At 40.0% G+C, this 224,212-nt stretch overlaps 2 protein-coding genes, 1 non-coding gene and 1 pseudogene across 7 annotated transcripts; 3 read left to right on the forward strand and 1 right to left on the reverse strand.

Annotated features, from left to right (window-relative positions):
* Positions 1-17,603: 17,603 nt before the first annotated feature.
* On the forward strand, positions 17,604-221,484 carry RABGAP1 (RAB GTPase activating protein 1). 5 transcript variants are annotated; one of them, XR_009552091.1, is made up of 27 exons: positions 42,090-42,240; positions 45,920-46,119; positions 74,003-74,237; positions 75,484-75,688; positions 80,238-80,412; positions 81,372-81,529; positions 86,707-86,817; positions 87,471-87,537; positions 88,873-88,975; positions 93,337-93,506; positions 105,945-106,119; positions 111,524-111,617; positions 115,795-115,945; positions 171,526-171,639; positions 177,719-177,793; positions 183,261-183,386; positions 184,678-184,821; positions 186,496-186,537; positions 186,787-186,915; positions 200,296-200,388; positions 200,827-200,937; positions 213,066-213,170; positions 214,008-214,091; positions 214,830-214,901; positions 216,744-216,941; positions 219,230-219,401; positions 219,757-219,888. XR_009552091.1 is itself a non-coding variant. In XM_060200118.1 (26 exons), the coding sequence occupies exons 2-26, from the start codon at positions 45,970-45,972 to the stop codon at positions 219,877-219,879; spliced, it is 3,210 nt and encodes a 1,069-aa protein (XP_060056101.1). In that variant the 5' UTR covers positions 17,604-17,693; positions 45,920-45,969; the 3' UTR covers positions 219,880-221,484. The 5 variants fall into 5 exon arrangements, 4 of the variants coding, with proteins under 4 accessions (XP_060056101.1, XP_007540025.1, XP_060056102.1 ...); XM_060200118.1 differs by lacking the exons at positions 42,090-42,240; positions 219,230-219,401 and adding an exon at positions 17,604-17,693 and having other exon boundaries at positions 219,757-221,484; XM_007539963.3 differs by lacking the exon at positions 219,230-219,401 and having other exon boundaries at positions 219,757-221,484.
* On the forward strand, positions 137,985-145,966 carry GPR21 (G protein-coupled receptor 21). The gene is made up of 2 exons (XM_016185020.2): positions 137,985-138,655; positions 139,091-145,966. The coding sequence occupies exon 2, from the start codon at positions 139,481-139,483 to the stop codon at positions 140,528-140,530; it is 1,050 nt and encodes a 349-aa protein (XP_016040506.2). The 5' UTR covers positions 137,985-138,655; positions 139,091-139,480; the 3' UTR covers positions 140,531-145,966.
* Positions 152,910-153,016, forward strand: LOC132541063 (U6 spliceosomal RNA). The gene has a single exon (XR_009552250.1). It is a non-coding gene; the product is annotated as a U6 spliceosomal RNA (small nuclear RNA).
* LOC107522147 (ubiquitin-conjugating enzyme E2 T-like) lies at positions 170,232-170,760 on the reverse strand (annotated as a pseudogene).
* Positions 221,485-224,212: the final 2,728 nt, after the last annotated feature.

The following is a 224,212-nucleotide window of genomic DNA, read 5'->3' on the forward strand; positions in this document are numbered from 1 at the left end:
TCTTCCTACTCTCTGCCTTTTAATAGGTGAATTCAGGCCATTGACATTTATTGATATCAAAGATTGAAGATATTTTATTGCCATTCTTGAAGAGTTTTAGAGTATTCTGATATATGGCCTATTTATGGTGGTCTGACTGTTTATTGGAGACCTTTCAGAACTTCTTTCAGGGCAGGCCTGGTGATAGTTGATTTTTTAACTGTTGCTTGTCTGAGAAGGTTTTGATGCCTCCATCTAGTCTGAATGAGAGTCTAGCAGGATATAGTACTCTTGGCTGAAAGCCTTTCTCATTGAGCACTCGATAGATACCTTGCCATTCTCTTCGGGCCTGTAGTGTTTGTATGGAGAAGTCTGCTGCTAATCTTATGGGTTTTCCTTTGTAGGTGACTCTTTGTTTTTCTCTTGCAGCCTTCAGGATCCTTTCTTTATCCTTATTCCTTTCCATTCTAAATGTGATGTGTATTGGTGTCTTTAAGTCTGAGTTAATTCTGTTTGGGACTCTCTGGGTTTCTTGAACCTTTATGTCTTTGGTGTTGTATAGACTAGAGAAATTTTCAGCTATTATGGCCTGAAGAATGCTTTCTCCCCCTCACTGTCTCTCTTCCTCTGGTAAGCCAATAATGTGTATATTATTTCTTTTGAAGTCATCACACAAGTCTCTGTTGTTGTTTTCTGTATCTCTTAATCTCTTTTTGAGATCTTTTACTTCTTTTTAGTTGTCTCTAATTTGTCCTTGATCTTGCTAATTCTGTCTTCAGCCTCATTTATTCTATTCTCTCTCCCCTCTACTGTTTTCTGGAGTTCATCTATCTTGTTACCCTGTCCTGATACAGTTTTAGCTTGTTCAGCTAGTTGTGTTCTTAACTCACCTATTTCAGCTTTCAGCTCTCTAATAACCTTGAGATAATTAGTGTTTTCTTCCAGAGTCTCATTTGTTGTTTCTGCATTTCTGGTGACAATTCTTTCAAGTTCTTTACTCACTCCTGTGATTATTTCCTTAATTAGTGTTTGGATGTTGATGTCATTATTTTGTGCTTCAACCTTTGGGGGGCTTTTAGTTGGACTCTTGTCCTGGTTCATTTCTCCAGTATTTCTTCTTGTTGGTTTAGCCATTCTATATAGTATGTTATGAGGTCCCTCTCAGTACTTCTCAAATTACTGATCACTCTTGCCTGGATTGACTGTGTCTAAGTAAGGTATTTAAAGGGTTCACAGTTGTGGAAATTGACAGTTGTTTCAGTATTATCTTAATCCCTGAGTTGGAGCTCAGTGGTTTAAAAGCCTCTTTTGTTCTTTTTCTTCCCTGTAGGCTATGGGAGCCTGAGGGCTTTTAAACTATAAGTAGTTTTCTTAGCTTAATCATTGACTCCTGACCAAGAGATAAAGCAGGGTGCATCTGGGTGACAAGTCTAGCAGATGGAGACTTGTCTCAAGTGGCCTCCCCCAGGGCTCTGTTCTGGCTCCTACGCTATTTAATATTTACATCAATGACCTCCCAGAAACTTCTTCAAGGAAGTTCATCTACACTGATGACATCTGCTGTGCAACTCAGGCATCCAAGTTTGACATCCTCGAGGAAACAATCACGAAAGACATGTCTTTGATATCTGATTACTGTAAAAAATGGCGACTAATCCCTAGCACTGCAAAAACGGTATCATCTGTTTTCCATCTACACCATGCCTCGGCCTCGCGTGAGCTTAATGTGCAGCTTGACGATACGAGAATCTGGCATGAAGCCCAGCCAGTCTATCTTGGCGTTACTCTCGATCGCACTCTTGTCATTTCACGAACATCTCATAAAAACTGCAGCAAAGGTGGGCGCGAGGAAAAACATCATTGCAAGACTGGCCAGCTCCTCATGGGGCGCAAGCGCTTCCACACTACGATCATCATCTCTGGCATTATGCTATTCCACTGCAGAATACTGTGCCCCAGTATGCTTCCGTAGCCCCCATGTCCACTTGGTCGATTCCAAGTTATATTCCTCCATGAGGATAATTTCTGGAACCATCTGTTCCACCGCAGTTCCATGGCTGCCAGTTCTTAGCAACATCGCCCCGCCAGATATTCGTCGGGATGCAGCATCACCTAAGTTCATTTCCCACGTCTATGCTCGACCGGACCTGCCAATATACACGGATATCTTCGCCCACTCTGTCCAACGCTTGACGTCTCGTCACCCAATCTGGTCCCCTACGCCTACACTGAACTTCTCTGTTCCAGACTCTTGGAAACAGAGTTGGCAGTCAGCTGAGGTAAAGAACAAACACCTCATCACAGACCCCTGCAAGCGTCAACCCGGCCTTGACCTAGCACGTTATGATTGGGCCCTCCTCAATCGCTATCGAACAGGCCATGGCCGGTGCACCACTATGTTCCATCGCTGGGGAGCCAGAGACGACCCGAACTGCTCCTGCGGCTACAGACAGACTATGATCCACATAGTCAACGACTGCCACCTCTCCAGATTCAAAGGAGGTCTCGAAACTTTACATCAGGCTCAACCTGATACTGTTGACTGGCTATGGAAGAAGGGCAAACGCTAGAAGAAGAAGAAGGGGCAGAGATAATCCTGTGGTTATGCAAAGAGACTCTCACAGCCCCATTGCTAGGCTACCAGGTATAGATCTCCTCCTGAGTTTCCTCCTTTGTTCTCTGACCCCTGGTGTCACCACAGGGCCTCCCTGCCACTGCTCCAGATTCCAAGGGCAGTAGCAATGGAGACTCAGAGTTGCACTTGGTGAGTCTCATGGGAGTCCTCTCCTCCCTTCAGCTGTCCCCTTGTTGGTGAAACAGACTGGAGGTGGTGTCTCAGTTGGTAAACTGCTGGACTGTTACCAGCCACTTAATCTCTCCCTAGGCTTCTCTCTATCCAGGAGCCACACGTATTTGCACTCACTGGTGATCTGGTGGGTTCCTGAAGTCATTCTAGTCCTGTCTTGTTGCAGTCCCAGGTGGTCTCCTTTGGTATTCCTAGTTGACCCAGGAGAGGAGAGGAGAGAAACACAGCTGCTACTGCTCTGAAGCCCCCTGAAGATGTTTCTTCTTAACACCTGTAGTTGTTGTGTTGGCGAAATGGCATCATCCATGTGAGCCAGAAAACTTGAATATCATTATAGAAAACTTTTCTCAGTTGGTGTGGGAGCTGGCTCAGTGGATAAAGCACTGGACTCACAAGCATGAGGTCCCGACTTCAATCCTTGGCAACCCATGTACCAGCGTGATGTCTGGTTCTTTCTCTCTCTCCTAGCTTTCTCATTAATAAATAAATTCTTTTTAAAAAAGAAAAGAAAAATTTCTCTGGGCAATAGTCCAACTGGTCACTGGGATCAGTTTCTTCCCACCTCACCCCCTTCTTCTTTTCTTCTGTTTTTTTTTTTTTTGGGGGGGGGAGGTTGTGGTAAAATACACATAGTGGTTATCCTTTTAACCACTTGGAAATACAAAGTTTGACAACTTGGGGCCTGAGCGGTAGTGCATCAGGTTAAGCACACGTGGAACAAAGCACAAGGACCTGCGCAAGGATCCCGTTACTAGCCTTCAGTTCCCCACTTACAGGGGAGTCACTTCACAAGGGGTGAAGCAGGTCTGCAGGTGTCTATCTTTCTTTCCCCTTCTGGATCTCCCCTCCTCTCTTGATTTCTCTCTGTCCTATCCAGCAACAACAGCAGCTATAACAACAACAACCACAACAAAGGCAAGAAAATGGGAAAAATAGCCTCCAAGAGCAGTGGATTCCTAGTGCTGGCACTGAGCCCCAGTGATAACCCTGGAGGATAAAAAAATTTTTTTGACAACTTTTTTTAAAAATATTTATTTATTTATTCCCTTTTGTTGCCCTTGTTGTTGTAGCCTTGTTGTGGCTATTGTTGTTGTTCGTTGTTGGATAGGACAGAGAGAAATGGAGAGAGTAGGGGAAGACAGAGAGGGGGAGAGAAAGATAGACACCTGCAGACCTGCTTCACCCCTTGTGAAGTGACTCCCCTGTAAGTGGGGAGCCAGGGGCTTGAACCGGGATCCTTACGCCGGTCCTTGCACTTGGCGCCACGTGCGCTTAACCCTCTGTGCTACCGCCCGACTCCCTTGACAACTCTTAAGTACATTCACAATAACTCAACTTCATTCCTTGCCATATTTATGCAGTTTTTCCAGCACTGTTTATTCACAGTGGGTTAAGCGCATGTGGCGCAAAGCGCAGGTACCAGCGTAAGGATCCTGGTTCGAGCCCCCGGCTTCCCACCTGCAGGGGAGTCGCTTCACAGGCAGTGAAGCAGACCTGCAGGTGTCTATCTTTCTCTCCCTCTCTGTCTTCGCCTCCTCTCTCCATTCCTCTCTGTCCTATCCAACAATAAACACATCAACAATGGCAATAATAATAGCCACAACGATGCTACAACAACAAGGGCAACAAAAAGGGGGGAAAATGTCCTCCAGGAGCACTGGATTCATGGTGCAGGCACCCAGCCCAGCAATAATCCTGGAGGGAAAAAAAAATAAAAATAATTTTTAAAAAAAGAATATTATTTTGTGGTCCGGGAGGTGGCACAGTGGTAAAGCTTTAGACTCTCAAGCATGAGGTCCCGAGTTTGATCCCCAGCAGCACATGTGCCAGAGTGATGTCTGGTTCTTTCTTTCTCTTCCTATCTTTCTCATAAATAAATAGAATCTTTTTTAAAAAATATTTTATGGTGGTCGGGCAGTAGTGCAGCAGCAGATTAAGCACACATGGTGCAAAGCACGAAGGCTGGCATAAGGATTCCAGTTCTAGCCCAGACTCCCCACCAGCAGGAGGGTCCCTTCACAGGCGGTGACGCAGGTCTGCAGGCATCTGTTTTTCTCTCCCCCTTTGTGTCTTTCCCTCGTCTCTCCATTTCTCTCTGTCCTATCCAACAATAACGACAGAAACAACAACAATAATAACAATGATAAACAGCAAGGGCAACAAAAGGGAAAAAATAGTCTCCAGGAGCTGAAAATCAACTGAATATATATATATTCAGGCTTCACTGTTCTATTGCATTGTGTTGTATGTCCGTCCTTAAATGCTAGTTTTAATTATATGTGCAGTCCTAATTATATAGTAAATTTTAAAGTTAGGAAATATTAGCCCTAACAGGAGTTACTTTTTTTTTTTTTGTGGTGGTGTGGGGGATTGAAACTGGGACTTCAAGCCTCAGGCATGAGAGTCTTACTTTTATCTTTTTTATTAGTAATTTAATAATGGTTTCAATCTTAGTCTTTTCAAGTTTCTTTTGACTATTTGGAATGCCTTGAAATTTCATATGAATTTGAAGAAGAGCTCATACAATTCTAAGGATAATACTTTATTTGATAGTGCATTGAGTATGTTTGGAAGGTGGGCTTGTGGATAAAGCATTGGCCTCTCAAGTTTGAGGTCCTGAGTTCAATACCTGGCCGCCCATGTACCATAGTGATGTCTGCTTCTTTCTCTCCTCCTATCTTTCTCATGAATTAATAAATAAAATCTTAAGAAAAGAAGTGAACTGAATCTGTAGATCACTTTGAGTAATAATGGCATCTTAGGGAGTCAGTCAGTAGTGCAGCGGGTTAAGTGCAGGTGGCGCAAAGCACAAGAACCAGCGTAAGGGTCCCGGTTCGAGCCCCGGCTCCCCAGCTGCAGGGGAGTCACTTCACAAGCTGTAAAGCAGGTCTGCAGGTATCTATCTTTCTCTCCCCCTCTCTGTCTTCCCCTCCTCTGTCCATTTCTGTCCTATTCAACAATGATGACATCAAAAACAACAACAATAATAACTAAAACAATAAAACAAGGGCAACAAAAGGGAATAAAATAAATACTTTTAAAACTCATTTAAAAAATTAAATAATGGCATCTTGAGTTGAAGTCTTACACTCTGTGAAATCAGAATACGTTTCCCAGTACTCAGGTCTTCATTACTTTCAGAGATGTTTTGTCACTTTCAAGCTATTTTACAATTTTTTGTATTATTGTAAATGGAAATGCCCATAATGTCCTTTTGATATTGTCATTTTGGGGTGCATAGAAACATAAATGACTTTTGTTTGCTAACTGCTCCAGGAGCTACATTGTGGATTCTTTAGAAGTATCTCTTTCTCTTTAATCTTTTATTTATTTATTATTGGATAGAAACAGCGACAGATTGAGAGGGAAGGAAGAGATGGAGAGGAAAAAAGACAGAGAGACACCTGAAGCCCTGCTTCATCATTTGTACAGATTTTCTCCTGCAAGTGGGGACCAGGGGCTTGAACCCAGGTCCTGTGGCACAAAGCGCAATGACCAGTGTAAGGATCCAGGTTGGAGACCCCCCCACCCCCCATCCCCACTCCCCACCTGCAGGGGAGTCACTTCACAGGTGGTGAAGCAGGTCTGCAGGTGCCTTTCTCTCCCCCTCTCTGTCTTCCGCTCCTCTCTCCATTTCTCTCTGTCCATCCAACAACGGCGACATCAATAACAACAACAATAATAATTACAACAATACAAAAAATAAGGGCAACAAAAGGGGAAAATATATATATATATAATAAATGATTTACTGGGAAAAAAAGATTTACTGTTGGAAGCAGGGTGGTAGCGCAGCTGGTAAAGCGCGCTTGGTGCAAAGCCCAAGGCTACAGGTTCAGGCCTCCGGTTCAAGTCCCTGGCTGCCCCTCTGCAAAGGGTTCGCTTCACAAGCGGAGAAACAGTGTCTGTCTGTCTTCCCCTCTTCTCTTGATTTCTGTCTGTCCTGTTCAACAATGGCAATAACAATAAGGGCAACAAAGTGGAAAAAATGGCCTTCAGAAACAGTGGGTTCGAAGTGTAGGCACCGAGCCCCAGCAGTAATCCTGGAGGCAAAAAAATATATATATAGTGTTATGTATTAGGCATCACATGAGAGATACCAGAGCACAACTCTGGTGCAAATAGTACTTGAGGTCAAGCTGGGAAGTTCAAGTACTCAATTCCAGTGCTTTACCTGTTGAGCTAATAATCAGACCACATTAATTAATTTTTTTCCTTTGGCAGGGTACTCCTTAGCTCTGTTTTATGGTGGTGCAGGGGATTGAACTTGGGGATTAGGAGCCTCAGTCATGAATGTCTCTTTGTATAACCACTATACAATCTCTAGCGCACCATTTACTTTTTAAAAATTATTTTATTATTTATTTTCCCTTTTGATTCCCTTATTATTTTCAATTTACTTTTTATTTATTGAATATTAGAGTCTTTTAAAAACTTTTTAATATTTATTTATTTTCCCTTGTTGCCCTTGCTGTTTTTCATTGTTGTTGTAGTTATTATTGTTGTTATTGATGTCATTGTTGTTGGATAGGACAGAGAGAAATTGAGAGAGGAGGGGAGACAGAAAAGGGGAGAGAAAGATAGACACCTGCGGACCTGCTTCACCACTTGTGCAGCGACTCCCCTACAGGTGGGGAGCCAGGGGCTGGAACCGGGATCCTTACTCAGGCCCTTGCACATTGCAACACATGTGCTTAGACCACTGTGCTACTGCCTGACTCCCATATTTGAGCCTTTTAAATGAGAGAAGAGTGACCCAGGAGATGGCACAGTGAGTAGAGCTCTTGAATTTGAAGTATGAGGTCCTGTGTTTGATCCCTGGTATCACATATGCCACACTGAAGCTCTGGTTCTTCCTATGTCTCTATTCTCCTTCTTTGCTCCTCTCTCTCTCTCTCTCTCTCTCTCTCTCTCTCTCTCTCACACACACACACACACACACACACACACACACACACACACACACACTTATAAATAAATCTTGAGAGACAGAAAAGAGCCAGAGTACCACTTCAGTACATGTGCTGCCACTACTGAACCAGGAACCTCAGACATGCAGTTTCCAGACAGTTTCCCTGGCCAAGCATTTGTTAGATTAAATATAGAGTGGCAAGGAGAGGGAGAGAGAGAGAGAGGAGAGAGAGAAGAGAAGAGAGGACGGGAGGGGAGGGGAGGGGAGGGGAGGGGAGGGAAAGGGAGGGGAAGAGAGAAAGGAAGAGAGACTGACCACAGCACTGAAGCTTCCTTCAATGCAGTAAGAGCTGGACTCAAACCTGAGTTGTGTGTGGCAAAGCAGTACACTCCAAGTGAGCTATTTCACTGGCTCGTGTTTTAAATGTTCTTTCATTTTCTTCTTTCCCTCCCTCTCCCCTCCCTCCTTTCCTTCCTTTCTCCTTTTTTCTTTTCTACTTTCTTCCTTTCCTCCTCCTTTCTTTCTTTTTCCTCCCTTTTTCTTTCTTCCTTCCTTTCTTTCCTTTTTTTCCCATCTTGTTGCTATAGCTTCACCCACTCCAAGCTGAGTTCTTTCTGATAGAGACAAAAGGAGATAGGGAAAGACACTACAGCTTTGGGGATAAGGCTCAAAACTGGGTCCCACACACAGCAAAGCAGCCACCTTCTCAGGTGAGCTATCTTGCTGGTCCTTTACATTCATCTCAATATATGTTATTATATTTGTATTGCCACCAGTGTTATTGCTGGGATGCAGTTACCTGAAATCAAAATGAATGTGCATCTCTTTGCTTTGGGTACAGTGTTGTGTATGTCAGTTTTATCTAATTGGTCTATTTTGATGTTCAAGTCTTCTCTTTTCTGTGTTTTGTTTTTTGCTTCCAGGGTTATGGCTGGGGCTTGGTGCATGCACTACAAATCCACTGCTCCCGTGACTGTTTTTTTTTTTTTTGCACAGGACATAGGAAAATTGAGAGAGGAGGGGAAGACAGAGAGGGAGAGAGACAGAGACACATCTGCAGACCTGTTTCACCGCTTGTGAAGCAATCCCCTATAGTAGGGAGCTGGGGGCTCGAACCAGGATACTTGCACTGGTACTTACGCTTCATACTATGTACACTTAACCTGATGTGCCACTGCCCAGCAATCCTATGCTTATTTTCTTTTTTTAAAAGTATATACATATATATACTTTCCCTTTTGTTGCCCTTGTTCTTCAATGTTGTTATAGTTATTATTGTTGTTATTGATGTCATCGTTGTTAGATAGGACAGAGAGAAATGGAGAGAGGAGGGGAAGACAGAGAGGCAGAGAGAAAGACATCTGCAGACCTGCTTCACCACTTTTGAGGCGACTCTTCTGCATGTGGGGAGGTGGGGCTCGAACCTGGATCCTTATGCCAGTCCTTGCGCTTCACGCCATGTACCCTTAACCCGCTGAGTTTCCGCCAAACTTCCTCCCTATGCTTATTTTCTTCTTCTTTTTTAAATATTTATTTATTTCCTTTTGTTGCCCTTGTTGTTTTATTGTTGTAGTTATTGATGTCGTTGTTGTTGGATAGGACAGAGAGAAATGGAGAGAGGAGGGGAAGACAGAGAGGGGAAGAGAAAGACACCTGCAGACCCTTTTCACCACTTGTGAAACGACTTCCCTGCAGGTGGGGAGGCGGGGGCTGCAACCGGGCTGCTTCTGCTGGTCCTTGCACTTTGCCGCCACCTGCACTTAACCCGCTGCGCTACTGCCCTTTTTCTATCTGGTTGAGTCTATTCATTTTGTCATGGTTTTTTATTTGTTTTATTTTTTCCACTAGAGTTATTACTGGTGCTTAGTGACTGTACAAACAAACACCTCATCACAGACCCCTGCAGGCGTCAACCCAGCTTTGACCTAGCACATTATGATTGGGCACTCCTCAGTCGCTATCGCTGGTGCGCTGCTATGTTCCATCGCTGGGGAGCCAGAGACAACCGAACTGCCCCTGCGGCTACAGACAGACTATGACCCACATAGTCAACGACTGCCACCTCTCCAGATTCAAAGGAGGTCTGGAAACTTTACATCAGGCTCAACCTGACGCTGTTGACTGGCTACTGAAGAAGGGCAAACGCTAGAAGAAGAAGTGACTGTACAGCCCTATTGATCCCAGTGGCCTTTATTTTCTTTTGAGAGAGTCAGATAATGGTAGATCTGTAGGCACTGAGTCCCACCTATAATCCTAGTGACTTGTTAATAAAAATACAGGTATGTAGGGGAGTCGGGCAGTAGCGCAGCGGTTTAAGCGCACGTGGCGCGAAGCGCAAGGACCAGTGTAAGGATCCCGGTTCCAGCCCCGGCTCCCCACCTGCAGGTGAGTCGCTTCACAGGTGGTGAAGCAGGTCTGCAGGTGTCTCTCTATCTCTTCCCTCTCTCCCGCCTCTCCTCCTCTCTACATTTCTCTTTGTCGTATCTAATAACGACGATATCAATAACAACAATAATAACTACAACAATAAAAAACGAGGGAAACAAAAGGAAAAATAAATACATATCTTTTATTTATTCCTTTTTGTTGCCCTTGTTGTTTTTGTTGTTGTAGTTATTATTGTTGTTGTTATTGGTGTCGTTGTGGTTGGATAGAACAGAGAGAAATGGAGAGAGGAGAGAAGACCGAGAGGGGGAGAGAAAGATAGACATCTGCAGACTTGCTTCACCACTTGTGAAGCGATGCCCCTGCAGGTGGGGAGCCAGGGGCTGGAACCAGAATCCTTATGCTGGTCCTTGGGCTTTGCGCCACGTGCGCTTAACCCGCTGCGCTATCGCCCGACTCCCAAATAATTTTTTTTTTAAATACGGGAATATAGATATTTTATAAAAAGCAAGTGGCATTATGCCAACTTTCTAAAGTATGACATACCTGTTTCTCTCCATTTTATTCTGTTCATTTTCGCTTTGAATATTTTAAGGGTAGCTTACTAGGTGTGTATGTTTATAATTTTGATTTAATCTTTTCTTTTTTTAATATTTTATTTTATTTTTGAGAGAGATTCAGAAAGAAAGAGAGTCACAGAGATGTGGTGCCACAGAATGAATCAAGGGCCTCACACATGCAGGATACAATTGAACAGCCTCCCTGGCCCAGTTTTGAGTCTATATTTTGAGGGAGAATTGGAGGGAAGAGAACAAAGCAGAACTCCATCATCTAGTTCATTTGAGTCTGTCCATGGTATTCCCCTGTGAGGCTGGAGATTAAATCTAGGGTTCCACACATGGTAAAGCACAGACTTCACCTGTTAATCATCTGCCAGAAATTAGAAAGAATAGAAAATTGTTGACAGGAAAGGAGGTAACACAGTCAATAGAGCTACATGTATTACCATGTGTCAGATGGGACCACATGAGAGGATTACTGTATAAGGGCAAGCTCCATAAGTGGTGGAACAGTGGTATCGTGTCTCTCCCTATTTCTTTGAAATAGAATGAATTTAAAAGTCAGTCGGTGGTCTGGCACTTGGCGCAGTGATAAAGCTTTGGACTCTCAAGCATGAGGTCCTGAGTTCAATCCCTGGCAGCACATGTACCAGAGTGATGTCTGGTTCTTTCTCTCTCTTCCTATCTTTCTCATAAATAAATAAAATCTTAAAAAAAAAAAAGTCAGTTGGGGAGTGGAGCAGAGTTGATATGGGCAAGACCATATCTGCAAATAATAATAATAATACATAAATAAAGTAGGGCTGGGAGATAGCTCATCTATTAGAGTGATGGCTTACAATACGCAAGTTCCTAGGTTCAAGACCTGGCACAAAATGAGAACTTTATTGAAGGTGGAGTGGTCATGTTGATCTTTCGCTCTCTCTCTTTTTAAATATTTGATTTATTTATAATGAGGGATCCAGAGAGAGGGGAGACAGAGAGAGCTCTGGCTTATGGTGATGCTAGGAATTGAACATGAGAGCCTCAATATGAAAATTTCTTTGCATAACCATTATGCTGTCTCCCCAGACCAAGATATTGATCTCTCCACCTCTCCTCTCTATCATTTTTTTCCTTTCTCTGTAAAATAAAGGATGAAAAAATTGGCCTGAGGAGATTACTCAGTAGTGGTATTGTGCAAGTACAGGGTCCTGAGTTCATTCTATGGTGCTGAATTAGTAATAATAATATAAAAATTAAAATAAAGCCTGCTTTGTTTGATCTTACTATATCACCACCCAATTCTTTTTGGTTAATATTTTAGGTTTTTTTTTTTTTTTTTTTTTGCTTCCAGGGTTATTGCTGGGGCTCGGTGTGTGCACTACAAATCCACTGCTCCTGGAGGCTATTTTTTAATTTTTTGTTGCCCTTGTTTTATAGTTGTTGTAGTTGTTACTATTATTGTTGTTATTGCTATCATTGTTGTTGGATAGGATAGAGAGATATGGAGAGAGGAGGGGAAGCTAGAGAAGGGGAGAGAAAGACACCTGCAGACGTGCTTCACTGTGAAGCGATCTCCCTGCAGTTGGGAAGGGGGGGGGGTTGGAACCAGTATCCTTATGCCGCTCCTTGTGCTTAGCACCATGTGTGCTTAACCTGCTGTGCTACCGCCCGACTCCCAATATTTGAGATTTAAAAAAAATATTTATTTAGGGAGTCGGGCGGTGGAGCAGTGGGTTAAGCGCACGTGGCGCAAAGCGCAGGGACCCGTAAGGATCCCGGTTCGAGCCCCCGGCTCCCCACCTGCAGGGGAGTCGCTTCACAGGCGGTGAAGCAGGTCTGCAGGTGTCTATCTTTCTCTCCCCTCTCTCTCTGTCTTCCCCTCCTCTCTCCATTTCTCTCTGTTATATCCAACAACAAAGCAACGTCAACAATGGCAATAATAACCGCAGCGAGGCTGCAACAACTAGGGCAACAAAAAGGGGGAAAAATGGCCTCCAGGAGCGGTGGATTCATGATGCAGGCACCGAGCCCAGCAATAACCCTGGAGGAAAAAAAAAATTATTTAGTGGGTCGGGCGGTGGCACACTGGGTTAAGCGCATGTGGCGCAAAGCACAAGGACCAGTGTAAGGATCCCTGTTCGAGCCCCCGGCTCCCCACCTGCAGGGGAGTCGCTTCACAGGTGGTGAAGCAGGTCTGCAGGTGTCTATCTTTCTCTCCCTCTCTCTGTCTTCCCCTCCTCTCTCCATTTCTCTCTGTCCTATCCAACAATGAACAACATCAACAATGGCAATAATAACCACAACGAGGCTACAACAACAAGGGCAACAAAAGGGGGAAAAAATGGCCTCCAGGAGCGGTGGATTCATGGTGCAGGCACCAAGCCCAGCAATAACCCTGGAGGGAAAAAAAAAATATATTTATTCCCTTTTGTTGCCCTTGTTGTTTTATTGTTGTAGTTATTATTGTTGCTGTTACTGACATTGTCGTTGTTGGATAGGACAGAGAGAAATGGAGAGAGGAGGGAAAGACAGAGAGGGGAGAGAGAAAGATAGACACCTGCAGACCTGCATTACCTCCTGTGAAGAGATTCCCCTGTAGGTGGAAAGCTGGAGGCTGGAACCAGAATCCTTATGTCAGCCCTTGCGCTCTGTGTCACGTGCGCTTAACCTGATGAGCTACCGCCGGACTCCCAAGATTTTTTTTTAAAAAAGATTTTATTTGGGAGTCGGGCTGTAGCGCAGCGGGTTAAGCGCAGGTGGCGCAAAGCACAAGGACCGGCATAAGGATCCCGGTTCGAACCCTGGCTCCCCACCTGCAGGGGAGTCGCTTCACAGGCGGTGAAGCAGGTCTGCAGGTGTCTATCTTTCTCTCCTCCTCTCTGTCTTCCCCTCCTCTCTCCATTTCTCTCTGTCCTATCCAACAACAACAACAACAATAATAATAACTACAACAATAAAACAAGGGCAACAAAAGGGAATAAATAAAATAAATATAAAAAAATTTAAAAAAAAAAGATTTTATTTATGTATTCATCACTTTATATTAAATAGAAGCTCTAGAAGTACAATCTTGGGGGGCCGGGCAGTAGCGCACCGAGTTAGGCACACATAACACCAAGCGCAAGGACCCACGCAAGCAAGTATCCCAGTTCAAGCCCCTGGCTCCCCTGCTGGGGGGGGGGGCGGTGTGACCTTGCAAGCAGTGAAGCAGGTCTGCAGGTGTTTATCTTTCTCTTGTCATCTGTTTTCCCTCCCCTCTCTGTTTCTCTCTGTCCTATCCAACAACATCAACAACAATTATAACAATAACAAAATGGAAAAATTACCTCCAGGAGCAGTGTATTTGCACTTCAGTACTGAACCCCAACAATAATCCTAGAGAAAAAAAAAAAGCAAACTCAAAGAATTCTAAGGAAGTAACCAGATCTAGAAGATGGGAAATTTTGTATTTTAAGGGACCTGGTTTCTACCATAAATCTGAATTCTTTTGTCTTTTTTTTTTGGGAGGGGGGCCTCCAGGGTTATTGCCTGGGCTCAGTCCCTGCACCACGAATCCACTGCTCCTGGAGGCCATTTTTTCCCTTTTGTTACCCTGGTTGTTTTACCATTTTTGTGGTTATTACTATCGTTGTTATTGGATAGGGCAGAGAGAAATGGAGAGAGGGGAAGACAGAGAGAAGAGAAAGATAAGACACCTGCAGACCTGCTTCACTGCCTGTGAAGCGATTCCCCTGCAGGTAGGGGGAGCTGGGGGCTGGAACCTGGATCTTTACGCCAGTCCTTGCGCTTTGGGTCACATGCGCTTAACCCACTGCTACTGCCCGACCCTCTTTTTTGCCTTTTGAAAATGTATTATATTTATTAATGAGAGAGATAAAAGGAAAGAGGAAACAGAACCAGAGCATCACTCTGGTACATGTGATGCTGGAGACTGAACTCAGGAGTTGGTGCTTGAGAATTCAACATTTTATCCACTGTGCTACACCCCAAACGAGATTTCATATTGTTTAATCTTGAATTTTATATAGAGAGGGAGAATGAGAACACTGAACCATTTCTCCACCATCCATGGAGGTCCACTCAATTTTTGTTGTTGTTTTGGTGCTGTCTAGGTGGTACCAGGGAGTCAAACCCAGGGCCTCAGGAATGTTAAGATGCATGGTCATATACTGGGCTAACTTACAAGCCCCATCTTGTTTTCTTAAGGATTATGTAAAAAAAATACCTAAGGGGGTTCCAGGAGATAGCCTACCCAATAGAATGAATACCTTGTTTAGTGTAAGACCCTACTTTCAAGCCCTAGCACCACTTAGAAATACATGTTCTCTCTAACAAAAAAAAAAAATCTGGGTGAATGAAAAATTGCATAGAGGATAACACTATGCAGTATTGGGCATGCACAAAGCCATGTTTTTAAAAAAATATTTATTTTTATTATTATTGTAATTTTTTCATTATTTATTTATTTATTTATTTTACCAGAGCACTGCTCAGCTCTGGCTTATGGTGGTGCGGGGGATTGAACCTGGGACTTTGGAACCTCAGACATGAGAGTTTTTTTGCATAACCATTATGTTATCTACCCTCCATCCCAAAGCTATGGTTTCACTTTCCTCTACCACATTAAAAAACAAACAAACAAAAAAAGAAAACACAGAATGCAACAACCAGATGCATGAGTAGCTCTGGATTGATACTTATTTGGGAATACTAATTGTAACAATTTTTTTATTACCAGAATATTTTATTATAATTAAGTACTATATGAGTGGAAATGTTACTAAAATGAAAAAAATATTGTTAATTGAATAAATCAGCTCAACTGCATGATCAAGTTTTGAAAACAACCTATAGACATAGCCTATGTGTTAAAATATTAACATTGATGGTGGAAATATTTTTGTTTACAAGGCATACTGTAATAAATTTAATTCAAAAAGTTGTGTGAAGATTTGCATACATATTCGAGGGTATTTATGAATTAAGATACATATAGTAGTTAAAATATTATAAGTGATTTTAATATTTTAAAATATTGATATTTTAAAATATTGAAATTTTAAAATTGATATTAAAATATTTTAAAATATATTAAAATATTTTAAAATTTAAATTTGATATTTTAAAATATTGAAATTTTAATATTTTAAAATTTGAGAATGAAGGGATTTTTCTCTCCTCCTAACACTGTATTTATTATTTGACTACTTTAAAATGGCTGTGTATTGTTACTATATTACTGTATAAGGAAGAAAGGAACAAAGCTATTTTCCTTCAGGAATTCAGCCAAATCTGTTGTAACTGACAATTCCCAAAGAGGATTGCAACAGAGCACAGCTGGTGTGTGTGTGTGTGTGTGTGTGTGTGTGTGTGTGTGTGTGTGTTTGATTTGGAAGTAACAAGAGGCATCATCCACAGGAAAACTGTAAATGATTCATTCACCAGAAAAAGAGTTTGAATAAAGGGGGAAGAGGAGAGGCTGTACTTCTTTAACATAACAAGACTAAAGTTGTATCTTTTAAGATATATTTTTTAGGGAATTGGGCGGTAGCCCAGCGGGTTAAGCGCAGGTGGCACAAAGCACAAGGACCCGCGTAAGGATCTGGGTTCCAGCCCCTGGCTTCCCACCTGCAGGGGCATCGCTTCACAAGCTGTCAAGCAGGTCTGCAGGTGTCTTATCTTTCTCTCCCCCTCTCTGTCTTCCCCTCTTCTCTCCATTTCTCTCTGTCCTACCCAACAACGACGACACCAATAACAACAAAAATAATAACTACAACAATAAAACAACAAGGGCAACAAAAGGGAGTATATAAATAAATATTTTTTTAAACAGATGTATTTTTAAAATTTTCTCTATTGGGGGATTAATGTTTTACAGTCGACAGTAAATAAGATATTTATTTTTTAAGGAAAGATACAGAAGGAAAGAGAAGAGAGCACTGCTCAGGTCTGGTTTTTGGTGGTGATGAGGATTGAAACTAGGATCTCTCCCCAGTTTAGTAGTAAATATTCTTTCTTCCAAGTACATTGTGAATTCATTCAGCACAGGGACTTCAAACTTCACATAGCCATTATTTTGTCTATCACTTTTGATTTTTTTTTTCTTCAGTAAAACCCCAGCCCCACCTTTGAGCAATACTCTGTTCATCCCCCCCCCCCCCCATTATTTCGGATGTGTGAAAATACCTAAAGGTAACTGTGTTGCAGCCAGTGGCACCTGGGAATCAGAAGTTTTGACACCTACACTGTATCCTTTAACTTGGGACAGATTACTTTACAAAATGTAAAAGGGACATCACTCATATATGTTCTGGTTAAAACCCAATAATAGATAAATGGCCCTGTCACAATCCCTCGTACTTCTGTGTGCCCTCAGGAAGCCCTGGGAAGTTGAGTAATGTCAACAATAATTTTTTACTTTTATTTTTAGTCATTGACCACTGCAGGTCAACTTTTTCAGGGGAGGACCGAGAAAGAAAGCCACTACCGTACCGAAGCTACCGTCAGTGCTCTGGTGCATCTATGTACTAAACCCGGGGTTCAAATCTGTTTGGCATCCAAGACCTAGCAGGCGCTCTCCCAGGTGGGTTATCTCACGGGCCCCAAGTTCATCTTTGTAAACATCACTTGGTGAAGAAGGGTGCCCTTTGCAGCTGTCACCCTCCACCCACAACTCCTTTAGGTTCAACAGGTAAGATTTGGCCCGCACCCTTTGCCAGCGAAGCTCGCAGTCCTGGATGAGGTCACGGCCACTGAGCACTGGCTGGTCAGCCCGAGTCCAGGTCCAGCGGACGCGCAAGCGCAGACTTGCGAAGCAACCTACATGCCCAGGTGGGGCTTTGAGGAAAGGAAATACAACCTCGCAGTCTGATGTTTAGCCAATGGGGTTTCTTGGCTTTACAGCGAACCAATGAGATGAAGCAGGAGGCGGGGTAGAGGGCGGAAGAAGCCGCTCTCACGTGAATAGGGGGCGGGGAGGGCGGGGGCAGGGTGGCTAAGGAGGCCCAGGGCAGCGGAGCCTCCGGGACGGCGAACGGCGGGCGCGGAGGAGGAGACGGCTGGTCGGGTAGGGCCGCGTTTCACCTCCTCCTCCCCTCCTATCCACCCAGCCTAGGGGGTGGGAGGGAGCCTCCGACGGCTCCTGTGGGGAGCCGAGCTGTGTCGCATCCCGCGCGGCTGGGCCGGCGGGACTGCGTTCAGCTACCTCAAGCGGGGTTCTGAAGGGGGAGCCGTGATTGGGGGGAGGGGGAAGCTGCGGCGGAGGGCCTACTACGCATGCGCAGGCAGGCTCCTGGAGCCCCTGCCCAAACCGGTTCCCCCTGTTGGGGTGGGTGTCTATCTGCGCTTGCGGCTGTCCGTCTGACACCCCCTTCCCCCGCCCACCCTCCCAACAAAGCCGGCTTTCTCTAGACTTTCAGGTCTGGGGCCAGGTCCAGTTTGGGAATCTGGCTGCACCCTGGCCTCAGTTTCTCCCTATTGCACCCCGGCCTGCATCTGAGACATGGGCTGGGTTCAGGCTTCCTGGTCTTCTTTAGTTGGGAAGATTTGCCTTTTGTGAAGGTCTGCCATCTCCCGCATTTCCCCAGCCGCAATGAAAGTGGGCCGGGCATCCCACTCTCCCATCCACTTGAAGTTGTCAGCTCTCTGGTACCTCACTGCTGTGTCTTTTGATGCTGCTTCTGTTTTTAGGTGTTGTATTAGAAGATAATGCCAGACCTTCGGGAGTTGCTATTACTTTGGTCCCTGCCCTGCTAGCATTAGGATGATTACAGTTCCTGTTCGCATATATCTCTGCATTCTTACTCAGGCACCCCTTTGCTCAGTCTTGAAGCCACTGTCTTAGAAGATCGTGTTAAGGGATCCTGCTCCTAGGGCTCAGGCTGCTTCTGCTCCGTTACATTACAGCCCTGTTCCAACTTGAATTTAAGATTAAGGCTGCGCCTTGTTACCAGTGGGGAGAAGTGGCAGGGGCGAGGTTTCACGATTCATTTGATGTTTTCATTGAAATAAACACCTTTATTTACATACACATGACTGGAGTAGTGAATTGTGAGCTGCTTTGTTTATTTGGGAAGAAGAAAATGGAGGGTGCATTAAACTGTTTGGAAAGTAGTTGAAAAAAGACGTGCAACAATCAAACTTAAAAAATTTTTTTTTAGTTTTTTAAAAATATTTATTTATTGGGTAGAGACAGCCAGAAATCAAGAGGGAAGGAGGTGATAGAGAAGGATAGAGACAGACACCTGCAGCACTGCTTCACCACTTGCAAAGCTTTCCCCAGCAGGTGGGGGCCGGGGGCTGGAACACGGGTCTTTGCACATTGTAATACGTGCGCTCAACTAGATGTGCCACCACCTGCCCCCCCATTTTAAAAAAATTATCTTTATTTATTGGCTAGAGACAGCCAGAAATCGAGAGGAAGGGGGAGATAGGGAGGGAGAGAGACACCTGGAACCCTGCTTCACCACTTCTGAAGCTTTCCCCCTGCAGGTGGGGACCAGGGGCTCGAACTGGGGCTTTAGTGCATTCTAACATGTGCGCTCAACCAGTTGTGCCACCACCTGCCCCCCAGTCAACTTTTTTATTTAAGCAAAGAACCTCAGGCATTGGCTTAAGTGTGTATAGCATACTGCTTTAGTATCTATTCAAGTCTTTTTTTTTTTCCTCCAGAGTTATCGCTGGGGCTAGGTACCTGCACTATGAATCCACTGCTCCTAGAGGCCATTTTCCCCATTTTGTTGCCCTTTTATTGCTGCTGCTGTTGTTGGATAGGACAGAGAGAAATGGAGAGAGAAGGGGAAGACAGAGAGGGGGAGTGAAAGAGAGACACCTGCAGACCTGCTTCACCGCCTGTGAATCGACCCCCCTCCTGCAGGTGGGGAGCTGGGGGTTGGAACTGGGATCCTTTTGCTGGTCCTTGCACTTTGTGTCATGTGTGCTTAATCTACTGCGCTACATACTTCCTGGCCACCCTATATTCAAGTCTTTTAGATAGTTTACTTATAAAAAGTGAAAGTGGATAGGAAAAAGTTATTATTATTATTTTATTTTCCTTTGTAGGCTTCAATTTTCATTAATAAAAATTAAAATCATGGTTGACTTACATTGATAACATTTGAAACTCATGAGAAGGGTGGGGGTAGATAGCATAATGATTATGCAAATAGACTTGTGCCTGAAGCCCTGAAGTCCCAGTTTCAATCCCTGGCACCAACATAAGTCAGAGGTGATCAGTACTCTGGTTGAAAATTAAAAAACAAAACAAAACAAAACATAAAGACCCCATGAAAATGTGATAGAAAATTTTAACTGACAACCATAATTTAAATTGAACTATTTCTATTTTTTTTTTTTTTTTAAGATTTTATTAATGAGAAAGATAGGAGGAGAAAGAACCAGACATCACTCTGGCACATGTGCTGCCTGGGATGGAACTCAGGACCTCATGCTTGAGAGTCCAAAACTTTATCACTACAGCACCTCCTGGACCATGAACTATTTCTATGTTATGGTACACTTCATTTAAATTTTATAACTCTTAGTTACTCGACTTGTCGTTATCCAGGTGCTTGTAAGTCTGGAGCATTAACCTATCAACTGTGCATTTTGGCATTATTGGAAAAATGTTTTGTTAGACTTATAAGTGCTGAGTCTGGATTAAATAGCAATATAGCCTCACTCTATAAAAGTGAAGACACCTGTTTCCTACCCTTTCTACTTCATATTGAAAAGAAGTGTGTTGCAACGATGGAGGCAGCCTGGAAGTTGGCACAGTGGTGGAACTTTGGGCTTCCAAGCCCTGGGTCCCGAGTTTGATCTTTGGTACTGCATTTGTCAGATGATGCTCTGGCTTCTCTCCCCTGTTTCTCTATAGCTGATGGAATAATTAAAATAAAATAAATCTTTTAAAAAAAAGTTTGTGAGTTTATGGTTTTGTTCATTGTTACAGCACAGGACTTGCACGCTGAAGCCCCACGTTTCATCTTCCATATTGTTATATGCCAGAGCGGAGTGGCACTCTGCTCTCTTTCTCAGAAGTAAATAAATCTTAAAATCCCCAGGAAGGATTTACTTATGAAGTATGTTACAATTACCGTGCACAGAGGCCCTGGTTCAAGCCCTCAGTCTCTACCTGCAGGGAGGAATCTTTATGAGTGGTGGAGCAGTGCTGCCGGTGTCCCTCTCCTTTCATTTTTCTTTAAAGAATTAATTTTTTTCGTGAGAGAGATAGGAGGAAAGAACCAGACATCACTCTGGTACATGTACTGCCAGGATCGAACTCAGGACCTCATGGTTGAGAATCCAATGCTTTAGCCACTGTGCCACCTCCCAGACCACTCCCTCTCCTGTTTCCCTTGTCTGTGTCAGGAAAAGAAAGGGAGGAGGCAAGGAGAGAGGCATCAGGGAATTGGTGGGGTTAGTGTGCAAGCACTAAGCCCTGGTGCTTTTCATGTTTTAGAGACAAGGCAATATATGCTACTTAATATGTATTAAATGTATATTGCTTACAAGCACAAACTCAAAACAAATTTAGGATTTATTTTTATTAGTGATCAACAGGAAAAAGGACTTTGAGGTCAAATTAGGTCTCATAGAACTCTATTATCATAGAATAATCTTCAGAAAATTATATAAAGTATTCATGACTTACAAATTGCCTTATTTGGTCTTTGTCTTTTATACACTACCAGAACAAGGCTGTTTGGGTCAAAATGACTGGTTACAATGTAAGTCTAAATGTCTATCCAATATTGCATTGGCTTACAAGTTTTCTAAACAGTAACTATCTCCAGATAAACACAGAACTAGTTGGTGAGGTTGTGGACCAGGAAACTATTTCAAGGAAAACAGAAACAATTGTTACATAGAAAGCATTCAAATGTCATGTCAGACTCCACTTTACATGTAGTTTAACACTTTAAAATTTTTTTATTTAATTATTTATTCCCTTTTGTTGCCCTTTTTTTTTTATTGTTGTAGTTATTGTCATCGTTGCTGGATAGGACAGAGAGAAATGGAGAGAGGAGGGGAAGACAGAGAGGGGGAGAGAAAGACAGACACCTGCAGACCTGCTTCACTGCCTGTGAAGTGACTCCCCTGCAGGTGGGGAGCTGGGGGCTGGAACCGGGATCCTTAGCGCTTTGCAAGTTAACACTTCTTTAATGACACTTGAGTTTTATTCCACATGTGTGAGTCTAATGACATATGAGTTTAATGAGAACAACAAAGATGACATTGTTAGCAGCAATGTCAGAACATAAGAACAGCAGTGTCTGCACAACAGTAGTACCAATTTAATCTATTTTTTTGAAGTATGTACTCAAAGATCAACTATTAAAACAAGTACTGTGAAAGGCACCATTCAAAGTAGACTTCACTTCAGCTGGAAACATACTCAAGAAAATAATCAACAAATGGTTTCTTTAATTGAAAGTGGGCTGTAAAGTTCAGCTGTATTTCTGGAAAATTGTGTTCCCTCAAGTATATAATGTACATGGCATACTTTTTTTTTTTCTTCCCTGCCAGCAGGGTTTTCATCATGGCTTGGTGCTTGCACAATAACTCCACCATTCCCTGAAGCCTCTCTCCTTGCCTCTTCCCTTTCTTTTCCTGACAGGGTTATTTCTGGAGTTCAGTGCCAGCACTATGAATCCACTACTCCTGGAAGCCTTTTTTTTTTTTCCATTTTATTGGACAAGACTCAGAGAAATTGAGAGAGAAGGGGGAGGTAGGAAGGGGGAGAGAGAGTCACCTGAAGGCAGACCTGCTTCACCACTTATGACATGACACCCCCCCCCCCCCCCCACACACACACACATACACACACAGGGTGGGAGCTGGAGTCTGGAACCAGGATCCTTGTGTGGTTTCTTGCACTCTACTATGTGGGCTTAACCTGGTGCGCTACTGCTACTGCCTGGCCCCCTGAAAAGTATCTTTTGGAGAGGGGGCAGATAATATAGATGTATTTAGAAAAGATACCCACTAAAGAAAGGTGGAGCATGGGCGTGATCTTGGGAAATGAAAAAAACATGACTTCAAGTTCCACAAGTGGTAGAAAATGTTGTTAGTTAAGGAAAAAAGACAAAAGAGTAAGAACTTGAGTAGAGGGACCGGGTGGTGGCACACCTGGTTGAGCGCCCATGTTACAATGCACAAGGACCCAGGTTCAAGTTCCCAGACCCCACCTCCAGGGGGAAAGCTTTACAAGTGGTGAAGCAGTGTTGTGGGTGTCTCTCTGTCTCTCTCCCTCTCTGCCCCTCTCTTCCCTCTTGATTTCTGGCTGTCTCTGTCCAATAAATAAAGATAATAAAAAATAATAATAAAAAAGAACTTGAGTAGAAAACATAGTTAAAAGAATAGCACACCCTGGAGAAAGGAAAGGTGGTAGGCAAGAAGTATGCCAGAGGCCTATACTGCCGGCTTTCAAGGTTTGCACCTAAGAGTTCATACATGTTTATGTGTCTCCATTGAAGGTTGGTTGCATTAGTGTTTATGCTATAAATCACTACTTGAGATTTTCTTTGTGTGGTAATTTTTCTCCATACATTTTAGTATGTATATTGATGTATATTTTAAGGTACATTTAAAAATGACTTTTGGGGGGGCAACTTTTAACAAAATACTTTTTAAAATATTTTATTTATTTATTCATGAGAAAAATAGGAGGAGAGAGAGAGAATCAGACATGACTCTGGTACATGTGCTACTGGGGATTTAACTCAGGACCTCATGCTTGAGAGATCCAATGCTTTATCCACTACACCACCTCCCGGACCACAACAAAATACTGTTAACTCTTGGAATTCAGTAATAATTTGACTGTGGATTCATTTCTCCTGTTTTCCTGAATTATACATATTGATAATTTTTAGAAGCAACACATGGTTGTAATCATGTTATCTAAGAATGGCCTGGTGTCAGGAAAAAGAGCTGATATGTAGACTCTCTTTGGAAATATTTTCAGTATCATCAAGGGGATGAAGAAATAGCAGCCAGGGCTAAATTGGATTAAGTATTGGACATTTGTATAATAGTACTTAGAATAGATGTATCAAGTTAATTACTCTATTATCTTTATCATGGAAGTAGTAAACTCTCAAGTCCTTGATTATATGTGGCTAACTGGATTCTTGGCAATGTAAGAGTAGGAGCATGTCCCTAAAAGTCATCTTCTATGACATACAATTCTCTACAGATAGATCTCTGATATGTCTGTAAAGAAAATACTTACTATAGGTACCTGTTGAATTCTCAGGAAAAATCTGACTTCTGCCAGCCTTCAAAAGTTGATGTTTATATAAAAATATTATTTCCTAGCAGAAATTTTATTTGCTTTTGATTCTGAAAGAATATATTTTTGGATAGGCTTAAAAAACACCTGCAGAACTGAATAATTTTCAAGTTTTAAAATCTTAGTGCTTATTCTAGTAGCATGAACGATATTGATTGCTCATTCAGTATTTGGCCTCCAGGGTTATTGCTGGGGCATGGTGCCTGCACCATGAATCCACTGCTTCTAGAAGCTATTTTTTTCCCTTTTGTTGCCCTTTGTTGTCTTTTACCATTGTTGTGGTTATTGTTGTTATTGATGTCGTTGTTGTTGGATAGAATAGAGAGAAGTGGAGAGAGGAGGGGAAGACGGGGAGAGAAAGATAGATATCTGCAGACCTGCTTCACCGCCTATGAAGTGACTCCCCTGCAGGTGGAGAGCTGGGGGCTCGAACTGTGATCCTTACACCAGTCCTTGTGCTTTGCTCCAAGTGTGCTTAACCCGCTGTGCTACCACCTGACCCCTAGAATGTACAGAAGATGTGTCTTCTATCAAGCATCGACGGCTTGCCTCTACTCGTTACCTTGAAAACCACAGATCAGAAAAGAGAAATTTTGCAGCTCAGGAGGTAGTAGTATGATGGTAGTGTGCAAGACTCAGCAAGAACAAGATTCCGAGTTCAGTTGCGGCCACTGCATGTGCCAGATGGTGCTCAGGTCATGTCTCTCACTTCCATAAATGAGACAAAAACAGAGAGAGAAAGGGGGAGAGGGGGAGGAGGAAAGAGAGAGAGAGAGAGAGGCGCCAGGCTGATGAAATAGCTCACTTCGTCTGCTTGAAGCTTTGTTGCTGAGGTTTATTTCTCTCTTTCTTCTTTAATTTTTTTGCCTCCAATCGCTGGGGCTTGGTGCCAGCACTGCGAATCCACTGCTCTTGGTACCCCCCCTCCTCTTTATTTGATAAGACAGAGGGAAATTGAGAGGGGGAAGGAGGAGATAGAGGGAGAGAGAGGGCTGGGCGGTAGCACACTGGGTTAAGCATACGTAGTGTGAAGCATAAGGACTTCACAAGCAGTGAAGCCGGTCTGCAGGGTCTCTCCTCCTTTGTCTTCCCCTCCTCTCAGTTTCTTTCTGTCCTATCCAACAACAACAGCAGCAGCAGTAACAACAATGGAAAAAAGATGGCTGCCAGGAGCAGGGATTCATAGTGCAGGCTCCGAACCCAAGCAATAATCCAAGAGGCAAATAAATAAATAAATAAAAGAGGGAGAGGAAGATGAACACATGCAGACCTGCATCACTGCTCCTGAAGTGTTCCCCCTGTAGATGGAGAAAGGGTGCTTGAACCCTAGTCCTTGTGCATCCTTGCGCATAGTACTGTGTGCAATTAACCTGGTGAACTATCCCTGCCCTTCTGTGGTTTGCTTCCCTCTCTCCCCCTCCTTCCCTCTGCCTCTCTCTCTTTTTTTTTTTTTTTTTTTTTTACCAGAGCACTGCTCAGCTCTGGCTGTTGGTGGTGTGGGTGATTGAGCCTGGGACTTTGGAGCCTCAGGCATGAGAGTCTCTTTGCATAACCATTATGCTGTCTACCCACCACACTGACACCCTCCTTCTCTGCCTTTCTCTATTAAAAAAAGAAATTTTATTTACTGCAACTATTTTAAATTTTATCTAGTCAGTGATTTGTTGCTTGATATTAAATTCATTTATTTATAAGGAGAAATGAATAATGTAAGCATTCCAGATTTAAGTATAGTCAGGTTGATAAAAAACATTTATTTCTGATAGAGACAAATTGAGAGGGTGGGGGGAGGATAAGAGGGGGAGACAGACAGACACACACACCTACAGCACTGTTTAACCACTTGTGAAGCTTCCTTCCTGTAGATGGGGATAGGGGCATGAACCAAGATGCCAGGGCATTGTAATGTGTGCACTCAACTGGGGCCACCACCTGGCCCCTCCACCTAATTTTTTTTTTCTGTCACATTTATAAAAATTAATGGGGCAGGGTGGTGGTGCATCTGGTTGAGTGCATATGTTACAATGCACAAGGACCCAGGTTTGAGCCCCTGGTTCCCACCTGAAGGAGGAAAGCTTTGCGAGTAGTAAAGCAGTGCTGTGGGTATCTTTTTGTCTCACTTCCTCTCTACCCCTTTCCTCTTGATTTCTAGCTGCCTCAATCCAGTAAATAAAGATTAAAAAATAAAAAATAAATGATTTCAGTTATAGTTTAGAAATATATTTAAGCAGCCCAAGAGGTGGCACCATCCAGTGTGGAACTTGGCAGGTGTTAGGTTCTAAGTTCAATTCCTGGCATCACATAGGCTGAAGTGATGCTCCAACACTTTCTCTTCTATATTTTTTTGAAAGATTATTATTTTTTAAATGTTATAGTCTATATTGGAAATAAAAAGTCAGGTCAAGGGTACATTAAAAACAGAAATACTATACAGTGGCCCAGGGGGTGGAACAGTGGTAGAACGTCTGTCTTACGAGCATGAAATCCCAAGTGCTTTACCTGACATTGCGTATGACAGAGTGACACTCTGGCTAGTTCCCTCGCCTTGTCTGTCTGTCTCTCTCATAAATAAATAAATACTGGCCCAGGAGGTGGCACAGTGTATAAGGCCGTGGAGGCATTGCATGTGACAGACTGATGTTCCCGTGCATCTGCATGCCTCCCGTTCCCCCCCACCCCTTCTCTCATTAGTAAATATATAAGAAAAAGTTTTTTTTTTTTTAAAGCTATGCTAGCAAGGTCAGAATATAAACTGAATTTGTGAATGAGTAGTATGATAACAGTAAGCTAACTTTTTTTTTTTTGCCTCCAGGGTTATCACTGGGGCTCTGTGCCTGCACTATGAATCCACTGCTCCTGGTGGCCATCTTTTTTTCTCTCATTGTTGTTGCTGCTGTTGTTGGATAGGACAGAGAGAAATTGAGAGAGGAAGGAAGACAAAGAGGGGGAGAGAAAGATAGACACCTGCAGACCTGCTTCTCTGCTTGTGAAGTGACTTCCTACATGTGGGAAGCTGGGGGTTCAAATTGGGATCTTTGCATTTTCTTTGCACTGTGTGTGCTACCACCCAGCCCCAAGACTTTTCTTTTTAAAAAAAAAAAACTTTAATAAATTTTTCTATTTATTTACTTTATTTTATTTTATTATATTATTGGACAGAGTCAGAGAAATTCAGAGGGTGGGAGGTAGAGAGGAAAAGAGACAGAGAGACACCTGCAGCCCTGTTTCACCACTCATAAAACTTTCCCCCTGCAGGTAAGGACCAGAGGCTTGAACTTGCATCTTAGTGCACTGTAACGTGTGCACTTAGCCAGGTGTGCCACCACCTGTCCTTATAAGCTAAATTTCTTTATTTCCATAGGTAGTTTTCTCTTTTAGAAATGGAATCCAAATATTAAAATATTTAATTTCAAGATGATGCTGAAGTAGAACAAAGCCAGCATAACTATATTTTTGGGAAAAAATTAAGTGCTGGTTCCTGAAACAGCACAGGAATGTGGGGAAACTATATATATAAAATTTCTTTATTGGAGGATTAATGGTTTACAGTTGACAATAAAATACAGTAGTTGGTACATGCATAACATTTCCCAGTTTTCTACATAACAATTCAACCCCCCACTAGTTCCTCCTCTGCCATCATGTTCCAGGACCTGAGCCCCCCACCGCCCACCTCAGAGTCTTTTACTTTGGTGGTAATTTTTTTTTAAAGGTAGTGAGCATTGCATTCAAGTAATCAACACAGTTGAAACTGTTTTATGGGTGGCCAGATGTGGTGTAATGAGCATATATGTTACCATGTGTAAGGACCCTGGTTTGAGACCCTGTAGCGGGACTGCTTCATGAGCAGTGAAGTAGGCTGGCTTGTGTCTTTCTCCCTCTCTGTCTCCTCCTCCCCTCTCGGTTTGTCTGTATCAGTACACAGAACCCCAGTGCACTGATATAACCCTGGTGGCAATAAAATTAATAAGCAAATAAATAAATAAATAAATAAAAAGTCACATTTTGTGTTCCCCCTTGCAGGTAGGGATCGGACTCTTGAACCTGCATCCTTGGGTATGGTAATCTGTGAACTCAGACAACAGCATGCCCCACCTGTCTTTTTGCATAAGCATTATGCCATCTCCCCAATGCTCTTTATTTCTTTTGGTGGTGCCAGGGCCTTACTCACATGCAATTTCACTACTCTCAGACTACATTTTCATTCAGAGAGAGGAGAGAACTTCTCTCAGTATTAAAGGCACTTCCATATGGTGCCACGGGTCAAACCTAGCTGCTCTGCCCAACATGATTCTCTGGCCTTATCTAAGCTTTTTTTGACTTTATCTCCTTTAGGTGGACCACAAGGGGACAGTGCAAAAAACAAGTAGAACATCACAAATGGCAGGGTAGTGCTCTGGTGTCTCTCTTAGTTAAAAAAAAGAAAAAAGAAAGAAAAGAGGATTATGTGCTGTTGGTCCAAGATGATGACATTTTGTTTACTTTTGCTTTTTTAAACTAAGCACAGATTATTTAGAAGATTTAAATTAGTAGAGTTCTCTTAACTCATTAAAATAAAGAAACAGTCTCGAAATTCAGATCTAAAACAGACCTATTTATTGTTTTGCAATTAGTGGTGGTGGAAAGAAATTTATTTTCATAAAGAAGGGATGATTTTCCATTAAGTTTTTCTAGATTTGTCCCACCCTTCCTAGGGCAAGGCTGTGAGAAATTTATGTGAAAACCAATGCTGGGAAACTAATTTCAGAGCTAGGAAGTAAGCAGCTGATATTGATGTATTGTGATAAAAATTAATTTTGTACACTGCTTGTTTAATTTTAAAGGCATACAAGCCCATAAGAATTGTCCTACTGGGCTGGGGAGACAGCATAATGGCTATGCAAAAGACTCTCATGCCTAAGGCTCCAAGGTCCCAGGTTCAGTCTCCAGCACCACCATAAGCCAGAGCTGAGCAGTGTTCTGGTTTTCCTCTTTGTAGTTCTCTCATTTTATTAATTTTTATTTACCAGAGCACTGCTCAGCTCAGGTTTTATGGTGAGGGGAGGAGTGAACCTGGGATTTTGGAGCCTCAGGCATGAGTCTCTGTATAACCATTATCTGTACCACCCTGTATCTCACTAAAATAAAATACTAATAGTATTTAATGTAGTAGCATCTCTGAGCCTTGATCATTTTGCTGTTTTACTGTCCTATTCTTTCAAAACATGAAAGTAGTCTTACTTGATCTGTGATTAAGAAGGATACTAATAGGAGCAGCATAGAGAACAGATTGGAATGGGAAAGAATAGAATTTGGGACACTGAAGTAAAAGAGAATGCAGAAAAGAAAAAAAGTTGCTTAGATAGCTGGGTTTATATGTTTCAAAGTTTCCTCCTTGAAGTTAAGGAAGTTTCTAAATACTAAGCCTTAGTTTTTGGTATAAATTTAATACTCAACTGACAAGGCCAGTATGAAGATTAATAACAATACTAAAAGTCTCTTGGTAATACCTGGAATACATAATTGGCACTCAGGATCTAATAAGTAGTTTTATCTATTTAGGTTTTACAAGACAGTTTAAGTAGTTCCCCCCTTAAAGTCCCTCAAAGCTGTACTTATTTTGCTTATCAGCTGAGCAACAAAAATAATGAGTATTGGAAGTTAAGTGATTGAGAGTATTTTGGTCCAAAGAGAATTTTATGTATTTTAGGGCTCAGTGTTGTTGAACTGATTTTGACCATGTTTTGGAACTTGATAGTCATTCACACACACTCCAGAGTAGTTCTTTTTTTTTTTTTTTTTTTTTTTCCCCCCAGAGCATTGTTCAGTTCTGGGATTGAACCTGGGACCTGGAAGCCTCAGGCATGAGAGTCTTTTTGCATAACCATTATGCTATCTCCTTCATCCTTTTTTTGAGTCTTTTCATTTTTATATCCCCAAATAGCATGTTTATCATTTACCCTCACCTTACTTAGACCCTACCAACTAAACACTGGTGAATACATATTATCTAACTAATCAAAAAAATTTTTTTTCCCTATTTTACTGGGGGATTAATAGTTTACAGTATAATTGATGTGTATAGTTTCTACAGAACACTCTCACCTTCAACTTAGGACCTTTCTTACCATCCTACATCAAGACCTCAAGGCCTTCACCCCCTCCAAAACTGTCCTACCCCAGTCTTTTGGTTTTGTTGTAATATACCCCCCCCAATCCAAGTTTTGTTTTGGTGTTGTCCTTTTTCTGCCTCTCTCTTGCCACCAGGGGTTGTTGCTGGGACTGGGTGTTGGCATTACAAATCCACTGCTCCTGATGGCCATTTTTTCCTTTTTCAGTTATACTTGATGGGACAAGGAGACATTGAGAGAAGAGGGGAGATAGGGAGAAAGACACCTGCAGACCTGCTTCACCACTTGTGAAGCATCCCTCTGAGGTGAGGGAATGGGGTCTTGAACCTGGTTCCTTGTGCATGATAATGTGTGGATTTAACTAACTTTGCCACTGCCTGGTCCCCTCATGCCCTTGTTTCTTCAGTTCCATGTATAAGTGAGATCATGGGATATTTGCCTTTCTCCTTTAGGCTACCCCTACTTAGCATAATGCCTTCCAATTCCATCCATGGTGAAAGAAGAGATGATTTCATCATTCTTTTTTTTTTTTTTTTTGAAGATTTTATTTATTTATGAGAAAGACAGGAGAGAGAAAGAATCAGACATCACTCTGGCACATGTGCTGCCAAGGATCGAACTCGGAACCTCATGCGTGACAGTCCAAAGCTTTACCACTGCACCACCTCCTGGACCATGATTTCATCATTCTTAACAGCGGAGTAGTATTCTGTTGTGTGCATATACCACAGCTTTCTTAGCCCTTCATTTGGCCAACCAATCAGATTTATTGAGCATTGCCATTAAGCAGTAACAAAGACAATAGGAATGTAACCAAAGATCCCTGTACCACTAAGCTCTGCCTAGCTACTGGTACTGGGGATTGAACCTGTAAGTCTTATGTGCTACAACTATACTAAACCCCTGGCCTGTGAGTTTGTTTTCAGTCGGAAGCAATCAATAGTTTTAAGGAAGATATAAGTTATATGGTTGATCTGAATTTTAGAAATTAAATCATGGGGCCTTGATATCTGATCAGAGGGATCTAAAAAAGTCTACTTATTATTGAGTTGAAAGAGAATGATGAGCTCAATAATCAGTGACATGAAGGATGATGAAAGAGGCATATTTTGAAGTCTGTTTTAGAAGTAAATCCATCAAAAGGCCAGAGAGATAGCTTAGCAGGTCAGCTCTCTGTATTGCTATGTACTGACTCAAACTTGAGTCCTGGCACCATATGTGAAGTACTCTGCTGTCTCCCCACCACCAGCTGAATGAATAGAAAAGATGTATGTGCTAGACTGTGGTTCCACCAAAAATAAAAGTACTAAATCCTAAATCCATTAAAGTTGCATGAAGAATGAGAAAAAGAGTGAGCTTGACTGTTTTTTGTTTCTGTTTGAAACAGTGGCTGTTTAACTTCCTTGTACATTGTGAGAAAGAACATGATTGATGTGAGGACCATTATGAACATGTGGAGTTGATTTAAGATAATCATGGGACATATAACAAAAGCCTTCCTATTTAATTTCATAATGCCCTTCTCATACTTCTATTATGGCTGTTATTTATTTATTTAAAAAAGGAGATATTAACAAAACTGTAGGATAGGAGGGGTACAACTCCACACAATTCCCACCACCAGATCTCTATATCCCATACCCTCCCCTGATAGCTTTCCCATTCTTTATTTCTCTGGGAGTATGGACCTCAGGTCATTGTGGGATGCAGAAGGTGGAGGTCTGGCTTCTGTAATTGCTTCCCCGCTGAGCATGGGCGTTGACTGGTCCATCCATACTCCCAGTCTGCCTCTCTCTTTCCCTAGTAGGGTGGGTCTCTGGGGAAGCAGGAGCTCCAGGACATATTGGTGGGGTCCTCTGTTTAAGGAACTCTGGTTGGCATCATGCTGACATCTGGAACCTGGTGGCTGAAAAGAGAGTTAACATACAAAAAAAAAAAAAAAAAGCCAAACAAATTGTTGAACGATTATGGACCTAAAGGCTGGAATAGTGCAGAAGATAAAGTTGTGGGGTACTCACTGCAGACTATTGTGTACTTTTGCTTTCAGGTATATATTTTGCTCTAGTTTATGGATATGTGTGAAAATATACTCTATCTCAGGGGACCTGGACTATATCTAGGTTTTGGGACTTTGTTGGGAAGTGAACCACCTGGAATGGAAGTAGAGAATACTATGAAAGGAAAGGTCTCACCCTAGTAATGAAGCTGAAGGGTTGTCATTCCACACCTGAAGTCTCTGAACACAGTCCGAACTAAAGCATGCTGAGGTGGCACCCGTTGCTTTTTTTTTTTTGCTTTTTTTTAAGAGTGTTGAAGAGGAGATCAGAGAATAAAAATGAGTCTTTGTTCAGCAAGCTTTTGTGCATTCTTTTCTGTGGTTGCTCCAGAAGTCCATAGTACATAAAATTGTTACTTAGTGGCTCAGAGGAGTTAATTTAGGTACAGAAAGTTTATGGTTTTTTAAAAAAATTTATTTCTTTATTGGGGAATTAATGTTTTACATTCAACAGTAAATACAATAGTTTGTACATGCATAACATTCCCCAGTTTCCCATATAACAATACAACCCCCACTATGTCATTTATCATCCTTCATGGACCTGTATTCTCTCCACCCACCCACCCCAGAGTATTTTACTTGGGGGCAATATGCCAATTCCATTTCAGGTTCTACTTGTGTTTTCTTTTCTGATCTTTTTTTTTCAACTTTTGCCTGAGAGTGAGATCATCCCATATTTATCCTTCTGTTTCTGACTTATTTCACTAAACATGAATTTTTCAAGTTCCATCCAAGATCGGCTGAAAACGGTGAAGTCACCATTTTTCACAGCTGAGTAGTATTCCATTGTGTATATATACCACAACTTGCTCAGCCACTCATCTGTTGTTGGACACCTGGGTTGCTTCCAGGTTTTGGATATTACAAATTGTACTGCCAAGAACATATGTGTACACAGATCTTTTTGGATGGATGTGTTGAGTTTATGGTTTTGATAGCATGAGGATTTTTACTTAACTTTATTAGTGAATTAATATTGACTTACAAAAATTACAAGATAACAGGTATAATTACATAGCATTCCCACCACCAGAATTCTGTATTCCCATTCCCTGCATTGGAAGCTACAGTAGTTCTCCCAAGGTTGCAGATATTGGTTGACTATTATTTCTATAACTATCTGTCTATATATTTATATATTTGCCCCTCTTTTTAAAAAATGGTTCTGTCTTCTCTTCTAAGTCCCAATTACACCTGTTACTACTTCCAAATATCCTTTCTTCTCTCTCTTGGGTCCTGATGGAGTTAGAGTTCAGAGCCCTCTGGTCATCTTCCGCAGTCATTTCTCCCCTGCTGGGAGTATGGACCAAATTTTTTTTGGGGGGTGCAAAAGGTGGGAGATAGCATGAATATTTTCAAATTCTTTAATAATCTCTTTGTTTTGATACAGACAGAAGCAATGAAAGGGTAGAAGTAATGAAAAATATGTGATTGAACATTTGGGTATGATGGGCAAGGCAGTGTAGATAAGCAAATTGCTGGCTGATAGTTTTAGGAGACTTGACTTATTGGGGCCCAGAGATAACCTACCTTGTAAGAGTGCATGCTTTTCCATGAGTGATATAGGTAAAGAGAACAAAACAGAAAGAGAAAGCTAGAAAGACACCATAGCACCAAAGCTTCTTCCAATGTAGTTGGAAGAAGCCAGCCTGCTCAGATCCTGGTTGCATGCATTGGCAAAGCAGGCATACTGTCCAGGTGTTTTGCTGGTCCTCCCTCCATCTCTTTCTCTTAAGATAGCATTGAAATTCCACACTTGCATGCTACCTCTGCACCTGAGCCAACTTTCTCATTCTTTTTATTTAAGTGAAAGGGAGATACCACTGTACCATTAGTGTAGCTTCCTCTGGTGACGTGGTGTTCCCAGGGTCATGTTGGTGCTGGAGCATGGTGATGCACCCTCTAATTGGTGAGCAGTCTCCAGGCTAAATACATTTATTTAGATATAAACATGTTAGACTATGGGATTAGTTGTTTTGCTTAATATTGTACTTGCTAAATTGAATTTACTGTCAACTGATTTTAAAAAACTGTTTAGCTAGAGCATTGTTTAGCTCTGGTTTATAGCTGTTGGGGATTGAACTGATACTTGGGATCCTCAAGCACAAAAATCTTTTTTGGGCATGGGGCGGTAGCGCAGCAGGTTAAGTGCACATGGTGCAAAGCCCAAGGACCGGCTTAAAGATTCCGGTTTGAGCCCCCGGCTCCTTACCTGCTGGGGGTCTCTTCACAAGCGGTGAAGCAGGTCTGCAGGTGTCTTTCTCTTCCCTCTTTCTTCCCTTCCTCAGCGTCTCTCTGCCCTGTCCAACAACAATGACAGCAGTGACAACAATAACAATCATAACATCAATAAAACAACAAGGGCAGGGAATCAGGTGGTAGTGCGGCGGGTTAACTGCACATGGTGCAAAGCGCATTGACCGGTGTAAGGATCCCCGTTCCAGCCCCCGGCTCCCCACATGCAGGGGAGTCGCTTCACAAGCGGTGAAGCAGGTCTGCAGGTGCCTTTCTCTCTCCTTCTCTGTCTTCCCCTCCTCTTTTCATTTCTCTCTGTCCTATCTAACAACAACAACATCAGTAACAATTATTACAGCAATAAAAAAAGGGCAACAAAAAGGGACTAAATAAATAAATAAATATTTTTAAAAATGGGCAACTAAAGGGGAAAAATAGCCTCTAGGAGCAGTGGATTTGTGGTGCAGGTACCGAGCCCCAGCGATAACCTTGGAAGCAAAATAAAATAAATCGTTTTGCATAACCATTATACTGTCTCCCTGCTCCAAATTCTGTTCATATTGGAAATTAGTTCTATTGTTTTTTTTTGAAAAGCTGTATTTATTTGGAACTTATATTTATTTTTTAAATATTTACTTATATATTCATTTCCTTTTTGTTTCTTCTTGTTTTATATTGTTTTGTAGTTACTGTTGTCGTCGTTGTTGGATAGGACAGAGAGAAATGGAGAGAGGAGGGGAAGATAGAGAGGGGAAGAGAAAGATAGACACCTGCAGACCTGCTTTACCACCTGTGAAGCGACTCACCTGCAGGTGGGGAGCTGGGGGCTGGAACCGGGATCCTTACTCCAGTCCCTGTGCTTTGCGCCACTTGTGCTTAACCCGCTACGCTACCGCCTGATTCCCTTTATATTTCTTTTTAAATTAAACAAAAAAAATTATTGCCACCAGGGTTATCACTGCACTGGGGCTTGGTGTCAGCATTATGAATCCACCGGTCCTGGTGGCCAAGTTTTCCTTTATTTTTCTATTGTGTTTGATAGTACAGAAAGAAATTGAGAAGGGTGGGAGAAGATAAAGAAAGAGAGAGAGGACTCCTGGAGACCTGTTTCAGTGCTTATGAAGTGCCTGCTTGCAGTTAGGGAGCAGGGGCTCAAACCCATGTCCTTGCTCAAGGTAATGTGTGTGATCAACCAGTTGCACTACTGCCCAGCCCCAAGATCTTTTGGAGTCTCCTTTTTTTTTTTTTTTTAAACCAGAATACTAATCATCTCTGGCGGTTGGATTGAACCTGGGACTTTGGAGCCTCAGGTATGAGACTCTCTTTACATAACCGTTATGCTATCTACCCCTGTCAGCCCAGGACCTCTTAATTCTTATTTAAAAAAATAATTTATTTTTTTAATTTAATTTAATTTAATTTTATTTTTGTCTCCAGGGATATCACTGGGGCTTGGTGCCAGCACTACGAATCCACTGCTCCTGGAGGCTATTTTTCTCATTTTGTTGCCCTTGTTGCAGTTGTGATAGCCACTGTTGCTGTTGGATAGAACAGAGAGAAATTGAGAGAGGAGGGGAAGACAAAGAATGGGAGAGAAAGATAGACACTTGCAGACCTGCTTCACTGCTTGCAAATCGACCCCCCTGTTGTTGGGAACTAGGGGCTCGAACTGGGATCCTTATGCTGGTCCTTACGTTTTGCGCCATGTGAGCTTAACCCACTGCGCTACCGTCCAGCCCCCAAATAATTTATTTTTAAAATCTTTTTATTTTATTTATTGCTGGATAGAGACAGAGAAATTGAGCAGGGCAGGGGAGGGGGTAGTAGAGAGGGAGAGAGACAGATACCTGTAGACCTGTTTCACCACTTATGAAGCTTTCCCTCTGCAGTGAGGGTTTGCCTTGAATCTTGGTCCTGGAAAATCAAGCACGGTATCCAATAAATTATTTTGCTGTCCCTTAATACTTTGTGGAATACGTTTCCTTACTAATTTTTTTTTTGCTAGAATACTGCTCAGCTTGGTTTTATGGTTCTTCTTCTAGCGTCTGCCCTTCTTCCGTAGCCAGTCAACAGCATCAGGTTGAGCCTGATGTAAAGTTTCGAGACCTCCTTTGAATCTGGAGAGGTGGCAGTCGCTGACTATGTGGGTCATAGTCTGTCTGTAGCCGCAGGGGCAGTTCGGGTCGTCTCTGGCTCCCCAGCGATGGAACATAGCAGCGCACCGGCCATGGCCTGTTCGATAGCGATTGAGGAGGGCCCAATCATAACGTGCTAGGTCAAAGCCGGGTTGACGCTTGCAGGGGTCTGTGATGAGGTGTTTGTTCTTTACCTCAGCTGACTGCCAGCTCTGTTTCCAAGAGACTGGAACAGAGAAGTTCAGTGTAGGCATAGGGGACCAGATTGGGTGACGAGACGTCAAGTGTTGGACAGGGTGGGCGAAGATATCTGCGTATATTGGCAGGTCCGGTCGAGCGTAGACGTGGGAAATGAACTTAGATGATGCCGCATCCCGACGAATATCTGGCGGGGCGATGTTGCTAAGAACTGGCAGCCATGGAACTGGGGTGGAACGGATGGTTCCAGAAATTATCCTCATGGAGGAATATAACTTGGAATTGACCAAGTGGACATGAGGGCTACGGAACCATACTCTGGGGCACAGTATTCTGCAGTGGAATAGCATAATGCCAGAGATGATGATCGTAGTGTGGAAGCGCTCGCGCCCCATGAGGAGCTGGCCAGTCTTGCAATGATGTTATTCCTCGCGCCCACCTTTGCTGCAATTTTTATGAGATGTTCGTGAAATGACAGAGTGCGATCGAGAGTAACGCCAAGATAGACTGGCTGGGCATGAAGCTGGATTCTCGTATCGCGAGGCCGAGGCATGGTGTAGATGGTGGTGTAGAGGATTGACCCTCAGTCATTGACCCTCAGTCAGTCTTTGCATAGCTTCTATACTATCATTTCATTGGCCCAGTAATTTTTTATTTTTATTGAATTAAAAAATATTTTTATTATCTTTATGTTCAAGACAGCCAGAAATTTAGAGTTGAGGGAGTTGGAGAGAGACAGAGAGACACCTGCAGCACTGCTTCACCATTTACAAAGCTTTCCCCCTGCAGGTAGGGACCAGGGGGTGGAACCTGGGTCCTTGTGCACTGTAATGTGTGCTCTTAAGCAGGTGCACCACCACCTGGCCCCTGGCCCAGTAATTTTTCTGTCTTAATGAAGTTGGTAGTATAACTTTCACCTACGGAAACTGAAGCTCAGTGTTACTAAGATCATGCAAGTAGTTAAGTAGTAGAGCCAGTATTCCAATTTTTTATCCAAACTGCTAATTGAGTAATTCACCACTTGACATATTTTTTTTCTCTTATTGACAGTCTTATCAAAGATTTACGTTTTCTTCAGATGACGGTCTTTTCTAAAATTTTTTTAGTTTGTTTTTAGTAGATACTCATGCATCTACTGTGTACCAGGTCTAGATCAGGAATACAGCAATTAGTAAAACAGACAGAAATTCTTGCCCTTGGGAGACTTAGGCTTTAACTAACATAATTCTTATTTAATTAAAATGTAAAGTGTGTTAAGTCTGACCTGTATAGGAAGATAGTCGGTGAGAATTAGAATTACACTTTGAAAAATGAATAGAGGTGGTCCGGGAGGTGGCGCAGTGGATAAAACATTGGATTCTCAACCATGAGGTCCTGAATTCGATTCCCGGCTACACATGTACCAGAGTGATACCTGGTTCTTTCTCTTCTCCTATCTCTCTCATGAATAAAAAAATTCTTAAAAAAAAAAGAAAGAAAGAAAAAAATGAATAGAGTAGATGGTTCCTTGTGGTAGGTAGGTGTTAAAAACAAAACAAAATTAGTCTTTATGGTTTTGAGATAAGTTGTGAATACTCTGGAATTTTGTTGGTACATTAATTTCTGGCAACCTTTTATTGGGGAGGTCAGAGAAGGAGGTTAGTCTTATCTAGAGTTCTTAACTCTCAAGGACTCTCTCTTCATATCTGCCCATGTAGTACAGAGAAGAGCCTTGTTAAATAACTTTTATCTGTACTCTTCAGTATATTGATAAACTTCATTCCCACAGAATGATTCAGTTACTTTCAGTTGCCAAAATAAATAGTACAGTATCTTAATAAAGTGTATTTTCCTAGCACCTCCTCAAGGAAAATAACTTGAGCTTTGAGCTTGCCAAATCTTCTCAGTTCTGAAGTATAAATACCAAAGCAAATTACTTTTTGAGTTTACAGTAGTATAGAAAGTTGTCAATGTCTTTGAAATCATAGCTATAGAGGACTTTTCTAGGCCCTCTGCTATTTTTCTTCTTTTTTTTTTTTTTTTCAGATTTCCATATATAAACATTTTATTTTATTTTTTTATTTATAAAAAGGAAACACTGACAAAACCATAGGATGAGGGGTACGACTCCACACAATTCCCACCACCAAAACTCCGTATCCCATCCCCTCCCTTGATAGCTTTCCTATTCTTTAATTCTCTGGCAGTATGGACCCAAGGTCATTGTGGGATTCAGAAGGTGGAAAGTCTGGCTTCTGTAATTGCTTTCCTGCTGAACATGGGTGTTGACTGGTCAATCTATACTCCCAGCCTGCCTCTCTCTTTCCCAAGTAGGGTAGGGTTCTGGGGAATCAGAGCTCCAGGACACACTGGTGGGGACGTCTGTCCAGGGAAGTCTGGTTGGCATCATGCTAGCATCTGGAATCTGGTGGCTGAAAAGAGAGTTAACATACAAAGCCAAACAAGTTGTTGAGTAATCATGAACCTAAAGACTGGAGTAGTGCAGATGAAGATTTGGGGGCGTCTTCATTCTGTAGATAGCTAGTAGGCATATTTTAGTTATATTCCAAAGGGCCTGTGGCTATACTAGTTGCTTTTTTTCCCCCCTGAGCCTGAAATCTGATATGCAGGTGGATCCTAATTATTATCTGGGGAGGTGATGTCATGGGTGGCAGAAGGACCAGAAAGCTGGATCAGGGAAGAGAGTAGCTCCCAAATATGGGAAAGGTGTATAAATATTATTGACTGTAAACCCCATCGATTTGATATGGTCTGGGGCCCATATTCAGCTTAGGAGCTTATGTGACCTCTGCATCCCTGTAGATCCAACCTCACATTCTGTGGTCATGAGTAGGAACATTCCAAGCTGCCCCAATATCAGGACCCATCTTCCTCAGATATAGCATAGAGTATGTTGTCCATCCTCCCTTCAGAGGATGGAGCATTCTCTACCGTTGTTGATCCACACTGAAGGCAAGGTCCTGTGGAGGTCCACAAAGGGGTCTGTTTAGTTGTTCCTGATATAGATGACCAGTAACAATGGAGAGAGGGATTTATTCGAGGTCTAGGCCCATCATGTCTGTTTGGGAATCTCAGGACTCCATGACTAGGGCCCCAGCTGATGGGGTGGTCTGATAAGGCACTAAAAAGTCATCGTTAAAGTATGCCAGTCTCTTGCCCTTGTTCAGCTTTTGCAGTCCTTGCTTTGATAAGGATAGCTTGGGAGTGAGTGAGGGAAGTATAATAGGAAATAGGTTAGGAGGGTATCTAAGTCTAAGTAGACACTATTTCATTATGAGCTTCATACGGACTCACTGTAGACTGTTGTATACTTTCGCTTTCGGGTATATATTTTGCCCTAATTTATGGATACATGTGAATATATGTCCCTATCTCATGGGACCTGGTCTATATCTAGGTTTTGAGACTTTCTTGATAAGTGAACCACTTGGAATGGAATTAGAGAATACTATGAAAAGAAAGGTCTCACCCTAGTAATGAGGCTGAAGGGTTAACATTCCATGCCTGATGTCTCTGGACACAGTCTGAAGCATACCGAGGTGGTACTCGTTGCGTTGATTAGGTTGGGATCAGCAGCTGCAATATCATTTGGTATGAATTGAGAGAAGCATGCAGGAAAGTGAGCCCCACTCTAGAGGTTCCAGGACTGGGGAAATATAGGCTCTATAGAGGAAGTTGGAGGTTCCTGCTGTTTCAGGGTTTAAGAAGGCAATAGATAGTTATTGCTATAATCATATTACTTGGCAATTGAAAAAATCCGTTTATTAGTATTTGCTGTATCATACACAACATCACCATAATTTATGTCCTTTGACATTATTTGTATATAGCTGTGCCACCGGTTGCTTCTGTTCTTCCTGGTCTAAGCTTTTAAGAGAGTCAGCATATCAAAGACTCAGCCTATGGTCTGTGCATTAAAAAGTTTGAGATTTTCAATCAATTTTTCTCCTCTCGTATTAATTAAATAGTGATTTATATGACTACAGATTAGTAGGAGTGTACATAAACACCATTCCTACCACGAAAAGACTGTGTACCCCCTACCCCCCCACCCCGCCCGCCCCATGAAGCCGAACATACACCCTCACCCTTAACCCAGGGTTTTTACTTTGGTGCCCTACTCCAAATTCAGTCAAATCCTGCTTTTAGTTTCCCTTTCTGTTCTTCTTTCTCAGCTTCTGTTTATGAGTGGGATCATCCCATACTCATCTTTTAAAAAAATATTTTAAAATATTTTTTATTTTCCCTTTTGTTGCCCTTTTTTTTATTATTGTTGTAATTAATGTCGTCATTGTTAGATTGGACAGAGAGAAATGGAGAGAGGAGGGGAAGACAGGGAGAGAAAGATACCTGCAGACCTGCTTTACCACCTGTGAAGCAACCCCCCTGCAGGTTGGGAACTGGGGGCTGGAACCGGGAACCTTACACAGGTCCTTGCGCTTGCACCACGTGCGCTTAACCTGCTGTGCTACTGCCCTACTCCTCCCATACTTATCTTTATCTTTCTAACTTAGCTCACTTAACATAATTCCTTTTAGCTCCACCCAAGATGGGCCAGAGAAAGTGGGTTCATTGTTCTTAATAGGTGCATAGTATTCCATTGTGTATATATACCACAGCTTTCTCAGCCACTCATCTGTTGTTGGGCACCTGGGTTGCTTCCAGGTTTTAGCTATTATGAATTGTGCTGCTATGAACATAGGCGTACACATATCTTTTTGGTTGCATGTTATGGAGTCCTGGGAGTATATCCCTAGGAGAGGAATTACTGGGTCATATGGAAAGTCCATGTCTAGCCTGTGAGAGTTCTCCAGACTGCTTTATATAGAGGTTGGGCCAATTTCCATTCTCTGCTATTCTTCTATTCCATCACATTTTATTTTATTTTATTTTCGTTTAAAGATTTTATTCATGAGAAAGATAGGAGGAGAGAGAGAGAGAAAGAAGCAGACATCACTCTGGTACATGTGCTGCCAGGGATTGAACTCAGAACCTAATGCTTGAAAGTCCAATGTTTTATCCATCACCCAGACCACCATCACATTTTATTTATTTTATTTTTGCCTCCGGGGCTATCGATAGGGCTTGGTGCCTGCACAGTGACTCCATTGGTCCTGGCCAACATTTCACCACCTTTTACTTTTTTACTTGATAGAACAGAGAAAAGTTGTGTGTGTGTGTGTGGGGGGGGGGGGGGCACTAGAGAAGGAAGAGAGACACTGCTTGTGAAATCCCTCCTCAGCCCCCAAGGAACTGGAAGCTTGAATCACAGTCCTTGTACATGGCAGTGTGTGTATTCTACTCAATACCCTATCACATTTTAAAGATTGGAGGTGGAGGAAGACAAGTATGAAAACTTTACCTAAAAGACATGGTTTTGCTGGAGATTCATAGCCTGTGCTATTCCATCTCTCCCCACCTTTCCCAGCAGATTCTTCCACCCCCCCTATTTTCCATATAGAGGGTGAGAGACAGAGCAACACCACAGCATTGCCCCACAGTTTGTGAAGCTTCCCATTTGCATGATGTGATGGGGGGGTATGAACTTGGGTCCTTGCACATGATAATGTGCTTTCTTCCAGGTGAGCTATCTCCCAGCCTCTACAATTTATTATTTTTTTAAAGGCTGTTTTACTTGATACTGGGTGTGTGGGGACATTGGCCTAATCTAATGAAAAGGGCAGAGTTTCTGAATTCATAAATAGATAAGCCAGGTTCCTTTTTGGCTTTGTCTCTAACAAGCTACATGTGGTCCAGTCACTACTTTAACCAAATTATAGTATCTCTTTTGAGTCATAAGATCCTAATCTGTTAAATAGTAAAGATTAAAGTAAGAGGCATTTACTATCAAATTGCAATACAACATAATAAGCACTATAAAAATGTAAAACACAGGATTAGAAATAAGGTAATTCATTTGACTCTGCGATGAGAATGGGTAGGTAAATGGTAGGGTAATATGAAAAAGGGAGTTAGATTATTACTAGTGAGTTGGTGGAATACAGAAGGAAACTGCTTTAAGAAGAGGAGCCTCTACATGGACAGAATATTCACCACAGCAGAGATCCAAAAGGCTGAGAAACACATGAAAAAATGCTCCAAGTCTCTGTCAGAGAAATGCAAATAAAGACAACAATGAGATACCACTTCACTCCTGTGAGAATGTCATACATCAGAAAAGGTAGCAGCAGCAAATGCTGGAGAAGGTGTGGGGTCAAAGGAACCCTCCTACACTGCTAGTGGGAATGTCAGTTGGTCCAACCTCTGTGGAGAACAGTCTGGAGAACTCTCAGAAGGCTAGAAATGGACCTACCCTATGACCCTGCAGTTCCTCTCCTGGGGATATACCCTTTTAAAAAAAAAAAATTTTTTTTATTAATTTTATTTTTGAGAGAGATGCAGAGAGAGACATACACACACGCTGTGAGACTCCAGAGCACTGCTCAGCTCTGGCTTATGGTGAGCTGGGAATTGAACCTGGGATTTAGGAGCCTCAGGCATGAGAGTCTGTTTGCATAACCTTTATGCTGTCTCCCCCGCCCCTGGGGATATATCCTAAGGAACACATCCATCCAGAAAGATCTGTGTACACATATGTTCTTGGCAGTACAATTTGTAATAGCCAAAACCTGGAAGCAACCCAGGTGTCCAACAACAGATGAGTGGCTGAGCAAGTTGTGGTATATATACACAATGGAATACTACTCAGCTGTAAAAAATGGTGACTTCACTGTTTTCAGCCGATCTTGGATGGACCTTGAAAAAAATCATGTTTAGTGAAATAAATCAGAAACAGAAGGATAAATATGGGATGATCTCACTCTCAGGCAGAAGTTGAAAAACAAGATTAGAAAAGCAAACACAAGTAGAACCTGAAATGGAATTGGCGTATCTCACCAAAGTAAAAGACTCTGGGGTGGGGGTGGGTGGGTGGGGAGAATACAGGTCCAAGAAGGATGAGAGAGGACTTAGTGGGGGTTGTATTGTTATATGGGAAACTGGGGAATGTTATGCATGTACAAACTATTGTATTTACTGTTGAATGTAAAACATTAATTCCCCAATAAAGAAATTAAAAAGAAAAAAAGAAGAGGAGCCTCAGAAGGGAGATACCTATAGATATAAATATACATTCTTACCAAAGACATTATTTCCTTCAGTGCATTGCTTAATCCTTTATGTCTAGGTTAGTTCCTCTCCCAACCTGTCTCCATACTTTTCATTACCTTAAGTCAGTACTTATAAACTTGTTTCTCTGCTTATCTAAAAACTCCTTCTGGGACAAGAATCTACTTTCTCGTGTTTACTGTATTCTGTTTTGCATATACTAGAGAGTAGTTATGTATTCGTTGAATGGGATGGAGCAAAACTTCATTAGAAAAATTGGTTTCAAAAGTATGTTTTGAAGTATTCTTGAATGCTGAACTATGCCTTTAGATTTGATCCTATGCATTTTAGAGCTGTGATAGTCTTGAAGCAAGGAAGTTAATTTAAATAGAAAGCAGCTAAGAATTCAGAGTTTGAGCCTTAGGTATGTCTCATTAAATGACCTTACTTCCTTCGAGGTTGCCATTTTCCTGTTTGGTTAACAGTGCTGGTCATTTTAACTATGGTAACCTGCTGCAAGGTATTTAGATGTCTTTGAAGAGGAAATTACTGGTTGGCATATAGTGTATGTTCAATTAAAAATCTAAAGCATAGATGAAGACTTTTTAATTGGAAAGATTAAATAGATTCTAGAACCTCTACCTCTTTGAGGTGCAAGATGAACATAACAAGAACTAGTTTTGTTAATTGGTTAAACTCTCAGTATAGTGCTGTATTCTGTTACTATTTTGGCAACCAGATAGCAAACAGCCCTTCCAAGTGTAGAACCATATTTCTTTTTATTTATTTATTTTACTTCTTTATTGGGGGATTAATGTCTTTCTTAATGAATATACACTATATTCATTATGATGTGAGAATATATATTACTGTCATTTTATAAGTGACACAATATTCTTAGTAATTTTTGGTACAAAACTCTTTGATTGGTAATACTCATATTGCATTGAATTCCAGTAACTTGTGGGTTGGGAAGATAAGAGTTTTAAGGGACTTCTCGTTTGTTGCTTAGTTACTTCTCAGCTCTAGGATTTATTCTTATCCTGCCTTTAATTTGTTTTGGGAGTTAATATAAAATTTTCTTTCTTCCCTGCACAATTGCTTTGTAAAAAGAGTTGAATTTCTCCCTTTCTCACTCACCCTCTTGTGTTTTTCTCTATTTTATTTGATTAGTGATTTAATAGTGCATTACAAGATTATAAGGTAATAGGGATATAATTTCACATCACTCCCAACACCAAAGTTTGTGTTTTTCGGTTGTGGTGAACTATACACCATTTTTTAGTATACCCTTCACTGGCATTAATTACGTTCACAATGCCACACCACCATTATCTACCACTATTTTCAAAATGTTTTTATTTATACAAAACAGAAACTCTATTCCAAACAATAAATGCCCATAATAAATGCATAAATGAAGAATCAGTCTTTCTTCCTATAGTGCCTGATAAATGCTAATCTGTTACAGATTTCACCACTCAAAATCATGCTAATTGAAATCATACAGTATTGGTATTTTCTTTTCCTCCTCCTTTTAAATTTTTATTGCCACCAAGGTTATCAATGGAGCTTGCTGTCTGCATCCACCGTTCCCAGGGGTCATTTTCCCTTTCTTTCTCTCTCTCTTTCTCTCTCCCTCCCTCTCTCCCTCTTTCCCTCCCTTTCTCTCTTCTTTTTATTTGTTAGGATAGAGAAATGAAGGGGAGACATAGAGAGACACCTGTAGCACTCATGAAAATTTTTTTTCTTTCTTTGAAACATTAGTATTTAAGTATCAATAATGTTAAGAAAACATTAGTTACTACCCTAAGTCCTTTCATTTATGTATACAAATAAAAATATTTAGTACTTCATTATTTTTAGAGACCAAGAATAGAACTGCACCATATACCAAAGAGTCACTGTAAGTAGGAAAAGGTTGTTTTCAACAAAACATTTTTTATTATTTTGAAATCTAATGTATCTTAGCTTCAAATACTGTAAAATTCCCTTGTTACCTAAAATAAAATGCCTAAACTTAATACGTAGTGAAAATCTTGGGAAAATATTTTAGCAGTGAATTTTTTTTCCAGTATATTTGTAAGAATTAGAGCATAATTGATTATCTGGAAGACATTGTATATGAGTATCTTTATGGTTTTTGTTTTTCAGGTATTTTAAAAATATTTAATCATTCATGAGTTGAGCTTCATTCTTGAGTCATGGATGACAAGGCTTCTGTTGGAAAAATCAGTGTCTCCTCAGATTCAGTATCTACTCTTAATAGTGAAGATTTTGTCTTGGTTACCAGGCAAGGAGATGAGACACCTTCTACAAATAATGGAAGTGATGATGAGAAAACTGGACTCAAGGTAAAACTATCGCCTAAGTTCCTTTACTTAGCCATGCTAAGCTCATCCCCAAATTTTGCCTTAATAGGAAAGTATATGCAGACCATAGAAATAGTATTTTCCTTTTTTCTTTTGATGCTAAAATGTTTCACTTACATTTAGTGACAATTTTATGTTTGATTAAAGATCTATGCTTTTTTTTTTTATCGTATAAGTCTTCTAGTAAACCTGTCAACTAGTGGTCATTTTAGTTTTATTTTCATTTGTCATTTTTTAAAAAATTTATTTTATTTATTTAGTCCCTTTTGTTACCCTTGTTGTTTTACTGTTGTAGTTATTATTGTTGTTGTCATTGTTGGATAGGACAGAGAGAAATGGAGAGAGGAGGGGAAGACAGAGAGGAGGAGAGAAATTAAGACACCTGCAGACCTGCTTCACCGCCTGTGAAGCGACTCCCCTGCAGGTGGGGAGCCGGGGTTCCAACCGGGATCCTTATGCCGGTCCTTGTGCTTTGCGCCACCTGCGCTTAACCCGCTGCGCTACAGCCCGACTCCCCTTCATTTGTCATTTTAAAAAAATGTTTATTTCCCCTTTTGTTGCCTTGCTGTTTTATTGTTGTTTTGATGTTGCTGTTGTTGGATAGGAAAGAGAGGAGGGGAAGACAGAGAGGGGGAGAGAAAGACACCTGCAGACCTGCTTCACCATCTGTGAAGCGACTTCCTTGCAGGTGGGGAGCCAGGGACTGGAACCAGATCTTTATACCGGTCCTTGTGCTTTGCGCCACGTGCACTTAACCCGCTGTGCTACCTCCCGACTCCCTCATTGGTCATTTTAATATTAGTTTCACTTTTCCATTGAATTAAAGTTGCTTGTTTTGCTTAGGCCTGGTATGTGTAGTATAAGGGCAGTGGCAAGTCAGCTAAACTATTTGTTAAAGTTTCAGTACTATTAAAATAGAATTTTAAGTACCTCCGTTTAACCACTTCTGTTTATTGATAATTTCTCAGCCAAGTAGACAAACGCCACTTCTTTTCTCACATTTTGTTATCACTGCTATCTTGGCACATAAATAGTAGCAAGATTATTTGCTAGTATGTTCTAAAATACAAGTAGATTTAAAGTATTTCTATCCTGTTTACATTTATTAATTCAAGTATTCACTGAGTATTGATTATGTGCCAAGTACTGTTCTAAATACTGACGATTCAGAAGTGAATAAAACAAGCGAAGCCCCCTGCACTCCCAGAACTTTTATTCTATTAGGATAAAGACTTTATAAATAAGTAGGTAGGCAATTGTGTTAACTAAAGTTGGGTGCTGTGAAGAAAGCCTAAGATCATATTAAGGAGTGAAGGGCAGCTACTGATTTAAAGAGTATCTTGAAATAACATTTGGGGAGTTGGGCGGTAGTGCAGTGGGTTAAGCGCACGTGGCACAAAGCGCTAGGACCGGAGTAAAGATTGTGGTTTGAGCTTCTGGCTCCCCACCTGCAGGGGAGTTGCTTCACAAGCAGTGCAGCAGGTCTACAGGTGACTATTTTTCTCTCCCCCTCTCTATCTTCCCCTCCTCTCTCCATTTTTGTATGCCTTATCCAACAACAACAGCAATAACTACAACAATAAAACAACAAGGGCAACAAAAGGGGATAATAATAATAATTTTTAAAGAAAGAAATAACATTTGAGCAGAGACCTGAATGAAACGAGGAGATAGATAATTCTGGAAAATGAACTTTCCACAAGGAACATAAAATAAAAGAACCCTGAGGAGGATGACCACTGTTCAGATAGAAATTATAACAGGATGGGGTGGGGTATAGCATAATGGTTATGCAAAGAGACTTTCATGCCTGAGGTTCTCAAGTCCCAGGTTCAATCTCCCACACCACCATAAGCCAGAGCTGAGAAGTGCTCTGGTAAAAAAAAAAAAAAAGGAGTCAGGCGGTAGCGCAGTAGGTTAAGCGCACATGGTGCAAAGCGCAAGGGCCGGCATAAGGATCCTGGTTCGAGCCCCCGACTCCCCACCTACAGGAGGTCTCTTCACAAGCTGTCTTTCTCTCCTCCTCTCTGTCTTCCCCTCCTCTCTCCATTTCTCTCTGTCTTATCCAACAGCAACAGCTCTGACAAAAATAACAACTACAACAAGCACAAAAACAAGGGCAACAAAATGGGAAAAATAGCCTCCAGGAGCAGTGGATTCGTAGTGCAGGCATCAAGCCCCTGCAATAACCCTGGAGGCAGAAAAAAAAAGAAATTATAACAGGATGAATAAAATAAATAAAATATGGTAAAGGCTGAGATTTGATGTTGGGTAGGAGTTTGGACTTGGTTAGAAATTTGAAGGAGTCTGGCGGTAGCACAGTGGGTTAAGCGCAGGTGGCACAAAGTGCAAGGACCAGTGGAAGGATCCAGGTTCGAGCCCCCGCTCCCCACCTGCAGGGGAGTCGCTTCACAAGCAGTGAAGCAGGTCTGCAGGTGACTGTCTTTCTCTCCCTCTCTCTGTCTTCCCCTCCTCTCTCCATTTCTCTCTGTTCTACCCAACAATGACAGTAACTGGATCGACCTTCTCGTGGTGCATCCTGTGAGTACCCATTCATTGGGGAAACTCCTTCCTAGCCGACTGAATCCACATGGATCCCAGTCACTTTCAAAGCCAGCAACAAGCAGCTCCTGACAGCTTTCAACCTGACGCTGTTGACTGGCTACGGAAGAAGGGCAAATGCTAGAAGAAGAATGACAGTAACAACAACAATAATAACTACAACAGTAAAAAAAAGAAATTTGAAAGAACTGGACTGATGCTGGCTCACCAGTTGAACTTATAGGTCATCATGTGTAAGGACTTGGGTTCGAGCCTTTGCTCCCCACCTGCAGGGGGAAAGCTTTCCAAGTGGTGAAACAGGTCTGTAGATGTCTCTCTCTATCTTCCCACTCCCAATTTCTTTCTGTCCTATCTCATTAGAAAAAGGGGGGGGAAATGACTGCTAGGAGAGTGGACTTGTAGTGCTAGAACTGAGCCCCAGCAACAATCATGATGGCAGTATAATAATAATAATATAATATTCTATGAAAAATTTCTAGAGAATTTTGAATGGTAACATCTAATTTACATTTTTAATGTTCAATGGCCAAGACAACTTCAATTATGACAGAGTGAAGAACATTATGGACCTGCTTTCCATCAAAGGTGGTGACAGTCTCTATAAATGTTCTAAAGGACATACAAATCAAGAAACATCTGTTCAATTAAGTTTACTAAAATCTGATAATTAATTTGTGGCCTTAGAATGAAGACCTATTTCTTCATTATCTATTTTAGCTGAGCTGGATGGTACTATCGCCACACTGTTAGTGCATTCAAGAAGATAGGGCTGCCTTACACCATTTCCTAGTCAGAAGACTACCTTTTGGGGGCCGCAGCGGGTTAAGTGCATGTGGCTCAAAGTGCAAGGACTGGTGTAAAGATCCGGGTTAGAGCCCCCAGCTCCCCACCTGCAGGGGGGTCACTTCACAGGTGGTGAAGCAGGTCTGCAGGTGTCTTTTTCCCCCCCTCTTCCTCTCCTTTTTTGATTTCTCTCAGTCCTATCCAACAATGACAGCAATGACATAATCAACAATAACAATAGTAACTACAACAATGATGAATAACAAGGGCAACAAAAGGGAAAAAATAACCTCCAGAAGCAGTGGATTTGTAGTGCAGGTACTGAGCCCTAGCAATAACCCTGGAGGCAAAAAAAAAAAAAAAATCCAAAAACCCTACCTTTCAGAGAATAGTAGTAGTGTAGCATATCTCATTCTGTCTTCAGCTACCTCTTGCTTGATAGTATGACTCAGTGCTGCAGCTCTTATTCTGCCCTAATCCCCTTTACTTTGGGGATAGAGACTTTATTTTGAGCACAGTACATCCAAAACTACAATAGCCGGATTATTCTTGTTTTGGCTGTGGTGTGTAAGATGGTAGTTCCATACCAGTAGACAAAAGCCACAAAAGCCTGAGACAACTCTACCACCGCTGAAGATGGAGTATTAGAAACATGCCATTGCCCACATTCCTACCTATAGCTAATGCTAATGAATTTTGCCTGCAGTGTGAACCAGATTACAGAACAGTTTTATTCTTTATACCTTATATATGTTTTAAAATATTTATTTATTCCCTTTTGTTGCCCTTGTTATAGTTATTGTGATTGTTGTTATTGGTGTCACTGTGGATAGGACAGAGAGAAATGGAGAGAGGAGGGGAAGACAGAAAGGTGGAGAGAAAGATAGACACCTGCAGACCTGATTCACTGGCTGTGAAGTGACTCCCCTGCAGGTGGGGAGCCGGGTGATCGAACCGGGATCCTTAAGCTGGTCCTTGTGCTTTGCGCCACCTGCACTTAACCTGCTGTGCTACAACCTGACTCCCTTATTCTTTATTTTAAAATTATTTTTATTTTGTTTATTATTGGACATAGACAGAATTTAAGAGGGGGGGGAGGGAGAGGTAGAGAGGGAGAGAGACAGACACCTGCATCTCTACTTCACCACTTGTGAAGCTTTCCCCCTGCAGGTGGGGGCCAGAAAGCTTGAACCCAGATCCTTACACACTGTAGTGTGTGTGCTTAACCAGGTGCACTATCCCCAGTCTCAACAAGTTTGTCTCTTCTCAAATAGGTTGACTTTATTTATAGCAGAGTGTAAAGAAGTTCAGATGTTGAAGCATTCCAAAAGATAGCTGAGAAGAGGTTGGTAGATTGGTTGGTACATAGGTTAACTGTAGACTTGCTGGGAAAAGACTGCTTACATCAGAATAAGCCCCAAATAATGACCTCTGACACTGTTTCCCCCCCCCCCAAAGAAACCTTCACATGACTGGTTTAGTCTTTGGAGAAGTTTATGCCCTAATGTATTGTTAAAACTTTAGAACAATTAGCTACAATATGTAGAATAACGGCCAGGTATGGTCTGTGAAAGAGAAGGCTCTGTTAGAACTACTTTCATCCCAGGATGAATGTGGACATATTCAAGTCTGAGTCCTCAGAGAAGAAACATTGGTGGCTTACACTGTAGAATGAAACAGTCTATGAAAATAAAAGAAATAGTAACTAAACAAGCATAGAAAATTGTAAGTCGGTCGGTCGGTAACACAGCGGGTTAAGAGCATGTGGTGTGAAGCGCAAGGACTGGCATAGGTATCCCAGTTCGAGCCCCCGGCTCTCCACCTGCAGGGGTGTCGCTTCACAAGCAGTGAAGCAGGTCTGCAGATGTCTATTTTTCTCTCCCCCTCTCTGTCTTCCCCTCCTCTCTCCATTTCTCTGTCCTGTCCAATAAACCTGGAGGCAAAAAAAGAAAAAGAAAAAAGAAAAGAAAATCATAAGTCCTAGAATGAAGAAACCAGTATTATGTATTATAACATACCGGTTCCTACCAAGGAATTATAAAACATGAAAGAAGCAACAAAATATAACACTTAACAATATAAATAAAAAGGCAGCAGGGGCCAGGCTGGTTGAGCACATGTATTACAGTGTAAGGACCCAGGTTAGAGTCCCTGGGAAATCTTTGCAAGTGGTGAAGCAATGTTGCAGGTGCCTCTCTCTCTTTCTCTCTCATCTCCCTTTACCTTTTTGATTTCTGGCTCTGTCCAATAAGTAAAGATAATAAAAAGACAAGAGGCAGCAGATACTTACTACTTGTCAAAGTGACATGTTGGAGTCAATAAGCATTTTATCAATATGTTCAGTGACCTACAGTAAATCATGCGTATAGAAATTAGAAGGGGGACAGACAGTGGTGCACCCTGTTAATCTCATACATTACCATGCATAAGAATGTGAGTTCAAGCCCCTGTTCTCCACCACCATGAACAAAGCTTCACAAGTGGTGAAGTAGTGCTCCAGATGTGTCTCTGTCTCTCCCCCTTCTCTCTCAGACTCTCTGTCTTATCAAATAAAAATTAACTAATTAAAATAAACTTAAAAATATAAATTATGATGATTAGACACTCAAGGACAAGAGTGCCATTGTGGAAGTCTGGGGGGGAGGGGATGTGTCAACAGACACATTCCACACACTGTCAGAGCAAAACGACTTACAAGATTGGAGGTGGTAAGAACAGTTTCACTTTACCTGTGTTGCCTCAAGGCCCCATAGCTCAGTGCCAAAAGGGACTTTTGATTTTTCTCTCACAGGACAAAGTGAGAGCATGCAGTTGGGCATTTGACTTCTGTTACTGTATTGGGTGCTCCCGAAAAGGCTCAGTTCTTGTTCACCTCACCTATGACACTGAGTTGTGATCTGTACAACTTAACAACATGCTGGAGAAAAGCAGCCAGGGTAAAATTGGATATGTTAAAGGACATGGATTACCCTTTTGTGAATTCCATCGGGAAACCCTCTCTGCATGCTACTGGGGACAACTTGTCTAAGGATCCCCCTAACTGGTACCTGAGCATTTTTTGTACCTGGAAGAAGAAGAGAGAAATAGGCAGATATCTTTCTTCCTTAGAAGATTGAGGGGGGGACCTGGCGTTGGTACACCTGGTTAAGTGCACAAGTTCCTGGATTTAAGCTCCTGGTCCCTATCTGCAGGGGGGAAAGTAGTGCTGCAGGTGTCTGTCTGTCTCTGTCTCTCTTTCACCCTCTCTACCCCTTTCCCTCAATTTCTTGCTGCCCTATCAAATAAAATAGTTTAATTAATTAATTAATTAATTTTGCCTTTGGGGTTATTGCTGTGGCTCTGTGCTCCTGAATGAATCCAGTGCTCCTGGTGGCCATTTTTTCCGTTTTATTGGATAGGACAAAGAGAAATTGAGGGTGGGGGTAGATAGCATAATGGTTATACAAAGTGGCTCTCATGCCTGAGCTGAACAGTGCTTTGGTAAAAAAAGAAAAAAAAAATAAGAGGGTAGGGGAACATAGAGTGGGGAAGAGAAAGATAGACACTTGCAGACCTGCTTCACGGCTAGTGAAGCGACCACGCTGCAGGTGGGAAGCTGGGGCCTTGAACTGGGATCCTTGCGCTGGTCTTTGCGCGGGTCCTTGCGCTTTTAGACTGTGCACCACTGCCCATCCCCCCACATTTCTTTTTGCCTCCAGGGTTATTTCTGGGACTTGGTGCCTGCACCACGAATCCACTGCTCCTGGAGGCCTTTTTTTTTTTTTTTTTTTAACTTTTGTTGCCCTTTTTTTTTTTTTTAATCGTTGTAGTTACTGTTGTTATTGATGTCATTGTTGTGCATAGGACAGAGAAATGGAGAGAGGAGGGGAAGACAGAGAGGGGGAGAGAAAGATAGGCACCTGCAGACCTGCTTCACTGCTTCTGAAGTAACCCCCTACAGGTGGGGAGCCGGGGGCTCGAACTGGGATCTTTGAGCTGTTCTTTTGCTTCGCACTACATGCGCTTAACCCGGTGTGCTACTGCCCGAGCCCCCCCCGTTTTATTTATTTATTTATTTATTTATTTCCTTTTGTTGCCCTAGTTTTCTTCTTGTTGTAGTTATTATTGTTGTTGTCATTGTTGGATAGGACAGAGAGAAATGGAGAGAGGAGGAGAAGACAGAGAGGAGGAGAGAAAGATAGACACCTGTAGACCTGCTTCACCGCCTGTGAAGTGACGCCCCTGCAGGTGGGGAGCCTGGGACTCGAACTGAACCGGGATCCTTCTGCGGGTCCTTGTGCTTTGCACCACGTGCGCTTAACCGTTTTTTTTTTTTCCTCCAGGGTTATTGCTGGTCTAGGTGCCTGCACCATGAATCCACCACTCCTGGAGGCCATTTTTTCCCCCTTGTTGTCGTAGCCTCGTTGTGGTTATTATTATTACCAATATTGATGTTGTTCGTTGTTGGATAGGACAGAGAGAAATGGAGAGGGGAGGGGAAGACAGAGATGGGGAGAGAAAGATAGACACCTGCAGACCTGCTTCACCGCCTGTGAAGCGACTCCCCTGCAGGTGGGGAGCTGGGGCTCAACCGGGATCCTTAAGCCGGTCCTTGCGACCCCCCCCCCCCCCCGTTGTTTTTTTTTTTAAGAGGAATAATGATTGAAACCATCCCACTTTGGGGAGACATTTGAACACCTAAATTTGTGAAACATGTTCTCACAGACTTTCAACTCAGAGTAATCTTCTCCAAGGTACATTATAATCAGACTGAAACTTAAAACAACTTGTAAGGCAGTAAGGAAAAAACTTTACATTTCAAAGAAACCACCACCATAAGATTTCTCAGAAACCTTGCAGTCCATGAGAGAGTGGAATATATTTTAAGTGCTGAAAAAAAGAAAAAACTGCCAACTAAGAATACTTTACATGTGACTAGGACGTGATACACTAGGTAAAGTATTGGATTCTGAAGCATATGGCCTAACATTTGATCTCTGGCATTACATGTGCCAGAGTAATCACTGTGGTTCTCTCTCCCTATCATAAATAAATCTTTAAAAATAAAATACTTTAGTTCTTCAACTTGAAATGACACTGTGTGTGTGTGTGTGTGTGTGTGTGTAAGTGTAACCAAGGCCTTGCTCATAAATATTTTCACCAATAGCAGGTCACTTTTTCATTCAGATTGAGGCATCATAGCACTGGAACTTGTTCTGATCCCACTCACATGTGATGCTGGGACTCACATGTAGGTCATGTGTATGACAAGACTTTTGCCCTGTCCAATGATCTTTCTGGCCCTCAAGAACACTGAAATGGGCTGGATGGTGGTGCACCTGGTTGTGTGCATACATTACTATGGACAAAGACCCAGGTTCAAGCCTCTGGTCCCCACATACAGGCTGGGGGTATAAGTGGGATCTTCATTAATGGTGAACTGCAGGTGTCTCTCTCCCTGTCTCTCTTTCCCATCTCAATTTCTGTTCTATCATATAATAAAAAAAAATAAATCAATTAAACACTAACATGAAAATATGGGAAGGTAATACATACACTGGAAAAGTTACATAGTTTTATTCTGAAACCTTATTGTAATATGTTGTTGTGTTGTTAAACTCTAGTATAAAAGTTTCAAATCAAAATATTAACAATAGCTAGGGGCCAGAAAGTAACTCATTCAGTACACCATATGTTTTGCTGTGCTTGAGGCCCTGGGTTCAACCTCTGGCACCAGATAGGAGCGTCATGGACATGACCTACGGATAATCATGGACAGTACTGTATTGCTTTCTCTGCCTCACTTAAAAAAAAAATTATTTATTTATTACTTTTTGTTGCTTTTGTTTTTTTATTGTTGTAGTTGTTGTTATTGATGTCATCATTGTTGGATAGGACAGAGAGAAATGGACAGAGGAGGGGGAGGTGAGGAGAGAAATATGGACACCTGCAGACATGCTTCACCGCTTGAGAAGCGACTCCCCTGGAGGTGGGGTGCTGGGGGCTTGAACCGGATCCTTAAACCAGTCCTTGCGCTTAATCCAGGCGCTACCGCCCAACTCCCCAGATTTGTTTTTAGTCGATATCTTCCTGTGCTTTCTCTCTTTATCTAGTAGCAGCATGCATGTTCCCAATGCATCGACATGACCAGAGACCATAGTATTGGGCTGCTTATTGTTGGGTATGACAGTATAGGTAGGTGCTCATATTTTTCACACTTTTCCATCTACTGTTTTGACTGCATAGCTGTGTCTTCTCAGTTTGTTCTCAGAATTCTATTACTGTATTGCAGAGAAAATTGAGTTTACAGAGTGTAATTTAAAGGAACAAGTTAGTGAGCACAGTTTGCATGCGTTACAGGAGATAATTCACTGTAGAACAGGATGATTGTGGGTTTTGCTTGATTACTTTTTGTGAGAAAGATACCAGAGCAGTATTCTCAGCCTTGGCATATGTGATCCTGTGAACTAAACGTTGGACCTCAGATATGCAGCTTCTGTATTATTCTACCTGCTGAGCAGTCCTTAGTCCTATTAGTGTTTTTTTTTTATTAGTGACTTAGTATTGATCTACAAAATTATGAGGTCTGTTTGTGGTTTTAAAGACAGATAGGATCTAGAGAGAGAGCTCACTAAGTAGGGTGCATACCAGGCTATCCTGCTAGCCAAGTTCTAGCCTCTCTGCACCACATGGGAGTTGCTGTGGCAGTGGGGGAAGTTCTGGTGGTGTGGTATCCCTCCTATACCATCTGAATGTATAAAGCACCCTTGCGGGAGTCACGCAGTAGCACAGTGGCATAAGCACACATGGCGCAAAGTGCAAGGACCAGCATAAGGATCCCGATTCGAGACCCCGGCTTCCCACCTGCAGGGGGGTCGCTTCATAGGTGGTGAAGCAGGTCTGCATGTGTCTGTCTTTCTCTGCTCCTCTCTGCCTTCTCCATCTCTCTCCATTTCTCTCTGTCCTACCCAACAACAACGATAAACAACAAGGCCAACAAAAAGGAAAAAATAACCTTTAGGAGCTGTGGATTCTTATTGTAGGTACCGAGCCCCAGCAATAACCCTGGAGGAATAAAAAAAAAAAAAAAAAGAGTAAAAATCTTTTATTAGGGAGGAGGGTTTCCTGTGCTTAATTATAGGTACTATAATAACTTGAGGACAATTTCTGTAATAGGAAGGCAGACAGTATAAATTAGTATAGATGCAAATGGAACAGTCTTCTTTCTATTTGTATGTATTCCATTTGAAAATTTCTTTAGTTATTTTGAAGTACTTGTCCTGTCTATAACTTGATGAACCATTTATGGTAAATGGGAAGTATGACTCCTCTAGATAAATTTTTTCTAGTTTTCTCATCTGTCATGTTAACTAGAAGGATATACTTACATCCTGTAGACGTGGAAATTGAATGTGTCCTTCAACTTTAAAATTCCATGTAACATCAGTATATCTAAGCAGTATATTATATGTTGAGCTGCTAATTGAATAAGGAAGTAAATTATTGTTAAATCTATGAGATATGTCGCCACAGGAAAATATATTATGATTATTGAAAAGTTGTACACTGATACTCCTTTTGAGACTTTAAATTTGTATTTGCTTTAGGAAATACATTAAAAGGGCCTGCCATTCTTCATCCCCAGAATCCATGTTAAAGTAACACGCTCCTTGCTATTTTAGGCTCTGAGGATAAGAACTCCCACTTTGGACTGGGCGGTGGCATACCCAGTTGGGTTTATACGTTATAATGAACAAGGACCCAGACTCAAACCCCTAGTCCCCGTCTGCCGAGGGAAGCTTCATGAGCATTGAAGCCGTGCTTTAGGTGTCTCTCCTTCTACGTTTCTCATTTCCTTCTCTCTTAGAGTCTCCATACAATAAATAAAAATAAAACATTAGGGAGTTGGGCGGTAGCACCGCGGGTTAAGCGCAGATGGCACGAAGTGCAAGGACTGGCGTAAGGATCCCAGTTCAAGCCCCTGGCTCCCCATCTGCAGTGGAGTCTCTTCACAAGCGGTGAAGCAGGTCTGCAGGTATCTTTCTCTCCCCCTCTGTCTTCCCCTCCTCTCTCCATTTCTCTCTGTCCTATCCAACAATGACAACATCAACAACAACAGCAATAATAACTGCAACAATGGAACAACAAGGGCAACAAAAGGGAATAAATAAATATTAAAAAACTTTAAAAAATAAAACATTAAGCTCCCATTTAAAAAATATGATTATTAGAAAACATAATAATCTCCAAATACAAAAATACTTAGAAACGCTTCATGAAATATAATAGATTCCTTTTAAGTTTATAGTCATATTCACAAGAAAGTCAAGAAAATCTCCAAGAAGCACTAAGAGGGAATTGGAAGCCAGAACTGTACAAATGACTCGCATTTACTGTGCACTGGGGTAGTTTGCTATTATCACTTGTGGACTTGGGTTTTGATAGTTAAATCAGGGGAAGGCCTTGCATTTAATAAAAAGAGATATTAGAATTGAGATTTTAATAAAATGTCCCTAAGGGCTACATCCTAGTTGAAGGAATAAGCCTGAGGGGAAAAAATTGTTTACTGTCACTGGAAGAAATAGAAACTTTATATATATCAGCTTGGACACTTTTTTCATCTTAGGCTTCTTTGGAACATGGTGGTGTTAGGAAAGATATGGAATCTTGCAGCCGCTTTTTCTTTTTTCTTAGTGATTTAACAGTGGTTTATGAGATCTTTTTTTTATATTTATTTTCCCTTTTGTTGCCCTTGTTGTTTTTTGTTGTTATAATTGATGTCGTTGTTAGGACAGAGAAAAATGCGGAGAGGGGGAGAGAAAGATAAAGACACCTACAGACCAGCTTCACTGCCTGTGAAGCGACTCTCCTGCAGGTGGGGAGCTGGGGGCTCGAACCAGGATTCTTATGCTGGTCCTTGTGCTTAGCACCATGTGTGCTTAGCCTGCTGCGCTACCATCCAACTCCCATGAGATCTTTTTTTTTTTTAATTTTTACTTATATGATACCAGGCAATGAACACATACCAGTAAGCCATTTCTTCTGGCCCAATTTTTATTTGTTTATTTATTTTTGTGGCACTGTAGAATGAACTTGGCCTTGAACATGGTGAGCTATCTCTTGGTTCATTTTTATTCTATTTTTAAATGTTTTTTTTATCTTTATTTATTATTGGATAGAGACAGAAGTTGAGGGGGGAGAAAGAGAGAGACAGACACCTGCAGCCCTGTTTCACTATTCATGAAGCTTTCCCCCTGCATGTGGGGACCAGGGACTCAAACCCAGATCCTTGTGCGTTGTAATGTGTATGTTTTACCAGGTGCGCCACCACCTGGCCCCTCAACTTTTTATTCTATATAACTTTGGCCAGCAGGATTTTCTTTAGCACTTTGTACTTTCAGTATTCCTCTACTCCTGGTGGACTGTTGGGCTTTCGTTGTTTTTTTAGACAGAGGATGAGAAACAAAGCCAGAGAAGGGTATGTCCTGCTGCACTACTCTACCACTTTGCATGGTGCTTCCAGGTGGTGGCTGGAGAATCAAGCCCAGGTTTTGTTTTTGATTACTTGCTTTAGAATCAGGTGATCTTAAATGTAAAATAAATAAATCAGTAATCAATCAATCAAGTGATCTTGTCCTCTTACAGTGCAGATCTTCCCCTTCCTCCTGTCCTCCTCCTCTCTTTCTTTCTTTCTTCTTTAGCTACCTTGCACTTGTGTAATTTCACTGCTTTGAGCCAACTTAGACAGAAAGACACCACAACACCAAAAGTTGCCCAATGCCATAGGAGAGTGCCTTGACATGGAAAGGCAGATACCCTTACCAGGACTTGACATGAAAGGGCAACACCTTACCATGTGAGCTGTCTTGCCAGCCCCTAATGTAGATCTTTTATTCAGTTAAATTAATGAATTATAAACACAGTTTAGGGGAGTTGGATAGTGAGAAGATATAGAAGTTTTGGGATATAAGATATAAGCAGAATTATATGAGAACGAAGTTGCATGAGGAATGAGAGAAAACTTTCAACAGAGAGGTAACAACTCACAGAGCCTTAAAGAAGGATTAAAAACTTCCCAAATAAGAGACTCTTATGTAAAGAACAAGAGACTTGAAAAGAGGAATAAAATCAGAACTACTACATACAGTAAAACTAAATGATTGGTTTTCTTTTACTTCTAAGAAATAAATGATTTTTTTGTTATTTGTTTTCTCTATTTATAAAAGTAGTATGAGCTTAGTATAGGAAAATTAGACAACAGGAAAAATAAGTAAGAGCTAGTTATAACCTTATTATTTGGCAAAATAATTATTGTGGACCTTTGTTTAACTTTAGGATGAATTTGCAAGCCTCCATTTGTCCTTTTTTTCTCTTTAATATTGTAAATTCTTAATAGTAATTTTATCTTGTTTCTCTGGCCTAGCTTTCATACAGTAAGATAAGGAGATAATCAGAACAGCTGTAGTTTATAAATGAGACACAAAGAGATTTAGTAATTCATCACAAATCACAGAACAATTATGTGAATGGATTTGAGATTAGTAACACTATCACTAACCAAAGTGAACTTCTGTTTCTTTCTTTCTTTCTTTCTTTCTTTCTTTCTTTCTTTCTTTCTTTCTTTCTTTCTTTCTCTTCCTTCCTTCCTTCCTTCCTTCCTTTCTTTTGTTGCCCTTGTTGTTATTGTTATTGCTATTGTTGTTGTTGGATAAGACAGAAATGGAGAGAGGAAGGGAAGACAGTGGGGGAAAGATATACATCTACAGACCTGCTTCACTGCCTGTAAAGCGACCTCCCCTGCAGGTGGGCAGCCTGGGGCTCAAACTGGGATCCTGATGCTGGTTGGTGCTCTTTCCACCAGTGTGTGCTTAACCCCCTGTGCCACTGCCCGGCTCCCTGAACTTCTGTTTCTTTTGTGCCTAGCTTTTTGAGAAAGCTGAAAATTAAGTACTTATTTTAAAATAGCTCTACTTTTATACTGAAGTTGGGCAAAAGTATTGAGTGTGAATTATTTTCTCTTTTTAAAAAGCTACTGTTTGGGTGTCAGGCGGTAGCGCAGCAGGTTAAGCGTAGATGGCGCAAAGCGTAAGGACCGGCTTAAGGATCCCGGTTCAAGCCCCTGGATCCCCACCTTCAGGGAAGTCCCTTCACAGGCAGTGAAACAGGTCTGCAGGTGTCTGTCTTTCTCTTCCCCTCCTCTCTCCATTTCTCTCTGTCCTTGCCAACAACAACAATAATAGTGACTACAACAATTATAAATACAATAATAATAATAATAAAGCTACTGTTTATTAGCATAGGAAAGAGCAGGGATGGTATCCAGGGATAGAACTCTGGGCATTATGCTTTGATGTTCACCGCTCTATAGCCACTGCATAACCTCTCAGTTTTTCATTTATATTTATATTTCATTTATACTTTCATTGAAATATGGTCTAGAATGTGATTTTAATTTTTTGATTATCTATGGATTTTTTAAGCACAGATTGTCATTTCAAAAAGCCTGGGAAAGAGCCCCAAATTGCCTAAAGAATCTTTATATAACTGGTACATTAAATAAGGCCTAATTGTTATTATAACACTGCATCGAAGGAAACAGGAGTTACAAGTGGAAAATCAAGCACAGGAAATGACTGTGGATGGTGCCTTTGGAACATTTTGTCTTTTGGTTCCATAAATACAATTTTGCTCTCAAGGAAATAGGCAGGTAGCCAGTTCTACCTTGTAAGTTATTAACTTTATTTTACATAATTAGAAAGGATTGATGTTATTACACTAGTACTTTTTTTTTTTTGCCTCCAGGGTTATTGCTCGGGCAGCACTACGAATCCACTGCTCCTGGAGGCCATTCCTTCCATTTTGTTGCCCTTGTTATTATTGTTATTGCCGGATAGGACAGAGAGAAATTGAGAGAGGAGGGGAAGGCAGAGGAGGGGAGAGAAAGATAGACACCTGCAGACTAGCTTCAGGGCTTGTGAAACGAACCCCCTGCAACTGGGGGTGGGGCGGGCTTGACCGGGATCCTTAAAGGTCTGTCCTTGCTCTTTGCACTGTGTGCACTTAACCTGCTTGGCTATCACCCCCCCAACCCCTCCCCCAACTGGTACTTCTTTTGCATATGAATAGTAGGTGTGAGCTTAGCTTCTTGATCATGGAAAGTGGAAAAACTATTTAAAAAATTATTTATTTTCCCTTTTGTTGCCCTTTTTTTTTTATTGCTGTAGTTATTGTTGTTATTACTGATGTTGTCATTGTTAGATAGGACAGAGAGAAATGGAGAGAGGAGGGGAAGACAGAGAGGGTGAGAGAAAGATAGACACCTACAGACCTGCTTCACCTCCTGTGAAGGGACTCCCCTGCAGGTGGGGAGCTTGGGGCTCAAACTGGGGTGCTTACGCTGGTCTTTGTGCTTCGCGCCACGTGCGCTTAACCTGCTGTGCTACCACCCGACTCTTGGAAAAACTATTTTTAAAAAATGTTATTGTCTGGTGTTTTATACCAGCCACAGTAGGTGGATCATATTATTAGAAGTAAATTATTTAGAAGTAAATAGTTGTGGTCTTGGGAGACAGCATAATGGCTGTGCAAAACAATTTTCATGCTTGAGGCTCTGAGGTCCAAGTTCAGTCCCAAGCACACCATAAACCATAGCTGAACAGTGCTCTGGCCTCTATCTCTACTACTATCTGTCTCTGACCTCTCTCATTAAAATAAATAAGTAAGTAGTTATAAATGGGATATTGGGAAATGCCAATTTAATGCTTACTGTGTACTGACACATTGGCATGTATTGTGATGAGAAAATGTCAGTTTTATTAAAAAAATCATAATATGGGAGTTGCAGCAGGTTAAGTGCATGTGGCGCAAAGGGCAAGGACTGACATAAGGATCCAGGTTCGAGTCCCCAGCTCCCCACCTGCAGGGGAGTCGCTTCACAGACGGTGAAGCAGATCTGCAGGTGTCTATCTTTCTCTTCCCCTCTCTGTCTTCCCCTCCTCTCTCCACTTCTCTCTGTCCTATTCGACGACGACGACATTAGCAACAAGAATAGTAACTACAACTATAAAAACAAGGGCAATAAAAGGGAATAAATAAATAAATATTAAAAAATATTTAAGAAGTCACAATGTAGTATCTGATATATAGACATTAAGAAGCCAGTACTATTGTGCCATTGAACTCTCATAACAATCTGTGAACCCCCCCCCCCCCCCCCCGCTTATGAACATCTAATTTTGATAAGGGGCCCCAAAGTATTAAATAGAGAATGGAAGGAAGCTCTCTTTAAGAAATGGTGCTGGGAAAACAACTGTGAGACAGATAGATCCTCACTTTAGATAAAAAGCAGTTGTGGCTTCCAAAGTCTAAATTGCTCAGAACCAGTAGCGTAATTGTCATAGCTTTGTCCTGAACCCCAGGTGTCTTTTACTGTGAGCTTAAGGAGGGACATTATTATGTACAGTTGCATAGGCTACACTCTGTACTGCTCCATGGGGTGCCGTTTACATGTTCTGTGGTGGTCTTGGTGCCCCTTGGAATTGTGCCATAAGCCACAGCTCTTGTTGCAGTTTTTTTCTTTTTTTTTTTTTTTAACTACCACCTTAAGATTATGAATAAGTCATCTGTCCTTGTAGACATTGAGGTCTTTGTTGACAGTGGTTTCTATATTGGCTCCTTTGGTACTTTTTTTTTTTAACTTATTGGCTAGAGACTATGAGAAACTGAGAGGGGAGGGGAGGTAAGAAGGTAAGAAGGGAAAGAAATGGAGAGGCACCTGCAGCCCTGCTTCATCACTTGTGAAGTCCACCCCCCTCCTCCTCAGGTGTGGACCAGGGACTTTAACCTGGATCTTTGTGTACTGTAATGTGAGCGCTTAACCATGTGCACCACTGCCTGGGCCCCTGGTACTTGTTTTTTTCTTTAAATTTCTTAATTTCTTAATGAGCGCTCTCCTCCTCTGCTTAAAGTAGGATACATGGAGATGAACACAAATCTGAAAGTGGCCCTAATTTGTATTTGCCTTGTAATAAATTAGTCCAAAGGTTTTTGTTAGACTTCAAAGCAGCTTAATACTTGTGCTTTATTTATTTATTTATTCTTTAAATATTTATTTCCTTTTGTTGCCCTTGTTGTTTTATTGTTGTAGTTATTATTGATGTTCTTGTTGTTGGATAGGACAGAGAGAAATGGAGAGAGTAGAGGAAGAGAGAAAGATAGACATCTGCAGACCTGTTTCACTGCTTGTGAAGCGACTCCCTTGCAGGTGGGGAGCCGGGGACTCGAACCAGGATCCTTATGCCGGTCCTTGCACTTTTCGTCACATGCACTTAACCCACTGCACTACCACCCGACTCCCAATACTTGTGCTTTATATCATGCTGTTTGGTCTTGTTCATTATTCTTATTGTAACAATTAAGTTTTAATGGCATGGTCAGAATAATAAGAAATTATGGTGTTTTTTTTTTTTTTTAATAAGTATCTGGGTGTTTTATTATTTTATTTGCCTCCAGGGTTTTTGCTGGGGCTCTGTGCAGGCACTGTGAATCCAGTGCTCCTGGTGGCAATTTTTCCCATTTTATTGGATAGGACAGAGAGATATGAGAGGGGAATGGGGAGATATGGAGAGAGAGGAAAATAGACACCTGCAGACCTGCTTCACCACTTATGAAGCATCCCCCCCCTGCAGGTGGGGAGCAGGGACTTAAACCTGGATCTTTGTGTGGGTTCCTGTGCTTTGAACTATGTGTGCTTAACCAGGTGACCCATTGCCCTATCCCTCTGGTATTTTTTTTTAAAGTAGTTAACAAAGCAAACAAAAAGATTTCATATTCTGTAATTTCTGTAATTGAACTAAGCAAAAAATATGCAAAAATCCAGTATCCAGTTTGGATTAAATGCTACTTTGACTATGCATTTATAAAATTTAATTCAGTAAACTTGTATTGCAGATATACTCTATACCAGTTATTACTTGAAGAACTGAGAAGCTTCGAGCCCATGACTGAAGGAAATTGTCATTGAGCAATAGAAGAAGGAAGTAGTCTTGTTCTCTAGTAATATCTAATCTGATTCACGGGGTTCATTAAATCAGTATTTTCTAAAGCAAGCAGCAATGCTTGAATAAACAGATATGTTAATACATGATAGCACTCCATAAGGAAGGAGCAATTAAATTCTGTTTAAGACATCCCAGAGGAGGTAACAAAATTTAATCAGTCTTTAAAAGAATACACAGAAGTAGAGAGAACTTTCCAGGAAAAAGGAACAATATATACAAAGTTTAAATGCTTGGAAGTTTATGATGTGTTCTGGTAATGATGAGTAATTTACTGCCACTGATAAGAGATCAAAGATAGATTGGGCAGAGTTGTGAAATAGTAGTATAATACAGGTTCTGAAGTTAGGCTCCATCTGGTAGGTATTGATGAGCCATGGAAGGGTTTAAAAATAAGGTAGAGGGAGTCGGGCGGTGGTGCAGAGGGTTAAGTGCAGGTGGTGCAAAGCACAAGGACCGGGCTAAGGATCCCGGTTTGAGCCCCCTGCTCCTCACCTGCAGAGGAGTCGCCTCACAAGTAGTGAAGCAGGTCTGCAGGTGTCTATCTTTCTCTTCCCCTCTGTCTTCCCCTCCTCTCTCCATTACTCTGTCCTATGTAATAAGGATGACATCAATAACAATAACTACAACAACAATAAAAACAAGGGCAACAAAAGGGAAAATAAATGAAAAAGATACTAAAAAAATGAAAGTGTCTGTCTCCTTTGGAATAAGCCATGCAGAAATAGAAGGAAAAAATGCACAATTGAGCAAGGATTTGTGAAGTTTTATGGGAATTAGAGGAATGACTGATTATTATGATCCTTCCTTGAGCTATTTCAGTCATTCTTTTTTTCTTTTTTCTTTTCTTTTTTTTTTACCCAGAGAGAGGGCCACACATGTAGTAAAGCATGCACCATATTGAGTGAGCTATCTTCTGGCCCTAAAGCCCACTTTGATTATGTATACAGAGAGAGAGAGTGAATTAATGAATTAGAGACACCAGGGCACTAACTACTACACCATTCATGGACTTCCCTTTGATGATGTCCATGTTGCTCCCATGTGGTGCTGAGAATTGAACTCAAGGTTCCATATATAGAAAGGCATGTGCTTCAACCCACTGAGCTATCTCTTTACCCTAGGGTAGTTTTAGATTCATTTCAAAATTGAAAGGAAAGTACAGAGATTTCCCTTGTAATTTATTCCCCACATATACATAGATCCATTATTAATACTCCCGATTTTAAATTTATAAAGGAAAGAATAGTAGAATAAACTGTTCTTTGAATTCTTTTTTTAATATTTATTTAGTCTCTTTTTGTTGACCTTGTTGTTTTATTGTTGTAGTTATTGTTGTCCTTGTTGTTGGATAGGAAAGAGAGAAATGGAGAGAGGAGGGCAAGATGGGGGGGGAAGGATAGACACCTGAAGACCTGCTTCACCGCATGTGAAGTGACTCCCCTGCAGGTGGGGAGCCGGGGGCTGGAACCAGGATCCTTAGGCTGGACCTTGTCCTTTGCGCCACGTGCGCTTAACCCACTGCACTATCACTTGACTCTGTTCTTTGAATTCTTTAAATTAATATTGGAGGTCTAATGGTTTATACTACAGTTGTTGACTCGGACAATTTCTCACCTCCTTGTGATAGGTGCCTGCAAAATACTCTTACACCTACTTAGGTCCCTTTCAACTCTCAAATCCCCTCCATCTCCTCCCTTCCCCAGAGTCATTTGCTTTGATCCACACCCACTCTGAGTTTCACTTTGTTTTCCCTTTCTGTCTTTGTTTTGTTTCTTAAGTGCCACCTATGAGGTCATCTGTTTCTCATTCTTCTCTTTTTGGCTTATCTCACTTAGCATGATTCCTCAAGTTCTATTCAGGATATGGCCAAAGAGATGACTTCATCATTTTTAACAGTGATATAGTATTCCATTATGTATATATACTACAACTTAAAAAATTTTTTTTAAATCTTTATTTATTTGATAGAGACAGCCAGAAATTGAGGGGAAGGGGGAATTAGAGAAAGGAGACAGAGAGACACCTGCAGCAGTGCTTCACCACTTGTGAAGCTTTCTCCCTGCAGGTGCCAGGTACTCAAAACCGGCTCCTTGAGCACTGTAACGTGTACTCTACCAGGTGTGCCACCACCCCCCCACCCCCCCATACCACAACTTTCTGAGCCACTTATCTGTCATTGGGCATCTGGGTTGCTTCCAAGTTTGAATTATTAGAAATTGTGCCTGGGTGGTGTCATACACAGCTGAGTATACACATTACCATTACCAGGATCTGGGTTCAATACCCTGATTCCCACCTGCAAGGAGAAAGTTTCACAAGTGGTAAAACAAGTCTGCAGGTGTCTCTTTTTCTCCCTATCTCCCCCACCCCTCTCAATTTCTCTCTGTCTTATTAAAGAAGTTGGAGGTGGGGGAGATAAAGTGGTCACCAGGAATAGTGTATTCCTCATGTACGCACTGTGCTCTAGAGGTAAGCCTGGTGTGTGTGTGTGTGTGTGTGTGTGTGTGTGTGTGTGTGTGTTGCTATGGACAAAGTGTGCATAGATCTCTTTGGATAGGTATCTTTGTTTCCTTTGGTTTTGTCCTTAGGAGAGGACTTGACAGTCATAGGGTAGGTCCATTTCTAGCATTCTGATGAATCTCCAGACTATTTTCCACAGGGATTGGACCAATTTACATCCCCATCAACAATGTAAAAAAATTCCTTTCCCCCCACAAGCCCTTTCAGCAGTTGGTATTACTGGTTTTTCCTAAAGTGTGACTTTTTTTTTTTGCCTCCAGGGTTATTGCTGGAACTCCATCCTTGTGCATTGTAACGTGTGCATCCAACCAGGTGCACCACTACCCGGCCCCTCATGACACATTTTTGCATAGAAAAAAGTCTGACATAACTTTTCCGACAATCCATTACATTGCTTAATAATTTCTAGGAGTTCTTTGAATTTTAATGAAAATCAACTGTATGATCATGACAATTTATAGAATGTTTTCATCACTTCATTTAGTTTCATTGTGACTATTTTTATTGTTTAAGATTTACTGATTTATTGTATGGTGGAGGGGGGAGTGGGGTGAGAGAGCAAAACTCGGGCCAGAACACTCCTTTGGCATATGTGGTACCAGAGATCAAACACAGTGCCTCATGCATGCACATCCTGACCTCTTGTCACAAAGCCACCTCCCTGGCCCCTGCTCCTCTTTTAGTCACTTCTCTTCCGTCTTCTTAGCCCTAGGCAAACTAATCTGATTTCTGTGCTGATAGTTTTGCCTTTTCCGGAATATTATGTAAGTGGAATCATACAGTATAGTCTTCTATCTTGGCTTCTTCCTTTACTTAGGATAATGTTATTGATACTCATCTATATTATTACATATCATGTATTAGTAGTTCATTCTTGCTGAGTAGTATGTACATGTGTGTATACTGCATTTATATATTTCCAGTTGATGAACATTTAGATTCTGTTTAGTTTAGGACAATTAAAAATGACACTGCTATAAACACTTATAAACTGACCTTTGTGAGGTAATACCTATAATTGAATCATGTGGTAAATGTATAATTCATTTTATAAAGTCTTCGCAAAAACAGCTTATATTTCTAGCATAATGCAGTACAGCTTTTCAGACAGGTCATTTATTTATATTATTATTATTTTCTTTTTTTTAATTTTTTTTTATATTTTATTTTATTTATTCCCTTTTGTTGCCCTTGTTGTTTTATTGTTGTAGTTATTGTTGTTGTCGTCGTTGGATAGGACAGAGAGAAACGGAGAGAGGAGGGGAAGACAGAGAGGGGGAGAGAAAGATAGACACCTGCAGACCTGCTTCACCGCCTGTGAAGCGACTCCCCTGCAGGTGGGGAGCCGGGGTTCGAGCCGGGATCCTTATGCCGGTCCTTGTGCTTTGCGCCACCTGCGCTTAACCCGCTGCGCTACAGCCCGACTCCCTATTTTCTTTTTTTTTTTACCAAAGCACTGCTTAGCTCTGGCTTATGGTAGTGCTGAGGATTGACCTTGGGAATTTTGAGCGTCAGACATGAGAGTCTCTTTGCATAGTCATTATGCTATCTTCCCCCTCCCATATTAGCCATTATTTTTGTATAGAGACATCTTGTTCTTATAGGCATCTCATTGTTGTTTCAGTTTCTCACTTGGCTAATGACAGTTGAGGTTGTTTTTTTTTTTTCTTTCCCTGCAGGGTTCTTGCTGAGGTTCAGTGCCTGCACTGGGAATCTCCTGCCCCTGGTGACCATCTTTTTTCCATTGTTGTTGCTGGAAAAGACAGAAAGAAACTGAGAGAGGAGGGGAAGACAGAGAGGGAGAGTGAAAGACACCTGCAGACCTGTTTTCACTGATTGTGAAGCAACCCCCCTACAGGTGGGGAATGGGGGGGCTCGAACCATATTGCACAGATCCTTGCCCTTCACACTATGTGCACTTAACCTGGTGCTCTCCCGCCCAACCCCCGAGGTTCTTTTATATACCTATTTGACATATGGATAACTTCATTTGTGAAAATACATTTAAAACATTGAGTTGTGGGGACTGGGTGGTGGTGCACCTGGTTAAGTTCACACCTGTTACCATTTGCAAGAACCTGGGCTCAAGCCCCTGGCCCATGTCTGCGGTGGGGAAGCTTACAAGTGGTGAAGTAGTGCTTTAGGTGTCTCTGTCTTTCTGTCCCTCTCTGTCCCCATCCCTCTCAGTTTCTCTCTTATCAAATTTAATAAAGCTTAAAAATCTTTAAAAAACTGAATTGCTTATTTTGCTATTTTATTTTTTGTATATTTTGAGTACAAATCTTTCATTATGCTATGATTTTTCAGGGGGGTGGAAATAGTTTATCTGGGTAGCTTTGCACCTTATCATGCAGAAAACCGAGGGCTCAAACACTGGCAAGCACTGTGGCACCAGAGAAAGGATCACAGGTGGTGGCAGTGCTATGGAAGTTTCTCCCCTTTCTGTCTTTCTCTCATCTGAACTAGGAAAATAAAAAAAAAGAACAAGAAGGAAAAAGTTAGTGCAGGAATGGTAGAGTCCTGCATGTTCCAACACACACACACACACACACACACACACACACACACACACACACTCTTCAATCTTAACTTTTCACAGCCCTTGTAGCAAAAAAAAAAAAAAAAAAGTAAAAATGAATTATTTTAAGTATATAGAACTTTGGGGTTGAAGGTGTAGAAATGATTTAACACAATAAATGTTAACTATTGTCTTGGATCTAATTATCTAAGGCATGTATTAGCTCACTGTATTTTCTTTCTTTATTACCACCAGGGTTATTGCTGGGGCCTAGTGCCTGCATAAGGGATCCACTGTTCCTGGTGGCCTTTTTCTGTTGTTTGTTGTTTGTTATTTGTTATTTGAAATGCAAGGACCGGCATAAGGATCCTGGTTCAAGCCCCCGGCTCCCCACCTTCAGGGGAGTCAATTCACAGGTGGTGAAACAGGTCTGCAGGTGTCTATCTTTCTCTCCCCCTTTCTGTCTCCCCTCCTCTCTCCATTTCTCTCTGTCCTATCCAACGACAGCAACAACAACAATAATAGTAACCACTACAATGATAAAACAACAAAGGCAACAAAAGGGGAAAAATGGTCTCCAGGAGCAGTGGATTCGTGGTGCAGGCACCGAGCCCTGCCAATAACCCTGGAGGTAAGAAAAAAAAAAAAGAGGTAGAAGGAGGAACAGATAGAGAGAGAGAGAGAAAAAAAAAAAAAAAGAGACACTTACAGCACTACGTCATGAGCAATGAAGCTCCCCCCCAGCAGGTGGGGATGAGGAACTTGAACCCTGGTCCTGGCTCATGAAAACATGAGCACTCTACTGGGTATGCCACCACTCAACCCCAGATTGCTATTTTTTAGGCAGCTTTTAAGAATTAAAAACCTGGTTGAAAGCATGTTAAAATGTGCAAGGACTTGGGTTCAATCCCTTGGTCCCTACTTGCAGGGGGAAAGCTTCATGAGTGGTGAAGCAGGGCTGCAGGTGTCTCTTTGTCTCTTTCCTTCGCTATTTCCCCCCTTCCTCTCAATTTCTGGCAGTCTCTGCCCAATAAATAAAGATAATAAAAAGCATTTAAAAATAGAATTAAAGATATATGTTTATTAGTTGTTTCCTAGTCTTTAAGGAAGAGATAAGGAGAAGAATGTATTCCATTTGTTTATATATCTTATAAATTAGGGAAGAATGCAAGATAAGCATTCCCATCAGTATAAACACAAAAAGACAGCCATAAATTATTTTTTTCCACCAGGGTTATCACTGGGTCATGATGCCTGCATGACTTCACCACTCCTAGCTGCCATTTTTTCTTCTCTTTTCTTTCCTTCAGTTTACAGGTAGGGAATCTTTTTTTTTTTTTTTTTTTTTTTTGCCAAGAGCCATTTAGATACAGCAACATGCACAATTACTGACTTAAAAATCAGCAATTAATGCTGTTATGAAAGAAAACTAGATTTACTGAAATTTGAGTTCAGCTTGCAGCTGCCTTGGCAGGGCCAGACCAAATGATATCAACCCTCAGCCTGGACACACTTCATGCCTATTTTAGATGGAGAGTAAGACAAAGACAGAGAGAGGTAGAGCGGAGAGAGAACTTAACACTGCTCCATCCTTCATGAAACATCTGCCCCGCAGACGGTGTTTTAGGCCTTAAACCTGGGCTCTTGCATGTAGTAACATGGCTCTCTTACTAGCTATGCCCTTGTCAGATTCCCATGAACATATATTTTCTCCTGTTTAGATATTTTTCTGTGATTGGTGAATATATTACAGTGTAGGCAAATTATCCAACAGAATACTCCTCACCCTATCCTTTTTAACTTTTTTCAGCTTTTATTCTGAAATCCCCAAATCAATCCCATTGTTTTACCCTCGTGTCTTCTTGTCCTAATTTAACTCTTTCTTTTTTAAAAAATATATTTATCATTATTTGTTGGGTAGAAACAGAGAAATTGAGAGGGCAGAAGGAGAGAAACAGAGATAGACACCTGCAGCACTATTTCACCACTTGTAAAGCTTTCCTCCACTGCAGGCGGGAACCAGGGGCTTGAACTGTGATCCCTGTGCTTTGTAACACATGCACTCATTCAGGTGCACCACTGCCTGGCCTCCAACTCTTTCATCTTTATTTTTTATTCTTTTGCTACCAGAATTATTTCTGGGACTCACTGCCTGCACTACTCCCTGCCGCCATTTTTTTTATCCTCCCCCCCTTTTTATTTGAAAGAGAGAGATTGAAAGGGGAGGAGGAGATAGAGAGGGAGAGAGAGAGACATCTGCAGTCCTATTTTACTGCTCACGAAGGTGGGGATTGGGGACTTGAACCCTGGGTCCTTGAGCATGGTAATATGTGTCTTCAATCAGGTGCACCCTTGCCTGACCCCCCCTAAATTAACTTTTCACTCTGGGCTGGCTTTTCCAGATAGAACAAGACAGGGAGAGGCACCACGGCACTGAAACTTCCTTCCAGTGCTTTGGTGGCCAGGACTCTAACCTGAGTCACCTGCATGGCAAAGCAGACACGATTCCAGGTGAGCTTTGTTGTCAGCAGCTAAATTAACTCTTTTGTTAATTTTCTTCCCTTTTTGTTTTTGTCAGTGCCTAGCACATGTACAACTTAACTGCTCCTAGGCCATCTTTTTCATTTAGTTATAGATAAAGAGAGTCACATAGACATAGGAGAGGAGTATAAATAAAATTAAAAGAAAGAAAAACGAAAAAGAGAAAGAAATAGAGGAGGCACTATAGCCCTGAATCCTCTTTCATGTGGTGCCAGGGTTAAAACTTGGGTCTCAGTTTTAACTGGCAAGATGCAAGCCACACCCAGTGAGTTCTCTTTCAATCACTCTTGTGTTTCTTGAATAAATATTTAGTGACAGTACTGGGTTTTGTTACATGTGGTTTGCTTTATCATTGAAGTGTTTCCACTTGGTTTTGTTATTGTGTACTTTTTTTTTTTTTTTTTTGGTCTCCAGGTTGGGGCTCGGTGCCTGCATCATGAATCCACTGCCCCTTTTGTTGCCCTTGTTGTTGTAGCCTTGTTGTGGTTACTATTGTTGATGTTGATGTCGTTCGTTGTTGGATAGGACAGAGAGAAATCGAGAGAGGAGGGGAAGACAGCTGGGGAGAGAAAGACAGACACCTGCAGACCTGCTTCACCGCCTGTGAAGTGATTCCCCTGCAGGTGGGGAGCCCGGGGCTCAAACTGGGATCCTTATGCTGGTCCTTGTGCTTTGCACCATGTGCCCTTAACCCGCTGTTCTACTGCCCGACCCCCTCTTGTGTACTTTTTGTTGAGCAGCTAGTAAAAGAACTATCGCAGGGGAGTCAGGCGGTAGCGCAGCGGGTTAAAGTGCAGATGGCGCAAAGCACAAGGACTGGCACAAGGATTTCGGTTTGAGCCCCCGGCTCCCCACCTGCAGGAGTGTCACTTCACAGGCGGTGAAGCAGATCTGCAGGTGTCTTTCTCTCCCCTCTCTGTTTTCCCCTCCTTTTTCTACTTCTCTCTGTCCTATCCAACAATGACAACATCAATAATAACTACAACAATAAAACAACAAAGGCACCAAAAGGGAATAAATAAATAAATATTAAAAAAAAGAACTATCACAATCTGAGAAAAATAATGACATTGTTTAAATAGAGTACTACTTTTCTTCAATATACATATATATATACATATATATAATCTTTTTTGCTTGTTTGTTTTGTTTTGAGAGTTGCAAGAGAGAGGAAGACACAGAGAGAAAAACCAGAGCACTGCTTAGCTCTGGCTTATGGTGCGAGGGATTGAACCTGGGACTTTGGAGCCTCAGGCGTGAGAGTCTCTTTGCATAACTATTATGCTATCTACCCCACCCTCCTCAGTATATTTTATATATGCATCTTCTCAGTTTCATTTTTGTGTATCTGAACTTTAAGAACCTGTTTATGTCAGAGAAGTCTTCAGAAATACAAGAGAAAAACTTAAAACAGGAATGATCTAAAAATGCATGTAAAATTTATACATAATAAATATATATACTTTATAAAGTAATAAATATATTTGTGTTGATTGCTTTCAGAAATACATCTTTCTTTTCAAGGACAGGAAAAGTTATTCTTTTAAGATACTTATTTTAAAAGCATAATTTCTCACCAGGCAAGCAACATTGCCAATATATTTTAGTTGTTAGTTAAGGATACTATGGGTCAATATTTATAAAATTAATGGGCTTATTACATATATTTCTGGGTATTAGACTTAAGTTTATTATATACTTTTCTACAAAAAGGTATTAATTCAAAGAGAGCAGCTGCAGCTCTTATTTTTGCATATGTTGATTTATTTCTATTTTCTAAAAACTTTCAGAAGATATCTTTGTACCAAAAGAAATGCTGATGACTTTCTTTAGAATGTAGACCCATTTCAATTAGTATTGACCTCTCTCATTTTGCTGATTGTGTGTGTTTTGTGACCCTTAGATTATAGGGAATGGAAGTGAGCAGCAGCTGCAAAAAGAGCTAGCAGATGTACTGATGGATCCTCCAATGGACGACCAGCCAAGGGACAAGGAACTTGTGGAAAGGTCACAACTGGATTGTGTAGGAGATGGGCCTCTTTCTAATCAGCTCTCAGCTTCATCCACCATTAACCCTGTGCCACTAGTAGGGCTCCAAAAACCAGAGATGAGCCTGCCAGTGAAATCTGGACAAGGAGGTTAGGATTGCTGCATTGCTTGCGTAACTGAAGGTTATTGTTTTTAATATTTGAGAGGCCAACTTTTACTAGGGCTCTGATTCAGAGCAATTGAAAAACCTTTGTCTTTATTGTCCAGAATCTCCATATTTTTAGGTTTAGGGACATATAGGAAGATAAAACACATGCTGACTTCCCTTTAAATGTATGTTATTTATACCAGAGAAAGTGAAACAGTAGATGCCATTGAGGAAGAGTTGACTTTTAAAAAATTATTATTTTATTTACTTATTGGACAGAACAGAGAAGTTAGAGGGCAGGAGAGATGGAAACAGAAAGAGAGAAACCTGCAGTACTGCTTCACCTCTTGCAAAGCTTTTCTCCTACAGGTGGGACCAGGGCTTGAACCCATTTTCTTGTGCATTGTATGTAACATAGATACTCAAACTGGGTATGCCACAGCCTGACCCTCCAGGAGGAAGAGTTTCCAGAATGCTTACAGGTGTTTATAGGAAAGAAGAAATTTGAGAACACTGGTATAAAATTTGAAGATTATTGCTTAGTGAAGATGTTTTTATTAGTCATGTACTGTGAGAATAGTTGCCAACTTGGAGCTGACATACACAGCAGGAAAAGACAAAAAGGGCAATTAATAAAGTTTCATTGGGAAAAATAAGGTGTTAAACTGTGAATGTTTATTAGGAAAGAATACAAGACTGGAAAATGTAATAATAGAGTGACTCAGATTATGAGTTCAAGAAGGAATTATATATAACATTAGAAATACAATAGAGATTGAATTTTTCAGAAGGTAGAGGCTGGGTGGTCATGCACCTAGTTAAGTATACATTTACTGTGCACAAGGGCCTGGGTTTAAGCCCCCAGTCTCTGCATACAGAGAGAAAGCTTCACAAGGAGGTAAGCAGTGCTGCAGGCATCTCTCTCTCTCTCTCTCTCTCTCTCTCTTTGTATCCTCCCTCCCCTCTCAATTTCTCTTAGTTCTATCAAATTAAATAAGTAACTCCGTTTTTCAGAGGGTCAAAATACTAAATGTACTTTGGTAATACCTGAAAGTTTAAGTGTTAGCCACAGAATTTTAATGGAGATTTATGGCTTTAGTGGAAATTTCTTCTTGGGAGAGTGACCTATTGTCTGTCTCATTAGTATTTAATTTTAGAGGCTAAATGTAACTTTTCAAATTTTACTTGGTACTTACGTCAACAAAATGTCAAGATGAATAAAACTATCTTCTTTTTGTTTCTTTCAGATTCTGAAGGATCAAGTCCTTTCACTCCAGCAACCGATGAGGACAGTGTAGTTTTCAGTAAACTAACTTACTTAGGCTGTGCCTCAGTAAATGCCCCTAGGAGTGAAGTGGAAGCCTTAAGAATGATGTCTATTTTAAGAAGCCAGTGGCAGATCTCACTGGATGTAACCCTGTCTGTACCGAATGTTTCTGAAGGAACTGTCAGGTAAGGCCAGCTTCTTAAAATATTTATAACAATTGGTCAGATTTCTTTTTTTTTGTTTTTGCCTCTAGTCGCTGGAACTTGGTGCTGGCACTATGAATCCACACTGGTCCTGGTGGCCTCCCCCCATCATTTTATTCGGTAGAACAGAGAGAAGTTGAGAGGGGTGAGGGAGACAGAGCAGGAGACAAAGAAACACCTGCAGACCTGCTTTGCCAGTTGAGTCCCCCTTGCAGTTGGGGAGCCAGCAGCTTGAACAGGGATCCTTGCTTGGGTCCTTGCACTTAGTATTACGTGTAGTTAACCAGGTGTGCCACTGTGTGGCCCCCACCAATTAGATGTTTATATTGGGGAGATAAAGAATTCTAATTAATCATTAGCATAGTTAAAATAGCTTCTTTCTGTTATAAGAATATGTTGGGATATTGTACAGATGTGGTTGAGTTAAGCAGGACTCACAAGCCACCATATTTCCATGCGAGTATTATTATTTACATATCAATCTTCTGCCTTGTTTTAAAAATGACTCCTCCGCTGTTGTTTTTGACGGGTTAGGTTGTTTTCGCCGGGCTGGCTTCACGGGCAGGTAACAGACGACCAGGGACTCATAGTTGAGCTGTAGGCAGTATCACTTTATTCATGCAGGACGCAGCACAATCTAAGACGAGCTAAGTTAAACTCAAAGTACAGTACTCTAAAACTCACAATGCTGTCTTTATATATACTTGCCAAGTAGGGTGGAAACAGGGTGTGACATAGAGAGGGTGGAGAGAAAAGTGACTGGTGACAATCAGAGTGTGACAAGGAGAGGATCAGGGTGTGACAAGGAGGGGGGGTGGAGCAAAAACATATCATGAAACAGTGGGGATTGAACCAATGCCCTGGAGGGAGGTACTTGTTAACAGCGGTTATATAAATAGAATGAAGTGGTTATGTAAATAGAATAGTGTTAAGCAGGGGGGATTTAAACCAAATGAAACAGAAGGGGTCTCATGCATACCAACAATTCCCCCTTTCTTTTTAACTAATGGCCATTGCGGGTTGAACAGAAATGTATATTGTACAGGCGTTTTCAAAAGAACTGGCATAAGACATGGAAAACAAAATAGGCGAACAGCAATAACCAGTGTGATGCCAAGTGGAGCTTTTCTTGCCTCAAAGGGCAAGGCCTAGCAGGCGAAAGGGCATTTCTTGCCTCTGGGAACGCTTCATGCCTCTGGGGGCATCTCTTGCCTCAAAGGGCGTTTCCTGCCTCTGTGGGCATCTCTTGCCTCTTGGGGCGCTTCATGCCTCTGTGGGCATAACCTAATAAGGAGGGGGAGTTTTCTGCCTCTGGGACAGAGCCTGCAGGCGAGGGGACATGGTCTATAAAGTCTCAAGGCAATTGGCTGAAGTTAGTCTTTGAGAAACACAGCTGTGTGTACCAGTAAGTCCGATGGAGGTGTCAGTCCAAAGTAGCTGACCACAGAAGAAAATGCCGGAGGATGAAACGCTGCACGTCTGTCTCGATGGGGAATGTTGGCCACCAGAATTCTGCTTTTCTGTAGAGAGTGAGCTTTCGAGTCTGTGAATCTGTTTCTTCAGGTCGTGCCAGGTCACATTATTGGTTTCCGGGGGCGATGTCAGAGAACAGGGGTCCAAATGGATTTCCGGGAATTCCATTTGAGTAGATGCTTTTTCATGTGAAGACTTGACAGCTGAAATTCATTTACTTGTCAAACAAAACTTGTAGCAGATTAGAAGTTTACTATCATTGATAACTCCATTATAATTGGAAGTCCTTTCTAGTATCATTTCAAGGTTGTTAAAACACTTTAAACTCAATAAAATGTGGAAAGGTAAACAGAAGAACCACGGTTAAAAGCCTCAGGCATGAGAATAATTAACATAATCATTGCACTATCTGCCCCACCCATAACTCATACAGTTTTCAGGATTAAACGTTTCAGATTCATGTCAAGACGTAAAAGAGAAATCAAAGGAGGAAAAAAACAACTTTTTGCATTGTTTCTGGATGTCTCTAGAAATCATGGCTGCGTCCAGCATTTTTTTTTTTAAGTCAATGTCAAACAAAAATTCAGTCATTCAAATCATTCTCTTATGAAACGCAACTTGAACCAGATTATCAAGATCTCACCATGTAGGATTAAGAATCCCCGGAGGGCGACCTAGTCCAAAAAGGTCCTCGAAATTCCATTTAGGGTGTTTCTGACTGTTCCTGCTGGATTGCTTCAGGCACCCATTTTTAAAAGCGTCTTCCCATCGAAGAAAGAATCCAATCAGGAGAGTAGAACTAACCATGTGTCTCCATACTTGGGAACTGCCAGGGTACTGGAGAATGCTCTTCAAATTAGAGTAGTCGTTCTCCATGGGAAACATGCGAGAAGAAGTCCAGAAAGTTCCAGGGGAAATCCCCATGCATATCCCAAGGTCTACGATCACGGTCATAAAGAACCAAACTGTGGCCTGGAGCAAAATGTAGTCCTTTTCCTCAGGAAACATGGGAGAGGGAATCCAGAAAGTCCAAGGAGAAATCTCCGTGCATCTCCCAAGCTCTATGATCCTGGTCATAAGAAACCAAAGTTCCCGGTCAGGGAACCAAAATGTGGCCCAGAGTAAAATGTTCCAGAGACAGACTAACTGTCTCATGATGAAACAGTAGAGGCTTTGGCAAACCTGTTCATAAGTAGAAAGGCAACCCATGGTGGATGGGTAGCCAAGTTTACTTATCTGGACGATGGGTGGGTAGGGTCCCACGTTGATGCCGGTCCAAGTTTCAGGGCTTATTTCAGTCCCTGTTCGGGCGCCATATGTTGTTTTTGACGGGTTAGGTTGTTTTCGCCGGGCTGGCTTCACGGGCAGGTAACAGACGACCAGGGACTCATGGTTGAGCTGTAGGCAGTATCTCTTTATTCATGCAGGACGCAGCACAATCTAAGACGAGCTAAGTTAAACTCAAAGTACAGTACTCTAAAACTCACAATGCTGTCTTTATATATACTTGCCAAGTAGGGTGGAAACAGGGTGTGACATAGAGAGGGTGGAGAGAAAAGTGACTGGTGACAATCAGAGTGTGACAAGGAGAGGATCAGGGTGTGACAAGGAGGGGGGGTGGAGCAAAAACATATCATGAAACAGTGGGGATTGAACCAATGCCCTGGAGGGAGGTACTTGTTAACAGCGGTTATATAAATAGAATGAAGTGGTTATGTAAATAGAATAGTGTTAAGCAGGGGGGATTTAAACCAAATGAAACAGAAGGGGTCTCATGCATACCAACACTCCGCCACCACATTACCCCCCCAGGGTATCACCCATTCCCGTGAGCTAAAAAACTATAGCAGCCATTGCTACGGAAGCTTTCTACCTTCCCAGAGTGCCTTGTTTTCTCCACCCCCTTTCCTAGCCAATTTCATCCTGACTTGCCACTTCCGGAATTCTCCTATAAAAGTCACTCCTGTTTCCGCTCTCTCTCTCTTTCTCTTCTGCGTCCCGACCTGGAGAAAGGCTGGTGTGCATAGCAGGAGGCAGCCATTTGGCTAGCTCCACGTAGTCTAAACCTGCTGTGCTCACACCTGACTCTGGGGCGTCCGCATCAATAAAGACTTGTATTACCACACCACCATGAGTTCCTGGTCTCTTCTCCCTCCGGTGACGCTAGCCCAGCAAGAATATATACTTATTTCAGAAAAAAATCAGAGAATACAAACAAGCAAAAATTCTGGAAAATGATATTAATTCTACCCTTCAATGGATAAGTTAACATCTTGGCTAAGTCTTTGTGTATTTTTATGTGTATAAGTCCGTATACGTGGGTATATTAGCTACATATATTTACATGTATCCTTACACAGCTCTTAGAACCGTCATTTTTATGATTTACTGTCAATACTAAATACAGTAGTTGCTGGTATACTTTGTTTAAAAAAAGAAAAATAAATCTGGGGCCTGGTGCTAGGTTAAGTGCGCATAGTACGAAGCACAGAAATGCAAGGACTGGCCCAAGGATCCTGGTTCCAGCCCCCAGTTCCCCACCTTCAGGGAAGATGCCTCATAATTGGTGAAGTAGGTCTGCAGGTGTCTTATCTTTTTCTCTCCCTTTTTATCTCACCCTCCCCTCTCAATTTCTCTCTGTCCTATCCAATAAAACGAAAAAAAAAAAAAAAAAAAGGCTGCCAGGAGCAGTGTGCAGTCCCAGCCATAACCCTGGAGGCAAAAATCAGTCAGTCAATCAGTCAATCTTGGGCATGAGTACATAGCGTAATGGTTATTATTCAAAAAGACTTTCATGCCTGAGGCTCCAAAATCCCAGGTTGAATCTCCTTCTACCCCCAACCCTATTAGTACTTTGGTTTTTTTTTTTTTTTTTAACCTACACACTGTTTAGTTCTGGCTTATGGTGGTACAGAGGGATTAACCCAGGTTGGGAGATTCAAGCATGAAAGTTTTTTGTGTAACCATTTAGCAAAAAAGGTGAATCACAAAATAAATGGAGTGAAAACAGTTATAGTCCTTCTAATCTCTGTATACTTTTTTTTTTCCCTTCCAACAGACTCTTGGATCCTCAGACAAACACTGAAATAGCAAATTACCCTATCTATAAAATCCTCTTCTGTGTTAGAGGGCATGATGGAACACCTGAGAGTGATTGTTTTGCTTTCACTGAAAGTCACTACAATGCAGAGCTCTTCAGAATACATGTCTTCCGGTGTGAAATACAAGAAGCTGTAAGTCCTTAAATGAAAACTGTGTAGTTGAGTCCTCACCAGTATCCTTACCACATTGAAATGATTGGAGTATTTACTTTGTTCACTTATAAACCAAATGTGTAATTTGCTAGTATCTTTTTATAGTTAGTGGACTTAAATATATATAAACAAAAAATTTGATTAACAAAAACTGTTGGTAAGAATGTGAAAGGAGACCAGTGGCTGCTTTTCAGTTTGGTTAGGTAACCTCTTCTTCACCAGTGACATATTTGCAGGTCATCCTTTTAATACTGAATTTGTGGGACTATTGTTGTTTCTTACTACTTAGTAAATAATTTTTTTTTAGTTTTTATTTTATCTGATAGAACAGAGAAGTTGAGAGGGGGAGATAGAGAAGGAGAGAAAGACAGAGAGACACCTGCAGCACTGCTTTACCACTCGTGAAGTTTCCCCTCTGCAGGAGGGGACTGGGGGGGGGGCTTGAAGCTGGGTCCTTGTGCATGGTAATACATGCACTAAACCTCATGTGCCACCACCTAGCTCCTAGTAAATAAAATTTTAATCAAGTTTCTAGTGTTTACAGTCATTTATTTAAAAAATATTTTTATTATTGGATAGGGACAGAGAAATTGAGGGGCAGGGGGATGGAGAGAGACAGAGAGACACCTGCAGCTCTGCTTCACCACTCATGAAGCTTTCCCCCTGCAGCTGGGAACCAGGGGCTTAAACCTGCTTCCTTGAGCACTGTAGTGTGTGAGCTTAACCAGGTGCACCACTGCCTGGCACCCTACAGTAATTTATTTTTAAACTCCCTTCTTGGGTCATTACACTGTAAATTTCTCTATAGGTATAACATTCATTTACCAAAAGAAATCAGTGTGAATGAGTGACTCTCCCTGATATTGTCAGTTTCTTTGAGGTTTAATCAAAGAATTTTGCCTTTTGTGATAACAGCTCATTTCCTAAATTGGTTGTAGGTAAGCCGGATACTTTACAGTTTTGCTACTGCTTTCCGCCGCTCTGCCAAGCAGACCCCACTTTCAGCCATGGCTGCGCCCCAGACTCCTGACAGTGACATCTTTACCTTCTCTGTGTCTTTAGAAATAAAAGAAGATGACGGTAAAGGTTATTTTAGGTAGGATTTATTAAAAATTAATTTTGTTTGAATTTATATTAATTTGTAGTATTTGTGATTCAGGAGAAACTATAGGTCAGATTATATACTCTCGTGCTATAAGTTACTTTTATAGGTCAGAATTTCCTTGAATGATAAAAGAAAGGAATAGGCAAGATTTGAAGAAATTAAAGACAAAACTTTTTTTGTGAAAAAAAGTTTATCATGTTTCCATGTTCCTTCAGTTAGACCCAAAGTCTGCTGATAAATATGGCAGAAGCTAAGTCACCTGGATTCTTTTGATAAGTCTTTTGCTTGTTTAGATTTTTTCTATATAAATAGAATAAATCTTATTTATTTACTTACTATTTTTTGTATTAGGACAGAGAAAAATTGAGAGGAGAGAGGGAATGACACCTGCTGACCTGCTTCACCACTCATGAAGCTTCCACCCTGCAGGCAAGGGTTGGGGGCGTGGTAATGTGTGAGCTCTATTGGAGTGTCACAGCCTAGCACCTTGTTTAGGCTTTTGAAGGTTTTTTTATGCTGCTTTGTGATTTTTTTTAAGTTTTTTTAAATTTATTTTTTATATCTATTTTCCCTTTTGTTTCCTTGTTTTTTTAATTGTTGTTGTAGTTATTATTGTTGTTGTTATTGATGTAGTTGTTGGATAGGACAGAGAGAAACAGAGAGAGGAGGGCATAAAGAGAGGGGGAGAGAAAGATAGACACCTGCAGACCTGCTTCACCACTTGTGAAGCGACTCCCCTGCAGGTGGGGAGCTGGGGCCTCGAACTGGAATCCTCACGCTGGTCCTTGCGCTTTGCACCACGTGCACCTAACCCGCTGAGCTACCACCCAACTCCCTGTTTTGTGGCTAATAGTGATTTATAAGGTTGTCAGATTACAGAATATAATTTTATGCCACACCCACCACCAACGTTCTGCAAAGTTCATGTGTATAAGTTCTCTAGATTCCACATGAGTGAAACCATCTGGTAGTTGTCTTTCATCTGTTTACTTATTTTGCTAAGCATAATCACTTCCAGTTCCATCCATTTTGTCCCAAAAGACACAGTATCTTTTTTGATTGCATAGTAGTATTGTATGGAATATATATCACATAGCTTCTTTTTTAATTTAATTTATTTTAATTTATTTTATTTTATTTAAGAAAGGATTAATTATCACATAGCTTCTTTAGCCAGTCATCTGTTGATGGGCATTTCTGCTCTTTGGCTGTTGTGAATTATGCAGCTATAAACAAACATAGGGGTGTATTATGTTGAAAATTGTGGTTTTTTTAATCATTTAAATTACTTAGGATTGTCAAAATCAAGGTTTAGCTTTAAAGTTTATCTAAATACATTGAAAGTGGAGAAATGAGGTCAGAGGTCAGTGTTTGAGGTCTGACTTTTGTGTATAGGTGAGACATAGCTGGCTTTGACTTTTAAGTGAAAAAAGCCATGAAATAAAAATAAAAATATAAGGCTTAGTTTAATTGTTGCTTATGCTATTAGAATGTCCTTTCAAGTTTTTTACATCACATGGTAATAATTTCCTTATTTACAAAATAAAGTGTCAATAAACAGTACAACTGCCACAAAAGAAATATAAAGTGTCTACACTTTGATCAACTTGTATTTTAAGATATTACAATTGGAAAATGACATTTTTTCTTTATAGCCCATATCATAAAATAGGTGCTTCTTGAAGTCATACTCAGTAGTTGCATAGAGAAAGCTCATTCTTCCTTGACTTCCTAAAATGGTTAACATGAAGTTATAGCAAATAGAACTCTTTTTTTTTTTTCTTTTTGCCTCCAGGGCCATCGCTGTTGCTCAGTGCCCACACCACGAATCCACTGCTCCTGGAGGCCATCCCCCTTCCCCTCTTGCTGCCCTTGTTATAGCCTTGTTGTGGTTATTATCGTTGTCGTTGATGTCGCTCGCTGCTGGATAGGACAGAGAGAAATGGAGAGAGGAGGGCAAGACAAAGAGGGAGAGAGAAAGACACCTACAGACCCGCTTCACCACCCGTGATGCGACCCCCCTGCAGGTGGGGATCCTGGGGCTCGAACCGGGATCCTTAAGCTGGTCCTTGTGCTCTGTGCCAAGTGCTCCCAATCTGCTGTGCCACCGCCTTACCCCCATAGAACTCTTGGCTAACACTTGGCCTTTACATAACTGCCCACTCTTCGTTCCCCTTCCAAGACTTAGGAATTGCCATGCCATCTGGTGGCAAATTTATTGTAACTGCATCTAACATCTCTGAGGCACTATTCTATCTGCTTTCTTAGTTTTTCTATTTTTCTTTTACAGAGATGCTGAAATGTAATACTGAATTACACATTCCTTTCTTGTGTATTGGAGTTCATACATATAAGATCTCTATTCTGTTCACCCTCACACCAAGGAGAAGCCACACAGAAAATTTCTATGTCATCATATTTGCCTTTTTTTATTGGACTAGCTCACTTGGATAGTACGCATTTTTGTCATGGACACAACCCAGACTTACCACTGGTCCTTACTGCACTGAGAGACTCCTGTGCCTGTGGTGCTTTCTGTCTATCTCTGTCTCTTTCTGAAAAAAAAAAAAATTGACTCAGAGTCATGAAACCCCTCCCCCAAGTAACTTTTATGTATTAGAGAGAAGGGAGAAAGAGATCACTTTGGCAGCTGTGATGCTGGTGATCAAACTTAGTACTCCAAGTTTGTCAGTCTGACACTTTTATCTGCTTCACCACCTCCCAAACTAAACTTGATTAGTTTTGTTATCTGTGTTATTCTATTTATAACTTATAGCACATAGAAAGTGCTGTTAAAAACATTGATAAAAGTATGCCTTTGTCAGATTTGAGCTTGCCAGTCTAAACCAGATTATGTATCCCATAATTCTATAATGTGATTCGGAATTTAGCTATAGAAATAATTATTGAGATGCCCCCAAGAGTTATTATCACAAATGTTCTACTTAATGCTACATATATTGGGTTGTCAGAAAAATTATGATTCATTTTTGCATAGAAAAGCAAAAAAGTCGTGGTCCAGGAAGTGGCACAGTGGATAAAGCATTGAATTCTCACCCATAAAGTCCTGAGTTTGATCCCCAGCAGCACATGTACCAGAGTGATATCTGGTTCTTTCTCTCCTCCTATCTTTTTCATGAATAAATCAATAAATTCTTTAAAAAAAAAAGCAGAAAAGTACGTCATGACTTCTCTGACAACCCAATACAGTAAAATTAAAAAGTGGAAATTAAATGATGAACATAATAGAATGGTTAAAATATATTTCATAAAGTGGTATACTACCTATTTAAGAGATAATATGTATATGTAATTAACTGTAATATGGTAGGAATTTAATACCATTGCTGCTTTCATCCACCCAGTGATCTAGGAACAGAATTAAAAGTATGATAATCTAAACCCTTTGGCATCAATGAAGTGAGCTTCTACTGATTGATTACACTCTTCACTTTGCTTCCTAAACTATAGCTTCTCTTTGCTCTTTAGACTCATGCTACCTGAGACATCCAGAAATCGACAAGGAAGGGGAGATAGTGAGGGAGAGAGACACCTGTAGCCCTGCTTTACCACTCTTCACCTGCTTCACCCTGCCGGTGGGGACTGATGGCTCGAACCCTGGTCCTTGTGCACTGTAACACATGTGCTCAACCAGGTGTGCCAGTGCCCAGCAGCCCCCCCCCAGACATTTTTATATCCATTGTTTTATCTAATGCCAGGATACAAGAATGTAATAATTTATATTTCAACATGCCCAGAACATAGAGACTTGTATGTGTATGCTAGTTGTTAAAAACTGAGACCCATCCATGCCATTATAGGTGAAAATTATATCAGCTACAAATTCAACACTTTGGCATACAAAGGTTTTTTCTTTGTATGTTTGTCATTTCTAGAAATATTTTTCCTGTTTAAAGAGTTATCTCCATTTTCATGTCAACTTTTATATTTTTTAAAAATATTTTTATTATTGGATGGGGAGATAGAGAGGGAAAGACACCTACAGCCCTGCTTCACCACTCATGAAGCTTTCTCCCTGCAGGTGGGAACCAGGGGCAGGGTCCTTGGGCACTGCAATGTGTGCGCTTAACCAGGTATGCCACTGCCTGGCCCCAACTTTTATATCTTCTAATGGTTTTTTGCTATTATCTTAAGGATAGAAAATATTACAATATAATTTTTGCCGATTTTTATAATAAATATTTGCATTTAAGAGAAAGGAGCTAGGTAAAGTGGTATCTGGGAGATGAGGGTAAACTGTTACTTTAATAATATTTTCAACTTCTTACATTAGTACATGTATATATACATGTATAAGTATATATATAAATATTGAAATTGCATAGGTTTATGTATGGAAATCCCTATTTAAGGGAAGTGTTGGGAACTGTGTGCTGTAGCTGCAACTTATTTTTATGGTTTATAATACATTTGTTGGCAAAAGGGTACAATTTGTCATCTTCCATCATATGTCTCTGTGAAACATTCTCTCTTCCCCATAACTTCTCACCTATTTTTTTTAAACATCTGATTTTGAAATCATTTTTTCTTAAACAAAGATTTTATTTATTTACTAATGAGAAAAATATGAGGAGATATAGAAAGAACCATATGTCACTCTGGTACATGTGCTGCCAGGGATTGAACTCGGGACCTCATGGTTGAGAATCCAATGCTTTATCCATTGTGCCACCTTCTGGACCACTGACTCTGAAATCTAAGAACTGTAGCTTAATATTTTTTTCTTTGTTTTATAGCCTCTATTTGTAAAAATTAATAACTAGATAGAAAGGAAAGAAAACTAGAAAACTTTTTTTCTTGATTGCCAGTATGCCGGGTACCATGCTAGAAGTTTTTAGAGATAAGCTAATATAGTTTTCACAGCAGCAAAAAAGATAAAAGTAATGATGTATTTTAGGGGTAATGTTTTTTCTCCCACTTAGCATTCAGAAGTAGTTTAGTGGATTATATACAGTTATGATAGTTTCATATCAAGCAGCAGGTGATAAATTTTAAAAAGTTTTTTTTTTTTTAAGGTTTGAAAACCAGGCACAGAAACAAACCAAGTCTGTAACTCTCTTCCTGGTTTCCAGATCATAACAAAAATTGTTCTAGCATGTTAGACAAGAAACTGCATTGCATAATTAATAAAACGTATTGTTCTACAGTGCAGTTCCCAAAGATAAGGATAGACAATGCTTTAAACTGCGCCAAGGGATTGATAAGAAGATTGTCATCTATGTGCAGCAAACAACTAACAAAGAGCTTGCCATTGAAAGGTAAACATTTTTAGTAAGTTTAACTTAAATTTGTATTTTACCAGTCTAATAAAGTAGTAATATGTTAAAAGGCAATATAGAAATTGTTCATCTTATTCAAGGAAGTAAGATTATTTTGGCAATGCTATTTTATTTGTTTATGAAGCCAAAGCCTTGTGTGTTCATGGTTTCATTGCCTTGCAAGCTAATTTTTCCTTCCAGGTAGAGGGATAGATTGGAAGGGAAACCATAGCATGAAAGCCCATTCCACCCAATCCTGTCAGTCTCATATGGTGCCCAGACTTGACTGGACTCCACAAAAGGCAAGACATAACCCAACCTGGTTAACTCTCTTGGACCCCAGTACTAATTTATTAATGTTAAATGTGTCCCTTTTTTATCAACAAGGATTTTTTTCCTTATGATTTATTTTATTTATTAAATATGAGAGACGGAGTTATATAGGAGACAGAGAAAGATAAAAGTCAGAGCTCTACTCTGGTACATATGATGCCAGTGATCCAACCAGGAAATTTAGGCATGTAGGTCCAATGCTGTAGCAGTTGAGTTATTATCTGACCATCATTAAGTGCTTTAAAGTAATTAAAAAGAAATTTTTTGTGTTAATTTTTTTCCCAATTTTATACTATTCCTTTCTTTTTGTGTGTGTGCAGGTGTTTTGGTCTTCTCCTTAGCCCTGGGAAAGACGTACGAAATAGTGACATGCACTTACTAGATTTGGTAAGTATTTTTCTTAGCTGAACTTATTATTCAAGCACATTTATAGAGCCATTCTTATAAGCTGTAAAGATAAGGGGATTTATTTATTTATTTATTTATTTATTTATTTATTTATTTATTTATTATCTCTCTCTCTGTGTGCCTTCAGCATTATCTGGGGCTCTGTGCCTGTGCTATGAATCTACTGCTCCTGGCAGCCATCTTTATTTTTCCCCGTTGTTATTGCTGTTGTTGGATAGAAGAGAGAAATTGAGGGAGGAGGGGAAGACAGAGAGGGAGAGAAAGATACACACCTGCAGACTTGATTGACCACTTGTGAAGCAACCCCTGCAGGTGGGGATCTTGGGCTTAAACCAGGATCCTTGTTCAAGTCCTAGCACTATTTTTGACTTCTTTATATTTGACTTCTTACTCACCTAATTGTAGTGGTGGCATTTCTGTTTTTCTGTTAATCGTGTTCAGGTGATGTGAGACTCAAAGGAGAAAATTTGTTAGAGAATTTTTGCAAACTATTTTGGAGCTTATAATCTTGAGCCTATAAACTAAGTCGGCATCATTAGTATTAATGCTATTTAATGTAAGTCTATATACGTTAGTCATTCACTTGATAGAATTTAACATTGTTTTAGGTGATGATTTTCTCCATTTATAATGTTTGATATGATTTACATAAACATTCATGGATACATAACTTATCAGGAGCAATCGCATAAGTTGGCATCTGCTTTTAACTAAAAAGTCTCATCTTCATATTTTTATTTTTGAACCTCTGTTTTTTAATTTAATTTTAATTAATGAGTAAGAAAGACAGAAACAAAGGAACAAGAATCAGAGCATTACTCTGGCATATAGTGATACTAGGTTCGGGAACTTGGGACTTCATTTTTGCCAAATGCTCTATTAACTGTGCCACTTCCCAGGTCACAGTTCATATTATTTAAGGTAGAAAAATGGGAGCTAGGGAGTTGGGCGGTAGCGCAGCAGGCTAAGTGCACATGGTGCAAAGCACAAGAACCCGCCAGAGGATCCTGGTTTAAGCCCCCAGCTCCCCACTTGCATGGGGGGTCACTTCACAAGCAGTGAAGCAGGTCTGCAGGTGTCTTACTCTACCCCTCTCTGTCTTTCCCTCCTCTCTCCATTTCTCTCTGTCCTATCTAACAACGATGACATCAATAACAACAACAGTAATAAGTACAACAACGATTAAAAAACAGGCCAACAAAAGGGAAAATAAATATATTTAAAAAATTTAAAAAAAAAAAAAAAGAAAGGAAAGTGGGAGCTAGGTATTACTCATTTACCTTGCAATAATGTTGTTTTTATTCTTTCCTTTAGGAGTCTATGGGGAAAAGTTCAGATGGAAAATCCTATGTTATTACTGGGAGCTGGAATCCAAAATCCCCACATTTTCAAATTGTAAATGAAGAAACTCCAAAAGGTGACATAAACTGTTAATATCTTGAGTAGAAATGTTAGTCCCAAGAATACACCTAAGCCTTTGGAACAGTTATTTGAAAAATTTACAGTGTTTACTTAAATTTTAGTGAAACCCAAAATTTGATACTTCTTTTTTTTTTTTTTTATTGTAGCACTATCTTTATTTTTATTTATTTTTTTTTAAATTTTTTATTTAAGAAAGGATTAGTGAACAAAAGCATAAGGTAGGAGGGGTACAACTCCACACAATTCCCACCACCCAATCCCCATAACCCACCCTCTCCCATGATAGCCTTCCCATTCTCTAGCCCTCTGGGAGCATGGACCCAGGGTCGTTGAGGGTTGCAGAAGGTAGAGGGTCTGGCTTCTGTAATTGCTTCCCCGCTGAACATGGGCGTTGACTGGTCGGTCCATACTCCCAGTCTGCCTCTCTCTTTCCCTAGTAAGGTGTGTCTCTGGGGAAGCTGAGCTCCAGGACACATTGGTGGGGTCTTCAATCCAGGGAAGCCTAGCCAGCATCCTGGTGGCATCTGGAACCTGGTGATTGGAAAGAGAGTTAACATACAAAGCCAAACAATTTGTTGAGCAATCATGGATCCCAAGTTTGGAATAGTGGAGAGGAAGTGTTAGGGAGGTACTCACTGCAAACTCTAGTGTAATCCTGCTTTCAGGTATATATTTTGCAGTAGTTTATGGATACGTGTGCACATACGCTCTCTCTCACAGATACTGGTGTATGTCTAGGTTATGGGACTTTGTTAGAAAGTGAACTACCTGAGATGAAATTAGAGTGTACTATAAAAGGAAAGGTCTCACCCGAGTAATGAAGCTGAAGGGTTGTCATTCCACACGTGAAGTCTCTGGATACACTCTGAGGTGAAGCATGTTGAGATGGCAATCGTTACTTTGGTTAGGTTGTGATCGGCGGATGCAACATTATTTGGTATGGATTGGGAGATGCATATGGGAAAGTGAGCCCTATCCAAGGGTGCCAGGACTGGGGGAAGTAGGGGCTCTATAGTGAAGATGTGAGGTTCCTGCTGTCTTAGGGTTCAAAAAGACAATCAATAGTTAATATTATCATCACATTATTTGTTAATTGGGTTAACTTTGAAAAGTCCCTTTGTTATGGTTTGCTGTACAGTACCCAGTATCTTGTATATAGCTGTGCTATTGGAAGCTTCTAATCTACTTGGTCTAGGCTTTTGAGAGAGTCCGCATATCAAATACGTAGCCTATCTATTAAAAAGATTCAGTTTGTCTTTTGAGAACCTTTGAGACATACAATTGATTTCCCCCTCTCGTATTAATTAACTACTGATTTATATAATTTGATACTTCTTTTGAGTTTATTATTTTGACTTAAAAACCAAATATTTTTCTCTCCCTGTCATTCAATTTTTCTTCCCTGCTTTCTTTTCTATACATGTCCTTGTTGACACATTTAAATTTTTTATTTTATTTTGTATGGAAATACATTCACCTAGGGTTAAATATTCAAAGGATATACAGGGGAAGTAAAAGTCTATCCTACTTTAGTGCCCTTTTACTCATTTAAGAGGATTTCTGTGATTAGTTTTTTTGTATGACTAAGATATTTTATGACATAACCTTTTTGAGATATTTTCTTTTTTAAGATTTTATTATTGAGAGAGAGAGAGAACCTTTAAGATATCTTGAAAGAAGACATATGAGATAGCTCACCTGGAAGGGTATCTACTCTGCCATATCCACAAACCAGGTTTGAGTCTCCAGTATACTGCAAGGGAAGGAATACTATGGCACCAAGGGGCCTTCAGTGCTCTGTGTTAGTTCTCTCTCTCTCTCTCTCTTTCTCTGTTCTCTCTCTTTAATTTTCTTTTTTTGTTGTAGTTATTATTGATATCGTCGTTGTTGGATAGGACAGAGAGAAATGGAGAGAGGAGGGGAAGACAGAGAGGGGGAGAGAAGGATAGACACCTGCAGACCTGCTTCACTGCCTGTGAAGGGACTCCCCTTCAGGTGGGGAGCAGGGGGCTCAAACTAGAATCCTTACGCTGGTCCTTGTGCTTTGTGCCACATGCGCTTAACCCGCTGCACTACCGCCTGACTCCCTCTCTCTATCTTTTTATCTGAAAACATTAGCCTGGGGAGTGAAACGCTGGTGACAACAACCAAACAGATATCTTGAAAGTTTGGAATAAAAATACTTACTTTTGGGGCCAGGTGATTATGCACCTGTTTAAGCACACAGAAGGACCTGGCTTCCAGCCCCTGGTTCCCCCCTGTGAGGAGAAAGCTTCATGAGTGGTGAAACAGGGCTGCAGGTGTCTCTCTGTTTCTTTCCCTCTTTATCTCCTCCTTCTCTCTCAATTTCTTTGTCTCTATTCAATAACAAATAAAAAGATTAAAAATAAATAAAAATAAAATTCAAAAAAATAGAAATAATTACTTTTTTTTGTATTTATTTATTCCCTTTTGTTGCCCTTGTTTTATTGTTGTAGTTATTATTGTTGTTGTTATTGATGTCGTCGTTGTTGGATAGGACAGAGAGAAATGGAGAGAGGAGGGGAAGACAGAGAGGGGGAGAGAAAGACAGACACCTGCAGACCTGCTTCACCGCCTGTGAAGCGACTCCCCTGCAGGTGGGGAGCCGGGGGCTCGATCCGGGATCCTTACACCGGTCCTTGTGCTTTGTGCCATGTGTGCTTAACCCGCTGCGCTACCGCCTGGCTCCCAGAAATAATTACTTTTATCATTAATTGTTAGTTAACAACTTTTCTCCTTTGAGTCCCATATTACCTGTCCTACATGATCAACAGGATTTCACTATTATAGTGCCGAAAAACTGAGACTAAGCCTTAGTAGATCTAAAAGTAGATAAGTAAATATCAAGTAAAAAAAATAACACAATTCCCTTACCTTTGTTTATTGCTTTGTAACTCACAAGTATACACTATAATTTATTTTGGATAGATAGAGATAGAAATGGAGGGGAGAAGAGGACAGAGAGAGATATACCTGTAGCACTGCTTCACTGCTTGTGAAACTTCCTCCTTGCAGCTGGGGAACAAGGACTTGAGCCCCTGTATTTGTACACTAGAATATGTATGCTCAACTGGGGGCCACTATCTGGCCCCACAAGTGTATTCTTGTAATAGAGATTCTTCTTTTTTTTTTTTTTCCTCCTCCAGGGTTATTGCTGGGCTCGGTGCCTGCACCATGAATCCACCGCTCCTGGAGGCCATTTTTTTTCCCCCTTTTGTTGCCCTTGTTGTAGCTTTGTTGTGGTTATTATTATTGCCCTTGTTGACGTAGTTCGTTGTTGGATAGGACAGAGAGAAATGGAGAGAGGAGGGGAAGACAGAGAAGGGGAGAGAAAGATAGACACCTGCAGACCTGCTTCACCGCCTGTGAAGCGACTCCCCTGCAGGTGGGGAGCCGGGGGCTCGAACCGGGATCCTTATGCCGGTTCCTGCGCTTTGCGCCACATGCGCTTAACCCACTGCGCCACCGCCCGACCCCTGTAATAGAGATTCTTTAGTAATAGATCAAAATGAGATGAAGTCAAATAACTTTTTTTTTTAATTTCTTTATTGGGGAATTAATGTTTTACATTCGACAGTAAATACAATAGTTTGTACATTCATAATATTTCTCAGTTTTCCGTATAACAGTACAACTCCCACTAGGTCCTCTGTCATCCTTTTTGGACCTGTGTTCCTCCCCCCCCCCCCCAACCTCCCCAGAGTCTTTTACTTTGGTGCAACATGGCCAATTCCACTCTACTTGTGTTTTCTCTTCTGATCTTGTTTTTCAACTTCTGCCTGAGAGTGAGATCATCCCATATTCATCCTTCTGCATCTGACTTATTTCATGAATTTAACATGAATTTTCAAGGTCCATCCAAGATCTGCTGAAAACGGTGAAGTCACCATTTTTTTTTTATAGCTGAGTAGTATTCCATTGTGTATATATACCACGACTTGCTCAGCCACTCATCTGTTGTTGGACACCTGGGTTGCTTCCAGGTTTTAGCTATTACAAATTGTGCTGCTAAGAACATATGTGTACACAGATCTTTTTGGATAGGTGTGTTGGGTTCCTTAGGATATATCCCCAGGAGGGGAATTGCAAGATCATAAGGTAGGTCCATTTCTAGCCTTCTGAGAGTTCTTCAGACTGCTTTCCACAGAGGTTGGACCAATTGACATTCCCACCAGCAGTGCAGGAGGGTTCCTTTCACCCTGCAACCTCTCCAGCATCGAAGTCAAATAACTCTTATGGGAATACTTTATTTACATAACTATAGATATATAATTTTCATAGCTAATCATATAGAAAATGCATTTCCATTTTTGATTTTCTTTTTTCTTTCTCTAGATAAAGTCCTGTTTATGACTACAGCTGTTGATTTGGTAATAACAGAAGTACAGGAGCCTGTCCGTTTTCTCCTAGAGACAAAAGTTCGAGTATGCTCACCTAATGAAAGATTATTCTGGCCCTTCAGCAAACGCAGTACGACTGAAAACTTCTTTTTGAAATTAAAGCAGGTACAGTTCTAGAAACATCAGAATGAAGAATAAGAAATGAGGAACCATTCATGAGACTGATATATTATTAGAAGCTATCATTTAGATCAAATGGTTATCTAGAACTTGTTTTTTGAAGTCAGATTATGTAGGTCACATAATGTAAGTTTCTTCAGTTCTCTGAGTCTCAGTTAACTCAGGTAGAAAATAGTAGAATCTATAATAATAATAACAATTATTTTTATTCCCACCAGGGTTATCACAGGGTTATTGATGGCACAATGAATGCATTTCTACTGGTGGCCATCTTTTTTTTCTTTCTATTTTACTCAATAGGACAGAGAAAAATTGAGAGGAGGGAGGGGAGAGAGAAAGATAGACATCTGCAGCCCTGCTTCACCACTTGTGAAGGATTCTTCCCTGCAGCAGGGGAGCTAGAACTTGGGTCCTTGTGCATAGTGATATGTGCACTCAACTATGTGCAGAACAGCCTGCCGGGGGTCGGGCGGTGGCGCAGTGGGTTAAGCGCATGTGGCGCAAAGCGCAGGGACCGGCGTAAGGATCCCGGTTCGAGCCCCCGGCTCCCCACCTGCAGGGGAGTCGCTTCACAGGCGGTGAAGCAGGTCTGCAGGTGTCTATCTTTCTCTCCCCTTCTCTCTGTCTTCCCCTCCTCTCTCCATTTCTCTCTGTCCTATCCAACAACGAATTGCGTCAACAAGGGCAATAATAATAACCACAACGAAGCTACAACAAGGGCAACAAAAGGGGGGAAAAAATGGCCTCCAGGAGCGGTGGATTCATGGTGCAGGCACCGAGCCCAGCAATAACCCTGAAGGAGGAAAAAAATAAAAAAATAAAAAAATAAAAAAAAAGAACAGCCTGCCCCCGGCATTAGAATCTTAATTCATAGTGCTATGTGATCCTGAGATTCTATTTAACACACTTGAAACAGTTCCTGACACATAATATGTTCTCCACATACTTTAGCTACTATTTGAAAGGGACTGGAACCTTTGTTACACAGAGGAAAAATCAAAAGCACTAAGTATTGTCATCAGAACTATATTTAGACTGACAATCAGCCCCAAGCGAAGAATGCTTCAGAAACAAAATGAAGACCTGGACATTATTATTTTTTTTATTATTATTTTATTTTCCCTTTTGTTGCCGTTGTTGTTTATTTTTGTTGTTGTTGTTACTATTGTTGCTGCTGTCCTTGTTGTTTGATAGGACAGAGAGAAATCGAGAGAGAAGGGGAAGAACGGGGAGAGAAAGATAGGTACCTGCAGACCTGTTTCACTGCCTGTGAAGTGAACCCCGTATAGGTAGGGAGCCGGCGGTTTGAACCAGGATCCCTACGCCGGTCCTTGTGCTTTGTGCCATGCGCTCTTTACCCGCTGAGCCACCGCCTGGTTCCCATAGACATTATTTTTAAAGTTTAGAGAGTTCATGAAAAAGTGACTTTTTAAAGTTCTAGAGCAAAGTAAAAATTAATTGTGTAATTCTTTGGTTCAAATTAATTGTGTAATTCTTTTGGTTCAAATTGAAGAGTACAAAATACTCTTCAATTAGGACCTGGAGATAGATCATCTGGTAGAGCAAGCCCCTTATTATTCCTAAGGACCTTTGGTTAAAGTCCACCCTGGAGCTACGTGGGAGCACCACATCAATGGGGAAAGCCCAATGCATGGTGGAACAGTGCTTTGCTGTCTCTCCTCTGTGTCCCTTTATGTCTCTACTTCTCTATCTGGGGGAAAAAAAAATCAGCCTAAGAACTGTGGAATCAAACACGCACAATGCCAGAAAAAGAATTGTTCTGTTATAGTTCAGTCAGAGGTCAGTCATTAGTCAGATTTTGGTGAGCATAAATAAGATCCTTGATGTCTTTTAAAATTTTTTTCCAGTTACTTAAAAAACATTTTCACTACCACTTGGATTATTACTGGGACTTGGTACCTATACAACTACTCTAATACTCTGGTGGACATTTTTTCTTCTCTCTTCCTTTCTTTTTCTTTTCTTTCTCTTTCTCTTCTCTCTCTTTTTTTTTTTTTTAGAGAAATTGAGAAGGAAGTGGGGATAGAGAGGGAGGGAGAGAAAGGAGCACTTGCAACACTGCTTCCCTCCTGCAGCGTGTGCACTCTACCAGGTTCGTCAGTGCCTGGTTCCTTCCAGGTCTCCTTGAGGTATTATGTCATACAGTCTTGGAAACAAAGACTGTGGATTTATAGGACTATTTTGTGGATCAATCTAGGCAAATATATCTTTTTGTTAAGGCAACTAATTTTTTTCTATAAAATATTTTAAAATATTTTAATATAGCATGATTTTCTAGCATTTAAACTTTTTAATTTTTTAAATTAACCCAAGAAATGACTTGATGGGTGTAAACTAATCAAAAACAAATGGGGGAGAGGAAATGGCCCACTCAGTAGAGCATACTTTTACTATTCACAAGGATCCAGGTTCAAACCCCTGGCCAACACAAGGGAATACTATAAAAAGAGGAAGCTTCACCGTTATGGAAAAAATATATCCGTGACTCCAAATGTTTCAGTTCTGAGTGTTACAGCTCAAGGTGTAGCCAATACCAAGAATGAATTGGAGGCCAACACTGCATGGAGGGCAGGGAGATACTTTATTGCATCTTCGGAATCTAGCATACACCTGGCACTCCAGAAAGCCATGTATATATCCTTCAAGCTGGGCACAGAGTGCTTGTTATAGGGTGGTTTTAGAAAAGGTACATTTCACTACTCAAAGAAATTGAAAAAGACACAAAGAAGTAGAAAGATATTCCATGTTCATGGGTTGGAAGAATTAACATCATCAAAATGAATATATTACCCAGAGCCATCTACAAATTTAATGCTATCCCCATCAAGATCCCAAGCACATTTTTTAGGAGAATAGAAAAAATGCTACAAATGTTTATCTGGAACCAGAAAAGACCTAGAATTGCCAAAACATCTTGAGAAAAAAGAACAGAACCGGAGGCATCACACTCCCAGATCTCAAACTGTATTATAGGGCCGTTGTCATCAAAACTGCTTGGTACTGGAACATGAACAGACACACTGACCAGTGGAATAGAATTGAGAGCCCAGAAATGAGGCCCCACACATATGGACATCTAATCTTTGACAAAGGGGCCCAGACGATTACATGGGGAAAGCAGAGTCTCTTCAACAAATGGTGTTGGAAACAATGGGTTGAAACATGCAGAAGAATGAAACTGAATCACTGTATTTCACCAAATACAAAAGTAAATTCCAAGTGGATCAAGGACTTGGATGTTAGACCAGAAACTATCAGATACTTAGAGGAAAATAATTGGCAGAACTTTTTTCCGCATCATTTTTAAAGACATTTTCAATGAAAGGAATCCAATTACAAGGAAGACTAAGGCAAGTATAAACCTATGGGACTACATCAAATTAAAAAGCTTCTTCACAGCAAAAGAAACCACTACCCAAACCAAGATACCCCTCACAGAATGGGAGAAGATCTTTACATGCCATACATCAGTTAAGAGTTTAATAACCAACATATATAAAGAGCTTGCCAGACTCAACAACAAGACAACAAATAACCCCATCCAAAAATGGGGGGAGGACATGGACAGAATATTCACCACAGAAGAGATCCAAAAGGCCGAGAAACACATGAAAAAATGCTCCAAGTCTCTGATTGTCAGAGAAATGCAAATCAAGACAACAATGAGATATCACTTCACTCCTGTGAAAATGTCATACATCAGAAAAGGTAACAGCAGCAAATGCTGGAAAGGGTGTGGGGTCAAAGGAACCCTCCTGCACTGCTGGGGGAATGTCAATTGGTCCAACCTCTGTGGAGAACAGTCTGGAGAACTCTCAGAAGGCTAGAAATGGACCTAACCTATGACCCTGCAATTCCCCTCCTGGGGATATATCCTAAGGAACCCAACACATCCATCCAAAAAGATCTGTGTACACATATGTTCTTGGCAGCACAATTTGTAATAGCCAAAACCTGGAAGCAACCCAGGTGTCCAATAACAGATGAGTGGCTGAGCAAGTGTGGTATATATAAACAATGGAATACTACTCAGCTATAAAAAATGGTGACTTCACCGTTTTCAGCCGATCTTGGATGGACCTTGAAAAAATCATGTTGAGTGAAATAAGTCAGAAACAGAAGGATGAATATGGGATGATCTCACTCTCAGGCAGAAGTTGAAAAACAAGATTAGAAAAGAAAACACAAGTCGAACCTGAAATGGAATTGGAGTATTACACCTAAGTAAAAGACTCTGGGGTGGGTGGGTGGGTGGGGAGAATACAGGTCCATGAACGATGATGAATGACATAGTGGGGGTTGTATTGTTAAATGGGAATCTGGGGAATGTTATGCATGTACAAACTATTGTATTTACTGTTGAATGTAAAACATTAATTCCCCAATAAAGAAATAAATTTAAAAAAAAAGAAAAGGTACATTTCAATTGGTTATAAGGTGGTTACAGGGTACACCAATCAGGTAAGACAAAGGATTGGGTGGGTTGGCCACATTCCACACCCAGTCCAGACTGCAAAGATACAAGTGCATTCAATTTAGTTAGCGAAAAGGTTCATCCTGATTGGTTACATCTCTAGTCCCTTAAGTTTACTGAAATGCAGGGACAGCAGACCCACCTGCCAGATCTCCATAAAACTGGCAAACATTCTATTTCATCACAAATGGTGAAGTGGTGCTGTGGTGTCTCTCCTCCCTCTCATTGTCTCTCTCCCCCTTGTTTATTCTCTCTCTCTCTCTTTTTTTTTTTTGTCTTTCACTTTTATTAGGGGAAGGGGAAAAAATTGCTAGGAAGGGTGGAATTGTGCAAACACAAAACTCCAGTGAACACCTGGCATCAAGAAAAGAAAAAAACCTGTGACAGGCCTGATAGACTTATGTTAATTTATAAGCTGAACTGTTAGGTTTTTGTTTGTTTGCTTGTTTTTTTTGCATAAAAGTAGTTTATATGTGAAGATGTGGAGCATTGGGGTATGAGAAAGTAAAGTTGAAGTGAGAAGAATTTTATAAAGACTTTGATGACTTAAAATACTGTTAATCTTTTCCCTTATAACAAAATAAATTAAGTTTATTCCCTCTGTTGTATTTATAACATTAAAAAGTCATTGCAGCTTCCAATATCAAGACCCTATTGTATTTATCAGTCTATTAGCTAGCTACTTTTACTTTTTCTGCCATACATTATGTAAATTTCATATTGACACATGAGGTTAGAATCCTCATTTAATAGAGCCAAAGATGCTGATTAGTGAATTTCATGGGAAGATGTATGATCAAGATGTATACAACCCCCCTCTGGGTCTGAACCAAGGTTAATTTTTTTCCCCATTAAAAATTCTGTTTTTGCCTTCCTGTTATTTATTTATTTATTTATTTTAGGATTAACTTAATCAAATTATGTATGATTAAAAAATTTAACCCTGGGAGTTGGGCAGTAGCGCAGCGGGTTAAATGCAGGTGGCACAAAGCACAAGGACCGGCATAAGTATCCCAGGTCGAGCCCCTGGCTCCCCACCTGCAGGGGAGTTATTTCACAAGTGGTATAGCAGATCTGTAGATGTCTATCTTTCTCTCCTCCTCTCTGTCTTCCCCTCCTCTCTCCATTTCTCTCTGTCCTATCCAACAACGATGACATCAATAACAATAATAATAACTATAACAGTAAAGCAACAAGGGCAACAAAAGGGAATAAATAAATATTAAAAAAAAATTAGCCCCACCAAAAAAAATTCAACAAGAATAAAATTTCACCCCTTTCTAGTTTTCCTTAGAAACAAAAATGAAAGTGATTCAGATGAGAATAGCTAGATATATAATTATGTTTATATTTCAGCTCTGGGAAAACAATTATGAAAAAATAAATGTTTAAAAATTGGTACACTTTCTTTTCACTAAAATTATCTGGTGACTCAGTAACTCCATTCTAGCCTGGAAGCCTTGCCAACTGTGGAGTTGTTCTAATGAGATGACATAGCATCACATTAGAGAAGAACCTTTTAAAAGTAATAGGGGAAAGGTTGCTTTCTTGGGTTTAAATGTTAAACTGTTGTTTACTAAAAGAGGTAGGAGGTTATCAAACAGTAACATGAAATACATGAGTTGCTTTTTGTCCTTTTGACCAAGATTAAGTGTAGCAGAAAGTGAATGAAAGACCAACTAAACATTCTCGAAAATAGTAGAAATACAGAAATTTTATTGCCAAAGATACTGTAGAGGACTTAGACCCTGTCTTCCCTTTTCTTTATTTCAACTGTCTGTTTCTGAAAGCATAGAACAACAACAACAACAATGAGGTGGAAGGCTGCTCAGCATTATCATTGCCAACATAAAGCCCTGGTCTTCATTCCCTAGCTCCAGATTTATGTTTTTTTCTTGGAGGTGGGAGGAGCTTCTATACTACAACACTTTGCTAAGTCAGGAAGCAACTTATTAGTCCCATTATTCCTGAGAAATATGATCACTTGGCAAAGATGCTTAGCACTGAAGTTCTTCTTATTTATTTTTATTTATGAGAAAGATAGGAGAGAGAAAGAACCAGGCATCACTCTGACACATGTGCTGCCGGGAATTACCTCATACTTGAGAGTCCAAAGCCTTATCACTGCGCCACCTCCTGGACCACTCCACTGAAGTTCTTGTTTGTTATAGTTGTTTTTCACTGTATGTATGTATGTATGTATGTGTGTGTGTATATATATATATATATATATTTGTCACTAGAGTTATTGCTGGGGTTCGGTGCCTGCCACTACATGCTTGGTGATATATGCACTTAACCAGGTGGCCACCATTTGCGCATTTTTTTCTATGGTCTTGCCTTCTCTTCTTGTTTGCCTCCAGGGTTATTGCTGGGGCCCAGTGTCTGTACCATGAATCCACTACTCCTGGAGACTATTTTCCCCCCTTTTTGTTGCCCTTGTTTTATCGTTGTTGTGGTTATTATTATTGTTGTTATTAATGTCGTTGTTGTTGGATAGGACAGAGAGAAATGGAGAGAGGAGGGGAAGACAGAGGGGGAGAGAAAAACACCTGCAGACCTGCTTCACTGCTTGTGAAGCGACCCCCTTGCAGGTGGGGAGCCAGGCTCGAACTGGGATCCTTATGCTGGTCCTTGTGCTTCGTGCCATGTGCGCTTAACCCACTGTGCTACTGCCTGACCCCCCTTTCTTCCTCTCTTTTCTTTTTTTAAATTTTTTCTATCATTATTTATTTATTGGAGAGATACTGCCTGAAATTGAGAGGAAGGAGAAGATAGGGAGAGAGACAGAGAGACACCTGCAGCCCTGCTTCACCACTTGTGAAGTTTCCTCTCTGCTGGTGGGGGTCGGGGGCTTGAACCCGGGTCCTTGCGCTTTGCAACATGTGTGCTCAACAAGGTGCATCACCACCTGGCCCCCTTCTCTTCCTTTCTAAGTCACACCTACACCTGCTGCTACATTGGAATGCCCTTCCTTTTTTCATCTCTCTCTGGGTCCTGATGGAATTGGGGTTCAGAGCCTTCTAGTAATCTTCCCTTCACATTTCTCCCCCTCTGGGACATGGACCACAATTCTTTTTGAGGTATAGAAGGTGGGAGTTCTGGCTTCTTTACTTGTTTGTCTGCTGGATATGGATGTTAGCATGGCAATCCGTACCCTTAGTTCTTTCTTTTCCTAGTGGAATAGGGCTCTGCAGAGGTGAGGTTCCATGACACATTGGTGAGATCATCTACCCAGGGAGTTCAGGATGGCAGACTTTTATCTTTTCTTTTTTTCCATTTTTTTCTAAATTGAGGGTAAGAAACGGGGTGAGACAGGGTGAAGATATACCATAACAACACTCCACTGCTCATAAAGTTTTCCTTTTTCGTGGAGTTCCTATGTGGTACCAGAGACTCAAAGCCAGGTCTTTGTGCATGATGAAGTGTATACTGTGCAGGGTGAAACATCGCTGGGCTGCGTGGTACTGTGTTGTATAGATAAAGAATGATCTTTTCATCTGTCCTCTAATTTGGTGATTACTTGATGTTTAAAAAAGCCACTTGCAGCCCAACCCCATCATACTGGAGGATGCCTTAGTGCTGTGGTATCTCTCCCCCCCCCCCCTTATGACTCACTATCTGAAAAAGTAGATATGAAGTGGTGAAGTCCTGGCAATGACAAAAAAATTATGTTATACCAAGTAATGCTGTGTCGAACTTTGTGTATGTTTGTTGTTTTTAACTTACACAAAATAGCTTATAGTATATCCCTACTATTTGATTCACTGCCAGTCATGGTCATTTTGTCCTATTTTCCAAATTTTCCTCAGCAGAGGTGTGACCATGGAGAATGATGGTGCCTGTTCTCTACAGACATGTCTAAAGTCTAAAGAATATGATGGTAGCTTTGTTTTATCCTCTGAGAAGTGAGGATGAACATTTTCCCATATATTTGAGGGTGATTTTTCTTGTGTGTGTGTGTATGTGTGAATTGTCTCTCCATAATTTTTTACTTTTAAGTTTTAGATTTATTATTTTTCTTTTTTCTTTTTCATTTGTAATTGTAGAAATTGAGCTCAAGACCTCATATATGTGAGGCAGGCTCTCTATCACTGGCCCTCCAACTTTTAGACATTCTCTATATATCCAAGAGATTAATCCTTTGAGATATCTTACAAATATTTTTTATGATTTGTCACTTGTTTCTGACTTAAGCTATGCAAAGTTTTTGGAATTTATTTGGCCACACAATTCCTTTCTACACACATTTTCATTAAAGTAATACTGCATTATAAGATTATGTAAATTTTAAGCATGTATTGTTATAAATCAGTGTCTGTATACATAGCATTAACTTCACAATGTCTTTTTATGTACTTGATTTTGTCAACCTTTCCTTTTACATTTTCCAGATTTGAGATCACAGTTAGAAATGCTTTTCCTTCTCCCACATAATAAAGGCATTTGTGTTCTTTTTTCAACTCACATGTTTTCATTTGCTTTTTTTTGTTTGTGTGCTTGTCTTTCTTCTTCTTTTTCTTTACCAGAGTACTGCATAGCTCTGGTTTATGGTGGTGGGGGAGATAGAACCTAGGACCTGGAGGCTCAGCCATGAGAGTATTTGCATAGCTCTTATACTATCTCTATCATCCTCTTTTTATTTTCTTCTTTTTTTTTTCCCCCACCTCTTTCCTTTTCAACCAGACCTCTGCTCAGGTCTGGCTTCTGGTGGTGCTGGGGATTGAACTTGGGAGCTCAGAGTCTCAGGCATGGAAGTCATTTGCATAACCATATGCTGTCTCTCCAGCTCTCATTTGCTACTTTTATTATTTATTTGCTCAGCTGGGGCCTCCCACTACATGAATTCACATGTTGGAGGGGAATCATAGCAATAGAGCTTCCTTTGTTACCATACTTTTCTCATGTAGGGAGATCTAATCTTGTATGCACACATGGCAAAGCATATGCGCTGCCTCTTGAGCGATCTCTCTGGCCCCACTTAACTACTTTCATTATTTATTTTACTGCCAGTCTTTGTTTCTGTTGAGTGATAATTCTATTTCTGGCAGACTGTCTCTTTGTTTAGATAGAGAGCAAAAGACAGAGGGAGAGTAAGATAAGTGGTGCTTCACTACTGCTTATGAAACTTCCTCTGCACAAGTGTTCTTTTTTAAATGTTTATTTTCCTTTTGTTGCCCTTGTTGTTTTTTATCGTTGTTGTAGTTATTGTTGTTATTGATGTCGACGTTGTTAGATAGGACAGAGAGAAATGGAGAGAGGAGGGGAAGACAGGGGGAGAGAAAGATAGACACCTGCAGACCTGCTTCACCACCTGTGAAGTGACTCCCCTGCAGGTGGGGAGCCGGGGGCTTGAACTGGGATCTTTACGCCAGTCCTTGTGCTTCACGCCACGTGCGCTTAACCTGCTGTGCTACTGCCCGACTCCCTGCACAAGTGTTCTTATGGTCATCAGAGGCTCACACCCAGGTCCTTACACATGATAAAGCATGCACTCTAGGTCTAGGGAAACAGCATGGTAGTTCTTCAGAAGACTTTCAAGCCCAAGACTCGAATGAGGCCCCAGGTTCAATCCCCAGCACCACCATAAGCCAGAACTGAAAAGTGTCTCACCAGTGTCTGATGCCTCGTGTATCTTTCTCTCTCACTAAAAAATGAAAATAAAATATTTGCAAATAAAATATGCGCTCTACTCTGTGAACTATCTCCCAGCCCCACCATTTACTGCTTTTCAATCTCTTGATTCATTTATATTTTATCAGGCTTGTGGAAACAGCATAATGGTTATGCAAATTGACTTTCTTGCAACTCTGAACTCATTGGTTTCAATCCTCAGCACCATCACAAGCCAGAGCTGAGCAGTACTCTGAAAAAGAAAGGAAGGAAAGGTGGGAGGGAGGGAAGAAAGGAGAAGGGAAGGGGGAGAGAAAGAAAAAGGAAAAGAAGGGAGGAGAGAAAAGGAGAGAGTGTGAGAGAGAAAAGACAGAAAATCAATAGTATTTTATTCTGGTATATAGTGTAAAATAAAAATCTTTGTCTTTTTTTTTTTTCTCAGGTGGCCATTCCTTTATCTTGACACCATTCATTGAATAGTTTGACTTTTATCTAATTATTAAAAGTTATCAGTAAATTGTAAAAATACTTTTTATAAAAGAAACCATTATTACAATATTAGAATGAGCAGAAGCCTAAGATTTTAATTCAAACATTAAGTAATGAGGAAGTTTGTAAGATAGCAGAACAGTAGCTGGGGAACTTTGATTTCTATATTCCTTCCTTAAGAAAAATAAATTAAGGAGTCAGGCAGTGGGTTAAGCGCAGGTGGCGCAAAGCTCAAGGACTGGCCTAAGGATCCCTGTTTGAGCCCCCGGCTCCCCACCTGCAGGGGAGTCGCTTCACAAGCGGTGAAGCAGGTCTGCAGGTGTCTATCTTTCTCTCTCCCTCTCTGTCTTCCCCTCCTCTCTCCGTTTCTCTGTCCCATCCAACAACAATGAAATCAACATCAATAACAATAATAACTACAACAATAAAACAAGGGCAAGAAAAGGGAATAAATAAATAAAATATTTTTAAAAACAAAAATAAATTGAATGTTAGATTAAGATTGCTAGGTCAGTAACAAAACTGGCTAATGTCCTATAGGTAACTTCTGGGTTATCTTTTCTATTGAACAGGAATTATTTGCATATCTACTGGACACATATCTCAGGTTAATATTTAACTTCAGAGTCTGGTTCCTTAATAATAAATGGCTAAGTCAACATGACTTATTCATTTAGAAGATTAAGTATTTAGTATGGGTATTTAATATGTTAAAAAAAAATCCTAGAATTATCCTGCCAGGTGCTTGTTTTTGTAATTTTTTTGGCTTGTTTTGGAAAACAGCTGCACACAGTTTCATACACCTTTGAGTATTTATTCCCTTTTGTTGCCCTTGTTGTTTTATTGTTGTTATTGATATTGTTATTGTTGGATAGTACAGAGAGAAATGGAGAGAGAAAGGGAAGACAAGGAGAGAAATATAGGTATCTACAGACCTGCTTCACTGCCTGTGAAGCGACTCCCCTGCAGGGGGGGAGCCAGGGACTCAAACTGGGATCCTCAGTCCTTGCACTTTGTGCCACATGTGCTTAACCTGTAATTCACCTTTGTTTTTCACCGTGGCATAGCTGAATAGTTGTAACAGGCTACTGACCCATATAGTAAAAAAATTTTACTGTTTATAGAAAGATTTACTCCACTAAGATGATATTGGGGGACATATACCAATACTGTGGCCTTCTGGAATTAGGGCAGTTTTCTTAAGAAATCAGATAAAGATTGAGATTTGCTCTACCTTATGTTTCTGTAGCTAATGAACCCTTTATTCCCCCTCCACTCTTTTTTGCTTTCACTCTATGTGCTTGTATCAAAATACAGACCAGTTTGAGTTGTGAAGACTTTTGTGGATTCCATTTATTCCCTTTCTGCTATTCACTTTTCTGCAATTCTAAGTTATGGTTTTCAGTAGATAAAACCTTCCATATACTTTAATTAAAGGAATGGGGGATTTCTTTGAAACATGGACTAAATCCTAACATACACACACACACACACACACACACACACACACACACACACACACCCTAACTTGAATAATGCTTTAAGTTGCAAAATACAGAATGGTTAACCTTTCAGTTCATAACTAGTAAATATCGTTAATTGGACAACTGATAGTAGAATCTGAAGATAAAAAATAAGATTGCAGAGCTGGAGTCCTGTTCAGTTTTTTTATAAGGGTTTTAAAATTAGTATACTTTTTTATTGATGAAAAGTTGTACTGATAAAAAGTTACTAAAACTAGTAGTTTTTGTATTCGCACATTCTATATGAAAGCAAATGTATTCAATTTAAAAAATAATGTCACCACTTTTTTTTTTATCTTCAAGATCAAACAAAAGGAGAGGAAGAACAACACGGACACTTTATATGAAGTTGTGTGCTTAGAAAGTGAATCAGAAAGAGAGAGGAGGAAAACTACAGCAAGCCCCTCAATTCGACTGTCACAGTCTGGATCTCAGAGTTCAATGATACCTTCGCCTCCAGAAGATGATGAAGAGGAAGGTAAATAGGGAGAGTTTAATTTCTATTTTGAAGACCATGCAGATGTACAATTTTACCAGGAAATGGATGTAAACAAGTCTATTGCTAACTTTGTGTACTGACATATTTTAGAGTAAATTTGATAGTTTAATACCTAAATAAATGTCCCATATCAACTGACTGATTTTATAGGGACAATATTGTGCAGCAAAAAAAATTTTTATGTCACATCATGCCACAAAATAGATACATTTAAATAGACACATTTATAGTCATATATTGGATTTTCACACTGATGAACATTAAGAATTCATCAGCTCTTTTAATGGTTATGTATTTTTAACAAACCTGTCTTTTTTTTCCCACTTATTTTTACTTCTTGTTATTTTTCTGTTAAAAGATACATAGGAGTAGAAACTGAACTAGGAGCAAAGTAGAATAAAATTTGAAAGACTTTTTTCTAGTTTATAACCTACTACCTGAGCTTGCTTGCTTGCTTTATTTATATATTTATTTTAAGCTTTATTTATTTAATTATTTTGTATACAGACAGATAAATTGAGAGGGAAGGGAGAAATAGAGTGGAAGAATAAAAGACACCTGCAGCACCACTTCACCACTCCCTTACCAGTAGGCTCTAGGGGCTGCCAACTGGATTCTTGCACATTGTAACATGTGTGCTCAGCTGGGTGAGCCACCACCTAGCCCCTCCATTTTTATGAGGATAAAAGAGACTTAATTATGATTGAAAATCATAAATAGGTTGTGTTCATGTGAGGTTCACTGGAAGTACTTTGGAAATGCATAGAGAAGAGTCTGTTTAATCATGTGGAATGTGCTGGGTATCCTGAATAATAGTTTTTGATCTGGAACTTTCAGAACACTTGGAGAGTTTGTCAGATATAAATTAGCTGATCTGGACATTCCTGACATAGGATACAATATAATCTAATATAGTAATACAATAGTACAATACAATATAATATATATTTAGAAGTACAAGGAAATAATAGGAATGACTGACTAAAAGTCAATACCTGCTATTATATATCTTATTTTCAAGTTGAGTATAGTCTCTGACTTTTCATTTCCCATAGTTCTCTGGAATTTCTGTATTATTTTTTTTTAGAGATATCCGAGATGCAATTTAGAGTTTATACAGAACCAGTTCAAGTGCTTGTTAAAGCTTGGAAAAATGAAACTATTTCCCCTATTTGAGATTGTTTACCCTATAAATGGTAGTCTTGAGTGTTGCAGTTTCCTTTCTTAATGACAGTGCATTAAGATGGCTGAGAATTAAAAGTTTATATAACCTTTTCCCATTAAACTTAGCAATAAGAAGCACAGAAAGGGCCAAGAAGATAGCATAGTAGTTATGCCAAAAGACTTTCATACCTGAGGCATCAAAAGTCCCAGGTTCAATCCTTCACCATCATAAACCAGAGCTGAGCAGTGTTTTGGTAAGGAAATAGAAAGAGAGGTGGGGGGGGGGGGATGAAGGGAGGGAAGTGTGGAAAAGAGAGAGAAACCAAAAACTGATAAAGACTACTTACAATGAAATATATACTATAGAGTTTACAGACTACCATTCTGTTTTCCCCCTAAATATGGATCCAATTAAAGAACATCAACACTGAAGTCGTGTTATTCTAGTCTATAAAACATATTATTTAATATAATTGAAGTGGTACAGAAATCTTCTAGTGATACTTCTCCCCCACTTTATTAGAGGGAGGGTGTTAACAGCTTCAAGTACAACTGTTGACACATAGGTATAATCTCTCATCTACCAGTGAGAGATGTCTGCAAGACACTTTCTTCCCCAATCCTAGGTCTTTTTCCATCATGCACCAGTACCCCAGAGCCACTTTTTTCTCACCTCTTTCCCTCTTTCCACAGAGTCTTTTGCTTTGGTGCAATACATCACACTCATTCCACGATCTTATGTTTTCCATTACTGTCCGTAAGTTTCACTTATAAGTGAGATCATCTGGTATATCTCTTCTTTAAAGAGATTGTTTTTTTTTTTTTTTTTTTTGCCTCTAAGGTTATTGCTGGGGCTGATGTCTGCATGAATCCACTGCTCCTGGAGGCCATTTCTCCCCTCCCGCCCGTTTTGTTGCCCTTGTTCTTTATTGTTGTTGTTGGATAGAACAGAGAGAAATCGAGAGAGGAGGGGAAGACAGAGATGGGGAAAGATAAGACACCTTGTAAACCTGCTTCACCGCTTGTGAAGCGAGCCCTCTACAGGTGGGGAACTTGAACTGGGATCCCTACCTGGTCCTTGCACTTTGCGCCATGTGCACTTAACCCACTGCACTACTGCCCAGCCCCCTAAAGAGATAGTTTTTCTTTTTTTAATGAAGTTTTTATTTATAAAATAGAAATGCTGACAAGACCATAGGATAAGAGGAGTACAATTCCACACAATTTTCACCACCAGAACTCCGTATCCCATTCCCTTCCCTGATAGCTTTCCTATTCTTTAACCCTCTGCGATATCTTGTTTTACATTTAGACTATTTTCTTTTTTATCATCAGATTTGATGAGAATGTCCAAGCAATTAAGGAAAAAATGTTTACTCATTAGTGTCATGGATTTCTGTCCAGTTAAAATGGTTTTAGATAGTTAATATCTATCAATAGTAGAATGCAAATTCATGAGAGGTATAAAAGTTCAAATTTAGTTTAGGCAGATCAAAATACAGAAATTGCACTGGTGAAGATGCAAAACAAATTTTTGTTGTGTGCAGCTACTGGAAATAGAAATAGATAAGTCATTTTGGAAGGTAGTTTGTCAGTAAGTTTGAAAGTCCTTAAACTGTATGCATTTTTTGTCTGTTGAAGTAGTTTAGCTGGTAGAAAATAAGACTTGGCCTCCCTAAAGCTCCCAGTTCAGTCCACAGTGCTGTATGTACTAGAGTGGTACTCTGTCTTCTTTCTTTCTGTCATATATCTGTATCATATAATAAATACACACATACATATGTATATATATTAAGATCTATGCATTGTATAACCAGTAATTCCACATCTCATCATATACTCAAAGCAGTAAGATAAGCTCATTTTGATACTATTGGTAGCATACGGTTAAAAACTTCCTCAAATACTCAACCGAAGAGGATTAAATAAACATCTTTTTTTTTTTTGCCTCCAGGGTTATTGCTAGGACTTGGTCCTTGCACTAGGAATCTGCTGCTCCTAGAGGAGGCTATATTTTCCCTTTTGTTGCCCCCCCCCCTTTTTAATATTTATTTATTTATTCCCTCTTGTTGCCCTTTTTGTTTTATTGTTGGAGTTACTGTTTTTGATGTCGTCATTATTGGATAGGACAGAGAGGAGGGGAAGACAGAGGGGGAGAGAAAGATAGACACCTACAGACCTGCTTCACCACTTGTGAAGCGACTTATGGGGAGCTGGAGGCTGGAACCTGGATCCTTACACTGGTCCTTGTGCTTTGTGCCACCTGCACTTAACCCACTGCGCTACTGCCCTACTCCCCACCCTTGTTGTTTTTGTTGCCTTTGTTATTGTTGTCAAACTATATTATAAGGCTATTGTAATCAAAACTGCCTGTATTGAGCAAAAGTAGACACAGTGGCCAGTGGAATAGAACTGATAACCCATAAATAAGCCCAAATACCTATGTACATTTAATTTTTGACAGAGTGGTCCAAAATGTTAAATGGAGAAAGGAGAGTCTCTTCAATAAATAATGTTGGGAAAATTGGGTTGAAACATGCAGAAGAATGAAACTGAGCCACTTCATCTCACTACACACAGAAGTAAATTATAATTGTGTCAAGAATTTAAATGTTAAACAGGAAACCATCAAATACTTAGAGGAAAATATTGGCAGAACTCTTCTTATTCAAAGTGTTAACGCAGCTATCTTAATCTTTATTTCTTCCCCTACTTTCATTATACTTTTCACTTACTCTCACATGCCTCTATCAGTGTCACTTCTTTTACTGTCTCAATATCTTGCACTTTTTTTTTTTTAACCAGAGCACTGTTCAGCTCTGGCTTATGGTGGTGTGGAGGATTGAACCTGGGACTTTGGAGCCTCAGGCATGAGAGTCTGTTTGCATAACCATTATGCTGTCTACCCACCGCCCTACCTTACACTTTTTAAATTCTTTTTTTTTTTTTTCATTGCTGCATTTTGTTTTCTTTCTTTATCTTTTTTACATTCAACAGTAAATACAATAGTTTGTACATGCATAACATTTCCCAGTTTTCCACATAACAATACAACCCCCACTAGGTCTTCTGTCATCCTTTTTGGACCTGTATTCTTCCCCCAGAGTCTTTTATTTTGGTGCAATACGCCAACTCCAGTTCTGGTTCTACTTGTGTTTTCTCTTCTGACCTTGTTTTTCAACTCCTGCCTGAGAGTGAGATCATCCTATATTCATTTACCAGAGCACTGCTCACCTGTTTTATGGTGGTGTGGGGGTTTATGGTGGTGTGGGGGACTGATTTTGGAGCCTCAGGCATGAGGGTTTCTTTGCAAAATCTGTATGCTATCTACTCCTGCCAAAAAATTTTAAATTCGTATTTGATTTTTCTTATTTCTAATACTTAAACGTGAAATTATTCATTTTGGTCCTTACATCCCACTATACATATATTATTACCTTTTTTATATTTATTTACTTTGGTCATCTTCAGTGCTTCACCACTCTGGGATGACTCTTTCAGATAGACACAGGGATACAGGGGGCTGGGCATAAACCATACTACCGAAGCTTTTTCATTGTGGTAGAGATCAGGCTTGACCCTGGGTTGTGCACATGGCAAAGTAACACAGTCTACCAGCTCTTATGTCCCTTGTTTTAAAAGTCTCCTTTTGGGAGTCAGGCGGTAGCGCAGCAGGTTAAGTGCAGGTAGCGCAAAGCGCAAGGACTGGCAGAAGGATCCTAGTTCGAGCCCCTAGCTCCCCACCTGCAGGGAGTCGCTTCACAGGTGGTGAAGCTGGTCTGCAGGTGTCTATCTTTCTCTCTTCCTCTCTGTCTTCCCCTCCTCTCTCCATTTCTGTCTGTCCTATCCAACAACAATGACAACAATAAAACAAGGGCAATAAAAGGGAATAAATAAATATTTATTAAAAAAAAAAGTCTCTTTTCTTGCCACCTCAATTCTGGGCTTCTTTCTTTCTTTGTTAATTTATCTGAGCTCCAAGCTTATTTCTGTGCTAATTTTTCCTGTATGAAAAGAAAAAGAATTAAAGCGATTGTAGTAATGTCCATCCTAGGGCCATTTTTAATTTCTTTCTATTTATACCTATATGTTAGGAAGGAAATTACAACTTTATTTTAAAGAAAAATCTTACAGATTTTACTGTTGATTTTTCCATGTCACTATTTTAGCTAGCATAGCCATTTTTGTTTGCTACCCATTTTTGTTTTATTTATTAAAGATAATGATGAACCTCTCTTGAGTGGATCTGGTGATGTATCCAAAGAATGTGCAGAAAAAATTCTTGAAACATGGGGAGAATTGCTGTCAAAATGGTAAGTTATAATAGAATAGTTCTCCTTTGCATATGAAATTCTCATTTTATGACTAGGAATCTGACATCACTATACTACTAGAACCAGTAATTGAAATCTCAGTTTGAGGTTTTTGTTACTAGAATCTCTGTTTTTCAGAAGTTTGTAAAGGTAATAGTGAAGATCTCATCAAATTTCAGAATATCAGAAATGTATGATAGTTTCTTACTGCTGCACAAAGTATTCATTCAAAGGTGAACTCCATGGAACAAATTTCTTCATATTCAAGAGGTTTGGTACCACTAGCTGGCTGAGATGAATACACAGTAGGACAGTATTTAGTAATCATGGAAGTTTAACAGATGCTTACACAATGCTTATAACCGTAGTAGAGATAGCAAGTGGGATTTTTCCTCATCTGTGCTATAATCCTAGAGTGACTGAGCAGTTTTCTAAGCATGGTATGTTAACTGTTTTTTTCCCAATACTTGTCCTACTAGTAAAATTCAGCTATTTTCTCATCAGCGCAAGAGACAGCTTGACAAGTGTTTTTTAAAAAGATTTATTTTGTTTATTGCATATGACAGAGAGTTTTACATGAAGCAGAGAGGAGAAATAAACAAACCAGAGCATCACTGTGGTACATGTGTCCAGGGGTCAACCAGTAACCTGAAGAATGAAAATCTGATACTCTTGTCAGTTGAACTACTTTCCTAGCTATGACAGTGTTTTGAAGCACTGTCTTTTAGACTGTAAAAAGAATAGAAAAAAAGAGAGAAAAGACTATGCTTCAGTTACTTATTAATGAAACAGGGTAGATTGAGATAATTAAACAGCTGAGACATTTATGTAATTCCATATTTCCCCTGTGTAGGATGCCAGTATATGCTGGGGAAGAAAAAAAACAAAACCAAATGACAACAAAAGCCTAGTTTGAAAGTCATTTGAGCACCTTTATAAGAAATTATCAGTGTATGCATTTCTTATTTTATTTTTTTAATGAAAGAGAGGTACAGGGAAAAAAGCCAGAGCACTGCTTACCTCTGAATTAAGGTGGTGCTGGGAATTGAACCTGGGATCTTAAAGCCTCAAGCATGAGGCTTTTGCATAACCATTATACTGTCTCCCCAGCCCTTGAGTGCTTCCCTATTCTTGACTTTGTATTCAGGTTGTCATGTCAGCTCCATGTGATTCCCCCCCCCCCCAGAAATTTTAACTGTTGAAGCCTTTGACGCTATGCTTAGTAAAACTGTGTCTAAGCATTAAAAAAAAAAACACCCAAAAACCAAAACAAAACAAAAAAACCCTTCATGCCCTTAAGTAATAGAACTAGAAATGGGCATCATCTGCTTCTAGCATTTTCACAGTGCTTTTACACTTTTGGCAAAGCACTCCAGATTAGGAAATGTCAAATGTGTACAGAAGGAAACGCAAACCAAAGCATGGTTTGTCTTTATGCAAGTGGTTTTAATAAATGAACTCTATAAAATCCCCCAGGGGAATAGTTTTCATTTATTTTTCATATCCTTTTAGCAATCAGGAGACAAACCTGCTGATGCTCTCATCACAATTATATTTTCAGTTCAGTGAATTTGAAGTACTTGGGCTGCTTCTGGCAGGAATTTCATCTTTATAAAAAGGTTTCAGTTCTAAAATAGAAATATAATTGAATCTTGACATGATTATATAATAACATTTAAAATCATTTTGATAGACTTAGACTCTAGAATTAAATGTTATTGGATGATCTCAGCATTTTACACAGTTGCTTAAAATTTGTTTTATTATTAAGTTTTGTTTGTGTGTTATTCACTTAATTAAATTATATCTTCGCCTGCTCCCTTAAGTATGTTGCCAAATTTACATTAGTCTCTACTCTTTTCAGGATATTTAAACTGTTTTTGCTGGTTTTCAGAAATAATAATATGGTTTATATTCACTTCATTTTGCCATTGTTTTTCATCATTATTACATAAGGCATACAGGTAAGAAGCATCACACTATCATAGATTTTTTTCCCCTTTTTCTTTTTTCTTTATATTTTTATTAGATAGAACACAGAGAAATTAAGATGGAAGGAGGAGATAGGGAGAGAGACAGACACCTGCTTCACCAACCGGGCGCATCCCTGTCCAGTCCCTCGACTATTAATAGAGTTTTAAAGCTTGGTAGACCTGGCCTCAGATCCTATCTGTCCTACTTCTAAGTTATATGGTCTAGGCAAGCCACTTACTTTTTTTTAACGTTTTTAAAGTGTATAGGCTTAAATTTAGAAAATAGAAGTCTATAAGTTATTCCAGACTGATGTAAATTAAAAATATTGGATGTCATAGTAATAATAACCATGATAAGAACTAGTGAACTTCCCATATGCCAGGCCCTTTGTTTAGTTATGTATTCTATTTAAAGTATGAGCTATTTTAAAGAAAATTGACTCAAAGAATGTCAACAATTTCACTTATTTCTGGTCAAGAATTTTAGCACAGTCCAATAAGATCCCCAAATTAGATGATTTTATTTTTTAAATTTTTAAATTTTTATTTATTTATTGGATAGAGACAGCCAGAAATTGAGAGGGGAGGGAGAGAGACAGAGAGACACCTGCGCTGTTTTGAGCCACGTGCACTTGACCTGCTGCGCTACCGCCCGACTCCCTGGTAAAGCTTTTTTTTTTAAATTAGGGAATTTATGGCTTACAGTCAACAGTAAGTTCAGTTATTAGTACATGTGAAAAATTTCTGTTTTCTGCAAAACACTAACCACCCACCTAGGTTCTCTTCTCCCACCATGCACCAGGACCTAAACTTCTTTATCAGTCACTCAAGTTTCTTCAAACAAAATATTATAAAAACACACTTTAGATACCAATTTTAACGTAGAATGTAAAAATGTACTATTCTGTTGTTAATACTGAAGCAGGGTCAAGCATTTATCTTTGATTATGTGTTCTTTGGTAAGAATTTACTATTGTTTTTTATTATTTATTTTTTTATTATCTTTATTTATTGGATAGAGACAGCTAGAAATCCAGCGGGACGGGGGTAATAGAGGGAGACAGAGAGACACCTGCAACACTGCTTCACTCTCGCAAAGCTTTCCCTCTGCAGGTGGGGACTGGAGGCTTGAACCTGGGTCTTTGAGCATTGTAATATGTGGGCTCAACCACGTGCGCCACCACCCGGCCCCATTACTATTGTTTTTAAGTTTATCACCTTCATTTCACCTGTTGCATTTTAAGATATTACTGAGTGTTGAACCTGTGACTTCTGAACCTTCAAGCATTGGTACTCTAACAAGTTGAGCTATCTTCTCAGTCCTCTACTGATAAGAGTTTTTCTTTTCTTTTTTTTTTTTAATTTTTTATTTAAGAAAGGATTAGTGAACAAAAGCATAAGGTAGGAGGGGTACAACTCCACACAATTCCCACCACCCAATCCCCATAACCCACCCTCTCCCATGATAGCCTTCCCATTCTCTAGCCCTCTGGGAGCATGGACCCAGGGTCGTTGAGGGTTGCAGAAGGTAGAGGGTCTGGCTTCTGTAATTGCTTCCCCAATGAACATGGGCGTTGACTGGTTGGTCCATACTCCCAGTCTGCCTCTCTCTTTCCCTAGTAAGGTGTGTCTCTGGGGAAGCTGAGCTCCAGGACACATTGGTGGGGTCTTCAATCCAGGGAAGCCTAGCCAGCTGATAAGAGTTTTTCTGTCTTATTACTTAAAGCACAGTCAGCAATCTGTGGCTTTCAGCTTTGCATTCTTGTTTTCAAAAGAAAACATAGAGCAACTATTTAAAGATACCAAGGAAGCAGTCTCACTATAGAATGCATGCAGATTGTAATTTTTCTCCTTTACTGATGTTTACATTTATCTTGATTTGCCAGACTTATTTGACACCTTATTCTTTTGTTGCTTATTAATATGTCATCTTTCTATATCATTTAGTTAATTCCCACAAAAATAATACTCTTCAGGGCCAGCAAAAGCTTACCTCAGAAGGCTCCTGCTTTACCATGCATGTGACCCAGGTTCAAACATGACCTCAGTTCCACTGGGGGAAGTCTTAGTGCTGTGGTGTTTTTTTTTCTGTGTGAAAAAGTCAACCCACAGTGGTGCTGCCCTGGTGAAAAGAAGAAAAAAAACATAACACTCTTTAAAGAATCTTTTTTTCATGCATTTATAGATTATGATTTTGTTTTTAGGCATCTTAATTTGAGTGTGAGACCAAAGCAGTTGTCATCCTTAGTAAGAAGTGGTGTTCCTGAAGCTCTTCGAGGTGAAGTCTGGCAGCTACTAGCAGGTTGTCACAACAATGACCACCTGGTAGAAAAATACCGAATTCTCATCACAAAGGTAAGGAAATGATAATTCAGCCTCAGCATTGGCTTTTATAAATTTGATATAAAAATATTACTGTTCCTGCTTGATTTCTAAAAGTCAAGTTGTTTCTAGTGTTGACACAAAAAAGAAGGCATAGGTTTTCCTCATTGGTTGATTTCATTTCAGAGGCAGAAGATGCCTCCTAGCCTACTTTATCTAAATTCATTTTTATCATACATACATGATTAGTCAAATAAGTTTGCTATGCAATATATAAGAAACTTTCTTTAGTCTATATTAAGCCTTTCACAATTCACAGAAATATGTTCTTTATGGATAAGTTTCATATTTTAAATGGAAGAGCGTGGATGATTCTTTTATCTTTTTTTAAATTTTTATTTATAAAATGGAAATATTGATAAGACTATACAATAAGAGGGCTACATTTCCACACAGTGCCCACCCCCAGAGCTCCATATCCAACCTCCTCCCTTGATAGCTTCCCTATTCTTTATCCCTCTGGGAGTTTGGACCCAGGATCATTGTGGGGTGCAGAAAGTGGAAGGTCTGGCTTCTGTGATTGCTTCTCCGCTGAACATGGGTGTTGGCAGGTTGATCCATACTCCCAGCCTGTCTCTCTCTTTCCCTAGAGGGGCAGGGATCTGGGGAGGTGGGGCTCCAAGACACATGTTGGGGTCATCTGCCCAGGGAAGTCAGGTTGGCATCATGGTGGCATCTGGAACCTGGTGGCTGAAAAAGGAGTTAACATATAAAGCAGAATAAATTGTTGACTGATTATGAACCTAAAGGTAAGAATATTGCAGATGAAGATTTGGGGTCTCTGATTTGGAAAAAGCTAGTAGGTCTATTTTAGGTGTATTCCAAAGGGCCCATGACTTTACTAGTTTTTACCTGAACCTGATATCTGATATGCAGGTGGACCCAAGTTATTGTCTGGGGAGATTGGTGTTATAGTTGGAAAAAGGGCTAGAAAGCTGCATCAATGAAGAGAGTAGCTCCCAAGTATGGGGAAATTAAATAAATATTGTTAACTGTAAACTCTACCAGTTTGATCTGGGACCCATATTCTGCATAGGAGCCTATGTAGCTTCTAAATCTGAGCTCAGATCTAGGTCTGAGCTCACATTCTGTGGTCATGGCTAGGAACATTCCAGGCTGCACTAATTTCAGGACCCATTTTCCTCGAGTGGTAGGTAGAGTATGTTGTGCAACCTCCCTTCGGAGAATGGAACACTCCCTGCCATTGGTGATCCACATTGAGGGCAAGGTCCTATAGGGGGCCAGAAAAGGGTTCATTATGTTGTTCCTGATGGAGATGACCAGTGACAGTGGCGAGAGGGATCTGTTAGAGGTCTAGGCCCATCAATGTCTGTGTGGGAATCTCAGGACTTCCTGACTAGGGCACTAGGTGATGGGGTGGCCTGGTAGTGACTAAAGAGTCATTGTTAAAGTATGCCAGTCTCTTGCCATTATTCAGCTTTTGTAGTCCTTACTTTGATAAGGTTAGCTTTAGAGTGACTGAGGGAAGTGTAATAGGAAGTAGGTGAGGAGGGTATTTAGGTTTAAGTAGAAACTGTTTCATTAGATACTTTAAGGTGTCTTTTTAGATCTCTACTTGCTTGCTGCATTTCTTGACTCATTGCAAACTATTGTGCACTTTTGCTTTAAGGTATATGTTTTTCCCTAACTATGGATGCATGTACATATGCCCTATCTCCTGGGCCCTGGTCAATATCTAGGCTTTGAGGTTTTGTTAAGAAGTGCACCACCCGAAATGGAATTAAGGAGTCCTATGAGCTAGGAAAGATCTCACCAGAGTAATGAAGCTGAAGGGTTGACATTCCACACTCAAAGTCTCTGGACACAGTCCAAAGTGAAACATGCTGAGGTGGTTCTCGTTGCATTAATTAGGTTGGGATCAGCAGATGCACTGTCAGTTGGTATGAATCGAGAGAAGCATACAGGAAAGTGAGCCCCGCCCTAGAAGTTCCAGGACTGGGAGTTGTATGGGCTAATTTATAGATAGAGGGGAAGGTTCATGCTATTTTAGGGTTTAAGGCAATAGATAGTTATTGCTATAACCAAATTATTTGTCAATTGGATTAACTATGAAAACCCCATTGTTAGGATTTTCTGTATCATACAAGACCTCACCATAATTTAATGTCCTTTTATGCTATTTATATATAGCTGTATCTTATAAAGTAACACCACCAGCTGCTCTGTTCTCCCTGGTCTAAGATTTTAGGAGATATAATATTTCAAAGAACAAGTTATTATTAGAAATGTATTAACAGTTTGAGCCCACTATTAAAATTCAGTAGTAGCACAATGGGTTAAGCGCATGTGGTGCAAAGTGCAAGGACCAGCGGAAGGATCCTCGTTCGAGCCCCCAGCTCCCCACCTGCAGAGGAGTCGATTCACAAGTGGTGAAGCAGGTCTGCAGGTGTCTATTTTTCTCTCCCTCTCTCAGTCTCTCCTTCCTCTCTCCATTTTGCTCTGTCCTATCCAACAACAACAACATCAATAACAATAATAAAACAACAAGGGCAACAAAAGGGAATAAATAAATATTAAAAAATAACATTTATAAAAAAATTCTGTCTGATTACCAATTTGAAGTCTTAAGTGCTTAGTGAAGGAATCTATACTTAGCCTGTGGTCTGTGCATCAAAAAGTTTGAGACATTCAATCCATTTTTCCCCCTCGTATTAATTAAATAGTTATTTGTGAGACTGTAAGTTAATAGGAGTGTATATTAACACCATTCCCACCACCAAAGGTCTGTGTCCCCCCAGTGAAGCTGAACATTTACCCTCACCCTCCACCCAGAGATTTTTACTTCAGTGCCATTCTCCAAATTCAGCAGATTCTGCTTTGAGTTTCCCTTTTTGTTCTTCCTTCTCAGTGTCTGCTTATGAGTGGGATCATCCCATAGTAATTGTTGTTTGACTTATCTCACTTAACATAATTACTTCTAGCTCTATCCAAGATGGGACAGAGAAGGTGGGTTCATTGTTCTTAATAGCTGCATAGTATTCCATTGTGTAAATATACCACAGCTTTCTCAGCCATTCATCTGTTGTTGGGCACCTGGTTTGCTTCCAGGTCTTAGCTATTATGAATTCTGCTGCTGTGAACATAGGTGTATACATTATCTTTTTTTTTGTGTGTGTATACATTATACATAGGTGTATACATTATCTTTTGCTGAAAACATAGGTGTATATATTATCTTTTTGGTTGGGTGTTAGAATATATCCCAAGGAGAGAAATTACTGGGTCATATGAAAGGTCTATTTTTAGCCTTCTGAGAGTTCTCCAGATTGCTCTCCACAGAGGTTGGACCAATTTACATTCACACCAGCAGTGTAGGAGGGTTCTTTTGTCCACACAATATCTCCATTTTTGCTGCTGTTATTTTTGATGTATGTCATTCTCACAGGGGTGAGGTGGTATCTCAATGTTGTTTTTATTTGTATTTCTCTGACAGTTTGTGATCTGGAGCAATTTTTCATATATGTTAGCCTTTTGAATCTCTTCTGTAGTGAATATTCTGTTCATATCCTCTGCCCATTTTTGGATGGGATCATTTGCTTTGTTGGTAAGTTTGTTGAGCTCTTTGTGTATTTTGGTTATTAGTTTCTTATCTGATGTATGACATGTGGAGATCTTCTCCCATTCTGTGAGGGGTCTCTTTGTTTGGGTGATAGTTTCCTTTGCTGTGCAGAAGCTCTTCAATTTGATGTAGTCCCACTGATTTGTTTTTGTTTTAGTCTTCCTTGCAATTGGGTTTGTATCATCGAAGATGTCCTTGAGGTTTAGGTGGGAAAATGTTCCACAAATGTTTTCCTTTAAGTATTTGATAGCTTCTGGCCTAACATCCAGGTCCTTGATCCATTTGGAGTTGACTTTTGTTTCTGGTGAAATAAAGTCGTTCAGTTTCATTCTTCTGCACGTTTCAACCCAGTTTCCCCAGCACCGTTTATTATAGAGAGCCTCTTTCCTCCATTTAATAATTTGGGCCCCTTTATCAAAAATTAGACGTTCATAGGTGTGGGGGAATTCTTTTATCTTAAGCCACTTTCCTACTTAACCCCTTCTTCTCAATTGAAAAATAATTTTTTTATAGTATCTCCTCAAATTCATGTGTTCTTCAGTGCTTTTCACGTGAAATAACAAAAAGATTCTTCATATAATTATATAAAATTTAGATTTATTTTCTGTAAGGTTGGGTGATATTTTGTGCCTCTGTGTCATCTTATTGGTTTAGAATAGGGAAGCTTCCAGTGGAGGGGATGGGACATGAAACTCTGGTGGTAGAGAATTGTACCCCTTTTATCTTACAATCTTGTTAATCATTATTAAATCACTAATAATTTTTTGTTTTTGCTTTTTTCCTATCTTTTTTTTAGTTATTTAAAAATCCTTTATAAGACTGTAAGATTACAAGAATATAATTCCACAGTGTTTCTGCTACCAAAGTTATTGACCCTCAACCTCCCCCTCCCATGATAACCATCATTGTTCTCACCAAGTCTTAGAAACATTCACTTTTTTTTAATTTTCTTTTTTTCCAGATATATATATATATATATTTTATTTAAGAAAGGATTAATTAACAAAACCATAGGGTAGGAGGGGTACAACTCCACACAGTTCCCACCATCCCATCTCCATATCCCACTCCCTCCAATGATAGCTTTCCCATTCTCTATCCCTCTGGGAGCATGGACCCAGGGTCATTGTGGGTTGCAGAAGGTAGAAGGTCTAGCTTCTGTAATTGATTCCCCGCTGAACATGGGCGTTGACTGGTCAGTCCATACTCCCAGTCTGCCTCTCTCTTTCCCTAGTAGGGTGTGTCTCTGGGGAAGCTGAGCTCCAGAACACATTGGTGAGGTCTTCAATCTAGGGAAGCCTGGCCAGCATCCTGATGGCATCTGGAACCTGGTGACTGAAAAGAGAGTTAACATATGAAGCCAAACAAATTGTTGAGCAATCATGGACCCAAAGCTTGGAATAGTGGAGAGGAAGTGTTAGGGAGGTACTCACTGCAAACTCTAGTGTACTTCTGCTTTCAGGTATATATTTTGCACTAGTTTATGGATATGTGTGAACATATGCTCTCTCTCACAGAAACTGGTGTATATCTAGGTTTTGGGACTTTGTTAGAAAGTGAACCACCTGAGATGAAATTAGAGTATACTATGAAAGGAAAGGTCTCACCCGAGTAATGAAGCTGAAGGGTTGTCATTCCACACCTGAAGTCTCTGGACACAGTCTGAAGTGAAGCATGTTGAGGTGGCAATTGTTGTGTTGGTTAGGTTGTGATCGGCAGATGCAATATTATTTGATATGGATTGGGAGAGGCATATGGGAAAGTGGGCCCTATCCAAGGGTTCCAGGACTGGGGGAAGTAGGGGCTCTATAGTGGAGATGTGAGGTTCCTGCTGTCTTAGGGTTCAAAAATACAATCGATAGTTAATGTTATCATCACATTATTTGTTAATTGGGTTAACTTAGAAAAGTCCTTTTGTTATGGTTTGCTGTACAGTACCCAGAATCTTGTATATAGCTGTGCTATTGGATGCTTCTGATCTACTTGGTCTAGGCTTTTGAGAGAATCTGCATATCAGATACACAGCCTATATATTAAAAAGATTTAGTTTGTGTTTTGAAAAACTTTGAGACATACAATTGATTTTCCCCCTCTCATATTAATTAGTGATTTATATGTCTACATTTTGCTAGGAGTGTACATAAACACCATTGCCACCACCAAAAGACTGTGACCCATCCCTCCCACCCACTCCCACTCCCACTGGCCAAGGAAGCTGCATGTCTACCCCTCACCACTGGGTTTTTACTTTGGTGCCCTACTTACAATTTGATCATGTCCTGATGTTAGTTTCCCTTTCAGATCTTCTTAGTCAACTTCTGTTGATGAGTGGGATCATCCCATACTCATCTTTATCTTTCTGACTTAGCTCACTTAACATAATTCCTTCTAGCTCTGTCCAAGATGGGTCAGAGAAGGTGGGTTCATTGTTCTTGGTAGCTGCATAGTATTCCATTGTGTATATATACCACAGCTTTCTCACCACTCATCTGTTGTTGGGCACCTGGGTTGCTTCCAGGTTTTAGCTATTATGAATTGTGCTGCTATGAACATAGGAGTATACACCTCTTTTTGGTTGGGTGTTATGGAGTCCTTGGGGTATAAGCCCAGGAGAGGAATTACTGGATCATATGGAAGGTCCATGTCTAGCCTTCTAAGAGTTTTCCAGACTGCTCTCCACAGAAGCTGTACCAATTTACATTCCCACCAGCAATGTAAAAGGGTTCCTCTGTCCCCACAACCTCTCCAGCATTTGTTGCTGCTGTCCTTTTTTATGTATGCCATTCTTACAGGAGTGAGGTGGTATCTTAGTGTTGTCTTAATTTGCATTTCTCTGACAATCAGTGACCTAGAGCTGTTATTCATATGTTTGTTAGCCTTTTGGGTCTCCTCTGTAGTGAATGTTTTGTTCATATCCTCTGCCCATTTTTGGATGGGGTCATTTGCTTTTTTGGTTCTAAGTTTGCTGAGCTCTTTATATATTTTGGTGATTAGTTTCTTGTCTGATGTATGGCATGTGAAGATCTTCTCCCATTCTGTGAGGGGTCTCTTTGTTTGTTTAATAGTTTCTTTGGATGTGCAGAAGCTTTTCAATTTGATGTAGTCCCATTGGTTTGTTTCTGCTTTAGTCTTCCTTGCAATTGGGTTTGATTCATCAAAGATGTCCTTGAGGTGTAGGTGGGAAAGTGTTTTACTAATGTTTTCCTCTAAGTATTTGATTGTTTCTGGTCTGACATCTAGGTCTTTGATCCATTTGGAGTTGATTTTTGTTTCTGGTGAGATAAAGTGGTTCAATTTCATTCTTCTGCATGTTACAACCCAGTTTTCCCAGCACCATTTATTGAAGAGAGCCTCCTTTTTCCATTTAATCCTTTGGGCCCCCTTATCAAAGATTAGATGTCCATAGGTGTGGGGATTTATTTCTGGGCTTTCAATTCTGTTCCACTGGTCTGTGTGCCTATTTTTGTTTCAGTACCATGCTGTTTTGATGATGATGGCTTTATAATATAGTTTAAAGTCTGGGAGTGTGATGCCTCCATTTCTGTTTCTTTTCTTCAAGATGGTTTTGGCAATTCTAGGTGTTTTCAGGTTCCAGATAAATGATTATAGTGTTTGTTCTATTCTCTTAAAGAAGCTTGGTGGAACTTTGATGGGTACTGCATTAAATTTGTATATGGCTCTGGGGAGAATATTCATTTTGATGACATTTATTCTTCCAATCCATGAGCATGGGATATCTTTCCATTTCTTGGTATCAGTTTCTATTTCCTTGTGTAGCGACTCATAGTTTTCAGCATACAAGTCTTTCACTTCTTTGGTCAACTTTATTCCTAGGTATTTGATTGATTTTGCTGAAACAGTATATGGGAGTGATTTCTGGATGTCTTCTTCTTCAGATTTAGTGCTTGCATAAAGAAATGTCACTGATTTTTGTACATTGATTTTGTAGCCTGATACCTTGCTATATTGCCTAATAACTTCCAGTAATTTTCTGCTGGATTCTTTAGGTCTTTCTATGTATACTATCATATCATCTGCAAATAGTGAGAGCTTGACTTCTTCCCTTCCAATCTGTATTCCTTTGATTTCTTTCTCTTGCCTGATTGCTATGGCAAGAACATCCAATACTATGTTGAAGAGTAACGGTGACAGTGGACAGCCCTGTCTAGTCCCCGATCTGAGGGGGAATGCTTTCAGCTTCTGTCCATTGAGTATGATGTTGGCTGTAGGTTTGCTATATATAGACTCCACTATCTTGAGGAATTTCCCATCTATTCCCATTTTTTGTAGAGTTTTGAGCATGAATGGGTGTTGGATTTTGTCAAAGGCTTTCTCTGCATCTATTGAGATAGTCATGTGGTTTTTGGCTTTGCTTTTATTGATGTGGTGAATGACATTGATTGACTTACGGATGTTGAACCAGCCTTGCATTCCTGGGATGAATCCCACTTGGTCGTGATGAACAATCTTTTTGATATGTTGCTGTATCCGGTTGGCCAAGATCTTGTTTAATATTTTGGCATCTATGTTCATCAGAGATACTGTTCTGTAGTTTTCCTTTTTTGTTCTGTCCCTATCAGCTTTTGGTATCAGGGTGATGTTGGCTTCATAGAAGGTGGAAGGGAGTATTCCTGTTTCTTCAATCTTATGGAAAAGCTTAAGAAGTATGGGTACTAACTGTTTCCTGAAAGTTTTGTAGAATTCGTTTGTGAAGCCATCTGGTCCAGGACTTTTGTTGTTGGGAACATTCACTTTAAAAAAAAAAAAAAGTTCAGGCATTTCAGTTCCCTATATTCTACATATGAGTGAAACCATTTGGTAATTGTCTTTAACTTCTTTACTTCTCCCAACATAATCAATCCCAGTTGTACTCATTTTTTCCTGAAGGATACAACATCTTTTTAAAATATTTATTGATTTATTCCTTTTTTGTTGCCCTTGTTTTATTGTTGTAGTTATTATTGTTGTTATTGATGTCATTGTTGTTGGATAGGACAGAGAGAAATGGAGAGAGGAGGGGAAGACAGAGGGGGAGAGAAAGAAAGAAAGTTGCTTCGCTGCTTGTGAAGCAACTCCCCTGCAGGTGGGGAGCCGGGGGCTCCAACTGGGATCCTTAGGCCAGTCCCTGTGCTTTCTGCCACGTGCGCTTAACCTGCTGTGCTACCTCCCAACTCCCAACATCATCTTTTTGAATTGCAGAGTAGAATTGAATGTATGTCCAACAATGTTTTAAATTTAATTTAATTTTACTTTATTAGTGATTTACAAGATTATAAGATAATAAGTGTATAATTCCACACCACTTCTACTACCACAGTTCTGTGCCCCCATCCCCTCTCCAGTTGTAACTGCCATAGTTCCCAAAATCATAGATGTGTGTATGGATATATTTTTTATTACCCTTTTTTATTCACTTCTATTGTCCTGCATCACTTCCTTTCTAATCTGCCTATACCCATTACAACTTCTCAGTGTCTTTCCTTTTTCCTCTTTCCTCTCAGATAAAAGAAACTTCCTTAGATGTTTTCTAGATTCTCTTTCTTCTTAGTTATGGTAGAAAAACAAAGTTCATGGTTACAAACAGTCCAGGTCTCTCTGGAACTGGAGTTCAGAGCCCTCTGGCCCTTTTCCTGTAATATTTCCCCCACTCTGGGAGTATGGACCAAAATTCTTTTTTTTTTTTTTAATCTTTATTTATTGGGTGGAAATAGTCAGAAATTGAGAGTGTATGGGAGATAGAGAAAGAGAGAGACACACACCTGCAACATTGCTTCACCACTTGCAAAGCTTTCCCCCTGCAGGTGGGAACCAGGGGTTGAACCTGGGCCCTTGCGCACTGTAACATGTGTGCTCAACCAGGTGTGTTACTACTCGGCCCCTCTGGACCAAAATTCTGTATGGAGTGCAGGAGAAAGGAGTTCTGCCTTCTGTAATTGTTTCTCTGCTGGGCATGGATGCTGGCCAGGTGATTCATACCCCTTGTCTGTTTCTGTCTTTCCCTGATGGGTAGGGCTCTGTAGAGTCCTATAACTTCTTTACTTTACAGGTGGGCATTTAGGTTGCTTCCACTCTTTGGTGATTGTGAATAAAGAAATGTGTGTATGTAAAATGCCCTTTGAATAAAGCTTTGTTTTTGTTTCATCAAATTCTTGGGGTCTTTATGTTCAGTGAACTTTCTCTAGTAGTAGGTTAATCCTAAGCCTAGGTTGTTGGATTGCTCAGAACCAAGATATATGAGAATTTTCAGTGTGGCAAAATGTAGAATTTAAAAAAAATACTAAAAATTCTATAAAGGTGAATAACAATACTAGAAAATGAATACACAGAGGCATGTGTGGTAGTGTACCTGATTAAACGCACATAGCACTAAGTGCAAGGACCCCCACAAAAATCAAAGTTTTGAGCCCCCAGCTTCCCACCTTTAGGGAGGATGCTTCACAAGTGTCAAAGCAGGTCTGCACAGGTGTCTATCTTTCTTCTCCCTCTCCCTCTGTCTCTCTCTCTCTCCACTCTCAATTTCTCTCTGTCCTTTCCAATAAAAAGGAAAAAAAAAGGGCCACGTGGTAACTTACCTGGTTAAGTGCACATGTTACAGTATGCAAAGATACAGGTCCAAGCCCCTGGTCCCCACCTGCAGGGGGAAAGCTTCCCAAGTGGTGAAGCAGGGTTGTATGTGTCTCTTTGTCTCTCTCCCCCTTTATCCCCCCTTCCCCTCTCAACTTCTCTCTGTCTCTATCCAATAATTAATAAAAAATATTTTTAAAAAAAGGAAAAAATGGCTGCCAGGAGCTGTGTGTAAGTAACATTGAGTGCCAGCAATAACTGGCAAAAACAAATAAAAATGAACACATATACTCCTTATTGGGGGAAAAGTAGCATTTATACAGAAATTGATACCTTTCTTCACTAGAAAATGACTTTGTTCAGAATATTTGTGTTTCTCCTCATTATCTAATTTCCAGTTGGATATTTTTCTTTCAGGAACTTACATTTTTATTTCGTCCATTATGCTGATAATCTATAATAGTTTCACGAGTAGTTACTGAGTTCCTGTTGTAACCACAACAATTAGAAAGTCCAATACAAAAGTAATTAATTTTCATATGATAAACATGTCATACAGTAGTGTGAAATAGCATAGAGGGATCCACCCAAGGGAGTGAGTACTTTATATTGAGAAAACAGAAGAATATTTTTCCAGAATATACCATACACCCCCTCTCCTCTCTCTTTTTTTAAAATAGCTATTTATTCCCTTTTTGTTGCCCTTGTTGTTTTATTGTTGTAGTTATTATTGATATCATTATTGTTGGATAGGACAGAGAGAAATGAAGAGGGGAGGGGAAGACAGACAGGGGGAGGAGAAGACAGACACCTGCAGACCTGCTTCACTGCTTGTGAAGCGACTGCCCTGCAGGTGAGGAGTCAGGGGCTCGAACTGGCATCCTTACGCCAGTCCTTGCACTTTATGCCACATGCGCTTAATCCGCTGTGCTACCACCAGACTCCCCTGTCCTCTCTTTCTATCTATATTTCTCCCTTTTCTATCTGAAAAAAAAGTTGAGGTGAAGCCCAGCAATGATCAAATATATATATAAGAATGTAACACATTATAGTCAAATTCTAGAAAAGATTTCCCATTCATAGAAGGTTGGAAAGACATTGTTCTTGTAGTGTGAATGGAGTGATTGAAGATTGGAGATAAATGCAAAATACAATTAGTAAAGGTACACCTAATTGGTTTTTTTCTTTGGTTGACAAATGGTATTTTGGCTATTTAATTCTTTACTGCATCTCTAACTTTGTAGTTCCTCTTTGAAATCCTTTGAAATGTTTGGTTGAAATGATTTCAGATATTTTGATTGTTTTATTTATGCTATTATATGGCTTTTAGATCTTATTTACTACCATCTAGGTGGGTAGAACCTAAAAAAATAGGTTCAATTTTATTTCAGTTTTAGCCATTTGAATAAAACTGCTATGAGTCTTGCAAATACTAAGTGCTATGATCTGAAGGCTTTTACCCTTCAAAATTTATTTCTATTGCTGGTGAGCATATGCTGATGGTGGGTACCTTTGGGAGGTGATAGATCTGTAAGAGAAGAGCCCTCCTGATAGTGATAGATGTTCTTATATATAAGAAGCTTCAGAATGATCCCTCACCTACTTCCATTGTGAGTGCACAGCAAGAAATCAGTACTTTGTCACCTAGAAGAGGGTCTTCACCAGAACCAAGCCATCTGATCTTGGACTTCCAGTCTCCAGAACTGTAAGCAATAAATTTCTGCCATTTACAAGCCATTACGTCTATTTGGATTTGCTACAGCAACTTGAATGGATCAGAAAAACAAAATTCATGTTGTATTTATTCTGGCTATGAGTTTCTTTGTTGGGTGTATACACTTTATGTTCTGAAATATTACAATGTTGCCTTTGAAGTTTTTTTCCTTTTTTTTTTTTTTTCTTCAAGGATTATTGCTGGGGCTCAGTGCCTGCACCACGAATCCACTGCTTCTGAAGGCCATTTTTTTCTTTTGTTTCTCTAGTTGTTTTACCATTGTTGTGGTTATTATTATCATTGTTACTGATGTCGTTGTTGTTGGATAGGACAGAGAGAAATGGAGAGAGGAGGGGAAGACAGAGGGGTGAGAGACACCTGCATACCTGCCTCACCACCTGTGAAGCGACTCCCCTGCAGGTGGGGAGCTGGGGGTTCGAACCGGGATCCTTACTCGGGTCCTTGCGCTTTGTGCTACTTGCGCTAACCCACTGCACTACCAACAATCCCCAGTTTTTTTCCTTTTAAAGCAGAAAGACTGACTAGACTTATAGTGTAAAAACAAAACAAAAAGTATTAACTTGCAAACAAAAGTGATGAATATCCATGTCATTATCAAGGCTGTGTTCTAACGACTATACATAATTTTTGCACATGCCGTTTGCAATTCAAGAAAAACACCTGTTTTATAATAAAATACCTGTGAGTATGTATATTTTATGGTTTTTGTTTCTATTAGCAATGAAATTGAGAGGCACTCTTTTCTCCCCATTTCTTTAAGTTGATTTTTCAGTTGACAAGAGAACTGTAGTAACATAATGGCTGCCTTTTTTTTTTTGAGCATTTAATATTTATCAGGTATTATACGAAGCACTTTATATCCATTATCTTATTAGTTCTAAGAAAATTCTTGTGAGGTGTTATTTCCGTTTTACAAATGAAGAAGCAGAGCTACACTGAAGCTTAACAACTTGCTTCTAATAGTCAGCTAATCAATAAATCATGGAAATAGTGTTTATACTCAGGATTGCCTCCAAAATTGGTTCTGCCCCATAGCCTCCCAATTTGTCTGTCCTTGGACTTAAATTTAAAAAATTCATCTCTAGCTCAACTAGTTTACATTTGTACTAGTTGTGTAGCAAAGTACCCACGGAACCATACCCCAAACAGTACTAGTTATCTTTGTATCTAACTTCTGCTTCAGTGTCATGTAAATGATGCCAGTGTGTCATTATCAGTCTTTTTAAATGTCGTTTTTTAGTCTCTCTCTATACTATGTGTGTTTACATTATATCTTTATTGTAAGTATTGTTAAAACTTTCACTTGCTATTGTCTTTTTTTGTGGTTGTGTAACATACAAATTGTCTTTAATTTTTATGTAGAATATTTGTCTTGCTTAAGGTCTCCTACATTTAGATTTTATAAATGTAGTTTCCAAGATTTTGTTGTGAAGTTTTTCTTGTATGTGTTGTAGTTGTATGTCTTTAATCCCTCTGGAATTTATTTTTGCATATGACATAATATGGCAATCCAGTTTTACTTGCTCCCAGATGGATAACCAGTTGTGCAATTCCTGTTTTCCAACTGAATAGAACTACTATCTTTGTTATCTTAAATTCACTGAGGTTGAATTTTCGATCATGCTGTTTATTGATCTGTGAATTTCTGTAATAGTACTGTTTCTGGTCACAGAGACTTTGAGTTTTGATATCTGATAAACCTTTCAAACTGTTGGCTGCATTATAGATATATTTTTACCTATTCTTGAATATGTAATATTTCATGTAAATCTTAAAACATAATTATTTCAGTGGTCTGGAGATAGCTTATTAGGTACAGTACATGCCTTAGCATGTATGAGACCCTGGGCTTAAGCCCTAACATCCCATGAGAGCAGCATGAAGAATATTAGGGAAATTCCATGAGTGATGAAGTAGTGCTATGGTGCCTATCTCTCCTTGAGGTCTTCCTCTACATCCTACTCCTCCACCCTCCCCCTTTTAATTAATTAATTGATTAATTAATTCTTACCAGAGCATTGCTCAACTCTAGCTTATATTGGTGGTGGTGGTGGTATTGAACCTAGGACTTCGAAGCCTCAGATGTGAGAATCTCTTTGTATAACCCTTATGCTATCTGTCTCCCTTGCTCCTCCCATTTTTGTTTTTTTCCACCAGGGTTTTCTCTGGGGCTCAGTGCCTGCACAATGAATCCATTGCTTCCAGTGGCTTTTTTTTTTTGAATAGCAAGAATTTGAGAGGGAAATCTAGAAAGAGAGACCTCTGCAGCATTGCATCAACACTTAATAAAGCTTCCTCCCTGCAGGTGGGGTTTGAGGGCCCTAACCCAGTTGCTTGTGCATGGTTATGTGTATGCTCTACCGGGTGCACCACTGACCAGCCCACCCCTTCTCTCTCAAAAAGAATGGAAAGAGTTGGTGCAGGGAAAACACTTTGCAGTGGTATTGCACATGCATAAAACCTGGGTTCACTCCCTGCATTGTAAAAAATAAAATCATATAGATCTGATTATTGACTTAAAAGTTTATTTCAGTATTCTACTTTGAATTGTATTTAATTTGCATGTAAATTTAAGGTACATATTATAATTTATTTTAACATATAAGAATATATATTTTCACTTGTTTAGATTTTTTTAATGTCTGTAAAAGACTTTAGAAATGCCTTGATTTATGTCCTGCCCTTCCTTGTTAAATTTATTCTAAAGAATTTAATTATCCTTGCTAGCAGATGGATTTTTTTTTTCTTTCTGATTTCCATCTCTGGTTGCAAGCTGCTACAACAGAAAAGACAAGACTTTTTAATTTACTCAATCATCTGCCTTTTGGTATTTGTATTTATCCTTTTTATGCTAGTATATTTTCAGAGTCTTATTTATAAAATAACATCAGCAGCAAAACAATGTCACCTTTTTCTTTCAGTGTTTATTTGGTTACTAATTTCTCCTGGTTTGGTTCTGTATTTGCTGGCAGCTTTAAGACTGTGCTAAACAAAGATAGTTATAAATGCTATTCCTATCAAGTTCCTAATCTTTAATTAAAACAGTCACAGTTAAATAGTTATAATTCTTTTTTAATTCTTTAGAGAGCATATCATCATGGAGAAGGGGCAGAATAATTCTGACTTTAAGTGGTTTCTTTTTCTTTTTCTTTTTCCTGGGACTTCAGAGCCTCAGGCATTTGAGTCTCGTTGCATAAGTGATTTCTTGTTTCTTTGAGGGTTTTTTTTTTAAGTTTTTCTTTTCTAAATTTTATTTATTCATTATTGGATAGAGACAAAGAGAAATTGAGAGGGGAGGTGGAGGTAGAGAAGGAAAGGACAGAAAGACACCTGCAACCCTACTTCACCACTGGTGAAGCTTTCCTCTTGTAGGTGGGGACCAGAGGCTTGAACCTGGATCCTTGCGCACTATAATGTGAGCGCTTAACCAGGTGCACCACCACTTGGCCCCTCTCTAAGTTGTTATTAGGAATGTCTGCTAAACTTTATCAAGAGGCTGACTTACAGGGCTCCAGGTAGGTAGCTTGCTTTGCCATGCAGGAAGTCAGGTTTGAGCCTAGGACCACATGGGAGTGCCCTTGCTACTGCATGGAAACTCTGGCACTTGTGATGTCTGTCTCTGTGTTACTATCTAAATGGGAAAGAAAGAAAGAAAGAAACAAAGAAAGAAAGAAAGAAAGAAAGAAAGAAAGAAAGAAAGAAAGAAAGAAAGAAAGGGAGGGAAAAAACTCAGCTTGTGAGTAGTGAAATCATGCACAAAAAAACACAAAATAGCTTTTCACCATTCATTGAACATGATTTTGTTTGCATAAACATATAATCTATAAACAAGTGAAAGATTTCTATATATTGAAATACCTTAGCTTCACAGGATTGATTTCTACAAAATACTCCTATTTGTTTGTGTTTTCTTTCCTCGTTGGTCTTTTGACTAATGACTTTTCACCCATGCTTTCTAGATAGAACTTGTCAGAGACAGGTACAGGTATGAGAAAGATTGCAGGGATGTTCATGGCATTTTGCTACCCAGTTATCATACTGTGGCAGTTTGGGTATGGTGAATCAAGTAAGTTGTAGATGAAAATGAATGGAAATTAATTGGTGTCCAACTTCCAGAATCACCCTATTGTCCTCTTTCTGACTACTTGCATCTTTTATGTCAGCCAACTTTCTGCTACTTTTATAGCAGAAATTTACATAAAATTTGAATAGCAGAAATTTACATAAAAGCTGCTTCTTTAATAGAAACTTTAAATAATGAGGGAATAATGAACTAGGAGCATAGTCTGATGTATCATTTCCCTTCCAGCCAAGCCTTGTATTTTGGGAAACCTATTTACGTCATTTTACCTAATGGTTTTAGTGATAAACTTCAGTGGTAAATATCCTTTGCCATGAATTCTAAGCTTCTACCAAGGGCCTAACCTAGTAGCAAGTCCATATAGCCAGTATTTATATGCTTTTTTGTTTTGTTTGTTTACACGAGTGCACTGCTCATCTTTGGCTTATGTTGGTGGGGGGATTGAACCTGAGACCTGGGAGCCTCAGGCATGAAACTCTGTTTGCAATAACCATTATGGTATCTCCCCGCCTTAATATTTATATGTTCTACTGTTTGTTCAAGGGAAGCGCAAGAGGTCCATTCACAACTAAACTGGAAAAACAATCTGAATATCTATGAATAATTTCATTATTCAGGGGATTATTTAGTTACTAATTTAAATCTCTATCTAGTAGATTAAGGTTAGAAAATAGTCAAGGACTGAATATTTAGTTGTCTTCACTTGCCTGTGAATGTGCAGAAAAACAACAGGGGTGGTGGTGGTGGAATTGGTTTAGCAAGAAACACTGGTCATGGAGTTAAGAAATCTGACTATTAGTTTCACCTCTGTCTAATTTATGGTAATTCAGTTCTGCATCAGTGACCATTTATTTTCTTTTCTTTGAAATGAAGATGCTAAAGCAAATGATTGGGAGTGAAGGTAGATAGCATAATGGTTATGCCAAGAGTCTCTCATGCCTGAGGCTCCAAAGTCCTAGGTTCAATCCCCCACACCACTACAAACCAGAACTGAGCAGTGCTCTGGAAAAATAAAAATAAAGTAAATGATTGTGTTCCTTTAAATTTTTAGCACTTAAAAAATTAGATAATGTGTTTTCACCTCTCTCCCATTCCCCCAGAACAGTATTGTACTTCACAGCTATGTACTTTTGGTATCTGATTCTACAGGAAAATAGGTTGTGAACATTGTAGTAGTTCTGCTGTAATTGAATGTGTCTCTTCCAAAATTTTCACGTAAAAATCCTAATTTCCCAGTGTGGTATTTGTAGGTGGGGCTTTGGTGTGGGTGAGGGATGAAGGAGCGTTGGTAGGAAGGTGAAGGAAGCCCTTATAAATGAAATTAATGACTTTACTAAAAGTAAAAAAATAAAAAAATAAGACCCTGGTGAGCTCCTTTATTCCTCCTGCCATGTGAGGACACAGTGAGAGATGGCCATGGATCCTCACCAGACTTTAGATCTATCTCTGCCTTTATCTTGGTCCTTCCAGCCTGTGAGAAATCCATTTCTCTCTCTCTCTTTTTTTTTTTTTCTTTTTCTTTACCAGAGCACTGTTCGGCTCTGGCTTGTGGTGGTGCGGGGAATTGAACCTGGGACTTTTGGAGCCTCAGGCATGAGAGTCTGTTTGCATAACCATTATGCTATCTACACTTTGCCCCCATTTCTCTTATTTTATAAGCCATTTAGTCTATGGTATTTTTGTTATAGAAGTCCAAACAAACTAACACAAGGATCACTCATGTTGTTATTAAAGAAATTTTAGTTCTCATTTTATCTTTGTAATGTCCCTTATAGTGGGTTTTTTTTTAAGTTGGTATCTGTCCAGGAACTTCTAAAGGTTTTCTGAATTGTAAGACTGGAAATATGTTTAGTTTTGATCATATCAAATTATTTGAATTTTTTGATGTACAAATAGGCTACTTCATATATATTAATATAATTATAAGTGACTCAAATTAGGGTTTACCTTGAAGGATCTTTCGATCTTAAAACAGGATTTCCTTTTTTTTTTTATTAAAAGTATTTATTATTTAGTCAATTCAATATACTCTTATCCCATTCCTGACCTATATCACCATGATTATACCTGGGAATAAAATATACATTCTCTTTGGTTTGGAGTTGTTACCTCAAGGGGGCAACAACTACAATGAAGTTGCGTGAGAGTTACAGAAAATCCATATTGCTATGTGGCAAATGCCAGAAAGAACTTCTCCTGTGGTAGTTTAAGAATTCCAGCATTATCCAGAGATAGGGGATTTTGGGTGGAATATATATACATATATATTTCAGCTTCATAGTATAAGAGGAGATAAGTTCAGAAAAAAATAGCGAGCGACTAGAACTTAGCCTCATAAAGCATATTTAAGATTTTAGGTAATAGTCACTGAAACATTTAAATGAGATAAGTGACAGGTCATGTGTAAAGCAGTTTATAGTATTCACCTGAAGGCAGTTTGTCATGATTCACCCTACTTCTTTTGTATTCAAATTATTGACATTGGGCAATTAAACATTGAACTTTAGTTTATTTATGTGTAATATGGGATAGTGATAGTGCCTTACTTGTAAACTTGTTAGAATTAATTTAATGAATGAAAACAGTACAAATTATAACCCTGGTTCAATATACATTACTGTTTAGTTATAATTTTGTTAGCATTATTAGTTTTAGAAAAACCCATTCTAGTTACTTGAGTGAGAATATTTAATTGTGGTGAACTCTATTAGTAACTTAAGCAAGAGGTAACTGTGATTTAAATTTGAGTTGTCACAGAAAAGAGGAGGATGAAATACTACTGAAGATAAATTTCAGAGATAGAATTCCTTGTACTGGGTGATTAATATGGGAGGTGAGGGGTAAGAATAATAGAAAAGTGAGTGAAACTACCTCAAGTTCATTTTGGATTGATGTTAATATAAATACATCCACATAAGCTGCTCTAAAATATGTTAATTATACAACCCAACTTGTAAAGTTCATTTTCATTAAATATTAAATGACAGATAATGTTCAAAAGTGAATTGAACTGGGACTTTTTCATCTGTAATAGTCAAGCTTCTGAATAGATTTGGAGAATAAATATAATTTGCATAGAGCTGTGGCTTAGCTGTAGAGTGCATTCTTTGCAAACCTGATGCCCTGGGTTTAACCCCAGTTAGAAATCCAGTAGTTTACTTAGCCTTTTCTCTACTTCTTCTTCCTCCTCCTCTTCCTGTTGTTTTTCTTCTTCTCTTTCTCCTTCTCCTCCTTCTCCATCTCCTCCTCCTTCCTTTCTTTTTTTTTCCTTTTTGTTCCATGTTTCTTTCCCTTCTTTAAACTCTGTCATTATATTTTAAGTAAACAAGTTGAACCACATGACATTTGCCATACTTACAGATCTAAAGAGATTTAACCAGAAATGAGATGGTTAAATATTGGCAGTTTCATATGATTCACTCAGTTATAAAGAATGTTTAATTGAACCTCTGAGCCTATTTTGAGTTAAATTGAATAGCAGTAACTATCTGAAGGAGTGTTGCTGTGATGGCATAAAGATATGTAAAAATGATCCCCATAGTGTTGGGTGACTTAACTCTGTCATTTATTCAGAGACGATATCTGGCAGTGGTGGTGTTTTGTTTGTTTTGGTTTGGTTCACTTTACTGAAAGGGTCTTATATATTGTGTTTGTGTTGATTATAAATGTATATTTGGAAATTCAGAAAATACTAGAGAAGAAAATTATAAAATCACTTATAATTCCATCATTCAGTTTTCTTCTTCTAGTGTTTGCCCTTCTTCCGTAGCCAGTCAACAGCGTCAGGTTGAGCCTGATGTAAAGTTTCGAGACCTCCTTTGAATCTGGAGAGGTGGCAGTCGTTGACTATGTGGGTCATAGTCTGTCTGGAGCCGCAGGGGCAGTTCGGGTCGTCTCTGGCTCCCCAGCGATGGAACATAGCGGCGCACCGGCCATGGCCTGTTCGATAGCGATTGAGGAGGGCCCAATCATAACGTGCTAGGTCAAAGCCGGGTTGACGCTTGCAGGGGTCTGTGATGAGGTGTTTGTTCTTTACCTCAGCTGACTGCCAACTCTGTTTCCAAGAGTCTGGAACAGAGAAGTTCAGTGTAGGCTAGGGGACCAGATTGGGTGACGAGACGTCAAGCGTTGGACAGGGTGGGCGAAGGTATCCGCTTATATTGGCAGGTCCGGTCGAGCGTAGACGTGGGAAATGAACTTAGATGATGCCGCATCCCGACGAATATCTGGCGGGGCGATGTTGCTAAGAACTGGCAGCCATGGAACCGGGGTGGAACGGATGGTTCCAGAAATGATCCTCATGGAGGAATATAATTTGGAATCGACCAAGTGGACATGGGGGCTACGGAACCATACTGGGGCACAGTATTCTGCAGTGGAATAGCATAATGCCAGAGATGATGATCGTAGTGTGGAAGCGCTCGCGCCCCATGAGGAGCTGGCCAGTCTTGCAATGATGTTATTCCTCGCGCCCACCTTTGCTGCAGTTTTTTCATCATTCAGTGAAAAGTAGAATTGATAGAGAGCCAGATTCAGAAATAGTTATAGTAGCATAAAATTCTGATTTGGGCAGATGTTGTTGTTTTCATTCATTGAAGTATAAATTTCAGAAATCATTTTTCTTTCATCCGAATGTTTTAACTATCACCTAAATAGAAGTTCAAAACTAAAATATTTGGCAACATAATGAGTAACCTAGGTTTGGCTGGAGGGCAGGTATTTGGGAAACTGAAAAGAATAAATGAATTTGAGTGCCCAGGACATAGGTTTGGTAATTAGGGATAATAGAATGAGAGAGTGCTTAGAATGATTCCTAAATTTCATACCTGAGGGCAGGAGAGATAGCATAATGATTATGCAAAGAGACTTTCATGCCTGAGGCTCCACAGTCCCAAGTTCAATCCCCTGTACCATCAATAGCCAGAGCTGAGTGGTGCTGGGTGGGAGCCCAAGTTTAACAACTGAGTGCCCAGAAAAAATGTTGGGGAAGAAAAAAAAATTTAACATCCTGTATTTGAAGTCTCTGTAGGACATCTAGGTAGAAGATGTGTGACTAGCAGGCAAATTGTAGATGGAAAAGAAAGTGTAGGTGTGAAGTCAGGGAAGGAGAATAGAAGAGAAATTATTTGTGTAGAGAAATAACCAGTGCCTTGTCATCCATCATTTCTCTTTTGGTTCCTTTACTGTATAGATTTAGTGGAGTCTGAATAATATACAAGAGCAGTGTGACTTAGAACTGGGCACTCATTATAAGAGAGTGTATGTTAGGATTCAGAAGAAACCAGTCAGAAACAATGCAACATCATTGATAAGAAAATGCAGGCTATTTAGGAAGGCTATTTTAGTTGTATGGGAAGAAGGTGAATGCAGTTATATATCATGTATGTGCTAAATATTGGTAAATCTTTTTTAATATTTATTTTTTTATTCCCTTTTGTTGCCCTTGTTTTTTTTTTTTTTAAGAAATTAATATGTTTTATTTTAAGTAACAGAAATACAGTCAAGCATTAAAAAAGGGGCACAAGAACCTTTAGCATATAAAGACAGAAGGCTATCAGTGAACTGGCCCTTGTTGTTTTTTTATTGTTGTTGTAGTTGTTATTGGATAGGACAGAGAGAAATGGAGAGAGGAAGGAAGACAGAGAGGGAAGAGAAAGGCACCTGGAAGCAACCCAGGTGCCCAACAACAGATGAGTGGCTGAGAAAGCTGTGGTATATATACACAATGGAATACTATGCAGCTATCAAAAACAATGAACCCACCTTCTCTGACCCATCTTGGACAGAGCTAGAAGGAATTATGTTAAGTGAACTAAGTCAGAAAGATGAAGATGAGTATGGGATGATCCCACTCATCAACAGAAGTTGATTAGGAAGATCTGAAAGGGAAACTAGGGGCAGGACCTGATCAAATTGTAGGTGGGGCACCAAAGTGAAAGCCCAGTGGTGAGGGGTGGACATGCAGCTTCCTGGGCCAGTGGGGGGTGGGAGTGGGCGGGAGGGATGGGTCACAGTCCTGGTTCAGTCCTTAACACCACATATGATGCTCTAATCAGTCTCTTGAGGACTGATTTTTAAGTTTGTTTGTTCATCTTAATACTGATCAAAATTCAGTGAAACTTAAGAGAAAGTCTTGAATATTTAGTATCTAGCTAAAAGTTATTGTTCAGCTAAATTTTTCTTCCTTTGTTGCCAGACAGTGTTGATATACTTTTTTATTCTTTGTTCCTTGGGAAAGCAGTTCAAGAAAATAGGAACTTCTCTTCTCCATTTCTTTTCCTGGCATCATGTTTCAGTCTAATTCCTGGCTGGCATTCTATTTCACTACCCCTTCTCCTAATTTACTGCTTAAAATTTGCTCATCTATTAAAAGGGGGCCAGGTTCTGGACAGACGAGGAAATAGCCTTAAAAACTGCACTGCAGGCATATTAAGTTATTCCCCCACTGTGCAGTCTGCAAATCAGGGAGCACTTCTGGCGATGCATTCTAATGAACGGCTAAAGATGCCAGAATGTGTATGCACAGACGTTTTCTCTCCCCTCCCCCTTCTTCCTTTCCCAAGCCCCCTCTTCTCCCAATTTCCCCTCCTACTCCTTTATCCCCTCCCTCTGTGTCTCAGTACTGCGGTATACAGGACTGAGGCACATTCCTGCTTTGCAAGCTTTCTGTTAAGGATGTTTTGTGGCTTTTGTTCGGATTGCAACCTGCAGAATTAATTACAGGTAATACTCTGAAATTGAGCTAGACAGATAAATTATGTTGAAATGTTTTCAAAGAGGCAAATATTAAATTAGAATCAGTGAAGCAAATAAGTGATCTTGGCTAATTTTATTAGTGGTGATTATAGTGAAATGTTTTCAGAAACACTGTAAGCAGATTCTTTTTCTCCCCAACTGCCTCAGATGAAAGGACATGGGGGATATATTGATCTGACTGCACTTATTTTGCTTTATGTTGATTATGAAAGCTTGATGTTGTTGCGCCTCCTCTGTAGAGTAAGAGACAATATATGGGGTGTTACTGAGGGTAGCCATGAGTAGTTATACAGGGTGATGTGGGGTGGGGTGGGAGGGTTGAGACCAGCCCAAGCTAGCCAGGTTCTTTGATTAGGGTATTGGATGCAAAATGTAAAATGCTCTTTCCTTTTCTTCTGTCAGCTGTTCAGAGGAGACTCATTCCAACTCCTGCTGAAGCTCCTAATCTTCCTCCCTTCTCTTCTGCCCCTAACCCATACCCTCACTGGCCTGAAGACATTGTACCCAGAGTTTGCCTCACAACCTGGGTGCTATGTGTATGGTAAACCTGGTACTATGGCCGCATCTGGGACTGGCCAGACAACTGCTGCTGGCTCTCCCTATTCCAGGAAGGATTTAAAGGGAAATTGCACTGCAGGCAATGCACCAGAGCAGCAGCATCGGGAGCTTGGGGACTAAGGTTCCTCTTATTACACATGCACAAAGCTGACCGCAATGACAGCAGCTGCTCCTTTGAACTGCTGGCAGCAGCCAGGCGGCAGCATGAAGTGAGAGATCACTACTGAGCTCAAGATGAACTTCACCTTGGATGGTAATGAGAGCAGCCACCCTTTTTGTCTCTTGGCATTTGGCTATTTGGAAACTGTCAATTTTTGCCTTTTGGAAGTGTCAATTATTGTCTTTCTAACTGTATTGATTATTTCTGGGAACATCATTGTGATTTGTGTATTCCACTGTGCACCTTTGTTGAATCATCACACTACAAGTTATTTTATTCATACTATGGCATATGCTGACCTCTTGGTTGGGGTAAGCTGCCTGGTACCGTCTTTATCACTCCTCCACCACTCCCTTCCAGTAGAGGAGTCTTTGACTTGTCAAGTGTTTGGTTTTGTAGTCTCAGTTCTGAAGAGTGTCTCCATGGCCTCACTGGCCTGTATCAGCATTGACAGATACATTGCCATCACTAAACCTTTAACCTACAATACACTGGTTACACCGTGGAGACTACGCCTCTGCATTTTCTTGATTTGGCTGTACTCCACCCTGGTTTTCCTGCCTTCCTTTTTTCACTGGGGCAAACCTGGATATCATGGAGACGTGTTTCAGTGGTGTGCCGTGTCCTGGCACACTGACCCTTACTTCACTCTGTTCATCGTGATGATGTTATATGCCCCAGCGGCCTTTATTGTGTGCTTCACCTATTTCAACATCTTCCGCATCTGCCAACAGCACACAAAGGAAATCAGCGAAAGACAAGCCCGCTTCAGCAGCCAGAGTGGGGAGGCTGGGGAGGTGCAGGCCTATTCAGATAAGCGCTATGCCATGGTCTTGTTCCGAATTACTAGTGTATTTTATATCCTCTGGCTGCCGTACATCATCTACTTCTTATTGGAGAGCTCCACTGGCCATAGCAACCGCTTCGCGTCCTTCTTGACCACCTGGCTTGCTATTAGTAACAGTTTCTGCAACTGTGTCATTTATAGTCTCTCCAACAGCGTCTTCCAAAGAGGACTAAAACGCCTCTCAGGGGCCATGTGTACTTCTTGTGCAAGTCAGACTATAGCCAAGGATCCTTATGCAGTTAGAAGCAAAGGTCCCCTAAATAGATGCCATGTCTGAAGTGGTTCCACACACACACACACACACACACACACACACACACACACACACACACAGAGAGAGAGAGAGAGAGAGAGAGAGAGAGAGCTATTTTATCTCTTTGTGTTCTTAGTCTACTAGGAAATCTGGCACAGAAGAATCTGACTCTAAGAAATCGCAGTTAAATGATCTGTCTGAAATGCCATCTACATTTATAGAAATGATTTCCTAAAAGTGTTTTAAAATCAGAAGAAAACAAGACCATGAAGATAAATTGCTCATGGTTCCAATTTTGTAATGTCAGGGAGATGACTACATTTCTTAGATTTAAATTAATCAAAGCAGTATGTCACACCTCTCTCCAACTGGCGTGAATAGGACCTGGGTGTGAAAAGTGTCAGCATTTTTAAAAGTCGTTTTCTTGCCACTTTTCTGGGTTCTTTCCAGTTGTTTGGGCATCATGTGCAATTGATGTCTTTTAACAGGGAAAATTCAACTACAGCAGTGAATTAACAGGGTTTTAACATTTTATTTATGTATGCCAAAATATAACTGTATTACAGAGTTTCAACACTGTCATTTAGGAAAATGTTTTGTCTTTTTGTCTTGAGAGAATTCTGAGTATATTAAATGTGAACATTTAAATACTAGTTTTAGAATTTGGCTGTGAACCTTGACTGAAAGTGTAATTATGAAGTCTTATTTAAAAAAAAACAAAAAAAAAGAAACTGTGCTACTTTTTGTGCCATGCTTCACAGAGGTCTAAAACATATGTATACAGGGGCCAGATAGTGGCTCACGTGGCTGAGCACACACATTAGAGTGCGCAAGGCCCCAGTTTCAAGCTCCTGCTCCCTACCTGTAGAGGGAAAGCTTCACAAGCTGTGAGGCAGTGCTGCAGGTACCTCTCTCTTTCTCTATCTCCACTGTCTCTCTCAATTTCTGTTTCTGTTAAAAAAAAGTGTATATATAAAATGATCGTGTTACAGTATTTTTGCCTATGATTCTGTGTATGTATATATTGAGAATATTTGAATTGTGTTGGATTTATCTTTTACTGAAAAATATGTTTTAATAATGCTAAAATTAGTAAATGATTGATAGATGTCATTTTTATAGTGGTGAAAGTAGATAGGAATATATCATTAGTCCTTTTTTTTTCTTTTTATCCAAAGACTTGAAATATTAGATTATCAGGGAGAACAGTGTTCTAAACAACTGTGCCAGAAAACATACTGTACCTATAATCATTTATTTAAACAGGAGAGATTTAATAAAAATGTTCTCTTTGTGATGAAATATAATCAACTCATAAACTAATCCTTTCATAGAAACATTCTTATAGTTACTGTTAAGGGACTTATATTTGAATGTGAGAGAGAGAAATTTTACTGATCTCGCTTACTGCTATTCTCTTTCTGGAAGAAAAATTCTGAGTGATATATTTCCTTTCTTAATATTCTTATAAGACATAATTTTTGTTAATCTATAGAATTTAAATTTTTTTTCTTTATTGGGGAATTAATGGTTTACAGTCAACAGTAAAATACAATAGTTTTTATATGTGTAACATTTCTCACTTTTCCACATTTCCATTCAACCCTTACTAGGTCCTCCTCTGCTACCATGTTCCAGGACCTGAACCCTCTCCCCCACCCGAGTCTTTTGTGCAATTTAGTGTAATACACCAAATCTATAGAATTTTTTAGAGTGTCGTGTGCTTGTAATAGTGTTTTACTCTTAAAAGTGATTATCTTTAGAACAAGAAATTTATTTTTCTAAAGAAGAAGGATTTCCTAGCATTTCGAGGCATGACAGCATTTCCTCCACTTTTCTACTAGTTTTAATGTTTTGGAAGTTCAGGAGACTTATTTGATTTCTGCCTCTGACTAGTTGTTGTAATTTGTATGTGACAAGTTAGTTGTCAGTGAGATAGGAGAAATCCAAAAGGGACATAAGTTAAAGTAGATTTTGAATCCAATGAAAGGCGTAAGTATTTATGCAGGAAGTTATGTTTTGGTTTCTCATCATGATATACATAAACTTTCTTCTCTATTTAAAATAAAGGACAGTATTCTTAAAATTTTAGGTTTTAGATACTGATTTGCTTTGGACCTGATATGTCCTATGTAATTCTTTTTTAGATTAAGTATCATATAAATACTTAAACTTCAGATTTCTAGTTTTTCTCCAAAATAGGCTTCATCTTTTTATTTTATATAAAATGTCTTGATTCTATTTCAAAATTTAGAACTTCCTGAAATGCATTATATTAGCAGTGGTGTTAAAGTGCCCTTTCAAGTGGAAAACCTTTTCTGTTGTATTCTGAAAAAATAGTTAATATATTAATGGTTAAGTGAACATATCTGAAAATACAAAATTTCCTTTTTTTCATCTATGCTATATAACCTAACCCATTAAATTTTGTAAAATTTATATTTTGCTTTAGAATTTTTACTTCAGCAACTATAACATCAAAGACTTAGTTTTTATAGAATATGAGTACTAAATAGGTGAATTTTATTTATAGTAGGGTAAGAAAATTGTTATTTCAACAGATTCCTCCAGTAGGAGGAATAAGAGAATTACTGTTTAGTTCTCTGGAAGTGAATAATCAGGATGGTCTTTTAATGACTAGAGAGACAACAACTATTCAAATAAGAGCATTTGTTAATAGATCTTTACATGTTTGTTCTAATACCAGATTTAGGTTTTCTTAAAAATGTTTTTTTTTTTTTTTTGTCTTACTTCGGAGTCTCTCTCAGTGTAAAACTAAAGTAGAAACTAAGTAGATAATATAATAATTTTAAAGAAAAACCCTCCTACCTTCACAGATAACTTGCTTAGTATCAACTGTTTTTCCTTTTTTGTGTGCGTGTTCATTGGATTGTGTGAACTTTTGTTACATCTAGGTATCAGTTGTTTCACATTCCCTGCTTTTACTGCTTTAAAATTTTTATTTCCGTGTGTGTTGGATAAGATCATATGATGTTCATTCAGTCTCTGGGGACACTTTTTATGTGATGCATTTGAAGAGTTTGTATTTAAATAATTTTTCTTTCCTGGCATGTTTAGTGTGACATTTGATGACGTTTGCCTGAAATACCAATCTGACTAGTTCAGAATGAGAAAAAAGTATATTTTTAGACTCAGTTACCTTGGACTTTGGCAAGACAGCAGATTTAACTTTATATGGTTGTTATCAGAGGAAGCATACGTTTTCAGTGGCTATGCTGAACTCTTAAATTGTCATATTTGTAAATTAGTTGTGTTTTGTTATGCAGTGGTTTCAGTGAAGTTTTTCCCCCTCCTTGGAGTGAAAAAACAGTCAGTGAATGACATGAACTCTTCTTTGATGAGAGAACTCTTATACCAAAATGGATATTTTAGTTTTTCATGAATCTATCAACTCCTACCCTAAATTCCATTTTGGAAAGGGTTTTCTATAAGCTTCATAGCTGAGCAAATTCCTTTGTAAGCCTTTTATAATGGCTTTTCCTTTTTACTTGAATATTAGTATTTTAAGGGTTGGGAAAACTTGAATTTTTGTACTACTAATTCAATATCCACCTGCTTGAATTAAAAATGAACCAACAGAGAGTCATATTTCTTAGGTTTCCAGGATTTGTTGAAAATGTTGCGTAGTTTTTTTTAACTGCATAGTTTTAATTTTGTTGATTGTGTTTTTGTGTTATAAAATATTTGTGAAATAAATTGTTGGTGAACCAGAATTTATTGTTGTAAGAGCAGATTTTGGGAAGGTTATGAATAAGTCATGGCCAGTATGAGATTAAAAAAGTATTCATATATTAATCTGTGTAAATGTTGTATATATTTCATTTAAAAGTTAAGAAAACAAAATATTTGTATTAAATATACACATTACTTATATATTTTTGCAGACTTTGGGAGTCTTCTAGACATATCTTAAGTCTGTAACTGAGTCATTTCATCTCTCTTAAAAATTTGGGTGACAAAAAGAATCATGATATGAGGAAGTCAGGCGGTAGCACAGTGGGTTAAACGCAGGTGGCTCAAAGCACAAGGACCGGTGGAAGGATCCTGGTTCGAGCCCCTGGCTCCCCACCTGCAGGGGAGTCACTTCAGAAGCAGTGAAGCAGGTCTTCAGGTGTCTATCTTTCTCTCCCCCTCTCTGTCTTCCCCTTCTCTCTCCATTTCTCTCTGTTCTATCCAACAATGATGACATCAATAACTACAACAACAAAAAAAGAATCATGATATGATTAAAATGAATTTTGAACTGATTATAAAAGTGATTCTTAAAAAAAAAAAGTCTATATCTGTTACTAAGTAGTTTTGTAAGGACAAGCCACTTCTCTAAGCACTTAATTTTGTTTAAAGGTGATAAAGATCTCATAGGCTTACTCTGATAATTGAATTATATGATGGATGTGTAAATCCGTTTCTGGAAAAAGTCCTTTTCTGTTACCTAACCACTTTGTAGTATAAAGGTATTGACTCTGTTATGGTTTTACACCTAAGGAAGCTAGTCATACTGCTGTAGAGTCTACTTACATTAAGGTCTTTGTGGTTTAATGCTAGATGACTTTTTACAGCTGCTTAGCAGTCCCAGATTTCAGAAGAGAAGCATGATAAATCCTCACTTTTCAAATAAAGAAAAAAAAGACAGACTAGGGGAGATCACATAATGATTATACAAAAATAATTTCATGCTGAGACTCTGCAAAGTCTGAAATTCAATCCCATTCACTTCATAAACTAGAATTCAACAGTGTTCTGGTAAAAATAAATTAATGATTTTAATTGACAGTACAGTATAAATGACTCAGTGTAAAATGTTTCATTTACTTTCCATATTTGTCTTATCAACTGGAAGGATAATGTTTAATCTAACACCTAGCTGAGAGAATTTTTAATGACTTTTATAGCATGAATATATGACTTTTATTTTTTAATGTGTCCAAAGGAATAAAACTGAGGACCTTGTCCATATTTGATTTCAGTAAGCATCCTTCTGGACCCAACATTTTTTTCATTCCTGATACTTAGCAGAAGACACCAAGGCACCACACCAGCATCCATTGAGCTACCGAAGGTGCTATCTGTAGTGCTCCCACACGGTACTGAGGTTTGAACTTAGGACCTTGTGCATGCCTGTGCATTGTCTGCTGAGTTCTCCTCTGACCCTGGTAATCCTTTTAAATGTATTAATAGTCACCAGCCTTCTTCCTTCTCTTAGGAGTGGTATGGTAGTGATGTTCAAAAGGCAGTATAAAACTATAGGCAATCTTCCCTTTGGTCAAGCCCACTCTAGATTCTAAATGTGTCCAGAGACATCAGGCATGGAATGTCAACCCTTCACCTTCATTACTCGGGTGAGACCTTTCCTTTCATAGGATTCTCTAATTCCATTCCAGGTGGTTCACTTCCTAACAAAGTCCCAAAACCTAGATAGACACCAGGTCCCGTAAGATAGAGCATAGGTTCACATGTATCCATAAATTAGGGCAAAATATATACCTGAAAGCAAAAATACACAATAGTCTATAGTGAGTCAGTATAAAGTTCATAATGAAATAGTGTCTACTTAGACTTAGATACCTTCCTCACCTACTTCCTATTAGTTTTCTCACTCACTACAAAGCTAACCTTATCAAAGTAAGGACTGCAAAAGCTGAATAAGGGCAAGAGACTGTCATACTTTAACAATGACTCTTTATTCACTATCAAACCACCCCATCAGCTAGGGCCCTAGTCGGGGAGTCCTGCGATTCCCAGACAGACATGATGGGCTTAGACCTCAAATAAATCCCTCTCTCCATTGTTACCGGTCATCTCTGTCAGGAACAACAGAATAGACCCCTTTGTGGGCCCCCATAGCACCTTGCCTTCAGTGTGGATCAACAACGATAGAGAATGTTCCATCCTCTGAAGGGAGGCTGGACAACATACTCTATGCTACACCTGAGGAAGATGGGTCCTGATATTGAGGCAGCTTGGAATGTTCCTACTTATGACCACAGAATGTGAGCTCAGATCTTACAGGGATGCTAAAGTCACATAGGCTCCTAAGCTGAATATAGGACCCAGACCACATCGAATCGATGGGGTTTACAGCCAACAATTTTTATACCCCTTGCCCATATTAGGGAGCTTCTCTCTCCCCTGTTCCAGTTTTTGGTCCTTTTTATAGCCTTATCTTGTTTTTTATATAATGTCTTTATATATGCATACATGAAAAAAAAGAAGTATATATGTATTTAACAGTCTCAGTCAGATGATTAACATTGGAACAGTAAATTTTTGAAAATGTCAGATTATGTTTAGCAAAGGAAGATAAAGACTTTAAACTATTATTAAAAACCTTAGAGATCATTTGCTGTGATTCTTTTTACAGACAGGAAACCAGTCTAGTTGTCACACTTTACTTATAATAATACCCAGACTTCCTTATTCCTTATCTATTGTATATTTTATTCTACTGTGTTGTTTTGCAGAGGAACTGGCATTGTACTTAGCTGAGTTCTGAATGAATAAGAATTAAACAGACTGAAATGAGGTGTTGCATATGTATATAATACTTTATATTGGAAACATTATGAACAACAATATAAATGTTAATTGATGTTAAATTACAGGAGACTTTTAAAACTCTGCCCCATTTAATCCTCCTAACACTCTAGTGAATACTGACTTCATTATATAAGTGAGAACATTGAGATTATAGTCAGTTTATGTGTGGAAGATTGGGATTCACACCCAGGTCTTTGTGAATCCAAAGCCTGTATGTAGTTCTATCTCGTTTAATTCTCACAGCAATCCACCAGATATTTTTTTTTTCTTTGCATCATTGAAACTTTACTACTTCACGGCTGACTTTCTCAGATAGAGAGATAGACAAAGGGGAAGACACCACAGCACCAAAGCTTCCTTCAGTGTGGTGGTGGCTAGACTTGATCTTGGGTCACATGCATAGCAAAGCAGACACACTATCCTGGTGGGTTCTTTTGCTGGCCCCCATGTACTTATTTTTATTATCTCTATTTTACAGGTGAGGAAATGGGCTAAAGATAAAGAAACTTTGCTGGGGTAGATAGCATAACGGTTATGCAAACTGGGGCTCCAAAGTCCCAGGTTTAATTCCCCTGCACCAACATAAGCCAGAGCTGATCAGTGCTCTGGTAAAGAGACAAAAAAAAAAAAAAAAGATAAACTTTTACTGATATATAATCTAACTGTAGACTTGAAAATGTGACAGTCTTCTTACTGAACACAGCAGATTGAGAGGCCAGGTGGTGGCACACCACACATCACCTCACACATTACACCACATATTACAGTGTGCAAGGACCCAGATTCAAGCCCCTGGTCCCTAACTGCAGGGGTAAACTTTATAATTTTTGAAGCAGTGATTCAGGTGTCTGTCTGCTTCCCTCTCTATCTCTTCTTCTTAATTTCTCTCTGTATCCAGTGATAAATAAATAAATATATCAAATACTTTAAAAAACATAGATTGAATATACATTTTTTGATAATTTCACTGAAAAGTTTAGCAAAGGTATAGTATCTAAATGGAATGTAAAGAAAGAGAAGAGGAACAAAGATAATGAAGAAAGCCAGCAAATTTTTGGAATATAAAAACCTAATGACCCAGTGCTAAATGATTCAACAGAACCAACAAATTTGAATGCTAGCATCAAAGTTCAAGGAGGGGGACAGAATTAGGTTGAGTTGCCCATGGAATCCAGTAAATACTTGGGAATTGGATTCCTGAGATGCTGCTACAGGAACAAAGCAGCATAATGATCTTTATTTTTCCTTTTGTTGCCCTTGTTTTATTGTTGTAGTTGTTGGATAAGACAGAGAGAAATGGAGAGAGGAGAAGACAGGGTGAGAGGAAGATAGACACCTGCAGACCTGCTTCACTGCCTATGAAGCGACTCCCCTGCAGGTGGGGAGCCTGGAGCTTGAACCAGGATCCTTAACGCGGGATCCTTGCGCTTTGCGCCACCTGTATTTAACCCGCTGCTCTACTGACTGACTCTTGCAATGATCCCTGTTGATAACCCAGATGGCGAAAGAAAGAAAGAAAGGAGGGAGGGAAGGAAGGAAGGAAGGAAGGAAGGAAGGAAGGAAGGAAGGAAGGAAGGAAGGAAGGAAGGAAGGAAAGAAAGGAGAGTAGGGAGTCAGATGAGAGCAATGGGGGGGGGCTGGTTGATTTCATTGTAAGCTTTGTATTGTTTGAGCTCTAAGTTTATTTTGTGTATTTTGTATGAAAGGCATAGAAAACATTTAGAGTGAGGTAAATTTTAGCAGAAAGCATAGATTTAGAACATACTATGATATTGAAATGAGGGTATAATAATACTCTGTTTTCAGTGGGCCCTATACAAAGCCTTTTCCTGTTCATTTCATCCTCCTAGGAAGATAGACAAAATATTATGCTGTTTTTCATAACTGTGGAAACCAAATTTTTATTTTTTTATTTCTAACCTACATTTCTGTTTCATTGACATCTGCTTGGGTTTTTTGTTTGTATTGTTTTTAAATTTTTAGGTTTTTTGTTGTTAACTTAGAGGAGCTAGCAGGTACTAGAAAGCATCTACTTTGACATGGGAAGAAATATATAAAATCAATGTACATGTGTATGCACGCATTTATGTACATGTATATTTGTAATGGATATGTGTGCTGGTACACACATTTCTGTAATAGAAGACCTGAGATTGTGAGATGAACTTGAAAGTATTATGTGATAATCACACATGAGATATACATATCTTAGTAGGCAAATGTGAAATGAGCTTGGCTGTTTGTAGGGTAGGATTTCAGTAGTTTCATCTTTCCCCAATTCTTTGAGATTGCCATTAAGTATCCAGCTGAATAGGATTAAAGAAACCCAGTGAGTCAATACACAAATTACTCTAATAAAATTATCTCTAGCAATGTAATGGGAGAAAACCTTTTATGAAATAAAAATCATGATTTTCTGTTAACTTTCAATAATTGTAGTCAGTTAATGAAAGATTTATTGGTTGTTAAAAGAAATTGTATAGACTTTGAAAAAAATATGAGTCTTTCAAAGTAAAATTTTAAGTTCTTTGTCAGAGTTCAACAGATACTTGTTGAATTAGACATGTTGTGAGGAGGGGAAGGACAGAAGTTACAGCATTTAGACTGTATGATTTATTTCTGCAATTTCTTCCAGGAAGACTGGGGAAACCCCCCTCTGTGAAGGCCACTTATTTATAACTAGACCAAAAAAAAAAAACAAATAACTCCATTTGTATCTTCATTGGTCCCCTAGGAAACAGAGTCTAACTCAAAAGACCTTTTCATTTTTTGAAAATTCTTCACAATTTATTTGTAAGGATTTAAGCTATTCCTGCTTGGATTGTATTACCAACATACTTTATTAGCATCTATTATATGTGTTATACTTTGTAGATTACAGGAAATCAAATTGAAACAAAAATTAGATCCAGGTTCTGGCACTTTCTTAGCTAATCTTACCTGTTTGGATTTTAATAGGGTGTTTTTTTAGGTGAAGATAACACTAACATTATAGGAGTTGGTTAAATATCAGATGTATGTTAAACTGAAACTGTTGCTGCAAATATTTTCTACTTTAGACTCCCCCTACCCCTCTTGCTAAGTGGTGAAAAGGGTGTGGCTTTTGTAATTTCTGGCTTATGGTTTTCTACTCTGCATAATGGAATTACGATTCTCATTATACTTAGTGTTTAAATTAGATCTGTCATGTGTTAAATATATATTGATATAACTTTGCAATAGCAAAAGATTGCTACTGAAAGTTCCAGTGGCGTGCCTGATTGAGTGCACATGCTATCATGCTCAAGGATCTGGGTTCAAGCCTCCATTCTCTACCTGTAGGGGAAAAGTTTTGCAAGAGGCTTTGCAGGGCTGCAGGTGTCTTCCCTCTTGATTTTTCTTTGGGGGATGGGAGGAAATGGTTATAATGGTTATACAAAAGACTTTAATGCCTGAGGCTCTGGTCTTAGGTTCCAGGTTCAATCCCTAGCACTGCCGTAAACCAGAGCTGAGCAGTGCTCCTAGGTGTGTGTGTGTTTGTGTTTTCTCTCCTTAAAAAAGAATATTATTTAAAAAAAAAGAAAAAGGTGATTCTAAAATTCCCTTTATTTTGTGTATTTTTTAAAGATTCTGTGTATTTATTAATGAGAAAGAGAAAGAACCAGACATCACTCTGGCACATGTACTGCCAGGGATCAAACTCAAGACTTCCTGCTTGAGAGACCAATGCTTTATCCAGCACCACGTCCTGGACCACCTAAATTCCTTTATTGTTTATGGTATTTGTACAGCTAGTTATATTGGATGGTGAATTTTTGTGTAAATAAAATTGAAAAATCACTGCTTGTTCAATACCTTAAATTTTTACTTTTTCTCAAGAATTTCAAACAGAAAAACATAAATGAATTTATCCTAGGGTTGGGGGCTGGGTGGTGGAACACCGGGTTAAGTACACATAGTACAAAGTACAAGGACCTGCTCAAGGATTCCTGTTTGAACCCCTGGCTCCCCACCTTTGCAGTCAGTGAAGCAGGTCTGCAGGTGTCTGTCTCTCTCCATCTCTATCTCCCTCTGCCCTCTCATTTTCTCTCTGTCCTATCCAGTAAAAAAGGGAGAGCGGGTGGTTGGGCACCTGGTTGAGTGCACATATTACAATGTGCAAGCACCCAGGTTCGAGTCCCCAGTCCCCACCTGTAGGGGGAAAGCTTCACATGTGGTGAAGCAGTGCTACAGGTGTCACTCTGTCTCTCTATCCCTATCTATCTCTATCCACCCTTCCCTCTCGATTCTTGACTTTCTCTATCTAATAAATAAATAAAGATAATAAAAAAAAATTTAAAAAAAGAAAGAAAAGAAAAATGGAAAAATGGACACCAGGAGCAGTGGATTCATAGTGTTAGTGCTGAGATCCAGCAATAACCCTGGAGGACAAAAAAATTTATCCGGCAGTTGGGCGGTAGCGCAGGGGTTAAGTGCACGTGAAGCAAAGTGCAAGGACTGGCATAAGGATACTGGTTCAGGCCTCGGGCTCCCCACCTGCAGAGGATTCTCTTCACAGGTGGTGAAGCAGGTCTGTAGGTGTGTCTATCTTTCTCTCCCTCCCCGTCTCCCCATCTCTCTCAATACTCCCTGTCCTATCCAGCCAACAACAGCAACATCAATGGCAACAATAACAATAATAACGACAACAAGGGCAACAAAATGGGAAAAAATGGCCTCCAGGAGCAGTGGATTTGTAGTACAGGCACTGAGCCCCAGCGATAACCCTGGAGGTTAAAAAAAAAAAACCATCCAAGGGTTATTGCTGGGGCTCAGTGCCTGCATAACAAATCCATGATAGCATGTTCCTTTTTCCCTCCCTCCCTCCAACCCTCCCATCCTCTTTCCTACTCTTCCTTTTTCTTTATCTTTTATGTAATAGAGACTGGGAGAAATAAACAGGGAGAGAGGAAAGAGCAGAAGAAAGAGAGACACAGCACTACTCCACCACTTGTGGAACTTCTCCCATCCCACCCCACCTGTACAGTGCTGCAGGTTGGGGGTCAGGGACTAGTAGCCAGTCCTCATGCATGGTAACATATGCTCTCTACCAGATGCACCACTTCTTGGCCCTTCCAGGAGGGTTTTTACTACCTGTGGAATCAGATATTGCTATGTAACTAGTATGTTTTGATTAGTGTTATACTTATGTGCTGATAAGTTTTTAATTTCTTTATTAGGGGATTAATGGTTAACAGTCGACCGTAAAATAGAATAGTTTGTACGTGTGTTAACATTACGCAGTTTTTCACACAACAGATTGTGCTAAGTTTTAAGCTTAATAGGAAAATATTTAATTGTAATTTTATACATTTAAGAAATAAGATAGTAGAACCTGAAATGGAATTGGCGTATTGCACCAAAGTAAAAGACTCTGGGGTGGGTGGGTGCGGAGAATACAGGTCCATGAAGGATGATAAATGACATAGTGGGGGTTGTATTGTTAAATGGGAAACTGGGGAATGTTATGCATGTACAAACTATTGTATTTACTGTTGAATGTAAAACATTAATTCCCCAATAAAGAAATAAATTTTTAAAAATAAGATCAGTTTTGAGGTTTTTTCTTTTTTAAATAGTTATTTCTTATGGTTGTTTCTTTAGCTGAGTATGTAGAACAACGGTTATACAGACTTTCATCACTGAGGCTGTGAGGTTAAGGTTCAATCCTCAGTACCTCCATAAATCAGAGCTGATCAGAGCTCTGGACAAAAGAATTTTTAAAAATTGGTTTTTCAAAAAAAAAATCAAACTTTTTTTTTTTCATATACTGAAACTCAAGAAAACATCATTTTTACCTGAAAGATATAATTAAAATCAATGTTGAGTGCTCACTTCAGCAGTACCTATATAAACTTTGGAATGATACAGAGGAGACAAGCATGGTCCCTGTGCAAGGATAGCATGCAAATTTCTGAAGGATAGCATGCAAATTTCTGAAGTGTTCCACATTTAAAATAAACATGGAAGCCCAGACCATATACCTGTACTCTGTGGACATGTATATGAATGCAGACCTCTGACAGAATCCTAAATCCACTTCAGTAATTAATTGGTGGAGATATTTGTGGCTGCTGCCATTCAAACACAGATTCTCATTTAAATTTTATAAGAACAGGAATCTCCCTAGAATTACAAGGCTATATATATATATATATATATAGCCTTATATATATATATATATAAATATAAAATATATTAAAATATAGCCATATATATATATGGCTATATTTTAATATATTTAACTATTTGCATCTAGCTTGTATAATTGTTATTCAGGGGCAGGGGTAGATAGCATAATGGTTATGCAAACAGACTCCTGTGCCTGAGGCTCCAAAGTCCCAGGTTCAATCCCCTGCACCATCAGGTTCAATCCCCTGCACCATCATAAACCAAAGCTGAGCAGTGTTCTGGTGGTAAAAAAAAAAAAAAAAAAAAAAAAAAAATTCAGTAGGCTCACTTAAATGTCCAAGCTAAGATTTATTTTTCAGGAGACATTTCAAAGTAGAACTGAGTATTTGTTCATCATGAAACATTCATAAACATCTTTCTTAGACATCATAATTTGATTAGTTTGGATATATGAAGATACTGTTTGAGGAATGTAAGTCTTGTGGTGGTGCTTTTGGGAAGGTTTTAGCATGTAATGCTTTATACAGTCTTTTTTAAAAAAAGACTTAAAAAATTTATTTATTTTCCTTTTTGTTTTTGTTGCCATAGTTATTATTATTGTTGTTATTGATGTCCTCATTGTTAGATAGAACAGAGAGAAATGGAGAGAAGAGGGGAAGACAGAGAGGGAGGGAGAGAGAAGAGAGAGAGAGAGAGAAAGACACCTGCAGACCTGCTTCACCACCTGTGAGGGGACTCCCCTGTAGGTGGGGAGTGGGGGCCTCGAACTGGGATCCTCACACCGACCCTTTTGCTTCGTGCCATGTGCACTTAACCCGCTGTGCTACCACCCGACTCCCACTTTATACAGTCTTTAAGAAAACAATTATGGGCTCTCTGTCCAGTCCATCCTGTGAGTACTAGATCTGCTCCTCTCTCTCTCCTTCTGTCTTCCTCTCTCTCTTTCTCTCTCTTTCTCATGTCCTAACATGTGAACGTTCTCACTTTTCTCAAAAAAAATTTAAAATTACTGAAAAAAAAAAAGAAAATAATTATGGCAGACCATGCAAAACTATGCAAGATGTATTACGGCATTCAGAGAGCTTTTGATGTTTAGTTTTGCTGAATAGTATAAATAATATTCTTGAAATATATATTGTGAATTCTTCATAGTTTCCAGTCACTTTTTTGGAACATGTCTTTGCATATCATGACTTTGTCTTCTAATTTTGTTGACTAATAAATAATCTTTCAAGCCATGGGCCGTGTAATGTCACACCTGGTTTAATGCACGTTACAGTCCAAAATGAGCAACATGCAAACCCATGCTCCCCACCTGCAGGGGGGAAAGCAAATGGTGAAGCAGTGATGCAGGTATGTCTCTCTTTCTCGATATCCTCCCTTCTCTTCTCAACTTCTCTCTATCTCTATCAAATAAATAAATAAATAAATAAATAAGATATTTTAAAATCTCCCAAGCCACATTTTTACTCAGATTGACACTTTGTGTTCACTTTTGTCAGTGAACAGGTCTTGATTACTTCTTGTAATTAGGGCCTCTGCATGATGAATTACTGTGAAGAAATATCAACAGTAGCACAGCAGGAAAAGGCTGACAGTGCAGTAGTCATTTGGGCCTTATCTATATATGATTTGGGATAGTTTTGCCAAACATTGAATAATTTTCCTGTGGGAAACTTGAGCCCTAAAAGGAAATGAATATAGCTAAAAGGCTGCATATCACATGGGACTTAAATTTATTTTTAGAGTCACACTATACTACCTTATTTGGATTGAAACAATGTGATAGCAGTACATTATTTTATTAAACTATCATTTCTTAAGTCATCTGCACACACAAAAGGAAATCCTCTACTTTCCTATTACATTGTATGGTGTAGATTCAACATAGGTATATTCAGCTTATACAGTTAAAATGTATATTAAATTAGAGACATTTATTTGACAAGCATTTCTGGAGCCTGCTTTCTGCAATGAAGATTCTGTGGTGGTTTGTTCATTACATGACATAGTTGTCTTTTTGCCCTGTTTGGAATAAGTCATTTTCTTTATTGGGAGGGAAAAAGGAAATAAAAAGTGATTAGCATTGAAGTTGCCATAGTTAACTGCTTGTCTAGAAATGGTGGAGCTCCTTACTAAATGAAACAATGATAATAGAGATATTCAAATGTATTTTTGTTTCTGAGACATTTCCATGTGTGTGTCTGGAGCCTCATGCATTTGAGATTATACCATTTCCAGACCTACTCCCTCACCCCATTCTTTATATTTTAGAGAGAGGAGGGGGAGAGGCACTTATAGCACTACTGTACCCTCCATGGAATGCCCCTGGTGCCTTGGTGCTGCCATGTTGTGCCAGGGTTCTAACCTGGGACCTTGTGCTTGGTAAGGCACAGTCTCTACTTGGTGACTCATCTGACCCTTTGAGAAGTTATTTTTTAATTAATGATTTAATAATGATTTACAGGATTATAAAATTTCATAGTTCCATACCACACATACCATCAAAGTTCTATGCCTTTCCCCCAACCCCAATGATAACCACCATAATTTTCAGTCTTAAGAGACTTTTTCTTTTTTTTTTCTTTTCCCCTCCTTTTTCCCCTTCCATATTCTCCTCCTCCCCCCCTTTGCCCCATCTCCTCTTTATGCTCTCTTCTCTTTGCATTTCATTTTCTTTTCTCTTTTTCTTTCATAGTATATTCATGTATTTCAATTCTCCATATTCCACATGTAAGTGTAATCATCCAGTAGTTGTCTTTCACCTCTTTACTTAACTTCACCATGCATGATCACCTCCAGATCCAACCATTCTGTCCTAAAGGACACACTTATCATCATTTTAAATTGCAGAGTAGTACTCCACTGAGTATATATCCTATAACTAATGACTTATCCATTGACGGTTGCCTCGGTTGCTTCCATTCCTTGGCTATTGTGAATATTGCAGCTATAAATATAGGGGTGCAGATGTCCTTTCTAAATAGTGTTTTCATATCCTTTGGATCTATGCCCAAGAGTGGTATTCCTGGATCATTTGGTATTTTCATTTTTGTTTAAGGAATTTTTATTTGTTTTCCAAGTGGGCTACCCCAGTTGTATCCCCACCAACAGTGTACTAGAGTTCCTTTTTCTCCAAAGAAATTATTCTTCAAAAAAGATAGTCAGCAATGCTCTATAGTGTTATAACAGTCAGGTTAAAGAAAATACTCATTGTACCACTTATATTGTTTGTCACTTGTTCTGCCTAATGGACTCATTTTTTAAAATAATTTAATTTGATTAAGTTACAGTGCTGGTAATATATAGTGAGTTTCTGAATTACAGATTCCTACAGATATCCCTACAGAGTAATAAGTCCCAAGCACAGAAAAGTCTGCCAGTTAGTTATTTTTTCCTTTAGACTCTCTCCCAAGTAAAATACTGTTACCAGAGATGGAATAGAGGGATGTTTGGGTCCTGGTGCCTGGATGTGGAAAGAGAACTAGGTTGGTGGAAAGAGTATCTTGCAGACATCTATTGAGGGGAGATGAGAAGTTACCTTAACCCGTTGCGCTACCACCCGACTCCCAACATTTTTTACATAGAAAAAACACAGACCGGCCATAGCAGTTGTGGTGCACCTGGTTAAATGCTCACATTACAGTGCACAAAGACCCCATGTTCAAGCATCTAGTCCTCACCTCTAGGGGAAAGTTTCACAACTGTTAAAGGAGGGCTACAGATGTCTCTCTGTCTCTTTTTCTCCCCCTCCCCTCTCAATTTCTGTCTATCCAATAATAAAAATAAAAACTATTTTAAAAAAAAGAGTTCAGGTTCTGGAACAGGATGGCAGAGGACCTAGTAGGGGCTATGTTGTGTGGAAAATTGAAAAATTTTATGCATGTACAAACTATTGTATTTACTGTTGACTGTAAAACATTAATCCCCCAATAAATAAATTAAAAAAAACATAGACAAATCATAGCTTTTCCAACAACCCAATAGATTTAAAAACTTTAAAAATTTTCCCTTATTGTTGCCCTTGTTTTATTGTTGTTATAGTTATTGTTGTTGATGTTGTCATTGGATAGGACAGAGAAATGGAGAGAGGAGGGGAAGACAGAAAGGGGGAGAGAAAGAAAGACACCTGCAGACCTGCTTCACCGCCTGTGAAGTGATTCCTCTGCAGGTGGGGAGCCGGGGCTCAAACCAGGATTCTTTCCCTGGTCCTTGATCTCCCTGCCATGTGCACTTAACCCGCTGGGCTACCACCTGACCCCCAACCCAACAGATTTTATAGGTAAGGATTTTAAGGCTCAGACTACTTAAGTCTGTCTCAGAGTCCACAGGCAGAGCCACTACTCTACTTAAGTAACTTGTTCGGTGCCACACAATTAATAGGGGAGGTGTATTCAGATGCAGAACTCCCTAACCATAAAGTTAGTATTATGTTCATTATAGTGTGTGATCTAGAAAGAACACCTAAATCCTTCTTTCTTGTTTGTCAGAAGTTCAGTTCTGGTCTTCATATAGCTGTAGCCAGGTTCTAAAAATGCCTTCAATTAGAAAGCTAGCTGCAGTCTGCTTTTTGTTTGATGAGAGTCTTATGTTTCCAATGGAAATTTTGTAGCATTAATTTCTGAATGCCTATATAGCATTTCATTACTTAAATATGCTAAATATACTTTTTAAAATCTCTCTTTGGTTTACCCTCTGCAGTCTCTTACTAAGAGTTAATGACATGAGAGTTAATGTATGAGGTACAGTGTACAGAGCAAATCAGAGTCTCTAGTCCATTTCACAGTTAAATTAACATCAGCTCTAGAACTAAATATCTGATTGATAAGATCACTTAATACTGACAGTGCAAAAGAACATTTTTATCTTAAATTCATATATTAAGAACAAAATACATATGTCCCTGTGCAAACACATTATTACTTATTCCTTCTTACATGACTAGTGCCATTGCTCTTCAAATCAGTTTCTTTTCTACCTGCAGTCTTGTTCTTTCATTCCAATGCATTAGTAGGAATTTCAGTGCAACTGGATTTGTGTGAACATATTGCTTTGTATATTTATGCTGATGATTTTCTGTAGGGAGGAAGAAAAATCAATAACCACAACAATGTTAAACAACAAGGGCAACATAAGGGAAATATATATATAAAAGAAAGTGATTATTATTAATTTTTTTTTCTTCTTTTTTTTTTTCTCCTCCAGGGTTATTGCTGGGCTCGGTGCCTGCACCATGAATCCACCGCTCCTGGAGGCCATTTTTCCCCCCTTTTTGTTGCCCTAGTTGTTGCAGCCTCATTGCGGTTATTATTGCCATTGTTGAGGTTGCTTTGTTGTTGGATAGAACAGAGAGAAATGGAGAGAGGAGGGGAAGACAGAGAGAGGGGGAGAGAAAGATAGACACCTGCAGATCTGCTTCACCGCCTATGAAGCGACTCCCCTGTAGGTGGGGAGCCGGGGGTTCAAACCGGGATCCTTAACGCTGGTCCTTGTGCCTTGCACCACGTGAGCTTTATCCGCAGCACTACCGCCTGACTCTTCCGACTGGGCCGTGATTCTTCCGACTGGGCCGGTTCACCCCTCCTTAGGCAACCTGGTGCCACCCCCCCCCCCCCCCCCCCCCCCGCTCCTGGGAGGTCACCATATTGATGCACACACTGGGTTGGCATAGCGCACTGCAGGCCAGAACTCCTGGGCTCAAGCCATGTTCCAGCCTCAGCCTCCCAAGTAGCTGGGACTACAGGCGCGTGCCACCACGCCTGGCGAAAGTGATTCTTTATAACTATATATATCTAGAACTATATAGTTTGACTTTTTTTTTTTTTTTCTATGGTCCTGCCTTCTCTTCCTTTCTTGGTCACACCTATACCTGTTACTACTTCTGAATGTCCTTCCATTTTCCTCTTCTCTCTTGAAAGTGACTATTTGGGAGACAGGCGGTAGCGCAGTGGGTTAAACACACGTGGTGCGAAGCGGGAAGACCAACTAAGGATCCCGATTCGAGCCCCCGGCTGTCCACCTTCAGGGGAGTCATTTCACAGGCGGTGAAGCAGGTCTGCAGGTGTCTGTCTTTCTCTCCCCCTCTCTGTCTTCCCCTCCTCTCTCCATTTCTGCCTGTCCTATCCAACAATGACGACGACATCAATTACAACAATAATAATAAACAAGGGCAACAAAAGGGAAAATAAATAAATATTAAAAAAATTTAAAAAAAAGAAAGTGACTCTTTGAGAGGCCAAAATATTGTGCTATAAAGTACATCTTTCTAATGGTCAGCCTTAATATAAGATTAAACCCAGAATAGATGTGATGTGATGTGATGTGATTTATGTGTGTGTGTCCATCCATAACTTCGTGCATGCGCATCTGACCTGTACCAATTTTTCATTCTTTTTATTTCAGCTATAGAGAGGGAAAAGGAGAGACACTGACATATGGTTCCACCATCTGTGGAGCCTTCCCTGATACCACAGTGCTTTTATGTGGTGCTGTGGCTCTAGCCCAGGGTCTTTTGAATGATAGGTTCATGTCCTACTGGATGAGTTAATTTCTTGGTCCAAGGCCGTAATATTTTAAACTTTGCCTCCCTCCCCCCCCCAGTCTGAAATTATTATATATTGGTGACCACCTGGAATTTTACAGTTTTTTTTTTCTTTGACTTGTAGGAGGATTGTATGTTGAGTTACGATCAGTGAAACACCTGCTTGAACACACGTGTCCCCTTGCTTAAGGACTTGTGTTCAAGGGCCTGGTCCATACCTTCAGTAGAGGGAAGCTTCATAAGCAGTGAAATAGTGCTGAAATGTCTCTTTCTCTCCACCCCTACCTCTGTCTCCCTCTCCTCAATTTTCCTATCAAATAAAAGGAAGGATGGGGGAATGGCTGCTAGGAATGATGGATTTGTTGTACAGGCACCCGACCCCAGTGATAATCCCAATTGTAGTTAAACAGACAAAAAAAAAGAACATCATTTATTTATCCTTTTATATGCCTAGTTACTTTTGCTTTATTATATATACTGCACTGCCTTTATCCAAGGAAACTTTTTCATATGAGTAATTTTTTTTAAGATGTTACAAAGGGTATGTCATGAACTTTATTAGTCTGGATGGCCAAAACATTAAAAAATACATTAGGAATTATACTATAAAGGTGAATTAATCCTCTTACCAGTAACAAGTGGCATGCATAATTCCTAATGTATTTTTTAATATCTTAAGCCCAAAGACAAAGTAGTTGTTACTGTTTTTCTTGTCTTTGACTATCAAATTAGAAAAACGGTTAGATTAAAATTTTATTAATGATTTAAAAAATTACAAAATAATGGGTACATTTCCACACCCTTCCCATCACCAGAGTTCTGTGACCCCATTCCTTCCATTGGAAACTGTAGTAGTTCTCCCGAGATCACAGATACAGCTTGACTATTATTTCTATTTTTAATTTTTTAAATATTTATTTTCCCTTTTGTTGCTCCTGTTGTTTTATTGTTGTAGTTATTATTATTGTTATTGATGTTGTTGTAATTGGATAGGACAGAGAGAAATGGAGAAGGGGGGGAAGACAAAGGGGAAGAGAAAGACACCTGCAGACCTGCTTCACCACCTGTGAAGCGACTCCCCTGCCGGTGGGGAGCTGGGGGCTCCAACTAGGATTCTTATGCAGGTCCTTGCACTTTGCGCCACGTGCACTTAACCCGCTGCACTACTGCCCGACTCCCTTGACTATTATTTCTATAACTATCTGTCTCTCTATGTACTTTTGCACCTTTTTTCTATGGTCCTGCTTTCTGTTCCTTTTTAAGTCAAAGCTGTACCTGTTACTACGTTTGGAATGTCCTTTTCTCCTCTTCTCTCTCTGGGTCCTGATGGAATTGTGTGTGTGTGTGTGTGTTTTCCCTTTCCCTTTATTGGGGAACTTCGCTCAACTCTGTCTTGCCATTGCCAGGGAATTGAACATGGAAGTACTTGTGTGCAAGTTCTATGTGCTAATTTGTAAAAAAAAAAAAAGGGAAAAAAGTAAAGAATCATAATTTCTGGTAAGTTGTAGATAGCTTTGTAAGATCAAAATTTAACAAAGACTTACTTCATTTCTGCAAGAAGCACTGCAGAGATTGAATATGTTATAATGGAATTGAGTGAAGCTTTGGTGATATCGCTGTTTCTGTAAGAAGTATATGGTGGACCAGTGTAAGGATCCCTATTCGAGCCCCAGCTCCCCACCTGCAGGGGAGTCACTTCACAAGTGGTGAAGCAGGTCTGCAGGTATCTATCTTTCTCTCCTCCTCTTGTCTTCCCCTCCCCTCTCCATTTCTCTCTGTCCTATCCAACAATAACGACATCTACAACAACAATTTTAAAAAAAGGCAATAAAAGGGAAAATAAATATGAAAATAGACAAAAAAAGAAGTATATGATGACTTTTAGCAAAACTTTTAAAGATTGGTCTTAAGACCTGTTTTTCTTTCTATAGTCAGTAAGGTACTTTGGAAATAATCTTCCTTGTACTGGTTATTTCTCATGGCAGCCTTCCACTACATTTTCTTTGTTTGGCTATTTTCTTTTTCTTCCTGCCATTCTTAGCCTTCTATTTTTCGACTTGAGTTTACAAAGGGTGTGATTCAATGGGTTTCCGCCAGTTCCCAGTACCTTGTTAATCCTGAGAAGTTACCCAGTGGGCCAATTCTCACAGTAAGGTATAAAAATAGTTGTCCAGAAACATTACAGAATGTGGTACCACTGTGACTTGAACTATAGATGACTTTCAAAACCAAGTGGGGGAAGAACATTGCAGAAATGGTAATTTCCTTAGTGTTTTTTTCTACACAGATTATTTTAGAGGAATCTCTAAATTTAAGAAAACAATAAAGTCTAGCCATTACTATTCATATACACTAAAGAGCATCAGAACTGGAACCAAGAATGAAACCATCTATAAATCAGTCACATGAATAAAGCCTGTGTTGATAGATAGTTGAACTTATATCCCAGTTTTATTCTACAAATCGAATCTAACATTTTATTGAGCACACCTCATTATTATTGAACTTAGGTGGTTTGGCCTCAATATGTCTAAATTTCCACATTATGTAGCAGATAGATTCTGCTTTTATTCTTTCCTTTTAATTTTATCTCTCTAAATAAAGTCTCAGATTTATGGAAACAATGCAAACTAGTACCGGGTATTCTTTATACCCTATACTGTTCCCCTTATTACCAGTACCTTATGCCAGTTTGCACAGTCTTATAAATAATGAATTATACCTACAGCCCATACTTTAGATTTCTTTATTTTTTACCTAATGGGCTCCTCCCACCCCCATATTACATCAGGAATCTACATTACATTTAGTCTTTACCACTCTATAAAACCTCTTGGCTGTAACAGTTTCTTAGACTTGTTTTTGCTGACAAGGTTTAAGAAATAATGGTTAGGTGTTTTGTAGGATGTCCATTAACTGGGATTTGTTTGATATATTTCTAATGATATTGTGGCTTTAGGGGAAGGAAAATACATGCATAATTCAACATTTTTCATTGCTTTATATCAAAGACCTTGATTATCTGGCTAGTGTTATGATTATCAGGTGTCTGTCCTCTTAAGTTACTTTTTTCCCCTCCTGCTTTTTAGTAGTACTATCTTCCAAAGGCCTCCATATAGCCCACATGTAATTGAATCCTTCTGTGAAGAATGATGTCTACATAGAATGCTTGGGATTCTTCTGTATGGACATTATCTTTTTCTCTGCTTATTCAATTATTGTTGTTTTACAGAAATATAAACCCTGGAAATTTATTTTAGGCTTTAGATTATAAGATTATATTGCTATTTCATTTATTTTATTGCTCAGGATGTTCCAGTTTTGACCCTAGAAGCCCTCCTTTGACTCCATGCCCCTTTAACATATTCTTATTTCTGTGGCTTTATTTCCTTTGTGGCAGGAAGAGAAGGGGGACCCACTTCCTTACCCCTGCCACTATTAGATATCCCAGGCTTAATTTGTGTGTTTCCTGCCTCAGTCAGAGAATCAACTAGTGGATATTCTTGTTTGTGGGTCCCATTAAAAGCAAGTATGTATATATGTTCCCTATATCAGTCAACATTATGGCCGATTTATTTTTCCTTTTTAAGTACAGGTTAAATTTGAGGAACAGTGAATAAATTCATCTCGCAAGAGTATGGGTCTGATTTTTAGTGTGAAGTGTTTATAAGCATTTTAAAGTACTGATGCTTTAGAGCACTGTTTTAATTATTATTTTGAACACACATGCACATATATGTTTCATTATATAGTTATATCATGATTCTACTGACACATAGAGTTTCTTTATATTTTTTACTATTACAAATAGTGCAAATTGTACATCATTTCTCTTGGACATATGTTTTCATTTCTCCTATACAATATTTAGGTGTAAAATTGCTGAGCCTGGCTAGAATTGCAGTTACCTTTTAAGAACCTTCCATGTATTTTACCAAAATAATTGTGTCATTTTGTGTGCTCATTAACAATTAAAAGTTACTATTGTTTATCTTCTCAACAACAGCAGATTCTGACTTTTTATTATGTCAAGTATAATGTATTTTGTATGTCTATCATTTCTGAGCCATAGTTTATACTGTATGCTGGGACAGTGGAGAGGCACTATACCGCTTCACTGGGTCTCATTTAAACTTTGCAGCATTCTAGATACAGAAATATACAGACTTTTGGAGAATTAACTTTTGTAAAATTCAGTTTGATTTTTAATGACAGCACTGTTCAGCTCTGGTTTATGGTGGTAACCAGGATTGGACCAAGGACCTCAGAGTCTTCAGTATGAAAGTCTTTTGCATAATCATTATGCTATCTCCCTGCTCCTTCACCAAACATTCTTATTTGTGATATAATTTTTATTTACAAAATTATAAGTAATAATTCCACACCATTCCCACCACCAGAGTTCTGTGACCCCATTCCCTCCATTGGAAACTGCAGTAGTTCTCCCAAGGTCACTGGTATGAGTTGACTATTATTTCTGTAACTGTCTATCTTAACTATCTCTACATATTTTTGCCCAGTTTTCCTATGGTCTTGCCTTCTCTTCTAAATCACAGCTACACCTAATACTGCTTTGGAATGTCCTTCCTTTTTTCCTCTTCTCTCTCTGGGTCATGATGGAATTGGGGTTCAGAGTCCTTTAGTCATCTTCCCCCAACATTTCTCTCCCTTTGGGACATGGACCAAAATTCTTTTTGGGGCACATAAGGTGGGGGTTCTAGCTTTTGTAATTGTTTCTCTGTTGGGCATGGATGTTGGCAAGTCAATCCATACCCCTAGCCTGTGTCTCTTTCCCGAGGGGGTAGGACTCTGGAGAGGTGAGGTTCCAGGACACACTGGTAGATCTTTTACCCAGGGAAGTCAGGATGGAATCATAATAGCATCTAAAACTTAGTGTCTGAAAGGCAGTAATATATAAAGCCAGACAAATTGTTTAATAAACAGGAACCAGAATAGGAATATACTGGTAAGAATAGGGAGTTTTATTTAGAGTGGAAAAAAGCTAGGAAGTCAATTTTAGATATATTTCCAGGGGCCCCTGACTTTAGTTTTTAGCTAAAGAATTTTGCTTGAGCTTGATAGCTAACATGGAGTATGCCAAAATTTTCTAACACTTACCACTTTAGGAAAAGAGCTTGTATTCAAAGGGAGGTGCCTTTAGTTTACTTACAAGAGACTTTTTGCAGGTAAAACATGTATGAAATTAATCAACTATATATAACTTGTCAGCATATGTAAGAATCACTTTAAAAAGTCTTTCTTGGGTGATGTTGCTCATGACACGACAATATTAATATGTTTAGATCAAGACTTGGTGAAACTGGGCCCTGATGTTTGGAGGGATCCAGAGTTCATCTTGTTTCCATAAATAACATCTTGTTAGAATACAGAAATGCTTGTTTATGTATCATCTGTGCTACAAAAAGAGAATTGATTAATTTTGACACCAAATGAGCCAAACAGCTAAAAATTATTTGCCATCTGGCTCTTAACTGAAGAAATTTCAAAATGCAAACCCTGCCTAAGTATATGGCATTTTTACTTTTTCCCCCGAAGACGATAATTTTTTTCCCCCTGGAATAAATGAAACACTCCAAACCACATAGTTAGCTGATATTTAACAAACAAAACAAAACGAAACAAACAAAGTTTCTACTAAGGAGGTGAGCATGAAATAACCCTCATGGTTTAAAATGAATACTTTCTAAGCACAAAGTCCTTGGTTCGAGTCTCAGCACCACATGGAAACATCATAGACAGAACTGGGGGATCTCCATGAATGGTGGAGTGATATTGTCTCTCTCTCTCCCTCTGTCTCTAAAATAATGAAAAAAAATTAATTTAGGAATACTTGCCTACTCTGTTAGTTCTTTTTTACAAAAGAATTTCATATTCTCTTAGGAAGGAATCATCCATAGTATCATTGGAATTTGCTTTCAGGATTTTTTTTTTTAAGTGTAGTGATGTCATTATTCTGATAGGAACTACTCAATTTGTTCTTTTACAATTTCTGGCAAGTCACATGGGTTTATTCCCAAATTGTTTGGCATTTTTCTAAGATTAAATATTTTAAGCAAGTTGTTTACGTGGAATTCAATTTGCTACCATTCTTTGAAGGCCTCAGAATTTAGCAAGTTGATCTGACTCACATAAAGGATTAAGAAACAAAGCAAGGGAAAATACAGAGTGAATTATGAATAAACTTTGGTCTATACTAGAAGATATGAGGACATTAATGGATAAATGGGGAGTTAATGGGACTGGAAAAAGATGTCCTACAGTAAAAGGAAATGGCATTTTGATGTTGGGTGAGGTTGGCACCTATTTGGGGAGATGTGAAATTGTAGCTCTGAGACACATGTCTTATAAAATATTTCCCCAATAAAATTTTTTAAAGAAAATTTAGTAGGTAAAATTTCAAATTCACTTTCTCAGTAAATTTACCCTTTAGTTCCCTGATGATTCCCATAATCAGTGGGATAAAGGAATGAGATTGATGGGAATTGATCAGTCATAGATTTTTTTTTTTTTTTTTTTTTTTGTCTCCAAGGTTATTGCTGGGGCTTGGTGCGTGCACCATGAATCCACTGCTCCTGAAGGCTATTTTTCCCCCTTTTGTTGCCCTGGTTGTTTTATGTTGTTGTAGTTATATTGTTTTTATTGTTGTCATTGTTGTTGGATAAGACAGAGAAATGGAGAAGGGGGGTAAGAAAGAGGGGGAGAGAAAGATAGACACTTGCAGACCTGCTTTACTGCCTATGAATTGACTCACCTGCAGGTGGGGAGCTGTGGGCTCAAACCGGGATCCTTACGCTGGTCCTTGCACTTTGTGCCACATGCGCTTAACCCGCTGCGCTACAGCCCAACTTCCAGTCATAGATTATTTTTTAGGTTTTCCTTTTAGATTATTTTTCCATCTTCATCATCAGCCTATGATATGAATAAAGTGACAGGAATTAAGTGGTGTGTGCATTGCCTGTCTGTCCATCCAGAGCGTGTGCATACATGATTTCACTCCCCCAGTCTACTTTTTTGTTGAGAAACACGTATGTGCATGTGCTCCCCTGTCCCTTGCCAGTGATGTAACAATTTCACTTGACACCAAGGCTTAAACCCTCTATGTGGACAAAAGGAAGAAGAAATACCAAAGTTCACCAGGAATGGTAGAACCACATAGGCACAAAACCCTAGGGGAAGGGGGAGGAGAGAGAGAGAGAGAGAGAGAGAGAGAATGAGAACAGAATTAACAAAGGTTTATATGTGTTTGCATGTGCACGCACAGAATTTCATAAGCGAGAGTCAGGTGGTAGCACAGCACGTTAAGTGCAAAGCACAAGTGGTGCAAAGCACGAGTACCGGCATGAGGATCCGGGTTCGAGCCCCCGGCTCTCCACCTGCAGGGGGCTTCACAGGCGGTGAAGCAGGTCTTCAGGTGTCTATCTTTCTCTCCCCCCCCCCCGTCTTCCCCTCCTCTCTCCATTTCTCTCTGTCCTATCCAACAATGATGACATCAACAACAATAATAATTACAACAACAATAAAAATAGCAAGGGCAACAAAAAGGAAATAAATAAATATTAAGAAAAGAATTTCATAAGCAGAAAGTTATAGCTTTAATTAAACTTATTTTTACCTCTTCATGATGTTACGAGAGAGAGATTTTTATCATGCTATCATTTCAGAACTCAATTTTAAAGTTTACAGACCATTATTGGTTATTTGAGCTATTTATGAAATAATTAAAGTTTCTTAATTCCACAGCAAATAATGTATGTCTGTAGTTCTCTCTGTGTTGCTTTTTCATGTGATATGTGTTTGTTAAACTAGGACCAAGTTCAGGAGAATCACATCCTAACTTGGGGGAGATAAAGCCCTTAGCTTATAATAAAACAGCATATATTTCCAATATAAATCTTCTTTCTTTGACATTTCTCCCAATAATTGCAGAAAGATTTAATTTATTTGGCATTTTTACCCCAAAGGCTCAGTCCTTATTCTCTACCTATCTCTGTTCTATTTCCCTTGATGATTTGCCTACATTTTATACACTTGGAACTATTTAGAAATCAATTATCATAGCATTCTTGTTTTTACAGCTTATTTTTTAGTTGAAATGGCTTTTAAATTATCCAGTTAATTAGGTTTGTTTCTGATTTTGGTTGTTTAATTCACATGGGTTTCAGCTAAACATTAGTATTGAGTCTTGGTTTGGGTAGAAATACACAGTCACATGAGCATTATCTTTTATCAAGCATACAATTCTATTCATTGTACTAGACTTTGTGATAGTTATAAGACTGAATCACATTACTTTTTTTTTCCTTCTTTTTTTCCCTTGTATCCAGCAGGGCTATCACTGGAGCTTGGTGCTTACACAACTCTATCATTCCCAGCGAGCTTTCCTTTCTTTTCCTTTCCTTTCCTTTCCTTTCCTTTCCTTTCCTTTCCTTTCCTTTCCTTTCCTTTCCTTTCCTTTCCTTTCCTTTCCTTTCCTTTCCTTTCCTTTCCTTTCCTTTCCTTTCCTTTCCTTTCCTTGTCTTTTCTTTTCCTCTCTTCTTTTTCCCTTCCCTCCCCTCCCTTTCCTTTCTCTCTTTCTTTTCTTATAAAAACAGAAATAGAGGTAAGAGATGGAGAGAGAGTAGAGAAAGTCAACTATAGAACTATTTTACAGCTTGGGAAGTTTCTCCACTGCAGGCGGAGACCAGGGTTCAAGTCCCCAGTTCCTTGCACATGGTAATATTTGTACTCTACTGGGTGTGCTACCACCTGGCCATAAATAAATCTTTATTTCTTTGTTAATAAGAGGGGAGAAAACCAGAGCTTCACTTTATTTGCCTTTCTAGTCATGTTTTAAGAGTTACATATTCTGGATGTATGATCAGATAGGTCTTAATTTTGAAGAAGTCCAATTTATCATTTTTTCTTTTATGATTCATGACTGATAAAGGATGTCTATAGATAGATATGTTATGCAGTTCTCTTTCTGTTCAGCTTTTTTTTTTCCCCCATATGCTAACCTACGAATTCTAGCTGTGTTTTGTTCCCTGAATCTGCTTGCTCTTCTCAGCTCAGGGAGACACTCCCACCCCCAGTTCAGTTTCAGTTCCCTCTCCATATGCTGCAGTCTGGAAAGTGCTACCAGGCAATGGCTAATGTAGTCCTAGGTCTCACCTTGAATTCTGTCAGGGGTCACAATGGTCCGGGGCTATCTTACCTTTCATTAAAAATATACTTAAGGGGAGTCAGGCGGTAGCTCAGCTGGTTAAGCGCACGTGGTGCGAAGCACTAGGACCGGAGTAAGGATCTAGGTTCAAGCCCCTGGCTCCCCACCTGAGGGGAGTCCCTTCACAACCTGTGAAGCAGGTCTGCAGGTGTCTATCTTTCTCTCCCCCTCTCTATCTTCCCCTCCTCTCTCCATTTCTCTCTGTCCTATCCAACAACAACGACATCAATAACAACAATAATAACTACAACAATACAACAAGGGCAACAAAAGGAAATAAATAAATATTTTAAATATATATATATTTAAGATTAATATATATATATATATATATATATATATATATATATATACATATACTGGTAAAGCTCTTGTGGAACAGTTTGACAATGTCATTAATGGTTTCAAGAATATACTGGATAAGAAAAAACATAAAGTTAGCACAACAAAAATATTTATGGCCCTGGGTACTTGGCACCTGAAAGACTAGTGAAATTACTGTACAAGAGAAGAGTATCACTTTCAATTTTTCATTTTGAAACAGGAATATTAGGATCCTGGATAGTGTTCTGTATATGGGGTAGTCTCACCAAGGAAAATCAAAGTGATTGTTTCAGCTATGATGATGGTACATTCTTAAAATAAAAAGCCATGTTTTGTGCTTTGGTTCTTTAGCATGTGAACAAACAAAATTTAAGAAGGGAATAACATAAGAAATACCTGGGTGCTTGATATCTTTTAGGAAGAATTGTTAACATTAGTGATATTTGATTAACTCATTATAGAAGAGGAAACAGTATTTCTCCACTGGCAAAAGCAAGGAATATTTTTCCACACCCCACTTGAATTCTTTGGTATTTGATGGTCTGCTGTCATATTCAGTAAACTGATGTGTTCTTCTTCATTCTACTTGCCTTTAAGAAAAATCCCAGTTAAGGATCTTCTTTTCTTTCTTTCTTTTTTTTTCAACATAAAATGACTATTTATTTCTTAGATTGAAAAGGTTTTAAAATACACATGTACAAGCTAAATAAAATAAACTAGCCTCAGAGAATCAGTGTAGAGCAGAATATAAAAATATACAAGATCTGCTTTACAGTATATAACAGTTATGTCACCAAGAACAAAGAAAAACATTCCAGAAAGGTAGGCAAATCAGACCATCTTGGAAAAGAATATATTAACTAAGACAAACCTGAACAAAGCCCTAAACATCAGGGCAAAATATCTTCCTTGCCTCTGAACTCCCAGCTTTCCTTTTCTATGCTGTGTTGTGAGCTTGTGAGTCACTGGTCTCTGACAGCTTCTTGGGCATCTCTTCCTCATCAGCCTTCTGTTTCTGTCTTGCATGTTTCTCTGTCCACTGCCTGGCATTCTTGAGGAATACCGGCTTATTATATTTAAATTCGGAGGGTATGTCAGCCACAAGAGGGTCATCAGGGTTAGGTTCTGACATGAGCAACTGAATGGAAGTCAGCACAGTCGCAAGGTTGAGGGATGGTCTCCACGCACCTTTAGGCGGCAATTTGAGAACAAGACAAATCCTTCCAACAGAATCAATGTTTGGATGGTAAATTGGAGTCAGAAATGGGATCTGAGGAGGTTCAAATGGGTACCTCTCAGGACTGATAACTTCCAGCTTGAAAACACCTTCTTCATAAGGTGTGTTGGCCTCACCTAGTATTTGAGCTTGAAAATCATCCATTTGGTCTTTATCCTGCCATTATGTGATGCTGTGGCTAACAGCATCAGCTCCCTCTTCAGCTGGGAAGCTCTCTGCATGATGCCCAGTGAAAGGAGTCAGATAGCTCACTACTCCATGAGAGCTGGCTCTTGACTCTGCGCCAACCCCAAGGGTCTTCTTTTCCATTTGAGAATCTAACACACGAATTTCATGCCAGTGAATCAATTGCTTAGAAACTCTATATCTAGTTTTTTCCTCTTTCTTCTTCTCCCTTCTTCTCTTTGGGTGATAGTGGTGTATGGGAGGGGTCATTGCTAGACCTTTCCCACTCTTGGCCAACTTGTTCAGGAAGAGTGAGAAAGGGAGAGAACACCATAGCACTGTAGTGCTCCCATGAAGTATAACAGGAGCTTGAATCTAGGTCACAAGTACAGCAAAGCAAGCACCCTTGCAAGTAAGCCCTCTTGCTGGCTGCATGTATCCAGTTCTTCTAACGGGAACACTTTACCTCCTTTTTGAGATTAGGCTGAGCATTTTCCTATGAGAAAACTGATTAGCTTAGCACATTTTCCTTCTTATAATCAAAGTGTCACCAGCTGCATTTATTGGCAGCAGAGATGAAGTATATATAAAGTGTATAGAGTGAAATGGGGTACCTCTCTCCCTTCTCCCCTTCTCCCAATCTAGTATTTTACTTTGTTTGAATGGTTAGTCCATAAAGAGGCAGTTAATGTGGACATGCATATGTAACTGTGTCCTTACAGCATTTTTAAGCATATAAATGAGAAGACCTTCATGTATAAACCAAAAGAAGTACATACTGACTAAATTGTAAACCCTTCTCTTTACTTCCATTTCCATAGGAGTCTCCCCAGGACAGTGCTATCACCCGTGATATTAACCGGACATTCCCAGCCCATGACTACTTTAAGGACACAGGAGGAGATGGACAAGATTCCTTATATAAAATATGCAAGGTACTTCATGTTGGAAAAAACCCCTCAATTTTATTTTATTTTTTTTTATTTTTATTTTATTTATTTATTTATTTATTTTATTTAAGAAAGGATTAATTAACAAAACCATAGGGTAGGAGGGGTACAACTCCACACAATTCCCACCACCCAATCTCCATATCCCACCCCCTCCCCCGATAGCTTTCCCATTCTCTATCCCTCTGGGAGCATGGACCCAGGGTCATTGAGGGTTGCAGAAGGTAGAAGGTCTGGCTTCTGTAATTGCTTCCTCGCTGAACATGGGCGTCGACTGGTCGGTCCATACTCCCAGTCTGCCTCTCTCTTTCCCTATTAGGGTGTGTCTCTGGGGAAGCTGAGCTCCAGGACACATTGGTGGTGTCTTCAATCCAGGGAAGTCTGGCCGGCATCCTGATGACACCTGGAACCTGGTGACTGAAAAGAGAGTTAACATACAAAGCCAAACAAATTGTTGAGCAATCATGAACCCAAAGCTTGGAAAAGTGGAGAGGAAGTATTAGGGAGGTACTCACTGCAAACTCTAGTATACTTCTGCTTTCTTACTTTGGTGCCATACTCCAAACTCAGTCAATTTCTGCTTTGTGTTTCTACTTCTTTTTTTTTTTTACATGCATAACATTCCCCAGATTCCCATTTAGCAATACAACCCCCACTATTTCATTCATCATTTTTCATGGACCTGTATTCTCCCCACCCACCCACCCACCCCAGAGTCTTTTACTTTGGTGTAATACTCCAATTCCATTTCAGGTGCGACTTGTGTTTTCTTTTCTGATCTTGTTTTTCAACTTCGGCCTGAGAGTGAGATCATCCCATATTCATCCTTCTGTTTCTGACTTATTTCACTCAACATGATTTTTTCAAGGTCCATCCAAGATCGGCTGAAAACGGTGAAGTCACCATTTTTTACAGCTGAGTAGTATTCCATTGTGTATATATACCACAACTTGCTCAGCCACTCATCTGTTGTTGGACACCTGGGTTGCTTCCAGGTTTTGGCTATTACAAATTGTGCTGCCAAGAACATATGTGTACACAGATCTTTTTGGATGGATGTGTTGGGTTCCTTAGGATATATCCCCAGGAGGGGAATTGCAGGGTCATAGGGTAGGTCCATTTCTAGCCTTCTGACAGTTCTCCAGACTGTTCTCCACAGAGGTTGGACCAATTGACATTCCCACCAGCAGTGCAGGAAGAAAAACCCTCAATTTTAAATGGTGGTTCCTCTCCTTTGAACTTCTATAAAGGATAACTAAACAGTGTAATTTTATTTTATGTCAGAAAACATTCAAGAAAGGGAGAAAGAAAAAGTTGTAAAATCAGAGGTAACAATTTAGTTTTGATAAGTTAGTTGATAATCAAATTTCCCGTAGGGTACACAGAGCTGTGATTACTATGATAATCTTCAGTTTCCTTCCTTCCTTCCTTTCTTCCCTCCCTCCCTCCCTCCCTCCCTTCTTTCTTTCTTTCTTTCTTTCTTTCTTTCTTTCTTTCTTTCTTTCTTTCTTTCTTTCTTTCTTTCTTTCTCAGTTGCACTCCCTTTAAGCAACCAAGCCATCTGTCCCTCATCTTGTTGAAACATTTTCCAGAAAGAAATCCTTTCTTCACTGCCTCTGATCCTGCATTATCTTCCTGACCCCACTGCACTGTACTCTCTATCTTATGATTATATTCTTACATTCTTACAGCATTCTCTTTTATTCTCATCATCCTCATTATGCTTTCACTTCTTCTACTGGCTCACTCAGCTCTCTTATTATTTTACCTCTCAGCCTGTCCTTAAAACAAGATATTGTTGCTCATGGTTCCTGTAGCTCTGTACCAGCTCCCTTAGTGGCCTCTTCTACCCTCAGAGCTTCAACTGCTGCATTTTACAAATCTGTATATGCTCACATCCAAAATTTACAGCTGCCAGTTGGCCTGTATTAAAAAGCCTCTCATGTGTGTCAAATAAAACATCTAAAAATAGAAAGCATTCCAAAACAATTTATTATGATTTTTATTTTTTTTAACCAGAGCACTGCTCAGCTCTGGCTTGTGGTGGTGTGGGGGACTGAACCTGAGACTTTGGAGCCTCAGACTTGAGAGTCTTTTGCAGAACCATTATGCTACTGAGCACCACCCTTATTATGGTAATTTTACATATGTAAGCATAGATGCATTTATATGAAAATTTGCATGCATACATAGCCCCTCTCAGAATTAGTATTCATCAACACATTGCCACAGTTGTTTCATGTATCCTTTTCCAAAGTTTTCCTGAAGGAACCCTAACACTACCCCTAAACCAGACCCTAATTTTAGACTTAACCCTAACTCTGATTCAAATTTTTAAAAAAATCTATTTATTGAGAGTCAGGCAGTAGTGCAGTGGGTTAAGCACAGGTGGCTCAAAGTGCAAGGACTGGCATAAGGATCCCAGTTCGAGACCCCCAGCTCCCCACCTGCAGGAGAGTCGCTTTACAAGCAGTGAAGCAGATCTGCAGGTATCTATCTTTCTCTCCCCTCTGTCTTCCCCTCCTCTTGCCATTTCTCTCTGTCCTATCCAATAACGACGACATCAGTAACAACAATAATAACTACAAGAATAAAACAAGGGAAACAAAAGAGAATAAATAAATAAACATTTTTTAAAAAATCTATTTATCTGAAGTACTTTAGTGAAAATCTTAGACAAAGTGATCCCAAATTTTTCACTATACATCTCTAAAAAGGTGAGATCATTATTTGTCAGTATCACCCTGTTGTAGTTACTCCATATTTAGGTTTCCTTGTCTTGAGGCCAAGAGCTGACCCCAGGAGTACACACTTTACCGGAGAAAAGATCTGGATTCACACTCCCCACACCACATGAACACCATGCAAAGGGGACGCTCCCTCAACAGTGAAGCCGCACTGTGTTATGTCTCCTCATTCTCTGTTGTCTCTCCCTTTCTGCCTTTCACCCTCCACCTGAAAACAAAACAGTCCATCAAGTGAAATCTTACAGGCATGAAGCCCCAAGTAAAGCACTGGTGGCAAGGAAAACAAAAACACTATTCTGTCTTTATTATTTGGTTAGAATCAGAATCCAACAATATCTGTATTATGATTAGCTGTCATAGCTCATTTATTTGAAAACAGCCCTCATTCCCCCCTCCGCCATGCCGTTGACTTGGTGAACACAACTATTCCTTTGTTACTTTCCAGTATCTTTTTCTGACTACACATGACTGATGCCACAGCTATTTCCTGACTACCCTAGTACAAGGGTAGTACTATTGATGTTACTGGCACCTTAAAATTTTTTTTTTAATTGAGAAAAGTCAAGATGACCAGAGTATTGCTTCCCCATTTATGGTGATTTTCAGGATTTTTGTTTGTTTGTTTTTGTCTTTCTATAGTTTTATGCAGCGCCAAGGATTTAATTCAGGGCATCATGCATGCAGAGTATGAGTCACTTCCCCTGCCCTTGTAGTCAGTGCTTAGATATAATCCACCTTGTATTAATCTCCCTGCTTTGGACTCTAATCTATTTATTATTTTCTCCATGTTGACCCCAGAAGTGGATCATTTCAGTGACCTTTGGTACTTCTTCATGATGCACAGAGTGAATAAATATTTTTTGATTTGTTTACTTCATTTATTAGATTTCTTCATTTAGCATTAAAGATATTTTATAATATATTCTGAAGTATTATCTAAATAATTAATGACTCAAGGGCCAGGTGGTGACTCACCTGCTAAGTGCACATATTACCATGTGCAAGGACCTGGGTTCGAGTCCTCACTCCACACCTGCAGGGCGTGGGGGTGGGGGGAGCAATGACACGCTTCCCAAATGGTGAAGCAGGTCTGTCTCTCTCCCTCTATTTTAAAATGGGGGGGGGGAGCAGCCTCCAGGAGTGGTGGATTTGTAGTGCTGGTGCCAAATCCCAGCGATAACCCTGGTGGCCAAAAAAAAAAAAAAAATACAATTCAGCCATTTTGACCTTCTAACTATACTGTGGTTTACTTGTTAAACTTGACTGTGGAGTTCTTAAGGTTTTTTTTATTGTTATCTGGAACTCAGGACACCCATTACCTGACATATAGTAAGTCTTATTAACTCATGAAAAATTAATGAAGTGCTTTTCCCTCACATTTAATTAGAGTGTCATAAACATTGTAAATATTTCCCAAAATATTACCTACTATTATGTCTGCATACATTCCTTCAAGTTTTTCCATGAGCCTGAAAAATATGTTCCTCTCTCTGTTATCTACTTTTTAAAAATCCAAGGAACTGGGAAATATCTCAATGGGCAGAACACATTTGGGCCCTATGTTTGAGCCCCACTACTACATGGGAGCACTGGAGAGTACCAACGGGGATTTCTTGGGTGATAAAATGGTAATAATTGCATATTACCTTAGTTGTCATTAAATAAGCACTGGCATCACTTTTAACCAAATAGGCTGAATTCTAAATACACCTGCTTCTAAATTGTTTTCTTGGGACACAAAGGAACCTTTGCACACACACAAAAAAGTAGAGGCCAGAAGTTATTAACCATAAGTAATTTTGTTAAGTGGGATAGGATCTGAATGTGTAGAAAATTCTCTTTCCACCACAGTTTACATGAAATTTATAAATATTAATCACAAAAACAAGGCACTGAAAAACTGTAACCCCCCAGGAATGTTGGATGTCAATATTATGTTATAATGTTCAGAAACGATGGATAGTAGTTGTCTGCCAAGAAAAATACAAAATAAGAATTCCAGAGGAACCCACAAATGGCTTCAGAGTAATCCCTCTTATCAGAAAAGTTATTACTGGCATTGTGGAAAGAACTGTATTTTGGATGTCTTTGCCAAAAAACTTTTTCCCAGAAAGAAAAATGAATAGTATTAACAGTGTTTAGTAAGTGCCTGATCTTTGGGGGTGCCAACCAGTTGGAGAGTACATGACATCAGCTTTTCAGAAACTCCACTAGAAAAAAAAAATTAAAAAGGATATTTGAAATGTGATACTGTGATCAGGGAGGTGTCCAAGCATGAGGTCCTAGTTCAGTCTATGGCAGAACATGTACCAGACTGATGTCTAGTTCTCTTTTTTTTCTTCTCCTATCTCTCTCAATACATATATAAAATCTTTTTTTAAACATGAAGCACTTGGTTGAGCACACGTGCTACCATGCTCAGGGACCCTGGTCCCCATCTACAGGGGTGTTTTTACTGAGGGAATTTGACTGTTGTTGTTCTGGAAAACAGCACATTCTTCACAAATTAAAGATGGAAAAGAATATCCCAAACAAAGGGGACAGCATGAGCAAAGACAAGAGTTACAGTCATCCTGTTTGTTTGTTTATGTATTTATTTTTATGTGCTAAAGTGATATTTGCTTAACTTCACCCATGACTGCAGAAATTTGCATGGTGGTGATTCTATTTTATAAAGAATAAGTTGGGTGAATGGGGAAATAGCTCAACTGGAGAGTATTGGCCTTGCATACGTAAGTTTTCTCGTTCAATCTGCAGTGCCACACACACTGGGGTATTGTTCTGCTTGTCTCTCTCTTTCTCATATGTAATAAATGAAATAAACATTCAAAGAAAATTAAGTGGGAATTGGAGATAAATGGCCACAGCATGTTCACTGACGGTCTGAATGCACAGTGAAGTGTGGGTAGTATCTCCCATGTTTTTTTTTTTTTTAAAGATTTTTTTAAAAATTCATTTATTTTCTCTTTTATTGCCCTTGTTGTCTTTTTTTATTGTTGTTGTAGTTATTATTGTTGTTGTTATTGATGTGGTTGTTATTGGATAGGACAGAGAGAAATGGAGAGAGGAGGGGAAGACAGAGAGGAGGGAGAGAAAGATAGACACCTGCAGACCTGCTTCACCGCCTGTGAAGCGACTCCCCTGCAGGTGGGGAGCCAGGGGCTGGAACCGGGATCCTTACGCCGCCGGTCCCTGCGCTTTGCGCCACCTGCGCTTAACCCACTGCGCTACCGCCCGACTCCCTCTCTCCCATGGTTTTATGGGTCAACTACAGCCTATGAGTAGCTCTATTCGTTCACACCTTTTGTGTTTTCTAGGCTTATTCTGTGTATGATGAAGAGATTGGCTATTGCCAGGGCCAATCATTTCTTGCTGCCGTTCTGCTTCTCCATGTGAGTAATTAGGTCTTTGTTATGATAAAATTTATTTATCCTTAAGCATGGACTTATATTTGCTTTAATCTGATTCTTGAGCATGAGTTTCAACTCCTATCTATATCTGAAAACCTTTTCTTAAATTATTTTAATAGAATCATAGAATAGAAGCATGATGAGGAGCTGAGTGTTGGTACAGGTGGCAGAATGTACACATTACCAAACATGAGGACACAGGTTCCCCCCTTCCCCCACACCTGCAGGTGGGAAGCTTCACAAGTGGTAAAGCAAGTCTGCAGGTCTCTCTCTCTCTCTCTCTCTCTCTCTCTCCCTCCCTCCCTCCCTCTCTCCCTCTGTCCTATCCAATAAAATGGAAAAATTGGCCTCCAGGAGCATTGTATTTGAAGTGCCAGCAACAAGCCCCAGCAAAAAAAAAAAAAAAAAGTAAAAGAATAAAAATAAAAATGGTCAGGGGCCAGGTGGCGGCACACCCCATTGAGTGTACCCACAACCAAGGACCTGGGTTAGAGCCCCATTCCCCACCTGCAGTGAGGACACTTAATGAGCTTTGAAGTAGGTCTGCAGGTGTCTTTCCTTTCTCTTCTTCTCTGTCTCTCCTTCCCCCTTTCAATTTCTCTCGGTCCTATCAAGATAGGAAGGTAAGGAAGGAAGGGAGGGAGGGAGGAAGGAAGGAAAGAAGGAAAGAAGGGAGAAAGAAAAAATGGCTGTTGGGAGCAGTGGATTCTTAATGCTGGCACCAAGCCCCAGCAATAACCTTGGTGGCAAGAAAAAAAAAAGCCATTGTGCTGGGGAAATAGTATAGTGGTTATGCAAAAAGACTTTTCTGCCTGAGGCACCAAAGGTCCAAGTTCAATCCCCAACACCACTATAAACCAGAACTGAGCAGTGCTCTGGTAAAATAAATAAATAAATAAAAAGGCATTGGGAATAATGGACTTGTCATTCAAGAACTAAGCCTCAGTGATAACATAACCCTTGTGGGAAGAAAGGAAAGAAACATGGTGAAAATAAACCATAATGTTGAAAACAATGCAGGGGTAGACTTTGTCTTCATTACAAGGATGAATCGTTAGTCTTGATTGAACTCCTGGGACTTATCTTCTCTAAACCACTATTGTTTATATATTAGAGTGGGTGGGATACAGAAAAGTTTACTTGTTTTCTTTTGGATTATTAAAAAAAATTAATGTGGTATTGCAGATTGAATCCAGGGTCTCTCACATGCTTATTACCCTGAGCTACCTCCTTTCCAACTTTTGTTTTCCTATTTTAGAATGAGAGAGAACAAAGTACCACTCCACACTATGTCTCCTGGATATTCCCACGTAGTATCAGTGATTAAACCCAGAGCTTCACACATGCAAGTTGAACTCTACCATTGAGCGACCTTCTCAACCCAAAGTTGCCTTCCTTCAGTGCCATTGTAGTCACTCATTTTTATCCATCCATCCATCCATCCATCCATCCATCCATCCATCCATCCATCCACTCATTCAGCCAAGACTTTTGTCCTCTAATTTAGTGATAACTTTTCAAATCCACAACAGAATTGAAAAGTTGTTAATGTGAGAGCCTACATACTTCTCTCCTAACTTACCGATTAATATCTTTCCCACAGTGCTTTTTCCTTTCTCTTTTTCCTTATTTGCACATGCCTCTAAACTTTTTTTTTAATACTGGAAAAAATGTTTTAGTTTTGAAAAGTAAGTAGTGAAAATCAAGATGCTTCACTAATAGAAATGTTTCAAAAAATACTGCACTGTTAATTACTGAGCATGTATCTTACAAACATAGTTATAAGGAGTCAGGTGGTAGAGCAGTGGATTAAGTGCACGTGGCGCAAAGCGCAAGTACCCGCGCAAGGATCGCGGTTCCAGCCCCCAGCTCCCCACCTGCAGGGGAGTTGCTTCACAAATGGTCAGGCATGTCTGCAGGTGTCTTTCTTTCCCCCTCTTTGTCTTCCCTTCCTCTCTCCATTTCTCTCTGTCCTATCTAACAACAACATCAATAACAACAACAATAACTACAACAACAATAAAAAACAAGGGCAGAAAAATAAATATATTAAAAAAAAACATAGCTGTAATACCATAGTTGCATCCTAAAGACTTTGTACTGATTCAGTCACGTCTTATATGGAGTCCATATTCCGTTTTCCCCAATTATGTAAAGTTTTTAAGGACTTTCTTTTTTATATATCATTTTAATATGATTATTTTATATTTTACCATTTTATTCGTGTTAATAATAGTTTATAAGATTATATTACAGGGGGCGAGTCGGGCAGTAGTGCAGCGGGTTAAGCACAGGTGGCACAAAGTGCAAGGACTGGCTTAAGGATCCCTGTTCGAGCCCCCGGTTCCCCACCTGCAGGGGAGTTGCTTCCCAGGCAGTGAAGCAGGTCTGCAGGTGGATGGACCTTGAAAAATTCATGTTAAGTGAAATAAGTCAGAAAGAGAAGGATGAATATTATATTATTTTACCAGAACACTTCTCAGCTCTGGCTTATGGTGGTGTAGGAGATTGGACCTGAGACTTTGGAGCCTCAGGCATGAGAGTCTCTTAGCATAATGATTATGCTATCTACCCCCGCCCTGTTTCAATTTTCTGTATTCCATATATGACCAGAACCGTCCAGTAGTTGCCTTTTACCTCCTTATTTTGTTAATGTAATCACTTCAGGTCTTATCTGTTTTGTCCTGAAGGACACAATCTTATCTTTTTTAAATGCAGAGTGCTATTCCATTGAATATGTGTCACATAACTACTTACCTAATCATCTATTGATGGGCAGTTAGGTTGCTTCCACTCCTTTGCTATTGTGAGTATTGCAGCTGTGAAGATAAGAGCATAGGTACATCTCTTTGAATTAGTGTATTCATGTCCTTTGGATATGCCTAAGAGTAGTATTGCTGGATCACAAGTGGGTTTCCTGATGAAATCCACAGTGTCTTTGGTTTGAACCCTATGCTGCTTGTCATTTAGTTCTGATTACTTCTCAGTGATTTCTGTGCTTAGTCCACTTCCATTTGTTCCACAGAAGCCTGCCCACCTTCTTGACATTTTGAAGACTTGCTAGTCACACCAAGCCTTAAATAACATTTCCAGTGCTTTTTCCTATTTTGAAAATTGGATAGCTTGCCAGATTCTCAGGGAAACATTTTTTCCATAAAACCATAGAAGATGTAGGTATTATTATAGGTAACATCTATAAATAGAAGTAAAGGGGCCGGGTGGTAGTGCAGCGGGTTAAGTCCGCACATGGTGTGAAGCACAAGGACCGGCTCAAGGATCCTGGTTCGAGCCCCCGGCTCCCCACCTGCAGGGGCGTTGCTTCACAGATGGTGAAGCAGGTCTGCAGGTGTCTGTCTTTCTCTCTACCTCTCTATCTCCCCCTCCTCTCTCCATTTCTCTCTGTCTTTTCCAACAACAACAGCAGTGACAGCAATAATAATAATGAGGACAACAGAAATTCGGGGGGGAGCCTCCTGGAGTAGTGGATTTGTAGTGCAGGCACCAAGCCCCAGCAATAACCCTAGGGGCAAAAAAAAAAAGTAAAATCGAACTTCTGTAGTCTTTCTTTCAATTTCATTGATGAGAGTTAGTGTCTACATGGCTCAATATTTCATGTATTATATCGCAAGCATTACTGTAGTACTTTAGGCATACTGAAAACCTTAGACTTTGTAAGGATCTACTTTATTTTTTATTAATTTTTAAAATGATTTCTTTGGGCTTTTAAATTTTTTTTTAAATTTTTTTTTAATTCCCTTTGTTGCCCTTGTTGTTTTATTGTTGTAGTTATTATTGTTGTTGTCGTTGTTGGATAGGACAGAGAGAAATGGAGAGAGGAGGGGAAGACACAGAGGAGGAGAGAAAGATAGACACCTGCAGACCTGCTTCACCGCCTGTGAAGCGACTCCCCTGCAGGTGGGGAGCCGGGGCTCGAACCGGGATCCTTATGCCGGTCCTTGTGCTTTGTGCCACCTGCGCTTAACCCGCTGCGCTACAGCCCGACTTCCCTGGGCTTTTAAATTTTAAAAAAATTTTTTATATTTATTTATTCCCTTTTGTTGCCCTTGTTGTTTTATTGTTGTAGTTATTATCGATGTCATTGTTGTTGGATAGGACAGAGAGAAATGGAGAGAGGAGGGGAAGACAGAGAAGCGGAGAGAAAGACACCTGCAGACCTGCTTTACAGCCTGTGAAGCGACGCCCTGCAGGTGGGGAGCCAGGAGCTCAAACTGGGATCCTTTTGCCGGTCCTTGTGTTTGGCGCCACCTGCGCTTAACCTGCTGCGCTACCGCCCGACTCCCGGGCTTTTAAATTTTTTAAAATATATTTATTTATTCCTTTTTGTTGCCCTTGTTGTTTTATTGTTGTAGTTATTGTTGTTGTTATTGATGTCGTCATTGTTGGCTGGGACAGAGAGAAATGGAGAGAGGGGAAGACGGGGAGAGAAAGATAAACACTTGCAGACCTGCTTCACCATTTGTGAAGCGACTTTCCTGCAGGTGGGGAGCTGGGGACTCGAACAGGGATCCTTCCACCAATCCTTGCGCTTTTGCACCACGTTCGCTTAACCCACTGCACTACCACCTGACTCCCTATTTGAGTTTTTAATCTTTATTATTTATTGGATAGAGCTTGAAAGGGAAGGGAGATAGAGAGGGGGAGAGCGACACCTGCAGTGCTACTTCACTGCTTGTAAAGCTTTCCCCGTGCAAGTGAGGATCAAGGGCTTAAACCCAGGTCCTTAGGCGCCACCACCTTGCCCATTTAAAATAGTTTAAAAGGACTTATTTATTAACATGCATAAGAGAGTAAGACAAGAGAGAAAGAGAACCAGAGCATCACTCAGGTATATGCGGTGCTTGGGATCCAACTTGGGACCTCATGCCTGTAGGTCCCACGCTCTACCGACTGCATTATTTCCTTGGCCTCCATGGTTCTACATTAAATAGCCATACTTTTAACAACATTGAAGAAGAAATACATTTGTACTAGTATGAAATAGCTAAGGAAGTAAGATATTCTTTAAAAGTTCCCATGATTTGGGAGATCGATATTTGTCTGTTGACTTATTCCTTCTCCGTTCATATCCTGACCTTCATACAAATCTATTTCTATCTTCCTCAGACAGATTCAGGCTTTCTCGTTTTTCCCACCACCAAAGTTGTAGCTGTGGATCACACCTGCACTGCTCCCAGCAGACTTTTTATTTTTATAGAGGGTGAGAGACAGCAAGGGAAAGAGATTGAAAAGAGGAGAAAAACATAAATTTTAATTGTGTTTCTTTATAAATATTAATTGAGTGAATTAATTTTATAAAGCACTGTTACTGGTCATATTGCATTGATTTCCTTGTATCTTTATAGAAGTATAAGAGGATAAGTTTTCAGTAGTTTAAGAAAACATGAGTACGCTGTGTGATTCACCTCTCCTCATTTTCTGTTTGTTACAGATGCCTGAAGAACAGGCATTCAGTGTTCTGGTCAAGATCATGTTTGACTATGGCCTCAGGGAACTTTTCAAGCAAAACTTTGAAGATTTGCATTGCAAATTTTACCAATTGGAGAGGCTCATGCAGGTAAAAGAGAAACTTAGCTTGCATTTGCCAATAAAAATGCAGGACTGGAGTGAATTGGATTAATGAGATGGGGCTGAGGGACAGTGGGGACTACCTTAGTCCTCCAGGGTTATGGATGGGTTTATTGTTTCATTTCTTATTATATGGTGATGATAACACCAAAAGTAATTAAGTATGAACCTGATGGGTATAAGTTTTCAGTCTCAATCTAAACATCTGAATCATCAAATGAATTTGGAGGGGATTTTAATACAGAAGACTCAGTCAAGAAATATTCACAAGTATGTAGACATATACATATATATATATATATATATATATATATATATATATATATATATATTTTTTTTTTTTTTTTCCCTCCAGGGTTATTTCTGGGCTTGGTGCCTGCCCCATGAATCCACCGCTCCTGGAGGCCATTTTTCCCCCTTTTGTTGCCCTTGTTGTTGTAGCCTCATTGTGGTTATTATTATTGCCATCGTTGATGTTGTTCGTTGTTGGCTAGGACAGAGAGAAATGGAGAGAGGAGGGGAAGACAGAGAAAAGATAGACAGAGAAAGATAGACACCTGCAGACCTGCTTCACCGCCTGTGAAGCGACTCCCCTGCAGCTGGGGAGCCGGGGGCTCGAACCGGGATGCTTATGCTGGTCCTTGGGCTTTGCGCCACGTGTGCTTAACCCACTGCACCACCGCCCGACCCCCGCAAACTTATATTTTTATGTATGCAGCTATAATGAAAGTGAGACATAGGGGCCAGGTGGTGTTGTACCATTACCTTGTGCAAAAACACAGACTTGAGCTCCCAGCCCCCACCTTCAAGGGGGGAAAGCTTCCTGAGTGGTGAAGCAGTGCTGCAGGTATTTCTCTTCCTCTCCTTCTCTATCTCCTCCTCCCCCTCAATGTCTGTCTCTATCAAAAAGAAAAATAAAAAGGAAAGAAAATGGCTACCAGGAGCGGTGGATTCATCATATGCAGGCACTGAGCACTAGCAGTAATACTGGTGGCCAAAAAAAAATTGAAACAAACTTTGTAAAAACATTTAATCACGTAGGAAAACTGTTCCTTCAAATATTTGTTAGCATGTGGGGATTCCAAGTTAGAACTGGAGCTTGGCTTGCTGAGTGCCAGTTTAACATCATGATAAATACTCTTTTGAACACATCAGAGGTTTTAGAAAAACACTAGTATGTGACTTATTTAGTCTATTTTTAGCAAATTTGTGAGCCTCCTGGGTGAGAGTTGAACAACTAACTGCATGTGTGCCCATAACTAATTAGTTTGCTCTTTCAGGAGTACATTCCTGACCTGTACAACCACTTCCTGGATATAAGTCTTGAAGCACACATGTATGCCTCCCAGTGGTTTCTGACACTTTTCACTGCAAAATTTCCTCTCTACATGGTCTTTCATATCATCGACCTGCTTTTATGTGAGGTGCGTATCATAGCCCACAAGTTTGGCTTTTGTGTGCCATATCCTTCTTGTGTCAGCTCTATCAAAGCGATTTGTTTTTCACCCTCCCCCAGCCCCCAGTATTAGAAAATACACATTTAAGTGATTCTTCCTTGAGCTAAAGCTAATGATCATGTTTTGTTGAATGTGTGCTCTGCTATAAACGAAGAAGCAAAAAACTGTGCATATTTATGCTTGTATTTAGTTACTTTTATTGAAGAAACCCAACATAACAGTGACTAAATAAAGAAGATATGTATTTCTCTCTTATGTAAAAGAAACTTAGAAGATGGACTATAACCTTCCCTAGAGTGCCCCTTTCATCCTTAGATCTGATTAACAACCATTTCTATATAAAACTAGAAGGATTAGGAAATGGGGGAGATTCATTCCCCTCATTTAAAAAGTGAAATCCTAGAAGTTCTACCTGCATTTCCACTTAAACTTTGCTTTGTTTTGTTTGGGGGAGTGGATGTAACACCATTCATTGTTAGACAAAAGACTTTCATGTCTGATGATCCAGGGTTTGAGGTTTAATCCTAGGCATCATTACAAACCAGAGCTGAAAAGTGCTCCAGTAGACGGGGGTGGGGGAGGGGAGATATGCTGTCCAGTGTCCCAGGTTCCTTAATGGCTTTTTATACGTTTTATTTAATATTTAATTTATTCAAACCACCGTAAGCTGGAGCTGAATAGTGCTCTAGTTGTGTGTCGTTTTTCTCTCTCTCCTGCTCCCACCACCACCCCACCCCCTTCCCTTCCTCCTCCCCCTCTGCCTCTCCTCCTTTTCCTCCTCTTCCTCCCTTTTCCTCCTCTCACATTCTCTCCTATTTTTCTCTCACTAAAATTAAGGAAAATACTAAATAATACATAAAAAATCCATTAAGGAAATTTGTACTTTCTACCCAGTTTGAAGTATTATAAGACGCATAATAAAAATAATTTTACCAAGTATACCATTATTCTAACTTACTGTGAAGTATCCCATTATTTGCATGATCATGATTTATGTAATTAGTTCCTAATCTCAAACATTCAAGTTGTCTAGTTTTTAGTATCATAAAAAACCATTTGGCATGCTGTGCAACTTACATACACTTTTCAGCTAATTAGTTCAGAAAACCCTTAGACAGTTATTACAGGAATTGAGATCCAGAAACTTAATTACTTGACGAACAGGTTTAGCATTTCCCCTCATTTGTTCTTTGCCCACAGCACCACAAAAATGGATTAGGTGAAGAAAAAGTACAGTGGATGAAGCCTTAAGCAGATTCATTTTTGGTTTATAGGGTACATAGAGCGATTGTTGTACATGGACAACAATACAAAAATAAAATCCCACTAGGAATTATTTTTAATTATTTTTAGATAGCTCACAATTTTGTGACATTAACATTTTGGTTTGGTTGCGTAGAATTCTTTGAAAAAAATTTATATTGAATGTGAAATTCAAGCTAGAAAAGCTCTTCTCTCAGAAAAATGGAAGACTGGGTCTGTTTTCAGTGGTGGCTTTACAGCTTTTTTATTCATCACATTTTCAAGAAATTTTATTATATTTTGTTTCTTAAGTTTCTTCAAAATTGAGGGGTAATTGAAATGAGAGCTTAGTAGTTCAGATGTAAACACTGAAGACGCTCTTTGTGTTTTCTCTTTTAGGGAATAAGTGTTATTTTTAATGTTGCTCTTGGATTATTAAAGGTAAACCCCTTTATTATTAAATTGAATTAACAGTCATGTCCTGTTCACTCTTAAAGTATTTGCTCTTAATTGCATTCTAAGTTGTCACTCTGTTCTAGCATTGTCCCAGATAGTGGCTATGTGCATTTTGCTCTGACAATGACTAAAAAGTATTCTCTGGGGATTATAAAGGTACTGGAATTATGAAATACTTTCTTGTGTATCTCCATAGCATATGTACATATGTTGATTATTTTTCCTTTCTTCAAGACTTCCAAGGATGACTTGCTACTGACTGACTTTGAAGGTGCCTTGAAGTTTTTCAGGGTTCAGCTTCCTAAGAGATACCGCTCAGAAGAAAATGCCAAAAAACTAATGGAATTAGCTTGCAACATGAAGGTAAGACAATTTTTGCATTAATTTATATTCTTTGGTTTAGTTAGTATTTTATTATTTCTGATCAAACTGTTTACATTTACATTGTCATAATAATAATTTCTTACTTTGTATACTTTCCTCATATTTTTTTGCACATATCCTGTACATTAAATCTCATTGCCTTCTCTACATCTTTGAACTCAAAGAAAAGACAGAGCTTATGGCCCCCTATAATTGTACAGCTAACTAGTGGCAAAACTCAAGTTTCATGATTAACATTCATATCTGTTGGAAGCCAGAACTCCCACCTTCTGCAGCCCACAGGAAATTTTTGTTCCATACTTCCAGAGGGGGAAAAAATGACAGGGGAAGATGACCAGAGGACTCTGAAGTCCAACAGGACCCAGAGAGAGAAGGAAAAAAAGGAAGGACATTCAGAAGCAGTAATAGGTTTAGGTGTGACTTAGAAAAGAATAGAATGCAGGACCGTTAGAGAGAGAGAGAGAGAAGAAAAGGGCAGATATATACAAACATAGACAGTCATAGATAGAAATAGTAGCTAACCCGCATCTGCAACCTCGGGAGAACTACTGCAGCTTTCAGTGGAGGCAGTGGGGACACAGAACTTTGGTGGTGGGAACTATGCAGAATTATACCCATATTATCTTACAATTTTGTAAATCAATATTAATTCACTAATACAAGTTAAGAAAAACAAACACTCATATCTACTGTTAGGTCAGAAATTTCCTAAAATGAAACACAAAGATACCCACTCAGATTCATTACTTTAAATGGCATTTATGACTTGTGTCAGTTTCTAAGATAAAAATATATAAAGTCTCCTTATATATGTGTTTTGATTTTCAAAAAGAAAAAGTAATTGAGGGCGTTTAGTTAGGCATTTGGGTGTTGAACCAATATGGAACGTGATGGTTTTAGTCAGATTTTTTTTTTCCCTACCAATACAGCTCTATGGGGAAGTGAACTTGTGACTTTAGAGCCTCAGGCTTGCAAGTCTTTTTCAGAAGCATTATGCTACCCCCACCCCCATAAGATTCTTTTTTTTTTTTTTTTACCCCAGTGCTATTTTTTTTAAGATTTTTAAATTTATTTATTTATTCCCTTTTGTTGCCCTTGTTGTTTTATTGTTGTAGTAATTGATGTCGTCATTGTTGGATAGGATAGAGAGAAATGGAGAGAGTAGGGGAAGACAGAGGGGGGAGAGAAAGACACCTGCAGACCTGCTTCACCGCCTGTGAAGTGACTCCCCTGCACGTGGGGAGCCGGGGGCTCGAACTGGGATCCTTATGCAAGTCCTTGTGCTTTGCGCCACCTGCGCTTAACCTGTTGCGCTACCGCCCGACTCCCCCCCCCCCCCATAAGATTCTTACAGGGTATATGATATAATTCCAAAGTTTTGATCTGGAATCATGATGTGAGGGCAAATGTGGTAGGGGAACAACTTCATTATCTACTGAATAGAGCCTGAACTTGGAATCTAGTCCTCAACCTAACTCAGTATTAAATGATGCTGTTTTTTCCTAGAGGGGCCAGGTGGTGGCACACATGGTTAAGCGCTCATATTACAGTGCACAGGGACCCAGGTTCAAGTCCCTGGTCCCCACCTGCAAGGGGAAAGCTTCAGAAGTGGTGAAGCAGGGCTGCAGGTATCTTTTTTTAATATAATTTTTATTTATTTAATATTGTATAGAGACAAAGAAATTGAGGGGGGAGAGGGAGATAGAGAAGGAAGATACAGATAGCTGCAGCCCTGTTTACCATTCGTGAAGCTTTTCCCCTGCAGGTGGGAACCAGGGCCTTGAACCTGGGTCCTTGCTCACTAGAATGTATGCACTTAACCAGGTGCACCACCACACCTTACAGTACAAGACCTGCCATAGTCTGACCTCTGGCCCTTCTGGTTTCATTGCCTGCTACTTTGTACTTTAAACATTTCTTCTTTCTGCCTCCACGGTTTTTTCAAACACGCCAAGCACGTGTACCTACCCCTCTAGCTTTTTCAGTGACTTCTCTCTGTCATGCTTTGTCTTGTTACCCATATGACTTCTCAGTCACCTCATTTGATAGGCGACTCAACTATCATGCTATTTGAGATGCCTTCTTTAATTGCAGTGTCTCAAACAACAGCTGCCTCTTACCAGTTACACCCTTATCCCTTCACCCTAGTATAATGTAATTTGTCCTCAACATTCCTTTATATGTTTATTTGATTATTATCTGCCTTTTTCCCCATTCCTCAGTGAATGGAAATGATGGCTGTAACAAAAGAGGACTTTATCTCTTGTTTACTACTGAATCCCCAGCTCAAGAGCACAGTCTGTCATATAAATATTGGTAGAGCAAGTGAATAAACAAATATGCTATTGGGTTTCTATCTGTGTTTAACATGGAATAATTAAGATGGACTTGGGTGTAGCTTAAAAATAGCTCCCTCCTGAAGATTTTACCTGTTGGGTTTTAATTAACTTGAAACATCTCAATAGTAGATGCTTTATTTCTATTGTTCAGATTTGAGTGTTTAATGTCTTTTCTTTCCTGCGTTTTCAAAGGGCTGAGGCAGACAAGATTGCACAGCACACATATTTTACATTTAGCTATACCTTTCCTTCCATCCTTGGAGAACTTTACATGGGTGGGATTTGCTTTGGATTATTCTCTCTACTTAAATCCAATTTTGGATGAGAATGTTAGTCTTTTTTTTTTTTTTTTAAATGACTCAGCACATGCTTGACAGTGGGATGTGGTATGTAAATGTAGTTATACTCTGGCAGCTGAACTTAAAACCAAAAAGCGATTAAGGACAATACAGGCTGAAGTTGAACTTATGAATGGTTAAAACAAACAAACAAACAAACAAACAAACAAAAAAACCTCAGTCATGGTGATAGTCAACTCTAAAATAAGAAAAAACACCGGCAAGCTAAATTATGAGGTAGGAAGGCATCCGTCTATACAGAGTGCATCTGGTGGTATGGGAGGTGGCACAGTGGATAGAGCATTGGACTCTCAACCATGAGGTCCCAAGTTCAATCTCCAGCAGCACATGTACCAGAGTGATGTTTGGTTCTTCCTCCCTCGCCTCCTATCTTTCTCATGAATAAATAAATAAAATAAAATAAAAAGAGAGACAGTGCATCTGAATAGGTAGGGTTCTAGAGCCCCTATTTTGCATGTGAGTGAATGGTTTGGATTCCAGCTTTTGATCTTTTGATGTAGAAACCTTGACTGTATAACACATTGAAATCTCATCATTATTTAAAATTTTTAAATAATGATTGGCTTACTCAGTTGTACTTCCTATTTAAGATGGGAATTGGGAATCCTTTGCCTCATGCCTGAGTTCAGGTAACAGTACCTACTTGTGTTGTTGTGTTTTAGCAACATTAGTCTTAATAATCATGCTATGGTTGTCATTCCCAGTGTTTGTATAGTTATAACAAGCATCTCAGATCTTTAAAGTACTCTGGGAAAATCAAGTGTGGCTTGTAGTATTCAAGTAACTTGCCCCATTGGTACTGACTGGGCAGTGACAGGTGCCCTAGTGAAACATGGACATACTGTTTTCCGCTCCACCCCATTGCCTTTTCTCATTGGAAGATACAACTGGAAATGTTGTAATATTTGAAATGGCCACAAGATGGCTGTCTTGCTCAAAAGCTCTATTTTTCTCCTTGCTCATGTGCCTTCCTTTTCTCTACAAATCTTAAATTACTTTTCTCTCTTTTCAGCCCTCTTATATTTTTCCTTTTTCTCCTTAGTTTATTGTGGGACATATTTACTTCTTGAGTTTCAGATCCTCTACTCTTTACAGCGAAAAAGTGAAGAAAAATTTATTTCTGGATCTCATAAAATTTTAACTCAAAACATGTGAGAGGAGTTTTATGTATATTTGGGAATTTCTGATAACAGGTTAGAATAGTTTAGAACCAGGAACCACATTATAAGAGATGACTTAGTAGGTTTCTTCAATAAAATCTGAAGACTTGACCTTTTCTTTTACCATAAAATCCTGCCTAAGTTGAAATTTGTGAACCATTGCTTCAATAGGATATGTTCTTACAGTCGAAAAGGGGACTGTGCTACAGTTCAAACTACCTGTAATAAAAGAAACTATACAAACAAAGTAGAAATATCACCAGAGAAATCTAACCATTAGCTATCTGAAAAAACAGTTTCTTGGCATTAGGGAAATTATTTACCTTTGGTGATACTTGTATTCATGAACTAAAAGCATCATTTGCTTGAACTTCATTTTATGCTCAGATCACAGTGTATTTTAATGTTTTTACAATGATTTCATTATTTTTTTAAACATCAGTGGTATCTTTTTCTATTCAGTACTTTTCTCTTGAAACTCAGATTCCTACTATCCATTAAATTTAAGAATAATACCTGATTTTTTATACTCTTGAGACAGACAGATTCTGTTATATTCTCCCCTACATTTTCATTTATTTTTTTTTCACCACTCCCATCTCCAAGGTTTGTTTCCCCATTCCCACCCCTATAAATAATGACTAATTCTCCCACAGTCTTAAAAACAGGTTGAAATTTTGTATTTTTTCACATTCATATGCTTAGTTCTCTCTCTTTTTAATATATTTATTTATTAGATAAGAGACAGGGAGAAATTGAGAGGGGAAAGGAGAAACCACTTTGAGGTGAATTCATCAGTCTTGCTTGTTGATGTTTTTAGAGACATATGTAGTGCCTACATACCTGCAAATCAATCCTTACAATGACTCTATGAGGTTATTTTCCAGATGTTTATACTAAAGCTTGGGTAAATGAAGCTGCCCAAATATGCAAAGACATTTATGGAGTTGGAATTAATTCCAGCAGTTTCAGTGTTTAAAGTCAATACCTATCATTATTGTATCCTCCTGTAAATTGAAAAAGGGGGTAGGGGTAGGGTGGGGCAGGTGGTGGCACACCGGGTTAAGCGCACGAAGTGCTCCCCACCTGCAGGGAGTTTGGTCATCTCAACCTGTGAAGCAGGTCTACGGGTGTCTTTCTTTCTCTCCCCCTCCCTGTCTCCCCACCTTCTCTCATTTTCTCCTTGTCCTATCCTAAAGATGGGGGAAAAAATGGCCGCAGGAGCAGTGGATCAGTAGTCCAGGCACTGAGCCCCAGTGATGACCCTGAAGGCAAAAAAAAAAAAAAGGAACAGAGCCACTTAACATTAGTCTCTGTCCAAGTCTCTGTGTTAGAGTTTAGTCTTGCTCTTTAAACTTGTCAGTAAGGCCAGCGTTCCTTATAACTAGGCTCCAGTTTTACTTTTTTGCTTGTTCTTAGCATTTACAATTGGATCATATGAGGAGATTTCTTTCTTTCTCTGCGGCAAACCCTAAGTTTTACCAGTTATTGCAAGGGTAACAATGGTCACTGTGTTATTTTGCTTGAATAGGTAGGTCTCCCTTTGTCCTTATCTATTTGCATCCCCCAGCTACTTGCATCCTTCTTGCATTTTAGAAAAATACTCTTAATAGAATTATGTATGGTGATCTTGGAGGGAGTTTTAATCTGAACTATTAGAATAAATTAAGGCTCAGAAATTAAACTGTATGTTGATTTACAGTGGTTGTGAGTATAGTTCTTGGAATCCTATGACCTTTGGCTTTCATCCTGACTCCACTTCTATGTGACCAGGGTAGGTTAAAATAGGAGAATTGCAAAGAGAATAAGTGATATTTAAAGTCTCTTACTCTTTCAATGGTCATAATCATCATCCTTCAAACTCAGGTGCCTTTTGGCTTGCATGTTTTCACCTCTTCTTCCTAGGCATCTCTCTACTTCTCTCGAGTCATTTCCTTCAATAAATATTTACAGATTTTCTTTTATGTCAAGAACTGTACTCAGCACTGAACATGCTGCAGAGATGATAAGGAGCAAGAATTGCCCCAGACTTGCATTCTTGTGCAGCTGTTGCCACTTAACAAACTTAAAAAGTGTAGCACTTTACATTAGACAAGCCACTTTTATCTGTTAGAGGTTTTCGATTCCCTACCTGTAGAATGAGGATGATATTCCTTTCTGGGACTGTATCACAAAGTTGTTTTGAGGTTTAAAAATAATAGGTGGAGAGGAATCTTGTTATTTTTAAAGTCCTATCTAAATCTCAGGTTCTTTAAAACCAGCAACTAAAAAAGTAAAGTCCCTCTCCCACATATTCTAAAAAAGGAAAACGGACTATGTGGAACTTTCTTTAGTTAGTTGTGAGGCTTTCATGGTTAGGATCCCCTCAGTGTATCATGCCTCTTCTTCCCTCCCACACAGCATACGTCAAACCCTGCCATGCAGAGCTAAAAAATCAGAGTTAGTACTCAGAACCTTCCACTTTCACTGAATTCCTTCTTATTCCAGCCCAGCAAGGTTTCTGACTTTTGCAAGTTTAATAAACTAAATTTGTAAGTCAGCCCCCACTTCCTATCTTCAATTTCTTGATCTGCTGTGTTAAATGGTCTTTATTTAAATGGCTCATTTTTTACTCTTGGTATGCTTCTAATTCTGCTTATAAGACCTTCTGTGGAAGTCGGGCTGTAGCGCAGCGGGTTAAGCGCAGGTGGCGCTAAGCACAAGGACCCGCATAGGGATCCTGGTTCAAGCCCTGGCTCCCTACCTGCAGGGGTGTCACTTCACAAGCGGTGAAACAGGTCTTGCAGGTGTCTATCTTTCTCTCCCTCTCTCTCTGTCTTCCCCCTCCCCTCTCCATTTCTCTCTGTCCTATCCAACAACAATGACAACAATAAAACAACAAGGGCAACAAAAGGGAATAAATAAATAAAAATAAATATAAAATAAATATATTTAAAAAAAAGACCTTCTGTTTTGATCATCACGTTAGGTTTGCTTGTATTGCTTAACGCTGTGGTCTATTTACATAATCATTTTATTATTATTATTATTATTATTTTTCCTCCTCCAGGGTTATTGCTGGGCTCGGTGCCTGCACCATGAATCCACCGCTCCTGGAGGCCATTTCCCCCCCCTTTTGTTGCCCTTGTTGTAGCTTCATTGTGGTTATTATTATTGCCCTTGTTGATGCAATTCGTTGTTGGATAGGACAGAGAGAAATGGAGAGAGGAGGGGAAGACAGAGACATAATCATTGTTTTAATCCCCACTGGTTCCAGCTCTTTTTCCACTCCGCACCCTCTCCTAGTCACACCCTGTTTTCCATGGTTTAATCCCCATTGGTTTGCACTCTCTTTTCGCTCCACCCTCTCTTCGTCACATCCTGTTTTATACCCTACCACTTCCTTCCTGGAGAGTATAAATGCAGATGAATAAAGCCAGCATGGCATTGCATCCCAGCTCAGCCATGAGTCCCTGGTCGTCTCTCCCCCACCCGCGAATGTTCAGGGGAAAGTCCTGCTTCAAATTAAAGCTAAATATGTAGAAAATAATAAGCAATACCTACTGTTTATTAAGAAGTCCTCACTTTTGTAGGCAGTTTTCTCAACTGCTTAATGTACAGTTTATATCATATGACCCTCAGGTCTGTTGGGATTTTTGCAGGTGAGAAAGCGGAGGCTTAGCCAAAGTAGAAAGCATTCCTTCAGTCGCACAGCAAATTATCAACAGTGACAGAATTCAACACAGTCCTTGATTTATCTACCTGCAAAGCCCATGTTCTTATTGACAGAGTGTGCCATTTTATTCCCAGTGAGGTCAGCACCACTCTCCCTCTTCTTCTGGGCCTTGAAATCCATGCTTCTTCCAGAGGCTGGTCATGAACTGGCTCTCCCAGGACAAGTACATATATTAAAAGAGTATGATTCAAATTCAAGATTCAAATGTATTCTTTGAGGGCGAAAATATCTCTCTGTGTGAAGCTGTGATTTCCACAGTCTTCTTTTAGGAGGTAGACAACACTGAGTGCAGTTGGGAGTTCTGGACAGATTCCACAGCTTCCCTACTTCCTGAATTCTATTCAAATGTTATTTGTGTAAATAAGACAGGATCATGAACCTGAATTTTTTTCTTCTCTACCTCCCCTCCCCCCAGAGTTGTTATTGCTGGGGCTTGGTGCCTACATTACAAATCCACTGCTTCCAGCAGCCATTTTCCCCTCTCCCCTCACCCTTTTTTCCCTTTTACTTGACAGGACAGAGAGAAATTAAAGAGTGGAAGGAAAGGCAGAGACAGACACTGCTCAGGAAGTTTTCCCCCTGCAGGTGGGGTGTGGGAGATTGAACCTGGGTTATTGCTTCTGGTAGCATCTGCTCTCAACAAAGTACACCACCCAGGCCCAAATCCACAACTTCTAAATACAGGAACTATGGCTCTGCTAAGTATTTTCATGCTTTCTGTGTGCATGACACTAGAAATTTCACAGTGAAAAAGATTTCTTCCCTTGCAGAGTTTGCATTTTGTCACCTATATACATGTCTGTATGACTGGCTGTATGACGTACAGTGCACCCCCACTGTGGTTACTGTTTTTATTCAGAAAACATCTGTGCAAAGAAGAGGGTAGGGCTCCTTTCTCATTTGTTTAGCAAGTCCTTTGCGTCTGACAAAGAACAGTGTGCATAGTGGTACCCAGCTACTGGTTATATAAGTGCCCTTTCTGTGTCCTTATTAGTTTAAAAGGAAGACTTTTAGCTTTGGTTTGCACAACATGTAATTGTTGAATACCAACTATGTTCTAAGCATCACCACTGAAGATAACGGTGATAAGAAAAACAGATGTAGCTTGATCCTAGTGGAAAAGCATAATCAAATAACCACACAAATTATTTGGATTTGAGCAGTTACTATGGAATAATAAAACTGATACTATATAAAAATATATAAGTTAAAAACATGGTCTGATGAGGTGAAGAAGGTGTCACAAACAGTTCACTGAGAACTGGGAATGAACCAGGTATGGGGTTGTCCAGTCAGAGGTAAAAGACCCACAGTGTACCTTCACTCTGGTTATTGCTTCTATTCAGAAGAAACTGCAAAGAAGAGGATAGGGTGGGAGCCGGGCGATAGTGCAGCGGGTTAAGTACAGGTGGCGTAAAGCTCAAGGATCAGCATAAGGATCCCAGTTCAAGCCCCCAACTCCCCACCTGCAGGGGAGACACTGCACAAGCGGTGAAGCAGGTCTGCAGGTGTCTGTCTTTCTCTCCACCTCCTCTCTCCATCTCTCTGTCTTATCCAACAATGACATCAATAACTACAACAGTAAAACACTAAGTACAACAAAAGGGAATAAATAAATTTAAAAAAAAAAAAGAGGGTAGGGTACCTTTCTCATTGCTTTAGCAAGTACTTCTGGGTATACTCTATGTGCATGGGCAGGGCCAATGATGAGTAAGACACAGCTCTTACACAGCTCTCTTATAGTCTTCTATAGTCTTATAGAAGACTATAGTGGTAGGATGGGCAGACTGAGAGGTGTTTGTGTTTCCAGTTAGGAGGTTTGCATTGCTGCTTTTGCTGCTAGTGCCTCCTAGGTTCCCATTCAGGGGGTTTGTACCTCAGAGGTATCTTGAGTTGGTATGAGGCCACCTTTGATCTGAAAGTCAAGATCAGTTGAAACCACATTATAACCCATGTTGTTTTTATTGTTTGTGATAGGAGTGGGGAGTAAGGCATTGAGGGGAGTGATGGTGAACAAAGGAGAGAACAAGTAAAGCTGAGGAACAGGAACGTGAACCTCTGAACTCTGGACCAGCCTGCACTGCAGACAAGGCAGAGCTTGGCCTGGGTCCAGTCCTGTGAGGTTGCCCAGGAGATTGATTGAGAAGCAAGTGAAGACCATCATCTAGAGAAATGAGAAGAACCCTATTTTAGAGAAACCAGAACAATTACGAGAATTTCTTTTAAACATTTATTTTGTTTACTTAGTTGTAAAATTAATTCATGCTCAGTACTGTTAAAAAAATGTAAGAGCCAAATGAGATAGCAAGTATGGGGGGGGCGCCTTTATCAGATACTATTTATATGCTAACTATTGTTACAGTGCTGTGGGAAATTTGATCCTTTTGCTCTGAGGATGAGACATTTATTTTTTTTAAACAAATTTTTAAAAGTTATCTTCATTTATTTGATAAAACAGCCAGAAACCAAGAGGGAAGGGGAAGATAGGAAGGGAGACAGACACCTACTGCACTGCTTCACCACTTGTGAAGCTTTCCCCCTGCAGGTGGGGACTGGGGCCTTGAACCTGGATTCTGTGTGCTGTAATGTGTGCTCAACCAGGTGAGCCACCACCCAGACCTGAGAATGAGGCATTTTTAATAAAACATAGAGGAAATTATTTTGCAAGTAGTCTTCTATAATGTATATTTATGGAGGAAAATGAATTTTAACCTCAGCATAAGAATAAAAAGTTGTGGCTGTTTTAGGGTTTGTTGTCAAATTATCAAATTATATCAAGCATTAGCACTTGCCTCATGCCCATTGCCCTTCCTTCTCATTTCCCCAGACCAAGATCGAAGAGCACTGGAAGGAAACATCTGCTGCCCACAAGCCTCACTTATTTTTGTTCCTCTACAATTTATCTAGGATTGTTTATAAATTACTGATCACAGACATTTTATTTAGGTGCTTTCTTTGTGAATCACTTAGTTGCACAGTAAACATTTACCCTGACATTGCCCTTAAACCACAAAAGATCTGGGTTTAGTGATGTCGTTCTCCAGCTTGTGGCCTCACCCCAAGTGTTTAATGGGCATCTTTCTATAGACTAAAGCCAGGGCCTACTGTTAATGTTCCTGGCTGCCTACTCTTGGGCAGTAGCCAGACTCCAGGAGTAAATTGTGATTGAGGCAGACCTGTAAATATTCTGATGAAAGCAGAGCAGGTGTCCACAGAGTCTGTGGAGAGAAACAATGAAAATGAACTAAGAAATTGTGGAATTGGGGCTTGGAGATAGATGCTAACACCAGCATTCTGCATTTTGCCCCTCCCTTGTATAGGTATCAATTTTCTCCTCTCTCTTTAAAAAAAAAAAAAAACTTTAATGTATTTTTTGTGCTTCCAAGGTTATTGCTGGGACTCAGTGCCTGCACTACAAATCCACTGCTCCTGGTGGCGATTTTTTCCATTATGTTGTTGTTGTTGTTGTATTATTGCTGTTATTGCTGTTGTTGGATAGGATGGAAAGAAATCGAGAAAGGAGGGGAAGACGGGGGGAGAGAAAGATAGACACCTGCAGACCTGCTTCCCTTCTTGTGAAGTGACCCCCCTCTGCAGGTGGGGAGCTAGGGGCTCAAAATTGGGTTCCTTACTCCAGTCCTTACACTTCATGCCATGTGTGCTTAACCCAGTGCCCACCCCCCTTTTGCATTTTATTTTAATGAGAGAGATACAGAGCACTGCTCTCTGGCTTATGGTGGTGCTAGAGACTGAACCTTGGGAGCCTCATCATGAAAGTCTTTTGCATAACCATTATGCTATCTCCCAGCCCTTCGTCTCTAACATAATATGAGTTTGGACTGGACTGGCTGTGAGAGTAACAGTTACCTGGAATTAGGGACCATAAGTCAGATTTGCAAGTCAGCACTGTAGCACCTCTTCTTTTTCCTTTCTTTATTTTTTTCATTGAAGCATAACTCTTCCACACTAACTTTTTTTTAGATAAAAAAAGAGAGATACCACAGCACTAGGCCTTTCCTGAGTGAGATATATGCCAGATTTGGGTCATGTGTAGTGTAAAGCAGGCACACTATCTGGGTGAGCTATCTTGCTGGCCTGGGATATTGCATCTTATTATTAAACTTTGAGGATGGGTGAGTGATAACTATATGGTCATTCTTTAAATCGTACACAGATGTTTTGATCCTTTTTCTATTTTGTTACATTTTATAATTTTTTTTAAATACAGTTTTAGAAATCACCTAGGAGGCTCATTTAATAATTTAAATGAATTTTAAACAAGACTTAAAGAGTTGCATTTTGAAGAAACTCTTTGCTTATAATTTAGGATGAAGAAAGAGAAAGGACGAAGAGTGGGAAAGACAGTTTGATTAGAGGGAAAGTCAGAGGAAAAAAGGGAAAAAAAAAGATTTCCTAGAGGGAATACGAGTGAGTTAGTTATGTTAAAACTTAAAAGTCACAGAATTTTGAAGTGTAGCTGGGGATAGATAAGTCGGGTTGATGATGGTGTGAACAAACTTGGGGAGAGACATCACTCCTGACCTTCACAATGGTATGTGCTAGAGTAGTCAAAGCAAAAGCTTGATTTAGATTAAAGAGAGTGACCATGAAAGTGAAAGGTAAAGTCTGGCAGTTTTCAGCCGCTGGTGGAAAAAGAACAAGGGTTTGGGACACAAGAATAGCTACATAGAATGGTCAGTAGAACTGTGCTTTTTTTTTTTTTTTTTTTTTGCCTCCAGGGTTATTTCTGGGGCTTGGTGCCTGCACTGCAAATCCACTGCTCCTGGAGGCCATTTTTCCCATTTGTTGCCTTTGTCGTTACCCTTGTTATTGTCGTTATTATTATTGTTGTCATTGCTGTTGTTGCTGGATAAGACAGAGAAATCGAGAGAGGAGGGGAGACAGAGAAGGGAAGAGAAAGACAGATACCTGCAGACTTGCTTCAACGCCTGTGAAGTGACCACCCTTGCAGATGGGGAGCCGGGGGTTCGAACCAGGATCCTTATTCTGGTCCTTGCACTTTTGCACCACCTGCGCTTAACCTGCTGCACTGCTACCCAACCCCAGAACTGTGCTTTTTTAGGTCAAAGAGAATTGTACTTACTTGAAAAAAAACACAAAGAGAGACTGGTAGGAATGAAGAATGATAGGTGATAGAGTAGTGAAGTAAATGGCTTGACCTTTAGTTGGAGTTAGTGACCTGGAATCAAATCCCAATTTAGCTGGGCTAACTGAATGACCTTAGTCAAGTTTTATAACCTTTTACCTCAGACAACTTGCCTATTAAATGAAGATGATAGTATGCTTTGCAGAGGTGCCAAGAGACCATAGATTTAAAGCACCTTGTAGCATGCTGGTGTGTGCTATTATAAATAAATGGTGGTTGATGGTGGTGACAGTAGGAATAAAACTCAGGTAGGTGGTGCTAACTATAGCATGTTCATAAAAACCATAGGAACTAGAGTAGGGGAGATAACATAGGGGTTATGCAAAAAGACTTCCATGCCTGAGACTCCAAAGTCCCAGGCTCAATCCCCCACATCTCCATAAGCCTGAGCTGAACAGTGCTCTGATAAAAAAAACAAATAGAGCACAAACCCTTAAAACTAAATATCCCCAACAAAACACTGGGTAATAACAGTCTTTGAGTAAGAATTTTTGGGTCCTTCCCCCAAAACCAGGAAACAACAACTTTCCATAGTGATTGGGGATGGTCTTCAGTGCAGGCCTTGAAGAACTTGCCATTTTCTGATAGTTTTGCATTTGTACTGTTGTTTATCTTACAGATTAGTCAGAAGAAATTAAAAAAATATGAAAAAGAATATCATACTATGAGGGAACAACAAGCCCAACAGGAAGACCCCATCGAGCGATTTGAGGTTTGTTTTCTTATGGCCTAGATAATATGAAGAGCTACCAGTCTCTCCTTCCTATAGCTGTGTCTGTAACTACTTTTATTGAGTTCTTTTTAAAATTTCATTCCACTGTTTTTAGCTTCAAGTTTCAGTTTGAATTTGTAAGTGGGAAAGCATGATCTCTCTTTGCTTCAAACCAGCCGCTTAGTTTGTTACAGTTCAGTGGCCTTTTCATCATAGTTAATAAGAAATAGCTGCTTGACAAGGTCACTTAAATGAGGTATTTTTTTTTTTATGGAGACAGAAAATAAGAAATTGTTCATTAGTAGCACATCAGGACTAGTCAGTCACATCAACCTTTATTTCCACAGGATGCAGAAAGTGGTTTTAGGTATTAACCCTGATAAGCGATAGTGTCCACTTGATCTTTGTGTCTATAACTAGTTTCTCTCCATCCTGCAGAGGGAGAATCGGCGTCTCCAAGAAGCTAATATGAGGTTGGAACAAGAAAATGATGACTTAGCCCACGAGCTGGTGACCAGCAAGATTGCACTGCGAAAGGATCTGGATAATGTAAGTTTCATTCTTCCGAAAGAATAGATAGTATTGAATCACTCAATTTTTCCCTTAATCAAGTGGAATCCTTTTAAAGTTTATTGCTCTAGTTAGTATGAAGTTTCCTTATTATGATACTGCTTGTTCTTAGTAGTGTTACAGCCTTTCCTTTCAGGGGTTATCCTTTATTTCATTAAGCCCTTTGCAAGACAGACTTCCACTGCAGTACTTTATTTCCTTTCCAACAGTTGTCTGATTGAAAGACCTTTTTACTCATTCTTATGCTATCATGTTTGGCATTAGCATTTAATCATAATTTCCTTGTCTTCCCCTCTAAAACAAGAAGAGATTTTGTTAGCTTGCATAGTCCTAATGGATAAGCATTGCCAATTGTAATAAAGCTCAGCATCTTAGGATCTCATCAGTAGTTTCTGTCGGCAGATACTCTGTTTTCTTTGCTTTTCCTAATCTTAAAAAAAAAAAAATGGAAATGATGCTTTCCTGGCAGAATGCTTGTCTACTCTCTATATTGTAAACTTCCTTTAGAAGACTTTTAAAGATCCAAGTTTCAGCCTTGCTTCCCACCTGTGTGGGGAGGGGGGAACTTCATGAGTGGTGAAGCCGGTTTGCAGGTGTCTCTTTCTGTCTCTCCCTCCCTTCCCCTCTCAGTTTCTCTCTGTCCTATCTAATAAAAAAATAAAGAAAAGACAAAAAAAAAAAAAAGGGAAAAATGACAGCTAAGAATTGTGGATTTGCCATGTAAGCACCAAGCCTCAGTGATAACCTTGATCAATAATAAAAATAAGTAAATAAACCTCACCTACAGGGCAGAAGTTTCACAAATAGTGAAGCTGTGCTGCAGGTGTTTCTCTTTCTCCTTCAGTCTCCCCTACCCTCTCAATTTCTCTCTGTCCTGTCAAATAAAATAAAGGTTTAATACATATATATGAAGAATTGTAATATGTCATTTATGATTTTAGGTCAAATGTTGACAGATTTTTCTATGAAAGGGTGAATAGTAAATATTTTAAGCTTTTTAAAAGTATTATTTATTTATTTATTTATTCCCTTTTGTTGCCCTTGTTTTTTTATTGTTGTAGTTATTATTGTTGTTATTGATGCCATCATTGTCAAATAGGACAAAGAGAAATGTAGAGAGGGGGATAGAAAGACAGACACCTGCAGACCTGCTTCACCACCTCTGAAGCGACTCCCCTGCAGGTAGGGATCCTTAGACCAGTCCTTGCGCTTTACGCCACCAGCACTTAACCTGCTGTGCTATTGCCCGACTCCCATATTTTAAGTTTTTTAAAAAATTATTTTTATATTTATTTATTTTCCCTTTTTGTTGCTCTTGTTCTTATTGTTATTGTAGTTATTATTGTTATTGATGTCGTTATTGTTAGATAGGACAGAGAGAAATGGAGAGAGGGAGAGACAGACACCTGCAGACCTGCTTCACCACCCATGAAGCGACCCCTCTGCAGGTGGGGAGCCAGGGGCTCGAACCGGGATCCTTACGTGTTGTGCCACATGCGCTTAACCCACTGCACTACCTCCAGACTCCCTCCCTTTTTTTTTTAACCAGAGCACTGTTCAGCTCTGGCTTATGGTGGTATGGGGGATTGAGCCTAGGACTTTGGAGCCTCAGGCATGAGAGTCTGTTTGCATAACCATTATGCTATCTACCCCCTGCCCAATATTTTAATTTTATGGACATATGTTATTTAATTTTTCCATTGGTATAGAAAAATAGCCACAGACAGTACTAAACACATTAGCATGGTTATCTTCCAGTAAACTGTATTTATAGTGGTTGGCAGGCCAGATTTGAACCACAAACTATAGTTTGTCAGCCCTTGCCTTAGATTTTCCCCTCTCAGGTTCTTTAGATTATTTTTCTGCTTTTGGTTTCCTGCTTTTGGTCATCCCCCCCTTTTGTTGCCCTTGTTGTTGTAGCCTTGTTGTTGTTATTATTGTTGTTGTTGATGTTGTTCATTGTTGGATAGGACAGAGAGAAATGGAGAGGGGAGGGGAAGACAGAGAGGGGGAGAGAAAGATAGACACCTGCAGACCTGCTTCACCGCCTGTGAATTGACTCACCTGCAGGTGGGGAGCTGGGGGCTCGAACCAGGATCCTTATGCCAGTCCTTGCGCTTTGCGCCACGTGCGCTTAATCTGCTGCGCTACCACCTGACCCCCCTGTTGAGTCATTTTAAAAGTTTACAAGGTTAGGGCACCTGCTTTGCCTTGTGCTTTACGCCACATGTGCTTAACCTGCTGTGCTACCGCCCAACTCCAGGCACCTGCTTTGCCATGCATATAATCCAGGTCCAAATCTCTACCAACCAAATTGGAGGAAGTTTCAGTGCTGCATTGTCCTTTCCTGTGGCTGTCTGTCTGTCTGTCTTTCTGTCTGTCTGAAAAAGTCAGCCCAGAATGGTGCAGTTCCAACAAATAAACGTTCACAGGGCACTCGTGCCACCTTGAACCTATAGGATATGCACTTCATAAGGTCCTTGACATTCACTAGATGCATATGCAAATATTGTGTACTAGTGTATTTCTTTGAAAATTGATGTTTCATTAGATTTTCATTGTGGTTCACATGTCAGGTGAAGAGAGAAAAGAATAGCGTGTCGGGTCTTACTATTTTTCTTTAGGAACAGAATAATGGAATTAAAAAAAAAAAGTTGAACAGATCTGAATTCTTTATCAGTTGCTCAACTTTTGATCTTAACCTTGGACTCCCCGTAAAAGTGTGGGGAGATATAGCAGTAGTGTGTCCCACGGTAGAGTGAGAATGATATGATTTGGTGTATGCATAAAGGGCCATAAAAAATTAAAAATCAGGTAGTCATTTTGTTCCCTCTGCTTATCTGATTTTTTTCAGTTACATATCACTCTGTTTACATAGTTGTATTTTCCATTTTTTTCAGGGAGGATGTTTCAGGGTCACTAGCCCTCAGTAACTAGAGCTTGGAGAGCTCACTGTTTTTTGATCTATCACTATTTGCTCATTAGGTTTGAGTTTCCTTCCTGGGGTACAAATTCCCAGCATACCTACTGCTCTTTTTGTATAAACACTATATAAATCATCCTCACGCTGTTCAGATATTTTTTCCCACTGAGTGGAGGCAGTTGGTATACACTGAGTAGGATCTGTTGGAGCAGGGCCACAGTCTATACTCAGGTAGCTTCCACAGCATCTGTGGATCATGCACAAAAAAGGTGAAAAAGAAAGGAAAATGAAGGGGGCTGGGCAGTGGCGCACTGGGCTAAGCACACACAGTAAGAATCACAAGAACCAGTGCAAGGATCCTGGTTTAAGCCCCCAGCTCTCCAGTCGCTTCACAAGAGGTGAAGCAGGTCTGCAAGTGTCTATCTTTCTCTATCCTTATCTTCCCCTCCCTTCCCCTCCCCTCTCTATTTCTCTCTGACCTATCCAGTAGGAAAAAAATGGCCACTAGGAGCTGTAGATTCATGGTGCTGTCTCCGAGCCCCAATGATAACCTTGGAGGCAAAAACAAAAAAAAGGAAAATGAGGGGCTAGGGAGATCATCGATATGCAAAGAGACTTTTCATGCCTGAGGCTCCAAGGTCTCAGGGTCAGTCCCCAGCAGCACCATAAGCCAGAGCTGTGAACAGTGCTCTGGTCTTTCTCTTTCTCTCTTTACCTTTAACATTAAAATAAGTAATTTTTTTTTTTTTTGCCTCCAGAGTTATGGCTGGGGCTCCGTGCCTGCACCAGGAATTCACTGCTTCTGGAGGCCATTTTTCCCCCCTTTTGTTGCCCTTGTTATCATTGTTGTTGTTGATGTTGTTCGTTGTTTGACAGGATAGAGAGAAATGGAGAGAGGGGGGAGGAAGACAGAGAGGGGAAGAAAAAGACAGTCACCTGCAGACCTGCTTCACTGTCCGTGAAGTGACTCCCCTGCAGGTGGGGAGCCAGGGACTTGAACCAGGATCCTTATGCCAGTCCTTGCGCCATGTGCGCTTAACCCGCTGCACTACCACCCAACCCCCAATAAGTAATGTGTTTTAAATTGAAAGAAAGGATGGAAAATGGGTGCTGATCAGGAGTTTTGTATTCTATAGTGAAAAATTCAAGAGGCAGCATAAGGGAAAATTCCAGATAAATTTTCAGTTGGAGGTATTTGTATTCTCCAATCTGATGGGTACAGGGGTAATACTAATTCCATTCAATAATATATATTATGGGTTTCTTATATTTTTCTAATTAATCAATTAATTTTATTGTCTCCACAATTATCACTGGGGCTCGTACCTGAATGACAAATTCACTGCTCCTGGTGGCCATTTTCCCCTTTTTTTCCCTTTTTTTATTCAATAGGTCAGAGAAATTGAAAGAGGAAGGAGAGATACTGAGACACCTGCAGTACTTGCTTCACCACTTAAGTAGTTTCTTGGGGGGGGGGGCAAGTGTTGGTGCAGTGGGATAAGCACACATGGCGCAAAGCTCAAGGACCAACGCAAGATCCCAGTTTGAGCCCCCAGCCCCCACCTGCAGGGGGTTGTTTCACAAGCGGTGAAGCAGGTCTGCAGGTATCTTTCTTTCCCCCTCTGTCTTCCTGTCCTCTCTTGATTTCTCTCTGTCCTACCCAACAACAATGAAAGCAGCAACAACAATAATAATAGTAACAACAACAACAATAAACAACAAGGGCAACAAAAGGGAAAAAATAGCCTCCAGGAGCAGTGGATTCAAGTGCAGGCACTGAGCCCCAGTGATAACCCTGGAGGGGGAAAAAACAAAACAAAAAACCAACAAGTTTATTCCCTGCAGGAGGGAAGCGGGGTGGGGGGAGGCCAGGTGCTCAAACCCAAGTCCTTTCACATGGTACTAGGTGTGCTTAACCCAGTGTGCCAGCGTCTGGCCCCCGGCTTTTTGTATTCTTGAAACCTGCCTTCAAACATTGTAAACTTTCTTTCCCCCAAGTTGATAAAACAGTCAAAGAACTAACTTGGCTTTCTAGCCTAAGAAATGAAAGAAAGGGAGTCGGGCGGTAGCGCAGTGGGTTAAACACACGTGATACAAAGCGTAAGGACCGACGTAAGGATCCCGGTTTGAGCCCCAGGCTGCTCACATACAGGGGAGTCGCTTCACAAGTGGTGAAGCAGGTCTGCAGGTTTCTGTCTTTCTCTCCATTTCTCTCTGTCCTATCCAACAACGACGACATCAATATAAAAGAAAAACAATAATAACTATGACAATAAAACAATAAGGACAACAAAAGGGAATAAATAAATATTTTTAAAAAAGGAAATGAAAGAAACAAAGGAAGAAAAGGCAGGACCACAGAAAAGAATAGGCAAATATTTATAAATATAATATTTATAGAAATAATAGTTGGGAGTCAGGCGGTAGCGCAGTGGTTAAGTGCACATGGCACAAAGTGCAAGGACTGGCATAAGGATCCTGGTTCCAGCCCCGGCTCCCCACCTGCAGGGGAGTTGCTTCACAGGCGGTGAAGTAGGTCTGCAGGTGTCTATCTTTCTCTCCCCCTTTCTGTCTTCCCCTCCTCTCTCCATTTCTCTCTGTCCTATCCAACAACTACGACATCAGTAACAACAACAATAACAGCAACAATAATAGCTGCAATAATAAAACAAAAAGGCAGCAAAAGGGAAGAAAGAAAGGAAGAAAGAAAAAGAAATAGTCAAAACCCATTATCTGTGACCTTGGGAAAACCATTGCAGTTTCCAGTGGAGGGAATGAGGACACAGAATTCTGGTGGTAGAAAAGGTGTGGAGTTACACCCCTGATATCTTGCAGTTCTGTATCATTATTAAATCAGTAATTTTAAAAAAGTGAGAAAAAAAATTTGGCCTCTGTCAAAGATCATTTGCCCTTGCTGGCATAGTCTCTTCAGCTCTGCATGTGTTCCACTTCTGTGTATGTCTGTCCTTTTGCCAGAACTACACTATCTTAGTTGCTGTAGCTTTATCATCTTTAAAATTCAGTTATGTGAGTTCTCCAGCTCTGTTGGTGTCTGAAGAGTTGTTTGGCTTTTCTGAGTCACTTGCATTTCTCTATAAATGCTAGAATCAACTTGTAAACTTCTAGAAACAAACCTGGGATTTTGAGTGAATTTGCCCTGAATCTATTTTTAATTGGCTTGGGGCAATTAACATCTCATTATAAATTTGACCTTTCAACCCATGAATATTTTAATTCTTATTTATTTAGGTCTTTTTAAATGTCAGCTTTTTTGTTTTTAGTTTTTACTTTATAATACTTAAACATGTTTTTATATATTCTAAAGGGTATTGTTTTACAAATTGCATTTTACAATTGTTTATTGCTAATCTGTAGACATAGAATTATGTGACATTATAGCCCGTGGCCTTGCTAAACTTCATTTAAAAAAAAATACTTATTTATCCCCTTTTGTTTCCCTTGTTGTTTTATTGTTGTAGTTATTATTGTTGTTATTGATGTGGTCGTCGTTGGATAGGACAGGAGAGAGGAGGGGAAGACAGAGAGGGGGAGAGAAAGACACCTGCAGACCTGTTTCACCACCTGTGAAGCGACTCCCCTGCAGGTGGGGAGCCAAGGGCTTGAACTGGGATCCTTAGACCAGTGCTTGCACTTTTAGCCACCTGCACTTAACCCATTGCACTACCGCCTGACTCCCTAAACTTCATTTTTTATTCTAGTAGTGTGTGTGTGTGTGTGTGTGTGTGTGTGTTTAGGATTTTCCACATGCGCAATTATCTCTGGAGAAAATTTTTTAATACGAATTTTTTATTTTAATGATAGCCAGGCAGAGAGAGACACTCACAAACACACAGATATAGAGAGCAAGACCAGAGCACTGTTCAACTCTGGCTTATGTTGGTGCTGGGGATTGAACCTGGCATGAACGGATTGAATCAGGCATGAGAGCCCCTTTCAAGTCTTTTTTGTTGTTGTTGTTTTTAAGAACATTTACACATTTCTTTTTAAAAAAATATTTTATTTATTTTGTTATTGGATAAAGACAGAGAGAAATTGAGAAGGGAGGAGGAGAGGTAGAGAGAAAGAGAGACATCTACAGCCCTGCTTCACTGCTCATGAGTCTTTCTACTTGCAGGTGGGGACCAAAGACTTGAACCTGGGTCTTTGCACATTGTAATGTGTGCACTTAACCAGGTGCACCACCACCTGCTCCCTCTTCAAGTTCTTATGCCTTTTTCCCCCCTTGCCTTCCTGCACTGACTAGGACCTTCAGAACAGTGTTCAATGGTGAGAGTGGACCTCATTGCCTTGTTTCAGGTGTTAGCTGTAAGTTTTCCATAGACCCAGGGTGAGGAAGTTCACTTTTATTGGTGAAAGTTTTTCTCATGACTTGGTGTTGAGTTTTGCCAAAGGCTCTTCCTAAATCTGTACAAATTTGTTTGCACTTTTCCTGCTTCTGTTTGTACAGTGAAATTAATTATCTTTTCAGTGTAAGCCAACTTTGTAACCCTAGAGAAATGGGGTTTCTGGTTTTTACTAAGGGTTTTTATTTAAGACTTTTATTTGATGCAGATTTTTTCTCTTTAGTTCTTCTAATGTACTTCTCTGGTTTTGATATGAGGATAATGCTGCCCTCTTATAATGAGCTGGGACATTTTCTTTTCCTTCCTTTCCCTCCTCTCTCCCTCCTTTTCTTCCTTGCCAGGATTATTTCTGGGGTTTGGTGACTACACAGTGAATCCGCTGCTCCTGATGGCTATTTTTTTCCTCTTTTTTTTTTTAATTTGATAGGACAGAAAGAAACTGAGAGGGGAGGGAGAGCTTGAGAGGGAGAAAGAAAAAGAGATACCTGCACCCCTGCTTCACCACTAGTGAAGCCTCCTCCCTACAGGTGAAGAGCTGAGGTTTAAACCCAGATCCATGCTCATGGTAACATGTGCATTCAACCAGGTGCATCACTCAGTGCCTCGCCTTCCCTGTTCTTCTATCTTAAGGACTTTGTGTAAGATTGTATTTAATTCCCTAGTGAAATTGTGTGAGCCTAGGATTTTTCTTTCTGAAAATTATTTGATTGTGAATTTATTTTTAGATAGGAAGGAATTCATATTTCCTATTTTTCATGTGAACATTTTTATAATTTGTTTTTCAAGTAATTTATCATCTTTTTTTTTTGCCTCCAGGGTTATTGCTGGGGCTCAGTGCCTGCACCATGAATCCACTGCTCCTGGAGGCCATTTTTCCCCCCTTTTGTTGTCCTTGTTTTTATAGCCTTGTTGTGGTTATTATTGTTGTTGTTGATGTCGTTCGCTGTTGGATAGGACAGAGAGAAATGGAAAGAAGAAGAGAAGGGGGGAGAAAAAGATAGACACCTGCAGACCAGCTTCACTGCCTGTGAAGCAACTCCCCTGCAGGTGGGGAGCTGGGGGCTCGAAGTGCCATCCTTACGCCAGTCCCTGCGCTTTGCTCCACATGCACTTAACCCGCTGCGCTACCGCCAGGCCCCCATAACTTATCATCTTAATGTCAACTATGTTGGCATAAAGTCAATGATATATCATTATTTTGATGTTTATAGGATCTCTTGTGATGCCTTCTATTACGGATAATTATTTTCCCTATTTTTTTTTTGCGTAATCAGGCCTGCTAGAAACTTATCAGCTGCATTGACTTTGCAAAAGCCAGCTTTTGGTCTCATTGATTTTGTTTCTCTATTTTGTTCTTATCATTGATTTCTCCTTTTAAAATTATTTTAATTGTACTTTTCTTTTTGTTTAATTTGCTCTTTTTCTTGCTTCTTAATGAGAAAATTAATTGATTTTGAACCTTTATGCTTTTCTAAAGCATACAAGGTTATAGATCTTCCCAAAACACTTTCAGCTACACCTCACACATTCTGATACACTTTCATTTCCGTTGCATTCTGTGACTTCTTTGACCTTTGAGTTAATTAGTTTGTTGAATATTAACTATTGTGTTTTTCCCAGACATATTGTTAATTTTTAATTTAATTCCATTTTGATCGGAGTAGATATCCTTTATGATTCTAATACTTTAAAGATGTATTATGCTGGGACTGGGCAGTGGTGCACCTGGTTAAGCACACATAGTACTAAGCACAAGTTCTGAGCTCCTGCTCCCCACCTGGGAGGGGGTCGTCACTTCACAGGCGGTGAAGCAGGTCTGCAGGTGTCTGTCTTTCTCCCTCTCTGTCTCCCTCTCCTTTCTCCATTTCTCTCTGTCCTATCCAATAAGATGGAAAAAAAAAAAATGGCGAGTGGATTTGTGATTCTGGCATCAGGCCCCAGCGATAAACCTGGAGGAAAACAAAAATATGTACACACACACATGTATGTATATATATGTATACATGCTGGCTTGCTTGCTTATTTTAGGGCCTACCATTTGTTCTGATTGAATGAATGTTCCACATGATCTTGGAAGGTCTGTATGTTTTGTTCCTATGGGTAAAGTGTGTAAAACCTACTTTTTTATCACTAAGAGATCACTGTGTGCTTCACTCTACATTTATTTTTTTTTGCAAACGATGCCACATCTTGTTCCCTGTAGTTTGGGTTTGTGCACACATTCTACATTCTAGATCATGGAGCTCTTTCAGGGAATGACTTTTATTCCTTTTTTTTTTTTTTTAAGTGTTGGACTTTTTTTTTTAAGATTAAAAAAATTATTTATTCCCTTTTGTTGCCCTTTTTTATTGTTGTTGTTATTGATGTCATCATTGTTGTATAGGACAGAGAGAAGTGAAGAAAGGAGGGGAAGACAGAGAGGGGGAGAGAAAGATAGACATCTGCAGACCTGTTTCACCGCCTGTGAAGCGACTCCCCTGCAGGTGGGGATCCGGGGGCTTGAACCGGGATCCTTATTTGGGTCCTTGCACTTTATGCCATGTGCACTTAACCTGCTGCGCTACCACCTGACTCCCATGACTTTTATTCTTACAGTTGCCTCCTTTGGTCTCTGGTAGTAAACGGTTTGCTCTGAAATCTCTTCTGTCTGACACAAATACAGCCACTCCAGCTTTTCACAATACCACATAGTATGTGCAGTAACTGCCCTTTTCACTTTTAACATATACGTGTCATGTTGAAGATGAGTTGGTAGTAGCAGGGCAGGTGGCACAGTGGTTAAAGCACTTGTGTGTGAGGTCCGGAGTTTGAGAACCCAGCACTGCATATGCTCTAGCCTGCCTCCCTTTCTCATTAAAGAGAAACCTTTAAGATGAGTTTTTATAGCCACTATATAGTTGGGTTTTGATTTTTTTAAATATATATTTATTTATTCCCTTTTGCTTCCCTGGCTGTTTTATTCTTATAGTTATTATTGTTGTTGTTATTGATGTCGTCATTATTGGATAGGACAGAGAGAAATGGAGACAGGAGGGGAAGACAGAGGGGGAGAGAAAGACATCTACAGACCTGCCTTACCGCCTGTGAAGCGACTCCCCTGCAGGTGGGGAGCTGGGGGCTCGAACTGGGATCCTTCTGCCAGTCCTTGCACTTTGTGCCACCTGCGCTTAACCCACTGCACTACCTCCCGACTCCCAATTTTTTAAAAATCTTTTTAAAGATAGAGATAACAGAGAGGAGGAGAGAGTGTGTAGGAAAGAAACCACAGCACTGAAAAGTCCTTTAGTGTGCTGGTGTCTGGGTTCAAACTTGGGTTGTGCTCATGGCAGATGTGCTACTTTGTTGACCCTGGGTTCATTGGTTTTTGTTTTTGTTTTTTTTTTAAATTCAGCCTCATACTCTTTTAATTGGGATATTTAGATCAGTTATTTTAATGTAATTATATAATTAGTGGGTTATTTATACAAGAAAGAAGAAGAAATTGATCCAGTAAGTCCACTTGCATGAGACCCTGGGGCTCATTCTCTGTGCCACAAAAGGAGAGAGAGAGAGAGAGAGAGAGAGAGAGAGAGAGAGAGAGAAGACCAAGTAGAGATAGCATAAGTTAGGTAAAGTGACTTTTCATGCCTGAGGCTCTAAGGTCCTACCATAGTACCACCATGAATGAGAGTTGAGTAATGCTCTGGCAAAAAAAAAAGGAAGGGAGAGAGAAAGAAAAGAAGGGACATTTAAAGTCTAGAAAAATATTGGCCCGGGCAATAGCGCAAAAGGACCTGCGTAAAGATCCCGATTCAAGCCCCCGGCTCCCCACCTGCAGGGAGGTCACTTCAGAGTCTTTCTCCCTGTCTGTCCTCTTTTGATTTCTTTCCGTCCTATCCAACAACCACAACAGCAATAACAATAGTAGCAACAACAGGGCAACAAAAATGGGGGGAAAATGGCCTCCAGGAGCAGTGGATTTGTAATGTACACACCGAGCCCCAGCAATAACCCTGGAGCAAAACACACACACACACACACACACACACACACAACACATCATCCATTACTGTAGGAAGTTATATGTAAAGATTTAGAACCCCTCACTCACCTCCCAACCCCACCCCCCAAAAAAGAAAACAAAATTACCCTTTATCTAGTGTTCTTTATCTGGGGGCTTCCACTCCGTTTCCTTCACAGCCACTTGGTGTGCTGCAGCCGCATTCTTCAGTTCTGCCTGGCCTCTCCCGTGTTGGGACTTGTTCTTAGACCAGGCCATACCATTCTCAGGTGGACCCAGGATCTACCTACCAGAACTTTGCTTTAGAAACACACTAAGGTGGAGAATGGCCATTTTAGATAATGTTTTTTTAAAAAAAAAAAAAAAAGCCAGGAAAAGAAGGGATGACCTCCCTTATTCAGTGATAAAAATGTAGTGCAGAACTTGGATGAAGCAGAGGAAATACTGAGAGCTTAGAGGAAGAAAGCCAGAAAGTGCTGTTACTATTAATAATAACAGCAGCTCTATCTTCTAGACACTGTGCTGAGTGCTTTCTGTGTCTTATGCCTCTAATGAAGAGCCTCCCAGGGACTTGTCCAGGTGACACGTGGTCAGTAAAGAATGGAAATTGAGCTCAGCCTGATGCCAGCGGCTGAGCTAACCACTGCCCTGAAGTACCTCTGGGCTGAGAGACAGAGCCAGGCCTTTCAGCATCTCTAGTCTTAGTATGATCTTGGCATTACTCGGGATGACTGCTTCCCCTTCTTTTTAAAATGCATTTGTACAAGTTAAATCAGGTTCTCAGTTCTCGATCTATGACAGCATCTCTTAAATGTTTCAGGCTGAAGAAAAGGCAGATGCACTGAATAAAGAGCTGCTTATGACCAAACAAAAGTTGATTGATGCAGAAGAAGAGAAAAGACGGTTAGAGGAAGAGTCTGCTCAGGTGAGGGGAGTTTTGCTCCTCCCACATTCCTCTCTGTTCTGCAGATACACTGAGGGCTAGGCGGTGAGCAGGTGGCTTCCTTGTTGGCCTGGGAACCTGTAGTTTCTGTCCAATAGCTTTTTCTTTTTACTACGTAAACTCATAGTGACTTTAATATTTAAAACACATAAGGAAGCAGTGAGGCAAACACTGACCTTCATTGGGGGGGGAGAAATTCATGTGTATCAGCATCTGAATGTAACAAAAGAGGTTTAGCATCTTGGCAGACCTTGCATAGAACCCGGCTTTCCGCCTGCCTGTCCACTGGCATATCACCCCAGAACAGACTCTGGAAGGCCTTTCCTGAGCTAGTTGTCCACAGACACTGAGGGCCCAGACGTGGCAGCCATAGGAAGAGTTCCGAGTGTCCCTCTACCCACCTCATTCCCCGTGCTTAGGCTCTTCTCATGTCAGGACTGCCTGAGAGGAAGACAAAGCACTTTGTACATAATCCAGGAGGCACTGAGGCAGCAGCAGCAGTCTGACTTGCTCTTGGCTCTGTGTTTGGTTGGTGCTGCCTCAGCTCAGGTTCACAGGCTGCCTTGCACCAGGGAGGACCTTCAGCAAAAGCACCCAGCTGACATGGGCTTTAGTGTTTTGGGATGTGACTGAGCCTTCCCCCTCCTGGTAACAGGAGTGGGCGCAGTACTGCCAAGAGTGAAGGAAGAAGGTGGAGAATTAGAGCCTTCCCAAAGTTAAGTCGGAAACTTTTTTGGAAAGCCCGGCATTATATAAGTAGTTCCAGAACTTCCTTTGTATTTCCCCTAACACACTCTTTTTATATATGTATGCACGCAGTTAAAAGAAATGTGTCGTCGGGAACTGGACAAGGCAGAATCTGAGATTAAAAAGAATAGTTCTATCATCGGTGATTACAAGCAGGTAGGTCCATGCATCCCGAGGTCAGGCTGTGTACTCTGAAGTCCTGATTGCCTGGGTAAATGTATCTCCCTCACATCCAGAGCCTAAAGCATCCTGGTTTCACGTCCTGGCTCTGCCACTTGCATGGTGCCAGTAAATGATAGCTGTGCTGCACTAGCATTCCAGGCACTGAGTTATGGCCTAATGTTCATATATGTTTGGCCATATGATATAAAGCTGGTCTTCTCCCTGGTTGGTGGACGTGCCAGCACCTAACGAAATTGAATTTGTTCCATCCTACTGTCTGATCTCTGGCCCATGAACCTGTCGAATGTTAAACCTCTGGTCATGAAGCCCAGTGCCAGTCAGTCCTTGCGAGTTCTAGGCTGACAGATGCAGAGCTGCCACAGCCAGAGGAAGAAGCACTGGTCGTCTTTGAGCTCGGCCCCTTCCACGGTAGCAGCCTGCCATCATGATTCCGCCTAGTGTAGTTGAGCTTCCACTGTAGAGTTCATCCGGAATGGAGATCATGCTGGGTAGTGGCATACCTAGTAGAGCACGCACATTACCATGCTTGAGGGGAAGGGTTCAAGCCCCTGGTCCCCACCTGCAGGAGGGAAGCCTCATGGGTGTTGGAGCAGGGCTGCAGGTGTTTCTCTTTCTCCCCCTTCCCTGTTTCTGTGTCAAATGAAAAAGAAAAATGAAGACATGCCTTTTTAAAAAAGAAATGTTCATTTGATATTGCACTTGTCTCTTTAGATTTGCTCTCAGTTGAGTGAAAGACTGGAGAAACAGCAGACAGCTAATAAAGTGGAAATTGAGAAAATTCGGGTAAGTCTTCCCAAATGCTTTATACTACCCAAATCAGCTTAGGGCTTTATTCAGCTCAATAAATCTTGGAAGGAGTCTCTTTGCTTTGATTTCTTAAGTGAAATGTCCCAATTTCTCTGTCTCTATTCAAAAACAAACTAATTAATTAAATAGAACTGGGATTCAAGAAGAATTTAAAAAAAGAAGACAGGCTGAAAGTATGGCTCGACCTGCCAATGCCCATGTCCAGTGGAGACGCAATTACAGAAGCCAGACCTTCCACCTTCTGCACCCCCATGATGACCCTGGGTCCATACTCCCAGAGGGATAAAGAACAGGAAAGCTTCCAATGGTGGGGATGGGATACAGAACTCTGGTGATGGGACTTGTGTGGAATTGTACCCCTCTTATCCTAAAATCTTGTTGATCATTATTAAATCAATTAAAAAGGATGCAGTGTACATTAATGTTAAAAAAAAAAATGTCCCAAGATGTCCAGATGTCATTCATATAAGCAGGTGATTGTAGCAGTGCCACACTGAAGTGATAAGCCCTGCTAGTAACAGATTTTGCTTGAGTTGAGAGTATGGAGCTTGGACCATATTGTTATTTTCACTCCTCATGTTGTTGTCTTGGATGAAACACCTGCCCCTGCATCTAAGCTGAATTGATCAAATGTGATAACTTTGTACCAGCTTTATTTCAGTGTAGGACCTTTATAACTTGGTGCTTTCTTTCTCTAAGCTACACCTGTACTAGAGCACTCCTCCAGTTTAACTAGGATGAGGGGCTTACCGAACGATGCTTCTCTAAGCTATTTACAGCTCCCTAGACAGGAATGTGGGGGGTTCTGTGTACATAGCTGTGCTAGCACAAAACCTTCTACCTGGAGCAAGACAAGACCCAGCCTCCATCACAATTAGTAGCTAAACAACAGTGTCTGTTTTTGAAAGATGATTTGTCTTCTGAATCTAAATTTAAATTGACTCTAGCAAGTCCCACTGGAAAGTTAAGTTCTTTTAGTCTTTCTTCATGAATCATCACCATTACTAACAGTTTGGTATTTCAGTCTTCATACTGTATTTACTTTAAATGCAAAAGTTCTGAAATACTTGCTTCCCCATAGTCAAATTTCTGAAATCTTTTTGCTATTTATTTTTGTTTTTTAATTAGAGCACTGCTCAGTTTTGGCTTATGGTGGTGCTGGGGATTGAACTTGGGATGGAGCCTCAGGCATGAAAGTCTTCTTTACATAACCATTATGCTATTTCTCAGGGCATGTTTTTTAGTCAGTGACGTTTTGTGGCTTAACTGGTAAATATTTTCTATAGGAACATGTTTCTTTCTGTCACTAACACTTGATGAAATACAGTATACTTGTAACTACCCTTTATGTACAGTTCATATCTCCATTCACATAGTGTAGTTTTAATCATTTATCATGCTATGAAAATATTACTCAAAACCTTTTTTAAAAGCAGCACACGGCCTTTTGTAAATAATAGCCCAGTACATTTGCTTATCCAAAGGCTGTCCTTCTCATTTTTCCTACCTCTAATTCTGTAGTGGGAATTCTTGCACATAATTATTTAGTCACTGTGTTCAATTTATTTTTTTTTTTTTTTAGCCAAGGCTCCTAGAAGTGAGATTACTGGATCAAGAACTAAGAATATTTGTATTCTTTTTGGTACACCGGGTCGCTTTTCCAATTGGGTGTCTGCCAGTTTACAAATAGCATAGTTTAAAAAAATGTAGTGCTCAGCAGAGAAGCCAGCACCCCCGACTCCAGAATGAAGTTGCTCAGACTTTCCTAGAGAGCCAGTTTCTCTTCTTTGCCTCTTTACATCTGACATTCAATTTCAGCAAAAAGTGGATGATTGTGAGCGCTGCCGAGAGTTTTTCAACAAAGAAGGGCGTATTAAGAGCATCAGCTCAGCTAAAGACGTTTTAGATGAGGACACAGATGAAGAAAAGGAAACACTCAAGAACCAGCTCAGAGAGATGGAACTCGAATTGGCACAAACCAAGCTTCAGTTGGTGGAAGCTGAGTGTAAAATACAGGTAACGAACTGCAGCAGAGAGCCTCCTCTCTTCTTGGTGTATAGAGACTTGGAGCCGATTTTCTGGAGTAGACAGAATGTATGACCTTGATTTAGTTATTTTGCCAAAATTTGGCCATAATTTTGGATTTTGACTATAATACTCAAGTAAAGAAGCCCATTCCTTTTCTTTTTGTTAATTTTTTAAAAATTTATGAGTACAAGATTGTACTGGTTACAAGATTGTAAAATCACAGGGTAGAATCACCACCACCAAAGCAAGGTGTCCCCACTTTCCTACCTCCCAAAGATTATCATAAAGCACCCAGAGAACTGTAGTTTGCACAAAGTCTTAGAGTTTGTTTGCTTCTGTTTGTTTTTACAAGTTAATGTGTATCAGTTCTCTAGAGTCCACATGTGAGCGAAACCATCTGGTCTTTCATCTCTTTAAAAAATCACCTCCAGTTCCATCCATTTGTCCCAAAGGACCCAAAACCATTTTTGATGGCAGAGTAGTATTCCATGGAATATGTATCCCAAGACTTTTTTTTTTTAAGCCAGAGCACTGCTCAGCTGTGGCTTATGGTAGTGCAGGGGATTGAACATGGGACTTTGGAGCCTCAGGCATGAGAGTCTTCTTTGCATTACCATAAGCTATCTACACCCACCCTTTTTAGTGTGTGTTTTTTTTTTTAAATACCATAATTTCTTTAATCAGTCATCTGTTGGTGGGCATTTAGCCTGTTTCCACTCTTTGGCTATTGTGGGTAATGCAGCTATGGAACATAGGGGTGCACATGTGCCTTTAAATTTGTGGCCTTTGGATAAATGGCCTTAGAGTGGTATTGCTGGGCCATAAGGCACTTCCATTTTTATTTAAGGCCTCTCCATACAGTCTTCCGGAGGGGCTGTACCAGCCTATTACTTTTGGTGGATCCTTGAGTATTATTTGGTCTGTCCTTAAGGTTTGGGCTTTTTCATGAAAATTAGCCATTAAGCTTAGAATAGTGGAACAAACAGATGCACTGAAACCACAGCTGCACCGCCAAGCTCACTGGCCACTTGGTGACCTCTTTACTCTTGAGTTTCCTCAGCTGCAAGGAGTGATCTCTGTAGTTTGCTTTGAGGACTGCATAAGCTGATGCACGGAAGAGGCTCACTACAGTCTGAAGGCTTCTCAGAGCTTGACATCCCATCCTCCCTTAACTAGTTTGGTGACTTTGGAAATAATATCTAATTTATCTGAGCTGTCATTTCTGATGAAGAAATTGGGTATATTTATTTATTTAATTGATAACTTTATGTAACTTTTTAAATTATCTTTATTTACTGGATAGAGACAGTCAGAAACTGAGAGGGGAGGGGGAAAGAGAGAGGGAGACAAACACCTGCAGCCCTGCTTCATTGTTCACAAAGCTTTCCCCTGCAGGTGAGGACCGGGGGCTTGAACCTGGGTCTTTGTGCATTGTAACATGTGCACTCAATCAGGTGGGCCACTGCCTTGATTTTTAATATTATTATTATTATTATTTTGCCTCCAGGGCTATTACTGGAGCTCAGTACCTGCACTACAAATCCACTGTTCCTGGAGGCTATTTTTCCCTTTTGTTGCCCTTGTTTATCATTATTATTGTTGTTGATATTGCTGTCGTTGTTGGATAGGACAGAGAGAAACGGAGAGAGGATGGGAAGACGGGGAGAAAAAGATACACCTGGAGACCTGCTTCACCACTTGTGGAGCGACCCCCCTGCAGGTGGGGAGACGGGGGCTTGAAATGGGATCCTTGTGCCGGTCCTTATGCTTTGTGCCACTGCGCTTAACCCAGCACTATCACCCAGCCCCTTGATTTTTATTTTTTAAGATAGAGGCAGAAAAATGAATGGACTACAGCACCAAGACTTCCTTAAGTACCGGGGGGCTGGCTCTAACCTGGGTTGCAAAGCAACACACTATCCAAGGGAGCTATTTCACTAACCAAGGGACCTATTTTGACCATTTTATACTTTTAATATTTATCTTCATTGTTAAGAGAGGTTGGAACCCTGCTCAGGCATGAAAGCTTGGTATACTCTGCTGTCTGTCCAGCCCCACTTTTGTACCATACTTCATACAGTACTGTTGGTAGTGCCAGCACTGGTATAAACCCAGGGTAGGCACTAGCCATGTTTGTGGAAGAAACCAAGTTTAGGATTACAGCTTAGGACCTGGGCCTGTTACCATACCTGTCCACTGGTCATCTGCTCTTTGTGTCAAGCCCTGTGTGGTTGTTGGGGCTACAGAGTTAAGACACGATTTGTGTAACTGTCCAGTACATGCAGGAAAGACCTCCCAAGACAATATGTGGGCTGTGATGAAAGAGTGAACAGGGGCTGTAGCTGCAGAAGAGATCAGTGAGCATTCCTGATGGAAGGAGAAGCCCTCTTAGCAGCAGCAGCAGGAGAAAGCCTGCCCAGCAAGGAGCTCCAGGAAGTGGGAGTGGAGGTGGGTGCTGAGCTGTGAATCTGTGGGCCCAGACTGTGAAATGTCTCAAATGTCATGCTCAGAAGTCCAGACTTTAATCTTAGCTGGTGTGAATGAGTAGACTGGATGCTACCTATTCAGTAGGGCAGATGCTCACTTAGGACACTATTTAAGAAAGAAACTAGGCAGGAGATAAGGAAGAAAGATCCCACAGCATTAGGCATTTCAAATCTTCCTATGGCAGCTTGAGACTGGGGGGCATTTCCAGAGGTCTCTTCAGAATAAAAGACACTCATTGATCCTTGGTCTTGGCTCAGCTCTGGGAAAGAAGCAGTGACACTGCGGCTCAGTCTCACGTACATTGTTCCTCTTGCAGGACCTGGAGCACCATTTAGGACTTGCCCTGAACGAGGTGCAGGCGGCCAAGAAGACATGGTTTAACCGAACGCTCAGTTCCATCAAGACGGCAACTGGGGTTCAAGGGAAGGAGACTTGCTGAGAGCAGCTGCTGCCTCTAGACACCTTCAGAAAATACGACACCTTTTGTTGCCTTCTTTGGCCAGATGTGTGATTCTGTGACATGTCCCAGGACCAGAATGTAGCTAAGCCAGATCCATAGAAGCATGTTGGTAGGTCATTGGACCAGAGCTCATGAAGTAGGCATTCTCCAGGGTAAGGCCCTCCTAACTACTGATACTAACAGGCCTGCTAGCTCAAGTGATGCTCTGGACACTAGAAAAACCACTCTTCGCTGTGGATCTCCCAGGCCGCTTCTCAGTGTAGGTCAATACTTCACCCAGCCCAGAGGCTGAATTGACACTGTCAAGAGTTTGGGGATCCTTCAAGCTGGTTTTTTTCTAAGCCTTTCTTGTTTTAAATAACATACATGTCATGCATACATATATTATGTATGGATACATATATTGGCAGGGTCGCTCAAATAATTGTCTCAGTGCCAGCACAGGCATCTTGGGCAGACACGGAGAAGCACTTTGCTTTAAATAGGGGGTTTCATGGTTGAAGCCACTTCGTGTTGTTAACTATACAGTGAATGCACAGGTGTTTGGTTTGACATTATTCACGTTTCTGATCAATTCTATGCAACTATTATAGTCCCTGTTGTTTTTTAGTGGTAGCTGCCAAAATGACTTGATAGGGCTAGGGTGGGTGACTTGACTGACTGTGAGACTGGGTTCATCATAACATGGACAAATCTTTTGCTTAATGTGTTATGTCTGTGTGTATGTCTGTACATATATATATATATATATATACATATATATAATTGACAGTGTTTTAATCCCCAACCAGGACTGACCTGCACAACTGAATTGTTTATTTGGGCACTTAACTTCACTCAAGGCTTGTTGAGCTCTTCTCTTCTCGCTGCCGTTATGAGAACTGTGAAGAGCTCCCTCACTTCAAGGTTCCCAGTGTTTTTGCACAACAGATTGTATAATTGAGAGAGGCACTGAGGTCTGTGTGTGTTTGTGTAAATGTGAGTGTGTGCAGGACACACAACGCCACAAGGCTCCCATCCTGCTCACCTGTCCCTCCCTGCCGGGTCCCCTGGACCCCTCTGGAGTGTGGCTGGGTGTGAACCTCACTGTCGAGATGGGCTGCAAGTTCTCCAAGTATGGAAGGGGGTTTAGCACCTTTTAAAAATATGTGCAACTTACTTTTTAATTTATATAGTGAGACACTGACAGGCTGTCTTGTAGATCATTGTTTTCTCTGCATACAGTATGGAGATAGCTGGTTACAGGAGGCACTGGTTTGTATATAAAGACACTTGGGTTGTTTTGTATTTCTTTTCCTGTTGGCTGTACTAACTGCTTGCTGAGGCCATCTGTGTCAGGAAGGTAACAAGTGGCAACCCCCTACCCCCCACCTTCCACCCCCTCCCCCACTCCTGTGTCTTTCTCGTTCAGTTACCAGAACAACTTTAAGCCCATCTAAAACTAGGTGTGTGGACATTGTGCTAGGGTAGTTCAAGTGTGTCAACTCTATGAACTGAAATATAAACAAGTAAAATTGTATTACTATTTCTTTTGTTGGTTTTATTTTAACAGCATATCCATTAAATATTTTGGTACAAACAGTATCGTGTTGTATAAACCGCTGTTATCATTGTATCTATGCCTCACCCCATTCCCACCAAGCAGCTCCCCACCACTCCCTCAGACTTTCTGAATAGCTAAGGTGTGTTGCACCATGGGAGGTATGAGAAGTCACAAGTTCTACCCTGTGGAAGGCTAATGCCTATGCTTTTATTTGCACAGAAGCTCTTGTCCAAGAAAACTAAACGGTATAGTGAGTACAGGAGGCAAAGGTGGCATTATGACTTGAAAGACAAAAAAGCATCTTCTAGTGTAGAAATGAGAGGAAATTAATAAAAAGGAAAAAAAAAAAGCCAGTCCTTTTTAAAGCACAAATGTGGAAGGGGGATGTGGACCAAGAGCTGAAAAGCAGAGAATGTGAAGTTCCATTATACTTTGCTAGGACTCTCAGCAAGTGAAGCGGTATATGGACAGACAAGCTTTAGACAGCTTCTTTCTATTGAATGGTGGTTCTCCCACAGCCCAGTAGTGCAGGAGTGAGGAGGCTTTCAGACCACATCACCTCCTTTCTCTGCAGCAGGAACAGCAGCAATGCTTGCCTATCCTTCCAGTTTCCCATGGATTCCCACCTATGCCCAGGCTTTAGACAGAAACAGGACAGGGAGCCGGGCAGTAGTGCAGCGTGTTAAGCACAGGTGGCTAGAAGAGTGAGGACCAGTGTAAGGATCCCGGTTCAAGCCCTCAGGGGAGTCTAACTGCAGGGGAGTCACTTTACAAGTGGTGAAGCAGGTCTGCAGGTGTCTGTCTTTCTCTCCCCCTCTGTCTTCCCCTCCTCTCTCCATTTCTCTCTGTCCCATCCAACGACGACGACTTCAATAACAACAATAATAAATACAACAATGAAACAAGGGCAACAAAAGGGAATATTAAAAAAAAATTAAAAAAACAGGACAGGATGTAGGCTATGAAGTGTTAAGTGCCTACAGTGGTGTAAGTGCACATGATGTGAAGCACGAGGACCAGCACAAGAATCCTGGTTCAAGCCCCCGGCTCCCCACCTGTTGGGGGGGGTCGCTTCACAAGCAGTGAAGCAGGTCTGCAGGTGTCTTTCCCTCCTCTCGATTTCTCTGTCCCATCCAACAACAACGACAGCAATAACAATGATAAAAAGGTCAACAAAAGGGAAAAGATAGCCTCGAGGAGCAGTGGATTTTGTAGTGCAGGCATTGAGCCCTGCACTACAAAACCCTGGAGACAAAAATTAAAAAAATGTCTGTTTCTTCTAGAAAAACAATAAATGGCTACTTGGAGTGGTGGAATTGTTCAGGCTGAGTTAAACACACACACACACACACACACACACACACACACACACACACGACAAAAGGAACTCAGCAAAAATAGTCACCACGGCAACAGAGTTCATAAAGCAGCCATCTTGTTACACAGCCTTACGTGACAGAGATGAGGTCCTGCTGAGAGTGCAGACGCCTAGTTGAGACCCCGATTGAAAATAACTGCATACTGACACCCAGTGCTGATACTAGGCGAATGAGGTCCTGTGAATAGGGAATGCGTGACTGCAAGGGACATGGAAGTGTGACAGTTCTCTACAATGACAGGGAATGTGTTGAACAGAGAAGCAAGTTGATGACATCTGAGTAGATTAAACAGTAGTTAGCAATGTCATCTAACAGAGCCTGAGTGATGAGACTGGATACCTTTCCTGAAGACATCCAGACCAAGAAGTTTGAGATGAAGAATGACTGGAGATCTTTAAGCAAATACGCTTAAAACTTATTGATGTTCCCTGTCAATGTTGTAAGAAGAAAGGCTGGAGAGAACTAGGGTCTGAGCAGAAAGGAAGGACAGATCTGAGGGAAAAAAATCTGGAAAGTCAATGTAACATGCTGAAAGATGAATTCAGTAAGATGAATTCAGCTTTTAGTGTCCCACACCATCTAGTCAGGATTTATGCGGACATCTCTATCATAGGGCTTCTGAACTTCAACATCACTGACATTTTGTAAATCAGTGGGTACTTAACAGCATAATTTTTGTTGAGGGGGCTGTCCCCAACCATAAACCAGTTGCATCTCCAGGTGTCATCAAATGTTCCAGAGCAGGAGCTCAGGGTGGGACTCACTCCTGGCTGAGAACCCCTGCTGAAGCTAGGAGGATGAGGTTGCCTGGGAACGTGCAAGGACTAAATGGAGGCCAAAGTGGCGATCAGGAGGGAAGAGAGAGGACATGGACTAGGAGTAAGCATTCCTTGCAGAGGCCAGACCAGAAAAAGGCTCATTGGGTTTGATAAATAGCAAGTTGCTGCCGTTCTAGATGTTAGCAGAAACCTCTGAGGTGGGTGGTTATGGCAGAGGGGCCAAACTAGTGAGTTGAGGAGAGGGAGATTTTACCCCTGGCTGTGAGATGGGAAAGGTGGTGGCTGGAGGGGGTGAACACTGGTTTTAGTGGAGGTGCAGACTGGAGCTGCGCAGATAGGCACTCTTCCCTTGACTGCTCTCAGAACACAGCACAGGCTGAGAGGACTAGCAGGGTGCAGAGCATTCTTAGTATCTCTTGATGGTAAAGGCAAATAATGCATCAACACTGGGGCCGGGTGGTGGCGCACCTGGTTGAGCGCACATGTTACAGTGTGCAAGGACCCAGGTTCGAGTCCACAGTCCCCACCTGCAGGGGGAAAGCTTCACAAGTGGTGAACCAAAGCTGCAGTTGTGTCTCTCTCTCACCCTCTCTATCCCTCCCTTCCCTCTC

This window comes from Erinaceus europaeus, chromosome 10 (assembly GCF_950295315.1).
Source record: "Erinaceus europaeus chromosome 10, mEriEur2.1, whole genome shotgun sequence".
NCBI classification, from domain to species: Eukaryota; Metazoa; Chordata; class Mammalia; order Eulipotyphla; family Erinaceidae; genus Erinaceus; species Erinaceus europaeus.

Bases quoted from the DNA above. Each gene is read 5' to 3' on its own strand.
- RABGAP1 (XM_060200118.1), top strand. From the start codon at position 45,970: ATGGATGACAAGGCTTCTGTTGGAAAAATCAGTGTCTCCTCAGATTCA. The intron at 46,120-74,002 runs GTAAAACTATCG...TGTGACCCTTAG, and splicing joins ATGAGAAAACTGGACTCAAG to ATTATAGGGAATGGAAGTGA. The intron at 111,618-115,794 runs GTAAGTTATAAT...TTTTGTTTTTAG, and splicing joins GGAGAATTGCTGTCAAAATG to GCATCTTAATTTGAGTGTGA.
- GPR21 (XM_016185020.2), top strand. From the start codon at position 139,481: ATGAACTTCACCTTGGATGGTAATGAGAGCAGCCACCCTTTTTGTCTC.